Source organism: Carcharhinus amblyrhynchos, chromosome 14 (genome assembly GCF_965287045.1).
Source record: "Carcharhinus amblyrhynchos chromosome 14, sCarAmb.v2.hapA, whole genome shotgun sequence".
NCBI classification, from domain to species: Eukaryota; Metazoa; Chordata; class Chondrichthyes; order Carcharhiniformes; family Carcharhinidae; genus Carcharhinus; species Carcharhinus amblyrhynchos.
Genome location: NC_137337.1, coordinates 30,375,803 through 30,577,669, shown reverse-complemented (window position 1 = coordinate 30,577,669; position 201,867 = coordinate 30,375,803). Strand labels below are relative to the sequence as shown.

General features: G+C 40.9%; 1 protein-coding gene and 1 non-coding gene across 4 annotated transcripts; one reads left to right on the top strand and one right to left on the bottom strand.

Moving 5' to 3' along the window:
- Positions 1–33,711: 33,711 nt before the first annotated feature.
- rcor1 (REST corepressor 1) lies at positions 33,712–154,096 on the bottom strand. Of its 3 annotated transcripts, XM_080202540.1 has the most exons (12): positions 153,666–154,095; positions 153,481–153,537; positions 108,318–108,398; positions 67,838–67,890; positions 61,060–61,221; positions 59,494–59,615; positions 57,697–57,781; positions 53,845–54,042; positions 48,721–48,798; positions 42,651–42,708; positions 42,329–42,558; positions 33,712–35,999 (listed from the first exon to the last, which is right to left on the bottom strand). In XM_080202540.1, exons 1-12 carry the CDS (start codon positions 153,904–153,906, stop codon positions 35,958–35,960), a joined length of 1,407 nt encoding a protein of 468 aa, XP_080058666.1. In that variant the 5' UTR covers positions 153,907–154,095; the 3' UTR covers positions 33,712–35,957. The 3 variants fall into 3 exon arrangements, with proteins under 3 accessions (XP_080058666.1, XP_080058667.1, XP_080058668.1); XM_080202541.1 differs by lacking the exon at positions 48,721–48,798 and having other exon boundaries at positions 153,666–154,096; XM_080202542.1 differs by lacking the exons at positions 48,721–48,798; positions 53,845–54,042 and having other exon boundaries at positions 153,666–154,096.
- On the top strand, positions 37,225–37,423 carry LOC145352817 (U2 spliceosomal RNA). The gene has a single exon (XR_013888591.1). It is a non-coding gene; the product is annotated as a U2 spliceosomal RNA (small nuclear RNA).
- Positions 154,097–201,867: the final 47,771 nt, after the last annotated feature.

The window sequence follows — 201,867 nt, the reverse complement described above, 5'->3', positions numbered from 1 at the left end:
AACCAAGAGCTCACAGTCTGATTCTATTTTGGTTACGCTCCTCTCCAGGATTCCAATATACCCCTTATTATGTGCGGAGACTAAAAACCAAAGACGTTACTCTAATAATAGCACTGCTAAGTCCCAGTACAGCCAATGTATGTATAAATATCTAGTTATTTTTATATTGTGCTGTTCTGTTAATACAACTTAAAACCACACTTGCCTTCCTAATGACCTCATCAGCTTGCTTGTGGAGCTTAAATGATGAGGAAAGAGAAATTAGCACATTTAGGTTACCATTGGGATATTTTTGAAGTGAGACTGAAAAAGTTCAAACCAAGTGCACCATTAAAAAGGAGACTGCTTCAAGTTTCAGGACATCTGTGGCAAACTGTGTGATACAGGTAACAAAGAATGAGAAAGCATGGAAAGAGAGCAAAAGTGGTTGAGTTTGAAGAAAATACCTCAAGAATCTCAGAAATATTTTAGTAAGTCCAGAAATCTACAACACTGTTAATAAAGGAAGTTATTAAATGTGAGGTGGGACCCTCTAAGAGGACAACTGGATGAGTTACTAGAAGATCATTGGGAGTTGGAGGAGATATTTAAGAGATACTTAGATCAATTTTAGAGACTAGGATATTGGTAAATCCTAAACTGGTTAAAAGTGAGGTAAATGATATAAAATAAACAGACTGACAAGAATATTTATCAAGGTCACCAAATGAACATTTCTTTTGCAAAAATATACATTATTCATAATATACCTCAAAGAACATTACAAACATTTCAAAATGCAATAATATTCAGGTTCTCTACATACGTCATGTTGCATCCTTGAGGTGCTTCAATACAGTCAAACATTACAGACATTTCTAAATGGTTATTATAAATGGTGCAAAAGTATTTAAATGGTCTACCTAGATCAAGTTGCACTCTGAGGTGTTTCCATACAATTATGGTACATGTAATATTCACTGTGAGTCATTTAATGTGAGTCCTACAGCTAAGGGGATTCTATGTAGTTCCACTCCCTCAGTTCACTATAGCAGAGAGGTTTTAGACAGCGAATTCCCAATTGCACCTCGGTGGTGGTGGCTGCCCCAAGCTTTAATGTGTCCCTCAGCACATAGTCCTGGGCTTTGAAATGTGCCAGTCTGTAACACTCAGTCAGGGACAACTCCTTATTCTGGAAGACCAATGATTGTGGGCAGATCAAAAATATCTTTCGCCAAGTTGATGATCCTCCAGCAACAGCTGATGTTTCTCTGTGTTGCATCCCTGGGAACAGCCTGGAGAGTGCAGAATCCTGATCGTGGAGCTGCTCAGGATGAACTGCAACAGAAACCAGCTCATCCAGACCTCCTTTACAAAGGCACATTCCACATGGAGGTGGAGAATGGTCTCTACCCCACCACCAGTCACCTCGGGGACAATGTGCAGACTCGGGGTGTGTATGGAGGAGGTGAATGCTAGCCAAATTAGGCTTTGGTGCTTGTGTGGAAGTTCAAGCGACAAAACACTTTTGCCAAAAAACTTTGACAGCTCAGAAAACTATCTGACAGGACCCACCATCTTCTAAGGCCACCACATGAATCGTCAATCCTTCACCATCTATGATTTACTAATTACTTTAACACAAAGAGGGAATTAGAAGCCTGAATTTGTCTTGCACAACTTGCTTACATCAACCAGTTCAGACTATACTCAAATTTACTCAATTAACTACAATTAGCATAACAGCATGTCAAGTCAATGAGATAGCTTTTCTTATCAGATCAAAGAGTTCAGACAAGTTATACATTATCCCCACCCTCGGAAACACAATCAATAGTATTTAAATGCCAAACATGCAAATTGTTTTAAATTGACAAAGTGAATAATTAGTAACAAAAGCAGGTCAGTTATGTCACAGTAATTGCAGCATGAACTGGACAAATGGGAAACTGTTTATAATTATAATCAGATGTGACTCGTGATTGAGATTGATGTAAATTGATGAAATTAATTAATTAGTACTTTCTTGATAACCGACAGCTAGCAAGTCTTATGGTCAAATTAAATGCTTCCATTTCCAGAATGGATGCAACCTTGCCACGGTGGGTGATAAGTTGCCCTACTTTATCCCGTAAGGATGGTGTGAGCCTTCAAGACAGTGACTTTTTAAAATTCATTCATGGGATGTAGGAGTCACTGGCTGGGCCAGCATTTATTACCCATCCCCAAGGGCATTTAAGAGTCAACGACATTGCTGTAGATCTGGAGTCACATGTAGGTCAGACCAGGTAAGGATGGCAGATTTCCTTCCCTAAAGAACATTACCAAACCAGATGGGCTTTTCTGACAATCGACAAGGGTTTCATAGAAGAATCATAGAAATCGTAGAAATCCTACAGTGCAGAAAGAGGCCATCTGGCCCATCAAGTCTGCACCAACCACAATCCCTTCCAAGCCCTACCCCCATATCTCTACACATTTACCCACTAATCTACGCGTCTCAGGACACTAAGGGGCAATTTTAGCAAGGCCAATTAACCTAACCTGCACATCTTTGGATTGTGGGAGGAAACAGGAGCATCCAGAGAAAACCCATGCACACACGAGGAGAATGTACAAACTCCACACAGACAGTGACCCAAGACTGGAATCGAACCCAGGTCCCTGGAGCTGTGAGGCAGCAGTGCTAACCATGCCACCCAGAGAAATTAGGTTTTATCTATTTATTGGAGTTCATAGAATCATAGAAATCATAAAATCATAGGCCATGATCATGGCCATCATTAAACTTTTATTTCCAGATTTTTATTAATTTCGAATTTCACCATCCACCGAGGTGGGATTCGAATTCGGGTGCCCTGAATTACTAGTACAGCGATATGCCACTATGCCATTCTTTCAGGAAGCTCTGTTAGAGGATGAATTCATTTGTCAGCTGGTAGATTTATCGGGACTAACTGAGTTAAATCAATGTCCCATTATCACAGGGAGACTGGTACATGGGGTAAAGCCATTCATTAATAATTTCTGTAACCTCTTTCAGAGGCACATTCTGATCTTAAAGACAGCTTGCTACATGGAGTGGATAGGGTACCACTAAAGCAACTATTACCAAACCAAGGACTGAAAACACAGCGAGAACTACATTGTCAAAAACACTAAAGATTGTAACCAATTTCTTATCAATTTTGCACAGTGAAATCTTACCCATCAGCTCTTGAAATGACATGTTTATCAAGGTTTTCTGAAAATATATGCTTGCATTTACAGTGCTGACTTCCTCTGTGATTTTGGTTATTTGGTCAAAGAACTCAAAGCAGATAAAATAAAGCTGGGCCTCCATGTCCCAAAGCCACCGTAGAATTCTCTAATAACAGACAACTTTCCCAGGTGATTATACAATACATCCTTTGTAATAAATACCAACAGTTCCTCTTAAACTGGTGGATCTCTCTGTTACTGTGTTATAACCAGGTTCTCCACTTGGTGGCTCCACTGGTGAAATGACACCTATTGTGGAATAGAATAAGGATTTGGGTCTCAGAACAGAATTCCTGATCTTCACCGTTAAATCCTCTGGGCCACCTTAATTATGATGTGGATATGCCGGCGTTGAACCTTAATTACACACACCCTTTACACACTCTCCCCGCTACCTCACACTCCGACCCCATCCCTCACACACACACACACACACACATTCCCCTCTCCCCTTCACACACACACTCCCCCACTCCCAAACACACTCTCCTTCCCTTTACACACACATTCCACTCCCCAACACACACACTCCTTCCTCCCTCACACACACTCTCACCCCATCCCTCACACACACTCTCTCTCCCTCTCTACTCACACACTCTCTCTCTTCCCATCCCTCACTCACACTCTCCCCATCCCTCACTCTCTCTCCCCCCAACACTCTCTCCCCTATCCCTCACACTCTCTCTTCCCCCACCCCTCATACACACTCTCGCTCCACTCCTCACACACACACTCCCCTCACCCCTCAGACACACACACACTCTCCCCCCTTCACTCAAGCACATTCTCCACAACTCCTAACACATTCTCTCTCGTTCTTCCTTCACACTCCACTCACACACACTTTCCCTCCACCCCTCACACACACACTCTCCCCCCTCCACTCGCATACACTTTCCCTCCACCCCTCACACACACACTCTCCCCCCTCCACTCACATACACTTTCCCTCCACCCCTCACACACACTCGCTCTCTCTGCCCCCTCCCCTCGCAGGTGAAAGCAGCAACAGACCCAGTTCATTGCACCATGATTGGCTCTACTGCACGTGAGAGGGGAAAATATAGGAATGCAATAGTTTGGGGGGTTTCAATTGTGAGGGAAATAGATGGGCCTTTCTGTGGTCACAAACGAGACTTCAGGATGGAAGTTGCCTCACTGGTATTAGGGTCAAGGACATTCGAGGGGAGGATGATAGGCCAGTGGTCATGGTACACATTGGTACCTCACAAAATTTAAGAAGCATTTGAATGAACTTTGAAACTCCATAAGCATACAAGGTTACAGGCCAAGTGGCGAAAAATAGGATTAGAATAGATAGGTGCTTGATGGCCGGCACATGCACAAAGCCTATGAATTTCCCTCCCAGGTGTGTCCCAATCTGACCACACCCCCTCAACAGCACTACCCCAAGTCTAACCCAGCCCATTCCAGACCCTGGCCTAATCCCAGCTCCCACGCAACAAAATCTTACCCGTTTACCTTACACTTGGCTTGTCAAAGTGTTTGGACCTTTAAACTTACCCGATTTATGGAAGCTAACGCTGTCAAGAAAGAAAGTGCAGATTACTTACTTTAATTGAGCTGCCCTCAGTGTTTGGCTTCAGGAACACACTGTGCTGGATCTGAGCTAGCCTGAGGCAGGAGATAGGGCAAGATAGGAGGACTTTATTTGAAGATTAGAAACTAGGAGTGGACTGTCAACCCAATTCAAATTCCACTTGACTGGAAGTTACACCAAGTGGGTTATATAAATCTGAGCTGATTTTGTTGTGATGATGGTTTTAAGTGATTGACTGCAACTGGGATAAATCCACTGACCCTGATGTTAAACAGATTTAGAAGTATAGTGGCCTCACCACAATTTTTAGCAGCTATGGCTAGGAGCTTTGCAGTTGGACATCTCTCTGCACGCTGTGAGCCAGAAGATGAGGAGAATCCCAAACATCAGAACCAGCCTCGAATGTGATTCAACAGACAAGTGGCCTTGTGAATCATACTGTTTGGGATTGTGGATGAAGGAATTTCTGTACCAACATGAATTAGCACTCTCAGGAGAGAAAAATGGAAAATGTGAGGGGGCTAAAATTAGTCCGATTAGTTATGTATTTATAACCCACACCATGCTGGTTACACCAGACAATATTATAACCAAATGATTCAAGTTTTGACTCATTTGACCAAGTTTAGAAATGATCATAATGGTGGGAAATTGAATAGTTTATTACATTCTGTGTTAGGGGGTGTGAAAGAATCATAGAATCCTACAGCGCAGAAGGAGGCCATTCGGCCCATCAAGTCTGCACTGACCACAATCCCACCCAGGCCCTATCCCCACAACTCCATGCATTTACCCTAGCTAGTCCCCCTGACATTGAGGGAGAAGTTAGCATGGCCCATGCTAAACTAACCCGAACATCTTTCGGACTGTGGGAGGAAACCGGAGCACCCGGAGGAGACCCATGCAGGCATGGGGAAAATGCGCAAACTCCACACAGACAGTGACTCAAGCCAGGAATTGAACAGGGGTCCCTCGTGCTGTGAGTGCTAACCACTGTGCCACCGTGCCGCCCTAAGCAGCTATGAATCTGTATGCCTTCCTGAAAGTGACTGCAAATGGCCCTTAATACAGGGCTGGATAGGTCCATCAGAGTAACATTTCTCTGAGAGAATGTCAGACACTTCTTCATTCTGCTCATATCCAAGACCTTGTGCCAAGACTTCACGCAGGACCAGACCTCACAATTTGTAACAGCGCCATGTAAAAAATAAAAAAGGTAAATTCATCGCAATATGGTGAGGAGTGCCATCTGGTAATAATCTGTTATTATCATATTACAGTCTAATTCCCTTTTGAATCAAAAACTCAGTTAGTGGCACAGTAGTACAATGGTTAGCACTGTTGCCTCACAGCACCAGGGGTCTTGGTTGGATTCCCAGTTTGAGTCAGTCTGTGCAGAGTTTGCACATTCTCCCCATGTCTGCATGGGTTTCCTCCAGGTGCTCTGGTTTCCTCCCACAGTCCGAAAGATGTGCAGGTTAGTTTATCATTGGCCATGCTAAATTCTCTCTCAGTGAACCCAAACAGGCACTGGAATGTGGCGACTAGGGGATTTAGCATGTGAATGTAAGCCTACTTGTGACACTAATAAATAAACTTTGAACTTAGATTCAGCACGTAAGTGTACAGGGCAACTTTAGGGCACAGCAACACTCCCACTAATGTCATGTCACACCCAGATTACTCTTCCCACAGCTATAAAAATGACTGAAGCCAGGAGGAATGAGTGAGAAGGTCAAAGCAAAGGAAGAGAAAGCCATATTTTCCTTTAATAAAGCTTCCAAGCTGTTGCCAGAGCTGAAAGTTGGAGAGCTGGTCAGAGTGCAAACATTCAGCACATTCAACAAGAGGCAACTTGGGAGCTGTGTAGAAAGGTTGATCATACACGGTGAAAGTAAATGGCCTGGTCTATCATTGCAACCATAGATAGCTACATGTACACAGGAAAGCTCTCCTTCACAGCAGGCAGCTGATGAAGTAAATTTGATTTCACTTCCGGAACAACCGACCATCAATCCCAGAGTCAACCATTCCCCAACAAAGGCAACAGTTACCATGGCAGCAAAGATCCCCAGAGAGGCAATATCACCCCAGAAATTGGAAGAAACCAGACAAAAAACCAACAACAATTTGAATGATACCATTTGAAGATCTGAACGCTTCAAACAAACATTATGGACAAAATCTTCCCGTCCTTGTTCGCAGTTGAGATTTTCCGGTGCTGCTGCAAGTGAATTGAGTTTTGGCTGGAAAACCAAATTTCCCATTCTCACTTGGAACAGGTCTTGCCACAGATGAGACTGGAAAATCCCGTCCTAGTGTGTGTGTGTGTGTGAGGGCTGGTGAAATTGGAACCAACTCTATAGAACAAATCACTTTTAGAGTCACACGCGGTCATTTTCTTTATGGACTATGTCTGTTGAGTAACTTATGAATCAGGATGTTTAGATGAATTAAGATGTTATTCCTTTCAATGAAAAGGGGGGTGTTTAGATAAATATCTTTGTACACTGTGGCTTGTCTTATCCATGCCATCTCTGATGTCATTTTAGGTCAATAAATTTGTGCAGTAGTCATTTTTACACATCACTTACCATCCATTTTGAACAAATGCAGAGAGTAGATTCCCAAGCTTCCTGCAACGTCAGCAACCTGTCAACAGATGACCCCCTCCTCCCAGTGAAATCTCACACTGCCAACTCATAGCTCAGCTGTTTAAAAGTGCCTGCGCTGCACAGCCTCCGTACACATAAAAAGCAGAAAGAAATGTCCCTTCAGCTTCCCAGTCACGAAGATTCTTAAATTAAAAAGTGTAAACTATTATACTAAACTGCTTTTAATTATTTCAAATCAAAATATACAACAACACATGGAGGGGAAATGAAGGAGTCCACAATACATGTCTATGTGTGCATCAATCCTTCAGAGATTTATTAATCATTTAGACATGCTGGATTTGGCAATTACATCGCACAATACATTAACTCATGGCTAGAACTAACCTCCATTTGTTTGGCATACACAGCAGGAAGGAGGCTTTGAGCTTATTAAATGTCAACATTAAAACATTGAAGCCATTGTAAAAATATTCTGAACAAATGGTAGCTGTTTTTTCTTCTGAAATACATATCTTTCACACATCTCTCAATTGAACTAACATAGGGTTATCTTTTTCTTGCCACCTAAAGGGGAGCTGTAGAGAAGGGGTGTGTAATATGGCAGTGTGGCTTCAGAGATGTTCCCCATATCACAGCATCCTGCTTGCATGCTCTGCTCTATAAGGCAAGATCTGCCTTGGAGGCTTCAGCTCAATGTTTCCAGTTCAGGAAAAGAAATTCTATGTATAATGCCTATTGGATTACAGGACTGTGGGGGGAGGGGGGAACTTCATAAATATATTCCCATTGGTTCTCTGGAGGTGGCAGGGTGACACATTGGTTAGCACAGCTGTATCACAGCAACAGAGACTCAGGTTCAATCCCAGCCTTGGGTCATTTTCTGTGTAGAGTTTGCATATTCTCCCCATGTCTGCGTGTATTTCCTCCAGGTGCTCCAGTTTCCTCCCACAGTCCGAAATTGTGCAGGTTAGTTTGAATGGTCATGCTAAATTTCCCTTTAGTGACAGAGTAAATATGGGAGTAGGGCCTTGGTGGCATTGTTGTCGGTGCAGACTCGATGGGCCAAATGGCCTCCTTCTGCACTACAGGGATTCTATGATTTACTGTATCAGTTTATTTTACTGGAACTATTCTTTATTATGATGTCGCTGGCCCTTTAGTCAAAATGTCTGGCTTTAGATGTTCAGATGCTCAGCTGATGGGGATTATGAAAGTTAAAAATGTGAAAAGTGTTAGCATTTTCAGTCTATGATTGTGAGAACTTGTTTTTTTTTTGCCTCTGCTTTGTCCTTATTCCTGGATTTGTAAATAGAAATTCTCCATAGGCCATATTCAACAACGTTTAATGAGAGAATGTGTTATAAGGACTTGTAATTGAACATACTTTGCTGCCTGCAACCACCTCCTCTACACTGACTGAATATGCAAAGACACTGACCTTTATCCTATCAAAGAGACATCTACCACCTCAGAAACCTGAACGTTTATCTGCTTCTTTGGAAGTAGCACATTTAGCACACTGGAAATCAGCACTAGCATCTCTAAGTCATGCCTCCTTTCTTCACATGGCTTTCAAGTACAAGGATCCACTATGTCAGCATCATTAGGCCCCAACTGCATCCCCCAGTCGCCAGTCCCCCCTCCCACATCCCGTTCAGTACCAGCCCAAAACCAATATTTAAATCTCTAGCAATTATGCAAATCCCCTCACAGAGAACGCAACAGGGGATTCCCAGTGTACAGCCGCTGTTGACATCAATCTCTTGCAGGGACACTCCATGTATGGTTACCCTCAGCCCCAAGTACTGCTAACAACAGTATTACTTTCAGGGCTTATTGAGAGGAGAGTTGACAGCAAGTTTTCAAAATCATAAGGGGTCGGGACAGGGTAAATAGGGAGAAACTGTTGCTACTTGTGAAAGGATTAAGAACAAGAGGCAACAGGTTTAAGTAATTGGCAAAAGAAACACAAGCGATATGAGAGAACGTTTTTGATACTTCGAGTGTTTGGGGCCTGGAATGCACTGCCTCACTGTGGGGGAGGCAAGGTTCAGTCAAGAAAACGATACTGTTATCTGAAAAGGAAGAATGTGCAGGGTTACGGGAAGAATATGGGACAATGGCACTAAAGTGCAGACACAATGGCCAATGGCCTCCTTCTGCACTGTAACATTTCTGTGATTCTGCTAGTGCTTCATCACCTTTACTGGATCTCTCTGCCAAATTGGCATACAAGGACTATCTGTCCCTGGCAGGGGGTGTGGCGGATGCTTTGTACTGCTACCTGCTCCCTATATGCTTTGTCCCTTTCTCATTGCAAGCGCCAAAGTAGAAAGTAATGTGCCACATGATTTGCATTGGGAGAAATAGGCTGTCAAGCATTTGACTTTCTGCTTGCAGCCCGACTGCTGTAGACTCATACTAACAACTTTGACAGAACAGGTTCCAAATCACCCACTGGCTTCTGCCATCATTTCCTGTCTGCTACAGAAGCAAATGTTGATGGAATCGAAATTGGTCTGTGACTATTTTCAAGTCTAGACTTGATACAATGTGGCAATCCTTCTCAGACATTTTCCTTGACAACTACCTGTTTCTTGCTCCTAGTTTCCCTCAGGTAAGTTCAGGAAAAGTTGAGCAAGGCAGGTTGGCTGATGGGGATCTACCAGTTGTAATGGAGAAGTTTTCCAGCTCTTTGTTATTAAGTCTCTTGTGATGCGCACTATCAAAAGCCTTTCAAAAATTCATGCCAACCACATCCACTGATTTTCTTTATTTAGCCTCTTTGATATGTGTTCAAAGAACTCTAAAATTTGATCTGCCTTTTAGAATTCTTTATTAGTTGTTCATTATTACCTCTCAGTTCTGATTTGATTTGGTTTGATTTGATTTATTATTGACACATGTATTAAAGTATTTTTTCTTGCGCACAATATAGACAAAACATACTGTTCTTAGAGAAGGAAACGAGAGAGTCAGAATGTAGAGTTACAGTTATTACCAGGGTATAGAGAAAGATCAACTTAATGCAAAATAGGTCCATTCAAAAGTCTGACAGCAATGGGGAAGACACTGTTCTTGGGTTGGTTGATACTGATCTCAGATTTTTGTATCTTTTCCCTGAAGGAAGAAGGTAGGAGAGAGAATGTATGGGGTGCATGGGGTCCTTAATTATGTTGGCTGCTTTGCCAAGGCAGCGGGAAGTGTAGACAGAGTCAATGGTTGGGAGGTTGGCTTGCATGATGGATTGGGCTACATTCACCATCTTTTGTAGATCCTTGCATTCTTGGGCAGAGCAGGAGCCATACCAAGCTGTGATACAACCAGAAAAATGCTTTCTATGGTGCATCTGTAAAAGTTGGTGAGAATTGTAGCTGACGTGCCAAATTTCCTTAGTCTTCTGAGAATGTAGAGGCGTTGGTGGGCTTTCTTAACTATAGTGTCGACATAGGGGGATCAGGTTGTTGGTGATCTGGACACCTAAAAACTTGAAGCTTTTGATCTTTTCTACTTCGTCCCTGTTATGTAGACAGGGACATGCTCTCCTTTATGCTTTCTGATGTCAATTACTATCTCCTTCATTTTATTGACATTGAGGGAGAGATTATTGTTGCCACACCAGTTTACCATAGAGAATATGGTACTCTGTCTCATCATTGTTTGAGATCCAACCCACTGTGGTGGTGTCGTCAGCAAATTTGATGTGATTACTGATTGTGGTCTGTGAGTTAAGAAGTTCAGGATCCAGTCACGGAGGGAGGTGCCGAGGCCCAGGCCACGGAGTTTGGAGACGAGTTTCATGGGGATAGTGTTGAAGGCTGAGCTGTAGTCAATAAATAGGAGTCTGACATAGGTGTTCTTATTAACTAGGTGTTTCAGGGTTGAGTGCAGGGCCAGGGAAATGGCATCTACTGTGGACCTGCTGTGGTGGTAGGCAAACTGTAGTGGATCCAGATAGTCCAGGAGGCTGGAATTGATTAGTGCCATGACTGACCTTTCAAAGCACTTCATAATGATGGATGTCAAAGCCACCAGCCAATAGTCATTAAGGTGCGCTGCTTGGTTTTTCTTAGGTACCGGGAAGCTGGTTATCTTCTTGAACCAGATAGGGACTTCAGATTGTTGTAAAGAGAGATTGAAGATGTCTGTGACTACCTGCACCAGCTGATCCGTGCAGGATCTGAGTGCACACCTGGGTACCCCATCCGGACCAGTTGCTTTCCATGGGTTGACCTTCAAGAAAGCTGCTCTGACATCGACAATGGTGACCCCAGATATAGGTTCAGCCAGGGCTTCCAGGGTGGAGCACATGCTCTCACTCACCTCAAAATGGGTGTAGAATGCATTGAGCTCATCAGGGAGGAGTGTGTTGGAGCACCCCTCCCTGATGACTGAGTACTTATTAATTTGATCCTGTCATGTAGATTCATGGAATCATAGAATCCTTTCATTGCAGAAGGAGGCCATTCAGCCCATCAAAACTGCACTGAATCTCTGACAAGAGTATCTCACCCAGGCCCTCTCCTGCACCCTATCCCCTTAACCCCACACATTTCCCATGGCTAATCCAACTAACCTAGACATCTTGGGACACTAAAGGGCAATTTAGCACGGCCAATCCACCTAAACTGCACATCTCTGAAGTGTGGGAGGAAGCCGGAGCATCTGGAGGAAACCCATGCAAACATGGAGGCTATGCAGATCTGCACAGACAGTCATTCAAGACCAGAATTGAACCCTGGTCCCTGGCGCTTTGAGGAAGCACTGCAAACCACTGTGCCACCATGCCACCCAGTTGGTTATCATTAACTAAAATAATTGGCTTATAATTTTCTGGTTTATCCGATTCCTTTCTTGACAAAGTCTTGCCCTGAGCTGGGTTTTAGGCTTCATATGCTATTCCACCTCAGACATCTTCCACCTCCACCTTGTCTTTCTGCCTTAGAAAGCCTTCAATTTAAAGAAAGGGTTAAAATCCCATTTCTGAGACATATTTAATCTTTAACCTCCAGACAGTGGATTGGCCATGCTAAAATGCCCCTTAGTGTCAGGGAGACTAGTTAGGGTAAAGGCACTGGGTTGTGGGGGTGGGGCCTGGGTGGGATTGTGGAAAGTGCAGACTCAATGGGCCGAATGGCCTCCTTCTGGGCTGGAGGGATATTATGATGATAACTTCCTGAATTTATTTTCAGGATTTACTGTAGTAATGTGAGGGAGGAGGTCCAGCTGGAAAGATCCCAACCCTGCTACTGAAATAAATCCTGCCCGCTTGATTTTATTTCCTGTAATGTTGTGCAAATAGCCCCCAGGATGGATTCATTGTTCACTGTTCTTTCGACAACCCCAAGCCGCAATGCTAACTAACTAACTTGACAGTATTACCATTGGTTTTATCAACCACCTTCAGCTGTGTTCTCCTTTTGTTTAAGAAATGAAGTCCAAACTTGGATGTCAAGGTTTAAAACTGAACGATGTCTGAGGAAAGCAAGGAAACTGGTCTGGATTTTTCCAATAGAAATAACAAGACGACTAACAGTTCTCACATTTACAGTGGAGGAAATGTGATATCAACTTCTATCAACATGCACACATACATCCAGTGAGGAAGTTGTGGATGATGTTCTCAGCTCCCTGACACGGATCCTTGGTGCTCGTGTTGATGAATTGTGAGATATCTTAAAGAAAGTGGGATGAAGCTGAGAATGCTGTCAAGGAAGAAGGCAGTTTTACTTGGGGGAACATTCACCTTTAGTCTTTGGAATTCCTGCTGCATCCTGTGTTGTACATCCTGGCTGGCTCAGGGAAGATGTGCCTGGTATCCCGAGGGAAACTGACGATGAATTCGTGACCAAATTTCAGAATTGGCTGCCCTGCTTTCACAATCTGGATTTGAGGGCAAAAGTGCCTCGATTTCAATGAAGCACATTTTACCTATTCTTTGGGGTCGGGTGAAGACTCTAACCACTGGTCTCACATTGCCTTGTTCTTGGTGCTGGTTGAGAAGGGTTGGAAGTTGTTAGACATATTGAGTCCTTGTCACCCACTGAGTCCTAGGCTTTTCTTTGCCGGGGCTTCAGGTTGACAACATGACGGAGGTATAGAGGCTCTGGTGAAATTCCGGATGGATCCTGGAAGATGCTCAGCGATCCTAGCTTTGGTCTTTTCAAGCTCCGTGGAAGGTTATATCCTGCAATTCATCATTAATCCTGAATTTTGTTCCCTTGACATTATAATTTTGATTTTGTGATGTTGCCTTTTATCCTGACATGGTTGCATAATCTCTCAGCAGGGAGGCTTTTGTTGCCTGATATCCAATTCCACTGTCAAAATCAGGATTGTCTGTCTTTTCCACTTGATGCTATTCATCCACTGGCAAGCTCTGACAGTGCAATGAGGGAAGTAGTTTAATTGTTTGTGGGTTTCCTTCTTTCCATTGGGGAGCGTGCTGAGTTGGTTCTATGACCTGAGGATATTTTTTAATGTGCTGTAATCCTTATGTTTACACTGAGGGAGTACAATTTTTAGTACTCTTCACTTTATTTTCTAGATAAGGTGAGTAGCCCCATGGCAGGGTGGTGAGTGGTTTGGCATAGAGCTACTGGTATGGCCTTGCAAGACCTCAGTGTGGGTGAAGACAGTTCTTGTTCGACCGATTAGAATCATGTTTTACTTCTGTAATTTTGTCATTTTGTGATTTGGGAATCCTTGCTCATTTTCTCGAGAAAGTACAGACAGGTCATATGTGCTGGGGTTTTTTTTGGCGTTGGCATCTCTGATAGTGAATTATGTCCTGCTGCGCATCTGGACGTAGCTGACTTATTCTTGGTTGATTTTCAGAAGGCGTTTGACACGGTACCTCACAAGAGGTTATTGCAGAAGGTAAGGGGGCATGGAGTTGGGGGTAGGGTGTTAGCGTGGATAGAGGACTGGTTGTCAAATAGGAGGCAGAGAGTGGGGGTCAATGGGTGCTATTCGGAGTGCCCCAGGGGTCGGTGCTGGGGCCTCAGCTATTTACCATTTATATAGATGATCTGGAGGAGGGAACCGAGTGCAGGGTGTCGAAATTTGCTGATGACACCAAAATTGGCGGAAAGGTAAATTGTGCGGAGGGTGGTGAGAGTCTACAGAAGGATCTAGATAGGCTGGGCGAATGGGCCAGGAAATGGCAAATGGAATTTAATGTTGGCAAGTGCGAGGTGGTCCACTTTGGTAGGAATAATGGTAGGAAGGATTATTACTTACGTGGAGAAAAACTGCAGCAGGCGACGGTGCAGAGGGACCTCGGGGTCCTTGCGCATGAGTCGCAAAAACCCAGCTTGCAGGTGCAGCAGGTGGTCAGGAAGGCTAATGGGATGCTGGCCTTCATCGCGAGGGGGATAAATATAAAGTAGGGAGGTCTTGCTGCGGCTGTATAGGGCATTGGTGAGGCCGCAGCTGGAGTACTGTGTGCAGTTTTGGGCGCCGTACTTACGCAAGGATATTTTGGCCTTGGAGGGAGTGTAGAGGAGGTTTACTAGGCTGATGCCAGAGTTGAGGGGGTTGAGCTATGAGGAGAGGCTGAATAGATTAGGCTTGTACTCGTTAGAGTTTAGAAGAATGAGGGGAGATCTCATTGAGACGTATAAGATGATGAATGGGATGGATAGGATAGAGGTGGAGAGACTCTTCCCGCTCAGAAAGGATAGTAGGACTAGGGGGCACAGCCTCAAGATAAAGGGGGGGGGCGCGGTTTAGAACGGAGTTGAGGAGGAACTTCTTCACTCAAAGGGTGGTGAATCTCTGGAATTCTCTGCCCGTTGAAGTGGTGGAGGCTACCTCGCTAAATATTTTTAAGACGTGGGTTGATGGGTTTTTGATAAGAGAGGGGATTAAGGGTTATGGGGAGAGGGCGGGAATGTGGAACTGAGCAGCGACAGATCAGCCATGATCTTATTGAATGGCGGGGCAGGCTCGAAGGGCTAGTTGGCCTACTCCTGCTCCTATTTCTTATGTTCTTATGTTCTTATCTAGCCTTGTTGGGTTAATCTTCTACTTTGAACTGGCTGTGAGGGTAGGGACAGTACCTCTGGGGTACCTAGAGAAAGGCATAGTTTGTTTGATATCATTGCATAGCAATGAAGTTACTGTGAAAGTCTCCTAGTCATCAGAGTCCAATCCCTGATCGGAGCAACGCACCTAACCAACACGTCTTTCAGAAGTGTGAGGAAACCCCGCAGACATGGGGAGAATGTACCAGGAATCAAACCCAGGACTCTGGTGCTGTGAAGCAGCAGTTCTAACCATTATGCTACCGTGCCACTGCCTTGGGTTAGTTAAAACATCAGAAAACACCAGGGCTAGCCCTTATCAGAATTAGAGAATGCAATGTCTAGAGAGCGTAACGTCTAACTATGTTAGGGGTTGTGGGGTTTTAAGAAAAAGAATATAGCATGGTTTGTACTGTTGATTCAAGCTAACGCACAACAGGTTTTATTAAGAGATGTTCTCTGCACTGCACAGTACAAACTGAAAGTAAAACAGCAACCTGTGCAAACACCCTAATGACATCACCATCAAATCATGTGATCAGCTCTTAAAGCAACCTGCAATCCTTTCAAATATATAACAATGAGATTAATCATCATTCCTGCCAAATGTCTTTGGCCCTAAAAAATATAGAGCCTCATTTCTTCAGAAGCTAGTGTTGAAGATTTAAAAAAGATTTTTTTTTGTCTGGCTGTCTAATTCTTTTAAAAATCTTATCTGCCTTTCTCACCCCTTTATTTTGCTTTTAAATGTAATTTAAAGTTGATGCATGCCTCCTGGTTTGGGCTTTTAGAGTATTAGTGAGAATACCCTCAATTTGAGGAGCCTTTCTGTTCCTTCCACTGCTCATAGGCACCACAGATCTCTGATAGAGAGCACAGCACTAAATCAGAAGCCAGATTAGAGGAAATTTGCACTAAGAAGATTGTGTAAGTTCTCATTAGTTGTCAGCAAGGAGAATGCTATTCCTTTACTACTAAGGGTAAAAATGGGTCATTAAACAGAACATAAAGGATGATGGTGGCATTCCCCCAGGTAACATGCTGGCTTCTCAGTTAGATAGGTTGAGTTGTGCTTCACTGATCAAAAATATCACTAAACTTCAATAGAGAAGAGGGCAATGAAGACACCAAGTCAACAGAGAGCTCGTATTCTAGAACTTACCACAAGGAAACATCTCAAGCTTGTCTAGAAAAGATAACAATAGGATTTTAATGTATGCACACATCAGTATATCATATGCTGCAAAACCTGCTGCTTCTGGGGGTAAAGATGCAATTGAAACACAACCCAGTCTCAAGTTCCCTGACCAAGCAACAGGGCAGCACAGTGGCTCAGTGGTTAGCACTGCTGCCTCACAGCGCCAAGGACCTGGGTTCACTGTCTGTGCAGAGTCTACCCATTCTCTCCATGTCTGCATGGGTTTCCTCCCACAATCCGAAAGACATGCTGGTTAAGTGCACTGGCCATGTTGAATTCTCCCTCAGTGTACCTGAACAGGTGCCAGAGTGTGGTGACGAGGGGATTTTCACAGTAACATCACTGCACTGTTAATGTAAGCCTACCTGTGACTAATAAATAAACTTTAAACTGTGTTGAAACACAGCTTCATTCTAGCAGTGGAGGTTTATAAAGGCAGGGGTATGAAGCTATAATAATTCACAACAGGAGGTCTGATGGTTTTCACAAATCAAGTGGCACGATGGCACAATGGTTAGCTCAGCTGCCTCACAGCACCAGGAACCCTGGATCGGCTCCCAGCTTGGTTCACTGTGTGCGGAGCTTGCACGTTCTCTCCCTATCTGCATAGGTTTCCTCCAGGTGCCCTGGTTTCCTCCCACAGTCTGAAAGATGTGCTGGTTAGGTGCATTGGCCCAAACAGGCACTGGAGTGTGGCGACTAGGTGAATTTCACAGAAACTTCATTGCAGTGTTAACATTAGCTTTCCTTGTGACTAATAAATAACTTTACTCCGAACAAATCAGAACAGCCCAATAATTGTTTTAAATTAAATAGCATTTGTAGAAATGTTAGGAACTTAAATCTTGAAATCCACACTGCTCAGTGCAGCTTTATAATAACTGGTGGCTAAATCGAGTTATTAATGCAGCCGAGCAGATGGAACAATGTTGCAGAGGAGGAAATATCAAGCACTTTGGATACATAAACTCCATCGCCAGTGTCAGTTCCTCTCCCAAATTAGACACCATTTCTGTCCCACGCTATTCATGAATGAATGTCGTCAACTTCACAAGAACAAATAATACTTGTGGATGAATCTGAAAAAAAATGTCAAGATCTGCAAGGGTGCTGCATGCACCCTGAAGGGCTAGAACAGGAAGCAGCTTATGGCTGAGGCTTGATGCAGGAAAGCCCCTTTTATATTGTTTGTGAATGCATTAGAACAAGTGCTATTTTAGAGAGAGAGATACAGTATTCACCTTTCTGTATAGGGTCAGCACAAAATTGAGAAAATTCTAAATCAGTCAGGTATATTCCTGAATTAGTCACCAAAATCCCACCTAATGCGTAACATTGCATTCTGGTTGGTTATGGGGCTGAATTAACTAACACACACCAAACTTCACAAAATAGGTCAAGATCTATATCCCAGTGACCTGCTTATCAGCAACTTCCACTAACATAAAGCAAACAACAGTAATTGCTTGAAATAGATGACAGCAGTTTTTTTAAAAAAGTGTAATACTTACCCTTGATGTTTTTCTGGTCTCAGTAAGTCATTTCTCAGGCAAATTATGGTTTATTAATTAAAAGATTTTGATTAACATGGTAGAGCCTCAATGTATTATTTTGGATCCTCATACAGCAAGGATAACTTTCTGGATTGTTTGAGGAGTTCACAACCACAATTTAAAGATGTTGCCTATTATATTTGTTTGACAATGTTCAATAATTTTGGAGTATAGAAAAATGAGAGATTTTTACCTCCACATTATATGCTGAAATATCACTATGCATCTAATGCCCTATATTTGAAGATTACAGCTGGAGCTTGTGAAATGCACAGCCCAGATTTCTCTATAGCTGTTATCTCAGTAGGAAAGATTTTAAGATGCTGAAACAACTCACTGCAAGTTTTAGTTGTATATCTGAAGGAATTTAGGAGTTAACCTCAACCAACTGTTATATTTGGTAGCACCATGCTCTGTTTATCTTTGTGATGGCCCAATGTATATTAAATCAAGAGCACTGGGCAAAGTTAGGATAGTAGTAATGTTACTGGCATCTGGTAACCCAGTTTAAATCTGTAGAGGTACAAGTTCAATTCCACCGTGAGGGCTGGGGAATTAATAAATCAGGAATAGAATGCTGGTTTCATTAATAGTGATCATTAACTACCAGCTCATTGTAAAAATCCTCATGGTTCATTAATACCATTCATCTGAGAAAATCTGCTACACTGACCTGCTCTGGCCTACATCTGACTCCAGACAAGTCACAATGCGATCAACTTAACTGCACCCTACAAAATGCCTCTTTAAACCACTACAGCTAAGCCGAAAAACAAACTGGATGGATGATCCAACATCAATCAAGGTACTGGAAATGACAAAACACATGTCAAGTCCTCCTCACTAATATCTGGGGATCTGTGCCAAAATTGCTATTTGGCTATAGACTAGCCAAGAAATACCTTGGCATTGTCATAGCCATAGCCACCAAAAAACTTACCTTACAGCCGGTGCCTCAGTAACAAATAACTTCCAGTCCACAAAAGTACAAAGCAATAATCATTTCCCTTTGAACATCCAACAGCATTATCATTGCTGAATCCCCTACCCTCAAGTCTAAGAACTTAACTGGACTGGCCATACAAATACTGTGGCAACATGAACAAGTCAGAAGCTGGGAATTTTGCAGCGAGCATCTCACCTAATGTTCCCAATCTGTCCACCATCTACATGCAAGTCAGGAGTATGATTCAATGCTCTCCACTTGTCTGGATGAGCTCAACTCCAACACTCAAGAAGATTAATAGTATTGAAGACAAAGCAACTCACTTGCTTGCCACCCATTTACATGATGCAGTAAGGCAACTTGCCAGTGTTTCCTTGACAGCATTTTCAAAGCCTACAAACTCTATCACTTAGAAGAACAAGGGCAGGAGGCACAAGAAAAACCCACTGCTTGAAAGATTCCTTCTAATCCACTCACCACCCTAACTTGAAACTATATTATTCTTTCCCTTCACATGGTCAAAATCCAGACATTCCTTTCCTAATGGTACTGTGGGTGCGTGTATACCACAAAAACTACAGCAGTTGAAGATGGCAGCTCACTGCCACCTTCTCAAGGGACAATTCGGGATGGGCTATACCTGCTGGCCATGCCAGTCACTCGTCCACCAAGGGTGGCTTTGAGAAGTTGTTTTCCGCACCCACCATTTGTAAGACTCAGAATTTCTAAGGTCACAGGACAACCCACTCGGACATAATTGACCTTAAGTTCCATTTATTTGGATTTATCTGACCAAATATAATAAGCATTATACTGATTGCAAGATTCTGCAGTCTATTTAAACTCAGGAAACTCGTCTACTCTGTCATTGCTGCTTAAGAGCAAGTGTAATTTGACACCAACAGTTTATTTCTAATCACGACTTACCTAAATTTGTATTGAGAGATATTCATCATGCTGTATTTTGTCAAAACTGTTGTCTCTCCCACTTAAATGTGGCAATTCAAATTTTAAGTGTTTCTTTAAAAATCTGAAATTGTCTTTAACTCATTCAGTTGAAACCCAGTATGTTAAATATACTACAAATCTAATAGTGTCTTATTGGTGTATTTGATTGTAACAACATTAATAATAGAATACCATATAATTCTCAAAGCATTTATCAGGTAATTCATTCATTCAATGGTAGAGTGAATTTATCACCAACTTGATCAAGAGATTTTAAGTAAAAAACTACAAATGCATGAAAGTAACAAAAATAACAGAATAAATATTGGTTCTTATGAGAGAGGGTTTAGAATAACTCGGGACTAAAGACTAACCAATCAGGGTAGACTAAAGTGAATTCACAAAGTGCCTGGAATATATTTTACAAAGGTACTGCTTGCATTGACACATAACCACTGTTAGATAATTTAAATATTCAAAAAACATTTTTGAATATTCTGTATTAAAAGCATATACCTTGGTCAATCGCACAATGCTCTAAGGCATGATGAGATGTAGTCAAGTAAAAAGAACCACATTCTTCAGAACAATGCTCCTGCTGAGACAAGGGAAAGGCTATTCTTAGTGTCTTTTGACATCGCTAATGAATAGAAAAATCCCTAGCCAAGGACAGCACTCGAAATCTCAGACAATCCAATGAATAAATTATGCATTACATTAGATAAGAAAGTCTAGAAAATGTTAGACTATGAGAAAGGCTCTCAAAATCCATAGACTCATGTATTTCCATATTGTCAGAGGGTAAATGTTATTAACCAAAGTAAATAACTTTATTAATAATTATTGGTTCACTTGGCTGGTGTGAGCAATGGGACAGGCAAATTACTTTTGATATTGTAATGCTGAAAGTAGTGTAATTTCAGAATGATTTAGAACTGCTCTAAATCTCTTTCCTTCATACATTGACCAGGCCTGGGAAATAAGCTTCTTTAACCATAATACTGTTGCCTGAGTATTTGCATTAGCTGAGCTGTAATTAAGAAGGGGAATCCCTCAAATGAAAGCCAGCTCAATATTTAGTCTCTGAAAAAGCTCCTATAGTCCTCTTAATGTATGTCCAAATGTTTAAAAACTTGGATTTAACCAAAAGTATCAATTTCTGTGCATTGGAATTGTGGTCAAAGTAGCTGAAAAAGCATCATAAAACCAGAATTCTGGCTACATCTTTAATCTGTAAACAACCATTCTCTGTCTTATCCAATTCTGTTGACAACTGAAATGGACAATATGTTGCATTGTGACAGCTCTGTTGTTTTTTTTGTACCAAGAATGCATGGGGGCCACTGCCCCAGATGAAGATAACGTTACTGAGTACATATCGTATTGACCATATTTAATTGACCACTGTACCACTGCCTCAATATGAGGATAATGTTGCTGTGTCCGTACTGTACTGAGAACTTTGCTGTGTACATATCATACATACCAAACTAACCATATTGTACTGACTGTACTGAACACTGTACTGCTACCACAGTATGAAGAGAATGTTGCTGTGTTTGTACCATACTGAGAACGTTGCTGTATACATACCAAACCATACTATACTGAAAATTACTGTACCACTGCCACAATGAATATCACTGCAATTATGCTGTAGTCAGTATACAGACTGTATCCCACAATTTGAAGACATTGTTGCTGTAATTATGCTGTGCAGGGTACTGTACTGACTGTATCCCTGCCACAATTTGAAGATATTGTTGCTGTAATTATGCTGTACAGTACCATACTGGCTGTACCCCTATCACAATTTGAAGATATTGTTATAATAAAGCAGTATTGCATTTAAGTGACTGTCAGTGATAAACGTCACATTTCCTTATAGAAGTTTACTAGAATATTTCTGATGGGGAAGCTTTCCTGCACATTTCATTTCATTCAGAGCAATTATCTGTTTCTGAATGGAGTCCGGTGTTCCGATGGTATGAAAGAAAATTTTTTATTTTGGGTGCACAAAATCATTAAATATTTTTACACAGCTCCATAATATTATCTGACACATTTTCAAAACTGAAGAGCTCTGACTTTTCTAATCATACTTTATGGCTCATTCCTCTAATACTGCTACCAGCTTTATTGCTGTTCTCTGCAGCAATGTCACTGTGTCCTGAATGGTTATCCTATGCCATAGTGACATGATATTTCAGGTGTGGGCTGACAAGCATTGTATAGCTTCAGCATCACTTCTGGGGATTTACTGATGCAGCAGTATCACCCAGCACCCGGTTTCCTTTGTTTACAGTAATTGCCTTGTTATTTAAACATGATCAAGCATCTAGATTCTACAAAGATTTGCAAAGCAAACTTTTCACAATCACTGGCTGTCGCAAAGCAATGCAAAAGTGTAGTCACTGCTGCAACGTAGGAAAACTAGATCCTATACCTTCTTCAATTTTTCATGTCACGTTCTATTTTATGCATTCGCCTCTTTTCAATTTCCAATATTTGGTATCTTGCATTTGTCTATTGCATTTCATTTGCTGCTAATTAGTAAATGCTCAAACTCCTATCAAAATTCCTTTATAAGACTGTTGTTGTCTCAAATCCACATTATTGCATTGAGATTGTAAATCTAATTTATGTATACCCAGAAGAAGATGGTTCCCAGCACTGACCTAAGACACATCATTCAACATTTTCATTCATTTGGACCTAAAGTTCTTTTAGCTACTTTGATTTGATTTGTCACATGCATTAGTATACAGTGAAAAGTATTGTTTCTTGTGTGGCATACAGATAAAGCATACTGTTCAGAGAGAAGGAAACAAGAGTGTAGTGTTACAGTTATCACTAGGGTGTAGAAAAAGGTTAACTTAATGCGAGGTAGGTCCATTCGAAAGTCTGATGGAAGCAGGGAAGGAGCTGTTGTGGAGTTGGTTGGTATGTGACCTCAGACTTTTGTCTTTTTTCCCTCTTCTATTGAGGGAAAGAGTATGATTGGGGTGCGTGGGGGCCTTAATTATGTTGGCTGCTTTGCTAAGACAGCAGGAAGTGTCGTCAGAGTCAATGGATGAGAGACTGGTTTACTACTGACTTACTAATCCACTTTTGTTTCAAATCCGTATGAGCTGCCAATCATTTCATCAAGTGCCTTTTTTGTTACTGTAAGCAAAGACCTTTCGGAAGTCTGGATTGTCATTTGGCTTTCTCTGTCAAATGATGACACCTCTTCAAAACACCACGTGAAATTGGTCAGACAGTCGGTGAGTTGGGAGACCAAATTCATTGATAAACTTAACTTGCCTCGGATGAGACGAGAGGGGGGCCACATAAGCAAAAAGCAAGTACGTGAAGACAATTAGGTCAAGTCCTGGAACGACGGTCATCCACAATGCCTGTACATGTTATTTGATAAGTAATGACATGAATGCCAAGGTGTTGAGGGAAAATAGGCTACTGGCAACATGGTGCATGGCTGGTCAGTTCCATCCAAGTCTGACCATGCAGAAGGATCTATCAAATAAGCTCCAAGCATCAAATGATACAAGGGGTTACCTATTCCGAGGAGCTCTAGATAACTGGCTGCAAGCAGGCAGAAAATTGAGGTGACGCAACTACTTGGCCACACTGTAGGTTCAGGCAAAACAGGGGACAACACCCCCACTTACCTCATTGATTTTTTTTTAAATGCACCAAATTCTTAGCTAGTGTTCAATCACACAATTGGGCGCAGTGTGTTCAGGGCAATTTACATCTATTCCTCATGCAGTATTGAATAGGCACATATGTTATACTTACACATACTTTAGCAGGGACAACAATTGCCACATGCTTTTTTGGCAGCAAGGCTATGCATTGGGCACAACTGTTTTGGTTAGTGCCAAAACAGAAAAACCCCATGGCAGAATTATAGGTCTTCATTTAGGCATTATCCTAAGACAAAGAAGCTGGTAGTCCAAGCATAGGGCCTCACAGGCAACCCTGTGTCTACTGGAAGGTTTAGGCATGATCTGCCATAGAACATGTGGTACTGCAGTTAATTCAAAAGGTCCGAGATATGAAATGCAGGATTGCACATCTTAGGTAGGTTCCTTGGAAGCTTACGGCCTCTTGCAGTTCAGGAGAATTGACAGACATGTTCCCACTGAGATTGAGGACAGTCTTGCAAGCAAGGGGAATAATCAGAAACATTTTGGTTTTATGAAGAATTTAGGAAACCGTTACATTTAATTGTTTCAAAGCAAAATATATTCACCCTAGATTGAAAAAAAATGAGGGGATGAAGATGCTATTGAAGAAAGGATTAAATCTCTTTCCCCAAAGACTAAAATAATGAGCAACTTATTGGCCAGTCTGTTTAATTAGTGAACATCTCTTAGCTATTTTGTTATCAAGTCACTGGTCCTGAACATTCTGGCATGAGTTCTCTTCTTTGGTGGTGAAAACAGATCTACAACACAGGCACAGCAATTCAGTTACATTCACCTTGTAGAACAAGATTGAGTACCAATGACTCAAGACCCAAGACAATTAGAAAGCAGTTGGGTAATCAGAGATTTTGTTCAAAGTCAAAAGAAGTGTGACACATCCACTATAAGAACATAAGAAATATGAGCAGGAGTAGGCCAACTAGCCCTTCGAGCCTGCCCCGCCATTCAATAAGATCATGGCTGATCTGTCGTGGCTCAGCTCCACCTTCCCGCCCTCTCCCCGTAACCCTTAATCCCCTCTCTCATCAAAAACCCATCAACCCGCGTCTTAAAAATATTTAGCGAGGCAGCCTCCACCACTTCAACGGGCAGAGAATTCCAGAGATTCACCACCCTTTGAGTGAAGAAGTTCCTCCTCAACTCTGTTCTAAACCACCCCCCCTTTATCTTGAGGCTATGCCCCCTAGTCCTACTATCCTTTCTAAGCGGGAAGAGTCTCTCCACCTCTATCCTATCCATCCCATTCATCATCTTATACGTCTCAATGAGATCTCCCCTCATTCTTCTAAACTCTAACGAGTACAAGCCTAATCTATTCAGCCTCTCCTCATAGCTCAACCCCCTCAACTCCAGCATCAGCCTAGTAAACCTCCTCTGCACTCCCTCCAAGGCTAAAATATGCTTGCGTAAGTACGGCGCCCAAAACTGCACACAGTACTCCAGCTGCGGCCTCACCAACGCCCTATACAGCCGCAGCAAGACCTCCCTACTTTTATATATTTTTTCTTCCATCATTATGCAAAGACAAGTAATAGCAAGTATTTGAGTCCAATCATAATGATTGTTCTGTATGTTCATTCGGTTCCTGAAAATGGAACAACTTTAATGTTTCAGTCTGGTTTCACCCCAAGAGATAACAGGGGTGTGAGTCAACTCCTGAATGTTAGGGATGCAGCCCTTTTGAAAAAGGGCGTAGATGCGATTTTGGTCTCACCCACGTAAACAGAATAATCATCTTGAGCTATTGCAAAACTGAAGGAACATATAGAGTGAGAAATACAAATGCTGCGGCTCACCTTCTGTCAGTAACCGATCACACTGATACATTATACTGCATCATTTGTTTTCCAGAGCTCTTGTGCCTTTTGTATACTTGCTGGTTACAGGTGAACCTAAGAGTTAAAAGGCTTAAAGACAGAAGAAAGGTCATCAATCTCAAGTGCAAACTCTCTCTCTCTCCACAGATGCTGCCAGACCTCAAATATTTCCAGCATTTTCTGCTTTCTTTTCCATGGTCTTAAGTAGGCCAGTGATTATCCAGCAAGTTAACACATAACAATCAGTAGCATGTACTTAAAATGATTATTACTTTTAGAAAAACTACCTATTAGTTTTATAAAGTCCAACATCTTTTATACCTATTCCCAAGTCTAATGGTTATTTGACACAGCTGACTTTGCCCATTGGCCCTAGCCAGCCACATTTAATTGTTTGGTGTACTAAAATAGTAAACCCAAATTTCAACATACCATGGTGCTGTTATATTGGAAATGCCAATCCAGTCACAGCTGTAAATGCCAGACATGTACACTAAGCTTATTTTTCAAAAGAAACATTTCAAATATGATGAAAAGCAGAGTACAAATACAGGATTATAATCTCCTAAACAGGATGGAAATTTGATAGCAGTAAATTAACATTAGAGTAATGAATCATGTAGGTATTCAGGGCCTACAACTGACATTTAATGGAGTCTGCGCATAAAATTAATTCTTTTAAATTAAGTCGTTTAGGCTGGATTCAAAAGGAAGTTTGAGCATTTGTGCAGTAGAAAAGTGAAACACTTCCTAAAGAGGTGAAAAAGATTACATAATGGCTGCTTTATAATTGGAGAGTTGTAATTGAAGGCCTGGATTGTGTATAAAATAAAGAAAGAAAATGGCCTGGCTGTGGTCAGAAATCTTGCTGATAAGGTTAATGCTGTATGTCGTTGAGGCAAAGATATCCAGAATTCTGCATTTTGGGCGGGGGGATGCTCCAAATGAGACTTTAGTAAATTCAATTGATGAAGTACTCCATAACTTCATGTTCGTTTCAAATAAGCAGATCAACTAGGTGGGGTAAGTATGTTATTACAAGTCACAAGCGGTAACACTGATTGCGGCAACTGTTGAAAACCCTTGGGAACACAAACACAATTAATCAATTCAAAGCCCAAGAAATCCCTTCCACGTTCTACAATAATTTAATTGAATCACTATCTCTTAGACCTGAAATTGTACAACAGCCTGATGACATGAACAACGGTGGGGTGAAGAATCAACCCGAACTTCATTCATGTCATTTCAACTCAAGTCCTGCACAAATTAAAGTATTTAAATCACAAGAAGGCTTACATTAACACTGCAATGACATTACTGTGAAAATCCCAAAGTCACCACACGCTGGCACCTGTTTGGGTACACTGAGGGAAAATTTAGCATGGCCAATGTACCTAACCAGCACATCTTTTGGACTGTGGAAAGAAACAGGAGCACCTGGAGGAAACCCATGCAGACACAAGGAGAAGGTGCAAACTCCACACAGACAGTGACCCAAACCAAGAATTGAACCCAGGTCCCTGGTGCTGTGAGGCAGCAGTGCTAACCGCTGTGCCACCATACCACCCTGTTTCAAAGTTTGCTCTGCCTTAGATCTCTTTCATTTATGATTTTTTTTTTGCATTTTCATTCTTACCTCAACCACCATCAGAACTCCTTTTCTCATGCCGTATAAATTCTTACTTTTAAAGAAGTTGTCCCTCTTATGCTTGTCCTGATGAGCGAATGCTGAAAAGTTTCAACAGCATCTCTTCTCAGCAATACTCAAGTTCTGAAAAACCACATGGCTCACATGACTGTCTTCAATCTCACTGCTCTTCATCAGCCTGTCCTGATGTTTTCCAAATAGCATGCATTTATTTTGCATGTTTGAAGTACGCTTTGTGAAACAAAATATTCTAATGATCTAAAGCCTTGCCTGTTCAACCAGCTCACTAATAGTGAGCAGATTTGGTGGTCAGAATTGATTATTGCCTGGTCTAAAATGTAAACGTTCTAGATTTTCCTCTTTATTGGGAATATATTTGTATCTATATCCAGCTGAGTATTAACCTTAAGGAGCTCAGCACTTGCCATTGTTGCTCGACTGCAGAGAACTGTTCACCAGTATAATACAAGTCAAATCACACCAGGCTTGTAGATCTTCAGCTCAACACAACGAGCATCATTCTGGACACAAGGTTCACCAGGTTGATACTGGAAATGAGGGGGTTGGCTTATGAGAGATTGAGTAGATTGGGCCTGTACTCGGAGTTTAGAAGGCAAGAGGGGATCTTCGAGACATACAAAATAATGAAGGGGCTAGACAGGGTAGAGGCAGAGAGATTATTTCCACTTAGAAAGGAAACAAGAACTAGATGGCACAGCCTCAAAATATGTCAATTTAGACAGAGTTGAGGAGGAACTACTTCTCTCAAAGGGTAGTGAATCTTTGGAATTCTCTGCCCATTGAAACAGTGGAGGCTACCTCATTAAATGTGTTCAAGTCACAGGTAGATAGATTTCTGATCATTAAGGGAATTAAGAGTTCTGGGAAGTAGACGGGCAAGTGGAACTGAACCATTATTAGATCAGCCATGATCTTATTGAATGACAGGGCGGGCTCGAGGGGCTAGATGGCCTACTCCTGCTCCTATTTCTTGTGTTCTTGTGTACCTCTGAACTTCTGAACTCACTTGCCTCCCAGTCCTGAGCAACATTCCACCTCTCCACAAGGGAGATTGCAACAAGAAACTTCCTAAATAACGTTTACATCAACCCAAGTCTACCACTATACAAAGATCTTGCCAATCCACCTGCTGCATGCCTGTGGCTAAGGCAACCGTGCCAAGGAATAAAAGCAGAGTGCTGTGGCAGCAGAAATGGAACCAACATGCCACCATTAAAAACCACTTCCTCATGACAGATCCCACAGCCTGTCTGCCCAGCTTCAACTTGCCACACCAACACTGAGCACTCCTCAACTATTTCCACTCTGACTAAGGCCTTTGTGCAGTAAATTGCACAAGTGGGGACTTACAGGGAACCTAGACTGCAGCTGTTGTGCAGCTCAATCATTGATTCAGATCATTAAAGACTGCCCCATGACAAATCTCCACAGAGGGCTGAGAGAACTCCATTTAGCCACTGTGAAAACTATTGTCTGGCTTGGTGATTACTGCAAAACGCTCAAGAAAAATGGCAGAGTTCAGTCATGGGTACAAAAAAAATGTAAATATTTCTAGGAAATACCCAAAAATGACATTGCTAAGCAAAACACCAAATATTTGTTTGCAAGATGACTGAACGATTTCTGGATCAAATTATATGATTACAAACCACAGGTTATTGATGAAATTTGTTACTTCTTAAAAACAGCTTGGAGAAATGCACTCAAAATGCTGGAAACACATCAGGTCAGGCAACATCTGTGGAGAAAGAGTTTTATGTTTTTCCCAGTTCTGCTGAAAGGTCATTGACCTGAATTCTACCTCCCTCTCCACAGAAGCTCCTTGACCATCTCAATATTTAAAAAACTTGTCTATTTTAGCTTTTCGAAAGAGATAAAACCAGATGATTAGATAATACCAAGATTGAGTAAGCAATGAACCTCCGGTTTTCAAGCCCTGCCAATAAACGAAGATGATGTGATAAGTTTTGCCGTAAAACTGTAGGAAGCAGAAGGTGAATTTAGCATGGAACACATGAATCTTTCAAAGAATGAGAGGGAAGTTCAGTGAAGTACTGATCTTCATAGTAGAAGTGAAATTTAAGCAAGAGTAAGATTACTGTAGAGATCATGATGGAGTATGGCAAGAGAAAAATCATGCATTTCTTGCATTGTATCCAGCAGTGGAAGAGACTATGGGGCTTCCTTAGATATGCAAGCATTTACATGCCATAAGTAGATTTTGTAATTTTAAGAGTCAGTATTGATGGATAAAGACATATTTGATATGAAAGAGGAAACCGATCCAAAGGCAGCTTTAGTAATAGGAATTACTTGATGGCCAACCACTTAATTTTGATGTTCAATTTTGCAGGCAAATGTTGCAGCCATACAGACAGCAATAATCACACAGGGCAGGATTCTCTTGTCTTGTCCTTGGCAGGACTTGTTGTGAGCAAGAATGGAAAATTTGGCATACCAGTCAAAACTTCATTCACTTTCAGTAGCACAGGAAAATCTGTCACGAACGAGGAAGGAGATTTTCGACCACAGTAATAAGAATGATCAGTTAGCCTGTTTTTAGTGTTGTCTGAGGGATAAACATTTGGCAGAACATTAGAGCAATGGTTGTTAACCTTTTCAGTAACAGTTCACTTCAATAAAATAATTCCAGGGTGCACAGCTGAATTAATTGCCAATCATATACAAGGGGTGGGGCTATCTGGTCTCATCTCCATGGAGATTTGATAAGTATCTGCATGGAACCTGCTTTTTTTTAAAATTATTCATTCGTGGGACATGGGCAACGCTGGTTGTCCAGCATTTGTTGCCCATCCCGCACTGGCCTTGGAGAACAGTTGAGAGTCAGCCGCCTCGCTGTGGTTCTGCAGTCACTTGTAGGCCGGGTAAAGATGGCAGATTTCCTTCCCTAAAGGACATTAGTGAACCAATGTGTTTTTCCAACAATCAACAATGGTTTCATGGTCAGTGAATTCTCAATTCCAGATATATTTTATTGAATTCAAATTTCACTGTGTGCCATGGAGGGGGGGAACCCAGGTTCCCAGAACATTAACTGAGTTTCTGGATTAATAATCTAGTGATAATACAACTAGGCCATCACCCTCCCCCACCCCACCAGGCCAACAAAAGATTTGGAAAGGCGGCGTCACAACCAACAAATCTCAAATTATATTTACATATTTTACGCTTCTTAAATTAAGAATAATTGAATTTAACAAAGCCGAGATTGAGGAGAAAGAGGAAACATCACAAATCATAAGAGAAAACACTGGAAAATCTCAGCAGGTTAGGCAGCATTTGTAAGGAGAGAAAAATGTTGACGTTTCGAGTCCAGATGACCCTTTGTGACAAGGGGTTATTTGGATTCGAAACATCAGCTCTTTTCTCGCCTTACAGATACTGCCAGGCTTGCTAAGATTTTCCAGTGTTTTCTTTTTGGTTTCAGATTCCAGCATCCGCAGTAATTTGCTCTTAACATTACAAACCGTGACTCAAATTAAAATTGACAAGTGTTGCATTCAAAGAGAAAAAGATTCTGAAAAACTTGGAAATTGACCTGACTGTTCAGTTAAATTGGTTAACTTTTTGGTTTAAAACTGCCCAATATCTACAGTGGTCCTGAGAGCAAGCAAACAGCAAGTGATTGCCAGCAAACCTGCTCACCATAAACTACATATAACTGGTCATTAGAATGTGGAGGAACACAATTTATTTCAGATAAATCCTTACAAAATTCCAATTTTTTTGGTTACAAATAGTTCTGTTCAAATCTTAAAAATAAATGCAAATTTCTCCAATTTCCTGCACCACTGTTCTGACACGCTGGTTCCAAATGAATGAGAGAGAAGAGCTGCAAGATATCCTTACAATCAGCATTTATACACCTGGATGCCAGTGGCCCTGCAGTCATATCCCCCGAAAATGAATTATTAAAGAGTCTTAGAATAAAAACAATTTTATATTTGACGTTAACCAAGAGAAAGCATTTGCGAAAATACATTAAATGACGGGTGGATATAAATTATGTACAGCCATAAATGAGGAATTCATAAAAAACCAATAAAGACAAGTTTTTAAGTCCAACTAATGCAAATTTGGGGATGGCGGGGCAGGGTCGGGGGGGGGGGGGGGGGGGTGGTGGAATATGAACTGAACAAGAGTCTGAATATGCAAAAGCAGGTGGACAATAATCCTGACGTGAAATAACTTGGCAGAGAGTGTACCAAGGCCTTTTACCTGAGACAGGATTCTGGGGTTAGCATAGCCAAACAAGCAATAAACCACTGACTTCATTGCCATAAATCTCTAATCTCGATTTCTTTAGTGGACCAAAGACGGCCAAAGCATGCTACTCTACTTCTGTAATTACCTGTGTGTTACTGCTGTGCTTTAATTTTGCATGCTATTTATCCTTTTTAAAAGGCAAGGAAACCTGTCATTTCTCTGTTTTTGAGAGTTACACAAATTGGGGTGGAGAGAGGTGAGATTAAACTATTTTTCTTTTAAAAACACATCTGTCTTTGGTCTGTTGAGGGGACACTGCTGCATACAAGTAGCCACCTGCATTGTAACATTTAAGTCCAAATAAATGAACACCATACAATATTAATGAACATATTGGCAAACAATTGAACAAGGTGACAAGTAATTAGTCTGTCAGATTTAATCTGCATGCTGCCCTCTGTTGGGAAGGTGAAAATAAAGTTAACTCAATCATGGCTGCTTACAGTGAATCCAAAGGGCATCTTCTCCCAATCGCATATAGTTTTAACACTTGAATTCATACAAGACAAAATTATTCAGTAGATAAATGTACTTTTGGAATGAGACACTTCAATACTGGCTCCCTCAAGGAACAGAAGAGCTTTTAGAGTTGTGGATTTTGCAGAATATCCTGACCATTTCGCAAAATACATCCTTGAAAACCCCTAATCTAGAAGCAAGTAGTGCAGATCAAAATATAGATAAATCTTCCCAACCAAAATCACTCCATCTTGTAAAATTCAATTCAACTAGCAGTGTCAGCAGTTGTGGAAGGAGACAGGGTGGAGTGGAAGTGTGTTTCGGGCTTTTGTACCCTCATGCGAAAAATGACTGCTGACTTCACTCTGAAATGTTTTCGTTGACTAAAATTACACCCTCTAATTCTGCTGTCGGTGTTTCTCTGTTGCTGTTCTATCAAATCCCTGTAAGATTTTAAACACCCAGATCAAATCGCCCAATCTTGTAAACTCAAGGTCATACATGTTTATGCACCCAGCATTTAATTTAATCCTTTAAACCCTGGTATCACTTTGATGAAACTATCTTTTTACCTACATCAAGGGCCAGTAGCTTCTCCAAAGTTTAATGCCCAATATTGAATACAATGCTTACTTCACATAGGTGAACAATACTTAATTTTTGTATTACAACCCCTGAATAAAAGGCCAACATTCCAATATTAGCTGTGCAAAAGCTTGGAGTGCATGGACACCTAAATCCCATTGTTCTTCAACAGCTCCTAACTAAACACTGGCAGATGGAGTTCAACCTGTTTAAATCTGTCTCCTGCCGTAAGCTAATTGCACATTTGGATTCACAATCCTCTATCCTTTACAGAAGAAATGCTGGAGGCCCGCAGCCCCTCAAGCCAGCTCCGCCATTTGATAAGATCATGGCTGATCTATTTGTGGTTCAAGTTCTACATTCCCATCTATTCCCAATAATCTGATGCCTTTGTCTGAAAAGAATCCATCTGGTCAAAGAACATTGACTTTATCCCCCATTCCTACCTCCCAAACAATAATCCGAATTTGTATAGCACCTTTTTACATAAAACATCCCAAGGTACCTGACAGGGGGGGTATAAAGCAAACTTTGATACCGAACAAGACATATACCCAGTTATCAACCCATTTCCCAAAATTACCTCCAATAATCCAGGTACTCTCATATTTGCTAATAAGCTTTTGTATTTCCTTATCAAATGCCTTATTGATAGTCATTTAGAGCAATTCTCTTTGATCAGCTGATGCCTGACCAAGTGTTTAGTCATGCTGTTTCTGATGAGCTTCTGAAAATACACTTGTGCCTGAAATAGGAAAACAATACTATTGGGCTCTAGTCTTTTCAGATTAGAAATCTCTTAGAACTTCAGTTATCACAATGGATTGGGATATTAGAGAGTTAGTACTTCTGATCACAGTTTGAGTGTTGCTTGGATTATTTAAATTGTATTGAAATCAAACTGAATTAAATCTGAATAAAATTTCCACTTTCGAAAAGTTATTAATCCAATTCCTATTGATAGCATATTCTTACTAAGAAAGATATTTCCACATTTTCACTTATCAGCTTTTCAGACCTTTTAAAGAGTTTTTTGCACAGAGATGTAAAGATTTAATAAATCTGGTCATAATGATAGACTTTATTCAAACAATAGTTTATTTATCTGCAATCATTCTTTTCACGTTACTTTAGTTAGCTGTCAAGTCAGAAAGAAGTTAATCTAGAAAGAATAAAAACAACCATTGTAAGCTTGTTTAAAATTAAACAGCCACTTGGGTTTCAAATTTAAAAGGTGAAACAAACAATTTCTAAAAACAATGCTGCTTCTTGTGAGGTGACCATTTGTTCCTCAAACTTCTCAGCACACAAAGCACTCTTCCTTACAATCTGCTCACATTTAAAAATTATTTTTTCTCCCACAGAATTTGATCAATTGCTTCCACTTTAGTTAATGCATTACTACATGTGCTTCCACTTTAGTTTATGCGATGCTGTAGGTTCTGTTTTGGAAACAAGTATTTTCACAACTTGCAATGCAGAATTTTGTTTTATCTAATGTGGTTTGTACTGCAGCTATTGTGCAAGTACCTAATGTGTACACTTTATTCCATAGTGCAATTTGGTTTGTATTTTTTACCCCAAGTACTTATTTCAAGCAAACTAAAATGTAGATTTTCTGATCAATTTTCCATTAGAGATCAAATGCTTCACAATTCTTTTTGCTCCCAATCAATAAAACATGATTAGTCAGCTAATCTGTATTTACAGTTATGGCTGTTATATTACTGTTCCAATCTTCACAAGCAGAAGAGATCATGTGGCAGAATCTTACCAGCATTTTTACATGTTTAAACTTAGAAAAATAGAGGGATTTAAAAAGTTAACTCTCCTGAAAAAATGTCAATGCTGTCTTACTGTAGCAAAACTTGTGTGCGTTTTGAGAAGTTAGAGTACAATTTTCCACAAGTGGCATTTACAATTTTCCCATTTGTTCCTTTTCTATTCTATGATGTACATCCCTTCCACATTTCCTAGTTGCAAGGATGCAATGTTGAAATAATAATGCTTCTTAAAAATTTAACAAGAATCCTGCACAATATTCAAAGCAGTATTGTAATATTACCATTTCTCAGTATGGAACCATGGTATAATATGCTCAAAACCTTAGAAATTGTCACATAATTATCTCAATTAAAATTAGCAGTAACAGGCAATAAAATATAAATCTGCAATATAAACACACTGACTTTTTTTTTTGAAAAGAACATCCTATTGAGCACATCAAGAGGCTATATAAAAAACATGCCCAATTTATTGCAAACTAAATCCTTATATTTTTTTTGAAATTCTGGCAAACATCACTACATATATCAGCAGCAACCCATAAAGCAAATTTAACAAACTTAATTTAGAAAATTCTAAATGCTGGGATATTACTCCCAGAAAGGACTAATAAGGATTTGAATTTCAGGTAAATATTAATGTAGAAATTGTAAACACCCATTCTTACACAGAAACATGCATAGACTCAAATGACTTTAATGAACCCAACGGGTCTGTATAGCATGTTGTGCTTAACCCATACCATGCTAAATAAGCAAGAACTCCATGTGGTTAGCACAACAGATTATGCAACGAGTTCAACAGTTCAGTTGTGCCACAGTTTAGTACCTGAATATGATCAGTTTCAATCCAATAACTGCAATATTCAAGTAAAATGTCTCTCCATACTTGATGTGGACATACTACTCTAAAATACTGTACAGCAAAAAAAGATGCAACTTAAATAAAAACAGATCCAATTTTTCTTTTCATGAATATGCTAATAAAAGGCCCTATTTTACCTTCAAGTTTCCTCAGACTGGGAGGTATGTTTAAAGTCTACAATACACAGTCCAAAATACAGTTTTAAGTACCCAATAATTTAGAGACAGTTCAGATGTCCATTTCCTGTATGCCAGTTATATGTTATACAATCATGGCATTCACATTAAATCATAAACATCAGTGAGGAAAGCAAAGATGCATTTGATGGCAGTCACAGTTCCAAAAATATACAAATTATTAATGCCCTGGAGACATTAGTCATGAACTGGTTAAACGAAGACAACAGACATTCACAAGCATTTTTGTGAATTTCCATTTTTTTGAAGCATAATGTCAAATCAAAAGGTTTCTCTATGACTTCTGTGAATAGTGGAAGCTGTTCTGGTGGCAGAGGCAGGGTAAGGCAGAAGCGTCCATTTGTGAACATCGTAGCTTTTTTGGTGTTAAGCTAGCTGGTCCTGGTGAGTTTGTGGAGGTGGTTGGTTGAAGTTTGGCATCATTGGATGACCTGGACTAAACAGTAGTCAACTTAGCTTGTTCAGATCACCTACTGCACATCACTCATGATGCAGAATGATATCTTACATCGAGCACAGAAGGAGCCTGAAAAACATTGTTTCAAAAAGGTTACATGTAAAGAATTTCAGAAATGACAAATTTTAAGATCTACATTAAAAGTTCTGACAACTTTTAGTGGCTTACTGCATCAGAAATCTGATAAGTTATGCTTCAAGTTGATGACCACTTGTTGGAACATTTCTCCATTGTTTCAGCTCTGACAATAGGCATGGTACTGAAATATTAACTGTGTTCACCCTCCACAAAGGCTTCCAGACCTGCTAAGAATTTCCAGTTCTATTTTAGGCTTTTTGATCATTGGGCCAGGGGTATCATAGCCATGTTGACCAGCCCTAATTGATTATCTACACAATCATACGTCATGTTGTAATCAGTGTACAAAAGCAAAATACTACAGAGGATGGAAATATTCAGGTCAGGCAACATCTGTGAGGTAAGAAAAATAGAGTTAATATTTCAGGTTTAAGACCTTAATGTCAGAACTGGACAAATGTAATAACATAACAATTTTAAAGAACATTCCTGGAAGAGATGGGAGGAGAAAACCATACTGTCCCTCAAGCCTGGTCCAGATTCACAATGATCGTGGTTGATCAGGCCTTAAATTCACTTTCTCACGCACTCCCCATATCATCTGAATCCCAGAGACACCAAAAACTGGTCTCAGCCTTAAACACTGAAATAACAGAAAATCCACAACCTCCTAAGATAGCGAACCTCTGGGATTCTCAACGAACCTCGGTGAAGAAACTTCTCATCTCAGTTTAAAAGGATAGGACAACTCTCTGATCCCAGGAATCGATCTAGAGAACCTTTGGTGTAACATCTCCAATGCAAGTAGATTCTTCCTTATATATGGAGGCCAAAACTACACATTGTATCCAGGTGTGGGCACACCAAAACCCTGTACACCTGCAGCAAGGTTCTCTGATTCTTTTACTCCAATCCCTTTACATTAAAAGACCAATATATCATTTGCCTTGTTAACTGTTTACTGTACTTGTTAACTTAGTGTTTCTTTTATGATTTTTAAGTAAGCAGAGGGGAAAGGAAAAGGGGACACGAGCAAATAACAAAAGGACAGGTCTTTGAAATAGAAGGCAGCAGTGGTTAAATGACAAAAGGGGTGATAGAGCAAGGTAAAAGGGAAGGGGAGGGGACAAGAAAGGAAACAAAACAGTCTCGGAGCTATAAATAGCCACAGCACAATTACTAACATCTCTTGTTGGGAAAAAAAGCTATGACAATAATTGCTTCTCGGCCTTTTGGCTAAGATCAAGTGTAGTATCGAGATGCTGTGCTTGGTTGAAGTCACTGGGTTACATTTTAGCTTCACTTGAAGCAATTTTTTCAAGCGGCATCTCGGCCTGTTGGCAAAGATGCAAATGTGATTGAGCCTTGGAGGAGAAGCTATGCCTACTCCAACCAGCTTAGATCATGTAGATCAAGCCCAAGACAGGAGGTGAAAGCCCTGTCTTGTCAGCTTGGATTGGGAATGTCCCAAGTCGTTGGGACTCTGAATTGGATTTGATTTGATTGGATTAGAATAAAGTTTTAAAAAAAAGCTATGGCAAAAATCTAAAATTGTTGAATTCAATCTGCAAGATTGCAAAATGGAAACAGAAGTAGCACAATGTCCAGCTTGACAGACTACTTAAGTTGGGACACTTGGTGAGTGAGGGAACTTTAAAGGCTGATCACTTTCTAAAATCTAGTGTGGTTTTGCATTTATCAGCTTCTAGTTTTGTTCAGTTTTCTGTCAGTGATAAACAAGCTGCCTGCTTGTGGCAGCTGCACAGCAAGTTAATTAGATGGCTCATTAGAGAAAGGCAGCAGACGGGTGATCTTAAAAGCAGGCTTTAAGATTATGGAATGTTTTGAGTGGATACAGAGAGAATGTCTCCTCCTCTTGGGTAGAGCACAACCAGAGGCCATTAAAATAAGACAGTCCCCAAGAAAACCAATATGAAATAAAGAGAGATCGCTTCATCCCAAAGACTGGTGAGAATATGGAACCTGCTGCCACAGGGTGATTGGAGTGAATAGCACAGATACAATTAAAAGGAAACCAGACAAGCATATGAATGAGAACCGAACAGGTGGTTACAATAGCAGATTTAGATGAGCAAACTTGGGAAAAGGCTCAAGTCAAGAGTAAATACTGGCATTGACTGGCGGGGCTGAATAGCCTGCTTCTGTGCCACATATCCAACATGAAAGTTTTTCTTTCTCTGCCTTATCTAAACCTATCAAAATCTTGGATATTCCAGTCAAATCTCCCTTCAACCTTCCTTGGAGGCAAAATCCCTCATCTCTACATATCCTGCCTAAAGTAGGACGTGCAGGACTGTATGCAATTCTCTAGTTGAGGCCTAACCAGAGCTTTTTACAGGTTCAGCATTATTTACCTTTTGTATTCAATACATTTATGAAGCCCAAATCTCTCATGCTTTGCAAACTACTCTCTCTGCCACACTCACTTCTCATTTACCGTTTACTTCATCAGGCTATTCTACTAGCATATCTGTCCTGTTTCAATTAATTACTGGAAGGACGTGGAGTCTCTGGAAAGGGTGCAGAGGTGGTTTACCAGGATGTTGCCTGGCATGGAGGGGCTGGGTTACGAGGAAAGGTTGGAGAAACTGGGACTTTTCTCCTTCGAAAGACGGAGATTGAGGGGGGACATCATAGAGGTATATAAGATACTGAAGGGAATAGATATAGAGTCAATAGTGAGAGACTGCTCCTTAGACTGGGTACAAATACGAGAGGTCATGATTTAAGGGTGAGGGGGGAGAGGTTTAATTTGGACGTGAGAGGAAGGTTCTTTCCGCAGAGAGTTGTGGGGGTATGGAACGCGCTACCGAGTAGGGTGGAGGAGGCAGGAACATTGGACTCGTTTAAGGTTCAGTTGGACAGACATGAGTGAAACGAGGATGGAGGGTTATAGTAGGGGCTATTAAATAAGGTCAGAACCTCGGGAGACCAGAAATGCAGATTTGTAAATTAACGTTTTTGTCTTTTTATTCCGCAGGTGGAGGTCCACCTCGTTGTCAAACGAGGGGCATGCACACGGTGGGTCGTGCGTGGGCTACTCTTGGAGTTTCCGGGAGTGGCCTAGTACTTCGTGTCGGTGTGTGTGCTTGATCCTGGACCGGTAGATGGGCGCCGCAACAGCTCGGTGACTAGCACTGCTAGCTGTGTAGATACATGAATTTGGGCCTGTGTCTGTGGGAGTTTGTGCATTCTCCCTGTGGCTGCGTGGGTTTCCTCCGGGCGCTCCGGTTTCCTCCCACACCCCAAAGATGTGCTCTTAGGCTGACTGGTTTTACCAAATTGACACTATTCTCCCCTGAATCTGGCTAAGTTAGGGGTTCCATTCGTAGACACGCAGGGTAGAATAGGTGTAGGGTGATGTGGCGGCGCGAGCTCGGTAGGCCGAAGGGCCTGTTTCCCGTGCTGGGTTGTTCTTTGTTTGCATCATCCTCATTGCTTGTCACACCTCCAAGTTCTTCATGGGAAAATTTTGAAGTTTTCCTGTATTCCAACATCCAAGTCATTTATCTATTTTATGATACATCAAAGAAAACTGTGAGCCCCAGTACTGGCCCTTGGGGAACAACACTGACTCCCATCCTCCAATGTGGAAAAGCAACCATCTACCATGGCTCTGTTTCCTATTTTTAAGCAAAACCTACCCAAGCTGACGACAACCTACCTATTCCATGAGCCTCAATTTTGTCAATCAGCCCTTGATATGGTTTTATGTGAAATGCTTTCTTAGAATGCATATCAACATCTTGCGCATTCACTTCATCAACCAGATTAGCCAAGCATGCTCTGCCTTTTACAGATCAATGCAGACTGTCCTTAGTTAACTCAAACCTCTGAGTGCCTGTTGATTTTCTCCCCGATTGTTTTTAAAATCTGACTCACCACTGATTTTAAACTGACCAGCCTGTAGTTACTAGGCATTATGTATCAATGAGGGTGTCACATTTGACACTCTCCAATCCTCTGGGATGTCCCCCTTACCTAGAGAAGATTGAAAGATCATGGAAAGCCTTTCCACTATCTCCAATTCCACTTCTTTTAGCATTCTGGGCTGCAAACTATCAGACCAGATGACTTATCCACTCCAAGTGCAGCCAACCTTTCCACTACATCTAGCCTACCAATTTTCACCCCATCCATCACCTCTGCCAACTCTTTCTACCAATATTTTGTTAAGATGATCTTCCTTACTACACTCAAAGTATTCGTTAAGTATTTGTGTTTTGCTCTGCACCTCCAAACACGTCATCTTCTTTGTCCCTAATAGGATCACCCCACATCTTACTATCGCTTGCCATTTACATGCCAGTTTAAGATATTTGGGTTCCTTTGCATGTTAGCTGCCATTCTATCCTGATACTCATTCATTGCCAGTCTTACTTTGCTCTTCACTGCCCTTCCTTTTCAACTTATTGTATTTGGCTTGTGTCTCGCTTAAATAGTTCACCTGACATGCATCACACACCCTTTGTTGTTTCATCGAATCCCAATTTCTCTTGTCATTCAAGGTGTCCTGGATTTGGTTTGCCATTATCAATCTAAACCTCATGATATGGTGATCAATCTTACTCAAATGTCCTCCCTGGCCCAACTCTTATCCCAGCACCAGATCCAGAAATACCACATTCCTAGCTGGACTGAACATACTAGTCAAGTAAGGTCTCCTGAATACATTTCAGGAATTCTCCCCTCTCCTTATCCTTTAATACCCTGATTGATAGTTGTGTAATTGAAATCCCCCAATATTACCATTCTACAGTTCATGCACATCTCTGCAATTTGCTTGCAGATTTCCTCCTTTCTCTATTTGGAGACCTATAGAATATCCAGATAGCACTATCATCCCCTATTTATTTCTAAACTCTAACCGAACGGATTCTGTCCTTGGGCCCTCAAGATCGTCATCTCTTTCAACATTACAATGACTTCCCTAAACAGTAGACATTTTTTCTTTCCCTATATTTTCTGAACATTGTTTCCCTGAAAAGTAGCTAGTTTCATCGTTTAAGTCACATCACCATTATCGTCACTACACCATTTTCCTGAACAGTTACTTGTGCTTGAAGCTCACTGACCTTCTGTGCCACATAATGCATTTAGTCATCCATCCTAAACACGTCCTTACGTTCCTTACAGTTCTTCATAGTCTGCTCCTATCTAATACATTACTACATAAACACCTTGATCAAATTGCTCCTCAATCTACTGTACTTGAGAATACAACTCAAGCTTATGCGACTACGTTCATAATTTAATCCCCTAAACCTGGCATTATTATGCTGGACCTGTGCTGCCTCTGCTCTAAAACCAATTTTGGAGGTGCATCACCCAAGACTGAATGCAGCTTTCCGATAGCATCCAACCAAGGTACTACTGCAATAATATTCCTCCCATTGATTTCCAGCCCCCTTGTGATAAAGGTCAATTTGATTACTTGTTGCACCTCTTTATAAGCTTTTGATTATTTGCATATCCGGAGTCCTGAATCTCTTTGTTCCTCCACAGTTTATTGTATTTCACCATTTAGAAAATTCAGATTGGTCAAAATGGATGTCCTAACACTAGCCCATGTTGAACTCTATTTTTGCTGTGATTTTGCCCACTCACTTAAATCTTTGTATATCTATTTTGGAACTTGTTACTCCCATCTCCATCACTTGCTGTTTTCCTTAACGTACTGTCATCTGCAAGCTAACCTTTCATCCAAGTCATTACTAAATATGGGGAAAAGTTGAGCTTGGCACTGATCCCTGGGGAACACCACAGAACATAGAACATTAGGTTAGTGGGTCATTGTTTTTTAACTGGTCAGCGCAACATCATGGGCCGAAGGGCCTGTTCTGCGCTGTAATGTTCTATGTTCTATTACAGCGCAGTACAGGCCCTTCGGCCCTCGATGTTGTGCCGACTAGTGGAACCAATCTAATGGCCCTCTAACTTAAACTATTCCAATATTATCCATATGCCTATCCAATGACCATTTGAATGCCCTTTTGAATTAGAGTATCCAACACTTATGAACCATATTCCTATTTTTTTACTTCTATATAAATGGTGCTGACCCCTTGCCAATTTATTTTAATACTAGTTTAACAGTTAGTTTGTAGGAAATATTTCCAGCAAAATTTGGTAAATGCTTTTGCAATTGAGAGCAATGTCACATTATGAACCTTTTTTTTGTAAATGCCTGTGCTCCAAGCAAAAAAAATACAAGTACGAAAATAAACTTTCATTCTTCATTGAATATTTGCTTTTTAAAGGCTCATAAACAATGCTCAAGGCAAAGGATGGAGACTTGCCTCTTCATCCTCCTCAGAAAGTTTAGTAGCAACATCTGGAGAATTTTGTGGTTTATCAGCAATGCTTCCATTTTCTTCTCTGCTACCATGTTCTGCTTCCCACTCCTGCAGAACCTCTTCAAGGTTGAAACGACGGCGATAATTCACAAAAAAGTTCTTCACTTGTACTACTGTCTTATTGCCAATTACATCTGATATGGCTTGAAAGTCCCGGCCATATTTTCTTATTGCTGTGTGGGAGAAAGAAATCCTATGATCAACAAAAAGTTCAATTAACATTTTTACATTTTAAATGGTAAATCCATGTGGAATATTTACTCACCTTGCACAGCTAGTAGTTGCTCTTCAGTTGTCCAACGGGCATTAATTTTCTGATTTGCCTAAAGAATAAACTTGCATTTAGTATCCTAAAGTCTTCCACAATCAATTACTTACTTTTAAAAGGATAATCTGAGTGTAGCAATATGCCACAAACAACAAACAAGATTAAAGACCAGTTAACATATTTTAGTGATGACGACTGAAGCATGGATGCTGGCCAGTATGGTACAAGAACATTCTGCTCTCATTTACATAAAATCTTTAAAATCTAACCAAACAAGATTGCCAGGGCCTTGTTTTAATACCTCAACTTAAAGACAGTAGATATGAACATGATAAATTTATCCATTGTTGCAATCGTGTGTTAGCCTGCATCTGAGTTAGTGAACTGGGGATGGAGCCTACAATCTTTTGACTCAGAGGTAAGAATGATATGAAAAAATTCAGGCATTATTTGTTTTAAAATGCAACATCATATTTTAAACAATTCTTGCTAACTGAAAATCTGTAAACTGTTCAGCATTAGCCCAACAATATGCTGCAACATGCCTTATCAAATGGATGATACATTGCAAAATAAATGAACAGCTACATCAGGGTCCCCGCTTTTCTTCAGATTATGTGAATTTCCCCGTACCAGTCTAGCCTAAACTTAATAATTCTGAGAAAAGAACACGCTGAGCATACATAAAAATGTTGCTAAGTTTCCAACAGATGCAATTTAGCCACTTCTACATTTTGTGAAACTGAACTTCTATCACTGACAGTTCATTTCTAGCAGGAGCTAATCTAAATCAATTAACCCCATAATACTAACTCTCCTTCTCCAAAACGATATTCTTATAGAATGTTATTTATTGACACTTCCATAATGCAATCAAAAAAGTTAAACACATAGTTCATAAATCAATACAAATAAAATTGGAATGTCCACTATAGTAGACCTGGTTTGGAAATTAACTGGGAATTAGGAGACAGGATGGGAAGAAAGGGTACACACTGATTCGTAGGAAAGAACAAATTATTGTATACATAATAAATCATTATTTATTGGTAGAGGGATTGAATTTCAGAGCTGTGAGATCATGTTGCAGCTGTACAAAACTCTGGTGCTGCCTGCATATAGTTCTGGTCGCCGCATTATAAGAAAAGATGTGGAAGCATTGGAAAGGGTGCTGAGGAGGTTTACCAGGATGTTGCCTGGTATGGTGGGAAGGTCTTATGAGGAAAGGTTGAAGGACTTGAGGTTGTTTGAGAGAAGAAGGTTAAGAGGTGACCTAGTTGAGGCATACAAGATGATCAGAGGATTAGATAGGGAGACAGTGAGAGCTTTTTCCTCAGATGGTGATGGCTAACACGAGGGGACATAGCTTTAAATTGAGGGGTGATAAATATAGGACGGATGTCAGAAGTAGGTTCTTTACTCAGAGGGTAGTAAGGGAATGGAGTGCCCTGCCTGCAGCAGTTGTGGACTCGCCAATTTTAAGGGCATTCAAATGGTCATTGGATAGGCATATGGATAATATTGGAATAGTTTAGGTTCGAGGGTCATTAGATTGGTTCCACTGGTCGGCACAACATTGAGGGCCGAAGGGCCTGTACTGCGCTGTAATGTTCTATGTCCTATGGTGTTCCCTAGGGATCAGCGTCAAGCCTAACTTTTCCCCATATTTAGTAATGACTTGGATGAAAGGTTAGACAGTTTGCAGATGACAGTAGGTTAAGGAAAACGCAAGTGATGGAGATGGGAGTAACAAGTTCCAAAATAGATATACAAAGATTTAAGTGAGTGGGCAAAATCACAGCAAAAATAGAGTTCAACATGAGCTAGTGTTAGGACATCCATTTTGACCAATCTGAATTTTCTAAATGGTGAAATACAATAAACTGTGGAGGAACAAAGAGATTCAGAACTCCAGATATGCAAATAATCAAAAGCTTATAAAGAGGTGCAACAAGTAATCAAATTGACCTTTATCACAAGGGGGCTGGAAATCAATGGGAGGAATATTATTGCAATAGTACCTTGGTTGGATGCTATCCGAAAGCTGCATTCAGTCTTGGTGATGCACCTCCAAAATTGGTTTTAGAGCAGAGGCAGCACAGGTCCAACATAATAATGCCAGGTTTAGAGGATTAAATTATGAATATAGTCGCATAAGCTTGAGTTGTATTCTCAAGTACAGTAGATTGAGGAGCAATTTGATCAAGGTGTTTAAAATATTAAAAGGATTCGAGGGCATCGAATTTTTTTGTGATGGGAAATCAAGAACAAGGTACATAATTCGAAAATTAGAGTTTGGCCATTAAGGAGCAAAAGCAGGAATCTCTTTCACAAGTGGTTCAAGTTCCAAGTTTAAACTGCTATACAAGTGCAGAGTTGTTAACAGTGCTTTACCTTTTGAGAAGTAAAAGCAACACAAATAGCTCTGTTTTCCAAGCTGGGCTGCAAATTTGAGGTTACTATCAGATCAGCCATGATCTTATTAATTGCTGGAGCAGGTTTGGGAGACTGAATGGCCTACTGCTGCTTGTTGTTTGTATGCAAGTGGAATACTCCATTGTAGACTTTCCCTGAACATAGTTTCCTTGTGGATGAATGCATCACTCTACGAAGTTCACAGCTGTCACTACTGTCAATGGCAAGGCACTCGAGCAGTGGCTTCCAACCTGTGTGTCACGGCACACCTTTACATTTCAAAAAGAATGTTGAGGCATATCTATTTTCTCCAAATGAACTGTCCTCTAGAAAAAGTCTTATTCTAAAACCTCACGAAAACAGTTTTCATTGGTTTCAGTAGTTTACCAGTTGTACATAAAGTACAATACTCCTTATTGCAAATGCACACAATTTAAGTGTTTCCCATTAAAAAAAATCTGCATTTCTCAACGTGAAAGTTCATAATTGAAGAAAATACTGTGAGCAGCATCTTACTGACAACATTACTGTGACATCTGGGCCTCCCTCTGTGAGGAAAGCCTCTTGATCCGGGAAGGAACTGACAACAGGGCAGCTCACAAGTCTTGCTCCACTCTTTAGTTTTAAATAGGCCAGTGTTAAGAGTGCCAAATCACACAGGCAGGATGTGAGAAATGGTGAGTACTGCTATAGTACATATGAAATAGGTGGATATCCTAGTCCCATAACCAACAAAATATATTCAGTGACACCTCTGCAAACATCAGTTTCAGTGTCCGATTCATCCTGGGCTCTGCGAATTCCTCTTGTTCTTTTAATGGCAATTTATTTGACGATTCAAGAGAAAGTGAACTAAATGGATTACATGCACAAAATCTTTCATGTCCTTGGAGCAGCAATAGCATTCAAACTTCTCTTGCAGAGTTTTAAGTTGTGTGGAGATGGAATGGAGTGTGCTTTTGCCAGCAGGATTTGCTGATACCAGCTTGAACATCTCGATTGACTCACTTGCCATTTTTTCCTGCTCAAGGGCCAGTTTTGATTTGAAACCTTGAAGTTTATATGCGACAATCAGAATGTTCTCACTTTCCCCTGTATTTTAATATTCAGCTCAGATGGCTGATTATATCTTAAGGATATTCAAGCTTAGCACACCAAGAATCATCACATATTAAATGTGTGGCAATTCATGTAGAGCTGAAGATGCTTTCAGCACGTTAGGGAGCTTATAAACATGAGGACCTTTCCCTGAGATAGCCATCACACTTCTACATGCGTGACTAAACCTTAGTACTTGGTTTCCATTTTCACACAAAATAATAAACAAACGTGACCATAAAGGGCAGCTCAATGGTTAGCACTACTGCCTCACAGCACCAGGGACCTGGGCTCAATTCCCATCTTAGTCACTGTGTGGAGCATTCACATTCTCTGCATGGGTTTCTTCTGGGTGGTCCAGTTTCTTCCCACAATCCGAAAGATGTGCTGGCTAGGTGCACTGGCCATGCTAAATTCTCCCTCAGTGTACCCAAACAGGTGCTGGAGTGTGGTGATTAGGGGATTTTCACAGTTACTTCATTGGAGTGTTGATGTAGGCCTACATGTGGCAATAATAAATAAATGAACTCTAAACGTGATTTTAAAGGACTTGACTTCCCATAACTCAATTTTCACTGTTTGGTCTAATACTGCAATCAACTCAGATGGCATTGTTTTGGCAATAAGGGCTTCAAGGTGCAGGATACAGTGGCTGACCTGGAGGTCAGGATTCTGTTATTTCACCTAACTCATGAAATCTTGACTTTTCCTGTCATGGAAGTTGTTCGTCAGTGCAGATATTTTTGCACTTGATCCAGTTGAGATGGTTTCCTCTGGAGAAGTTGTGCCACAAAGGATTTCCTCTCCAGTTGAATGACCAGGCAATTCTTTGCAAAAGATGATATTCACTTTGATAGAATCCCCATCAACGTACCTGACATTGGCTGAGAGCTGGCAGTGCCCACTAATATTTGTGGAGCCATAATTTCTCCCAAAATAGCAACTGATATTTTGACAGTGTGCTGTTTGATTGCGTTACCAGAAAGAGTAGGAGTAATTTTGTTGATTTCTTTCACAGAATCAGCTTAGCATTACTCTCAATAATTTTGTACGCTGGCAGAATAAGGTTTCAGCAATGGTGTGTGGGTTCTTCAATTTCACAATGAGCTCAGCCACCAGGTAACTTGCCTCCTGCACATATCTGAAACCTGCACATCATATGTTGATTTTGCTTTATGTTTTGTTCTCTCAAATGTTTGAAGTACAGTATACCCTTGCTGGTGAGTGAATGATGTTTTGTATTGAAAAAGGTGCCTCAACTGACTTGGTACCAATATAACCTTTGACAGCTTCTCGCTGCAAATCAGACATTCTGGGACAATCCACAAAAATCCGAAGGCCAAATAACTGTCACTCTACTGTTTGTGTACAAACTTTGCTTTCTTCTCCTGAGCTTCTGTTCATTTCATTACATCAGATTCAGAGTGAGATTCTTCGCTCTTCAAGAACTTATCCATGGCAAATGAGGTCAAACACACAATAAACACCCTCAAGCATCAACTTACAAGCACAATTTTAGATCTTCTGTAATACCAAGCAGAACACTATCGTGCCTCCTTGCCCCAACGCACCGCAACAAAGAATTAACCAACATTTGGTTGTCTTTTCCGCTCTTCAGAGCCTATTTTGGGGTCTCTACCACAGCTAGGACTTCTTTCAAGCCCACTTGGAGCCTATTTCTCGTTTTCTTAGTTTATTGGTTCCCTTTTTCTACCACTGTCTTCTTCCCTCACTGGGGACTTCTCCCAGGGATTTTGCCTTTGTCTTCAGTTCAGTAGTCCGCATCTCCAAGTCCCAAGCATTACCGTGCCTCCCACATGCGCACCACCTGGCAAGGGCCACACATAAGCAGTTCAGATTTTTAAAAAAAACATTGACTGCGTCCACGTGCATGGGCCTGACCGAACTAAAAGACCAAACTCGTGCAAGTGTGACCTTTTCCCAGTCGGCACTTGTGTGGTTCAGATTACCAACGCAAAAATAATATGAACTGCATATGTTCAGCCCTTTCTCAGCTGGTGCATGCATGGGAGACTCGAGGTTTGTTGGGCCTTGGGGATGCTGACCACCAATCTGAAGAGGAAAGTTAGTTTCAATTGACATGGATTTTGAATTTCATTTAACAGCAGCTTGGGATGCCTTCACAACACACCAAATGTGTCATGGCACACTAGTTGGGAATCATGGCACTAGATGATTGCTTTATAATGCATTGTTCACCACGATCAACATTTAGGTACAGGATACCTTGCAATCTTAGCCTAAGTATCACCAGCACTACTGGATTATCTGAAATTATTATGAAACTTTGTGCCAAACGTTTTGTGACAAGGAAAAAAATTCTAATAGGATAACTAACTAAAACAAAGGCAGATGTCATGAGGTTTTATACAATATGTGGACTGTCTATTTACATGTTAAGAAGTGCCATAAATCCACTCTGTATTCCTAAGGTGCACAGATAATATAGAATAGATCAGTGTGTTGGGCACAGACACCAAAGACAATATATATCACACCCCAATTTTATTTATTAAGGTGAATAGTTCCTTACCTCAGGTGGCTTGAATTCCTCTATCCCACCGTCTAATTTTTGTTTGAGAGCACCATTTATCTGTTTCACATTTTGGATCTAGAATATTAGATTTTAATGACCCAGTAAACATAGAGTCACTGATGAAACTGTCAAAGACAGACTAAGATGATTTATGTATTTCAAACTCTGCCACAGAACTTATTCTCCCATTAGCAGGAGACAGACAAAGCATGACTATATTCTCCCTTCCATATATTCTGAAAGCATCAACTCCTTACTAGTGGACATTTCCTAGGATACGTCAATGTCTACGGCACTATGTCATTCTTCACATGCAAGCCTAAACAGGGAGTGCTGGCGGCCTATTTGATTTTAATGGGCATTAGAGCCTAAGATTACTCTGTTGCACTTGATTGACATCACAAGCAAACACTTATGCAGAGTTTGCTGGATGGTAAATCAGTGGTGTGAACAGCAGCTATTTTTCCTCGATCTAATTTTAGAGCAGGGAAGATAGCACATATAATTCTCTCCTAGCTGAGAGCACAGGCATGATGAGTCAAATGGCCTCCTTCTGTGCAACATCATTTGATGAATTCAGCTTACACTGGACATCACACCAGAGAGCTTCATGGGTTGTACAAGATTCACAAGTTCTGACCATTTTTCTACTGAACAAACTTAGGACAGTTACTTAAGATGGTTATTTTAAATGCATTTTAAGAAAAGTGTATAATAACAACAATGAAATGATAATGCACTTGACTTACATTACTTACAATCTTTGAGGAAATAAGCAACTTGGTGGTTTCTTTTCATAATGGATGAATACCTGACACCCACTGTTTTTGGTCGTGTGATTAAATATTCAGGAAATTAACAGAAGGTGAAGCATTTAAAAAGCCTTTGCAACAGAAGCAATAGTTGAAGCAGTAAGATATCAGAAGAGACACGTTCAAAAGGTAAAATTCAGAGTCGTCTGTTTAAATCAAACAAAGTGACCCACTGAAGCCAAGTAGTATGATGTGCACATCATTTTTATGTTGTTACTGTAACATACATTGATGACTAAGTAAACTTGATCATAACTACTGCTGTTTATAATCACCTAATCTTGAAATTAAGCAGCTTAATAATTCCACACAAGTCTCACCTCAAAGATTGAAGAAATATATGTCAATGATATTGATATTTCAGGTCACAGGGGCAGGGGTTCTATTATTATAGACTTGAGTTCTAGATTGTTCAATTGTAAATACAAGACATTCAGAGCCAATGATATAAGGATACACAAGATTGCTCATGGGAGTGCCTGACACTTCCAAAAAGTGACTGATGTTTGGTACGTTATGACCTATCCAGAATTTTGGTCCAGTTGCAAATCACCCTTTTCTTGTTTGACTACACTGCTGGAGGGGCACACAGATGTTGTTGTTAAATATTTATGCTCTTTAATGCATGAAATTTAAATGTCACTTCATACATTAGGTTGTGTTTGGGTTCACAACGTTAGGAGGCTTTAAACTAATTTGGCAGAGGTATGGGAACCAGAAGACAGAAAAGGCCGAGGTGCATGGCATTCTGGGAGTGTTAGTTGGCGTTGGATAGGGAATAGCAAGTTAACAGGTGGGGTGAAATAAGGGAGAAAGTAATACAGTCTAAGTCAAGGTCACTGTGCATGTATGCAAATACATGGTGTGGCAAGAAAGATTGGTGACTTAAAGGCGCAGATTGCCATGTGGAAACATGAAGTTGTGGGTATAACAGAGACCTGGCTCAAAGAAGGGGAGGGCTTGATGTTAAATATTCCTGGGTACAAGGCATGCTGAAAAGACAGGAAGGTAGAAAGGTAGAAAAGTGGGAGGAATGGCAGTTTTGGTTAAGAAACTATTGCAGTGCTGGAACAAGACAATGTCCCATAGTGGTCAAAGACAAATCTATTTGGCTTGAGCTAAGGGATAAACAAACTGCAATTACATTGCTTGGTGAAGTCCGTCAGCCACCAAATATTGAGAAAGATGTAGACATTCAAAATTGCAAGGAAAATACAGACAGGTGCAAAAATTAAAGCTGGTTTATGCAAGGAGACAGGAGGTATTAAATGAATACCTTTCATTTGGCTTTATTAAGGAAGATGCTTTCAATCAGGCCATAGTGAAACAGAAGATAATTCAGACACTAGAAAAGTTTGAAATTGATGAAGAGGAGACTATCAATGATTAATATTGGAAAGACCACCACCAGTGTCCTTGGATGCAGAAGTGGAAATTGTGGAGACACTGGACTTAATTTTTCTTGGACTCGGGTGGTGCCAGAGGATTGGAGAATTGCAGGCGTTCCACTCTTGTTCAAGAGAGGGTGTAATGAAAAGCCCAGCAACTACAGACTAATCAATTTCAATTCGGTGGTGGGGCAACTTCTGGAAACAATAATAAGAGACATTGATAAAAATGGGTTAATTAAGGAAAGGCAGCATGGATTTCTTAAAGAAAAATGTGTTTAACTAATTTGAAGTTCCTTTGAGAAGGTGATAGTGAGGGTTGTACGTGGATTTCCAAAATGCATTTCATAGTGCCACATAACAGACGTGGCAGATACAACTCATAGAATTAATGGAAAAGTAGCAACATGGATATGAAATTAAATGAGTGACAGCAAACAGTGGGTCGTGGTTAATGATGTTTTTCAGGCAGGAGGAAGTTTCGTAGTGGAGTTCTGCAGGGTCAGTCTTCCTGATACGTAACAACCACCTAGAATTTCGCGTACAGGGCACAATTTCAAAATGTGCAGATGGTATAAAACTTACAAGCATTGTGAACTGTGAGGTGGAAAGGGTAGAATATTGAAAGGACATACACAAATTGATGGGAATTGGCAGACAGGTGGCAGATGAAGCCCAATGCAAAGAAATGTGAAGTGATTCCCTTTGGTACAACAAACACAGAGATAATACAAAATAAAGGGGCTAAGGTGCAGAGGCACCTAGGTGCATACGTATGTCATTGGAGGTGGTAGGACAGGCTGAGAAGACTGATTTGAAAAAAAACACAATGTATCCCAAGCTTTGCTAATAGGAGCACACAAAAGGGTGGTCCAACATTTTCACTGAGTTGGGATGGATGGGGAGGCACATTTATTTTTCATACCCAAGGGGCCGATAAGTAAATTTCAGAAATGAAGGTTGCCACAAAAATAAACTGAATTTCCAAATACAAAAGTTTACTTTTTAAGGAAAGCAGCAAATGCTGAGCAAAAGTGCAACAACATGATAGCAATGAACTCAGTTTAAAAAAGTAATTACAGTAGGTGAGTAAGTGCGAGTTTGTGCATGTATATGTGTGATGGTCGAAGCGAATGAGAAACCCGAGACTGGGCATAAGACAGACACGCACTCATGCTCCCATAGTCCCTCCCTCCTACCCATATATTCACTATGGCACCATGTCTTCCCCAGGCTTGCCAAGACTTCACCCTCCCTGGGCCTGACAAAAAGGTTCTGTGGCCCTGACTTGATCTCAGTCTCCTGACCCTGACTCAAACTTGTTCTCTTTGGGTTTCAGGTCAGATGTGCAGTTCCCCAGGCTGCAATTCATATTGCTTTACTTCCTTCAGCCCAGCAGCCCTCAGCACCCTCACTATGATGTTCTCTGCTCCTCCAATCAACCTGTTTCTCTCCTTCGTTTGCTGCTAATCAGCTCACTAATCCACCTATCAGAAGCAAAATTGTACGAGAAATGGCTCATGCTTGGACGAACTGCTCCTAGAAGAATCTTCCATTGAAGCTCTCCTCTTCAACTGGGATGTTGAAAACTGGTGCCAGGAGCTACAGAGGGGCTTTGTGGGTCATACTTTGGGCAAGCTTGGTACAGGCTATAAGTGTAAGGAGGTTGTGTTAATTGTGTGTAAGACACTATCAGCCTCAGTTGAAGTATTGTGTCCAGTTCACTTTAGAAAAGGGGTAAAGACACTGGAATGCACAAAAGATTCACAAGAATTGTTCCAGGATGAGGTACTTCAGGTATGAGGACACAATAAAGAAGCTATGATTGTTTTTCTTGCAGAAGGGGAGGCTGAGAGGAGATTTTATAGAACTATTCAGAAATCATGAGGGGCCTGGACAAAGTAGATAGTTCCCAATTATGAAAGAATCAAGAATGACAAAACAGATTTAAAGTAATTTGCAAAAGAAGCAAAAGCTACATGAGAATTTTTTTTTTTATTACAGGTAATGCTGTTCATGTTCAGGTCTGGAACTCACTACTTGAGAGTATAGCGTAGGCAGGTGTAAGTGAGGCATTCAAAAAGGAATTACAGTTATCTGAAGAGGAAGAATGTGCAGTGCTATAGCAAGGAGGCAGGAGAATAAAGTGAAGTGCTTATTTGGAATGCCAATGCAGAGATGGGCTGAATGGCCTCCTTCTAATTGAGATTCACTCCAATCAAACTTTGCAGGTCAGCATATTGTGTGAAAGCATTTTTTTAAAATATTGTTGAAAGTCAAACAATTCTGCAGCAGAAGCTATTTCTTGCATAAACTAATCAAATAATTAGCATAAATCTAATTTTGCAAAGCAATCATGCATGGAACTAGCTCAGCATTTAATTTGCAGTTCTATCAGATTCACCTCTCTTTAAATTCACAGACGGCATTTGAGAAAGCAATCTTTTTCATTATTTATATATATTGTCTCATTCCAGCCCTGAATCAGACACAACATTCCCAGGAGCTACAGGGAGTTTCTTTTTCTATTAAGGATTCCCCCCTCTGAAATTGACATGCAAGTTAAGAATTAATCAAGTCAAGAATGGTTTGCAACCATAAACTGGCTATTCTCGCATATTTCACCTATTTTCTGCCTGTTTGCTCATTTTCACTTTTAGTCTTAAGAAAATTAAGCACAGAAATCATGAACTATTACAGTGATACGCACAAATAATATTGCGGGTGTTGTGCATTAAGGTCCAACTTAATAACCAGAAGAGGATCCTAGCTGATAAGCAACTGCATTTCTAATATTGCATGCACGATACTATGAGAAGTGTAACAGAAAGCCAAGTAAGTTTTCTTACTAAAGCTTCTAAAAAGCAACTAGAAAGGAATTCTGCTGAACGTAACTGAAATGAACAAACTGCAGAGCTTACTTGACGCTTAAGTGAGACCAACTCCATATCAAGCTGTCTGAGAACTGTGCTAGCAGCACCAGAACTTGTGGACAATGCATCAAGATCCTCTTGAATCAGGAACATCCCTCTTGGAGGCTTCTGACTTATTCTTTGCTTTCCTTGGACAGTTCGTGTCTCCTTCTTGGGTGGGACACTTTTCACAGTTTGAGATCCCTGCTGTTAGATAAAAGGGCACACGCTAAAGTCACCAGGTGTAGACTCAAATCTTTACAGCACAGGAGACCATCAATTCAGCCGTGCCTGTGCTGGCTTCTTGGAAGGGCAGCCATGTTTAGTCCCATAGCTCCATTTTTTTTGCTTGCAGCCCCAAACGTTCCTCCTCCTCAACTAACTGACCAATTCCTTTTAAAATTATTTATGGAATCAGCTTTTTCAGAAATCGTATTCAATTCTGGCAGCTCATCCACTGAGAAATATTCTCATCTTCCCTCTAGATACTTTTCTAATGATTTTGAATCAATGTCCTTTAGTTATTCACAATCGAGGGAATGTTCCCCCCCCGCCCCATTAGTTCCTTCAAAAGCCTTCACCTTGAAAACTTTTATTAGTCACCTCATAACCTTCTCCATTCTGAGAAATTGAAAAAAGTGACTTTTCATTGCTAATCCAGAACATGTGTTGCCCCATGAAAGCAGACAAATAAAATCAAATCCTTCTTTCTAATGCCAGTTACCACAGGAATGATGGTGATATTTGGTGCATCAAAAAACAGGAGGAGGGACTGAAGAGCATCTGTATTCAACAATTTAAAATCAATTTCAAAACCATCCTAAAAATGGTCAAGTTCCTTTGACTAAGAGTACTGCAAGTTTGGAGTTTCCAAAAGCAGGTAATTCCTGGCGGGCCTGCACCTAGTAGAGGTACATTTCATTGTAGTGTTTCACCATGCAAGTGTTCATACCTCAATGTTAAACTGGAAATTTGCATGGGAGAAGCAAATACCATCTTGAAATTCAAGAGGTAGGTTCAGTTTGTAAAATGTTCTAAATAAACAAATAGTTTGGAAAACAAACTATCTTCATTACTTGAAAACCATCAAAAAAAACTTAGCCAAATGCTGCCAACTAGTGTTTATAATTGCATTGGCCACTAAACTCTTACATGGAATTCAATTCTGAATCCCAATTTCCTGCAATCTCTCAAATGCAAATTGGTTACAATGTAAGAAAACTGTAGAAACTTATAAGTTTATATGCTAAAGAAATGTGGTTAAAAATTTATATCTGTTGACTGAGCACCAACCCTTGCAAAGCTTGCTTCTAATCACTGTGGCATTTTGCCAATGAACTCATTCACATATTGCTTCAAGACAGGATATCCACAAAATTTTCTCCAACTGTTTAAGTGCCTACAAAATGTGGTTAGTAGTGTAATGCATAAAGTAAAAATAGCTCCCAAAAGTTACAGTAGGCATCCTTTCATGTAATTACAAATTGAACAGCTTGGTTAACGAATTAAGGCGGCCCCCACCTCATCTAACAAACTGGTTGTCCACTGGGGGAAATTCTCAATAGAGAAAGGTGCATTGAAACTTTTTAAAAATTATAGTATAGTCTTGCTTGTGTAGCAGCTTAATTCTGCAATCCAAGAGTACATGTGATTCTTTGAATTCAACATAAAGCAATGAATGCAATCAACTGAATTCTAGGGGAATACAACTGAGCTTTCACATTTGATTAGAGAAGACATTTAGTTACCAGCATTTATTATAAATGCTAGGCTTTGATTATCGTTGGTGTTATTTATGCCAATGGTATTTTGCATGAACAAACAAGGAATGCCAACCTTCGAAAAGGCTTCAACAAGATCAGATATAAACATCATTTAGATCATACTGTTTCCTTACATGCTCCATTTACACAACTTTAAACAATACCATACATTGCACATAATTTTTTGATGCATGTCCAGTGCAGAACACAGGAGTTATTTTTAAGTAACAGAGTTGCTGCAGTCGTTACAACAAGGAAAGATTGCTCACTTTGGGTCACCATCAAGGATCCAACAAAAATATACCCTTGTCATAATATTTGAATATCAGTGAAGTGTTAACATCAAGGGGTGGAATGGCTTTCCAAACAGGAGAGATTCTTTGGGAAAGAACAGGGAAGGGGAAACGGGAACATAACACAACACTATGAACTCATTTGAAGCACTTGGGAAATCATTAGGAGGGTGATTCTCCCATCCCGTCGCACTAATTCTTTTTAGTGTGGCAGGTAGGGAGAAGTGTGTATCGACCGATTCACGGGATTCCCGAGTGTTCATGTTGTGACTGCGTCTCCCAGGCCCGAATTTCCGGCAACATCTGCATGGCACCGGGACTCAAATGGGAGGCAGGGCTAATATATAAATGGCTTTCAAAATGCAATTTAAATGTCATTATCAGGCCCGCTAGCATCTCTTACTCCGCCAGGAGTTTTTCCACTTTGGCGGGGTTCAGACTAGCTCTCCATTTTCAGGGAACTAGTGGAACGATCCTGCTGGAGTGAGGCTGGGGCGGGGGGGGAGAATTGGGGCCACCTGAGGGTGTCAGGTAGCAGGGGAGTGGTGGACCCTGGCACTGCCCACTGGGCAGCTTTTAATGACATTCCTGATTGTGCAATACAAAAGGTCACAGTGCGAGACATTCTTGTCTGAAGTTGCATCAAAAAAAGCGTGATTTACACCAGTTTTCCCATGAATTTGATACTTAAGAACGCGAGAGAATTGCTGATATGGCAGGTCCCCTTGACACTTTCAGTTCAACTTTATACGTATGTTTGAATAAGTGATATTTTTATGAGATTGCTTAAAGAAGGCATACAAACTTCTACTTCTCAATAAATGCCAAACAGCTACTCCAAGCAAACTCATCGTGCAAATTACATTGTCCAGTATAATTATATCCTTTTGCTACCTTAGGCACATTTGCATTAGCAACTGAGGGAAAATCCTACGCTGGTACAATTCAGGTATCAACGTTTACAACAGCACACTCATTAAAAGGTGCTTGCAGTAAAGAATGCCAACATACAAGCATGATCAAAATATAAAAATACAAAAACACTAACTGTATTTATGTTGCTAGTCAGATACAAACAATGCAGAGCGAGAAGCTTTGACATGCAACTAACCTGAACACAATTTGGAATTGCTACCAAAACTAATGCTGCAAAAGCAGCATGAATGAGTCAAATCTCATTAGAGCGAGCTACACAGAATTCCTACAGTGCAGAAAGAGGCCATTCAGCCCATTGAGCCTGCACCAACTACAATCCCACACAGGCCCTATCCCCGTAACCTCAAGTACGTACCCTGCTAATCTCCCTGACACTAAGGTGCATTTTAGCATGAAAAAAAAAATCAACCAAATGTGCACATCTTGAGTGTGGGAGGAAACTAGAGCATTCAGAGGAAATCCACATAGACATGGGGAGAATGTGAAAGCTCCACACATTCACCCAGGGCCAGAACTGAAACTGGGTCCATGGCACTATGAGACAGCAATGCTAACCACTTGTGCCACTTTGCCATCCTGGTAAAAGTTCTGAAAATTCAGTTAGAAGTGTAAATTGGACCTCTAAAGAATGTGGTGTTTTATTGAATCAGGAACTGCTTCGTGTTATAAAAGGAAATTACTCAAATAAGGCAATTCATTCAAATTTTACAATCCACAGTGATATTAATTTGCACAGTTCTGCATTTGATATTTTGGTAAAAATCTGAAATGTGCCAAATCAATTTCTATCTACCTTTACGGGTTTTCTATGACAATATTCCTGCAAGTAAGCGTACAGCTGATCTGAAAGTGTAACAAAGCCAACTCACCTCTTTTTTTGCCTCTTTGCTTGGCTCAATTTCACTGTCAATGATACTGGTTGTACTTGCATTGGTCTCTTCATTCTCATCACCACTGCAAAAGGAAACAGGACTTGTAGATGAATCACTAAGTTACTATGCAAAAACAATACCCAGACCCAAATTACACAACTGCCGTAAACAGAAAAATAGCAAGAAAGCCACACGATTTTCAGTTCTGTATAGAGAAATATATAATTCATTCTTTAATCTAAAAATTTAGAGTATTGTTAATTCAAATTAAACCATGCAAAAACAAATTACAATCAAAATGAGGACAGTTTGTGAATTTAAACAAGCACAGGTACAGGAATAGGCCTTTAGCCTCTCATACCTGTTGCTGAAATAATTGGTACTCAGTTAATTTGAATACAAGTTTCCTAACCAACTTAATCCTATTTAGTGAATTCTGTTGCTCAGTTCAGATTCAAACATTATTCACTTAGACCACAGGTGCACAACTTTCATGGCTATCTTACTGGAAACGGTAAATATGCTCAAAGCTTGGAACGGTCCTGTTGTTCAATTTTAGATCAACAATGTCAAAAACTACTACACAAATTCTAGATCCACACACAAGGAAGCAAGTAACGTTCTGACAAAAAGCATTCACAACTGAGTGAGTGATAAAATTTCTGAAATTCTACCTCAGTCAGAAAACTTATTTAACATTGATAAAGCTGTTCCCCATTACATCTGCATCCAATGTTATTAGCCTTCATGAATAAAATGGTCATGGGGAGAAAAAACTTAAAGTGTAAAATTATCCTCAGTCTACGTTGGGACTACCAGGGGAAAAAAGCTGTTGGCGATTGAGAACTCTAGAAGGGCACAATGTAGTGTTCTTGATCTGACTGTAACCTTTCAAAAAAAACATGGATCACTAAGTGTCTGAGGAGAGCGCAACATCTGAAACAGAAAACTCATCATGAGAGTTGACAGCTGCAGAGTCCTCACGTGAATATCTGCATGTTAATATAGAATCCATTGGCAATACTAATTCAACCTGCTGGCATAGGTGGCAGCAGGACCTAACTATTGAGGATTTTGCCAACAGAGAATTCTGAAGCAGCAAAGCTCTGAGCATCTGCTCTCTGTTGTTTACCAGATTTCATGAGGTTTGAACCTATTGTTGCTATTGATAAGGAAGTCATTACTTTCAGACACTGATGCTATAACAGAAGATGATATTATTACATGAGATTAAGGATGAAAGTCAAAAAAACGTGAATCCAGCATGACAAAGGTCACTTTCTGTACGCCAACTGAGGAAATGGCTCAAAACAAAATCTTCCAAATGAATTTTATTTTTGAATGCAATTAAATGCACTTAATTGCACTAACAGGAAATCATTTCACAAACCATCACAATTTTGGAAACAATTACTTGCGGAACTCCCAGAGAAATGAAGAAGTGAGTAAATAAGTCAACGCCAGCCCTTAAAAGGCAAATAACTCATCCATGCAAGAAAATGACGTTTTTGGCGTGAAGAGCTTTGAACACTTTAGATATACGTCATTCAGTTATAAATTGACCAGCTCCAACCCCTTCCTAATGACCTATTTTGTAGCCTGCATACATTTCAACATGAAAGCAAATTCACCCCTTTATTAGCTATTTTTATAATGGGATTAAAAACTGGCCACATGGCATCGTTTTGAAGCATTTATTTATTCCAGTGCTTCATATTAGAGAATATTTATTGCATGATTCATTGACTTCAGCAACTCATCCTAACCAGATAAGCTGGGTATGCATTTATTTACCTTCCGTCCTTATCCCGTTTCATCTGTTTGCGAGCATGACGATCCATTACACTAGTCTTGGTCCGTGTCTTCTTCCATGAGTAATAGAACTTTACCAGGCTAGCTATAGATTTGTCAGGCAACTGCAGAGACATACATGGTTAACAAATTTTCTGAAATATAATCAAGTCTCAAAAATCCAGTCAGTGCAACTACCTCTCAGTTGTGGCTTTAATCAAACTAAAATGCTTATCAGTTGATTCAAAACTGAATGATAGATTTTTTGGGCGTTAACATAATCAAGGGATAAAGGGATAGGAATGGCAAAGGAACTGATGTTCAGGCATTGTAATACTGAATGGCAAAGAAGGTTGGAAGGGCTATATGGCCCACGCGTGCTCCTATTTCTTATGGTCTTGTGGAATTCTACATTCCCTCATAATAAAAATACAAATTAATGTGATCCGATAGATCACTAGGCAAATGCATTACCTTTGGCTACACTACTAAGCCAAAGGTAGATCTCAGGTACAATCCCCAGATTGTGCCAATTTAGCTGATTTCAACCAGGGCAGCAATATGAGTATTGCAATTAATCCTGGTACTCCTGCACTTGAGTGGAGGGCTAACAAAATTTTTCTCCAATGACATTGGCTGAATGTTGCACATAAGTTAAGCATCTGACTACTACTGTCAAATCGTCTATCGATAACATATATTTTTATATATATGTTCATATATAAAAATGATAGCCTTTTGTATGAGTGTATCATATGGTTGTTGCTATCCCAACATGGGTACTACCTTTAAATAATTTGGGTAGAAGCATAAAAACAGAAAATAGAAGGAGTAAGCCATTTAGCCTTTTGAGCTGAGCCTGCTCCACCATTCAGTTTGAGCATCAAAATTTCAGCATTCTCAGTTATGATCATTTATTTGTGGATTCCAATCCTACTCAGATGTGCTCCTGTAACTCTTTTTCCATTACACTGATGACTGTAATGGTGCCACTTCATGTTCTCATCTGGACCTGGAAAAAATGATCAATTTTGCTTCCAATTTCCACTCCTCTCTCATCTTTGCATGGTCCATCACTGATGCTTCCCTTCCTTGATCTGTCTCCATTACTGGTGATTAGCTGACTATCAATATTCATTACAAACGCACCGACTCAACTACCTCAACAACAGCTCCTCACATCCTAGTTCCTATAAGGACTCCAGTTCATTCTCCCAGTTTTTTCTGCTTCCATAACATTTGTTCTGACGATGCTTGCTTTGAAAATGCTGGTCTTTTCTGTTCTTGTTCCACTAAACTGTGTCTGCTTGTCTCAAGCTCAGTCTCTCAGATAGGAAAGGTACATCATACAAAAGGATGAGGAAAATATGCACAAAAGGCTGAACTATATCAATGTTCAAATCATTTATATTTAGCATTATATGGCCACTAAGTTCCAGCAATCACAGACAAATATACATACTCTGCACACAGACATAACTAAATATAATTTTTTAATGCAACTTATAATAATTGTCATAAATTTAGTTTTTAATAAACTGAATGCTAGATCAATTAATTTCTTCCTACCATTTGCTGAATTCTGTGGAAGGTTTTCCCATGGAAACTAAATGCTTGTTCAAAGAGGACCCGGTCCTCCACAGTCCACTCATCTGGAAATGGTGTGAAGTTCGGAAGGTCAGACAAGGACTTTTCAATATTGTGTTTGTGCCAAAACAGCATACCTAAAGCCTACGGAAAATTAATTTAATGAGTACAAATAGAATCCACAACATATTAAAATTAAATGCATTGTACTTTGAAGCAAGAGAGGGGACTGGAACAAAATCCTAAGATGGCAGACAGGTGGCAAAATAGAATCTGAAATTGTCACTCAATTGTAGACCTGCACGAATAGTGACTCAGTTTGGCCATTCATTAGTAAAACATGATGACAGTCTATGGTACCTTTTTGGGTCACGAGTATTTTTCATTTATAATAAAGATTCTTATTTATAACTGGGCTACTCACTCAATTGTAATTTTAAATTAGAAAAAAATTCCCATGTCAGTCATTGCCCAGCTGGCAGCACTTCCTCCTGAGTCAGAAAGTTGTGAGTTCAAGTCCCACTCCAGCATAAAAATTAAAAGCTAACACTATAGTGCAGTACTAAGAGATTGCTATCCCGTCTTTTGCACAAGTGGCTAAACTGAGCCCAGCTTTTCTGCTCAACCGAATATAAAATTTCAAAGGTCAATGTATCCTTCCAATGACCTCAGTAAAAACAAATTATCCTGTCATCACCATATTGCTGTTTGTGGGACCTTGCTGTGATTAAATCATCTGCCTCATTCCCTACATTATTTCTGATATCATTGATGTTAAAAGCACTTTGGGATTTCATGTGATGACGACAAATGCTATATAATACAAGTTTTTCTTTCATAACCTACATCTAATCACTGTCAGCTTGTTGTAGCTCAGGTTAGAAATTCAAGTGGTTGCTAAAGCCTGTCTGAATCATAAGCTTTGCATTTTGAATTTGGCTAAGATAAGCATGATAGGCTTCCCTTCAGATATAATTCAAATGACCCACTAGGGAGCTTTTATCAAACAACATTTATTTCAGAATGTAGTCAACACGTATAGTAAGAAAATTAGCAAGAACTTTTATCAATTACAAACAAGAAACAAAACTAACATAATGTATAATCTTTAACAAAGATATCTAATGTGTTCCAATCAAACTAATCTCCATAAACAACCCTTGCCATAGGCAAAACCCTTTAAACAGGTGGAATACAGCAAAGTCTACTGCTCACGTGATAATGTAAATTGAGTCCTTTGGTTGAGGTCTGCAGTTCTCTGGATTCACTGAGCAATTTGAAGACAAGACAGCTTTCCAAAACACTCGAGACATTCTGGTCTAAACGCTACACCCCCCCCCCCCCTCAAATAACAGCAGATTTTCATCCTTCAGGAAAACAATAGAATTTCCAAAAAAAAAGGAAGCAAGGCTTCTCTTTTACCTAACCAACAGAATTTCCAAAACCACAGGGAAAGAAGGAAAGCACTTCTTTTTAAGCTTGTTGTCCCTTCTAAAACTAAAACTCAAGCCTGCAGCTCCAAACCGAAAATGAAAAACTGTCCAAAAATAATGACCATCCTGCTAACAATGTAGGATTGTAAAACTAATCCCAGAGTAAACACAAACAACCCCATTCAAGCCACTTAAATAGCAATAAAAGGACATTTCCAGTCAAGTTGGCAACAATGACATCACTGAAGCTGAGAGCTGTAGAAATCATACTTTTTAAAAATTTTCTTAAAGGTATACTAATGTCACAGCTAGTTACAGCTGGCTGGTCAGCTCACTAGTTGAGAAAGCACCTACTGTCTATTCAGACAGACTCATTTAAATGAGAACACACTCATGTTCAGAATGGGAGACAGCGGGCAGAATAAAGAGTGGTTCTAACACTTGCCATGAAACTGGGACTAGCAAATTTAATGTAAACAAGTTTTGCCACCTTCAAAGCAGCTGCTTCAATCTCTTTACAAGTCATATTGCATTGCATGATGTATTTATTAAACGAAAATCTTGTAGTTTCATGTGTTATTTTGAAATAGGACCATTTAGTAAGGTATGACACAATCGGAAGCTAGCTAGGAGTGATCCTGACTAGTTATCCTTTAGAAACTACTTAGGGCTAAGTCAACCACACAATCTCTACCAAAACTTCCCTAAATGCACAAAATGCTTTTTCTTTGCCACCAATTAGCTAGGTTACAGACATTTTGCTTAAAACAAACTTCATGTTCTATAAGCTTTGGACATTGATGTATAACCTGGCATCATACTATTACATTGTCCCTCTGCAATAATCAAGTACACTCACAGCTATGACATAACTAAGCTCTATATTTTGCCAACTGCAGAGTCATTTTTAACGTTTAGCTGCATTTCAAGTTTCTAGACACAATCTTGTTTGTATTCCATAAGTGTTATCCAATAGTACTTAATCAGACGATCAGGAAATCTAATCCACAGCATTAGACTAATTTGAAGCTGTACTTTGCATATAAGAATGAAGCAAGTGATCATATTTAGCACAAAGAAAACAACAGAAAATAAACAGTTCTCCCATTCAAAAAGGGTACATGAAAATATTTGCAACTCTGATGTTCCTATATGCTGGCATAGCATCTCAACGATGTGGGAATGCCGGCGTTGGACTGGCGTAAACACAGTAAAAAGTCTGACAACACCAGGTTTTAGTCCAACCGATTTATTTGATAATACTCACAAGCTTTCGAGGGTCCCCTCGAAAGCTTGTGAGTATTATCAAATAAATCGGTCGGACTAAAACCTGGTGTTGTCAGACTTTTTACTGTGTTATAGCATCTCAACAACAGGGAAATAAAAATTGCTCCACATGCCATGTACAGAAGTACATTAAAGCCAATCACAATAGAATTAACATTGCCAAAAAGTAGTCTGCAGCCCAAAACATCTCTGCCCAACCTCATCACCACTTTCAATGCTGCTTTATTGGACAAAGTGGAATGGGGTGCAGGAAGGTTCGGAGTTAAGGCAGTAAGATTTACAAAGTGAATTTCTGGAATGGTTTTGCTCTTTGAAGTTTATTCTCCACAGACATGATATACTAAATATCCAATGTTTTGGCCAGGGTGGAGATGGGATGGGGAAGAGAAAGAAAGGATTACAGGCACTTGTTGAACCACAACGCAATCCTTAGTCTTTCAGGCAAGGAGGGGTTCAAGATCAGACCATCTTGCACAGATTTAATTCCGTGTCCATTTTAAAAGCTACATATTCTGTCCTTTTTATATTTCTACTCTAAACTTTTGTACCCATATCGTGGATGAAAACTGTCCAAGTAAACATGCTATGCCATATCTTACATCTTCTTGCCAATGGTGGTGCTCTAGTAAGACTGATCATTCTTCTGATATGTACTGCTGCAAGCTGCCATTTTAACAAAATGTTGTTTTTTCTTGAGGTACTTGCAAATTTTAGACTCAGGCCCAAAACAATTCAAATGGCTTACTCATTTTGTGGTGAGGAGGAAGTAACAGTCAAGCAATTCTTCAATACTCAAAATTCACTTTCAAATGCTTCACTCTCAGAATGCTGTTTGGCAGCAAGAGGCATGAACTCCTCTCCTCGCGCAGTTGTCTCCATGCAAACAAAGACATTATTATCAATTATTTGGGCCGGGGGGGGGGGGGCGGCGGTGGTGGGATGGAGTCAGAGCTTGAAGGAGAAGTGGACTAAGCAGTAACCCTGAATCAAACAAAAATTGCTCTGTTATGGGATAGCAAAACCTGTCAGGCATGGTAGAGAAGTGGTTAGATTGGTGGACAACTGATCCAATGGTCTATAACAAGAACTCTGGATATGAACTTCAATCCCATCACACCAAAAGGGAAATTTAAATTTGGTTAATTAAACAATCTGGAATAGAAAGCTACCATCAGTAATCGCTACCTGATTATCCAAAAAATCCAACAGATTTAGGGAAGGAGACATGCTGCCCTTACCCAATCTAGCCTATTTGTAACTTCAGTCTCACAGCAAAATGGTCAATTCTAACTGCCCTCTGAAATGGCCCAACAAGCAACTCTGTTGCATCAAAACCACAATAACAGACTGCAGTGATTCAAGATGGCAGCTTGAAGGGCACTAAATACTGGCCTCATAATAATGGATTACTAACTTCAAGAAATTCAGAACATTTTCTATTCGGATAGAAATGAAAATATACCACTTTAAACAGGGGTGAAGTACAGCATTGCTGGAATTCTTCCCCCTGCCCACCATGGAGACGGAACAACCAAAGGGTGGACAACAAATGTCCGTTGACCTCCGACGGGATCTGGTCTCAAGTCAAGTGAGGCCGTAAAATCCCGCCCCCATAAGTTATTGCTCCTGAACAAAAGTGTAGGCAAAATGAGATCTGACCTTATACAGCATGGAGTCAATAAGCAGCAAAGTATTGAAAAGGGGCACTGTTTTTTAAAATTTTTCATTGTTGAAAGTGGGCCTGTCCTACATGCAAGAAAAATAAGGTTTGATATAAAAATTGAAATGTCGATACAAAAACAAGACTGGAGAAAAATAAATTCAGCAGGAATGGGAGTAACCAGATTGTGGGGCATACTGTCACAAGAATTAAAGGAGTGGCTGCTAAAATGTCTTAGAACTGCTACAGAAATTAAAATTAGCACAAAAAGGGCAGCAAACACAAAAGGGAATGCCAGAAGACTAAAACTAGTTAGTTAGAGAAATGGTAGTGTAAACAGAGACCAAAAATAGTACATAGTCAAGGATAATGGAGATAGTGAATTGCCTATGATAGCATACACAAAAATGAGACATTGGATTAGATAATTATAGAAACAGAATTAGTGCTAAAAAAGTTGGCAGAACTTAGGTGGAAAAAGCAGCTAGTAGGGCACATTCTAAAATGTTGAGGTAGTCATAAAAATAAACACAAACTCTATAATCACAAATATATGAAATGGAAGCTATGCTAGAGGAGAGGCAGGCATCCAAACTTCTGAAATTACTGGTTAGACAGTGATTTGTCTAACTCAGTTTGCAATAGCAAGGAACTGAAGAGCATACAGGATGCAGAAAAGATTAAATAAAAATTATGCTAGGGTGACAGGCTTCAATTATGGGAGAACACTAGAAGCCGAGATTATTTTTTTATGGGATGTGAGCATCAACGGCAAGGCCAGCATTTACTGCCCATCCCAAATTGCCCTTGAGAAGTTGGTGCTGAGCCGCCTTCATGAACCACTGTACTTCATGCAGTGTAGGTACTCATGCTGGGAAAGAAGTTCCAGGATTTTGAGCCTGTGACATCAACGGTGATATGGTTCCAAGTCAGGATGATGTGTGGCTTGGGCGGGAACTTACAGATGGTAGTGTTTTTGCCCTTGTCCTTCTAGGTGTTACAGGTTGTGGGTTTGGAAGGTGCCAACAAAGCAGCCTTGGAATGTTGCTGCAAAACATCTTGTATGTAATTCACATTGTTGCAATTGCATGTCGATAGTGAAGGGAATAAATGCATGACTTGGTGGTTGGACAGCCGATTAAGTGGACTGCTTTGTTCTGGGTGGCACTGAGTTTCTTTAGTGATGCTTAAGTGGAGAGTATTCCATCACAGTGATGACTTATGAAATAACTGACTGTATTTATATAGCACCTCTTTTTCAAGATGCTTCACATGGGCATAATCAAAAGAATGCCAAACAAAAGGTGGTGAAAATAAAAGCTTGGTCAAATGCAACAGGTTTTGAGGAGGATTGGAGGGGGAGAGGAATGTACAGACGTTTAAGAAGGGAATCTCGATGGCAGGAAACACATGGTCAGAGTCATGGGTACAGACAATTTTGGAATAAATTAGTCATAAAGCTGGAAGGAGTGAAAAACATAGGGTGGTGTCACAATGAAATCATTAGGCAATAATTTTACCTTTGAGGCTCTTGGGACAGGGATGCATTTGGTGGCTAGAGTAAAGGGCTTTGATATGGGCAAAAGATGATGGCCAAAATTTTCCCATATGGAATCATCACAGGCAGGACAGAGAACTCGACAGACAGCTAAAAAGTTAGTTTACCTCGGGCAGTAATTTCCGATCACAGGATAGACATGACTGGAAAATCCCACCCAATGACTTCAGCCTTTCCAATACTAAGTTGGAAGAAACTGCAGATGTTTGACAAGCAGTCTGACAACAAAGAGGCAGTGGAGAAATAGACTGAATGCTGTCAACACAAGTTGCTTCCACGTCTGCAGATGAAATCAGCAACGGGAGTACGCAGAGGACAAAAAAGGATCCGATTATTGACAGATCTCCAGATAATAGTGCAGGGACAGCAAATAATCCTTGCAGTTATTCTGCCTATAAGCAGATAGGTAAAAATAAAATTGAGTTAGAGCATTCCACTGAACGGGAGAACAGAGGAGAGCTGGAGAAGGATGTAATGGTCTTCCAAATTAAACAATGCTGCGAGATCAAGTAGGGATCACACTATGGTCGGAGAACATGCGTTTATGTTCAATCTAGTGCTGTGGCAGGGATGCAAGCCTGATTGGAGAAATTCTAATGGAGCATATTCAACAAAAAGGAAGGGAAATTGAAGATGACACAGTAAGTCAGATGAAGTTGAAAATGGGTTTTTCATGGGCAAGGATGTGATGACAGTTTCCAAACAGAGGGGTCAGCATCAGAGGAAGGTAGCCATATTCAATGTCAGTTAACATGAGGGCAGCAAGGAAAGTTTGGTGATCAGCAGATTAGTCAGACTCAACTCAAGTCTAAATTTTATTACCTGTTCCATGTTGTAGCCATGCTTCTCTTTGGCTATTGAAATGTACTCATCCACTGAAAATGCAAAAAAAAGTTTAAATGTTGACGACTTTAAATTAGCATATTTAATGGCAATTACTAAAAAAGATCACTTTCATCACCTGCATGTTAACATACTGAATCACTCATCCCACTATAGAACCAATCCAATTTTTTATTCCACTTAAATCAATGGAATGAAATGGGGAGTTAAGAGGTCAAAGCAATCCACTATCACCCTTGTGACAAAGAAAAAATTATTCCCACATCTTTCAGTTTACACCAATGTATCATCTTACTAACTACTTAGACTTGAGGGGTTGTAAACATCAATGAAAATATACATCAGTATACACAAAACTGTACTTCAGCATATGAGCAGCTACAAAACAACTGAGATACAACTTAAAAGCTTGCTCTTATGACTAAGAATCACATCCTTGGCTATAAGAATTTCCTCCTTTTAATGCAATCTTGCTCCATGATGCTCCAGCATTGAACATATTTAAGGGTGAGATAAACAGCAGAGAATCAAGGGATATGGGAAGCAGGCAGGATGGACTTGAGCTGCAAGACCAACAAACATGATCATACTATCATAGTGAATACTGCAGTAGGTTCGAGGGGCTACATGGTCTACTCCTGTTTCAATTTGTTATGCTCTCAACGAAGAGTCTGGATTAATGAGATAAAACAGTTGTAAAACAGAAACTTCTGCCAACTGACATGTCAAACAAATTTGGTGAGAATATTGATAATGATTAATCATTGAGCACTATTAAATGTTTCCTTCCAACCAGTGATTTACAAACTCCAAAGTCACAAACTTGTCATCAGATAAACAAACCCACTTAAATGCTCAGGGCTACTTCACAGGTTACAATAAGGTGAGAATTTCTACAAAGCAGGAAGCAACAAAAATCAAGTTGATCTGAATGCGTCAACTTCATTTCCTTAAATTTCTTACTCTTCATAGAGCCATAGAAAACTTATGGTGCAATAGGCATTCGGCCCATCTTGTCCATGCCTGCCCAGGAACACCCAGGTGCTTCTTCTATTCCCATCTTCTTGCATCAGGCCCATAACCTTGTAGCTTATAGCACTTAAGGGGCAGATCCCGGTACTTTCAAAAAGAGTTTATGGTCTCTGCCGCCACCATTATTCCAGGTAACGAATTCCAGACATCCACTATTTTGTAAAATGCTATAAAAATTCTAGAAGAAAAACTACTTTTAAAAAATAAACAAGATTTTCTTTTGTTGATCAAGTCATAAGTTGCTGCGTTTTCCTTCTTTTGCATAAAAAGTTTGACTCAAAAGAATCGACAAAAATGCACAGTGCAGAAGTTTCTAAATCAGTCACAGTTGTAGCTGAAAGTCAGTGTATTCCAAACTTTACAAACATAACCTGTAAAATTACAGTTTTGCCAGTGAAGCCTTGCCCAGGTGCTGCATTTTTAATCAAGGGCTGAACATAAAAATCTGTTTTTCTTGCAACTGTAAATGGATGAATACACTTACAATTCTAGCAACAAATCTTTAGTCGCAATACCAGAGGTGATGTTGTCTATCTGCTTTTTTACCACATGGTTTTTTGTAAACATTGGGCCCTATTTTATCATTTTGATTCTAAGTGCTGAGCGGACACGAAACTGGGAGTGTTTCACATCCAATTTTTGGACCCATTTTCAAGCACCCGCATAATCACTGTCTGGAACAATATCAGCGAACTCGAATCGTGCTGGGCGGGGCTTAAGGCATCTGAAATTCTGCAACTTCAATCGGCACCTCAAACTGCGGACGCGCAGAGAAAAATGACAGAACGCTGCTCCCCTGCCACCGTTGCTCCTGGGCCAAATAATGTCTCCTCCTGGCCCCCACAGGCATTGCCCCAACACCACTGACCCCCTTATCCTCCCAACCTCTCTGCTGCCCACACCAAATGGGCCCCTCCCCCCAGTCCGATCTCAGGCAGAGTGGCAGCGGACCCCAGCCCTTGCCCCTCTGATCTCAGCAGAGCTCCATCAGACCCAACTCCATCCCCTGCCTTGATCTCAAGCAGAGAGCCCTCCGATGCTTTGCACTTGCCTCCTCACTAAATGAAGCGCCTGAATTAGACTTGTGAAGCATGTCTGTTTCATGCCGATTCTGGATGGGCAAACGCAGCAGTAAAGGGGAAAGTGCCAGCAAGGTTGGGTATGCAGCCCATTAAGTCAATTTAAATGCATGCAAATGCATTTAATGGCCATCACGCCTGTTTCAGGCATGGTACCAATTACAGCCATTTTCGGGCCTTGGTAAAGGGGGGACCAGCGTGGAGGCAGATTGTGCACCTCACCTCATGCCCCACGTTATACCAAGTTTTGGCCCTGCCCCTTGACACTGCCTGATGGACAGTGCCAAGGTGCCCCTGGGCATAGACACTTTGCCCCTTGGGCACAGGCTGGCACTGCCAGGGTGGCCATGCCCAGGGGGCATCACCCTCCACCACCTAACCATCTGGGGGGCCTCCAATTGCCCCCCTTCGTTCCAACAGGAATGTGGGGAGCTACTCTAAACCCCAGAATGAAGTACTTTCTGGCGGGGTGGGAGATCCAAATGAGGGCTGGCAAGTTCCCAATAATGAAATGCAAAACATATTTAAATTACATTAAAAAAGATTCAAATGACTTACCTGTCCTCCTGCCACTTTCCAGAGTGGTCTGGACTCTGACTGTTCTCTGGCTCTGGGAGATGCGCATGTGTTCTCGGCGCATGCACAAATCCCGGAAAAAGGCTGATGACATGCATCTCCCAGCCCGACCCGCGGGTCATGATGGGAGAATCGCCCCAGTGGGTTCTCAGTGATATCCAAGGGTGACCAGATGTCTTGTTTGGCTGGGACAGTCCAGATTTTTTGACTGAGTCTCGATGTCCAGTTTTCTCCAGGTTGCTTAAATGTTTAGGTTTTCAATCTCCTATAAATTGCCCCATATATTCAATTTCATTCCATCAGTATTTCCAGTAGAGTGAAACATAACCCAGAAAAGACTATTCCAGGACTTGGAAAGGATCATGCCGCTTTAAGTACATGTTTCTCTATGCATCAAAAACAGCATGAACGAGATTATAAAATAGAGGATTTCAGCACTGAATTACCTTGATTTGAACCTCCAAATCTTTGAAAATGATAGGACTATGAAATGTGGGATGGATCAAACTAGACGAGCCCATCACTTATTCTGGTTCTCGATTTGCAGCTCAGTAGAAGAAATGCCAAAAAGGAAATATGCTAAATACAAGGCATATTCTGCAACCCACAATGAGTAGGCACAACAGTTTTATCTATTCTAAAAGCAAAATGCAGATGCTAGAATCTGAAACAAAAACAAAATGCTGGAAAATCTCAGCACCAGAGAGAGAATAGAGCCAACATTGAGATGACTGCGTCAGAGCTAGTTTTATCTATTCCATTGTTTTTAAAAAAGTACAAAAAATATATTAAGTTACAAAACAATTCAGATCTTGTTAGCACTGGACTATAATCGTGATTTAGAAAAGGCTATTGCAAGCCAACCGTGATGCCTGCACTTCATGTGCAATGACATTCAATGATGGAAATGGATGAGGTCAGGTCTCAGCACTGTCATCTGCTGCATATTACATTTTACTTTGAGTCATTCAACTAAGGCTTATCTTGATAGAAAATCAAATTTTCCTCTGTTCTTGAACACAATAACATTTAAATCTAGGCATAAAGATTTAAGGCATAGTATAATAAAGAAATTCCAATAACAAGCAATCTAAGAATTTAACAATGTTAACTATATTTTTCTGTCCTGATACAGCTTACAAGGAGTGGTTTGTTTTAACTGTAGGCAAATGTTTACGTACCAAGTTGGTGCATGATATTTGACAATAACACTCAAACTTGCAAAAATGCCTTGCTTGTAGCATACATTTCCTGTACACATCCTGCCATCATTTTCAGTTATGTATTGCAAACCTATATATCACACTATTGATTTCTGGCTGATTTTCAGCCAGTAGAGACAAGGAATAGGCAAGTGGCAGAAAGCAACAAACAAGAAACTTGTAATGATTCATTAAGCTACAATAACTTGCATTGATATATCTTCAACATAGTAAAATCAGGTACTTCACATGAACATTACGAAATAATATCAAGTTTTGAAGGGGACATGAATAGTGAAATTAGGGCATATTCATCCCACACAAATACCAGACAGGCAGTGACTGAGGGACAATCTAAAGAATCCCAACTGGCAACATCCTGAGATTCACCTTTAACTACACACTGAACTGGGTCAGCCACATAAACACTGCCTACAAGAGCAGAACTGTGGCTGGGAATTCCAAGTAACCTGAGTCCCTAAATTCTGTCCACCATCTACAAGGCGCAGGTCAGAAGTGTGATGGGATACGCTTCACTTGCCTAGATGAGTGCAACTCTCAAGAAACTTGATACCAACCACGACAAAACAGCCCACTTGATTGGCATCTCATCTGCCACTGATACACAGTGCAAACGTATATACCATCTATACGATGTACTGGAGAAACTCAAGGCTTTTTTTGACAACATCTTCCAAATCTGTGACTTCCCCCAGCTAGGGCAAGGATGCATAAGAAGTCTACCATTTGGAAGCTCCCCTCCCAATGATTTGGAAACATATTGCTGTTCCCTTACTGTCACAGCATCAAACTCCTGAAACTTCTTCCCCAGTGGCACTATGGGTGTACGTGCACCACAGGGACTTCAAATGATTCAGCAAAGTAGTTCACCACCATCTTCTTGGGGATAATTTGGGATGGGCAACAAATGCTAACCTTGCCAGTGATGCCCACATCCAACAATAGAGAAGAAAATGACCAAAAGATAAGTCAAAGTAGCAGGCGAGGGGAAGAGGTGCAGAGATTTTGGGAGGGAATTGCACAGCTTATGACTTTGGTTCAACCGTCACCAATAATGGAGTGATTAAAATTAGGAACACATAATTAGAAGGGTGCAGAAACAGGGTTGGAAGGCTAGAAATTTCAGGGATTGGAAGGATCAGGTTTTAGAGAGATCTGAAATGAGGGATGAGATTTTAGAAACCAATGTAGATGGTCATAGGTGAACAAGACCTGTTGAGAGTTAAGACTTGAACAGCAGAATTTTGGATGGCCTGAAATCCTGACTCAGACAAGAGAATTTGCCAATATTAAAAAAAAAAATCACTCAAAATGCCTTTGAAGTATTCTGCCCTTAAGTGACCAAAATTTATCCAACATAAGGTGCTAAACAGAATGTGAAAATTGAATATTGCCAAAAAGAGACACGTTGTTGAATCTTTTTATCTTGCACTCGAGAACTATGAGAATGCCAAATTTCAGGGGGTCTCAATTTCTACCACAGGAGAAAAAGGTGCAGATTGATTGGCAAGTTGACTCCAACTGGCCAAAACTTTGCGATGGAGAAAGCAACGAGGACCTACAAGTTCCCTGGCTCCAGGTAATTTTGAGAGAAAAAAATCTCTCATCTCAGTCTTAAAATGGGGGACATCGTGTTTGTAAACTGTATCCTCTAGCTCTCGTCTCTCGCATAAAGGGAAATATCCTCAGCATCCACTCCGTCAAGTCCCTTCATATTTCATTGAGAATTACTCTTATTCTTCTAAACTCGGGCAAGTAGGAACCCAACGTGTCCAATGTTCCCTCATAAGATAACCTTCTCATCCAAGAATCAACCAGTTGAAATCCAAGAAAAAAACAACACCGACATCGTTCACAGAACTTCACAGTATGCAAATGACACTACCATCTCCATTCTCTCAGAAGAGAATCTCCAAGCCATGCTTGACACCTCCATAGAAGGAATTGGTCTCAGCCTTAAGATGGTTAACATCCTTTACTAATCTGCTCCAGAGCAAGATCAGGTCTTTCCCTCCATCATGATCAATGGAGAAACCCTCCCCAAACGTGGATCATTTCCCCTACCTGTAGAGCCAGCTCTCATCTAAAGTTGACATTGATGCAAAGATGCAACATCATATCCAAACCACGAACAGCAACTTTGGATGCCAAAGAATGAATGTCTTCGACAACTGCAACACTCATGCTGATCCTAGATCCTAGCGTACGAGGCAGTCACTCCCTCAACTTTCGTGGCTCAGGCTACATGCAGACATGATCTAAAGGCCCTGGAGAGGTATCATCAATGCTGTCCGAGACAGATTCTCCGCATCATCTGGAAGGACAGGCGTACTAACATCAGCGTCCTTGAAGAAGCCAAGAGCACTATAATTGAGGCCAAGCTCATCCAAAATGAACAGCGCTGGGCCGGCCATGGGCTTAAAAAGTCAGAGTCCCAGCTGCCAAAGCAAATCATCTTCACCCAGTTCAAGGAAGGTTCCCAAACAAGGGGGATAAAGGAAGTGCTCCAAAGAACCCTGAAAGTTTATTTGGCTCAAGAAATGTAACAGACGCCATGGGAGATCCTTGCTGAGAAGGAACCTACTTGGAGAACCTCCTGTTGAAGGGCTACTACAATTCGAGGACACTTGGTGGCAAGAGGAAGCCCAGAAAAAGAGCCTGAGAAAGAAATCCCAGCAACTTAAGGTTCAGTCCTTGGACACATCTCCCAGAAACCCCTGACAAGTGTGCAGTTAAAGATATAGCTCTAGGGTGAGGCTCATCAGCCAGGCAAGAACCCACAGAATTCATGACCGGTAACACAAGAGTTCCTTAGACGGACAATCATATTCATTAGTGAGGGATCACCAAAGAAAATGTTGTAAACTTTCTTATAATACAATTATGCCCTTTCTCAACTAAGTAAATCCAAACTAAACAGTGCTCCAGATGGGGTTTCACCAACATTGTGTACAACTGCAGCAAACTTTTATACTTAATTCCCCTTGCAATAAATGTCGACGTTGCCTTTGCCTTCCTAATTATTTGCTGTACCTGCATACCAACTTTGTGAACCAGGATAACTACCAGGTCCCTCCGTATAGTTGAATTCTGCAATCGCTCCCAATTTAAATATAGTGCATTTCTAGTCTTCCTCCCAAAATGGAGTTTACATTTTCCTGCATTATACACAACTGCCAATTTTTTGGCCACTTACTTGACACATTTACATCCCTTTGCAAATTCCTTATATTCCCTTCACAACTTATTATATTCCCTTTGATTCACCAAAATTATGCAACCATATGTCCCTTCATCTAAGTTCACTGTAAACTGTAACTAGTAACTTAAGTTCAAATTTATTTTATTACTGTCCCAAGTAGGTTTACATTAACACTACATAAGAACATAAGAAATAGGAGCAGGAGTAGGCCATCTAGCCCTTCGAGCCTGCCCCGCCATTCAATAAGATCATGGCTGATCTGTCGCTGCTCAGTTCCACTTTCCTGCCCTCTCCCCATAACCCTTAATCCCCTCTCTTATCAAAAACCCATCAAGCCGCGTCTTAAAAATATTTAGCGAGGCAGCCTCCACCACTTCAACGGGCAGAGAATTCCAGAGATTCACCACCCTTTGAGTGAAGAAGTTCCTCCTCAACTCCGTTCTAAACCGCCCCCCTTTTATCTTCAATGAAGTTATGAGAAAATCTCCTAGTCGCCACACTCTGGCACCTCATTGGGTACACTGGAGGAGGATTTTAGCACGACCAATGCATCTAACCAGTATGTCTTTCAGACAAAGAGGAAGACTGGAATACCCAGAAGAAATTCACACAGACACGAGGAGAATGTGCAGACACTGCACAGACAGGGGCTCAAGCTAGGAATTGAACTTGGGACCCAGCACTGAGAGACAGCAGTGCCAACCACTGTGCCACCCCAAGCACTTATCCCATCCTTTAATCCAGTAAATTACATCAAATAATTGACACAAAGAATATCAAAGCTATCCTGATCAGGTCACTGTACACTGTGCCAACTCACAAATGGACCCGAAATGCGCCCAATCCATCTCAAAATACCTGGAAAGTCAAAATACTGGAAAAATTTGAACAGTTCAGCAAACCATTTCATAATGCATTATGTGGTATTTTCCACTATTGGGATGCTGTCGCCAATCCAAAAATACGTTCTGCCCATCTCACAAATGAATTTCCATGCTGGTGCCATCCAGGTAATGGACTGTACATCTTGGCGGCTGACTGATTGTATCAAACAACATGTTCCTTTGGTTGTTTGTAATATGCCGAGCACATATCATATTCAGCCAGCTCGTGGTTGCAAAACCCAAAATAAGTCTACTGATTCCATGATTGGGAAACATTTGCTCAACAATCCTGAATGCACTGGTAGCTACACTAAATCAATTTAAGATCATCAAGTTTATAACATGGCTCACTTACTAGATGTGATATCCATTCATTCAAAAGCAGGGACCTGTTCTCTGCAAACAAGATAAATATGTTCAAGCCCTGCGCTTTTTTGAATTATGAGGGAGCTTGGGAAACCTGTGATGGAAATCATGATCATTTGACATTCTCACATTTCTCCTGATGACAGTAGGCTAAAAAGTTTTGGTAACATGTCTCCCTTTAGCAAAGCTGAAGTCTGTACTACCAAGCGACAATGAAAATTCCAACCAAAAAAATCATTACACAATATTTTTACATTTGCCCACAGAAATGTCTTTTAATGCCTTCAATGCTCCTAGAATTTATACATACGAAGGCAAGTTTCAAAAAACTGTTATCTGCATTGCTTGTCACTGGATTAGATTTAGTTTATGGCTTTTCAATGCAAGACAATTCACAATATTACCCTATGCTTTTAAAATTGAATTTCAAGTACAATGACAAAAAATATCTGCTTTCCTTTCTACTTGAGAGAATACCTAATATTTGATCATAAACAATCTAATGAAGTTTCTCAGAAAAGATGAAAAAATAAAGTTCATATTATGATCAAATTTCAAGTTACAGCCAAAAGGATAGGCAAGACCAGCAAACTCTATTGATATCTTATGTAACAAACTTTAAACTTTACTTCAATTAATACACATTCCACCTGTTGTTAGTTATTATCCAATAAAAACTTGTTTCCAAACATGGTACATCAATTGCACACTGGACAAGGAGGAGAAAACTCAAAAGGTTGAGCTTGAACTGGCTATTTCCTACTCAAGCATCATGAATTTTGTCTTCGGGTATGGCCCCTCATTCCCAGTTTGAGAATTTCTTGACTTTTCACAGAAGACTGAAACATGAAAAGTTAATTTCATTACGATTTAACATTTAAATTTATTCACTTTTTTTTTAAACATGTTACAGGCAGACAACACCTGCCATTATTTGCCGGCAGGAAGTGCACAGTCAGCAGCAGCACTGCTGCAGTTTTATTTACCACTATGCATGTATAGCCAAGGTGAGATAACAACGGCCAAAGGCAGACAATAAAAATAAGGACATCAATTGCATTTTGGTAGTGGCTGGACTGGAAGTGGAGGACAGCTTTTCTGCTTTGGTGAAACACTGCAACTGAGCTGTATTTTTGATGAATATTGGTGGACAGCTTGACACCTTTGCTGGTAGAATTTAAAAGCAAAAGATATTTATCATGAATGAAATGTTTTAATAATTGAAATTCCTTCTTCAAAACCATTTTAGGCATTAAGGAATTCACAGATAAAAGTCTGATTTCATGATATCAAGTGATTTATTGGTTAATTTAAGAGATGTTTTTATGAAAGACCATGAGCAAATTCCACCAATAGCTCACTTAGTAAAGGTAGATTTATACTTGTGCACTCATTGCACTTAGGTTGCATACTAAAACATCCCACCACTCCAGCCAGTGAGGAAGATCGGAGGCTGAATGCCCAAAATTATAACTTTTGGGTAAGCGTTCTCCAAGGCAGCCTTCACAACACACGACAACGCAGAATCACTGATAGCCAAGTTCTGCACATATGAGGATGGCCTGAATCGGGATCTTAGGTTCATGTCACACTATCTGTAACCCCTACGACTTGCCTGGGCTTGCAAAATCTCTGTCCTGGTTGGGGACAATACACATCTTTAACCTGTGCTTAACCCTCTCTCCACTCACATTGTTTGTACCTTTACGACTTGATTACTTGTAAAGACTCACATTTCATTATTTTGTAAATTGAGTTTGTGTCTTTATATGCCCTGTTTGAGCAGAACTCCCACTCACCCGATGAAGGAGAAGTGCTCTGAAAGCTTGTGGCTTATGCTACCAAATAAATCTGTTGGACTTTAACTTGGTGCTATGAGACTTCTTACTGTGCTTACCCCAGTCCAATGCCAGCATCTCCACATCATAGTAGAAAAAGGCGCAGGGGGATAATAGTGTGTTTTCTACAGTACTGTTTCCAGTCCAATGAGAAAGGAGGTCCTGGTTCCTGGGAACGAAGTAAGCCGTGTGGATCAAGTGTCAATAGGAAAATGAAGGTTTAGGTTGACAATGGAAAGGGAAAACAATCAATCTAGAGTTAAAAGAATTAACTGAGGGGAGCCACCTCTAATTTGGTAAGAACAGATCAGTGGCAAATAAACTGGAGTCAAAGGTTGGAAGGGAAAACAGTAGCTCAATAATGGACTACCTTCAAACAGGAGATAGTTCAGGCACAGTCAAGATTTACTTCCTTCAAAGATATAGGTATTGCAAACAAATCCAGAGCTCCACAGATGAAATTAAGATGGGAAGAAAAATTATGCTTATGACAGATGCCAGGTAGAAAATACAACTGAGAACTAAGCTGAGTGTGGAAGATTCAGAGAGGAAGAGGTGCAAATGCAAATAAGAGAAGCAAAGTGGAAGTATGAAAAGAGACTGGCAGCTAACATAAAAGGAAATCCCAAAGCCTTCTATAGGCTCATAAATAGCTCAAGTGTGGTAAAAGATAGATTAGGATCATTTAGGGAAAAAAGGGGATTTACGCATGGAGGCAGAGGGCACGGCTGAGGTATTAAACCAATACTTTTCATTGGTCTCTCCCAAGCGAAAAGATGCTGTTCAGGTCATGGTGAAAGAGATGGTAATTGAGTCACAAGAAGGGTTCAAAATTGACAAGATGGTGTTATTGGATTGGTTGTCCATGCCTAAAATGTTCAAGGCTCCAGCACCAGATAGGATGCATCCGAGGCTACAGAAGGAACTGACAGTAGAAATTGCAGACACTGGCCATAATTTTCCAAACCTGTCGATTCAGGAGCGATGCCAGAGGACTGGAGAATTGCAAACATTGCATCCTTTAGGATACGAAGACAAGGCCAACAACTACCGGCTAGGTTAACTTTGGGGGTGGGGAAACTTCTTGAAACAATAATTCAGGACAAAATTAACAATCACATGAACAAATATAAATTCATTAAGGAAAGCCAGCATGGACTTCTTGAGGGAAAACAATGTTTAAACTAACTTGATGTTTTTTGAAAAGGTGATAGTCAGGGTTGATGTGACATATGCATGGACTTCTAAAAGGCACTTGGCATTTTTGTCATGACAAACTTGAACAAAGTTATACTCATGAAATAAAAGTAGCAGCAGCAACATGAATACAAAATTGGCTAAGTGACAGTAAACAGTAATTCATGAATGTTTTTCAAACTGGGGAAAGGTTTGTAGTGGAGTTCCCAGGGTATAGTGTTGGGACTCTTGCTCTTTCCACATCTAATGACCTTGATCTTGGTGTAGGGGACAATTTCAAAATTTGCAGACGATATAAAACTTGTAAGCATTGTGAGCCATGAGGACAGTTATTCTGCATTGGTCTGCCAAATCTGCATTAAACTTGGAATATATTTGGTCTGCATAGCTCAGTTTGACACTGACTTGGATTTTTACTAATGAATAATTTAGGAAAGTTGCCCAATAGATTTGATTTTCTTCCCCCAAACCTACCAGAAAGATGCACTTTGATTTTTAAGCCTAAACATTTGCAAGCCAAGTATATTTCAGTTATTGTGAGAAAGCCATTTTCAAATATATGCCTTATTTCTTGACTGTCCAGGCGAATGGTGGTACCAGTTTCTTCACATTTAAACAGAGCAAGTCACAGAATCCCTTAATGTCACATTAGCAGGTTATTTTTAATGATTATTTGTACATTTAGTGGGTCAATGTTCCAATTGTCAAATTTATATTATCCAGCGCTAGGGACTATGATCACTTTTGCTTGTAGATCATAGTTTATTATTGCTATTCGTGATAAATTATTTTTTCCTTGTTTAGCGGTTTAATACTGCCTGCAATAATATGCTTTGCTAACTTTACCAGAAAATAGTTTGACAACATCCTGATTTATTTCTGCAGGTGGTGAGGCTTTGCCTATACCTACCCAAATATCTGAATGTGTGTATGACAAATGAAAGCTTCTTTATTAAGTGCGTTCTCATTAATGAATAGGGTACAGATCTATTTTCAGTAAGTGAAAATGATTTAATCTGACCATAGATTGGCAGCAAGGATGAGAGGCTTTATATCTCACTGCATCTGTGGAATTGCCACCATTAGTATATATGCAAATTTTTTGCATTCAGAGTAAACCAAAAATCTTGAAAATGAACAGAAGCCTCTACTTTTAGAACACAAAATCCTCAAATGAAAGCGATTTTAAAATATTTTAGTTTCATGCACATGAATTGCTGGTGGGTGAGTTTAAAAAAACTTCAGTCTTTCAAGTTACATGGCACCAACGTTACAAGTGCAACTTAATTTTGCACAGCAGCAGCTTATTCTCTGGAAGTGCCTGGCACTTGGAAACTCAGGATGTTTGAAACTCCAGTGGAACAGATGTCAGACTTGTTCTCAGTTCCCCACCTTTTATTTGATCCATGTTGCAAAACATAAGAACATAAGAAGTCGAGTATGATTTGCATTATAGTCAGAGAAAAATATTTCTGGGTGAAAGAAATGAGTTGCAGAGAAAGTTTTTTTTATTGGGCTTGCTGCAAATGATTTAAAATTACTCAGCTTTATTTGGTTTTCATTTTTGACTTAAGAACATAAGAAATAGGAGCAGGATAAGGCCATCTAGCCCTTCGAGCCTGCCCCGCCATTCAATAAGATCATGGCTGATCTGTCGTGGCTCAGTTCCACCTTCCCGCCCTCTCCCCATAACCCTTAATCCCCTCTCTTATCAAAAACCCATCAACCCGCGTCTTAAAAATATTTAGCGAGGCAGCCTCCACCACTTCAACGGGCAGAGAATTCCAGAGATTCACCACCCTTTGAGTGCAGAAATTCCTCCTCAACTCCGTTCTAAACCGCCTCCCCTTTATCTTGAGGCTGTGCCCCCTAGTCCTACTGTCTTTTTTGAGCGGGAAGAGTCTCTCCACCTCTATCCTATCCATCCCATTCATCATCTTATACGTCTCAATGAGATCTCCCCTCATTCTTCTAAACTCTAACGATTACAAGCCTAGTTTATTCAGCCTCTCCTCATAGCGCAACCCCCATCAACTCCAGTATCAGCCTAGTAAACCTCCTCTGCACTCCCTCCAAGGCCAAAATATCCTTGCGCAGGTGCGGCGCCCAAAACTGCACACAGTACTCCAGCTGCGGCCTCACCAATGCCCTATACAGCTGCAGCAAGACCTCCCTACTTTTATATTCAATCCCCCTCGCTATGAAGGCCAGCATCCCATTCGCCTTCCTGACCACCTGCTGCACCTGCAAGCTGGGTTTTTGCGACTCATGCACAAGGACCCCGAGGTCCCTCTGCACCGTCGCCTGCTGCAGTTTTTCGCCCCGTAAGTAATAGTCCTTCCTACCATTCTTCCTACCAAAGTGGACCACCTCACACTTGCCAACATTAAATTCCATTTGCCATTTCCTGGCCCATTCGCCCAGCCTATCTAGATCCTTCTGCAGACTCTCCACACCCTCCGCACAATTTGCCTTTCCCCCAATCTTGAGTACAGAGTATTTTTTTAAAGCAGCTAGTTTGGGGGGACTCAATAATTTCACTTGCAGGAAATGCATCATATTGTGTTGCGTATTCCCTGTTCATATAGAATAACCTAAATTATTTACCTTGGTCCATATGTGCAACTCACCAGATAAACCCTGGCAATGTGCCTATGTCACGACCTTGCTGACAAAACCAACCTTCACTCAGTTTCAATGATCTTGCAGCCTGGGCTTAATGCAGTACTGGCAGTGGCCAGTGATGCTGCTGGCCTCTGATGTGCTGGCAGCATGTGAAAGCGCAATATCTGCTTTGAGAACAATGACCTGGACTTTGACCAGGCAAGTGCCTAAATAATGAATTCAGGTCAGAGGGTGGGCAGAGAATGCCAATAGAGGGGTTTGGCACTGGCCCACTGAAACAAGCATTTAAGTCACAATCTCTCAATTTTTAGAGTGCCGAAGGCCATTTGGCCCATTATGTCTGCACACATTTTCCGAATGGGCAATTTACTGAGTGCCATTCACCTACCTTCTCTCCATAACCCTGCACATAGTTCCTTTTCAAATAATCTAATTCTCTTTGAATGCTGTTATAGTTCAGGTCAGAAACTTGAGTTTTATGAAGCCCACCTGGATCATAAACTTTGTCTTGGAATATGGCTAGAATAAGCATAATAGGTTTCATTTCAGAAATTATTCAAATGACCCAGTAGGAAGCTTTTATCAAAGTTTATTTAAGAATATAGTTAACATGTATAGTAAGAGTGTTAGCAATAACTTCTATCAATTACAAACAACACCAAATAACCACAATAATGTATACCCTTAATGAATATAGGAGCTGTACCAATCAAACTAATCCCATAAACAAGATCCTTCAAACAGGTTTAATACAGCAAAGACTAATGCTCACGTGATACTGAATTGAGTCCTTTAAATGAAATCTGAAATAGACTCAGAACAGCTCCCCAAAACACCAGGGACTCTAGCAAGCCACCAACAGCAGATTCCACCCTTCAGAAAGGCAAGACCTTGTTTTCAAATCAGCAGAACTTCCAAAACAACAGGGAGAGAGAAAACACCACTTTTCAGTTTGCTGTCCCTTCTAAAACTCAACTCTAACAGCAGCTCAAACTGAAAATGAAAGAATTCCTGTTACCTGACCTCCTGCCAACCAGTTTTTTTCTCCCAACAAAGCAGTCACAAACATCCCAGTAAAAATACTGCCCCCCCCAACATTTAAAGCAGCAATAAAAGAACATCCCCAGACAAACTGGTGCCATGACATCAGCTAAGAAACATTGAAGCTGTGAGAGCTGCAGAGATTATGATTTTTAAAAAACCTTTCTTAAATCAACGTCAGTGTCTTGATCGAATCTGCTTGCACTGCACACCAAGGCAGTACATTTCATCCCTTAATGACCTCCTGTGTGAAGAAGAGTTTTCTCACAGCCCTCAATTCTGCAATCCTTTCACAATTGTTTCACGGATAGTTTCTCCCTATCTACTTTGCCCAGACCTCATGATTTTGAATACCTCTAACAAAATATCTTTCCTGCTTTCTTTTTACTAAGAAAGTAATCCTAGCTTATCCAAATGATACTTTTTAAAAATTTATTAGTCACAGGTAAGTCTACATTAACACTTAAGTTAATGTGAAAATCCACACTCTGGTGCCTGCTCTGATACGATGAGAGAGAATTTAGCACGGCCAGTGCATCTAATCATCATGCCTTTCGGACTGCGGAAACCAGAGCTCCCAGAGGAAGCCCACGCAGGTATTGGGAGAACACGAAGACTCCGCACTGACAGTGACCTAAGCCGGGAATCAAACCCAGGTTGTTGGCGCTGTGAGGCAACAGTGCTAACCACTGTGTCACCATGAAGTTCGTCATTCTTGGAGCCATTCTCAAGAATCTTTTCTACACTCTGGTATTTTCACACACTTCCTAAAGTGCACCACCCAGAAACAGCAAGCTGAATGAAGTGGTAACTGCGCCTATTGAACCTTATCCCACTACCAGTCATTACCTTCAGGAGAGAACATGAGAACTTTCACAGACTCCGTGTGAACCTGATTGGTTCCTATGGAACTTACACAGCACATTTTGCACATATCTAAACAACTGCAAAAAAAGTTTCAGGAGAAGAACAAACAATGCACACACCAATACTGAAGAACTGCACAATGTTTTCCTTATTTGGTCATTGCACGTTTATAGCCTTAAAATGTGCAAACTGAGCATGCATGTAGTTACGCAGAACAGTGTATTAATTTTCAATTTTGCTACGTTTGAATTGCACAAAACAAATAAGAATCCAAGATGGCACTGGAACGCAGCAACTTCTTGCAAGCTGTGCCCAACATACCCTCTAATTCTACCTTATACTCTTGCTCAATGCTTCTAAAACTCTATTCAAACTCTTTTAAACTCTAACATTGCACTGTTACACCCTAGCTATGACTTTAACACTACATTGAACACCTTCACCTTTCCTTCCTTTATGTACAGCATGCAAAAACTTTTCACTGTATACTAATACATGTGACTGGAAATCCCTAGGGCTAGAGGCCTGGATGGTGAGGAATTTATTGTTTACAGGAAGGTTTTTTGCAAAAATATGTAGATAGTGCAACTAGAGAGGGGGCTATAATGGACCTAGTACTAGGGAATGAACCCAGCCAGGTCAAAGCTGCAGTTGGGGAAACATGTGGCAAACAGTGACCACAATTTGGATACTCATGGAAGAGTGCTGTCTTAAGGTTAAGGTGCTAAATTAGGGGAAGGCGAACTACAACCAGATTAGGATCTGGTTTGGGAGAGGCTGTTTGAGGGTAAATCCACGTTTGGTATGTGGGAGTCTTCTAAGGAGTAGTTGATCCAAGTGCAGGACAGGCATGTGCCTGTGTAAAAAGGTGGGATTCGGCAACAGTGGATAACCAGGAAAATTGACAGTCTAGTCAAGAAGAAAAAGGATGCATGCATGAGGACTAGGCAACTAAAAACAGATGAAGCACTTGAAGAATACAGGGAAAGTAGAAAAGAACTCAAACAGGGAGTTAGGAGAGCAAAAAGGGTCACAAAATGTCCTTGGCATACAGGATTAAGGAGAATCCCAAGGCATTTTACATACATTAGGAACAAAAGGCTAGCTAGAGAAAGGATAAAGGAGGGAAATTATGTGTAGAACCAAAGGAAGTGGGTGAGATCCTTAATGATTACTTTGCATTGGTATTCACAAAGGAGGAACATGTTGATTGATGGTGTCTTAGAGGGATATGTAAATCTTTAGAACAAATCATTATGATGGAGGAAGTGTTAGGCGTATTAAAAAGCATTAAGGTAGACAAATCCTCAGGGCCAGATGGCATCTATCCCAGATTACTGAGGGAAATGAGAGATGAAATTGCTGGGTCTCTAACAGAAATCTTTCTTTCCTCATTGGCCACAGGTGAGGTCCAGGAGGCTAGGAGGATAGCCAACATTGGCCTGTTATTTAAGAAGGGTTACAAGGATAATCCAGGTAATTACAGGCTAGTGAGCTTGACATCAGTGATAGTGAAATTGTTGGAGAAGATTCTTAGAGATAGAATCTATACACATTTGGAACTGAATGGTCTTATTAGTGGCCGACAACATGGTTTTGTATGAGGGAGTTCGAATCGCATTAATTTAATGGAGTTTTTTGAGGAGGTGACAAAAATGATTCCCAAATGATTGGGAAGGGCTGTGGATGTTGGCTACATGGATTGCAAAAGGTTAAATCACAGGGTCCAGGATGAGCTAGCCAGATGAATTCAGAACTGGTTTGGCCATAAAAGACAAGGGGCAGCGATGGAAGGGTGTTTTTTTGAATGGAGGTCCGTAACTAATAGTAGTCCGCAAGGATCAGTGCTGGGATCTCTGCTAATGACTTGGAAGAAAACATAGCTAGTCTGATGAGTGTTTGCGAATGATACTAAGATTGCTGGAGCTGTGGAGAGTGATGAAGATTGTCAGAGAATACAGCAGGATATTGATAGGCTGGAGAATTTAATCCGGGAAAATGCAGGGTAATACATTTGGTCAATCCAATTCAGGTGGAAGCTATAAAACAAATGGCAGAACAAGCAGGAGCATGGATACAGATCTGGGAGTATAGGTCCACAGATCCTAAAAAGTGGCACCACAAGTGGAAAAGGTAGTGAAGAAAGCAAATGGCATGCTTGCCTTCATCAGACGGGACATCGAGTAAAAAAGTTGGCAAATTACGTTAGTTGTATAAAACGTTGGTTAGGCCACATGTGAAATACAGTGTGAAATACAATGTCCAATTCAGGTCACCACACTACCAGAAGGATGTGAAAGTTTTGGAGAGAGTACAGAAAAGGTTTACCAGAACGTTGCCTGGTATGGAGGGTATTCACTGAGTAGAGATTGAATGAAGCGGAAAGATGGAGGCTGAGAGGCAACCTGATATAAATTTACAAAATTGTGAAGCATATAGATAGAATGAACAGTTGGAAGCTTTCTCCCCCAGGGCAGAAATGACAATTACAAGGGAGCACAAGTTCAAGATCGGGGGGAAAGGTTCAGTAAAGATGTGGGGGAGGCTTTTTTTTTATATATTTAGAGGGTGGTGGTGGCCTGGAATACACTGCCATGTGAGGTGGTTGAGGCAGACACGTTAGCGACATTTAAGACTCATCTTCATAAACATAAACAGATGGAGAATAGGGAGATACAGGCAGTTGGTCTAGATAGGACAATGCGATCGGTGCAGGTTTGAAGGGCCAAAGGGCCTGTTCTTATGTGTTCTTTGTTCTCTTTGTACGTGACAATAATAAATCAAATCAAAAAACGAATTGATGAGAAAATCAAAACATGGCATATCATCTGTCCTAGAGATGAAAACTTTCATGGAAATTCAAAAATGATTGTGCATTAATTGAGCACCCTAATGGAGCTTTTGTTGAATAAATAATAATTTTATATATTTATTTAAATTTGTGCTCCAATCTTCCCATTGATTAGTAGCTAAAGCATTGTGCACCCTCTACTGGTAACACAGTGGCATCTTAGGATACAACCACATATTCAAATATATAACATTGTACATATAATCATGTACATTCAAACACTTGTGACTGACAAAGCAAACATGAAAACTGACTATAACTGACAAGCTACATGGTAAGTTATAAAATAACGTCCCAAAGTAACAAGTTTAGGCAAAACTTCAGAAAGTTAAAGACTACTGCAAATTTAATGTGTGTAGAGGTGGGGGTTAAGGGAGGGAGGGAAAGAAAGCAAGGGCCAAGCAAGATGCCATGGTTCTGTATTCTCCAGAGATCTGCAGTGCAACAACCGAAGAGGAAAGAATCAAACTGGACTCTCCCGGAAGGCTACTGCCCCGACTTGACAAGCCCAAGCCATCAGGAGGTGCATCAATACCAGATTCATCAGCTGCACTCAACACAGCCTCGAACGTCACCCAAGCACAACACCATGAACGCTTCAAGACCAACTGCAACATTGCTAGTTTGATGACAAAGGAGGGGCCACTGTCATATTGAACAGAACAGATTATTGCAAAGTGTACCAAGTGAATGAGGAACACCTCAGACACCTATCCACAGATCCAACCAAAGAACTTGCCCGTCGACTCAGACTGATCAAGATCTTTGATCCAGACCTTCAGAGCACCTTCCATGCTCTCATCCCATGTACTTCCCACATTGGTGATCGCTACTGCCTCCCGAAAATACACAAGGCCAACACACCTGGCCACCTCATTATATCAGGCAATGGAACCATGTGTAAGATCCTCTCCAGCTACGTCAAGGGCATCCTGGAACCCATTGTACAAAGAACCCCCAGCCTCTGTCGCAACTCTATGGACTTCCTATAGAAACTCAGCACACATGGAGCAGTTGAACCAAGAGCACTCCTTGTCACAATGGATCTCAGCACTCGACACTAGCATCTCCCACGATGATGGCATTGCTGCAACTGCCTCAGTACTCAACGCTGACAACTGCCAATCTCCAGGTGCAATTTTACAACTCCATCCACTTCATCCTGGACCACAACATCTTCACCTTCAACAACCAGATCTTCATCCAAACACAGAACAGCCCTGGGGACCAAATTCACACCTCAATACACCATCTTCATGTACAGGTTTGAACAAGACCCCTTCACCGCACAGGACCTTCAACTGATGCTATACATAGATACATCGATGACATTTTCTTCCTTTGCAAATGATCACTGAAACAACTATACGACATCAACAAGTTCCATCCCAGACTCACCATGTACTACTCTCCAGAACTGGCTGCATTCTTGGACACATGCATCTCTATCAAGGGTGACTGCCTCAGTACTTCACTGTACCGCAAGCCCATGGATAACCTCACAATGCTCCAGTTCTCCAACTTCCACCACAAACACATTAAAGAAGCCACCCCTCTATGGCAAGCCCTCCGTGTACACAGGATTTGCTCAGATGAGGCGGCAACTGACACCTCCTGAGGCTGAAAGATGCCCTGATAAGAACAGGATATACACTCGACTCATCGATTGACAGTTCTGACGCGCCACAGCGAAAAACCGCACCGACTTTCTCAGAAGACAAACACAGGGCACGTCGTCCAGTACTTCCCGGAGAAGCTACAACATCTTCTCCAGAGTCTGCAACATGTCATCGATGAAGACAAACATCTCGTCAAGGCCATCCCCACGCACCCATCGCTTGCCTTCAAACAACTGCACAACGTCAAACAGACCAGTGTCCGCAGCAAGCTACCCAGTCTTCAGGAGAACAGTGACCACAACACCACACAACCCTGCCACTGCAACCTCTGCAAGACGTGCTGGATCATCGACACAGATACCATTATCTCATGTGAAAACACCATCCATCAGGTACATACACTTGCAACTCGGCCAACGTTGTCTGCCTGATACGCTGCAGGAAAGGACGTCCCAAGGCATGGTACGTTGGGGAGACCATGCAGATGCTACATCAACAGATGAATGATCACCACTTGACAATCAGGCAGGAGTCTTCTCTTCCTGTTGGGGAACACTTCAGCAGTCATGGGCATCCAGCCTCTAAACTTCGGATAAGCATTCTCTCAGGCAGCTTTCACAACATACAACAATGCAGAATCGCTGAGCAGAAACTGATAGCCAAGTTCCACACATGAGCACAGCCTCAACCGAGATCTTGGGTTCATGTCACACTGTGACCCCCACGACTTGCCTTGGCTTGCAAAATCTCACTGACTGTCCTGGCAGGAGGCAATACACATCTCTTTAAACTGTGCTTAGCCCTCACTCCACTCACATTGTCTGTACCTTTATGACTTGATTACCTGTAAAGACTTGCATTCCAACCGTTATCTTGTAACTTGAGTTTGTGTCTTTATATGCCCTGTTTGTGAACAGAACTCCCACTCACCTAATGAAGGAGCAGCACTTTGAAAGCTTGCGCTACCAAATAAACTGATTGGACTTTAACCTGGCGTTCAGACTTCTTTCTGTGTTGGATGTCAGAGGCCATAAGCAATGCTTTGTCTTCCTAAAATTAAACTGGAATAAGGCATGGCTATGTATGCATTTACCATTCCTTAGCCTTGGCTTAGTTGATAGAACCCTCATCACTGCCTTAAGGCTTCAGCATAAAAATCAAGGTTGACATTCCAGAGCAGCACTTAGCAAGTGTTGCATTGTCAGAGGTACCTTTCATTGGTTAAGGTATTAAACTAAGGCCCTGCCTGCCATCTCAGATGGATGTGACAGATTTCATGGCATTATTTTCTTATCAAAATCAGAAAAAAGGAAAGCTCAAATTGAATTATCCTGAAACAGTACTTTCAATTTTGGATAGTCAAATATGATTTTTGAGCAGATGTAAGCTACGGTGGCAGGTTTTACACACGATTATGCTGGAATATTCAATTTTGCATTGATGCAATTTTCCCAACGACATCCTGGTATCAGCAACACCTGCCGGTGGGAACTTTTGTTCATGTGTTTGGCTTTATGCTGCTGCAGAATACAAGCCCTGCGGCATCAATCCAAATAGAAGCTGCAATACAAACAAAATGAAATGAGAGAGGTAGGCCATTCAGTTCCGAGTCTTCTCCAACATTCAGTAAATTAATGCTGATCGTGTTTTGAATTCCACTTCGACTTCGACCATCTACCCATTAGCCTTCGATTTCCTTGCCTAATAAGAATTTGCGTTAAAATATTCAGTGATCCTGCCTCTGCCACCTTCTTCAGTTGCAAAATTTAAAAACACTGGAGGGTTTTGAGACCAATAGGAACAGAACTATTGCAGCACCATGTGCATATAAATTGAGATGCTTTGAGCAAATTTAGCTGCTGCAAGATAAAATCGACTTGTTTAGAAGCAAAGTGCAGCATCCACACAATGAAGCACCAAACAGCAATTGCAAACACTCCTGTGGAGCTGGATGCAGGCTGGGTACAATTCAGAAGTTAGAAGTTTATGTTTAAAGATGGCCCAACTGTTAAAGAGGAAAAGAACAAAGAAAATTACAGCACAAGAACAGGCCTTTTGGCCTCCAAGCCTTCACCGACCGTGCTGCCTAACTTAACTAAAACCCCCTACGCTTCTGGGGATCATATCCCTCTTTTCCCATCTCATTCATGTACTTGTCAAGACGCCCCTCAAAAGTCACTACTGTATCTGTTTCCACTACCTGCCCCAGCAACGAGTTCCAGGCACCCATCACTCTAAGAAATCTGCCTCGTACATCTCTTAAAACTTGCCCTTTGCACCTTAAAACTACATCCCCTAGTAACTGACTCTGGGAAAAAGTTTCTGACTATCCACGCCTCTCAATCTTGTAGACTTCTATCAGGTCTCCTCTCAACCTCCATTGCTCCAGTGAGAGCAACTCAAGTTTCTCCAACTTCTCCTCATAGCTAATGCCCTCCATACCAGGCAACATCCTGGTAAATCTTTTCTGTACCCTCTCCAAAGCCTCCACGTCCTTCTGGTAGGAATTCACCAGAATCGAACACTACATTCCAAGTGCGGCCTCACTAAGGTTCTATAAAGTGTCAACATGACTTGCCAATTTTTAAACTCAATACCCCACCGATGAAGGCGAGCATGCCGTATGCCTTTCTGACTACCTTCTCTGCCTGCATTGCCACTTTGTGACCTATGTACCTGTACACCCAGATCCCTTTGCCTATTAATACTCCTAGTTGTTCTGCCATTTACTGTATATTTCCTATCTGTATTAGACCTTCCAAAATGCATCTCACATTTGTCCGGATTAAACGCCATCTGCAATCTCTCCACCCAAGTCTCCAACTGATTTATATCCTGCTGTATCCTCTGATGGTCCTCATCACTATCCACCAACCTTTGTGCTGTCTGCAAACTTACTAATCAATCCAGTTACATTTTCCTCCAAATCATTTATATATATTACAAGCAAAGGTCCCAGCACTGATCCCTGAGGAACACCACTTGTCACAGTCCTCCATTCAGAAATGCACCCTGCCACTATTACCCTCGCTGACTGAGCCAAGAGTTAATTTGTTTCATTTTAAGAGTTTTTCATAAATTGTGTAATGAATAAAGTTTATTTTGATAAAAAATCCCTAATTAATCCCTAATTACTCCTGAGGCAAAGCATCCTTTCCTCATTTATGCCAAAAATTAATTGTTGGGGTCTAGTCTCGCTTCATAACATACCTTGAAGTTTCTGATCTGGCACCTTAACAATATTTTTATAGTAAAGACGTGTGCTATGACATAAAAGACTGATAATTCTGTGCAGAGTTATAGAAACATAGAACCCTACAGTGCAGAAAGAGGCCCTTCAGCCCATCAAGTCTGCACTGAACACAATCCCACCCAGGCCCTACCCCCATATCCCTACATATTATACCCACTAATCCCTCTGACCTACACATCCCTGGACACTAAGGGGCAATTTCTTAACATGGCCAATCAACCTAACCTGGACATCTTTGGACTGTGGGGGGGAACCAGAATATCCGGAGGAAATCCACACAGACACGAGGAGAATGTACAAACTCCACACAGACAGTGACCTGAGCCAGGAATCGAACCAAGCCCCTGGAGCTGTGAAGCAGCAGTGCTAACCACTGTGCTACCGTGCCGCCCATGAATCAGATGGGTGTCAAAGGAATTGACAATGACCCCATGGTCATCAGACATTTAATTCCAGATTTTTACTGAATTCTAATTTCACCATCTGCCATGGTGGATTTGAACCTGGGTCCCCACAGTTTTCCTCTGGAGTGCAAATCCAGGGACTGTGATTTAACTATCTGAAGAAAATTGCATTTGCAATGCTTTAAGCATTTGGACCCACATACATTATAGTGGATGCCTTGGTGGTTATTTTCCAGACGTCGCTGGATTCCGGGGAAGTGCCGGAAGATTGGAAAACGGCTAATGTTACGCCGTTGTTTAAGAAGGGTGCCAGGCAAAAGGCGGGGAATTATAGGCCGGTTAGTTTAACATCTGTGGTAGGTAAAATGTTAGAATCCGTCATTAAGGAGGAAATTGTGAGGCATCTTGAAGGGAATTGCTTGATTGGGCGGACGCAACACGGTTTCATTAAAGGGAAGTCGTGTCTGACAAATTTACTGGAGTTCTATGAGGATGTGTCTAGGGCTGTGGATAGAGGAGAGCCGGTGGATGTGGTCTTTCTAGATTTTCAGAAGGCGTTTGACAAGGTACCTCACAAGAGGTTATTGCAGAAGGTCAGGGGACATGGAGTTGGGGGTAGGGTGTTAGCGTGGATAGAGGATTGGTTGTCAAATAGGAGGCAGAGAGTGGGGGTCAATGGGTGCTATTCGGATTGGCGGTTGGTGACTAGTGGGGTGCCCCAGGGGTCGGTGCTGGGGCCTCAGCTATTTACCATTTATATAGATGATCTGGAGGAGGGAACCGAGTGCAGGGTGTCGAAATTTGCTGATGACACCAAGATTGGGGGAAAGGCAAATTGGTGTGGAGGGTGTGGAGAGTCTGCAGAAGGATCTAGATAGGCTGGGCGAATGGGCCAGGAAATGGCAAATGGAATTTAATGTTGGCAAGTGTGAGGTGGTCCACTTTGGTAGGAAGAATGGTAGGAAGGACTATTACTTACGTGGCGAAAAACTGCAGCAGGCGACGGTGCAGAGGGACCTCGGGGTCCTTGTGCATGAGTCGCAAAAACCCAGCTTGCAGGTGCAGCAGGTGGTCAGGAAGGCGAATGGGATGCTGGCCTTCATAGCGAGGGGGATTGAATATAAAAGTAGGGAGGTCTTGCTGCAGCTGTATAGGGCATTGGTGAGGCCGCAGCTGGAGTACTGTGTGCAGTTTTGGGCGCCGCACCTGTGCAAGGATATTTTGGCCCTGGAGGGAGTGCAGAGGAGGTTTACAAGGCTGATACCGGAGTTGAGGGGGTTGAGCTATGAGGAGAGGCTGAATAAACTAGGCTTGTACTCGCTAGAGTTTAGAAGAATGAGGGGAGATCTCATTGAGACGTATAAGATGATGAATGGGATGGATAGGATAGAGGTGGAGAGACTCTTCCCGCTCAAAAAAGACAGTAGGACTAGGGGGCACAGCCTCAAGATAAAGGGGAGGCGGTTTAGAACGGAGTTGAGGAGGAACTTCTTCACTCAAAGGGTGGTGAATCTCTGGAATTCTCTGCCCGTTGAAGTGGTGGAGGCTGCCTCGCTAAATATTTTTAAGAAGCGGGTTGATGGGTTTTTGATAAGAGAGGGGATTAAGGGTTATGGGGAGAGGGCGGGAAAGTGGAACTGAGCCACAACAGATCAGCCATGATCTTATTGAATGGCGGGGCAGGCTCGAAGGGCTAGATGGCCTACTCCTGCTCCTATTTCTTATGTTCTTATGTGTGAACAGGTTTTCATGCATGAAATCAGTCCTCTGAACCTCTCAATCAATTAACAAATGATCATTCAGAAGTCTGGTGGCGCAACTTAAAGCATCCAAGTACATTGAAAACTCAGCATGGAAAAGGGTAGGGATCTCAAATGGTAAATTAAAATTTAAATAAAGTATCTTAAGTATTTTGAAAACCTTAGTTAATTTACATACAATAGTTTAATTATATATAAAGACTTCATAAATGACATGCCACTCTCGAAATGTTGCCAACCCCGATCTAAAGTATACATCAGATGATCAAATAGATACTAATAAGGGTTGTACACTTTTTACTTTGTAACAATGTGGGGGAAGAAAATCAGCTCAAAAATAAATTGAATTTGAACACAAAATATACTTGTGACGAATTGTGTAATGGCGCTGTTGCAATTTTTGGAAGTCAAGTTTTTTTTGGCACATGCTGGATAATGGGAAAGTAAAAAGTGAGTGGGAATGTGAACAGAGAGTGGGAAAGCAGTAAGAATGGGAAGGTGAAAGACTGAATGGAAGAATGAGAAAGGATTGAGAGAGTGGAAAAGGTGGAGGAATGTTGCCTTATCTTACTGAAATTTGCTCATCAGCTGCATGAGTGAGAAAAAAATTGAAACATGGTCCCTTACATGAAAAAGTCAGATTCCTCTGACTTTTGGATAAGGCATTAAACCAATGCCTCATCTCACTTCTCAAGGTGGCATGAAAGATACCACAGCATTATTTGAACAGCTGCAGTTGGACTTCAAGAATCCGAACCAACATTTTTCCACAATCATCTCAGATCATCTTCTTTATGAAATTCTACTAATGCCTGTCAATTAATTACCACCTTTCTCTACACTAAGTACTTAACAGGCTGCAATTGGCATCTCCTACAGGTGTGAAAAATGTGATATAAATGCAGTTTTTCTCTGAGAAAACATTGTCTAAATTTGAGAGGACAGCTTTGATGCGAATCCCTTCAATAAAAGTGTAATACTTACGTATTGAATGTGACAAGATTTAGTGACCAGAAATCAAACAGGAATGTGGCATGAAAATTTCCTGGTCTCTTATCACTGTCTGTATCATATTGCCTATAATGGGCTCAGAATTCTGGTACCTACTTTAGCTTTCTTGCACACACTCTTACTGTTTTTGCCCGTTTTTATTGTTAGAGGGCTACACTGACAGTATGTCCCAGAAAGCAAGGTCACAATTTATTCACGGCAGTGATAGATTTTTGCTAAATAACTGAGTCATGGGTTATGGGGGATAGACAACATAGTGCAGTTTGGATCACAACAAAATCAATCTTATTGAATAATGGAGCAAGCTTGAAGGGTTGAACGGCCTATTACTGCTTCTAAGTCCTCTGTTTTTGTTTTGGCTAAACAGACCACATATACTATGCTGACCAGCACTGACCCATACAATATAATACCTATATCAAAACAAGTAAATACTTCACAGCTGAGCATGTCTGGACTAAAAGTTTTTATTGTACAAAATGCAGCACAGAATTCAATGATATTTGCAATTTTTGCATTAAGTATTTTTTGTAAAAAAAATACTGATTTTCAAATGAGCTTTGGCTTCATGAATTGAAAATGTAAGGAATTATCATTCAAAACTACACAAATCAGTACTACTCTTTCTTGTGTATGTTTGTTCTGGAAGGGCTGCACTGTATACGTCAAAGAATTCATTAGCTGATGTCAACTGCTGTCAAAACCTGGACACTTAATAGAAGTTGAAAGCTGGGCAAACTGGATTTAAAAACAGAAAATGTTCAATTCTAAAATCAGCCAATTCTTTTAAAGATGCATATTGCAGGTCTCTATGATTGATGGTAAAAGGTCCGAAAAGCAAAAAAGCCTTTAGCTTTTCTCAGGGTCTTATACAAGTGGGAGTTACAGGCCACATCCTTTCCAACATCAACATCATGATTACATTTTTGTGTACTTGACACAACTTTCTAATTAGCTGATGCGGTGTGGAAAATGCAGCACAACATAAATAAAGCAGTTCTGTATCTGGTGTTGCAATTGCCCCTTTAATTTTCACTGTCCTAGTCCAAATTGTCATATGTAAGTCAGTTATTCCAGTTCTCAACAAACAAGCCTTGACAGCTAACCAAAGGGAATTCCAGCAGCAAGAAATGTTCATTAAGCATATATGACATAGCAGAATTGCTGAGTGGAGCTCTAGTAAGCCACAAGAAAATTAGAGATATTTTATTAAAATTATATTACTTTTTAAAAATATATATGAAACCATACATGCACAATCTATCTTTACGTAACAAGTAATAAATTGTCGTGTTTTCAAATAATTTGCTCAAATCTTGAAAGCTAACAGCAAAGTCTGATGTGACACTGTACTACAATTGAAGAAACAATTAGAATTTCCAGGAACGACAAGATCATTTTGCATCTAATTGTTTTGTTTGTCATCCAATTACTAAATGAATTACTAAAAGTTCTGATAGGTATCAAGGCTATTAGTCACCCAAAATGCAGGCGAGTTGGGTCCACCTGCAAGAATGAACTAAAATTTGAGATGGATAGAAAAACTAAAAATGTGACATGAAGTAAACAAGACTGCTCTTCATTGCATAGGTCCTGCTCAATATTATAATTACAAAAAAGGTTAACACTAAGAAGCATTTAACACTCTATAATGTTTCAGATGCTGACATAGTGCATGCAAGCTTTGTGTCAGATGCCTTCTTTTGTTAGTTACAGGGCCCTAGTTTAAAATCAGTGCTGGAGTCACTAAACTTAACCAAGTCATGTACACAAATCCTGTGTATATGAATATACTGCAGATTTGTTTCCCAAAAGGTGGTAATTATCTTTCAGGTCATCCATAGGTAGATCACTTTCATAAGCAACACAGCTGAAATGATATGATATATTACTACCAGCATAACATTTTATTTCAACACTTTATAAAGCACTATGAAAACGTTTAGCATTTTGTTCTTTTGACATTTCATTACATATTCAATAGAGATATCAGTACAGGCAAAAGTTGGTTCATTTTGTTCAGTTTGATTTTAGGTTGGTTTACCACATCCTACTAAATTTTGACTTGAAAGGTGAGTTCTCAAAAATCCTCAGTTGAAAATAATGCTGATAAAGTGGATGTGGTTCTGGAAATTGATTAATATATAATAGTGATAAGAAAATACAATACAACTACACAAGACTTGTGAATATAGGATACATTTAGTATGGCTTTCAAGTTACTATGGCATAAATATTGTACCAATAAAGACACCCACAGAAGACATAGCCTGTGCAATAATTAAGTGTACTTCTGATATGAACTAAATTGTTCCTCTTCACCCCTCCCCTATCTCAAATACTTGGCACTTACTGGAACCACATGGTCAGTTCCAAACCTGTTGAAATTAACTAACTATATAGAATAAAACCACAGCATGTTACAATGTATAAAAAGTGTTCAATTAAAATACCTAAGACATAGTTATTTCTGCTAAACATTCAGTTAAAAATACTTCTAAATGCTTGAAATAGAAAAAGAAAATCTTCCAGTAAATACAAAATGATCAAGAATCAACAAAAATGACTCAACAGGGAGAAAAGGGAACCAGTGATGCCACAGAATTTTATTCATGCATTCAATGGTCAACCATGGCTCTGTGGTGGCACTCTTGCTCGAGTCAATAGGTCATGCATTTATGCCCGCTTCAAGACTCAAGCCCAGAATTTTGGCTGAGAATTCAAGGTTAATCATTATTCTTTAATGAACTCAACAGAACAAAAGGTTTAGTTAGCCATTTATTCCATTACCTTTTGGCAGCCACTTTAACATCAATGGTAGGAAAGTTTTGAAACGATAACTCAGGAAAATGGTCACTTGGGCAAATGCGAATTAAAGAAATACAGCACAAATTTGTTAAGGATATATCATGTTTAACTAACTTCCTTGAGTCTTTTGATGATATAAGAGAGAGGGTTGATTCGGGTAGTGTCATTGATGTGATTTGCAAAACCTTCCAAAAAAGTAATTGAAGAAGTTCTGAATGTTAGAATCCATGAAACAAAAAGCAGCATGGATACAAAATTGGCCAAGTGACAGGAAACAGGGTAGTGGTGAATGGTTGCGTTTCAGACTACGAATAGTATACAGTGGGGTTCTCTGAGGTCAGCTGTTCAGAATCCTTCTTTTCTGGATATATATTAATGATCTAGGCTTGGGTATACAGAGGGCACATTCAAAATCTGTGGATAAAAAAATTTGAGGTCTTGATAACTATAAGGATAGTGACAGAATTCAGGAGGACACAAGGCAAACTGATGAGATGGACAGCTAAATGAAAGGTGAAATTTAAAGCAGAGAAGTGTGCAGTGATTCATTTCAGTAAAAGAACAACTGGCAATATAAATAGTACAATTCTAAATGTGGTGCAGAAATACAGGGAGCTGGGGATATACATGCACAAATCATTGCAAGTGGAAGTTAGGCAAATGGGGAAAGCGGACAGGATCACAGACTTTACAAGTAGGGGCATAGAGCACAAAAGCAAGGAAGTTACGACAAACCTATATAAAAAACACTAGTTTGACCTCCACTGGAGCACGTTGTCCATATCTGGGCACTATACTGATGAAGGATGTGAAAGCATTAGAGAGAACGCACAAAGATTCACAAGAAGAAAGCTCCTTAGCCTCGGAATCCATTACAGGGATTTCTTGGAAAAGCCGAGGCTAATTTTCTCTCCTCCAGAGAAAATAAGGGGAGATTTGATAGAAGAGTTCAAAATTATAAGGGGCCGGTCACAGCATATTAGGGAGAAACTGCTTCCATTGGTGGAGGGCACCAATTTAAAATGATTGGCAAAAAAACATAGCATGTGGCTAGGATTACAACTGCCTGAAAATGCAAATGAGACAGATACAACCATGGCTTTCAAAGAGAACTGGGCAATTACTTGCGAAGAAAAATTGTGCAGGGCCACAAGGAATAGGCAGGGGAGTGAGAGTAGGTGAGTTGCTCTTGCAGACAGCTGGCATGGATACAATGGGCCAAATGGCCCCCTACTGTGCTGTAACTATTTTATGATCTTGTTAGTGCAAAATGATTCCTGATCCAGACAAGGCCTTCCATTACCAGTAAGGGCACTATTTATTGCACTTCCAGCCTCGGGTGTGTGGGGTTTGCACATTCTCCCCGTGTCTGTGCAAGTTTCCTCCAGGTGCTCCAGTTCCCTACCACACACCAAGATGTGGTTTGGTGGATTGGCCACGCTAAATTGTAAGGGGGACTAGCAGGGTAAATGCGTGGGATTAAAGGGATGGGACCTGGGTGGGATTGTTGTCAGGACAGTCCTCCTTCTGCACAATAGAGATTCTATGAAATTCCTTCGTATTATACTTATTTTATCTGCAGTATTCAGACTTGTGTAGTATAAAACCTTCCAGTAACATCTACAATCTAGGTAACATTATTTTGTCATTTTACCTCAATTTTCTTTAATAGACTCATTAAAATCTCTCTATAACCAAGGTTTTGGTCATCCGACCCACTGCGATTTCACAATACTCTTGTGAAGTACCTTGGGACATTTATCAGGTTAAAAAGAGCTTTTGAAATGCAAGTTGTTGCTGTTCTATTTGTCACAATTTGCATTAATTTGAATTAATCACACTTTTGTGCTTTTAGTCACAGTGGCAGTAGATACTCTCCAGGCTATCCCCAGAACCTTTAGAATCCATTGGTGAATCACCATTGATGGGAGAGGTGTAACAATCAAAATGGATTTTAAAGAGCCTGCAGCCCTGATGGCATGTCACAAAGTTGCCACAACAGGGCTCCATGCACTCATCTCACAGATTTAGGAAGAAAACAAATTCTCCCCCAGTCTCTCTTCAGGAATGCAACTAACGTAACTATCTGCAAGAAGGAAGATAAATCATGGTGTAGAAACTACTGGAATCTTTCCCTCTTGTTCACAGCTGGAAAATCCTGACGTGTACTCCCGAATTGCCTACTTTACATAGCTAAATCTTCCAGAGACACTATGTGGCTTTAGACCTTCCAGAGGAACTTTTGACATGGTCTTTGTTACCAAAGAAATGCAAGGAAAGTGCCAAGAATAGCATCAAGAACACTTCAATGCATTCATTTACTTGATCAAAGCATTTGACTCAGTAAAATTATAAGGGTGTCAGGATAATACTCCAAAGATTTGGGATGTTCAAGAAGCTTCATCACAATCCTGTAGCTGCTTCATGCTGATATGATTGCAACCATCTTGAGTGGGAGATCTGAAATAGACACTTGCAAAAATCTGGGTCACAACAAGGCTGTATAATAGCCGCATACTATTACAATCAACTGGATGGCTATTCACTTCAAAGATCAATTGCCCTCCTGGTGTCAGTATTAAGTATTGTTCAAATGTTCAGTTGCCTCTATGCCAAAATTAAATAAACGACCATACATATTTGTAATCTATAGTTTGGGGATAACCAGTGTCATTGCCACTTTGACTAGATTTACAAGATACTCTTGATCTTTAATAATTCTTCACTAGAAACTTGGCCTTCCCTTTAATGCTGCCAAAATGAAACTCTTACTAACCTACACCTGGTCAGCCAAATATTGCACTTCTCATATATGTGTGAAGAGAAGACCTTGGAATAAGTTAAGCACTTCACATACCTTGCCAACTGCCTCTCTCAAAAGGCCACCACTAATTAGGAGATCCAACATCAGTTTAATCATCTTAGTTCTGGGACATCAGTGTAGGAGTTCCTTAAGGTAGTGTCTTAGGCCCAACCATCTTCAGCTGCTTCATGAATGACCTCTTTTTCTTTCGGTCAAAAATGAGAACGTTCAGAAGATAATTATTCAACATTCACAACTCCTCAAATTCTGAAGGAGTCTGTGTCCATATGCAGCAAGACCTGGACAACATTCAGGCTGATAAGTGGCAAGTAATATGGCTGCATGACGGGTCAGAGACTGGGAATTCTGCAACAAGTAACTCATTTCCTGACTCCCCATAGCTTGCCAACCATCTACAGGGCAAAAGTCAATTGTCTGAGGACACCCGATTGGCATCCCATCCATCATCATAAAAATTCACTCCCTCCTTCCACCACTGAACGTATATCATCTACAAGATGCACTGCAGCAACTCACTTAGGCTTCTTTGACAGCACCTTCCAAATCAATGAACTCTACCATTTAGAAGGACAAGGGCAGCAAATGCATACTAACGCTACCACGAGCAGGTTTTCCTCCAAGCCACATACCATCTTGACTTTCAGCTATATCATTGTTCTTTCACGGTCACTGACCAAAATCCTGAACTCCATTGCTAATAACAGTATAGGTGTATCTACACCATATGGACTGCAGAGATTTAAAGTGATGGATTGCCACTACCTTCTCATGGGCAACTGAGGATGGGCAACAAATACTGGCCAAATCAGCGACATCCATATCCCATGGACAAGCAAAGTGATCAGCTGAGCCAGTTCAGCCATCTACAAACTACAGCAAGTGTTTGAAAATAAAGATCTCTGCACATTGGAATTTTGTTGATATGCAGAGCAGTTGTTGTCACTTGTATCCTGTGCTGCAGTATGAGACTGTGCATCAGTGGCATGCACAATGCTGCAGAAATTCCACCAATGCCGCTGCCACATCCTGCAGATTTGTTGGTAGGAAAAATCAAACAAATGAATGTCCTTCCTGGAACCAGCTCTGCAAGAACTCAGGCAAAACTGCAAAATCAACTTCAATGGACTGGATACGAGATAATCTCCTTCATCCACTCCTGTTTTCATTCCCAAATGGCTATCATTCTAAGGAAGGACAAAGAAAATGCTTCAGAGACACTTTGAAGCTCTCCTTGAGTGTGGCAGTCTTGGCATGAATGACTAGGAGGAGCTTGCTACTAATCATTCAGGATGAAGCAACTTGTCCATCAAGCTGCATCATGCTTTCAGTCACAACATTTTAATAATGAGGCACAGCAACAGAGAAGGAAAGAAAAACAAAATCCTGATTCTGGATTACAAAACATCCTGCCTCATGTTTCCAAAGATCTGCAGTTAAAAATTGCACATGAAGACTCATGGCAGAAACCTGAAACCCTGAGTAGAAGCCACTCTCAAAGAGGGCAACTAGCAAGTTCAACTCTGGTTCCTCAGCCAAAACTGCCTGTAATTTTTTTCATACATAGTACTTTTAAAAATGAAAATCATTGCTACTTGTATTATTTTTAATAAACACTGATACTAGCTTCTATTCAGCCTTCAGTGACATTTTGGGGCAAATTGTCCAGTTTCACCCACCATTGTGCATCTCCCAGGAAACTGCCAGACTTATTCCCTAACCTAGAACATGTTAAAAATTAGCAGAATAAAATATCAACTTATTTAATTCTCCAATAAGAGTTAATCACCAAAAATACTTCTCCATAACTTTGGTAATTTCAATTGTTAAACACACTCACCACCATATCCACCCTCACCCACTGCAATTGCTTAACTGCAAAGTTTTGAACGTCAGACCTACATGGGGGAAATTTAATGTTCTTAACCCCTGTTTCCATCATAAATACTGTTCCATTTACCCCTCAGCGTCCTGTTGTCTTGCATCTTCTACTGTCATTCCTCTTCCCTCTCATCTTTGTTATCCCTCAAAAGAAATTCACAATTTATCAGCCTGCTGCACTGATCTGTTCTTAATAAAATAATTTCTTCCCTCAAATACCAACTATTATCTATTACTCAAAGAAAACAAAGAATAGGAACGAGAAGTGAAAAAGAAGAAAAACAATAAACAGTTTGAAGAAAAGAGGAGTAGGAAAATGAAGACAACAGAAAGGAAAAGTTCACTTTATCCTCTAATGACAAACCTTGAGAGTGGAATGTTCACTAGTACTGATAAAGCAATATCAAACTAATAAAATGTTCCAAGATGCTTTACAGGAGCATTATACAATAAAATCTAATAAGAAGCAGCACAAGGAGATAACCAAAAGATTGGTCAAGAGGTAGATTTTGATGAGCATCTTTGATGAGCATTTTTCTGCATGGAGGTTGGTCACCAGTGGAGTGCCCCAGGGATCTGTTCTAGGACCCTTGCTGTTTGTCATTTTCATAAATGACCTGGATGAGGAAGTGGAGGGATGGGTTAGAAGTTCGCAGATGATACGAAGGTTGGTGGTGTTGTGGATGGTCTGGAGGGTTGTCAGAAGTTGCAGCAGGACATAGGTAGGATGCAAGACTGGGCGGAGAAGTGGCAGATGGACTTCAACGCAGATAAATGTGTAGTGGTCCATTTTGGCAGGACCAATGGGATGAAGGAATACAATATCAAGGGTAGGAGTCTTAGCTGTGTTGAAGAGCAGAGGGATCTTGGGGTCCGGGTCCATAGGACTCTTAAATCAGCCTCGCAGGTGGAGGATGTGGTCAAGGCGGCGTATGGTGTACTGGCCTTCATTAATCGACGGATTGAGTTTAGGAGTCGGGAGGTAATGCTGCAACTTTATAGGACCCTTGTCAGACCCCACTTGGAGTACTGTGCGCAGTTCTGGTCGCCTCACTATAGGAAGGACGTGGAAGCTATTGAAAGGGTGCAGAGGAGATTTACAAGGAAGTTGCCTGGATTGGGAGGCATGCCTTATGAAGACAGGTTGAGGGAGCTGGGACTCTTCTCCCTGGAGAGACGAAGGTTGAGAGGCGACCTGAGAGGTTTATAAGACGTTGAGAGGAATGGATAGGGTGGATTCTCAGAGGCTATTTCCCAGGGCTGAAATGGTCGCTACGGGAGGACACAGATTTAGGGTGCAGGGAAGCAAGTACAGAGGAGATGTTAGGGGTAAGTTTTTCACTCAGAGGGTGGTGAGTGAATGGAATCGGCTGCCATCGGTGGTGGTGGAGGCAAACTCGCTGGGGTCTTTTAAAAGACTTCTGGATGAGTATATGGGATCTAATGGGATTAGGGGTTATAGATAGGTCTATGGCTTAGTAAGTATAGAAGTGATTGGCGCAACTAGTGGGCCGAAGGGCCTGTTTGTGCTGTAGTGTTCTGTGTTCTACGTTAAAGGATGAAAGCAAGGAGGGAGGTAGAGAGGCACAACAGCGCAGGTGCTGTACAAATGTCAGGAATCAACAGTAAATATTTCTTTGATAGGGGCTCCTCAAAACACTCATGCTTTCATAAAGTACTTTGGTGTTTTAGTAGAAAATATTAACAAAGTTCATCAATTAACTCAAATGTTACCAAATTGTGATTCAGCTTTGAACTCTGCCACATCCCAATAACCTGGCAATTGAACTAAGTGCACATTAGATGAAAATATTTGACCAACATCAACATGATTGGTTCAGTAAGCAATGCAATTTAGTTTGTAGCAAAACTCTGATCAGATAAACAGATACAAAATTAGACTGTGAACCGTGAAATTTACCTCAAATTGTTATTTTTCAATTAACCTTCGAAACTGAATCATGCATGGAATTACCTTACAACCAATCTTTTGCAGTATTTGTGCAAATGATAAGCTCTTCTCAAATGACAAATACTCAACTGGCAGTATCTTGGTAAATGCAAAATAGGATTCAAACTTGCGCAATTGTTTAATCCAGAAAGGTCCCAAACCAAGCATAGAGATAATAATTCAAAATTTATGGTGACACAGTCAATAGAGACAGATGATGCTAATTTTTGAATAATACATTTGCAGAATGATCTCTATACTAGAAAAGAATAAAATGGCACCAAAAAGTGTGAATAATTTTACAAGGATGTGATCAAAACTGAGGTTACACCCAAGGCAAATGACTGAACAAGCTTGGTTTTTTTTTCCTGAGAAGGGTGGCAGGATAGAGATCTATAAGATTATGAAAATGTTTCTTGGGGTAGAAGAGTGGGATCATAAACATAAAGGAGATCAATAAATCTAATAGAGAATTAGTAAAGAAATTTTTGACCCAGTGAATGGTTATGTGGGACTTGTACCATAAAGTAGTGACGCAAATAGCATTGGTGCATTAAAGGAAAGCAGGATAAATGTAGGAGGAAGAAAGGAATGGAAGGTTATATTGATCGAGTTAGATGAAGAGATGTGTAAGGAAGATTGAGAGTTACGTAAACATTGACATGGACCACATAAGCTAAAAATGGTCTGTTCCGCGCTACATAATTCTACGTACAACAAATGAAGTCAATTCTCTATTTTGATTATGGAGTGATGTCTGGAATGGGGAATATATGATAGAGACTTTGAAGCAATGATCTCCTAAGATGTAAGATTAAGTGCAACTAGTAAAGTGCATGTTGCGTTTTAGATAAAAAGTATTAATTTGTTCTTTGCAGAATTATGTATTTGATGTTAGCAGCAATCAGTATTAACTCTCCTTTTGCATATTAACCAAAGCTGATGGTACCTTCAACTCAGGTGGCGTAGCCTAAGTAGTTACTGAAATCATTTTGGACCAATTTCCTTTTAACATTCACACTAATAATTTTATTTACTAACATACTTCATGGAGGAGATTACATCATGCAACAAACAGATAGCATCGTGACAGAAATAGATATATGGGTCTGAATATCAAAAGTAATCTAGAATACAAATCGTGACTTCTAGCAAATCTGTGATGATGGCAAACTAAGAATAACCTGTGCACTCTGAAAATATCAGCAAATAAGTGTTAGCACTGCCAGCGGTATGGCAGTTAGTTCATGTGCCAGCATCATGCAGCCATTTTTACTGGTTCATTGTGAATAATATACATGAACCTGAAACCTGAAATCAGAGAAGCAAATTAACCAGAAGATTTTAATATGTTTTTGTTGCCTTTGTTTGCAATTTGTATCAGAAAACATGTACTAACAGTTTTGCTTAGAAACTCACTTAAAAATTCGAATGAATCACCCTTATTTCAAAGTAGTAACAAAGAATTAGGATTAAACCTTTCAGTTGACTGGATTTTCAACTCTTAAATTCTATATAAAGGCAGTGATGAGATAGAATCATCATGCTATAAATATAGTTCCACAGAACCCCTTAATCAGGTTTTGTATTTGTCATTTTGCAAAATACTTTGAGATATTGGTTCATGGTTAATGTTACTGAAATCCAAACTGTTATTACAATCTAGTGAAATTCATGGTGGAGATGTCTCAACCCATCAACGTAGCAAAAGAAAACTAGCTGAAAGACTAAGCAACAGTTCTAGGAGGCAAAATACAACCTTTGTATTATTCGGTATTTATAATACCTATAGTATCCTATCTGGAGTGATGGCTCCACTATGATACATATGCCAATGGAATTTGCAAAAATTCAACTTGTCATCAACTTGAGCTGTTGATGGTTAACCAACCAGGTTGTCTTATTAATGCACTGGTTGACCTTGGAAGGAGAACTTGAGGGTGCAGGTTTTCCCCTGGGTCTGCTGTTCACATCCTTCCAAGTGATAGAAGCTATAGGTTGGAAGGAGCTTTTGAAGAAGCCTTTGAGTTACTGCAATGCATCCAGCTCTTTGATTTAGGCAAGTTAGATACATCTCAATGGTGAGGAATAATGCGCAATTCATATTGGGCCAAACTTTACACGTGTAGATTTCTCAATTGCATAATTTCAAGATTAAAATGGTAATGATTTCAGTGCATGTCACTTAACTGACTGATTGAAAGAAAATTCAGCAACTATTCAGAGAATGATGTAACAACAACCTGTTTCCCAGATATTTATTTTATACTTTCATTTTGCTACTCCATTTAACTCACTAATTTTAAAGCTGCCAATGACAATTAGCTGAGGTCCTCAAATTCATCAACAAGTAATTTAATTACAAGAAATGTAAAGCTGAAGTAGTTCAGTTTGTACTTGCATATCTATTTCCTTCATACATCATCTTTTACCCATGTTGGACACACTTGCTCCAGCAGTGAGGTCATAAAATCTCACACTGTAATCCAGTGGTAATATTTGAAAAGTCAAAAACACTGTCAGACTACCTTCGAATAATATTAGTTATAATGTTGGCTTGATCATCACAGCACTTCTGTATTGAAGTTATAAATAACACAAGGCCATAGCTTGCAAGTATCCTTCACAGTAAATTATGATTAGATTTGTTCATTAACAAAATCTTCACTACTCTTTATTCAAAATGACCCCTTAAAACAACTGATACTTTTGCATTATACATTTAAATTTTTAACATTCTGGTAGACCCTGAAGGTGTAGTTTAGAAGAATAATTATTACATCAACTAATATGCTCATAAATGTCCCTCAATTCTCAATTATGAAAAACAAACTTCCTAACTTGTTCAGAAAAATCTTAGGAAACTTGTGCTGCAGAGTGAGATTGCCAGTGCTATTAATGGCCTAATCAATAGGCTAGAGACATTTTAAATACAGACTCCCACATCCGTCAGAGTACTTTAATTCTCAGACCACTGAAATTCATCAATGACAAGGAGAAATCAAGATATTACTGAAACTTCATCTTTCAAAATTAGCACTATTATTGGTTTGAAATTTGTGGTTGTAAGGATTCTACTGTCAATGCATACTATCATTACCATGTAAAACGAACAGCAACTTCTGTTGTCTCCAGTTAAGTACAGGAATCCAAAATTTGCCATCCGTGATACTACTGCTCCTCCAGAGTTCACTGTTGCAACCTTTGCAAATACAATCTTCGCAGAATCAGTGATTTGGCATAACCACACACTATTCTTGTTGCAAAAAAACATTGGAAATATCAAGCCGTATTAAGAAGCTTTCAAACAACTAAACCATAATCACTGAACAACTTCCCTGGCTTCGAAAAACTAAATTTTACAACGTGGACTATCATTCCGTCAGAGCAACCTTTTTTTTACAATTTATTAAAAGAAACTTAAAAACATTTTGATATTTCATCTTCTACTTATAATCTTGTGCATATCCCATATTATGTCTTCTATAAAATGTTAGAAAATTAACTATAACCTGTGCTTTTTACTCCGCAGTTTGTGGTCTGTGAGAATCCTTTACTGTGATTGGCTGATCTAGGGCAGCAGATCCCTATAGATGACATCAGATTCTAGATCATATCACAAACAGGAATATTGACACTTTAGGGAAGTTGTCTGAAGTTAGTGTTGTTTCAACTGGCCACAAAATTCAGACCAATACTATGTAAATTAATTACAAGAACAAAAGGATCGCAAGAGTAGATACAAAAATGCTAATATTGCTCTGTGCAAATTAATCTGGCTTATTCCTGTTGAAAAAAAACAAAAGATTCCTTGTACAAACTTGGTCAAAAACTCATTTTTACATATATATTTGTGCAGACAAAATATAAAATGACACATTGGGAGAGAAAGATAGCCAACCCATACCCTTTACCTATTCTGCCAGATGTTATAGGGTAAAATCGACAGGTTTCATCTTAAAATACCTTGAAGTCATGTTTTCAGTGGTTTCTTCCAAATATACTTACTAGCAATTACAGGTGCAAATTGAATATTCATTAGAAACCACTTCTTTGAAAACTGGCAAAAATTTTCATTGAAACTTATGTTTTCTAATCAGTTTCTGAAAAGAAAATAAGGCTATGAATATAAATGTAATATTTAAAGTGCAAAATGAAGCACAAACTTACATTTAGACTCAGATATATTCTGATTCGGTGACCAGACCAGCATTCCAAGGTTCTCCCTTTCCTGACAATGCTTTGCAACCTCTGTGTGGGGAGGATAAAAACAATTATTAAAATATAGTTTATATGCACTACACATATTAAGCTCTGGTTTTTAAAATGCAATCAACTTACATTAAAAGTACACACAAGTTGGGGTGTGCACGCAAGCTTGGGAAGGATTATTGGGGGGAAATGGGGGAGTGAGGAAGAGAGAGGAAGGGAAAGGGAGGGGAGGTGTTGGCTAGGTGGAGAAAAAGATAGGGAGATGTTTAGGAAACAATGGCAAGACCAGATGCTTTCCTTTGTCATTTCAACACATCAAGCGCCATGTACAATATTAAACAATCCACAGATCTTGGATTCGTTTTTCTCCTTTCTATCCTTGTTCTCCCTTTCCCCATGCAAAAGTTGTTTCAAGGTTGCTGTGATAAACTGATTAACTGTCCCATTGCTAACTTAGTATGAATACACATATCTGCATATTTCAAGTTTGACTAGGTTGACATTTAGTACAATTTAGCAATAAAAGCAATAATTATAATTATATTGTGCACAAGCATTAGATCCACGAGAAAAGGACAATCTCTGCAAAAGTCACTGAATGTTAAAATACCATGTTATTTTTGCAAACATCAGTGCCATAATTAATACTGTGAACCTGAACCTTTAAAAGCATGTCAACTTTGAATAATTGCACACAAAATTGGAGAAGTTCAAAAGGTATGCTGGGATCTATATTTTCCACATTTGGAAGAACACCGAAAATGTGTTGAAATAGAGCAGATTATAAGCAATGGAAAAATCCTCACTACAATGCAGCTAATTACCATATTGACCAATTCATAATAATGCAAAATGCATCAGAGGTTTGTGCTCTGATTTAACCTATAAGCTGCATGCATACAGAACAATCACTGTTAACCCCCACAACAAAAAGGATTTCAAATGAGCTCCTTGGCACACAAATATAAATATTGTTTGAAGAATATTCTCTAGACAGTTGAATAAAGAATGAATTATGTCCAAACATGTATTGCTTCAATGTCAAAACATGATCATTTTCCTTCAAATCACATTTGACAGTGTATTGAGCTCCAAAGAAATCAGTGAAATTTCCATCGTACAACTAATTTTGCACAAGCCAAATAGTAAGCTTTAGCACATTTTTTATAAAAGTATTAAATCATACTGTTGCATCACAAAGAATGTTCTACAATTTTTACATCTGGAATTGATGATCAGCACAAATATATTTTAAAGTTGAAGCATTCCTTTTGCTCACCAACAAAAAGGAACAGTAAAACCCAAAAAGAAATAAGTATTACTGTGCAACTCAGACCAAATAATTCTCTTTATCTATTGCCTTTTAAAATCCCTTTTTACTGAAGTTACTGAATAGTTTGCACTCCTGTTGAAGTGGCTGAAACTCAGCTTATGGTCAGACTATTAGCGCTAATCAATGTGATGATTTACATCAAACAGCAACAAATTCAGTTGGTTCTCACCAAAACCAGCAGCATTACAGCAAGTTCCTTCCAGATTAATCTGATGTTTAAAAAAGTGCAGAAACACAATGGAGTTTAAATTACACATCTAGAAGCTACAAGTCCAAGTCACATTCCCCCAAAATGGTATTGTAGCCCATGCCCCATTCTTATTTGTTCACAGGATGTGGGCAATGCCAGCATTTGCTGTCTATTTCTCCTCAAGAAGATAGTGAAAAGATATTGAGTTCTTGCAGTCCGTGTAGTGTAAGTAGACCCACGATGTTGTAAGGAAGAGATGTTGATCTGGTGACAGTGAAGGAATGGCAATTTAGTTTCAAGTACGGATTGTGCATGGCTTGGAGGATAACATGCAGATGGTAGGGTTTCCATGTGTCTGCTGTCCATGCTTTCCTAGATGGTAGACATAAGACAATAGAAGGTGCTGTTGAAGTAGTTGCTTTTACATTGTGCAGATGACAGGAGAGGTAATGGCCTAGTGATATTATCACTAGGCTATTAATCCAGAAATTCAGATAAAGAATGTTCTGGGGACCTAGTTTTGAATCCCACCACAACAAATGGCAGAATTTGAATTCAATAAAAAAAAAATCTGAAATTAAGAACCTACTGATCACCATGAAACCATTGCCGATTGTTGGAAAAGCCTATCTGATAATGTCCATAAAGGAAGGAAAAACTGCCATCCTTATCTGGTCTGGCCAATATGTAGTTGACTCTCAACTGCCCTCCCTCCAAAGGGAAACTAGGTATGGCCAATCAGCGATGCCCATGTTCCACAATGAAAAAAAACACTACTGCCACTATGCAGTGGATGTGAATGTTTAAATTGGAGAATGTGATGCTGACGAGGTGGACGGCTTTGTCCCTGATGGTGTCAAGCTTCTTGAATGTTGGTGGAACTGCATTTGGCCAGGCAAGTATAGAGGATTCCATCATACTTGTGTCTTGTATTTTGGGAGTCAGGTGGTGAATTATCCAAAAATCCCAACCTCCAATCTACTCTTTCAGTGTGGTAATCCAGTTATTTTCTTTATATTCATTCAGGGTACATGATCGTTGCTGGTTGGGCCAGCATTTGTTACCTATCCTTCATTGCCCTTGAACCGAGTGGTTTGCTTGGCCACTGCAGAATGCGTTTAAGAGTCAACCACATTGCTGTGGGTCTGGAGTCAAACAGACCAGTTCAGATTTCCTTCCCTAAAAAGCATTTGTGAGCCAGATATGCCCTTATGACAATAATAGGGGGTTATAGGATGTTGATCTAGTGACAGTGAAGGAATGGCAATATAGTTTCAATGATCATAAACATTAGACTTTGAATTCCAGGTTTTTATTGAATCTGCCATGGTGGAATTCCCAGAGCATTACACTTGTTCGCTGTATTACTAACGTAACAATACCATACATCACCTCTCCATTTCTGGTTGATGGTAACCCTCAAGGCTTTAACTGTGGAAGATTTACTTATAATGCCATTGAATGGCATGGGAAATAGTTGAGGATGGTCAATGCTTGGCTCTTCTGTGGCAAACCTGTTACTTGCCATTTATCAAGCTAAGCTTGGGTCTGATTTCAAGCACTGCTTATGTGACTGGTGTAGAACACGGTAATCATCAGCTTACTTCTCCATTTCTGATCTCAGGAGAAAGAGGGTTATCGATGAAAATGGTTGGACCTAGGACACTAGGCTGAGGTACGACTGAGGCAATGTATGGGGCTGACATGACTGACTTCTGACAATCATAACCTCTTCCTTCATGAGTGGTATGACTCCAACCAATGGAGACCTTCCTGCCAATTTCTATTGACCTCAAGTTTGCTAAGACTCCTTGATGGCACACTGTCAACTGTTGTCAGTTTCACCTCATCTGACTTGTGATTACATGATGAAGTTTTTTTAACAAAGCCAATAAGAAAATATTTGGCTGAAAATTTGCTAGAGCAGAAACACTTGCACCTTGCCTTATTTAATGGACTTTTTCCATCCATCCTTCAGTTTGGAAGTTTTATGCATTAGATGTGCAAACAGATTACAGCATGGCAAGTGCAGCAGGGAACCTTAAAAAAAAGCATTAAATACTGGAAAAACTCAGTTGGTCAGGCAGCATTTGTGGATAAAGAGTTAATGGCCCAGATCTTCTGGTGTCCCAATGGGAACAACTTGGAGGTATATGCTGGAGGATCCCTTGGAGAAGTCCCAATGCAAGGACATTGGGAATTGCTCAAGAATTTTCAACTTTTAATGGGTTATTAACTCCCCTGCTCCCTGGGGCCCTCCAAAAGTTGTGTTGGAGACTCCAAACAATTCCAACTTGCCTGGATAGTTAGCCAAGAAACGCTAGACAGAGAAAAAAAAAATTAACTTAGATAACTAGACAACTGAATCCCCAAACACCCACCTCCACTTTCCCAACTTTCCTTCCCACCCCCAACCAGATCATCCTGCCGCTTACCCACCTACCTCATTTTCATTTATTCCCAAACACGCTCAAAACGTATTGAAATGTCCCAAAACTTTTCACTATTAGTGAGTGAAGGCTGACCAAAACATAGCAGCTAATGCTGTAAAAAAGGAGGCATGCTTAGCTTTCTCAGCAGCATTAGCTCCATCGCTCAAAGGTTTCAGATTCATTGAGGAGGAGGACTCACATAAGTACAATCAGCATTTATGAAGTGGCATGATTCAGATGTGCAGGCCAGAAATACACACGGCACCAGAGTATAGTGGCAATTACCACTCTTTGGAAGATTTTTGGCCCTTTGTTTTAGGTTGATGGCCTTTCATCAGAACTGGAAAAGGTTCATGTAAAGAGAAGTGCAGCAAGCAAGGACAAAGGAGATGTCAGCATGAGAGGATTGAAATGCCAGGCTGCCTGAAGCTCAGCACCATTCTTGCAGACTGAACATGGGCATTCCATAAATAGGCCACCCAATGTGTGTTTGGTCTTCACAACATAGAAAAGACCATGTTATGAGCAGTTACACGAAACCTTAATGAGTAGTGGGACTAAGACTGTGCCTTCAATAAATGACAGTTGAGGACTAAGAACGAACAGAGAAATGACAAGGAAACAGTGAATCAGAGACAAAATAGACAGAGAGACAAAGAGGAAAGGAAGGACTGGAATGAGAAGGAAGAGACAAAGGAAAAATACAAAATTAAAATTAAAATTAAAATGTAAGATGCTACAGTAAGGCAAGTGGCTCTCAAGCCTCAGCAGATACAAGAAGGGTGACTAAAGAATAGGTTAATGTGGTTTTTAAAATGCATAATTAATGAAGGGAGAAGAGGAGAAGCAGATGTAATTAAAAGAAATTCAGAGCATGAAACCTGGACTGGTAAAAGCAAGGCTGGCAATGGAGCGATAAAGGAAGGGTGGGATAGTTTGAAGAATTTGGGGACATAGGGAAGGGAATGGTTGGAAGTTACAGATTGGAAGGAGCATTGTACCATTAATTTCCCTGCCAAACAATCTATTCATATCTTCATTTGATTATTCAAATTCGGTTCAAAATAGATGCCCTCCAGGTACCCCCACCCCGCTGACCCCCAGAGTGGACACATTTTTCTATTGACTATCAAAGCCCTTAATAACTTTAGAGCTCGCTATCAACTTAACCTTCACTTTTCAAGAAGAAAAAAAGACCCCCAGCCAGTTCATCCTTCCCTGATCAGTATATTCTGAGTTCATCTACCAACATCTTTGTTGCACCATCTCCAGTCCATCTATATACCTTTTACAATGTGATGAGAATTGTATATTCCTATGTGCAACCTAATTAAAGTTCAACATAACCTTTCAATTTTATACCTCTGCAAAAACTCCAATACCTTTTTTAAAAATGGCATTAGCCTGTATTACAATTTTTAAATCAATTTATGGGATGTGGGCTTCGCTGACTAGGCAGCATTTATTGCCCACCCCTAATTCCCCTCGAGAAGATAGTGCTGCCTTCTTGAACTGCTGTAGTCCATATGATGTAGGTACAAGCAAAGTGCTAGTATGGAGGGGGTTCCAAAATACTGACAGTGAAGAAACGACAATATATTTCCAAGTCTGGATGGAGTGATGTTTGGGGGAAAACTTCCAGGTTATGTTCCAATGTATCTGCTGCCCTTACCCTTCTAGGTGGTCGTGAGTTGTCCAAGAAGCCTTGCTGAGTTCCTGTAGTGCATCTTCTAGATGTGCAGCGGTGGAGGAGGGAGTAAATGTTTGTGGAAGGGATAGCAATCAAGTAGTCTGCTTCCTGTGGATGGTGTCAAGCTTCGAGTGTTTTGCATTCATGCAGCCAAGTGGAATGTATTCCATCACACTCCTGACTTGTCTCGTAGATTGTGGACACGTTCTGGGGAGTCAGGAAGTGAGCTACTCCAAGGCTCTGGCCTGCTCTTGTAGCCAGAGTATTTATATTGTGTGATTATCAGCAAGCATCCCTACTTCTATGATGGAAGGAAAGTCATTGATAAAGCAGCTGAAATGGTTGGGCCAAAGTGTCCAGTGGTTAATCGTTAGTGGACCAGTGGTTTGTATATTCGTTCTTCTAGATCCCTCTATTCCTTTACCCCATTTAGATTTTTATTTTCTAAGCAATGTGACTATGATTTTTAACAAAATGTAATACCTTTTATGTTGAAAAACATTTGCCAGGTTTACGCCCATTCCACAAATTAATAATCTCACCTAATTTGTTGCAGTCCTTCTGAGTGTTGCATACATCTTCCAATGTCATTTACAAAGTTAGACTTGTTTTTGATTCCAAAGTTTAACTGATTATACATTGAGAACAGAGGCTCCAGCATTCATCTTGTTCCACCTTTTGCCATTCTGAACCTCTACCTTCACTCCACTTCGTCTTACAGCCAGTTAGCCATCTATTGTGACTTGTCCCCTGACTTTGCATGTTGTGACCCTATTCATTAGTACTTATCAAAGTCCATCTGGAAATCTAAATTTTCTGTTTAAAATTAACATTTGCCCAAATCTAACTGCCCACATCCTGTCAGATGTGGACAATTAGGGAGCAATGATAGTAGGAGGAGAGGTAATAAGCCGTGGATAACGAAGGAGGTGAAGGAAAGTGTTAAATTAAAAGCGGAGGAATTTAGAGTAGCTAAGAGTAGTGGGCAAGAAGAGGATTGGGAGAGGTTTAAATGTCAACAAAGATTGACAAAGAAGTTGATAAAGAAGGGTAGGAGAAACTATGAAGCTGGGCTAGCGCTCAATATAAAAAAGGATAGCAAGAGTTTTTATAAATATATAAAAAGGAAGAGGCTGGCTAGGGTGAATGTTGGTCCTTTAGAGGATGAGAAAGGGGACCTAGTGGTAGGGGATGGGGATATGGCTAAGGTATTGAATAACTTTTTTGTTTCTGTCTTCACGGAGGAGGACGTGAATAATTTGCCGGGTGTTAGCGATGGAAAGCTGGTAGGACTGGAGGGTCTTAATGACATCACTGTTACTAGAGAGGCGGTGCTCGACAGACTGGAGGGGCTGATTGTGGACAAGTCCCCAGGACCGGATGGAATGCATCCGAGGGTTCTGAAAGATTTGGCGGAGGTGATAGTGGATGCCTTGGTGGTTATTTTCCAGACGTCGCTGGATTCCGGGGAAGTGCCGGATGATTGGAAAACGGCTAATGTTACGCCGTTGTTTAAGAAGGGTGCCAGGCAAAAGGCGGGGAATTATAGGCCGGTTAGTTTAACGTCTGTGGTAGGTAAAATGTTAGAATCTGTCATTAAGGAGGAAATTGCGAGGCATCTTGAAGGGAATTGCTTGATAGAGCAGACGCAGCACGGTTTCATTAAAGGGAAGTCGTGTCTGACAAATTTACTGGAGTTCTATGAGGATGTGTCTAGGGCGGTGGATAGAGGAGAGCCGGTGGATGTGGTCTTTCTTGATTTTCAGAAGGTGTTTGACAAAGTACCTCACAAGAGGTTATTGCAGAAGGTCAAGGGACATGGAGTTGGAGGTAGGGTGTTAGCGTGGATAGAGGATTGGTTGTCAAATAGGAGGCAGAGAGTGGGGGTCAACGGGTGCTATTCGGATTGGCGGATGGTGACTAGTGGAGTGCCCCAGGGGTCGGTGCTGGGGCCTCAGCTTTTTACCATTTATATAGATGATCTGGAGGAGGGAACTGAGTGTAGGGTGTTGAAAATTTGCTGATGACACCAAGATTGGGGGAACGGCAAATTGTGCGGAGGGTGTGGAGAGTCTGCAGAAGGATCTAGATAGGCTGGGCGAATGGGCCAGGAAATGGCAAATGGAATTTAATGTTGGCAAGTGTGAGGTGGTCCACTTTGGTAGGAAGAATGGTAGGAAGGACTATTACTTACGGGGCGAAAAACTGCAGCAGGCGACGGTGCAGAGGGACCTCGGGGTCCTTGTGTATGAGTCGCAAAAACCCAGCTTGCATGTGCAGCAGGTGGTCAGGAAGGCGAATGGGATGCAGGCCTTCATAGCGAGGGGGATTGAATATAAAAGTAGGGAGGTCTTGCTGCAGCTGTATAGGGCATTGGTGAGGCCGCAGCTGGAGTACTGTGTGCAGTTTTGGGCGCCGCACCTGCGCAAAGATATTTTGGCCTTGGAGGGAGTGCAGAGGAGGTTTACTAGGCTGATACCGGAGTTGAGGGGGTTGAGCTATGAGGAGAGGCTGAATAAACTGGGCTTGTACTCGTTAGAGTTTAGAAGAATGAGGGGAGATCTCATTGAGACGTATAAGATGATGAATGGGATGGATAGGATAGAGGTGGAGAGACTCTTCCCGCTCAAAAAAGACAGTAGGACTAGGGGGCACAGCCTCAGGATAAAAGGGGGGCTGTTTAGAACGGAGTTGAGGAGGAACTTCTTCACTCAAAGGGTGGTGAATCTCTGGAATTCTCTGCCCGTTGAAGTGGTGGAGGCTGCCTCGCTAAATATTTTTAAGACGCGGGTTGATGGGTTTTTGATGAGAGGGGATTAAGGGTTATGGGGAGAGGGCAGGAAAGTGGAACTGAGCAGCGACAGATCAGCCATGATCTTATTGAATGGCGGGGCAGGCTCGAAAGGCTAGATGGCCTACTCCTGCTCCTATTTCTTATGTTCTTATGTTCTCCCTGACAACTTTGTCTGCAGGAAGTATGTCCAGTTGCAGCTCCTCACAGATTGCATTGTTTGGTTGAAACAGCAAGCCGATGCACTGCAGATCATACAGGACATGATGTGGGTATGCCAGCGTTGGACTGGGGTAAACACAGTAAAAAGTCTGACAATACTGGGTTTAAGTCCAACCGATTTATTTGATATTAAACTCACTAGCTTTCGAAGTTACCCCCTTTGTCAGGTGAAGGGGGTAAGCTCGAAAGCTAGTGAGTTTAATATCAAATAAATCGGTTGGACTTAAACCCAGTGTTGTCAGACTTTCTACTGGTCATACAGGAGGCAGAGTGTGTAACACCTGTTACAGGGAGGTTGGCACACCACAGGTTCAGATAGGTGGATGGGTGACTGCCAGGAGAGGGAGGCAGGTAATGCAGGAGTTTCCTGTGCCTATTTCCCTTTCAAACAGGTATATCGTTTTGGATAGCGTTGGGGGGATAGCTTGTCAAGGGGAAATACCAACAGCAGCCAGGCCTGTGACACCTCAGCTGGTTCTGCTGTGGGAAAGAGCAAGCGAGCAGTAGCAACAGGGGACTTGCTAGTTAGAGGCACAGACAGGCGTTTCTGTGGCCACAAATCAAGACTCCAAGATGCATCCCTGGTGTCAATGTCAAGGACGTCTGAGCAATTGCAGGCCATTCTTAAGGGGGAGGGTGAGCAGCCAGAGATCACTGTACATACTGGTACCAACGGCATAGGTTGGAAGAGGGACGAAGTCCTGAAGTGTGAATATAGAGAGTTAGGCAGAAGGCTAAAGTGCAAGACCTTGAAGTAATTATTTCAGGACTACTACTGCTGCCACATGCGAATGAGTGTGAATAGGAGGGAGGGTTAGGCTGATGAATGCATGGCTTGAGAGCTGGTGCAGGGGGAAGGGATTTAGATTTTTGGATCATTGGGATCTTTTCTGGGGAACAGGTGACTTGTTCAAGAAGGACGGGTTACACCTGAACTGGAGAGGGACTAACATCTTGGCGGGGAGATTTGCTAGAGCCACTCTAGGGGGGTTTAAACTAGTTTTTCAGGGGATGGGATCCAAAGCAGTAGGGAGACAGAAGAGAAGTTTGAGGACAACACAGAAGTTAGAGAGCACATTAAGTAGTAACGACAGGGTCAGTAATCCTAGTACCAGGCAGATCAGGCAAAAGCAGGACAGTGAGCAAGGGGAGCCCAAATTAAACTGCATTTATTTCAATGCAAGAGGCCTGACAGACAAGGCAACAAACTCAGGGCATGGATGGGTACATGGAACTGGGATATTATAGCAATTACTGAAACATGGCTAAGGGATGGACAGGACTGGCAGCTCAATGTTCCAGGGTACAGATGCTATAGGAAAGATAGAACAGCAGGTAAGAGAGGAGGGGGAGTTGCACTTTTGATTAGGGAAAGCATCACAGCTGTACTGAGGGGGGATATATCCAAGGGTTCGGCCACTGTGTCTATACGGGTAGAACTGAGAAATAAGAAGGGGAAATCATTGATAGGTTGTCCCTCCTGTATGCCTGTGAAACGTGGACTGTGTATCGAAAGCACGCAAGACAGCTCAAACATTTCCACATGACTTGTCTTTGCAGAACATTACACATCAGATGGCAAGACAAAGTACCAGAAACTGAAGTTCTCTCTAGAGCAAGTTTACCATCAGTCCACATACTGCTGATGAGCACACAGACCCAGTGGCCAGGTCATGTCATCCATATGTCAGACGAGCACATACCCAAGCAGCTCCTTTTTGGGGAACTCTCTGCTAGAAGACGCTCACATGGAGGGCAGAAGAAACGTTTCAAAGACACACTCAAAGCCTCCCTGAAGTCGCTTGACATTGACACAACCACCTGGGAAATGCTGGCACAAAACCGCTCTACCTGGTGCTGCCTCATCCACAAAGGCTGTCAAGCTCACGAAGCATGGTGTATTGCTGTAGCACAACTTAAGCGCGAGCTGCACAAGTCCACAGCCACCAGCACAACAACTACAGTGTCTACACAAGTCTGTCCAATATGTGTCAGGACATTCCATGCCCAAATTGGCCTGATCAGTCATCTTCGGACACACCGCAACCAGCCTCAAAATGACTAATGGTGTCAAGGTCCTCATCGATGACGACAGACGAACAACTAGAGGCCCTAAACAGTTGGCTGGAAATTGAGGAGCAAATATGTAAGGAGATCACAAGTAGCCCCAAGAAAAATAGGGTGATAATATTCAAAGCTTTTAACTTTCCCAACATTGACTGGGACAGCCATAGTATTAGAGGGTTGGGTGAAAAATTTGTTGTGTATTCAGGAGGAATTTCTCATTCAGCACGTGGAAGGACTGACTACAGAGGGGACAAAACTTGACCTCCTCTTGGAAAATAAGGAAGGGCAGGTGACAGAAGTGTTAGTGAGGGATCACTTTGGGACCAGTGACCATAATTCTATTGGTTTTAAGATAGCTACGGAGAATGGTAGGTCTGGCCCAAAAGTTAAAATTCTAAATTGGGGCAAGGCCAATTTTGATGGTATCAGACAGGAACTCAAAAATTAATTGGGGGGAGTCTGTGGGAAGGACAAGGGGCATCTGGTAAGTGGCATGCTTTGAAAAGTGTGTTAACCAGTGTTCAGGGCAAATACATTTCTCTGAGTGAAGGGCAAGGTTGGTAGAAATAGGGAACCCTGGATGATCCGGGATATTGAGGCCCTGGTCACGAAGAAAAAAGAGGCACATGACATGCATAGGCAGCTGGGATCAAGTGAATCCCTTGAAGAGTATAGGGGGTGTAGGAGTAGAGTTGAGAGAAATCAGGACAGCAAAAAGAGGCCATGAGATTGTTTTGACAGATAAGACAAAGAGAATCCAAAGAGCTTCCACAAATGCATAAAGGGCAAAAAAAAGAGTAACAAGGGACAGAGTAGGGCCTCTTAAGGATCAACAAAGGTCATCTACATGTGGATCAACAAGAGATGGGTGAGATCCTAAATGAATATTTCTCATCGGTATTTACTGTTGAGAAAAGCATAATGTTAGGGAACTTGGGAAATAAATAGTGATGTCTTGAGGAGTGTGCATATTACAGAGGTGGTGGTGCATCAAGGTAGATAAATCCCCAGGACTTGAAGTGTATCCCAGGACATTGTGGGAGGCTAGGGAGGAAACTGCAGGTTCCCTAGCCAAGATATTTGAATCATCGATAGTCACATGTGAGGTGCCTGAAGATTGGAGAGTGGCAAATGTTGTGCCTTTGTTTAAAAGGGCTGCAGAGAAAAGCCTGGGGAACTACAAGTCAGTGAGCCTCACATCTCTGGTGGGTAAATTGTTGGAAGGTATTTTGAGACACAGGATCTACAGGTATTTAGAGACACAAGTACTGACTAAGGACAGTCAGCATGGCTTTGAGAATGGAAAATCATGTCTCACAAATTTGAGTTTTTTTGAAGGGGTAACCAAGAAGGTAGATGAGGGAACTGCAGTTGATGTTGTCTACATAGGCTTTAGCAAGGCTTTTGAAGGTACTTCATGGTAGGTTGTTGCATAAGTTTAAATCTCACATGATCCAGGGGGAGGTATCTAAATGGATACAAAATTGGCTTCTTGACAGAAGCCAGAGGGTGGTTGTAGAGTTGTTTTTCAAGCTGGAGGCCTGTAACCAGCAGTGTGCCTCAGGGATCAGTGCTGGGTCCACTGTTATTTGTCATTAATATTAATGATTTGGATGAGAATATAGGAGGTATGGTTAGTAAGTTTGCAGATGATGCAAGGATTGGTGGCATAGTGGACAGTGAAGAAAGTTATCTCAATTACAAAGATATTTTGATCAATTGGGTCAATGGGCTGATGAATGGCAGATGGTGTTTAATTTAGGCAAATGTGAAGTAACACATTTTGTAAGACTGAACCAGAGTCAGACTTAGTTAATGGTAGGGCGTTGGGGAGAGTTACAGAACAAAGATCTAGGGGTACATGTTCATAGCTCCTTGAAGTGGAATCACAGGTGGACAGAGTGGTGAAGGTGGCATTCAGCACACTTGGTTTCATCGGTCAGAACACTGAAGTTGTACAAGACATTGGTACGGCCACGTTTGGAATACTTGTGTAATTCTGATCACCCCATTATAGAATGGATATTATTAAGAGTGCAGGAAAGATTTACTAAGATGCTACCAGGATTTGATGGATTGAGAGGCTGGACAGACTGGGACATTTTTCTCTGGAGCGTAGGAGGCTGAGGGGTGATCTATGAAATAATGAGGGGCACAGATCATCTAGATAGTCAATATCTTTTCTCAAAGGTAGGGGAGTCTAAAACTAGAGGGCATAGTTTTAAGGTGAGAGGGGAGAGATACAAAAATGCCCAGAGGGGCAATTTTTTCACACACAGGATGGTGAGCTTCTGGAACAAGCTGGCAGAGGTAGTAGTAGAGGCGGGTACAATTTTGGCTTTTAAAAAGCATTCAGATAGTTACATGGGTACGATAGGCATAGAGGGATATGGGCCAAATGCGGGCAATTGTGATTAGTTTAGGGGTTTTAAAAAAGGACAGCATGGACAAGTTGGGCCGAAGGGCCTGTTTCCATGCTGTAAACCTTTGAGTCTGTGACTCTACTCATAAAACTTGATAGTACCACAAAGGACAACTTTCTATGAAGAAATTGAATACAGTACAAACTGTTAATGAATAAGCCATAAAACTGAATGACAATATTTCCCCCAAAAAACACATCCCTGCAAATTTAGTGCATTAAACAGCTATGACTTGAAGGGCACAAGTTAGCTCCTTTCACTATGTGTTTCTTCTGGCAACAATTGTTTCACATACCTCTGAGTCACATGGGCAGAGTGTAAATAAGAATTAATCCCACAAAGTATGAACAAACAACAGAACATCAGACCCTGTACAGGATAAGGAAAAACTAAATACCACATTACTTAAAAAGTTCACAACACCTAAAGCAGACAGTAAAGGCAAATAAAACTGAAACACAAGGATGAGATGACAATTCCGTCAAGAGTCAGGTAAATGGTAAGCTGAACACTGGCATTAATATAAACAGACCATTACTATATTTTATTTTTTATTTATAGGCAAGACTACTATTGGTCAAAGTCATGCAGAAAATACCAGACTTATTCTCCAAGAGTCCCATTCCCAGCCAATGTAACTATTGGAAGAACGTGCAAATATGCTGCCTTACTTCCGATTTCACTGATTAAATTTAAAGTTTCACACAGTTACTAAAAGAATATCACAAGTTGCCAGAATCATATAGTAACATGTGCAAACCAAAATCCTCAGCAGAACTAATAGCTTGTTTCAACACTTCCTCACGAGAAGGGTGAGTATTATTTCCTGATGCATGTGGTTCCCATTCCCCATGCTTTAGGATAAGAATGGCAGTTTAGTAATGTAAACCTAGGAATATGATGTATTGACTTCATAGACCCACAATCTCAATTATAAAAGTATAAATACAAAGCATATAATTCTTGCACATGCCTATCCGATGGTAGTGGGTTATCGTTGATATTTACTCAAAGTCAGTTACAGACTTCTTGACATTTTATTAATATACTAGAAATGTGAATATTTTGGGGTATTCAAACATTGAAAATAGTATGCATTATGCTATGTTGTCAAGCATGTGAATGGTTACAAAAATTCCCAAAAACGGGATTAAATTCTTGCAAACTAGGACCCTGAGGAGGCCAGTCTCATGTATCCCACCCATCCCCCATTCAACCAATAAAGCTATGGTACCTGGCAACAAATACTGTTCTCTTGCCCTTGTAAGCCTGATATGTCAGCTGCTGATTTGCATGAGAACATTTGAACCAACTAAATTTTGTAAAATAATCAGTTAAAAGAACACTCCACTTGCTTCAGATCCATAAAATAGAAGAAACATATTACAAAAAAAATACATAGATGACAACAAATGAGAAAGAATCCAGGAACAGGAAAAAAAACATTGAGAAAGTGAAAATACTGAAGGTCAAACTGATTCCATCTACAGCTGTGCTGAGAAAAAAATACTTCAATATAAAAAGTTTGATAATTTCAAAAATGTATAAAAATTATGGAGGGGCAAAGTTTGCACATTAATGCAATCTATATTATTTTCAGAAATCTTAATTGCTCAACAAAACTGGAGTGATAGGTGAGAAAGACGTTTATATAAAATTGCATATTACTTTACTCAGATTTTCCAACCAGATATGTTCCTGTTGTAAGAATGACAATCTGACTTTAACCAAGAGAAACTAAAATCTATTTCTGGGAACACATCCTGCCAAACCGCCCCCCCCCCACCCCCAGCCCCCACCACCACTCCAAAAAAAAGAGGAAATAGAAAGAACTGTCTCTTTCATTACTCCAGGACATCAAAGTGCTACACAGCTAATCTCTTTTTGTACATGGGATGACAGTGTCACTGGCAGGGTCAGCATTCATTGTGACCCTCAACTCAACTTGAAATCGTGGTGGTGCACCACCTTCTTGAACCACTGCAGTCTACATAATGCAAATAAATTAACAGTCACGTTCCAGGGTTCCAGAATTTTGATCCAGCAACAGTGTAAACACAGCAATACAGTTCAAACTTGGGGCTTGGAGAGGACCTTGTAAAGTGGCAATGTCTGCCACTTGCTTTCCTGCAGGCTTGAAATGGGCTATTAAAGGAGATAGCAAGTTGCTGCAGTGCGTCTTGTAGATTCTGCACACTGCTATCACGGTGCACCAGTGATGGTGTAGGGAAAGAATGCTCAAGATGGTGGACAGGGGCTGGTTAAGCTTTTTTTCAGGCGAGTAAGGAGTATTCCACCATATTCCTGGACTTCATGTCTTGTAGACAGTGAACAGGCTTTGGGGAATTAGGAGGCAAGTTATTTGCTACAATATTCTTAGATTCCACCCTACACTTAGCCACAGTATGTATGGATAGTTTAATTAAACTTCTGGTCAATGGCAACCCAAGGATATTGATGATCCTTTGACCATAAACCACAACTTTTTGTGCTGGGTACAACTCCAATCATTGCAGAGTTTTCATCTAGGTTTCCACCAATTTTGCTCAGGCTCTTTAACCCCATATTTAAGTCAAATGCTGTCTTGATGTTAACAGCATGCTTGGACTAAGGTTTTAATGGAGGTTTGGAGCACAGCGGTCCTGGTGGAACCCAAAATAGACACTGATATGGTTACTGAAGTGCTGCTTAATGTTACTTCATTCTGAAGCCAGATAGTGATGGAAAAAGCAGACAAATCTTTTACTTAGCAATAGATTTAGTTACAGAATTAACATATGTCTGTCTCCTCCTCAATCAACAATCAATGTCCCCGAAGGCTCTCCTTATAACTGATCATGTTCTTAATCAATGTCATTGACCCTGTATTGTCCTAACAGGAACAATACAATTAACATGCTGGGAACATCTAAGAAAGACAGAGCAATGCAGGCAAGGTCAAGTAAATGTTTTCCCTCATGCTGGCACTATCATCTATAAAGGCCCAATTTGGTAGATACTTCATTTAGTCAGCTCAATCAGTAATGAAGCTACGAACCATTATTTGAGATGGATACTCAACTCCTCTACATGGATGGCAGTCAGAATCTGACAGCCCTCTATGCTTCTAAGGTATTCAACATGCAGGAGGTCTGATTATTATTGTTAGAGCATTGCTGAAAGAAGACATACTGTCGAAGCTTTTCATCTTGGACTCATCAGGACAGTTCACAAGAAATTACCAACAGTAACAGAGGAACAATAACTTACACTGCATGAGAAGAATGCATCCATTGGTTGGCAAGAGAACTCTGATTGGTGGAGCCTTTACTATAGAGAATGTAGCATGGTACAGTTAGCTGCCCAGTATTGTACAAATTAAAAATGGGCAGACCGACTCTGATTAGCAAGTTATTGCCCTGGGGAATGACTGAGCCCTAAGCTTTTGTTTAGTTGAGAAGAGTGCAATATGTAGACACGTTCCTTCTGTCTCAAAAGATGGGACCAGGTGTGAGAATATATGTGGCTTCTCGCATGTGTAAGTGAACCTAGCTATTAATCTTTAATTGTTTTTGGTGGAATTCTTAGCACAATCAGGATTAGTTCATGGGTGATGTCCAAATCTAAAGTCACATCTACTTTGGACAATGTTTTGAGTTTTGCAAACACAGGCCAGTTTCATGTGGTAAGTACTTTGCCCATTGCAAACAGCCAAAAGGACATTCTGTTTGATATGACCCCCACCAATCAATGGGACACACTGTATATGCCTGGCTTCACAACAGCACAAAATTCATATGAGACATTGCTTATTTGGGAGATAGAGAACAAATTTCTGGCTTGATAACAGCACTCAGTTGGTGGAGAATACAACTCATGTTGCTAAAGCATAGTAATAGCGTCAAACAGCTAGCTTCACCTGTTGCTCAAAATTTTGAGGCCCTATTCATCCAGAGTAACCTGAGGTAGACTGGGCACTTTTCAGGGTCATGAATTGGCTTAAGGCACCACTTTGTCTTGAAAAGTGTCCTGCATACCTAAGAAAGAGTGAAGTGTCTCAAAAATTCAAAGAACAGAAAACTAGCCTTTGCACACTGTTATCTGCAGTGGCAACACGTGTTGCTAACAGGAAGCTGCTGTTAAACCAAAAACAGGTTCTACACACAAATAAGCAATGTGGTATAGGAATTTCAGTGTTTATGTAATTCAGTGTAAAAAGACCATGTATCCCAATGATTGGTGAATTGTATTACACAGCACATCCAGTCAGCTGTTTGCAATCAACAAATGCTTAACCAGCTTGCAAAACTCAAAATGCATCCCATTTTAGGCATGATTTTATGATTGGATAACACCTATTAAATAATCCTGATTGTGCTCAGAATTACACTGAAAACCAATTTCAGATAGTTAAGGCTCTCAGCGTGCTCACTTAGGCATACCACAATCAATATATATGCACTCAGGGTTCCATCTTCAGCATGCAGAAAGAACATATCTTCATGCTGAGTTATTTTCAGCTGAAAAAAAGCTGAGTGAACACAGTCATTCCCTGGTCATGATCTGACCAGAGTCAACCTGCCTGGTTTTTAATTTGAACAAAGCTGGGCAATTAACTGTTCCATGCTGCTTGGCAATGCCTCTGCCAGAGTCCACCTGCCAAACTATCAGCACTCATCATGCAGCATAAATGAATGCTTCCCCAACACTCAGTAATTTCTTGTGAGCTATCCTGGAAAGCGCAAGATGAAAATCTTTGATAGTTTTTTTTCCAATACTCAATCTCTGTACTACTTACAACTAAGTGAGGCTGTTCCTCACCAGTGAGGATAACTGTCTTTCACAAATTGAAAAATGGCTGATGAGGACAACTCGGACCTGCAGACTTCATGGTACACAGAGCATTTGCTGTCTTGAGGGGTCTGGTTGTGTGCAGTTTGGATTATGACATGCCATTTTCATCACTTTTGCTTTTCTGCTTCATTTCATCATTGTTGGGTTTCAAAATGCTAAGATTCTTCCCAGAAACTTTTTCTGACATCTGGTTCGGTCCAAGGAGATAGTCTCCCAGAAACTGATATCAATGTTCATTTCTTCTCGTTGGCTTTCAGCGCATCCTGAGTGCGCTTCTTTGATCTTCCTCTGGTGTCTGCCCTGAGGGAGCTGGGAGATCTGCTTTGGGAGCTTGATATCTGAACTGTATGACAAAACCAACAAAACTGAAGGAAATGATCAAAGCTCCATTATGCTGCTTGAGAGAGGACAGTGACGGTGGTGTGGCTGTCCTCCCACTTAATATGCTTGAGCTTCCGCTGGTAGTGTCAATAAAAAGTGACTCCAGTGCTTTAAGATGCCTGCTATATTGTATCCACGTTTCAGCTCTGTACAAGGGACCATGACCTTAGTTTCAGGTTTGATGTTGCAATCTTCAACTGTTCATTTCTTCAGGTGACGAAAGGCTGCACCAGCAGGTTTCAGGTGATGAAGAATTCCTTTGTCAATATTAGTCTTGTGTGAAAGATACTTCCAAGGTACTGGAAGCATTTCAATACCTTCTAGGCACTGATCATGCATTAAAATCAATAGGGTAGAGGGGGAAGACGGAAGGTGGTAATCAGCTGAAGGTCATTAGTAAACCACATGGATTATTATTGCAGTTGCGAAGTTTCATGATTGACATTATATTCCAGATTTATTAATTAATTGAATCTGAAATACTCCAGCTCCCATGATGGGACTTAAAATCATGTCCACAGCATTTACCTGCGCTTCTGGATTAGGAGTCCAACCACATTAGAACTATGCTTCCATTCTCCTGAATATAGAGATACACTCCTCTGATAAGCAAGAACTATGTTAACATATCAAACCACAAAAGTAATTTTGCAGTTTGAATCAACAACTTGCATTCATGTAGTACCTTGCAGAAAATGTAACGAATGAGATATTAGAACAAAAAGATCAAAGCAAAGTACACAGGAACAGGCCTTGTGGCCCTCCAAGCCTGTGCCAATCATAATGCCCTAACTAAACTTAGGTAAAAACCTTGCACCCTTATTAGGTGGGACTTCAAAAACATAGCCTACAGGACAATTTTAAAGGAAGCGTGTAGAATGCAAAGATGCATAAAAAGAATTCCTAAATTTAAAGAGACAATGAAGACAGTCACCAATGGTGGAGTGAAGAGAGCAGAAAGTGCACAAAATGCCAGAGCTGGGAGTTCTCAGAGGGTTGAAAAGGCAGAGGAAGTTACTTAGTTCAGAAGAGGCGAAGCCCAAAGCGATGCATGCATTGGAACAGTATTTTAAATCGTCGGTTCAAAACTTAAAACTTTAGAAAAGCAACATTCACCTGTGGGATAATTTCAGCTCCAATGTGGTTCCATTCTTATCTAATGCGCCAAAGAATCACTTTCTCTTTCTGTTCCCACATTAAAACTTCCCCAAGAAACAATGTTCAGTCCCTATTCATCTACATACTGCCTTTTGGTGACATTATCCAAAAAGGCCGTGTTGTTTTTCATGTGTATGCTGACAGCATTCAGCTCTACCTCACTTCCAGCTCACTCCACTCCTCCATTGTTGCTAAATTATCAGACTGCTTATCCAACATCCAGTACTGGATGAACAGAATTTCCACCAATTAAATAGTGGAAAACTGAAGCAAATGGCTTTGGTTCCCATTCCAAACTCTTCCCCAACTCACAATTCCAACTCCATTCCGCATGTTAAGAAACCCAGGCTCACCTTGGAAGTCAGGAACTTCAAATCCCAATGAACTGCAGGCCTCCCACACATACACCAGCCAGGAACTGGCTACGTATGCAGTGTTCAGATATTTTGTGCTCTTCAAGATCAAGACAGGTCCTGTGTGCTTGCATATTGAGAAAAGGGAACACCACAAAAACCCAGGTCAGGTGACCAGGTGCAGCACACCATAGGCAAGTAAATGCCCCTGAAGAGGGGGACCAGGAAGGGGAAGACAAACACAAAGTCCCAATAAGTATCCCAGAGACAGGCAACAGGGACAGATACTGGCCAAGATAAAAGTAGAAAGTCTCCACTTAAATGAGGTGGTACAGGGGACAGACTTGTAAATGAAGTGGGCTTAGGAAAGGCCCTAATAGTCAAAGACAGCTCAAGTGAAACCTTGAATTTTGAAGAAGGCAACCTAATGTTGGTGATTTTGTGACGCAAGCAGTTGGGGAAAATGTATCCCCTTGGAGCAGTGGCATTTTGCTTGCTGCTGCCAAAGATTTGAAATTGCACTTATAAATTGATGCTCAAGTGCACTTGGAAAACCAAGGAAATGTAATCTCGGAAGACAAAACTGAAATCCTGCAAGCTTGGCTGCTTTGAAGCCATCAGAGTTAGAGTGACTTTGGAAAGAATTACAAGGTGAGATCATCAAAAGGTAGATAATGGAAACCTTTGCAAGAAAGGCAAGGTTTCGTGAGATTAGTTGGCTCACAATGTAACAGATGTCTGGGTGGGCGGTTGAGGAATCCATGGAATCTGTTTTGGTCACATTTGACACATTTTGTAACGTGGTGTGTTCGACCAGCCAGTTAATTCACATGCACCTCAATTACATTGAATGCTAGAATACAAGACAGATATTGAAAGTTGTTTTACCTTTCTGACCTTGCATAGAGAAGTTCATTTTTGTGGAATTTTGTGGCTTTATTTCAATCAACTTTCAAAGTTTGTCTACTTTAAAACACATTATTGGTCCCAAACCAGATCTCATCAACATCTCAGGCATTCTTTTCACAAGACTGGTGTCACATTTAATCCCAGGATTAACTTCCAACCTCATATTTATGTTTTCCCCAAGACTACCCATAATGCAACTTCATACCCATCTCAGCTCACCTGTTGCTGAAACTCTCCACTAGTCCTGCATTTACTCTGGACTCAACTATTCCAATGTAGTGCTCTCTATGTAGTCTCCTTCTATAAACTCCAGGTCATGGAAAACACTGCTGCCCATGACTTAACCAGCAGCAAGTCCCATTCTCTTAGCATCCAGGTATTCGCTGACCTACACTTGCTCCTGGTCAACCAACATCTACAATGTAATGCTTTCATATTCCACTGTGCCCTTACCCCTCCCTATCTTTGTAATCTCCTCCACCCTCGGGTATCTGCATACCTTCAATTTTGGTTCTCTTGTGCATTTCCAATCATAACTGCTCCACCAGTGATGGTCATACTTCTAGTTGCTAAGGCCCCAAGCTCTGATATTCCTTCCCGACACATTCCTGTTTCTTCCTCCTTTAAGACATTTTTCAAAATCTATATTTTTACTCATCTGACTCCCATATCTCCATTTGTGGCTCAGTGTCATACTGAGAAACACCTTGGAACATTTCATTTATATTAAAGGAGCTAAATCAATGCAAGCTGCTTTTGTTGCATTGAAGTCGAACGTTGCATTTATATTACATTGTCGCTTCAGGAAGTAGTTCTGTAATCAACTTCTCAAATGATATAGAAACAGCCCCATTTATAATGTGATATAATTTCTATAGCACTGAATCTAGATTTTCATAATTATGCAGGCATAAACCTTCCTATACTTGTTTATTATTACATCAACAAGGATTATACCTCTTTTAATGCTTAGATAATGAGTCAACAAAGTTCAATACAGGTCAGATACAAGACTTTGCCAGCATGTCTAGAAGGGGTGTAAAATCTTCAGCTACTTAATCTATTATGCCAAGGAACATTACTGTTGATACTTGAGGTTGGAATTAACGCACAGACAATTCTGGTGCAAATTTTCAAGGGGTCACTGACTAGAAATACAAAAAGCAAATAAGGTGCAATGAATTTATGACATGTTGTGCATCAAACACATGAACATTAATAAAAATCAGCCTAAGTGAGAATCCAACGGATTCTTATCTCAACCTTAACTTCATTGCTGTAAAGTAGGGCAGAGAATAGACAGCATGATGTCATGAAAAAGACTAAAGGTAATAGGACTTTTGTCACTTGTATTGCAGCCAAACACCCAGGTGAAATCTGATACTGATAGAAGCCAGGAAACGGATTGCCTTTCCTCTCACTTACAGGTAGGATATGGTCTTGGAAGACTTCTATTGGGGGGGGGGGGGGGGGGGGGGGGATCCATTTCTGACTTTATTCAGCAATCAAACATGAACTCAAGTCTCATTTTCTACTTGATATAAATTCTTCCCAAAGGCTGCCCTGACCCATATTACAGCTTGGACATGGCACCATGTCAAGATAGCACATTACTTAAATAAAGAATAAAATCTAATTCCAAAATTTAAGCATTGCTGAATCTGTCAACTTTAAATATAAAATAAATCTGATTTAATTTATTTTTGTTACTTGTATTGATAAGGTGAAATGTATTGTTTCTTGAATGTTATACAAAGCATGCCATTCACAGATGGCATAGGCGAGGGTACAGAAGGTAGTGTTACAGTCATAGCTAGGGTGTAGGGAAAGATCAACTTAATACAGGGAGGTCTATTCAAAAGTCTGATGGCAGCAGGGAAGGAGCTGTTCTTGAATCGGCTGACACATGATCTCAGACTTTTGTATCTTGATGGAAATGTGCATGCCTGAGATGCTTGGGTTCTTAGATTATGCTGGTTGTTTTTCCAAGGCAGTGGAAAGTGTAGACATAGTCAATGGATAGGAGGCTGGTTTACATGATGGATTGGGTTACCTTTACAACCCTTGGTAGTTTCTTGTGGTCTTAGTTGGAGCAAGAGCCATACCAAGCTGTAATACATCCAGAAAGGATGCTTTCTGTGATAGATCTGTAAAAGATGGACAGAGTCATAGTGGACATGTCAAATTTCCTTTGCTTCCTGAGAAAGTAGAGATCTTGGTGGGCTTTCTTAACTATAGTGACAATGTGGAGGGATCAGGATAGGTTGTTGGTTATCTGAATACCTAGAAACATGAAGCCCTCAACTATTTCCATTTCATCCCTGTTAATATGGACAGGGGGCATGACCTCCACTACACTTCCTGAAGCCAATGACAATCTCCTTCGTTTTACTGACACTGAAGGAGAAATTATTGCTGTAGAACCATTTCACCAGATTCACAATCAAGCAGGCACAGTTAAGTCAGATACCACACATGATCCAAGATGAGTTTGCAAAACAGTTTTACATTAGGGCATCAGGACTCTAAGACTGGAAAGCCAGTTTTCAACTTGATTTCTGTGCTTGGGAACAGAGGCACAAGTGAAATATAAAAACACCTTAGAGGAAACTTATTTACATATACTTCAAACGTAATAAAGATGCGCTCCAAGTAAAATAAATCATTGGTGTAAACAGAAAATGTTGGAAATGCTCAGCAGGTTTGATAGCATCTGTTTGGAGTGAAACACATTTAATGTTTCAGGTCAACGATCTGTCATCAGACTGGATTAATCACCATGGCTGGTTGCATGGATAAGTTAAAATGTTGGAATTCAGTCACCATTCTCAATATCAACATTTAATAAAATAGCCTAGAAAAATTTACCTAGATACATTTAGTTAAATCTACTAGTATACCAAGATATTAAAATTTAACCATGCCCCAGTCCTCAAAATAAACACAGATGCAAAAAAATTAAAAATGATTTCAAACTTGGGACATGATATTATACTGAAAGAGGAATTCAAAATTTGTTTGAAAAGCTGCAGTATATGGTAACTGTTCTTAAATTTACATGTCATTATTTGGCAATTTCATTAGGTTAAAAACCTAATGATCATTGAGAGACTGAAAGGGACCAATCCTAATAGCGGGAAGATATTCTAGACTAATGAAAAGCAAAGAACTGATTTGAAATTGTAGAGTTCTTGCATAAAGCAACACTCTTCACCTGCTTCACGCTCAGAAGGAAAAGCTATATCTCCTCCTCATGGTTAATGAGGCTAGACAATTTAGAAAACATTTCTCAAGTAAGAAACTAAGTATTTAACTATCCAAAGTAGGCTGGAATAAAAAATAAGAACAAAGTTTTTTTTTGTAGAGCATGCAGGGCTGCTTTCTCAGTCAATACATAGTTATTCCCTGATGGAGTAGCAATTTGACCAAATCCTGAGTGGCTAAGCAGAGCAAATGTATGACTTAAAAGTATTTTGAAAGCAGTGGCCATAAGATTAAGTTGTTTTTCATTTTTGTAACGACAAGGACAAAATGTTCTTAACTGGAACAAATAAGATGAAAAGGAACGTGCTGAGATTAAATGCAAGGAAAACTAGAAACTATGGTTGGGGACTGGCAGCAAAATTATTTCAACAGGTATAAAGGATACAAACCAGTAGATTGATTAAAAGATGCAAAAAGTATTTTGCTGGATGATCGAATTTTACCAAAATTAAAATGCTTTTCAAAATAGAAGACAGGTATTCCGCAAATATTGTTGTTGGTGAAAATTAACAGGGCCAAAATCTGAAGGGGAGGCAGGAATGCACAACAACTTGCATCATATATCACTTTTAATGCCCCAAGGAGCTTTGCAGAGGGTTAAAATTAAGATTGCTGTGCAGAGAGATAAAGAAATAAGAAAGGAATTCCAGAGCTTGAGACGAGCCAGCTGAAGGAGGTGGAATATGGAAGAGGCCAGTAGTTGAGAAATACAGAAATCTTAGGAGGCTTTAGCGATAAGGATGATGAGGCTTTACAGAGAATTTAAAAACAAAGATGAGAATTTGTGAATCAAGGTGGGCTGCAAAGTACAGGGGTGATAAAGGATGAAGGCCAGTCTGGACATCAGTGGAAACATCAAAATCATGAAATGTCTGTCATAATTCCATTGTTTTTGGTAAATTATTGAAGTCCACAATATGGTACATAATGACTAAACACTTGAAGAAACATAAGCAAATTAGGGTAAGATAGAATTCTATAAGGAATATGCCTGACCAACCTTTAAGGTTTCAGAAACTAATAACAGAAGGGATAGACAGAAGACAGATGTGATTTAAACTGATTTCTTTTTAAATTGGCAAAGATACCAAATAAAAACGCGATGGATGAATTGGAATTAAGAGGAATGTGTTCACATATGTTCATTGCACAGAGCAAATGCAAGAGTAAATAATAACTCACTGGAATGTAGAGGTGTAGTTAAGTGGTATTGAAAAGGGATGGGTTCATTGTTCTGGATGCCCAGAATTTGAGACCAAATGGGGAGCACTGAAATCTGTAACAAAAATCATAAAATGTTGATGGAGGACACATATCTGCAGGCTGGACAGATCTTGCTGCACTTTTTTCTACCCTGAACTATATGTTTTCAAAGTGAGAAGGAATTGCTCCATAAATAATCAAAGTTTGAAATCAAGTAGCAGCAGAGGGATTTCATGTATGAAGAGTGGCACTCTAAGTCAAACTGGCCATAAAAAAGGCTAGAAATGTCAAGTGATTTCATACTAGGAAGCATAGAATATAAAGTCATTGGGATACAGTTAATTTCTCTAAGACCATATTTAAGAGCACTATAAGCAGTTTTGGGCAAGCCAATTCTGTATTTCAAAGATCATGCTTCCCTTTTTGGAAAGTTCCAGGATTGGGAAGCCTCAGATTTAATCCAACATTTAAAGGACCAATTCGTGTCAGTTGTCACATGAGCGTATGTGCTTTTTGTGCCAAGTCAAAATATTTTTCAATCTAAAATAGCTTAACATTTTAAAAATGAAAAACAAAGTTAGCATAACATCCAAAAGCAATAAACTTCAGTATTTTTGACACAACAATCTTAATTTTAGTCCTCACACAAAAACTGGATTAATAGTCAAAGTCATAGTGTACTTTTTAACAGCTGTACTCAGTCTTTGGAACTCACTTGTTCTCTGCTGCATAAGATTTGAACTTGCTCAGTTTTCTTCAATTGAAGCAGCGGTACTGTACTGCTGTTGAGTCTTTTCTGGTCAAACATACATGTTTTGCTTGCAGGCATAACAGGTGCAATAATCAGTTTGTAATAAAGTATGCGTTTGAAAAGCTAGATATCAAATGCTTGGTTTAAAATCTTACATCAACTAAGGGAGAATCTGTAACAAAGGCTTAAATTCTGCTTGCTGAAACATACAAAGCTTGACCTTCATTTCAATAATAAAAAAAACTTGAAAACAGTTGTCAAACAGAAAGCATAGCAGTTCATTTTAGCGGAGGGGGAAAAACACTGGAATTTTTGCCTTCTGTTAAATCTAAGTTGCAAGTGCTTTGGGTAATTTTCCCTAAGCAATAAACAAATAGTCAGCTGCAGTACCACTGCCCTCAGACGCTGCATTTCCTATCACTTTGGAGGAGGACAGTTTACAAGCTTGCAAGCATCTGCCTCTTTCACCACCTCACTCATTTCACGTGGCTTGTAATTAGGATGTTGGCAGATAGTGAGGCAGGTTCAGCATCATAGCTCATTACTAAGTGTTTCTTAAGTGCAACAAGAACATCAGGAACTCCCAAAATGAGATATCTTGGTACATCCAATATTTTAAGACTTTAATTATGAAATGAAGTAAGTGCAATGCCTTTTTTTTATTGTAGTAGAATGACAAAGTTAGCTGGTTTACAATCTCTAGAAGTTGCAAGTCAAGACATTTCAAAAATCTTAATCAATGCTAACTTCAGAAATAATGTGAAGTTATACTCTGGAAAGAAACAGTAACCATGAGGCAGAAGACAAGTTATTAACCATCAATACTCTGTACCACAGATCATGGCATACAAGGCAACATGGTGAACAAGGTGACCCCATTTTCCAGCACCAAAATCATGCTTTTACATACACTCAACACATAGGCTACTGCAATCACTTGTCAGAATGAAACAGTCTAATGTTGGAGAGGATTGCTCAAATAACTCTATATAACTTTGTGAAAGATGCTCACAGCAATGAATTTGACGGTTCTAAAATTCCATGATTGGAGTTAAAGGTATCTTAGTACAATTAATTCACTCAGTAAACCACATTCATGTAATACAAGTCACCAGTTTTAAGTTTCTTCTCATATTTCAAAATAGCAACTACCCACACCAGGAGGTTAAAATTTTATATTCAGCATACAAGTCAACTCCCATTTTGGAAGGATCTTGGAGGCTTCAAAGGTGTATTACGTGAGCGATTTTTCAATCTCGGACGGGCTGCATAACCCTCACACAGATTGGCAAGGTATTTTAACTGTTGGTAAACTGCATAGATCAGGAAATGTACTTAGATTGCAATTAATTGACGTTTATAATTTTACATACGAGTATACAATGCAAAACAGACTTTTGAGCCCAACCATTTCATGCTGCCAGTTTATTCCACTTGTTAGGAAAACAAAGCTACGTATAAGGATTTTATATTTGTATTGGTAAACATTGGAAACAAGACAGTGATTTTAGTGGGTTTAATTTAATATTTCCGTGCCAGCAAGGATGTAATTTATAATTAGATTAATGCTGGACAAAGATGTTTGTATATGTGGGGGTTTGTTAAGCTGCACCTATGTTTCTATTAAATTGGAGGGCTACGGCATATGCATTTCAGTGCCGGTGAGACGTCAGGTATATCAATCAATTGTCCCAACAGGCCGACGGTATCAGACAGCACGTGTCTTCACTGTTTGCAACAGGCAGAGTACTGACTACACTCACCCAGCCTGTGCTTGCAAAACTCAGAACAGTGTCCAACATTAGACACGATTCCAAAACTGGACGATACTTGAACGATCACAATTGTGCTCAGGTTTTTACCCATTTGAAATCATTAATCGTGTTTACATTGCAGCTCACTTCTGCGTGCTAGGAGCTACATATATTCACACACAGGACCTTATCTTTTGCAAAGAGAAAGAACATGTCCATGCATTGTTTCTTTTTCAACAGAAAAGGCTTGGGGTTATCATTCCCTATAGCAATGTCTTAACAAGTGTCACTTGCTGGATGTGAACAAAAGCTTGGCAGTTAATGGTTTCTTGGTGTGTTCTCGCTGACAACACCTCTACCAATCAAAATCCAGTAGTCAACCAATCAACATTCTTTCCTTATGCAAGATAAATTGTTCTTCCTATTTACATTTGGTATTCTTGTGTTTGCCCTGATGAGGGCAACATGAAAAGATTTGTCAGCATGTTTCGTTTTCAGCAACAGTAGTTTTGTACTACCAAGCAACTAATTGGTAATTCATTTCTCTCTCGTTTACCTAGCTTCCCTTCATATGCATCTATGTTATTCATCACAATTGTTCCTTACCGTAGCAAGTTCCACACTCTAATCTCTCTTCCAGGTAAAGAATCTTTCCTGAATTCCCTTTTGGATTTATCTTACAATTAATACCTTAAGTTTTGCTCTCTCAAGTTTTTTTTTTAATCTATCCCATCAAATAAATTTCATGTAATCGCAAAGACCTTTAATACATCAACCCCAACATGCTTCCCAGCTTTCTCGTTTCTAGATAGTGAGCCCGTCAGTTCTAGTAGAATTCTTGTAAAGCTCTTTTGCAACAATAGAATCTGTGCCCCTACCTCGATGTTCCTCTTTCACTTAGACTTTCAATTTCCAAGGTGTACGTGGACTTCCTACCAAAATGCACCACCAAGCCAATTACAGACACAAACTGCAAGATATTCATGTCATCCCTGACATCAACTGCATTGCCCCTCCCCCATCTCTCCCCAACCACTTCTGTGTTGGCCATAAATTTTGAAGTTGTACGTCAGGTTCCAGAGTCCAAATCATTTACATAAATTGTGAACAACAGCCCCAATCTTTGCTAAATATCACCACCCATCTTTTGAAATTTTAGTAACCGCCCTTAACCCCTACCCTGCTATCTGTTTTTAAACCAGCATGCTATCTCTTTTGATACCTGTCAGCAGGCTGACTTAATCATGAGTCTGCTAATGAGGTGAAGTCATGTGAATTCATACATTGTTCCCTCAGAAGTGTACAGAACTCAAGTTTGAAGAAAAAATTCAGAAGTCAGATAGCCCAATGATTAACAGATAAAGTTCTGTGGGTCAAGCTTCATAATGCCAAACACCAAATCAAGTCCAAAAATTAAAGTATTTTAAGAACAAGAAATTTTAAATTTTAACAGGTGCATACTTAAAAATTAGACAATTCTTATAACTAGTTATTTCAGTTGTACTTTGGGAAAATCCAGTCAAAACGTCCATTTATTCCAATCTTTTATGTTAAAAAAATTTCACAGCTACATATTTTCTTTCTGCAGTGTGCAATATAGAACTGTTTCTAGGTGAGCGGTAATCAAATTTAATGAGACTCTGATATATCAAATAAAATAATTTTTCCACATGCCACTAACTATGTATGTTCCTGAATATTTAGTGTCTCTTTACCACAGATGGAAAGTAATCAAACGCTCAAGGACCAGCTTTGAGAGAAAATTACTTTAGATCTGGATATTTTTGAACAGTAGCTTACTGCTGATAGACATTGAAGTTTAATAGATCCAATAACCAGGCTTTTATAAAATAAGGTTACTACAGAATTGTTTCAAAAGAAAATGTACTAAACTTAGCAACAGAATCAAACAGATTGCCTACAGGTCATTCAAATTTCAGACTATATGATTATGGATAATTAGGACTCAATGGTCCAGTCATCAAAAAGCCCCACATACTGATAAAGTTAATCAAAAGCTACTTCCACAACCCACTACCTCAAAAAGGTGCTACGTTTAATACAGTCAAGAAAACACCTAAAATAAAAAGACAAGTGCTAAAATTCAAACAATAGTCATGATAAAGTACAAGAAAGTGAAAATTTATTTTAAAAGCTTGATCCTGGAGAAAAATAACGACTGAATTGATACAAACATGAATTTAATATTCTGAGCTCCTAAGATGAAGTACTTGAGGTTTTTCTATACTATTACAACCAAGTATAGTTTCAATTGAATTTAAGTATTAAACATCATACCTAGTAATCCCTGATAACTATAATAGCATCCACAGATCAAACATGTCTCAGCTCATGGAATTTGCATTTCAAATATGCAAGTAACTACAATCAAAAGCTGATACATCATCAATTCATGTCATTCTTAACCTGGAAGCTCTCAATATACATATAAAATCAATAAGGGTAGTTTTAAACATCTTAGGTCCTCAGAGTATTTGTTCCAGGCCTCAAATGACAAATTGACTTGCTTGTTATGTATCCTGCCGAGCAGCTGAACTGGACACATACTTTGTGTGCCCTGTGCAGAAGTTGAGAAAATGATTTATCATTTTGTTGGAGGACCAATGTGAGAATCCCTCAGACTTAATCCATACTCAGTTTGTTTTCATTAAATGGCCTATAGAATATCAGAAGTAAAATTCTCCTTACTAATGGCTACAAAGTGATCAATTCTATTTACTGGAAAAACTGAGTCAGCTTGCATTACTTGCTGGTGGACAAAACTTGACTGTGTTTGGACTGCTGGAGTCCCTGGAAATAAACTTCTCTAGTGTTCATAATGTTTTTGGAATTCCTCTCGAGAGACCTATTTCCCCATTTCAAGGCACTTATATACGCAATGCTCATAGTCATGATTCATGAAAAGTTAACCCAAGACAATTCAAACCAAATATGTGGCAGATAACAAAAGTAGTGTTAAATTCAGAAATCACAAACCATAGAAAGTTCAAAAAAATTCAGAATAGGTTCATAGGCTGCAAGTGGAATAATCAGATATGCAATGGGTACATCCAAATGCGATAGCACTAGGTAAAAGTACACAGAATTCTAACCAGAGACAGCAAGTAATGATCATCACACATCAACTACATTTCCTTCCCATCAGGCAAGAGTGTTTGACACAAAGACCTCATACTACATTGCAATGGTAGGGTGACACAGTGTGCATATAGAAATAAGTCACAAGCTAAGACAAATACCTGTGACCACAATTAAGTGTTTGGAACTGCCATAAGTAGGAGTATTAACTGATCTTTCATAGTCACAAGGAGATTTGAACCATTTTTTAAAAATTCTCTGGAGCCCTAAACCTCTTCACTTGCCACATTCCAAGCTGTCCGGGGTTTCTCCTGAGCTCTAATCGTACTTACTGGCTCCATGGGCTTCTCTGGGGACGACAAATCAAGGTCCAAACTGCAACCCTCAGCTGCATAAAGTGACATACAGGGGTTTTCTGAGTCCAACTACCTCAACTGCTAACAGCAGAACCTCCCAGTATGTAGCTTCTTTGTCACTGTCAAACATACCCACTCCGAGAAAATGTAGCTAAATTGAATCTACAGAATCTTTAGTTTCCACCCGTCTCCATGGGGACACAGATTTTCAGGATTCACTGAGTGCTTTTAAACTAATTTAGTTTCAACTCCCAAAACAAAACATCTCTAGACTGCATTTCATTACTAGCAGTGCATATCTCCAGCTAACCAAAACCACCTGTGCTTTAGAGTCTTACTTTTTTAGATGCTAACCCCTTAAGTCAACATTTTCCCAAACTGTTAAGTGTAAATGACTCCAAGCTCCTTTAGATGCATTTATCCTATTTTCCTCAGTTAAATGCTAACTTTTCCAGAATTAAACATCACTTCTCAAAAGTTAACACAGGACAATGAACTAGGTATTTGTCACACAGGTTACAACATTTTAATTCCAGGTATTTTAAAACTGAATATAAATTTTCAAACTGCCACCGAAGAGATTCTCAGAGTACCCCTGGTTCCTGGATTACTAGTAGATTACTACTTGCTTCAATAAATAGCTGACCAAATCCCTGCCTGACATGGAGCAACTGTACTGCTTGCTAGATTTAGCTAGTGGCATTAGCTATTAAAACTCACCCCTGTACAAAGCAAAGCCATGTTTTCCACCCACACCCCAGGAGCACTTCCAAGCATTTTGTCTCATTCAAAAGTAATTAAATGCATCTTTGGCACATCATAATTATTACCCTGATGGCAGATAAAGACATTTTAGCTATTAGCTAAATTGTTCCAAAACAGACTCTACAGCCAGCCTGTAAAAAAAGAACTTCACACTCTTAGGAAAACACTTGAAAGTAGTATATCTTCTAGTGCAGATAAATATATATTGATGCAAAGCAATATCAACCAGTCAAGATAACACCAAACAATTATATTTATAAATTTGGATAGAAAAATCACTAAGGAAGTAAGCAACTTAAACCTGCTGATTCTGATGGAAGAATTGAAAGTGGTCATTGCTCTTTTACATTAGGAAATGAGGCAGGAGATAAAATGTCCTACCAAAAGCAATGCAGGCCTACCTAATAGAAAAGTCAAACACAACGAATGCTTGAAATATGAAAGAATAGAAAACTTTGCAAATACTCAGATTAAGTAGGTGTGGAGAGAGAAACAGGATTAACATTTTAGCTTGATGATTGGCCAGAAACAATCCTTCCAAATATACATGGAGAAAGATGTTAAAAAATAAATGAATCTGGGTTGTCAAAGAATAATGAAGGAATTAAAGTTTCAGTTAGATTATAAGAACTGTGTAGTGTGGTGTTTTCTTTAGTGCAAATTCATTGATTTTGTGACAGATGTACAAAAGATGTACAAAATCAAAGATACCTAGTCAAAAGAAGAGAACATAAGAATATAAGAAATAGGAGCAGGAGTAGGCCATCTAGCCCTTCGAGCCTGCCCCGCCATTCAATAAGATCATGGCTGATCTGTCGCTGCTCAGTTCCACTTTCCCGCTTTCTCCCCATAACCCTTAATCCCCTCTCTTATCAAAAACCCATCGACCCGCTTCTTAAAAATATTTATCGAGGCAGCCTCCACCACTTCAACGGGCAGAGAATTCCAGAGATTCACCACCCTTTGAGTGAAGAAGTTCCTCCTCAACTCCGTTCTAAACCGCCCCCCTTTTATCTTGAGGCTGTGCCCCCTAGTCCTACTGTCTTTTTTGAGCGGGAAGAGTCTCTCCACCTCTATCCTATCCGTCCCATTCATCATCTTATACGTCTCAATGAGATCTCCCCTCATTCTTCTAAACTCTAACGAGTACAAGCCCAGTTTATTCAGCCTCTCCTCATAGCTCAACCCCCTCAACTCCTGTATCAGCCTAGTAAACCTCCTCTGCACTCCCTCCAAGGCCAAAATATCTTTGCGCAGGTGCGGCACCCAAAACTGCACACAGTACTCCAGCTGCGGCCTCACCAATGCCCTATACAGCTGCAGCAAGACCTCCCTACTTTTATATTCAATCCTCCTCGCTATGAAGGCCAGCATCCCATTCGCCTTCCTGACCACCTGCTGCACCTGCAAGCTGGGTTTTTGCGACTCATGCACAAGGACCCCGAGGTCCCTCTGCACCGTCGCCTGCTGCAGAGAAAACAAAGGTAATTGTCATTGACTTCAGGAAGCGGAAAGGAGAACATGCCCCTGTCCACATCAAATGGGGACGAGTAGAAAGGGTTGAGTGCTTCAAGTTTTTTGGGCAGCAGTGGTTAGCACTGCTGCTTCACAGCTCCAGGGATCTAGGTTTGATTCCCAGCTTGAGTCACTGCCTGTGTGGAGTTTGCACATTCTCCTTGTGTCTGCGTGGGTTTCCTCCCACAGTCCAAAGATGTGCTGGTTAGGTTGATTGGCTATGCTAAAAAATTGCCCCTTAGTGTCCTGGGATGCGTAGGTTAGAGGGATTAGTGGGTAAAATATGTAGGGATATGGGGGTAGGGCCTGGGTGGGATTGTGGTCACGATGGGCCGAATGGCCTCTTTCTGCACTGGAGGGGTTCTATGATTTCTATCACCAACCACCTGTCCTGGTCCCCCCAATGCCAACACTATAGTTAAGAAGGCCGACCAACGCCTCTACTTTCTCAGAAGACTAAGGAAATTTGGCATGTCAGCTATGACTCTCACCAACTTTTACAGATGCATCATACAAAGCATTCTTTCTGGTTGTACTGCAGCTTGGTATGGCTCCTCCTCTGCCCAAGACCACAAGGAACTACAAAAGGTTGTGAATGTAGCCCAATCCATCACACAAACCAGCCTCCCATCCATTGACTCTGTCTACATTTTTCACTGCCTCAGCAAAGCAACCAGTATAATTAAGGACCGCACGCCTACCAAAACATTCTCGCTTCCACCTTCTTCCATCAGGAAAAAGATACAAAAGTCTGAAGTCATATACCAACCGACTCAAGAACAGCTTCTTCCCTGTCAGACTTTTGAATGGACTTGCCTTGTATTTGGGATGTAGGGACGTGTTCGGCACAACTTTGTGGGCCAAAGGGCCTGTATTGTGCTGTAACTTTTTCTATGTTTCTAGGCATTAAGTTGATCTTTCTCTAAACCCTAGCTATGACGATAACATTACATTCTGCATTCTCACGTTTCCTATTCTATGAATGGTGTGCTTTGTACAGCGTGCAAGAAACAATACTTTTCACTGTATGTTAATACATGTGGCAATAAATCAAATCAGGTAACTTGAAGATATAATAAATGAGGTAGATTTTAAAGTAGGTCCTAAAACGAGGTGGAGAAAGTTTAGGAAGCGTATTGAACAGTTTACAGTGACAGGTCATAATTTAGTTAAGGAAACTCAATTTTACTGTAATTTACAGGATCTTTAACACACATGGTTAAATTCTACAAAAATTAAAGATTAACACTAAATTTGCCTTCATAACGAGTAAAATCTCCTTTCAACAACTCAAAATGCATTTCCTATTTTCAATGAAACACTTGTTGATGGCTTGTAGCATTGTTCATTAGCACTGGTCAGAAGCAGAATCAAAATCAAAAAAATAAGAAACAGAAGTAGATCATACAGTCCATCAAGTCTGCTCTGCTTCTGCCATTCAAAAAGACTGTAGCAGTTTTTGACAATTCCACTTTCCTGGCCAATACTGATCGAAAAATCTAATTATTCTCAGTCACAAGTATGCTTAACAACGAAGCTTCCCTGCACACCTGGCGTAAAATATTCCAAAGATTCACAATTTTGAGTGAAAACATTTCTAGTTTAAAAGCTAATTTATTAGTATCACAAGTAAGCTTACATGAACAGTGCAATGAAGTTATTGCGAAAATCACCTAAGTCGCCACACTCCAGCACCTGTTTGGGTACACTGAAGGAAAATTTAGCATGGCCAATGCACCTAACCAGCACGTCATTCGGACTGTGGGAGGAAACACAGTAAGAAGCCTCACAACACCAGGTTAGAGTCCAACCAGTTTATTTGATAGTAATCCCACAAGCTTCCGGAAACGGTCTCCCTTTGAAGGGGCATCGTTTCCGAAAGCTTGTGGGATTACTATCAAATCAACTGGCTGGACTCTAACCTGGTGTTGAGACTTCTTACTGTGTTTACCCCAGTCCAATGCTGGCATCTCTACATCATGACTACCATCGACAGAGGAAACACATGCAGACATGGGGAGAATAAACTGACTCCTCACAGACAGCGATCCAAGCCAAAAATCGAACCCAGGTCCCTGGTGCTATGAAGCTGCAATGCTGACCACTGTGCCATGCCTTCTAATCCTTTTCCTAAATGGCTAACCCATTATCATAGCACTCTGCCCCCTAATACGGAATTCTCCAGCCAGGAAAATGAAGCTCTCAGCATAAAATCCATCAGCCCTCTCAATCTCATACTTTATAATTAGATTAACTGCCACTCTTTTCAACTTCAGAAAACATAGGCCTACTCAATCTCCCTTATTGGTTCTAGTGAATTTTCATTGCACCCTACCCAAGACTTGTACATCCTTCCTCAGGGTTGGAGACCAAAACTGGACACAATATTCAGGTGTAATTTCACCAATACAATTTCAGCAAGGCTTCTTTGTTCTTGTACTCCAACCTGTTACAATAAAAGCCAACATACCATCTGCGTTCCTAATTGCTTATTGTATCTGTACGATAACTTTTTTCAATTCTCATGAAAGGTCACAGGCCCAAAATATTAACCTTTGCTTCTCCAGAGATGCTGTCAGACCTAAGCATTTTCAGCACTTGCTGTTTATTTCTAATTTCTAGCATCTACCATACTTTGCTATTGTATTAACTTTGTTTAAAAAGACACCCAAATTCCTCTAAATGTTAACATTTAATAGTTTTTCATCATTCAATAAATATTCTAATTCTCTACTTCACAGGTTCTACTCCAACTGTCATCATAACGTTTGTGTACCTTTAAGTAGTGTTTTTAAATCATGTACGCTGCAGCTGTCAGCAAACTTTTGTAGTTTGTTTTTCTCATTGTCGCCAGGTTGTCTATGGGGCTTTTTTTATTGCTTAAACAGGGTTTGTTTATTTTAACTATGGGCTGTTTTATGATCCTGCATTGTTGGGAGGATGGTCACATGTTTTTGGACAGTTCTTTTTCCTTTTCCAGTGAATTTAGGTTTCATTTTCTATGTGGCTGTAGTTACAGTTTTAGAAGGATATCAAGCTGAAAGGAAGTCTTTCTCCATTGCCCTGGTTTTGGAAATTCTGTTGGTTACCTCAAAGCAGGTCTTGCTTTTCTGAAGGGGGGGTATCAGCTGTTGGTGGCTTACCTAGAGTCTCTGGTGTTTTTTTGAGAAGCTGTTCTGATGTCAAACTGCTCAGAGTCTAGCCGCAGAACTGCAGCTTTCATGCAAAAGACCCAAGTCCAGTATTACGTGAGCATTAGTCTCTGCTGTGTTAAACCTGTGAAAAGGGTCTTTTGTCTGTGGGATTGGTTTGATTGGAACACATTAGATATATGTGTGAAGAGTTATACATTAGAGTGGTTGTTCCGTTTGTTTGTAATTGATAAAAGTTCTTGCTAATTTTCTTACTATACATTTAACTATATATTCTTAAATAAACTTTGCTTGATAAAAGCTCCCTAGTGGGTGTTTGAATCATACCTGAAATAAAACATCTCATGCTTCTCCTAGCTAAATTCAAGAGGCAAAACTTATGACCCAGGTTCCATAAAGCACTTTTACGTTTCTGACCTGAACCACAAGTCACCTTGCCATTCAAGCTATCTGTATCCTTCTGCACATTGTGCCCTCTTAACAACTTGCCACCCAACTGTATCATCAGTAAATGGGATACATTACATTTGGTCTCTCTAAGTTATTAACCTAGATTGTAAATGACTTTGGTCCAAGCATGATCCTTGCAGCACACCCATTACAAATAACTGGTCAACCTGAAAACGATCATTTTATTCCTACTATTTTTTGTGCTTCTATTAATCCACTATCCATGAGCTACCCTCAACTTCATGAGCCCTTACCTTGTGCAACAATCTATCTTATGGCATCTTACCAAATGCCTTTTGAAGATGCAAATATTCTACGTACACAGGCTTCCTTTTATCCACTCTGCTGGATACAACCTCAAAACACTCTCGTACATTTGACAATCACAATTCCCCATTCATCTCTGCCTAATCAAATTATGATTTTCTAAAAATTCTGTTATCACTTCCTTTGAGTGGATTTCAGCATTTTCCAGCTTAATCAGCTGTCCTCCAGCTTTTTCTCTCCCTCCGTTATTTAATAGTAATGTGACATTTGCTGCCTTCTAAGCCACCGGGATTATTTTAGAATCTCGAGCACTTGGAAGATCACTAATACATCTAATCTCGCTATAGCCACCCTCTTTCGGAACCCTGAAACATAGGTAGGTAGGTTCAGGAATCTGATGGATTTCAACAGCTAATTTCTTTACTAATATTTCTTCACTCATTCGACTCTTGGTTCCTCTATTTTGGGTGTCTTATGTCTTATTTGTGCAAACAGACCAAATGTTTAACATTTTTGCTATTTCCTATAATCCTTCCAATCTCATCTCGAATGAGGCCGAATGTAGATAGGTTTCTCTGTCTGAGAACAATGAGAACCTTAGCCAAGTAGTGAGTGTTAGGGAGGAGGAATAAAGTCATTGGGCAGGGGGTCATCAGATCAAACCTAAAAGTGAGGCTGAGAGCAAAGCAAGCGTTCTAAAGGCAGGACTGAAAAAGCCAAGAAAAACTTACAAACAGTTTGGATCAGATGTCCAGAAGCACTCAGGAAAGGGTTAGGTTAAACAGTGGCATGATCACAAGGCCTGCAAAGGGACTTGTTGATAGGAACATGTCTGAAGAGTCTTACAACACTTTGGTTAATGAAGAAAGTACATGCCCATTAATAGTTTTCAGAAAAAAACCACAGCAACAATTTGAATGTTGACCCCATGTCAAAAAACTAATTTGCAGTGTGGAATATTAGATACAATGCCATTACAATGTGGTTTACTGGAAGAAAGTTGCAGCACAAGCATACAGAATACATATGTAATTATGCTGCAATGTTGATTGCTGCTAGAGCTGAAGCAATGACAGTTAAATCACCTCCAAGAGCATTCACACATGATCACTAAATTTAAATGAAGTGTTTTCAGGCAATACAAGAGAATTATAATTTTACATTTCACTATTTGCTGTTTTGCTTGGCGGCAGCCTTGCTGTTTATCTGTGGCATATAAAAAGGATTGGTGCCTAAGCAAGCCAAAGCGAATCGCAGTCAAAAGTGAAACCTATGTTTTATTTTTCTTTCAGGGCAAACAGAACTCAAAATCCTAAAATAAAATAGAACAGTACACAGTTATATCCCACATTGTCCATTAGATCCATCCCCTGCTTCGTCAACCTTATTCCCAATAAAGTACCGACCACAATTTCCTTTCCTAGTCATGTTAGCTGATACTGTTAACGGTCCTCTCTTCAGTTTGTCTTCTGTAAATCTAACATGACCACCAGTCTTCAAACAACCTTTGTGTCTACCATCCTTGCAAACCACTGCCCCATCTCCAACCTTGTGTTCCATTTCAAAGTCCTTGAAAGATTTTGTCATCTCCCAAAATCCATGCCCATCTTTCCTGGAACTTCACATTTCAATTGTTCAAATTGAAGTTTTCACTTCAACGCAAAACTGCTCTCAGAGTAATCCTACATCACTGACAAAGGTCAACTATAAATCTTCATCCTGTCTGCAGTCCTTGTTGCAGTTGGCCTCACATCCTACTCTTCTCTACCACTGTCCAAATGGGTGGGAATGCATTCACCAGATTAATTCTTATTTATTTGTTTGATTTATGACTGTCACGAGTTTCGGGATACAACGAAAAGTATTGTTAGCCAATTGTGGTCATTGGATTCACATCCTGCTCCTGCACTGTTCCCTAAAGATTTATCCTTGGCCTTCTAGTTCTCATCTGCTTGCTACCACAATCCAAAAGCAATATCAAGTTTTTAGATATACATTTACAATACTGAGCTCTATCTCACTACCACCTTTCAACGCCTCCAGTATCACTAGACTACCAACAGCTTGTCCAACAGCCTGGGTGAGCAGATATTTCCTCCAACTAAACACAGACATGAATGAAATTATCTTTTGTCCCTTTGGCATTGACTTTTTTCCACTCTGTTCACACTCCCCTCTGGTAACAGAAGCTGAACCAGAGTGTTCACACCTTGAGGTCACATCTGACCCAGAATCACCTTCCAACATACTTGTGTCATCACTAAGACTACCTTTTTCCACCTCCAATACCTCAACTCATCTGCTGCTGAAATCTTTATCCTTTATTACCTCTAGACTCAACAGGACCAATACAGTCATGGTTAACCCCTCATTCTACTATCCCTAAACTTGAAGTCATCCAAAACTTTGTTGTTCGTGTCCTTTTTTGGAGCAAATATGATTCACTCACCACCTCTATCTTCACTGACTCTCAATGCTTTATTTCAATTACAAAAATCTCTCTTGCTTTCAGTCCCCTCTTCTACTTGACCAAGCTTTTGGACATCTGCCTTAAAAAAACACCTTCACAGATCAGTGTCTAATTCTGCTTTACAACTCTCCTATGAAGCAACTTGGGACGATTTATTACATTAAGGGCACTATACAAGCTACTATCAGTTTCATAACTGATTCTACATTTTAAGACTTATCTTCAAACTTTATCCAACTTTTAAAAATTTGAATATTAATTTTACTATGATTGACTGGTCTTGAATAAACCACTTCCTTTCAAGAACTTGCACCTCCTAGCCAATTCAAGCACCAAAACTACAGAAACAAAGAACACATTGTATTTATGTAGTGTCTTTTAAAGAGGTTAAGCCAACAATTAATTAATTTTGAAATGCGGGCACCGTTAGATATCTAAAATGAGCTGTCAATTCGTACTAAGATCCCACTACAGCAATTTAATTGATGACTAGTTAAACTAGTTTTAATAGTACGAAGAATAAATGTGAGCCTAGACAATAACTTTTTTTCCTAATTCTGCTACGAGATGTTTTGTAAAGTCCAAAATAATAGGTAAGTGGAGATTTGATTTAATATTCCATCTGAAACAATGCACTAGACAATGCAGAACTCCTTCAGTACTGCATATATTTCTGGAGCTGGGTTTGAACTCATGACATTATGACTCGGGAATGAGGATTACAACTGGGTAAACCGCAATGCACTCCAAATTGCGCAGATGCCTCCAGTTTTTAGCATTCTGAATTTCAGAATGCTCAGTTTCTCATGAAATGATAGTAACAACAGCTAGCTTAAAAATAACAGAATTATTCATTTTCCTTTCAATCAGCATAGTGACTATCCAAATCCATTTCTCTAATTTCACATCTGCCACAAATCATACAAAATGACAATTAGAAGTAATACACCTCACACTCCTCCTTTACAGTTTTAACCTGCAACTAAAAATTAGCTCACCAACTTCATGAAATGCTTTAACAACCCGGAGTCAAACAGACTCATGTACACATTCCCATTGCATTCCATGACCTAGATTATGCGCTGCCTGTACACCTCACGTATTTAATCGACCATTTACATTCATAGTTCCTGGAGCTGCACCCAATGTCTCTTTCCTATAGTTACATATACAGCACCTACAGTCACGGCCAGACATAGTGCCACACAGACGTGCAATTAGTTGGAGTTTTTATTCCGAATCTCAATATATCCTTCATGGAAACATTGCCAAGATAGTTTAAAATTACTCAGCAATTACCACTGAAGTCATTGTCAGTTCACTTTTAAAAGACTTAAAAATAGACTCTTAAACTACATCCCTTAAAAACTATTTGTTCCACTTAGAAAATGATTCCTCAAAGGGCATATTATTTCTAATATTTTCTCTAACAATAAAACAGCTGACATATCAGGATCTTGTCTTCATTTTAAAAAAATCCTCTCTGTAGGCCATTCTAATTCCATAAATCTGTCTTTCGCCTCTGCTTCCTATTAGCTGCATACCATTATAGACATATGACTAAAGGCAAGCAGTTAATAGATTTGAAATAAAACCAGCTTTCTTCATAGCAATACATATATTATCATCTTGACAACATATTAGCACAATGGAAACAAAAACAGCAATTTAGTTCACTGCCACATCTTATTTTTCTTTGGCTCAACTGCCAATCTTTTCCTTTCAGAAATAAACTAATGATTCCCAATCCCTTCTCCACCCACCCCACCATAGAACTTAACATTTATAAAAAATATTTTAAAACTAGAACTCATTGCATTCTTTTCAAAAGTTAAGCGGGCATTCAATCAATAACACCACATCTCGAAAGAAATACTTGTATGTGGTACAAACTGGTACATGAAAGTTTCTGTTTACCAATACGTTGAAGCATCCGAAAGCATCCATAAAGCAATATCCAAACATGTTATATTTAATGGCTCAATGTATTCCAAACTTCACTGTACAAGCCCACTGACCACTATTTTTAATTATTATTTAAAATGAACAGTGAAGGTCAAAATGCTGGGGTTTTTTTTCAATTTCAGCCCCAGAAACCAGAATGCTGCTAGAGAGAAAGTAATGTGGATACCACATTTTAATATTGAAAAAATGCAAATGCTTTCCACACCATGTTACTGATTACAATTAATCCTGAAAATTCAAACTAAACTCAAAGTCCATACAAAGTCATTTCAATGTAAAATAACATACATTAGAACCCCTCATTTGACCATCGAGTCTGCGCTGACTCGCCAAAACAGCATCTTAACCAGCAACACCTTATCACCCCCCTCCAATGCATTTACCATGGCTAATCTACCTAAGCTATGCATATTTGAACCGTGGGAGGAAACTAGAGCACAAGGAGGAAATACACGGAGACAGGGGGAAATGTGCAAACTCCACACAGAGTCACTCAAGGCGGGAATTGAACCCAGGTTCTTTGGCCAAGTGACTCTAACCTCTATGACTCTAAGTCATTAATGTAACGAACTACAGAATTCCTCGTTAGCCTAAAAAATAATTGTAACATACATTTGACATGTATCAAAATGAAGATCACAATCCAATGGTTCAAAGAATTTACACAAACAGTAACAAGTTATGCAGACCAGAACAGTTCCAAGGTCAATCCACAATTTCAGTACTGTTGGGTTATGGATATATCACCAGTGTTTTCAAGTCCCATTCATCAGCTGATTTTAATTGCTCGACCATTGCTGGCAATGCCTTCAGGTATCTGGGCCCCATGTAATCAAATTGCAATCCCGTCTTTTGTTTTAAGATTGTACTCAAAAACCTCTCTCTTTAATCACCTGCCATATCTTCTTGTGTAACAATCCTGTCAAGCACCTCCTGGTGGCATTTTTCTATATTAGCAGTACTACATAAATGCAAGTTTGTTGTTGTTGAGTAGAAGATGACTGCACTAGCCTGACTAGAAGTTCACATGTGGATACTGGGGCAAAAACAAACTTGGATCTGCTGTTGAACAGTCCCATCTTCACAATTCAGAAGTGACCACTTGGGCAACATTTAAGAAAACAATGATTCAACTATGTGAGGCTACACCTTAGCAAGAAAGCAATTGTAAAGTCAAGTTCACCCAAAAAGTAGTAACTTCTTGACTGTAACTGTAGCTCAGGACAAAACATGCAGTGGCCTTTCTTACCATCTCCCACAGATTGACTGTTTCTCCAAGGATCCAGGCATAAACTATACCCACGCCACTAATTCCATTTCTCTAGCTCAGCCATTACTTCAGGCTTTAGCAGACTACTTAGAACTACAGCATCTATTCAGTCACAACCCATATCCAGTCCATCATCAAGACCCCCATAATACATCTCCAAATCCACTTGACGTATTTCACTCCTCCAGTCTTCAGTATTCCAATGCTCGCTTAGCCAGCGACACAATCACCACTTCCTCTCGTTCAAACCTCCACTACTACATCCTATTGCACATCAAGTCCCAACCACTCTTTCCTCATTGGCATGCATCAACCCTCAGCTTCCAAATTACCTTCCCATTTCACTGCCAAATCCTTTCATGCATTTGCATCTCCCAAATACTACAAAGTTCTTCAACCTCACTGTTCCTCTGATTCCATGATTGGAGATGCTGGTGTTGGACTTGGGTAAACAGTAAGCAGTCTCACAACACCATGCTGAAGACACTAGTTTTTGGAGCATTGCTCTTTCATCACCTGAAGAAGGAGCAGTTCTTTGAAAGTTAGTGGCTTGTGCTACCAAATAAACCTGTCGGACTTTAACCTTGTGTTGAGACTTCTCCGATTCCAGCCAGTCATGCACTCTCTCCAAGCTCTCTCACCTCCTTTAAAACCAACAAAACCCATTTTTTTTAAAACAAATCTTCCACTGCTCCTTATAATCAACCCTATTATGCTTAAACTGAATCACATCAATTTACTGGAGATTGGAACCTTTAACATACTTTTACTGTACTTCAAGTAAACTCTTATTACTATAAAACCCCCTATATTACAACAGTGCCTGTGTCCTGAGACTTAAATTAAAACAAGGATATATCAATGTTGAATTCCCTATTGTGATCAATTTGATTTTAAACAAAGCTAACTTATTCACAAGGCTAAATTTCACTACTACTGCAACAGTTATTAAAAATACAAAATGTGGTCTTGAAACATTTTTGTTCTAAAAATTTGTTAAACAAGCTAAAGTCCAAGTACAACGTCTGAAACACTCCCGAGATATAATTAACACCGATCCTTTAAACGTGAGCTAACTGCTGATTTTAATGAAGTCAAATTAGTTACGATAATTACATTAAAAATGTTTTGTCAACTTGAGAGTTTGTTTCCAACGGATTTTAGCAAGTGGCTTTCCTACAGTCCATTTAATGACAAATACTCGAATGCCAAAGCCTTACACGCAATAAGCACAGGAGAATATGTAAGTGTCCAACTTTTCATTATATTCCGACACATGCACTCACAGCACCTTTCGTATGGTTTTTTCGATGTCCTCCTGATTTCCTATGTCTCGCACATGCGCCCAGAGGCAAATAATGCAGACTTCAAAATACACTTCTAGTTTTTAAAATCGCGTTGTCGATCTGAACTAGGGCAAGAGAATGTGAATTAAATAAGGAGAGCCGAGGCGGCTTTAAAAGCACCAAAATTTGTTGAGTTACATTTTTTTTCGTGCCAATTCATAGCGAATGTGAAAGTATCCGTTTAACGAGGAAGGAGTTTGGGGAATCGCGGAGAACATCAAGTATGGTGCAAACCCGGGAGCTGAAGATCTTGTGGCCATTCAGAACTTTTGAACGGGCGGACAATATCGGGTACAATATTTCAATTTTATTCAGGGTGGGGTAGGAAATGATGATTTAAGTCAAAGCACGCCTGCAGCAGCACACGCTGCTAATACTGCTATTCTCAAGACGAACAGCAGGGCGAAGTGCGGGGGGGGGTGGTGGTGGTGGGAGTGATTATTCATCTGCCCTCATTTTATTATAATTAATATCCTGTACTTTTTCGAGTCTGCTTTATTAACTCTTCTCACGATGAAGACACTTCCCTTCCTCTCACCACTTCTCCTTCACTGACCCCTGTGGGGATTTAACTCTCTGGGATAAAGTATTTGGGAGTGAGTGGGGGGGGGGGGGGGGGGCGGGTGGTGGAATGAAAGACAGTTTTAGGCTATTTCTCTCCCCCCCCCCCCCCCCCCCACATACACACACACACACACAATTCAAAACTCACCGGGATCGTAGTCAGACACCACTGCCTGGTATTGGGAACCCACTCGCATTCCTCCACCTGTAACAAGTAGTTAACATAACATCCCCGTTAAGACACATCCACAAGCCGGTCTCGATAACTCGCGGTAATTAATGATCTTTCGAAGGTTTTTTTTAAAAAGTCAGTTCTAGGCTATCGTCAGTTACCGTGCTCGTCATCCGAGCCGCTGCTCGCTTCTTCCCAGGAGTTGTTGCCGTTGGTCGCCGCCGTTGTTGCCGCCGCCGGCGGCGGCACCACCACGGAGGCGGACGGGGGAGCCGCCGCCGCCGTCGTTGTTGTTGTCGTTGATGATGATGATGATGATGTCCCGGCCCCAAAACTTTTCGCCCCGTTCCTGCCTCTCCTCTTGCCGGAGACCTCGGGCCCTTTCTCGATCATGGTGGGCATGGTCAGATGCGCCGCGATGTCCCCTTTGGAATTGTGGCGAGGCACTTTGCTTGCTTGCTTGCTGTTGGTGAACTTTCCTCCTTTCACCGAAGGCTGCTGTCAGTCAGTCAGTGGGTGAGTGAGTGTCAGCGCCTCTGGTGTGTGTGAGCGCCGCTGCTATCGGCAGCTCCCTCCCTCTCTCTCTCTCTGACTGACTCTCTCGTTCTGCTGCGCCTCCCTCCCTCCAAACAGCACCAGCGACGGCCGGGGAACACACTGCCCATGCGCAGCCCCACTCGGCCCGCCTCTTCCTCTCTCCCATTGGCCGGCCGGCGCGCCGCCCCTCATTCCTATTGGTCTTCTCGCCTGTCCATCAAAAGCGGGACGGCCGTTAGGACTGAGCGCGCGTATCTCCCCCTCCCCTCCGGATCGCTCCGCGCCACACTCAATTCAGCACATCTACTTTCCATCCTGTCCTCCCCGGAGGAGAATGAAAGATTATTTAATTATTGTCAAAATAATCAAGCTCGGTAATGTAGTTCTTCCTCTTCCAAGGAAAAAACATTGCTCACACTTTGAGAACTCTTTCCTCCTGCGGAGGGTTTTAACAGCAAGCCGATTGCAATAGAGGAATTGTCTATTTTTTTTAAAAAAGAGAGATGTGAAGTTTTATTAACCCCCCCCCTTTCCTCTGTAATTACAATTAAAGCTGTAGATAAAATTATTCCCATCTACAAAGGAGTTGGCACGGGGACTGAAAGATTTGCCATCTTTAAAAGGATAAAGTGGTAGCCAGGAGAAAGTGTATTTTGGGCTTAAAGTTCTGTGCTCGGTCATTGCTCTTGTTTAAGCTGATTACACAATGAATTATTATTTGACTGTTCTGCATCTAGAAAGTCAAAGCCCTCAATAAGAACCTCAGTGTCCTGGGTCCACAAATGCTTGGGCGATTGCTCATGATTTGAAGGGTCAGAGTCTGGCTGGGTAGTTGGTCAAATGTTTCAACTACCCAGTAGCTGTAATTTCTAAAATTCTACAACATGTTGGATGAATATTTTTGTAAAACGTCTATCACTTCCACTCCTTTGTTAAAACACGCAATGCATGATGGTTTTAATATTGCAATGCAAATATTTGGTTACATCATTTCCAGTAGCAAACTCCTAATAGTTTGGCACAGTAGAGATTTTAATGTTGCAACAGTCGCTGTTGAAACATACAAGGGTGACATGGTATTTAATACTTTCTGCTGGGCAAGCCGGAAAAAAAAGTCTCATTTCAGTACTAGGCTGTCCCCGAGCATCACTCAGTTTGCTTGCCATGGAGGAAGCAATTAAAGATCCTGTTTCATATAACGTTACAGGGATGCAGCATTTCTCTCTTCAGAGTGGTAAACGAAAAACATACTAGGACCGTCTCCTTGAAAGCCTTTTGATGCATCAGTTACCCACGTAAACACCGAATTTGTTTCAGCTGCTCTTGTCCCATTACAATTTTATCGAAATTCACATTGATTCTCGCAATGGTTAGATACATCCAAAGTGAACACTTAAAATCAAAACGTCAAATAGTTTCTTATGGTTAAGTTTGGACTAAAAAACGACAATCTGAGATCCAGGACTTCGAAGCAAGGATAGGCTATTCAATCCTTTGAGCCTGATCTGCCATTCAATAAGATCATGGCTGATTTGGTTGTCGTCTGAATTCTGCTTTGCTATCTGTGGTGAACTACCACTGGTGTGAATGCATGTACATTCTTCTAAAGGACAAACATTTTTTTCAGACTAATTGTTTCCATTTATCCACTTCACAGCTGCTAACTGGTTTGGAGACGTTGTTAGCAGTCCTTTTGCAACCAGATCATGATGTTATTCTGCTTGATACACACTTTGAAATATAGAAAGTATGTTTGTTTTAACATTCTTTTTCTCAGAGTACAAGATAGCTCCACAACAGATGGCAATCTACTTTGTCATTAGCAAAAGTTCCATTTCCATTTTAAAAATTCAGTGCGATGATTAGAGTTTCCCAATAACTGCTTCTCAAAATTGTATTTGTGTTTTACTTCAGTGACCTATATGTCCAATTCAAAATAATTTACAGGAAGGCAGACCAATATGTCATGCTACTGAAAGGAATCTGGAGAAGCATAGTTATGGAATTGAAAAAGGCACTTGGTATATCATCATTTAACTAACAAAATAAATACAGGCTCAAAAGAATTGTAGCCTGATTGCAAAATAAAATGTAACATTTTGATTTGCATCTTGTATTCTTGTCATATTCCTGGAGTTAACGGTTCCCATTATAGTTTCTTGTGCCTCCATTCATTATGGAAACTGCTATGTAAACTTAAATAAAAACAGTAAATGCTAGAAATACTCAGGTGATTGTGGAGAGAAAACAGAGTTAATGTTTCAAGTTGTTGACTTTTTTTAAAATCAGAACTGAAGAAAGATAGAAATGTAAGAGTTTTTAAACTTTGGGAGGAGGAAGGGGGCAGGCAGAAATAAAGGGAAGGTCAGTGATAGGGTAGAGAGAAAAGGAGATGAACATAATTTCTTGATGCAGAAACCAAAGAGACTGGTAATGGATATAGTAAAGATACAAATATTGTGTGAAGATGTTGTGTCCACATCTTGATCAATTGGGCTAATGGGCTGACAAATGGCAGATGGAGTTTAATTTAGATAAATGTGAGATGATGCATTTTGGTAGATTGAACCAGGGCAGGACTTACTCAGTTAATGGTAGGGCATTGGGGAGAGTTATAGAACAAAGAGATTTAGGGGTACAGGTTCATAGCTCCTTGAAAGTGGAGTCAAGGAGCCAGAGTGATGAAGAAGGCATTTGGCATGCTTAGTTTAATTGGTCAGAACATTGAATACAGGAGTTGGGACATCTTATTGAAGTTGCACAAGCCATTGGTAAGGCCACACTTGGAATACTGTGTACAGTTCTGGTCACCCTATTATAGAAAGGATATTATTAAACCAGAAAGACCGCACAAAAAAATTACTAGAATGCTACCAGGACTTGATAGTTTAAGTTATAAGGAGAGGCTGGATAGACTGGGACCTTTTTCTCTGGAGCATAGGAGGATTAGGGGTCATCTTAGAGATGTCTATAAAATAACGAGGGGCATAGATCAGTTAGATAGTCAATATCTTTTCCCAAAGGTAGGGGAGTCTGAAACTGGAGGGCATAGGTTTAAGGTCAGAGGGGAGAGATGCAAAAGGGTCCAGAGGGGCAACCTTTTCACACAGAAGGTGATGAGTGTCTGGAACAAGCTGCCAGAGGTAGTAGGTGGGTACAATTTTGTCTTTTAAAAAAATATTTAGACAGTTACATGGGTAAGATGGCTATAGGGGGATATAGGCCAAAGCGGGAAATTGGGACTAGCTTAGTGGTTTAGAAAAAGGGCGGCATGGATAAGTTGGGATGAAGGGCCTTTTTCCTTGCTGTAAACCTCTATGACTGGCTTTATAGTAGCTATCTGAATATAGCATGAAACAATAAAGAAACAAGCTAGCAAAACCCCCAAAAGAAGCGCATAAGTGGAGACAGAGGGTATGATCCCTAATTGTTGAATGCATATTGAGACCAGAAAGCTGTACAGTGCTGAGATGAAAAATGAGGCTTTTTTCCTTAAATTTGTGTTGAGCTGCACTGGAACACCATTACAGGTCATGGACAGAAATGTTGGAGTGCATGGGAACAAGGTGGAGAATTAAAATGACAAGTGACCAAAAGCTCAGGGTTGTGCTTGCTGACTGAAAGGAGGTGTTCCACAAAGTGGTCACCCAGCCTACCTTTGGTCTCGCCAGCAGACCACATTATCAGCAGGGAACGATCAGTAGTAGACTATATTGAAAGTACAAATAAATGGCAAAATTGGAATGAGATTGAAATAGACCAATCAGCTATGAAGACTCTACAAGAACTGAGATTACTCTATTTAGCAAGATAAAAGTGAATATTTATTTGATTAGAATAGATAAAGTAAAAGCTGCTAAATTAAGTTAAAAGCAATCAATGGCTGCAATTAAATCAGTGGAAAGAACAGAGGAATATTTGAACTATTTGGACCAGCAGCCCAACTTTTTATTCAGTTTTAACCCAAAGTTCTCAGTTGTATCTATCAGCGACTCATTCTCCAAAGAAAGTTATCTTTTTCCCTATTTATACTAGCTGCTTCAATAGCCTTCTCTGGTGAGTTCTTCCCAGTGATAGTTCTGCCTGATTTCCCTATTTAATCCTAACCATCATGTTCCCTGGTTTCTCCATCCTCTCTTATGACTGAAAGTTATTTTCCTCTGTGTATGTACATTTTAGTAATTACTATTATTCTAATAAATAGTTTATCTCCACTATTGAGTTCACTGAAGTTAATTTACCTGTTATCCATGTTCACACTTTTTTCATTAAACAGAATGATCTCAGCTCCAACAACTAATTGATCTGAATTTGCCTGTTGTCAATGTTTTTCTTCTCTACTCCTAATAAATCATTTTCCATTTTAAGATGTGGATTGGATAAGTATTCTATGTGTGGCTTTACTAGATATGAAATTATGGGACTTAAAGTTTTGACATGGCCAGGTTTTATAGCTGTGCTGCGTTACTAACAAAGTGGGGAACATTTAAGAACATAAGAATTAGGAGCAGGAGTAGGCCATCTAGCCCTTCGAGCCTGCCCCGCCATTCAGTAAGATCATGGCTGATCTGAAGTGGATCAGCTCCACTTTCCCACTTTCTCCCCATAACCCTTAATTCCCCTGTCTATCAGAAACCTATCTACCCGTGACTTAAATATATTCAGCAAGGTAGCCTCCACCATTTCAACAGGCAGAGAATTCCAGAGATTCACCACCCTTTGAGTGAAGAAGTTCCTCCTCAACTCCAATCTAAACTGCCCCCCCCCCCCTTATCTTGAGGCTGTGCCCTCTAGTCCTGCTATCCTTTCTAAGCAGAAGAATCTCTCTACCTCTACCCTATCCCCTTCATTATCTTATATGTCTCTATAAGATCCCCCCTCAGCCTTCTAAACTCTAACAAGTACAGACACAGTCTATTCAGTCTCTCTTCATAGGCTAGCCCCCTCATCTCTGGTATCAGCCTAGTGAACCTTCTCTGCACTCCCTCCAAGGCCAATATATCCTTCCGCAAGTGCAGCGACCAAGACTGCGCACAGTACTCCAGCTGCAGCCTCACCAGTACCCTGTATAGTTGCAGCAAGACCTCCCTGCTTTTATATTCTATCCCCCTCACTATAAAGGCTAACATTCCATTTGCCTTCATGATCACATGCTGCACCTGCAGACTGGGTGTTTGCGATTCGTGCACAAGGACCCCCAGCTCCCTCTGCACCATAGCATGCTGCAGCTTTTCACCTTTAAAATAATAATCCCATTTGTAATGATTAACAATAAAAATACATCACATAACTTGATTTTAGAATACTTAGACTTTGGGGGTATGGTCAAGATTAAGAATGGTTAGAGTCCAGGGATATGATCAATAGTTACAATGTTAGAACTAGGATATGAACCAGAATTATATAAAAGTTAGTCATATTATAAAGCTACATACCTTTAACTGAAGATTCAGCATTGAAATAATTTAAATTTATTGCACAGAACATACTTTTCTACAGTTCCTGAAAGCCTATTTTGTTTTTCTAAGCTTTAGGGTTCAAGAGTATTTTTTGCAGTCCGTATCCCTGATCCAATATTTTATTCATTGACCTTAATCTTCAGATTAAAATCATCATGTTCTATGCAGTCACTGGAGTTAAATTCGGTAGCCCCTGGCAACAGGTGCAGGGATTGCAATGAGAGATTAACCCATGCCAATTTTGTGCTGCCTGTTCTTTTCAATAATTTCAGAGCCCAACGAGCACTAACCATACTGTTGACTGGCTGGACACGTCAGACTGGGAGCCAATAACATCAGTTAATACCACTTAAAACTAACTTGCACCTTTTAAATGTCAGCTGGATTGCACCTGAAGCAGGTGCTGGCAGCCTTGCACTAAGTGACCCTGATTTGTGAAATATTGAAGTGTGGCACAACCTGAGAGAGAGCCTGCTCAAGTGTTCGATTGCTACACTGAAGGCCCTGGTTGAGACAGTAGAAATGAGGAGAAATGTCCTGTATCCACAAGAGGCTTTCCAGGTGCATGCTTAGTGGGAGCAGATAGCTGTGTTGGTAAACGCCAGGAGTCAAACTCCATGGAACTGGACAGAATGTCACAAGAAATTCAGTGACTTCACACAAGTGGTCAAGATCAGTGATTGCATTTCAAATGCTATATACCACCAACTGCATTAATAGTCTGAGCCATTGTTCAATTCCCCACATTCCCATCGCTAATCTGCCAACAATCTCTATAAATCAAAGCATATACCCGACATTCATTTGCTCACCCTTAGACCCTAATGTACTCAGTACTTTGCACTGTTAAAAGCCTCAAGCCCACATTTCATAGCTTGAAGGCGCATCATCCAAACATATTGCACAATGCTTATTAACACATTCCTTTCTCTCTTTCAGGAAATTATGGTAAACAACCAGTGGCAGCAGGAGCTACCTAGAAAGGGTCAGAAATGACTGCATGTTCTTCACCCCATGAAGTCCATTATCAGGATACACATTGTTAAGGTCATGGCCTGCAGATGGGCTGAAACCATCAAACACAACTTTACCCTCGCACCAAATCTTACATCTCACGTTACAGCTTCCCCACATCTCACACACCCATTTTTCCTTTATATGCTTCATATTGTATAAAAATGTGCTTCTTACTTCTCCATCTTTCCATGCCAGAACCTGAACAAAGAGCAATACAGCACAGGAAGAGGTCCTTTGGCCCTCCAAGCCTGCATTAAATATGCTGCCCATCTGAACTGAAACCTCCTATCCTTCCAGGGACCATATCCCTCTATTCCCATCCTATTCATGAATTTGTCAAGATGCCCCTTAAAACTCACTATCATATTTGCTTCCACTACCTCTCCTGGCAGTGAGTTCCAGTCACCCACCACCCTGTGTAAGAAAAACTTGCCTTGTACATCTCCTTTAACCCTTGCCCCTTGCACCTTAAACCTACCACCCCTAGTAATTAACACTTCCACCACAGGAAAAAGCTTCTGACAATTCACATTGTCCATGCCCCTCATAATCTTGTGCACTCCTCAAAGAGTGTGAACGAGAAAAGGTTACAGATAGATATAGCCAGTCGAAAGCAAACATTGGACCACAGTGAAATATCAAAAATAAAATGGCTTGTTAGTAAAGTAATCAATAATTGATAACTACGAAGAGAGGGGTTAGTTCAAAGAAACCTTTGGACATTATCAAGGAAGGTCGTATCATTCTATGAATGAAAAATATAAAAGATTTATTTTTCTTCAAGGGATATATATGAAAAAAGAGCAAGAATTGCAACCTGATCAGGCAGTAGAGGAACAGCACAAGGAACAACAACTGAAGAAATCAACCGGCAACTAACTGTAAGTGGTTGATGCTCCTTTTGAATAGTGCTGGGGAGGATGTAGGGGGGCAGAAGTGGGTGGCATGGAGTTGGGGAGGGGGGGTGGGATTGTGAGTGAAGTGGAGGCCTTCTTGCTGCTGAGTGCATGCTAAATGAAGTTATGAGAATGCACAAATTGGGACATTGTGCTCCAAAATGGCATCGAAGCCATTAACTCAGCACTGCTCACTGATGGTGATCTGCCTGTTCTGCTTAAATCTGGCAGACAGACCATGCACGCACTAACACCTTCATCAATTAGGTGTGATTTTCCCCAGTAAAATCTTCTGCCACATTTACCAGCTTGAGTCTTTAAGTGCACTCATATGGCCACAAAAAAGGATGACAATTGTCTCAATTTCTTGTTCATCTTATTGCAAACGATTATATTCCCCCCCCCCTTAACTTTTAGTTTTAGCAAATTTAAGAACCCTAGCAAAAATGAAAGAAGCTAAAGTAATTTTGCTTCTAAAAGCAAAATATGTGAATACAGATGATGGGCAGCTTAAAATCGATGAACTCCACTCAATACTCTATACTCCAATATCAATAGAAACCAGGGAATTTTAAAAACATAAAGGTTTAAGTCCAATATCACAAAATAATATTCAATTCAAAATAATCAGCAAAACAAAGGACTGAATTTTACATGGAGGTGGTGGCCCTATCCATGCCAGGACAACCATGAACTGACTTTATGGTCATCAGGGTACTAATTGCCTATGGTCATTGCTTTTAACCCTCTGTGGGAAGATGTCCTGCCTCCAAGAGCTGCCAACCAATCTGATAACCAGCAATTCCTGTTAGGGGCCAGATCAGAAACTCTAAGGAATATTATGAAGGAAGCCTAAACCCCAACTTTTACTTTTGATTTTGGCATTAGAATGAGCATAAGGTGTTTCGCTCCAGCTTTGATGCAATTGACCCACTTGAAAGGAAGCTTTAATAGAACAAATTTTGTTTGAAAACACTATTAGAATATAAGAAAATGGAATAGCAAAACTTTTACCAATTAAAATACTTAAACATGACAGTTAGTTATCTCTATTGTTCCAATTTAGCAGTATCCCCCACAGACATAAATCCCTTCTTTAGAACCAATTAGCACCAAAAGCAACTATGCTTACGTGGATGCTAGGGATCTGACAGAGATCCAGGAAGCAGTTTACAGATAAGGATATATCCTCAAACAGTAGAACTTCAGAGGAGTAAATCAAGTGTCTGGTGGTTCCCAGATTCCAGACTTCAGAGACAGGACAGGATACCTCTCTCTGCAATTTCCAAACAGCAGCATCTCAGAGAATGGGATTTATTTCCTGGCAAGTTCCAGCCTCCAACTTCAGAAAGAGGAAAAAAGAGGCACTGCTCTCTAACAGCTCAAAGCAGCATCCAAAACAGCATTAAAGCTTGAATTCTCTATCCAAAAATAAAAACACTGGAAAATCTCAGCAGCATCTGTAAGGAGAGGAAGGAGCTGATGTTTCGAGTCCAGATGACCGTTTGTTAAAGCTGAATTTTTTATGTAAGCCTAGCTCCACCCAGTCATATGACCTTACCTGTCAATCAAACGAATCAAGTCCCAGTCTGCAAAACTGGGGCAAGGCTCAGAGGTGATTGGTGTGGGTGAGGAGTCCTGCTGCCGCTCTGCATGGAGATCGGGGCAGACTGGGGTGGGTCTGCCTTGCTTGGGGGTGTCTTCTGGCATGGGGGTAGTGGGAAGGATCATCACTCCTGGGGGAGGGTGGGGTTTGCTGGAGATCGGGATGCTTCTGGACGGGGGATGTCAGGGCTGGCCCAGGAATGCTTGTGGAAGCCATGATTGGGCAATGGAGGTGTCAGGAGGGGCAGCACTGTGAGGCTCCCGGGCTGGCCAGCAATCGTGCTGGTCAGTGAAGCGCAGACTGACAGTTCAGAGCACTGCGCATGCAAAGAGTCCTGGAACTGTCAGGCTCTGATGTGAACAGGCCTTATCCTCCGAGCTTTTAATGATATTCATGATTATGACCTCTGCAGAAGTCACAAGCATGTGGGAGATTCAAGTCTGACCTTCCACTGAAAATAACAATCATGATTTACACCAGTTTTCCTGAGAATTCAGCACTTCGAATTTTTTGGGGCGCATCGTCCCCAGTATTGGTACTAAAAAACAGCTCCTGCACAAGAAACATGACAAATACATTTCTTAAAGGCATTGTATCACCACCACACTCCCCAGTCCCCGTAGTGTAACTGAGAGTGGCAGCACATATAGGGCTGCAGCCATTCATTGACAGGGTGTTGTGGGGAAGACTGGATTGGAAGGTAAGTAGAATGTTCTTGCCAGAGCCAGTCACATAGGCCATGGCAAGGGATGAGGGCCATGATCAACAGGGGGCTGGGGGTGGTGGGTTAAAGAGGGACAGTCTTTCCCCATTGGGTGCAGATCCTTCTATTGGGTACAAAGTAGCCAGACAGGAGGGATGTCCCTCCCAAACCCACAGCCAAATTACCAGCATTTATTTGATGGCCTTGCCATGTGGTGCAGGTATATGATAAAATACCAGTGGCTGCGGGATCAGGCCTCTAAGTTATCACTAATTGGCCACTTGAGGGTCTTAATTGAGCCAAAGTTGGAGGATTGCCCAATACCTAATCCACCGCTAGTAAAATACTAACAGAAGTGGGTAGACAATGGGCATGGTAACTCATGATGTAGAGATGCTGGCGTTGGACTGGGGTAAACACAGTAGGAAGTCTCACAACACCAGGTTAGAGTCCATCCAGTTTATCTGATAGTAATCTCACAAGCTTACGGAAACGGTGTTCCTTCGTCAGGTGTGTGGAAGGTTCTCTGATCAGAACCTTCTTACCAGTGAGACTTCTTACCATGGTAACTCATGCCAGTCAACTCATTTTTATGCTCCCTGCCTGCTCCCAGCAAGGGGCATAACATTTTGGCCAATGTGTTCTTCCAAGATTTTAAATTGAAGAACATATAAGCAAATGTTGCTTGAAACAAGCTGAAAAAGAGACATGCTGATGAAGATTTTCATTTTACATTCATCAGGACAGACACAATGTCAAATTTCAAAGGGAGCAACAACTTATTCTGTATGAGAAAAGAGTGCTGTTTGATTGACAAGTTGACTCTTATTGGTCATGACATTGTGACATGATGGAGCCTCTTTTGCAATGCTAACAGTTTCATGGTAGCTCACACAGTTGCCATAGAAGCTCAGATGGCTGACACCTTATCACCTTATAGAACCATAGAAAATTACAACTCAGAAACAGGCCTTTTGGCTCATCTTGTCTATGCCGAACCATTTTTTGCCTAGTCCCACTGACCTGCACTTGGACCATATTCCTCCACACCCCTCTCATCCATGAACCCGTCCAAGTTTTTCTTAAATATTAAAAGTGACCACGCGTTTACCACTTTATCTGGCAGCTCATTCCACACTCCCACCACTCTCTGCATGAAGAATCCCCCCTAATATTCCCTTTAAACTTTTCTCCTTTCACCCTTAACCCATGCCCTCTGGTTTTTTCTCCTCTAGCCTCAGTGGAAAAAGCCTGCTTGCATTCACTCTATCTATACCCATCAAAATCTTATACCTCTCTATCAAATCTCCCCTCATTCTTCTACGCTGCAGGGAATAAAGTCCTAACCTATTCAATCTCTCTCTGTAACTCAGCTTCTCAAGTCTTGGTAACATCCTTGTGAACCTTCTCTGCACTCTTTCAACCTTATTTACATCCTTCTATAACTAGGTGACCAAAACTATACACAATACTCTAAATTCGGCCTCACCAATGCCTTACACAACCTCACCACAACACTCCAACTTTTATACTTGATACTCCGATTTATAAAGGCCAATGTACCAAAAGCACTCTTTATGACCCTATCCACCTGTGACGCCACTTTTAAGGAATTCTGTACCTGTATTCTCAGATCCCTCTGTTCAACTGCACTCTTCAGAGAACTACCATGTGTTGACAAGGACTTCTGAGGAGTCATATTACAAAGTACACTCATGTAGAGCTATAAGAGTGTGGAGGCGCAGTCCTAGGGTTTAAAATACATGGGATGACATGCAAACCTGCCCTCAATTTCCGTCAAAAGGCCTGCAAAAATTCAATGCTGGAAGCAACCAATGAGAGAAAAGTTCCTCTTGTACAAGAGAGAGACAATCACATGTTCTGACTGCCCAACATTAATTGCTCCAGCTCCTTCAATTCTAGAGTCCCTCCCTATCACTCTATTTGCTCCTCAACAAGCAAAATCTATGAGTGGAGGAGCAGCAAGGATAGGGCAGGAGGGGGAGAACCTGTGACTAAAGGAGTTGGACGAGTTATTCTCAGCACGCCCACTGTCGCCACGATGACTTTCGGCCATGCTCTCACCAACCATTGGACATCTCCAGGAGACCAAGGAGAAGAATCAGAAAATGGAAATGAGGAGTCTGTACTGGTAATGAGACTCAGGGAGTCATCATTCAGTCTTGCAGGGTTGTTGAGCAAGGTGAGTGCCAATTAGAACCAGGTCTCAGCTGGGGTGTGGGATACAGGATGGCAGTGGGTCCATGTCTTGGCTGGAAAGGTGTGCGGACTGGGCCCAGGTTCTGGCCAGTGATGGGGGCAGGGCTGGATTTGCGTATCGGCTGCTGAGTCAGTGGAGGAGAGGTTTGGGACAAGAAGCATTTGTGTGTATATGGTGGTATGGATGATGGGAGAGAGGCTGATTACATTATCTGTATGGGGGTTAGGAAGAAGGACATCTATTGCCGGGGAACCTAGAGAGCTAGGCTGAAATCTACATGAGATTATAAAATCCTAACATTTTTGCGAAGTAATTTAAAACACAGATTTTCATATTCACGAGGAATTGATGCCTTTATAATCTCTTGGAACTATGTTCTGAGTTCCTTTTATTTTAGATTTCAATAAATATTGATCTCCCCAGCCAGTGGCATTAGTGAATAAAGCACCTGTCCATTAATTTTAATATGGGTACAAAGAAGCACAATTAATGTTCCTTTGGTCCATCTGATCTGTGTTTCATAAAAGTGCAGATGATCATGTGAGAAGATGCATTAGCTTGGAAAAATCGCAGAAAGATGAAGTGTCTGCGAATTAAATCACTTGTTATTTGATGGTACTACATAATTTATTAGTGTGTATTTCGCTTGTTGCACAGTTGAACTTTTGGAAACCTGTATCCTGCTAGATTCGTCAGCAGTCATTTAAAATAGAAGTACCAAGGCTGACCTGCAGAATCAAATTGGGTCATTGTTGGAGGGCATTGGAGGGTGTGGTTCTGGTGTATAGGGCCTAGATCACGGTTTACAGATCACTGCCAAATCTCTTATTCACCTTGTCATTATTACCACAATTTAAAGTTTGTTTGTTTGTGGCACAAATAAGGCTTACATTAACACTGCAATTAAGTTACTGTGAAAATTCCCTAGTCGCCATTCTCTGGCACCTATTCGGATACACTGAGGGAGAATTTAGCGTGGCCAATGCACCTAATCAGCACGTCTTTTGGACTTGGGAGAAAGCCAGAGCACCCGGAGGAAAACTCACGCGGGCACGGGGAGAATGTGCAGACTCCACACAGACAGTGACCCAAGCCAATCGAACCCGGGTCCCTGGCACTGTGAGGCAGCAGTGTTAACCAGTGTGCCACCATGCTGCCGCATTATCATCACTATCACGCTAAGCCAGGTCAACTATGGACCTAGAATCAAAGAGGAACAGCCAAAACAAGTATAAACCTAAACGGATTAACAACTTAATTAGAAGTGAAATAAGGAGGAAGTACTGAGTGAAAAGTGAAGTTTTTCATTGGGATAAATATGGGAATATACAAGATCATGTTAAAAGGATAATCATAAGGAAATAGAGGGCCCTGTAAAAAGCATAGTTGCATACACAAAGAATAACAGCAAGAATGTATTCCTGTACTCAAACAGCGAAGGTGTGAGACAAGAGATAAAAACCAAGAACCATAAAAAATATGAATGGACTGAAACAGAGGAGCAACAACATATGCAAGATGATACTTTCTCCAAGCATAAGCATTCACAAAGGAGGATTTAAAAAAAGTGAAATCAACTGAGGTTCACTTTAAGAAAGCCTACATGGCTTTGAAAGGGGGACAATTATGCCCAGGTGACCAAATTAACATTTTTATGAAACTGACAGCACAGGTTGGGGTGGTATTTCATACAAATCATACAATATGTTGTGCTTAGAATAAAAAAAAGACAGAATTCCACAAAGGCCACCTGTAAAGCTGATAGTAGTGGAGTTCAAATTAAATTCATTGGAAAAGGATACAAAATTGGCTGGCAGATGGAAGATCGCAGGCACTCATTAGAGGAGCTAAATTGGGTTAAATTGAGCTAAATTAGGTTCCCCTGTGCTTGCTGACCTAGATTGGCTCCCTGGTCAAGCAACATGTTGATTATAAAATTCTCATCCTTGGTTTTACATGTCTCCATTATCTCACAGCTCCCAATAGCTGTAATCTCCTCCAGCTCCACAACCTTCTGTAATACCTGCACTCCTCTAAATTCTGGTCTCTTGTGAATCCCCAATTTGAGCTGCTCCACCATTGGTGGCTGAACTTTCAGTTGCCAAGGTTCCAAGATCTGGAATACTCATTCCGCACTTCAGTTTCCTCCTTTAGAACATTCCTTAAAACTTGTCCATTTGACCAAGCTTTTGATCATCAGACATAATCTCTCTTTATATGCCTCAATGTCATCCTGCGAAGCACATTGGTGCATTTTATTACATTAAAGGTGCTATATAAATTTAAATTGTTTTGTCATTAGGGGAAAGTTGATGAATGGGGCCTTGGAGATCAACATTGGAAAAAGAAAGGCAGCTAATTCTAAGGCAGAATGATCCAGATTTATGAAACAAAGTATGTAATTGAGACAAATGTTGGAAAATTCATATAATGTGCATATAATGAATTACATAAAGTAAGAAAGAATGGGTGACATAAGTGCTCCTTGAACTGTGTTAAATAGCCAATATGAAGTTAAAAGTGACCTTGGAGATTTAGTGCAATTGCTGCATAACTTATCCTACTACTGTAGAGCAACAAGCAACCAATCAAATGCAGTAATAAAGAATAAAGCCAAAATGGTGAAGTACAGATCAGTAAGTCTTTCTTAAACGATAAAGTACTTTGGCCAGACCACGTCTTAAGTTTTGTTTCCAATTCTGGATATTGAATTTGGTTCATACTTGTGCATCACTCCCTCCTTCTTCTGTGCATGTTATTTTCCAGAGCGGTAAGGTTGCCTGAGAGTGTTGGGACCTTTGAGACCCACAAAAGGAAGTGATGAGCATTAATCTCAGAGACCCTGACGGTTTTCAGTGCTGAGATCTTCCGCTCCACCCCGTGCTTAGCATGCTTTCAGATGAGGTGTTGCATGGTGCCACATTCCTCCCATCTCACATGTGCATGGATCTCTTCAATGGCTGTGTGCACTTGGCATGGAGGTCTCATGATCAATAACTTGCTCCAAGCCATTTTCATAGCTGCCTCCTCGATCATGCTGAAGGTTCTCATCATTGGAGTCCAAGCTATCTCCTAGGCATAATGCACCTATTTCTCCTGTAAGGACAAAAAGGAAAGAGATATAAGGCGCTGCCAACTTGCATGGATAAATGAAGCTGCTCCACATGGATCAAGGCAACAGGTTGGTGATGCTGCCGGTCCCCATAAGCACTATGCTACAAAATTCTGGGCATGCACTCTTCCAAAGGAGAGGAACAACATGCATCCTGTGTCTCCTTAGTTGTTGGGCTTGTTGCAAATATGTGACAAAGATCCTAGCCAGTGTCTTGGAGGTCAGACTGGCCTTTCCAACTGCAAAGTGCAACACAGTGGCACAGTGAATAACACTGCTGCCTCACAGTGCCAGGGTTCAATTTCACTCTTGTGTGGAGTTTATACGTTCCCTTGTCTGGGTAGGTTTCCATCGGGTCATCCAGTTTTCTCCCGCAGTCCAAGATGTGCAGGTTAGATTGATTGGCCATGCTAAATTGCCCCTTAGTATCCCAAGATGTATAAGTTAAGGGAATTAGCGGAGTAAATGTGTAGGTTCATAAGGACAGGGTGGGGGTTGCAGCTGGCTAACATGGAGAGTTGGTGCAGACTCAGTGGCCTCTTTTGCACAGTCGGGATTCTATGATTCTATTCTATGTTTCAATGGGGACAAGAGTCAAGATGTGGAAATGCCGGCATTGGACTGGGGTAAACACAGTAAGAAGTCTCACAACAGGTTAAAGTCCAACAAGTTTATTTGGTAGTAAGAGCCACTAGTTTTCGGAGCGCTGCTCCTTCGTCAGGTAAGTGGAAGTAAGAGACAAGAGTCAAGCACAGTTCTGTTCCTGTGGCACTGACTGTGTTATCAATATTGATCCACATGTCTTATCCCTGTGGGAAGAATATGGCCCTCTTGTGCCTGACTTTGTCAAAGAGAACTTGGATGTCCACATCAATGAAGCATGGAGCTGGTGTGCGCGAGTTTGCCTGGCTGCTACATGACTGTGCCATGCTGTTATTGTAGAACAGAATGTACAAAAGTCACTTTGTGTGTTTGCTTCATGGCGACTTTAGCATCAGTGTGGCAATGTGAGGGGCTATTGAGTTCTGAATTCTTTGCAACTGATGGCTGCCTCTTGTTCATGTTTACAGGTCATCTGTGTGACAAGATTCTTGGGAGGCCACTTCCTCGAGGTATCAATTCTATTGGAATAGTGTGAAATTGGGAGTGTCCAGGGCTTTGCTTTGTTGGTGGCCTCATATCTGAATGGTCAGCCCCTGAAATGGGCTGCTGTGCTCAATCCCAGATGCTGTTGGGATCTGCTATATAGCAGCGCATGACAGAATGTGGACACATGCAGGAAGGGGGCAGAGACAGGTTGGGCCTACAGTACACTTCTGAGGCAGCCACATAAAGGCTCCTAGGACCTTGCAATGGTTTGACTATTTCATAAGAGTTTCATTACTCTGGGCCATATGTCATAGGGACATTCCAAATTAGATAGCAAGGACAGAGAAGGTCAGTAGGCACACGCCAAGCTGCAGCCACTTTTCAGCAACCTCAGTATCTCCTACCACTATCTCAAGATGACTTCAAGATTTTCTGAAAGGATGGCAGGGAAGATGGGTCTTTCATCAGGCCCACTCTGGAATCAGTCTGCCTTCATGTCCAGGTCAGGCCTGCTGAAATGGGTGACAGGTCCACCTCCAGGCCAATTCAGGATCTGGGTATTGCAAAATCAAGCTTTACAGCGAGATCAAAATGGTGGCTGGAACGAGACATGGGATTAGTCCCAATTCCAAATCCACTCCAATGGAAAAATTCACCCCCAGCTTTTTAGTCATGAAAGCCAGTTTCTGAACAATGACGTTACAGAGATCTTTAAAGTTCAGTATTGAAAAAGTAAATCAGAAAAATTACTTAAAACTAAATAATGAGAGAAACAAGAAGTTATCGGGTTCACAAGAACATAAGTACATACAAAACATAAGAACATAACTTCACAGTTTCCCACATGATATCCCACCTGCCTACTCACCTAACCTATTCATATCATTTTGCAGCCTCCTTGCATCTTCTTCACAGTTTATGTTCTCACCTAACTATGTATCATCAGCAAACCTGGATAGATTACACGCAAAATCTAAGTCATTGATAGATTTTGTAAATAGCTGACATCTAAGCACTCATCCTTGTAGTAACCCCTAGTTAAAGACTACCAACCTGAAAAGGACCTGTTTATTCCTACTGCTTTCTGTCTGCTATCCGATTCTCAATCCATGCCAATATATTATCTGAAACCCCATCAATCGTGGCTTTATGTAATAAATTCTTCTGTGGCACTTTATCAAATCCTTTATGAAAATTCAAATGCACTGCATACACTACCCAATATCCAGCCTATTAGATTTGTGGTCAAATGAGCCACCTAAGATGGCAATTTACAAAGCATGCTGGGATAATTGGCCAAGTACAGAAACAGACAGGCTGCAGCCTTAAATGACAGAGATAAACAGGCTGCAACTTAGATGACCAAATACACAGGACATAGGCTATGTCAAAGACAATGGAAACTTTCTGGTCAAACAGAGTCTTTTACCAGACACAATGGCGCTTTAATTGCTTATCTTGGAGGGAAATATATGACCAATGTGCCTCCAGTTGTTGGGTACACACTCAGAGAACGGTGTGGCAAGACGTGATTGGACTCTATTGATCAACCCCTGATCGATTGATTGGCAATAATCAAGAGACCACCCAAAAGGGTGCAAAACCAATGAGGGATAAAAGGTGCTGCACAACAGGAGGAACTCTCTCTCCCTCTCTCTCTCTCTCACACAAATGACAGCAACGGTGATCACCACCAGCAACTACCACCATGTGGAGAGCCACCACACCAATGACAGAAGGAAGACCAGAACCAGAGTATCAAACCAGACCGAAGGACCAGACTACGCAGAGGACTACAGAGACCAACATGCGGATAAGTGGCAATATCTGTGTGGGTCCTTGCCAGTCACGCAAAAGTTAAGCCAAGATCTAGTATGGAACTTGAACTTTAGTATTCTGTAAATAACTTGTATTGATTGTGTGAGTGATTAATGTCAGTTGTGTGTGTGAATAAATATTACTGTGCTAACAAGAAGTTGACTCGCTTTTCTTTGTTCACCATATAAGGGTTAAAAACAGCCTGTGTGGCAGGCACGACAGTTACAACCTAAAAAACTCCAGTTGATTTGTCAAAACACAGCTTCCCTCTCATAAATCCTTGTTGACTCTGTCCAATCATATTTAAAGTGTCCTATTACCATATTCCTAATAATAGATTCTAGCATATTCCCTGCTACTGATAACTGGCCAATAATTTCTTCTTTCTCCTCTTCGTTTGTTCTTGAATACCAGGTTGTGTTTGCTATCTTCCAATCCAAAGAGATCATTCTAGAATCTAGAGAACTCTGATTGATAAAAACCAATGTGTTCACAATTTCTTTAATCACATCTTCAAGTACAAGCCAATAGGCTCAGAGGTTTGTGGGCTTTTACTCCCATTAATTTCTCCACTCTTATTCCTTCACTAATATTCATTTAAATTTCTCATACTCACTAGAGCCTTGGTTCCACATTGCACCTGGAATTTTGTTTTATATTTTCTACCATGAAGACAGATACAAAGTATTTGTTCCATGTTTCTGCCATTTCCTAATTTCCCTTTATAATTTCTCCTGTCTTTGTCTCCATATTAAATTCTTCCTCAGTGTCTCCAAACAGGCACTGGAGTGTGGCAACTAGGGGGATTTTCAAGTAACTTCATTGCAGTGTTAATGTAAGCCTACTTATGACACTCATAAACAAACCTAAAACTTAAAACTTAAACATTTACATTCACTAATCTTCCTTTATACAGACCTATAGAAGTCTTGGGGCTAAAGGGATCAAGGGATATGGGGGGAAAAGCGGGATTACGAAATTGAATTTGATGATCAAAATGAATGGCAGAGCAAGCTTCAAGGGCCAAAAAGCCTACACCTGTTTCTATTTTCTATGTTTCTAAAATCTGTTTTTATATCTCATGCTAGTTTACTCTCATCCTATTTCCTCTTGCCTTATCAAGTTCTAGGTCATCTTTTACTGAATTCTAAAATCCTGCCAGTCCTCAAGTTTACTATTTTTGACAGCATTATGAATCATTTTTGAAATCTTTATTACCCTTAACTTCTCTTGTTGGACATAGTTGGACCACTTTCCCCATGAGGTTTTTATTATTTGAGGGAATATGCCTTGCTTATCTACCATTATAACTTTTAAACTAGTTCCCCAAACTAGTTTAGCTAACTTGGCCCTCATGCTGAGGTAAGAACATAAGAACATAAGAAATAGGAGCAGGAGTAGGCCATCTGGCCCTTCGAGCCTGCCCCGCCATTCAATAAGATCATGGCTGATCTGTCGTGGCTCAGTTCCACTTTCCCGCCCTCTCCCCATAACCCTTAATCCCCTCTCTTATCAAAAACCCATCAACCCGCTTCTTAAAAATATTTAGCGAGGCAGCCTCCACCACTTCAACGGGCAGAGAATTCCAGAGATTCACCACCCTTTGAGTGAAGAAGTTCCTCCTCAACTCCGTTCTGAACCGCCCCCCCTTTATCTTGAGGCTGTGCCCCCTAGTCCTACTGTCTTTTTTGAGCGGGAAGAGTCTTTCCACCTCTATCCTATCCATCCCATTCATCATCTTATACGTCTCAATGAGATCTCCCCTCATTCTTCTAAACTCTAACGAGTACAAGCCTAGTTTATTCAGCCTCTCCTCATAGCTCAACCCCCTCAACTCCGGTATCAGCCTAGTAAACCTCCTCTGCACTCCCTCCAAGGCCAAAATATCCTTGCGCAGGTGCGGCGCCCAAAACTGCACACAGTACTCCAGCTGCGGCCTCACCAATGCCCTATACAGCTGCAGCAAGACCTCCCTACTTTTATATTCAATCCCCCTCGCTATGAAGGCCAGCATCCCATTCGCCTTCCTGACCACCTGCTGCACCTGCAGGCTGGGTTTTTGCGACTCATGCACAAGGACCCCGAGGTCCCTCTGCACCGTCGCCTGCTGCAGTTTTTCGCCACGTAAGTAATAGTCCTTCCTACCATTCTTCCTACCAAAGTGGACCACCTCACACTTGCCAACATTAAATTCCATTTGCCATTTCCTGGCCCATTCGCCCAGCCTATCTAGATCCTTCTGCAGACTCTCCACACCCTCCGCACAATTTGCCTTTCCCCCAATCTTGGTGTCATCAGCAAATTTCGACACCCTACACTCGGTTCCCTCCTCCAGATCATCTATATAAATGGTAAATAGCTGAGGCCCCAGCACCGACCCCTGGGGCACCCCACTAGTCACCAACCGCCAATCCGAATAGCACCCATTGACCCCCACTCTCTGCCTCCTATTTGACAACCAATCCTCTATCCACGCTAACACCCTACCCCCAACTCCATGTCCTCTGACCTTCTGCAGTAACCTCTTGTGAGGTACCTTATCAAACGCCTTCTGAAAATCCAGAAAGACCACATCCACCGGCTCTCCTCTATCCACCGCCCTAGACACATCCTCATAGAACTCCAGTAAATTTGTCAGACACGACTTCCCTTTAATGAAACCGTGTTGCGTCTGCCCTATCAAGCAATTCCCTTCAAGATGCCTCGCAATTTCCTCCTTAATGACGGATTCTAACATTTTACCTACCACAGACGTTAAACTAACCGGCCTGTAATTCCCCGCCTTTTGCCTGGCACCCTTCTTAAACAACGGCGTAACATTAGCCGTTTTCCAATCCTCCGGCACTTCCCCGGAATCCAGCGACGTCTGGAAAATAACCACCAAGGCATCCACTATCACCTCCGCCATTTCTTTCAGAACCCTCGGATGCATTCCATCCGGTCCTGGGGACTTGTCCACAATCAGCCCCTCCAGTCTGTCGCGCACCACCTCTCTAGTAACAGTAATGTCATTAAGACCCTCCAGTCCTACCACCTTTCCATCGCTAACACCCGGCAAATTATTCACGTCCTCCTCCGTGAAGACAGAAACAAAAAAGTTATTCAAGACCTTAGCCATATCCCCATCCCCTACCACTAGGTCCCCTTTCTCATCTGCTAAGGGACCAACGTTCACCCTAGCCAGCCTCTTCCTTTTTATATATTTATAAAAACTCTTGCTATCCTTTTTTATATTAAGTGCTAGCCCAGCTTCATAGCTTCTTCTACCCTCCTTTATCAACTTTTTTGTCAATCTTTGTTGACATTTAAACCTTTCCCAATCCTCTTCTCGCCCACTGCTCTTAGCTACTCTAAATTCCTCCGCTTTTAATTTAACACTTTCCTTCACCTCCTTCGTTATCCACGGCTTATTACCTCTCTTCCTACTGTCCTTTTTAACCATCGGTAGTTTGCTTTGCTCACGTTTAAGACCCTATCTTTGTGCATAACTAAATCACTCTGAAAGCATAGATTAAGTGCTACCATGTTATAATCACTCTTCTCCAAGTATTCTTCTTACTTTAATATTAATTAACCCTGTCTCTTTGCACAATATTAGACTGAAAATAGCCTGTTCTCTAGTTTGTTATTTGACATATTGAACTAGAAAACTAGTTCAATTTTTACATACAAGAAAATTATTACATTCCAAAAAGGTGCACTTCATACTATTACTGCTAGTGTTAGCTCAGTTGGCTAGACAGCTGGTTCACAATGCAAAGCGATGCCAACAGCATGGGTTCAATTCCTGTACCAGCTGAGATTGTTCATGAAAGCCAGTCTTCTCAACCTTGTCCCTCACTTGAGATGTGGCAATCCTCAGATTAAAATCGGCTAAGGTCATCTGGGACAATGGCGACAAATCCATGGTGCCACAGGATTCACAGAAGTTTTGAACTGATTCTGGTGACCATAATAAAGAGTAAACCTTAGAGAGCCAGAATCTAATTGCTCAATTAACAAAGACAAAGCATACTTCTGAACAAGAAATGTTGGAAATCCCAAAGTTAATGAGGAACCTGACCATTTGACTCATACCTGGGGCTGTTAACACTAGTTGGATGTATTCCTGGAGGCTCTGATGACTGACTACCCACTCTGACCGCTCCACCCTGTTAAATCTCCTTTTGGCTAAGATCAAGTGTAGTATCGACATGTTTTGTTGGTTGAAGTCATTAGATTACATTTCAGCTTCATTTGAAGCAATTTTTAAAAGCGTCATCTCGGCCTTTTGGCTGAGATGCGAATGAGATAAAGCCCTGGAGGAGGAGCTATACCTACTCCAATCAGCTTGGATCATGTAGATTAAGCCCAAGACAGGAGATGAGAGCCCTGTCTTGTCAGCTTGGATTGAGAATGTCTCAACTTGTTGAGACTCTGAATTGGACTTGATTTGATTGAATTGGAATAAAAACAAAAAAAAAATGAAATGAACATATACACAATTTTTAAATACCCCCTGTGGTTCTCACAGGGTACCTGCAACAGTGATCTGGAAATTAATCTTTCATTCCTGGAAATTCCAGGACAATTTGGTATGGTTGGCAACTCTCTGAAATAAATTTTCTGGCATCTGAGTGCAATTCTGGGATTTCAACAAGAAGTCAGAATCCTTCTAGAAATTTGGAAAATTCACTTATGTGAAATCAGATTGTTAGCCACTCCTAACCATTTGTCCATAAGGTGTGCAGTGCCTAAAGCTTCCAAAATTTACTCTTTTTGAATATAGAATTATGTCAATATCATATACATAAACATTTCATTCAATCTCACCAAGGACTGTGATTTGCCAAAAAATGCTCCATTCTTTAGTTAAAATGTGAAGAATAGCCATAATATAAAATACTGGAGGCCTGTTATTACTTTAAAAAATCATTCTCAGGGTGTGGGCGTCTCTGGAAAGGCCAGCATTTATTGCATAAGCTATCTTGTCCTTAAGAAGATGGTGTTGGGGATTCTTCTTGAATTGCTGCAGTTTGTGACCAAACAGAGGCAACAAATGCATTTCTACAAGCTTTTCACAACCTCAGAACATTCCAAAACGCTTACAGCCAATGAAATATTTTTGAAGTGTAGTCACTCTCATAATGTAGGAAATGTGGCAGCAAACTTGTGCATGATAAGATCTCAAAAGAAGCATTGAGTGCAATGATCAGATCATCTGTTTTAAGAACTGTTTCTGGGACAAATATTAGCTAGGACACTGGGAGTATCTCACCTGCTTTTGTCAAATTGTGCTGGGATTCCTCAGAGGACAATAAGACTTTGTTTCAACACCTCACCTGAAAGATAGTAACTCCAACAATGCAGCACTCCCTTTATACTGTAATGCAATACAGCCTTGATTTAATGTTTAAGTCCCTGGGTTGGAACTTGCAAACCATTTTCTGTTTCAGAGGATGGAATTTTCTCATTTTTTTTACTGTGTCGACTCAGGTGGGAAAAGTGGAGTGGTTTTTGCCATCATATTTTTTGATATGTAGCCAAATAAAATCAATGGTCCCACAGCTTCACGCTGGTGGGGTGGGAAGGGCAATTTGATATCAAAAAGGTAACAATAGAATAAAGGAACTTGCGCACCATGGAATCCCCCATCCCCACCCCACCATGGACACCGAACCCCCAACACCTTGCCATGGCACTGACCGCTGGCAAGGCCCCTGGCACCACCCCCAGTGGGTTCTGTTCACCAGCTACCCACTTAAAAAAAACCTGTTGTGAACGCCATCAATATGACGTTGTGCTGCTTGAGGGAGGATGGGCACTTCCCTACTTGGGGCAATGTTAGATTGGGGAAGCCTGCTAATTGTATTAAAGTACATTATAATGGGCTTCCTGTCATTGATGTATCTGATTGCATCACTGGCTGCGGGTGGGGGAAAATCGAGAGGGGAAAACCCACTAGCATCAAAGCTGTTTTGGGATTCCCCCTCGATGCTCCATCCCCTCCACCAATCCACCCACTGGAAACATGGATGGAAAATCACCCCAGGAGCAAGAGTGTTCTCAACTGAACCAGAGCCATGTACTGATGGTACTTCCCAAAGGCACCGAGTTCCAGATTTGTGACCAAGCAATGACGAACTAATGATGATAGATGTCCAAGCCGAAATGGTGTGTAACTTGGAAGGTAACTTGCTGGTGTCTCCATGCATCTGCTGCTCTTGTCATTCTTTGTGGTCAAGGTCCTAGATTTGCAAAGTGCTGCTACTGTGCATCGTGTAGACTGAATACAGTGCACGATAGTTTGCCACTGGTGGTGGGATAGATGTTTAAGATGGTGTTTAAGATGGGGTGCAATCAACTAAATTACCTTGCCCTGGATGGTGTGGTTGGAGAGTATTTCATCCCACTGCTGACTTGGGCCTTGTGAAGAGGATTTGAGGATTCAGGAGGTGTGCCATTCACTGCAAAATATCCAGTTTCTGTCCTATTCTTGGGCCATAGCTTAGCCTTTCTAATGTTTCTCATTTGTTGTGATCCACAAGAGTTGATGGTAGAGAACTTGACAATGGTAATGCAATTAAATATTATGTGGAGATGGTTAGGCTCTCTCTTGTATCATGGAAGGGTTTAATTTCAAACAGCCCTGATTTCTCCTCTCGCAAACCATTTGCAATCAAAAATATGCTTTTGATTTTAGATTTCCCCCCCTTTATAAGTGGTGATGCATTTTCTCCAACGCTTCAGTTTTAGAGTGGTCCAATCCTCTATTAATAACCCCACAACAACCTCTCGATAGGGTAAAATCAGAGGGTTAGTTTATTTTACACACGCTTAAAATGCAGGTAGAGAGTTTGCAACATCCCCGTCCCTTTTTGCATTCATACAATAAAAGAGAAATAAGGGACAGAAAGAGGTACAGGGCACAGACCACAAATGCCTCCTTTAGCTTCATGAGGTAATATTACGGGAGGGGGGTTCATGTGACATAACTTCCACTTCTTCCACTTGGTTTGTACAAATTATGGTCAAGGTTCTTGAAATGGTCACTATTTCATTCATTGATAAGTTTACCAGAGGTTTTAGGGTGCTTCTCCCTCACAGACAGATTTGCCGGAATTTTATGGCCGCGCCTGCCCAGAATGTAATTCGCTGTTGGTCTCGGGTGAGATTTTCCGAGCCTCGCCCAAGTGAGGTTGTAAAACACCGGCCTTTGTCTCCAGTGGTCAGGGCTTTGCCTCAGAAATGGAAAGGGGCCTTTGTGCATTTCCTTAGATTAGGTTTTTGTAGTCACAGGGGATATTACATATCTTTAGTGATAAACAGGTTGCTGTAGTTTTCTGAAGGCAAGAAATTCCTTTTGTGTGAGTCATAGCTAGTTATGGCTTCAGTCAGTGTAAAGTCTTTGTCCATTATATATATTTATTTTATTAAATATAATTTTATAAAGTAGTCAGGATAATGCAGATATATATATTTTCTTCCATGTCTTCTTGGCATGACACTGGTGAAAGCTGGACGTTGCCTGCATTTGTGAGACAAGAATGTTGCTTAACACTTTTTAACTCAAGCCTGAATATTGCCTATTCTCTCACTGCATGTAGGCCAGACTGCTTCAACAGGAAGCTGTGGATTGAGCTGATTGTTGTGCAATCAATAACAAACAGTACAACTTCTGACCTTGCAATAGGCAGCTCTTTGATAAAGTCTCTGGGCCTAGCCCCATGTTTCTCTGGGGAACTCCTGCAGCGATGATGTCTTGGGGCTGAGATGATTGTTGACTCACACTATCATGACCATCTTCCTTTCTACCAGCTACAGAGCCAGGGAGAGCTTTCCTCTTTGACTTCAGCAAGAACTCCCCAGTGCCACACTCAGTCAAATGCGGTATCATGTAAAGGGCAGTCATTCTCAGCTCTAGTCAGGAATTCAGCTTGGGTGCCATATTTGGACCAAGGGTATAATGGAACCTGGAGTCCAGTGACACGAACTGAGCTCTGTTGATGGCACCTTCCATCACTTGTTGAAGATTGAAAGTAGATGGATCAGATGATAATGTACCATCTTGGATTTGCCCTGTATTTTGTGGCCTGGATATAATTGGGCATTTTTTCCATATGGGCAGATAAATGCCATTGTTACAGCCTGGAGGAGTTTGGGTAGAAAAGCCCCTAGTCTTCAGTGCTACATCCGAGTTAGTGTCAGGGCTGGTAGACTGTGCTGTGTCCTGTGCACATAGCTGCCTCTTAGGGGTGAATTTTACATTCAAAAATGGGGTGCACTGCACCCGCCTCCCCCCGCAACCCCTGCTTACATCTCTGATGATACTGAAGTTAGGCAGCCTGTCATTTTTTGAAAAATGAACTAAAGATCAATTTATCTTTTTAACAAACACAAAGTTTCATATTTTACATTGCCCACATCATTTATCGCTGGGCATGTATGGAAAATGTTCAGGGTGAGTTACACCAGGCATGAGGAGGTGGTACAAGGGTGGTTGTAATTGGGATTATGGCTGCATTCAGAAGAAAAGTCTGCTGGCGAAGGTTGGTGAGTTCCCCAGTGGCTTAAGTACATCCATTCATCTTTTTTAAAGCTTTTTTTTGATTCATGGGACACAGGCATCATTGGCTGGTCAGAATTTATTGCCTACTTCTAGTTGCTCTTGAGAAAGTGGTGGTGAGCTGCCTTCCTGAAACGCTAGGCCATTTGCTGTGGCTCTGGAGTCACATGTAGCCAGACCAGGTAAGGACAGCAAATTTCCTTTCAGTTTAATGTTTATTTATTAGTGTCACAAGTAGGCTTATATTAACATTGCAATGAAGTTACTGTGAAAATCCCCTAGTCGCCTCACTCCAGTGCCTGTTTGGGTACATTGAGAGAATTTAGCATGATCAATGTGCCTAACCAGCATGTCTTTTGGACTGTGGGAGGAAATTGGATCACCTGGAGGAAACCCATGCTGGGAGGTCTTGCTGCAATTATATAGGGTACTGGTGACGCCGCAACTGGAGTACTGTGTGCAATTTTGGTCCCCTTATTTGCGAAAGAATATATTGGCCTTAAAGGGAGTGCAGAGAAGGTTCACCAGGTTGATACCAGAGATGAGGGGGTTAGCTTATGAAGAGAGATTGAGTAGATTGGGCCTATACTCGTTGGAGTTTAGAAGGCTGAGGAGTGATCTTATAGAGACATATAAGATAATGAAGGGGCTAGATAGGGTGGAGGCAGAAAGATTCTTTCCACTTAGAAAGGAAACAAGAACTAGAGGACACAGCCTCAAAATAAGGGGGAGTCAGTTTAGAACAGAGTTGAGGGGGAAATTCCTCTCTCAGAGGGTGGTGAATCTCTGGAATTCTCTGCCCATTGAAGTGGTGGAGACTACCTCATTGAATATGTTTAAGTCACAGGTAGATAGATTTCTGATCAATAAGGGAATTAAGAGTTATGGGGAGCAGGCAGGTAAGTGGAACTGAACCACTGCAAGATCAGCCATGATCTTATTGAATGGTGGGGCAGGCTTGAGGGGCTAGGTGGTCTACTCCTGCTCCTATTTCTTATGTTCCTATGTTTGACCTGAAGTCATAAAACTGCATGTGGTCTGGAGTTAATGTTGAGGAATCAAAGGGCCATTGTATAACATAGTGCTCCACCCCAGTGATATGGAATGGGGAACCTGGGATTTAGGCTGATTTTTATGATTCTGTGAGTATGTATATATCAAGTTGTTGCTCAACTTATCTGTGGGACACTCCCCCAACTTTAGCACTGGTTCCTAGAGGTTAGAGGACATTGTAGGCTCACCTGGGCTGGGTGTGCTTTCAATGAGTGGTCCAAATAGTTTCGTTCTTTGTATTGGCTTGATACAATTGAGTACCCTGTGAGGCCACAGAAACATCAACATCCTGGGGATTATCATTAACCAGAAACTGAACTAGACTAGCCATATACATTCTGTGGCCACGAGACCAGGTCAAAGGCTAGGAATGCTGTAGTGATTATCTCACCCACCCCCCCAACAAAGTTTGTCCAGCATCCAGAAGGTACAAGTCAGGAGTGTGATGGAATACTCTCCACTTGCCTGGATGAGTGCAGCTCCAACAACACTCAAGAAGCTCGACACCATCCAGGACAAAGCAGCCTGCTTGATTGCTACCCCTCCCACAAACATTCAATCCTTCCAGCACTGACTGACACACAGTGGCAGCAGTGTGCACCACCTACAAGATACACTGCGGGAACTCACCAAGGTTCCTTAGACTACATCTTCCAAACCCATGACCACTATTATGTAGGAGGGCAAGAGCAGCAGATACCTGGGAATACCATCAGCTTGAAATTCCCCTTCAAGTCACTCACCATCCTGACTTGAAAATAGATCACCATTCCTTCGCTGTTGCTGGGTCAAAATCCTGGAATTCTCTCCCTAAAAGTACTGCTGGTGTACCTACACCTCAGGGACTGCAGCAGTTCAAACTCATCACTACCTTCTGAAGGGCAACTAGGGGTGGGCAATAAAAGCTGGCCTAGTCACCCACACCCACATCCCATCAAAGGATTCTTAAAAATGCAGGAACCATGCGTATGAGTAGTTCCGTCATGCACCGAGGAAAGAAATCGAGGGAAGGAAATGGTGATTCACAAACAAATACAAAATTATTTTTCACTAAAGCAGCAGCAAAGTGGCACTGTGGTTAGCACTGCTGCCTCACAGCTCCAGGGACCTGCGTTGGATTCCTGGTGAGTCACCATCTGTGTGGAGTTTGCACATTCTCACCATGTTTGCATGCGTTTCCTCCGAGTGCTCTGCTTTCCTCCCACAGTCCAAAAGATGTGCTGGTTAGGTGCATTGGGCCTGCTAAATTGCCCCTTAGTGCAGAGGGATTAGCAGGGTAAATATGTGGGGTTGCAGAGATTGGGCCTGGCTGGGATTGTTGTCGGTGCAGATTCAATGGGCCAAATGGTCTTTTTCTGTACTGTAGGGATTCTATGATTTCTATGGTAAATAAGGGTTCTGAAGAAAGCTGCAAGAACTGATTTTTTTAGCAGGAAGCTTACACTCTGAAATGTTGCATTTATTCTTGCTATTGGGTACCATTCCAGCAACATTGGTCACATAAATCCAGTAAAAGTGAGTCATTTCCCATAGTAATTACAGGTACTGTTTCAGGCAATACAGTAGTGGCCAAACATACCAGATATCATGTTAAAATAGCCTGGAATGTTCAAACAAGACAAAATTGCATTTTCATGAATTTCAGTGTTCAGAAGAAGTCAATAAAATCTTGTTCCAATTTCTTTTGTCATGTTAATGCCTGAATCTATGAATAGGATCTTCAGTCATGCCCTTGGAACACAGAATACACTCTATTAGCGCACAAGAATTCATATCCAATTTTGGGACATTGTATAAAGAAAGAATTACAAAGGGAAAATCCAAGTCAGCAAGAAACAGTGCTTCAGATTTCAGAGTAAGAGATTGTCATTTTCCATGAATGTAATTAAATGTCAAAGATCATCATGGTTCTGTATTTTAAGATAAACTTCTCATCAGAAACGTGCATGTGGAAATGAAGGCACAAAAAAACTGAAAAGAATAAAAACAAAATAATGAGTAAAACCATGGGCGGTACGGTGGCACAGTGCTAACCTGCTGCCTCACAGCACCAAGGACCTGCGTTCAATTCTGGCCTCGAGTGACTATCTATGTGAAATTTGCACATTCCCCCCGTGTCTGCCTGTGTTTCCTTCCACAGTTTAAAGACGTGCAGGTTAGGTGGATTGGCCTAGCTAAGTTGTCCCTTAGTGTCCAAAGATTTGTAGATTCAGGGGATTAATGGGGTAAATACGTGGGGTTATGCAGATAGAGCAGGAGGTGGGCCTGGGTAAGATGCTCTGTCAAAGAATCGGTGCAGAGTTGATAGCCAAATGGCCTCCTTCTGCAATATAGGGATTCTATGATTTTATGAACATGTACTGACAATAACAGAAACAGAGGAGAAGAAGGCAGAATCACACAAATACAGTCAAAGTGAAATGTATACACAGTAAAACATATAAATACAGTATAAGAAAAACACAAACACATATTGCAGCACGGTGGCACAGTGGTTAACACTGCTGCCTCACAGCACCAGGACCCGGGTTTGATTCCCGTTTGTGCAGAATCTGCACGTTCTCCCCATGTCCGCATGAACTCCCTCCCACTGTCTGAAAGACGTGCTGTTTAGTGCATTGGCCATGCTAAATTCTTCTCAGTGTACCTAAACAGGCACCAGAGTTTGGTAACTAGGAGAATTTCACACTAAATTTCATTGCAGTGTTCATGGAAGTCTACTTGTGACGCTAATAAATAACCTCTAAACATACAGAGGAACAAAGAGAGGAAAAGGCACACAAACATCCAGTGAGAACAGGAGCGAGATAAACATGTAAACAGTGAAAAGCTGCCTTAGACACTAATCAAGAGATAGTTAGCGAGAAAAAGGAGTAAAGATGAAGTAAAAGTGAGAGACTTGAGAAAGAAACATGAAGTGAAAGAGGTACCACGAGAAAGAAACACTTTGGGTGTAAAAGTGACACAGAGAACAATAATTAATCACAATTAGAATGACAGCGAGAAATGAAAGGTCGAAACTATAGGAAGGAGAAAGAAATAGGGAAAGAAAGAGTGAAGGAACACTGAGACTGGAATTTGATCAGCATAGTGTTCTACCACTATTCAGACCAAATGTGGCATTGGACTTGCCTCAGGACCACAGGCGGGGATTTTACTAGCTGCAACCAATATAGAGAACGTAAGAACATAACTAATAGGAGCAGGAGTTGGAGTACAGTCCTTTCAGCCTGCTTCACCATTCAATAAGATCATGGCTGATCTGATCTTGGTTTCAAATCCACTTTCCCTCCTGTTCCCCTGAACCCTCAGGTCCCCCATTGTTCAAGAATCTGTCTATTTCAGCCTTGAATATATTCAATGACCCAGTCACCGCATCTTCATGGGGCACAGAGTTCCAAACATTCATGGCCGTCTAAAGGGAGAAGCTTTTCTTATAGAGAAAAGGCTGAAAGAGGAAGTCAAGTTGAGTAAAGAGGTAAGCAAGACTAGTTGGAAGTAGAAACAAGCCAAAAATTCCACTTGTGCTTTTCCGTGCTTTGCTTACACTGTGAAAAGTTAAAAAGCTGAAACAGATTGTCACTTACTTTCCAATTGAGTTGCTTGAGAAGTGTGAAATGAACATTATTACAAGAGCACTGTGATTGGCTGGTTCTTGTTGTTCGTGTTTTCAAATTACCATTTTGATGGGTGGATATTAAATACTGTTTCACCACAAGTTCTTTATCACCACAAGAGGAAAATATACTCATGTCAATTCCACAGCCTAACTGCTGAACTCCCTTCTCAGGTACTGACAGGCTTGCTATGTTTTTCCCACATTTATCTTTTTTTTTAACTTCTGTCTTTCAACATCAGTTTTCCCTTTTCTTAAATCTGAAATAAATGGAGACAGGTGCAGGCAAAGAATTCTAATTATGGCAATTTCATTGCCTCCAGGGACGTGACAACACCAAAATAAAAAATTGCACACACAACTCTCTCTCTCTCAGCCCAGGCAGCAGGAAGTGGTCATGCAAGTATTGAATCTGGATCAGGTCTGGGTGAGAAAGAGTTACCATACCAGAAGAAAAAGGCTGTGTAAGAAAAGAGACTTCAACTGGTTTGGTAAGTTTGAAGAATAATAAAAAAACACTTGTGTTCATAATTGTAAACATGAAATTATTGGATTATGGTAAAAACCGACTCGGTTTATGACGGTCCTTTAGGGAAGGAAATTGACTGTCCTTATTCAGGTCCATGTGTGACTCCAGAAACATAGCAATGTGGTTGACTCTGAAGTTGTATCAAACAATTACAGAAAAAAAAACCCCAAACTGAAAAGATCATCTGACATCAATATAGTGACTGTGCAGGAAGGCACAACCAGCCCAGCTAACCTTGTTATGTCCTCCTCACTAACATCTTAAGAGTTGTGCCTAAATTGGGAGAGTTGTTGCACAGACTAGTTGGCATTGTCATATGCACTGAATCCTAAATCAACCAAAGCTCACTATCACTGGGTATGTCCTCCTTCACTGGACAGTTCCACCAGAGCTGACAGCACAGTGGTAGACAATCAGTGGGTAAGGGGGGTAGGGGGAAGTGCCTGGGAGCCCATGAAGTTTCATAGCATCAGCTAAAGCATGGACAAGGAAAGCTCTTACTGACTACCACCCTTCATCCTCCCTGACAGATGAATTAATACATTTCAATATTGAGCATCACTTGGATGAAGCACTGAAGGTGACAAGGACATGGAATACAATCTGGGTGAAAAACTTCAATATCCATCAAGAGTGGTACCAGATGAAGAGAGTTGAGTCATGAAAATCAGATCTACCAGACTGGGCCTGCAGTATTTGGTGAGAAAAACAGCACGAGGGAAAATCTACATGACCCCGTCCTACCCCATCCTGTCAAAATAATTGGTGGGAGTAACTACCACAGAGACCTTGTGGCGACAATGTCCTGTCTTCACACTGAGAACATCCTCCATTGGGTTGTGTGGCACTACCATTGTGCTGTCAGAAAAACTACATTATGCACTCTTGGCTGAGAACACAAATGTCTGCGTTGAAATATATGGCCTCCAGAGAAAACATTGCTTGATTGATAGCTGTCTGATCTATGCTGTCAGTTGCACAATTTTTATTTACATAAGATAAGGAGGTTTCATGTGCATGCAGTTTTAGATTTGATAATTTAAACAGTTTCAATGATTGACACTTTTATTGGGCTTTAGTAAAATGGAGTACCATTTTAAGAAAGTGTAAAGATATTAGTGATTGAGAGTCTTTTAAAGTTTTTTTACACATTCTATTGTCGTTGTAAGTTCACTGCTTCTATACAGTGTATGGTTGATGAATGGGCAGGGAAGTTTCTTTACTTGGCATGGGGCATGAGGACCATAGGAAGTGGGTGGGACGAATATGGATGGGACATATGGATTCTGTGGTAGGTGAGGGATGAGGGCTGGAGGGCCTTTCTGTTTTGATTATAACTGAGATGAACCCCACAGTACTGAGGCAAGCACTTTAAATGGCCTGCCCCCATAGCTGACAGGGCCTGTGGCTGCCTCAGACATTGAGCACAGATTGGTAGGCCGCCTTGGACAGAAGAGAGAGCTGTACGCTAATCCAGACACAGTGCTGCATGGCTGGATGAGGTACTGCAGTGTCATGCCTGAGCCTAAGTCCTGGGAATACTCTTCACAGGGGTCATGATATTGAAAGGTAGGGGGATGTCCTTGGGGAATCATGAGGGATACAATCTCAGTATTGGAGGTTAGCTGGGTTGAGGGAGGGAGAGAACCAGAGCTCTCAGGTTCCTGAGGAGAGAGTGTCCAAGTCTGATGTGGCCATTTAAGGGCCCTATTAGGGGTATGGGTGGGCTTCACATCTGAGGCCCTGCCCCACTGTAAGATTGTGCCTGGGTCAGGGTGGGTGGGATCCCCAAAATTAAATCCAGTCCATGGAATTTATTCTCTCCCCACCCACCTCAGAACCCTCGGGCTGGAAGTGGGGGGGACGTAAAATTCTGCCCACTGAGCTTGTTCTTGGACATTGGAGAATGAGGGAGGTACAAATGTCCTAGTAAGTTGCAAGGAAAAGCTCAGACTTTGACAGGGGGGCTGAAGATATTGGTTTTGAAAGACTGAGATCAGTATCTGAGTGGTTGGGTTAGAAAATTCAAACGTCACCATCATAAAGAAGGGAGCGGGGAGAGGAAAAACCAAGGGAACTACAGACCGTCAACTTAACATAACATGTGTGGAAATGACTGCTTATTACCAGCTGGTGAATTCAGAATGCAGAATTCGAGCCAAATCCTTTAGGATTAACATTGTGAAACACTTCTTCCTCAATGGGTGGTGTAACTGTGGAATTCTCTCCCTTGAACGGAAATGGACGCTGTTTCAAGATTGAACAGACAGATTTTTATTGGGTAAGGGTGTCAAGGAATATGGAACAAGTGGGAGAATAATGGATTTGAGGTACAAATCAGCCATGATTTATTGGAGTGGCAGAACAGACATAAGGGACCATTTGACCACATTCTGTTTCAATGTAAGCAACAGTAAAGGTCTTCCAAATCTAAGATGAAGATTTTTAATTCCCATTCTTGATTTCCCTCCTGCACATTATTTTCATTACAAGACTGCATTTAATTTAGTGAATCTGTCACTCCATCACATAGTTGAATTAAAACCCGGCGTCAAAATGAGGTTTACCAGTCAGCTTATGCTGCAGTTGTTAATTTGGCTTTGCACCAGGCATATGGCAGTTATTACGCAGTGGAGAAATATGAAGAAGCATTTGGAGGAGGTGCAGTCGCGCTTTCTGGGGGATTTGCAGGAGAAAAGTCAAACAACTGGGCCTCTGGAATGCTGTTTATCTGTGTCCTGGTAGAGTTATTCTTATTGCTTTTTCATGCTGCCCTGGAATTTTCCTATCTGACAGCAATTGCTGTGTCTGTAGCTACGACAATAAATTCTGCTAATAAATGTTTACGTCAGTGCCAAAGTCAAGGCTGTAGCACTTGCAACCATCTACAGCCAGACACGCCAAGCTGATGATCCATCTCAGTCTCCTCCTGAGATCTCCAGCATCACAGATGCCAGTCTTCAACAAAATGGATTCACTCCACATGTTATCAAGAAATACCTGATATAGCAACAGCTATGGGCTTTTACAACATACCAGCAATAGCTTTGAAGATTTGTACTCCAGAACTAGCTGCGCTCCGAGTTCTGGCGAGGCTACAACACTGGCGTCTGTCTGGCAATGTGGAAAACTGCCCAGGTATGTGCTTCCACAAAAAGCAGGACAAATTCAATCCGGTCAACTACCAGTCCATCAGTCCACTCTTTGTCATCAGCAAAGTGACGGCAGTGCTGGCAAGCAGCACTTACTCAGCAATAACCTGCTCGCCAATGCTCAGTTTGGGTTCCACCAGAGCCATTTGATTCCAAACCTCAGTACAGCCTTGGTCTAAACATGAACAAAGGAGCTAAAGGCAGGAATTTACAGACTGGAAATTTCCACCTGAGGTCAATGGATCTTTAAATGGTCTGTCAAATCGTCTGTCCCGCTGGGCAGGACCGGAACATTTACCACATAAGATGAGAGGGACTGCCCTTGACAAAGCAGCATTTGATCAAAGTAACCCTCACAAAATTAAAGTCAATAGGAAACTCTCCACTGGTTGGAGTCATCGCAGCACAAATAAAGATGGTTGGAGGTCTATCATCTCAGCCCCAGGACATAGAATCATAGAATCCTACAGTGCAGAAGGAAGCTATTCGGCCTGTTGAGCCTACACCAGCCACAATCCCACCCAGGCATTTTTGCTGCAGAGATTCCTCAGGTTCTGATCCATGGGTCCAGGAACTGGTCCTTACCTGGTGCCAAAGGTCAGCTCTCTGAAATGTTTCTCTGTTATACTTCACAACATCTATCGGCAGGAGTACGCCAAAAGATATTTAATCACAGTGCTAATATGAAAGAAATCGCCAGTATAACTTAATATCTGCTTAGGTTTGTAGCTTATGAAATAGTTAACTCTCAACTCATTGTATACAATGCGTTAAAATTGGTGACCAAACAATTTCTTCACAGTGCAGCAACTCCTAAGAAAACTCAATTCAGAATTTTTTTATGGGGAAGTCTACTGGTGTGCAGTTCCAGATAACTGAGAAAATCAATTTCCACGTAATCTTTCAAAACAGGCAGATTTTTGTCCTGATGTATTTTGGACTGAAGGCTGAATCATCCAGCAAGGACTCCAATTTAATTAACAACTTCAGCAAGGCAGATAGCTGGCAGTTATTGGGTAAGTGAAAGAAAGGAAAGTACTGCCTTTTAAACTTGCTTCTACTGACCACAAGAACATGATAACAGCAGGGCTGAGAGGAATAAAGCTCAGCAGATACTGCAGGAAATAGTTCACTCGCCGCAGACTGACAAGAGCTTGACTTAATTTTTCTCTCTGCATCAACATCATGGAACGATTTTGTGTTATAAATGTTTATGAACAGTAGGCTTAAAATAGGAGGAACAGGGGTGGGAGATTAAATGACCTTTATTTGCTTCATTGAAAAGGGCTACATTAATATTTAACTGGTTTGTTAAGCAAAGATCACATTAGGCGTGGCTTTATCTTGACTAGAATTGCCTGCTAGATTTAACAGTGAACATGATCATTGCTCGATAGGTTTAGGGTAAAACTCTGCAAAGCTGATCGGCATTGAGGACAGACTGCTGGTAAAGATACAAATAAATACAAAGAATAATTGTAATTTTACATCAAGCTCAAGAAAATTATGAAATTAATCCGATCAGAAAATAATTGTCAATACTAATTAGAGATACGCTTGTTTAAACTAAAATTTATTTGGATGTAAGTTTCCCAAATATTTGGGGTTAATTTTGCCTCCATTTTCTTATGTCTGTGTAATAATACATTCTTACAGATTTCGTTAGAAACACAAAAGGTATTCATTAATAAGATTTGCAAAGCAGCCTCATGTCAGTAACTAGCTCTGGAATTTTTCCATCTTTCCCGCTCGCCCGCCCATTGCAGGAATTATAGTATGTGGGGAGAGGCGGAACATGCAAAGGCCCATTGACCTCATGCGGGATTTTCCAGCCTTGGGGCAAGCGTAGCCAGAACATCCTGCCCTACATCCCAAAATGTCTCTTACCTAAGAGGACTCCACCCCCTAGAGTGATACTTTACTCTGAGACCCCATTGGTCACCCAGGTCAGGGGACCCTTACCCTGCTGTGTTGCCCTTAAAGGGACAATCACCATAGTCTGATATACGTAAAAAGAGTCAATAGTGGTTAACACAGCATACTCAAATCACCCATCTCAAAATGGCTGTGAAGTAATATACAAACCTCTGACAGCCATCAGCTGGCCACTCAGTAAGTCTAACTTTCATCACTGGAAGCTTAGAAGATCCCAACATCTTTTTTTTAACAGTAATAAGATAAAAACTGATATATTTGATATACATTAGCAATTCATCTTTGGAACATGTAAATTACGTTTTGTAAAATTTTGAGCAAGTAGACTACACAATAGCACATTTCTAAACTTCCTCTTGAACCTTTACCAATAAGCCCAAACTCAGACCCTCCTAAACTGTCCTATCTTAAAGAAATGTGTAATTGTTCCACAAAGACTGACAAAGGAAACTAAAAGGAATCTGCAGTTGGCCTGTATACCGACCAGGAAATTAACTAAATAACAATCTAGATGTGAGTGTGGGATGTGTGATAAGCAAGTTTACAAATGACATGAATATTTGTGGTGTGGTAAATAGTGAAGAGGAAAACGTAGATTACAGGACAATATAGATGGGCTGCTCAAATGGGCAGAACAGTGGCAAATGGAATATAACTCTGAAAAGTGTGAGGTAGTGCATTTTGGCAGGATTACAAGGCAGGGGAGTATACAATGAACAGTAGGATGCTAGGAAGTACAGAGCACCAGAGGGACCTTGGGGTCCATGTCCATAGATCACTCAAAGCAGCAGGACAAGTAGATAAGGTAGTTAAAAAGGCATATGGGATACTTGCCTTTATTAGCCGAGGTATGAATCTAAAAGCAGGGAGGTTATGATGGAGCTGCATAAAATGCTCATTAGGCCATAACTAGAATACTGTGTGCAGTTCTGGCCACCACAGTGTAGGCAGAATGGGTTTGCACTAGAGAGGGTGCAGGGGAGATTTACCAGGATGTTGAATGAGGCTGGAGAGCTTCAATTGTGATGAGAGGCTGGATAGGCTGGTGTCGGCTTTCTTAGAGCAGAGCTGGCCGAGCGGGACCTAATTAAGTTGGACAAAATTACAAAGGACATAGTAGGTTTAATAGGAAGAAATATTTCTCCTTTGTAGATGGCACATGTGCAGTAAAAAAAGAAAAACACCCTCCTGCCACATTGCTCCTGGGCCAGGTAATGCCTCCCCTGGCCCCCACAGACATTGCCTCACCCCCACAGCATGAATGACCCCTTATCCTCCCCTCTCCCTCACTACCCAGACTGATTGCGGCCCCCTGCTCCCTTCCCCACTCTCCCCACTGATCACATGCAGAGTGGCAGCAGACCCCCCCCTTCCCCTCCACTGATCACACGCAAAGTGGCAGCAGATCTCTCCTCCACCCACATTGAGCAGAGGCAGAGTGGCAGCAGACCCCCCTGTCCAACCCCCACCCCCCCACCTATCTGAGTGGACCCATCTGACCCACCATCCCCCTGCCAATCTGAGTCAGAGAGCCACCTGACCCAACTCCCTACGCACCCTACCCCCCCCAACCATTTGACCCACCTGCCCCCCACTGATCTGAGTCAGAAAGCCGCCGGAAGCTCTGAACTTACCTCCTCTGAAACTGGAGTGCCCAAATCGGATCTTTGCAGACCATGTCTGTTTCGTGCCAATCCTGGACAGGCAAAAGCAGCGGTAAAAGGGGAAGTGCCAGTAAGTTTGGGCGTGCAGCCCATTAAGTCAATTTAAATATATGCAAATACATTGCGCCCGTTTCATGTGTGGTCCCGATGGTGGTCATTTTTGGCCCTTGCTAAAGGGGGAGCGGTGCAGAGGTGGCCGCATATCACGCTTGTTGCCTCACGCCCGACTTCACCAAATTTTTGCGCCTGAAAACAAGTGCAACTTGATGGTAAAAGCAGCCCCTAAGTGCCACGATTTGTAATTAAATATTTTACTCATATCCAATAGGCAGTGAACCGGCTGGAACGCCAAGAGCAACATTCAATGCTGAAGGAGAAAAATGATGGAGTTGATTAAAACAGAATCCCTGATTACACCTTACTGATCTTCCTGGTGAGGATTCCTGGCCACACTGACTACTTCTAAATTCAGCAATTATTCATTTGCACGCTGCTGGTGTATGACTAATATTGGTTTCGATAACCTGTCTAACTGGTGTGGCAATGCTGGAATGAATGGCTATGCAAATCAATGCACCTTCCAATCAATTTATCCTTAAAATATCCACATAAACGTTACTGCCAAAGTTAAGCACTGATGACTCTTACTTGAAATACAATACTCACTGCCCTGGGGGCAAGTTTTCCTCTGAATTCATTTTACGTACATAATTGCCTCAAAAAATTGCTATGCCACTCCTGGCAGTTCTCGAGCATTAACATAGGGCAACGTGTGTAATATGCTCAGCCATTCTGCCCCAAAAGAGATCTTGTAGAATCTCCTAACACAATTTGAGCCTCCTTCCCCACACTGTACCTGTCAAGTCCCTTATCACCTTATCAACATATACTATACTGAGGGCCAGTGACACGGCAGACTGAATTATTAGTTAAATGTTGCTTCTGATAAACAAAATGAGGAAAGAAACCAGAATTTTAAGAAAGCATTTGATAGAATACCGCATAAAAGGCTGGTTAACAAAATTGAGTCTCATGGAAAAGGACTATCAATGTTAGCTTGGATTTAGTAATAGATACTTAAAGACAGACAAGAGCCAATTGTGGTAAAGGTTGTTTTTGCAGGATGAGAAATAGTGTTGTGGTGTTTCCCAAGAGTGAGTGTTAGGATCATTGTTTGTTCCGATATATGTATAAATTGGTTTTGAAATCTGGATTAAAATGTTAACATTTTGCGCTGATATCAAATCTGGAGCGGCCAGCATTAAGAATCATACAAATTGACTACAACAGGGTTTAGGGCTGGTCTAAAGTGCAGTGGTGTGTGGTTCCAGTGGCGCCATTCCTGCTGGTTGGAATGTTGGGAACTCGCACCCTATTCCACCCTCGGAGCCTCATTAATTATGTACAAGTGGACAGCTCTCTGAATCACTTAGCTGATTCATCTGCCCACCTGCCGTCAGCCTGCAGTTCAAAGGTCTCCACATTAAATTTAAACTGCAGTTCAACAACACACTCAAATCACTCACTCCAGCCAACTTGGAGATTGTGCAGGATGTCCAGAATCCAAAGGCCTTAAGAAGTGTGCACCCTAATTCAACCACTAGGCTCTCAAGGCCTTAATTCGAAGAGTCCAGCCCTAGAGGCAGGTCCTTTCGCCAACAGATAGTCCAGGAAGCACTGCAGCCTCACCTCTGTGCCCTGGGATGACATTGCCCAGGCGGTCAATGAAGCTGGCAACCATGTCAAAAGCGCCAGACAGTGCAGGAAGGAGATGAATAATCTCATCCGCTCCACCAGGGTAAGTCTTCTCTCAGCTCTTTCCAACATCAAACTCTCATCCTGCCATCACGTACTCATAGCATATAGCACCGGGGTCATACCCCTGGGTATGAACCCACCTTGGGTGACTGAGTGGAGTTTGCATGTTCTTCCCATGTCTGTGTGGATTTCCTCCGGGCGCTGTAGTTTCCTCCCACACTCCAAAGATGTGCAGCTTAGATGGATTGGCCATGTTAATTTGCCAACTAGCGTCAAAGAGCTGGTGCAAACTTGATGGACTGAATACCCTCATTCTGTACTATAGGGATTCTATGATTCAAATAGCCACTCTCTTTACAGATCTCACACCTCTATTAGCTGTGAGAAATCAGCACTCATTCTTTCATGGACATGTTCACAACACCAACCAACTCATCTATCACGTTCCTCACAGTCCATCCTCTGTCCCTGCTGGTGAGGGCTCAGCACACACAGGGAACACGCATTTCACTCAATCTCTGTTCCATTCCCTCTTATCACATGATTACCTTTCGCCTTCATGCTGGCCAAGTTGGCAGATAATAAGCGAGAGCGAGTCCAGACCAGCGGAAGGATAGCAGTGATCCTCACCCTCACCGAATTCAAGGAGGCTGCAGCTGAGCTTGCTGGGAAGGACAGGGATCGCTCCTGTGGCGCTGCAGACATAGGCCTCTCCTGACAACCTAGTACATATCTCAGTTTCATCACCCCATCAAACCCTGACAATCACAATGAGTCAAATGTATTCTGAAACACCCACCGACTAAAACTTTCTTTTCTTTCTTGTAAACGCCAGCAGATCACTGACAGCTGGGAAGCTGAGCTGTGACTGCGAATGTAGAAGCCATGGCAACTCCCAGGGTAATGCACACGCATGTGCAGGATTTGTTGTGATGGTGACACACAAGGGATGGGCAATAAATGCTGGCCAGCCAGCAATACCCATGTCCCACAAATGAATAAAAAAAACTTGAGGTATCTAGGACTGGGCAGGTGTTCCAAATACCACCAACTCCAGCCTGGAAGATGCCAGATACAAGAAAGATCATCCCCATGATCACCTTCCTAATCACTAGTAATTTTGTCCTTGTCATTCTCTGAAGTTGCCATTGTGGCTGCAGCAGGTCTTACATTTCAGCGCAGTCATCCTTGTGCATGTGCCAGTGACATACAGATTGTTCCCTATTAAGGTTTAGAGAGGAAAACTGCTCCCTGAATATCCTGGATGGAAATGGCCTCCAGCTGAGAGTGATCCTATCTCTCCGCCGCTTTCCTCTACCAGCTGCTTCTCCTACTCATTTTCCCAGACATGCTACTCTTGGTTTTATTCTTTCACAGAATGTCTTTGCACATTTTTACTAGCAAGGCCAGCAATTATTGCCAACCCCTAACTGTCCATGAAAAGGCAGAGCTGAGCCACCTTTTTAAACTGTTGCAGTCCATGGGCTGTAGGTACACCCACAGTGCTGTTAGGGAAGAAGTTCCAGGATTTTGAACCAATGACAGCGAAGGAACACTGATATATTTCCAAGTCAGGATGATGAGTGGCTTGGAGGGGAACTTGCAGGGATGATTTTCCCATGTGTCTGTTGTCCTTGTCCTTTGTCCTTCTAGGTGGTAGAGATTGTGGGTATGGAAGGTGCTATTGATGGAGGCTTGGTGAGTTCTTGCTGTGTATCTTGAAGATGGTTCACACTGGTGCCACTATGCATGGTGTTGGGGAAGTGAGTGTTTAAGGTGGTGAATGTGGTGCCAACTAAACGGGCTGCTTTGCCCTGGATGGTGTTAGGATTCTTGAGTGTTGTTGGAGCTGCACTCACCCAGGCAAGTGAAGAGTATTCCTGACTTGTACCTTGGAGATGGTGGACAGTCTTTGGAGTTTCAGAACATATGTTACTTGCTGAAGAATTCTCAGCACTGAACTGATCTTGTAGCTATAGTATTTGTATGACTGGTCTACTTCAGATTCTGGTCAATGACAACTCCTATATTAAGGGATTAGTGATGGTAGTACCACTGAATGTCAGGGGAATGGCTCCTATTGCACCTGTGGCTTGCGGCAGTGAGTTTGTGCCGAATTCATGAAGTCAGTGCAAACCTCTTCAGCACCAACCACACACCAATCCCTGTAGGCTTTTGATGCTTCAATCAACTGTGAAAAACATCAAACGCACATTGAATTGATGCAACAGTCTGAACATATCAACCAGCAACTAACCTGAAAGTAGTTGATGTTCCTTTTAAAGTGTGCCAGTGGGGAGTAACTTCTTGTGGCTAAATGTGTGTTCTGTCTTGCATGATTGATGGAGGGATTGGCTGGAGCACTGTGCTCCAAAACAGAACCACTGGTATTAAATCAGCTTTGCATATTGATTGCCACCTTGATCTGCTTACGCAGTACACTGCTGCTCTGGTTCAACTACTGCTGGCCATTCACTGCATATGCGCCAATGCCCTCACCAGTATGCTGCCTGGTGCAAAACATCCTAAAAAATGTACATGTGCCATGGGCACTGTTTTGGACAGCACCCAGAGTGCTGAAACAGAGATGGCTACTGATTAGAATTTCATGCCAAAAGTACCTTCTCTTTCCTGAAGGGGATATTAGGTAATAAAAGGGAATGGGAATCCTGGCTGATTTCCCAGCATTAGGATAATAGGTCAACTGTAGTTCTTCCCTATCTATCCTGGTCAGCTGCAATCAGCTTGTGCCATATAGACTGTGGATCAAATCAGGGATTTATCTTCCTGTTCTTTGTAAGTGGGCATACCATACTCTCCCCAAGAATATCTATGCTGAATTCCTAGATTTAAATGATTTGACAACTCCAATAAAATCTCAACATAGTGCTTTTTTTATGCATTTGAACTAAGCATCATCTGAACAGAAGATTGCTTTTGGTTGCAGGTTTTCATCTGTGCTATACCCTCCAGGTAAATGATATTTCCCCTGGGTGCTAGAAAGCCACTTTGACTGTTTACAATTTGATGAACAGTCAAAAACAACGGTTGAGTTCAATACAGCCAGCAGCTAAATCATAATTTGCTATAACATACATAGCTTGTCATCTTCTGTCACCTCTTTCCATATGCGATGGAGAGTGAGTAGGTAGCATTTATGGTGACCCAAATAGTGACCACTGATCACTTACTCTCCTGTAAAATGTCTGCTGGCTACAAGTGCACTGTACAATGATGCATGGAGAAAAGTAACATTGAGAATCCATTTTCCTCTTTCCTCTTCCTATTATCTTGTAATAGGATTGGTTTCTTGTGGGTATGAAAGAAAATTTCCTTTGAAATGAAAACTCATTCTGCATTTGTTTCATAAAAGTTAGTCTTCGCCTTTAAGGTTGAAAGGTTTCCCTGTCAGTTTTCTGCATTGCTTTAGGCAGAGCAAGTCCAATCCTTGGTCTGTGCTGGGACAGGGGCCTAACCACAACCAGCCTCAGCCTCCCTGAGCTGGAGAAGAGTTCATTTTCCAGTGTCAGTTGTGGAAAAAGTGTGTGCCTGCAACCGCTGAGTGAGGTTAGGATGGAATTCAACTGCCTCCTAATCAAAAAACTTATTGACACCGTTGGAGTTCATATCACTTGGGCAAAACACCAAGGGGCCTTCTGGAAGCAGGCAGCAACAGACTTCATGGAGGATGAACAGATTTTTTAAAAGAAAAAGTAAGTATCTGTACTTTGCAACCTGCATATTTCTGATACCTTTTGAAGTAAACTGAGCAGTTGACAAAGAAGTTCCTATGTGAGTTTGAATGTTGAACCTAAACAGTAGTTCTCAGCATTAACAGATTAAGACAATTCTACAGCTTCAACTACAAAGTACCTGTAGAAACAGGAGCCCATTAATGCAACAGCTATTAATTGACTGCTGTTATGAAGCAGTTGTCATGCTTCTGGAACCTCAGTGAATACAATATAGTTATTCACTCCAATTGTACATCAGAGAAATGACCCCCATGCCTTTTATTTTTGATATAGGTCTGGCCAGTGAAGCAGGAGATTTATATCAGGTTGGTGTAAATGGTCCGGTCTGACACTGCCCATGCCTTTCCTGCTTTAAATCATCCCAGTTTATTTGTCAGGTGTGTGGTTGGACGTCCTGACACAGAGAAATCCTCAGTATGAAACAAAACAGACAACATTCAATTGGGGTCATGATGACCTGGTGTTGTATGTAACCATCTGAAACACAGTGTAAACAGGCGTTAAAGTGTTTTGCATCCTTGTTTCATTGCCAGCCTTGTTAATCATACAATCACACGGTCGAGAAGGAGGTCATGCAGCCCATTGTACCATTTTCAAGTTTTAAAAGAGCATTATTTGCACTACTCTGCTCTTTTTCCAGTGCCTTGTAATATTTTCATTCCAAGTATATATCTAATTGCCTTTAACAAAGTAATTTTTGAATCTGCTACCATTCCTCTTTCATGCAATGTATTTTGCCCACAGCTTAATAACTTGCTCTCTAAAATAAATTCTCATCTTCATTCTGAATCTTTTGCCAATTATCTTTAATTTGTGGCCTTTGATTGTCAACCCTCTGTCAGTAGAAATGATTTCTCCTTATTTGCTTCATAAAAATCCTTCAGAATTTCTCAATTAAATCACTTAACTTTCTCTGCTCTAAGGAGAACAATCCCAGCTTCTTCAGTGTCTCCTGAACAACCTCAATCCTGGTACAGAAACATAGAAACTAGAAGCAGGACTAGGCCATTTGACCCTTCGAACCTGCTTTGCCATTCATTTTGATCATGGCTGATCATCAAAATCAATAACCTGATCCTGCTTTTCCTCATATCCCTTGATCCCTTTAACCCCAAGTGCTATGTCTAATTTCTTTTTGAAATCACCATGTTTTGGCCTGAACTACTTTCTGTGGTAGTGAATCCCATAGATTCACCACTCTTTGGGTGAAGAAATTTCTCCTCACCTCAGTCCTAAAAGGTTTATCCTCAAACTATGACCCTAGTTCTGGACTCCCCCACCATTTGGAAAGTTCTTTCTGAATCTACCTTGTCTAACACTGTTCGAATTTTATAAGTTTCTATGAAATCCCCTTTCACTCTTCTAAATTCCAGTGAATATAATCCTAACCGACTTAGTCTCTGCTCATACCTGGGGTGACAGGAATCAGTCCTTTGCTGTACTCCCTCCATAGCAAGGACATCCTTCCTCAGGTAAGGACACCAAAACTACACACAAAACTCCAAATGTGGCCTCACCAACATCCAATCAAGCGTAACAATTGAGTAAATCTCGATTATAAGGCTCTTAATGGTGTACGTTGACCATGTAGGAGACGAATCTCCGTTTCGTACATGTAAAAAGTATTCACGGATTGATGTGTCAGGTGATTTATTTCAGAGGGAAGAATCATGCTTTTTTTCCATTTGTCCTTGAGCTATGGACTTCAGTGGCAAGGTTAGCACTTTTTTTGCCAATTTCAAAATGTCCTTGAGAAGGTGATGGTAAGTCACCTTCTTGAACTATTATAGAGCATGTGGGGAAGGGAAGGAGCTCCAGCATTTTGAGCCAGTGACTATGAAGAAATGGTAATATATTTCCAAGCCAGAATGTTTTGTGGCTTTTCATAGAATTAAACAGAATATACAGCACAGAAGCATGCCATTCAAATCAACCAATCTACGCTGGTACTTATACACCACATATGTCTCCTCCCATTCCATTTATCTTATCGCAGCTTTTCTGTGTATTGTTCCATATAGAGTGAGCATGTAGCTTTTATTTGAAAATTCTACTTTAATATTCCAAATGAATGAAGATCTGAATGTTATCCTGAAAAGTCAAAGTACAGAATTAGAGGAGACTTTGCCAGTGGTGATGCTCCTACACATCTGCTGCCCTTATTCTTCTAAGTAATAGAGGTCTTGGGTTTGGAAAGTGCTGTCAAAGGAGCCTTGGTGAGTTGTTGCTGTGCATCCTGTAGATGGTATACATTGCTGCACCGGTGGTGAAGGATGTGAATGTTTAAAGTAGTGGATAGGACATCAGTTAAGGAGATTGCCTTGTCCTGAATATTGTTGAACTGCTTGTGTGTTGTCTGGACTGCACTCATCCAGGCAAGTGGAGATTATTCCATCACAATCTTGACTTGTGCCTTGTAGATGGTGGACAAGCTTTGGGGAGTCAGGAAGTGAGTTACTCTCTGCAGAATTCCCAGCCTCTGACTTGTTCTTGTAGCTACAGTATTCAAATTGCTGGTCTAGTACAGTATCTAGTTGGTGTTAATCCCCAGGATGTTGATGGCTATAGGGTTCCATGGTGTTGAATATCAAGGGGAGATGGTTTGAATCTCTTTTGTGAGAGACGGTCATTGCCTGGCACTTGTGTGGTGCTAACTTTCCACTTCTCAGCCCAATGTAGAAGAGGCCCAGGTCTTGCTGTGTGCACAAACAAACTGTTTCATTATCTGAGGGGCTGTGAATGTTACTGAAAACTGTGCTATCATTTATCATCTCTACTGACCTTCTGATGGAGGTGGGGGTGGGAGGGGTGGGGTTCCGCAGGGCCACAATGTCCTTGGGCTGAGAGATTATCATCCTACAACTACAATCATCTTAACCACGAAGGGTCATCCAGACGTGAAATATTGGCTTGATTCTCTCTCTTGCTGTCAAACCTGCTGAGTTTCTCCAGCATTTTCTGTTTTTGTTTCATCTTAATCAATTCTGCTTTGTGTTCCAAGGACTCCAGCCAGTGAGTGTACCCTTGTTTCCCACTGACTTCAATGTTAAAAGGGTTCCTTGATGCCACACTGTCAAATGCTGCCTTGATATGAAGGGCAGTTACTCTCACCTCACCTCTGGAATTTTGATCTTGTGACCATGTTTGTGTCAAGTCTGTAATGAGTTCAAAAGCTGATTAGTCCAATGTAATTCTATGTAATCTCCAGCAGGGGCAAACATCATCCATGTTTGTGTCCATTTTTAACCACGTGGCAACAGTCTGAATCTGATCATATCATCAGAGGGCAGCAGTCAGGAGCTTGGTTCTTACCCAATAAAGAGGGAAGAACAAAATAAAGAAAATGAAGATCAGCTGCTTCAGTATTTTACACATCCCTGTGAATATCATGTATGTCACAATGATAAAAATCTGTATCCAGTGTTAGGGACCATTATTGTCTAAAGAATAAATCCCAATACCCAGCAGTTTAATTGACAGAGCTATGCCACAAAATTTCACAATTTTAAACAAAAATAAACACAATTCTGTTTCAAACGTAAATGGAGTAAACATTATTAACTACATATATAATGATCTCAGTTTTACTCTTACTTCCCTCCCATGAATCCTTTATAGAGGGAAGGTGCATTCAATTCTCTGGAGACCAACCCACAGATGTCCCATGGCCCTCCAGACTTCACTTTAAATCTCCTTGGTTTTCCAGCTTTTCTCCAGATGAGATACTATGGAGGTCCTTCAATTTGCTCTTTTGGCTACTTGAGCCACCCAACTCTTCTTTATAGACCTTGCAAGTGTGGATGCCTCAGCTTCCTGTTCAGGTCATCTCCAAATACTCATGTGCCTTCCTGGAGCTTTCCAAGCTAACACTGCTGACTAATTTTGCCACAAGGCTCCA

Coding starts and splice junctions, on each gene's coding strand:
- rcor1 (XM_080202540.1), bottom strand. CDS start 153,906: ATGCCCACCATGATCGAGAAAGGGCCCGAGGTCTCCGGCAAGAGGAGA. Junction 57,782..59,493: donor AAACGGGATAAGGACGGAAG/GTAAATAAATGC, acceptor TTCCTTTTGCAG/TGGTGATGAGAATGAAGAGA. Junction 36,000..42,328: donor TTTCTGAGGAGGATGAAGAG/GCAAGTCTCCAT, acceptor AATGTTTTTCAG/GCTCCTTCTGTGCTCGATGT.